At 43.3% G+C, this 220187-nt stretch overlaps 5 protein-coding genes across 33 annotated transcripts; 4 read left to right on the top strand and 1 right to left on the bottom strand.

Annotated features, from left to right (window-relative positions):
* Positions 1–2076: 2076 nt before the first annotated feature.
* Positions 2077–43340, bottom strand: KREMEN1 (kringle containing transmembrane protein 1). The gene is made up of 25 exons (XM_079322739.1): positions 43039–43340; positions 42452–42579; positions 41015–41219; positions 39536–39687; positions 38869–39036; positions 38454–38628; positions 36988–37189; positions 35881–35966; positions 35407–35675; positions 34277–34420; positions 33753–33908; positions 32853–33101; positions 31560–31829; positions 30861–31043; positions 26621–26711; positions 24611–25175; positions 24324–24504; positions 14647–14809; positions 11673–11764; positions 7022–7146; positions 6428–6581; positions 5270–5602; positions 4571–4729; positions 3905–3989; positions 2077–3181 (listed from the first exon to the last, which is right to left on the bottom strand). The coding sequence occupies exons 2-25, from the start codon at positions 42516–42518 to the stop codon at positions 3019–3021; spliced, it is 4437 nt and encodes a 1478-aa protein (XP_079178865.1). The 5' UTR covers positions 42519–42579; positions 43039–43340; the 3' UTR covers positions 2077–3018.
* A 15079-nt stretch (positions 43341–58419) lies between these two features.
* On the top strand, positions 58420–134210 carry ULK1 (unc-51 like autophagy activating kinase 1). Of its 10 annotated transcripts, none has more exons than XM_079322902.1 (30): positions 58421–58764; positions 60034–60184; positions 60974–61066; positions 61170–61211; positions 74440–74472; positions 75217–75253; positions 82301–82474; positions 84116–84189; positions 86297–86398; positions 93606–93664; positions 97360–97442; positions 100217–100267; positions 106540–106628; positions 108658–108820; positions 110056–110116; positions 110386–110475; positions 114375–114500; positions 117868–118019; positions 118150–118272; positions 118835–118918; positions 119478–119740; positions 120240–120424; positions 121232–121347; positions 121858–122001; positions 124492–124679; positions 127252–127430; positions 127559–127677; positions 129194–129351; positions 129559–129694; positions 131015–134210. In XM_079322902.1, exons 1-30 carry the CDS (start codon positions 58466–58468, stop codon positions 131068–131070), a joined length of 3630 nt encoding a protein of 1209 aa, XP_079179028.1. In that variant the 5' UTR covers positions 58421–58465; the 3' UTR covers positions 131071–134210. The 10 variants fall into 10 exon arrangements, with proteins under 10 accessions (XP_079179031.1, XP_079179028.1, XP_079179026.1 ...); XM_079322900.1 differs by having other exon boundaries at positions 58422–58764; positions 108655–108820; XM_079322907.1 differs by lacking the exon at positions 58421–58764 and adding an exon at positions 59364–59838 and having other exon boundaries at positions 59984–60184.
* A 4589-nt stretch (positions 134211–138799) lies between these two features.
* Positions 138800–144190, top strand: PUS1 (pseudouridine synthase 1). Of its 4 annotated transcripts, none has more exons than XM_079323028.1 (6): positions 138800–138914; positions 139341–139565; positions 140381–140518; positions 140761–140863; positions 141094–141791; positions 143787–144190. In XM_079323028.1, the coding sequence occupies exons 2-6, from the start codon at positions 139350–139352 to the stop codon at positions 143835–143837; spliced, it is 1206 nt and encodes a 401-aa protein (XP_079179154.1). In that variant the 5' UTR covers positions 138800–138914; positions 139341–139349; the 3' UTR covers positions 143838–144190. The 4 variants fall into 4 exon arrangements, with proteins under 4 accessions (XP_079179154.1, XP_079179152.1, XP_079179153.1 ...); XM_079323026.1 differs by lacking the exon at positions 138800–138914 and adding an exon at positions 138918–139075; XM_079323027.1 differs by lacking the exon at positions 138800–138914 and adding an exon at positions 138921–139075 and having other exon boundaries at positions 140444–140518.
* Positions 144191–146632: 2442 nt separating this feature from the next.
* EP400 (E1A binding protein p400) lies at positions 146633–203573 on the top strand. Of its 17 annotated transcripts, none has more exons than XM_079322434.1 (62): positions 146633–146823; positions 147641–147856; positions 149647–149798; positions 151414–151499; positions 152029–152163; positions 152264–152402; positions 153392–153586; positions 154050–155127; positions 155838–156528; positions 158614–159966; positions 165744–165834; positions 166254–166361; positions 167073–167473; positions 167693–168013; positions 168150–168335; positions 169686–169826; positions 169934–170012; positions 170288–170334; positions 171364–171421; positions 172085–172174; positions 173338–173445; positions 174036–174229; positions 174419–174596; positions 175019–175155; positions 175304–175473; positions 175892–176066; positions 176461–176597; positions 177198–177384; positions 178317–178483; positions 179306–179460; positions 179982–180230; positions 181289–181453; positions 182238–182405; positions 183557–183648; positions 184333–184631; positions 185453–185655; positions 185754–185923; positions 186143–186339; positions 186830–186941; positions 187437–187580; positions 187891–188049; positions 188283–188366; positions 188919–189050; positions 189171–189215; positions 189323–189476; positions 189898–190136; positions 190662–190835; positions 191081–191128; positions 192140–192276; positions 192767–192823; positions 192946–193024; positions 193576–193776; positions 194777–194822; positions 194914–195023; positions 195602–195806; positions 196219–196382; positions 196749–196955; positions 197257–197452; positions 197762–197892; positions 198310–198477; positions 199215–199292; positions 201079–203573. In XM_079322434.1, the coding sequence occupies exons 10-62, from the start codon at positions 158644–158646 to the stop codon at positions 201349–201351; spliced, it is 9339 nt and encodes a 3112-aa protein (XP_079178560.1). In that variant the 5' UTR covers positions 146633–146823; positions 147641–147856; positions 149647–149798; positions 151414–151499; positions 152029–152163; positions 152264–152402; positions 153392–153586; positions 154050–155127; positions 155838–156528; positions 158614–158643; the 3' UTR covers positions 201352–203573. The 17 variants fall into 17 exon arrangements, with proteins under 17 accessions (XP_079178560.1, XP_079178559.1, XP_079178561.1 ...); XM_079322433.1 differs by having other exon boundaries at positions 152260–152402; XM_079322435.1 differs by having other exon boundaries at positions 152233–152402.
* A 102-nt stretch (positions 203574–203675) lies between these two features.
* Positions 203676–211137, top strand: NOC4L (nucleolar complex associated 4 homolog). Its single transcript, XM_079322451.1, has 15 exons — positions 203676–203820; positions 203904–204027; positions 204110–204216; positions 204471–204578; positions 204709–204858; positions 205409–205508; positions 205804–205838; positions 205942–205992; positions 206528–206639; positions 206991–207051; positions 207529–207639; positions 208849–209012; positions 209357–209439; positions 210171–210284; positions 210592–211137. Exons 1-15 carry the CDS (start codon positions 203725–203727, stop codon positions 210706–210708), a joined length of 1533 nt encoding a protein of 510 aa, XP_079178577.1. The 5' UTR covers positions 203676–203724; the 3' UTR covers positions 210709–211137.
* Positions 211138–220187: the final 9050 nt, after the last annotated feature.

Raw genomic sequence — 220187 nt, 5'->3', positions numbered from 1 at the left:
CTCTCCAGCTGCCAGCTCTCAGCTGGCTGTGTAGTTGGGGCATTTTTTTTTTTTGGTGAGATTACAACAGTTGTGCATGGTCACACTTTTTGCTTTTTTTCCTCCCAAACCCTTACAAATCATTCTACATTAATGCATGCCACATATCTTGGCCATAAATCACCTGAAGTGCCTGCACTAGGAGTGTAAGTGACCCCATCATATTTTGGAAAAACCACACTTGAGAGCTCCCTGCTCTTCATGGTCTCAGCCCTGTAAAGTAGTAAGTGCTATTTAAGGGACCCTGTCCATGAATTTCCATCCACTGCTCTATTTGCTAGCACTAGAAGGCCACTAAAGCCACTCTGAAAGATCTGGTGGAGGGGAATATAATTTCTATGCTTTTATCAGTGTATTACCTATGCACTGCCTAATATACTCATGTTTATTGTTGCCATGGCCAGTTCATCTGTTGTAAGTGCTGCTTTTATGAGACTTTTGTACATAAATTTGATTAATGTTCCCCATGGAAGTCCCATGAAATACAATTTTATATAAAAAAATATTTGAGGAACTAAGGGAACAATGCAAAAATCTCACTTCTTGAGTTCCCTAGATTTTGCATTAGCATCAGTCTTTGTTGTTGATTGTAATAATATTTTCTCTAATATTATAGTGAAATTAAATTCTTCACTAAGGAAGAGAAGTGTAACATTCTGGGTTTGTTTGTTTTTTTTTTCTGCAGTAGGTGTAAATCAGCCCCAGGGTATTCCTGATGTTTTTTCAGTTTGTCACCATTAGGTAACTACTTTATGAATGTGTCTCTGACAAAATGTTTAACTTGCATTTGATAAGGCAGGCAAAGCTTCATCACTTTGTGATAAGCACTGTGTGCTTGTAGCAGCTCCTGAGGATCTGGGATTCTCTCTGCCTGCTTCCCTGTCAGTGCACCAAATTAAGGATGCTGAGGAACCAACTTACTTTTGTTTTGCTGTGAATCTCTGAGGTGAACTCTTTCTCCACACAGCATGATGCAAAACCTTGCTTTTAAAAAAGGCAATTTCAGAACTTTCATTGGGTCTGAAACAGACAATGGGTTTTGGTCCAACATGATGGCACATAAGAGAGAACCAGCATATTTTTTACAACTTGTCCTGTCTTCATTTTAGCTAATACTGTAGTTATATTTTCCTGTATTCTTTCCAGCAGCTCATGCAAGAAGTACTAGATGTTCCCATGCTATTCCATTTTTTTATATAAACAATTCCATAATTACTGGCTTAGTAAAGTCTGGTTTCTTTTAAGCATGCATTGTGATATTGTTCAGCTGTTCTAGAACTCATCTGTGGTGCATAAATCAAGCTGGACTGAATTCATTTCAGGTAAAAGACCAGATCTACAGTGGTAAGGCACAATATTTCACTGCTTAATTCTTTGATGCCCTGTTTTTCCAATGAAATCTGTAGTTCTCACAAAAAGGAGGAAGTTACATGTTGAAAAACAGAGGGCAGATAGAATGAATTTAAACTCAGTGACAATTTTCTTGCTTTTCTCAATTACCTTTTGCAGATGCAGTTAATAGATGTTCTCTGACTGCACATCTGGAATATGCAGACCATTGGTACATGTTCAAGCTTAACCAGAATTGCTGCAGTTTACTGGTTTTTAGTGAACCTTCTCCAACTGAGGAGCTGCCCACTGTAAACTTGGCCAGTCAATTTATCTGACATTTGCACTGACAGCTTTTCCTAAATATCCTGCTGCTCTGAGCCTGCTGAGACTCACTGCTGATCCCTTGGAATCACCTTGGAATCCCACTTGTGGTGGTGGGATTAGAAATCTCAGGATTGTGGATGGACAGTCAGTCTACCAAAGAGAAGAAGTAATTAATGCTGTCTGTTGCAATCAGAGAGAAAATAGTTCACAGATCAGAACCCCACTGATGTTTTAGTTCTTTGATAATTAAGGCAATTATCTTAAAAATTCAGTTCAGTTTTAGTGTTGCAAGCAAGGAGACATTTCTGCTCACAGCTGAGTGTCAAGGCAGCTGTTCCAGGCATGTTCAGCTGCACAGCCTGGCCCAGGTAAATAGTAAATAGTTTGGGCAGCTGAGATTAATACACTTGACTTCAGAGTAAAAATCTGTTAGTCAGCTCACTGATAAAAATTCAGTGGATTATTGTATCTTTGGACAATCCTTTAAGAAGCCCTAAGCTTATACCCAGGATAAATGCTGGGTATGGAGTACAGTAATTTTTTTAAAGGATCACTGTGAGTATGAACAAAATTATCATAAACATCAGTGAATTATGGGTCAGACAGTCATTTAAAAGGTTTCAATGTTCATGCAGGCCTTGACCTGGTGAGCATTAGTCAATCCAAATGCATATTTGTAGCTGAATCCTGTTTTAGAGGTGTCTGAATTTGATTTTTTTATGTTTGCATATCTGCTTGAAGACACAGAAACAGGAAATGCAGAAACAGCACAGCACTAAGCAACCAGGCTGATAATTTTTCCAGTCTTTGATTCCCATTCTGCTGTATAGTACCTTTAGATGTGTTTACATCAAGGCAGGTAAACTCTGTGTGCTGTGGCAGCTGAACAGGTTATCAGTACCCATTTCTGTTTTCAACCTTGAGAAAAAAAGGACTAAAGTAGCCTGATAAAATACAGTGGTACAGGCAAGTGGGACACAAGAAATCCTCATCCTATAGATACCCCTTCAGTTGCCTTTGGCAGGGGTACAGGACATTTTGAATTTTATGAGTTTTTACATCTACTTTAAGTGCAATGGTTTAAAGGCAGTAATTAACAGCACTACAGACTTGAGGAGCACCAGGTATTTCAGAATTATTGCTGCAGTTCAATCTGTTGTCACTGGTATATCCAAGAGAGCAGCAGATAGGTAAAGTCACTCAAAAGCCTTTGGAAATGGACTTTTTGGAAAACAGGTATGAGATTGAGAGGAAAAAAAAGGAAGATTAATCTCAAGTCACCTGGATTGTAAGAAGATCCATTCTGGAAGAATAAAAGACACTTCAGTTTCCCACCAGTGGGTTGCAATCATCTTGTTGATTTCTAAGCTTTTTCTTGAAGATGGATATTGATGTGGATGGTTGGTAAAATATACTCCAGATCTCACCAGCAGTAGTGACATCACTGCAATCTTCTGTTTCAGCTGCAGCTGGAATCTGGTGGGACCTAGGAAACAAAGAGTTAATTCACTCTTGTGTTCATGTGCTTGGGTAGCCATGGTTATTAATATGTCTGCAGCACTTCTGCACTGGGAGTGCTCACAGCTTCCACTGCATCTGACACTTCTTTCACCTGCTGTGCAAAATGCAGGGTTTTGGAGTGTTTCTTGGTTTGCTTGAACAAATGAAAAGTTAAGTGTCCTTTTGCCACCCTAATGACAGCAGTGACATTAAGGTAAGACAGACTCTACAGATTGTAATTGTTGTTACTATTATAGTTGCTATTAATACAAATTAATGTCATTGAATATTTAAGCATGTTTGTAGTATGCAAATACAATATTCAGTATTTTGATTTGTTGATGACTCACCATCTAGAGGACACAAAATTTACTTGTTATGAGTGCAGAGGTTTTAATTTTTTCCCTGTAAAGTATTATCATAATGTGACCTCACCAAGTCTGGATGTCTGATAACATTTTCCTCCTTCCTCCTAAAGTACAAATCTTGCCAAATCAAGAGCAGAAGGATAGTCTTGTAGCAAATGCTATCCTAACAGACTGGAAAGTTAAATGTGCTTATTGAGGATCTTCTGTGAGGATACATATATGTGATAACTATCTTGGTTTGGAATATGGCCAATCTGATAATCAGAAGGCAGAGAAGAGCCCCAGGTGTGGTTCAGAGCTCAGATCTTGGTTCTCTGTGGTTGGTTTTGCTCCACACTCACCTCATGGTAATGTGCAGAAGAATCTTTGCTATTATGGCTGTAACACTTAGGATGAGCAGTGCTGTGAGACTGTATATTGTCCATTCTGCAAAAGAGGAGGGGGAGTTCTCAGTACATTCATTTATTTACTGTAAGAATATTGCATGAAAGGAACAAGCAGCCTTGTGATGCTTTATTCAAATCTGTAATTTGACAATGCCTTAAACCTACAAGTATTTTCTGCAGACTGGCACAAACTGTACAACTTTCAGTCAGAACTGGCTTTTTCCCTTGCAGAACTCCTCCCAATAAAACTGAAAGCTGGCAAAATTCAAAGCACATAATAGTGAAATTATCTAGAAAAGCAAGAAGAAGTTCCCTTCTACCCACGGCCCTTTCCTCACAAAGCATTGCCTGTACATGATGATTTGAACAGTATTTTTGGAGCTGCATGCAATCCAAGGGTGCTGTTACTGTTGGTGCTCCTGGGGTAGTTTAACATTAGGAAGTGTTTTGAAATGTAATGAGAATCCCAGTTAGTGCTAATTAGCCTGAATGAAAATTCATCTGTTAGTAAGATGGACAGTGGATCTGCTAACATGGAGGAGGCAGCAAAGGAAATACTGACACCAGATTATGCTTTGGCAAAATGTTTTTTCCCATTTCCATATTTTATGGTATCATTACCAGGCATGGAGCTGGTTGGGTGGCTTGGGCTGGTTGTGATGACATAGAGGATCTTTGATGAGCGGGCTGCATTGATGCTGAGATTTGTTTGTTCATTTATCCTCTCTGAAAGGGTGTGATTCACTGGGATCTTATTTTGATGCACATTGTCCTTCACAGCTGAAAACACAAGAGTATGATTACAATAACAGTTTCTTAACAGGTGCAATTGGATTTTATTTTGGGCTAATAAACAGACATGCTGCTCTCTGTTTACTTAAGAGAACTCAAATAATTATATTATATCTGATTCCTAAAAAAGCCTGTACTTCACCAGGTTGGGGTTCTCAGAATTTTTCTGGAAGCTGATTGTTCATAACAGGAGGTACAACTTGAGAACCACAACATTTTCTCCTGGTGACTTTCAGCTGAAGAGGAAGAGACTGTTGGAAGGAGCCAGGATGAACCAACATGCAGATAGATTATTGGGGTTTGTCATTTTCCAATCTGTTTTAACAGGAAGATACAGAATTGAATTTTTGAAAACCTGTATTTTGCTATTTATGATGTAGCTGACTGCAATGTTCTAAACCAAAAAAATTTGGTGAAGCTTTCATCCACTGAGTGATGAACAAGAGGAATGAAATTAGATCAGATCTAATCTCCTGTGTGAATTAAATGCTTCACTGAAAGGCAGAAACAGCAAAGGTAGCCTCTTACCTCTATACCTGATAGCAAATCCCTGGGCTTGATTGATGTCATCTGAGAAGAAGTACAAAATGACAAAATCCAAAGAGATGTTAAAGGTGTGGGGAGGCCTGTTCTTGCCATTGAAACGAGCTAGAACATGATAGGTATAACCATCCAGCAACTCCACCATATCTGTAGCATCTTTGATTTCAAAAAGGACAAAGTTGAAGTGGATTTGAGATGCTCCTGGAACTTGTATGGTCCAATAACAGACTTTGCCTGTGCCATATGTGTCAGGAAAATCTGGGGAATAGATCACAGCTGTAGCAGAAGTGTAATTCCCTCCACAGGCACCTATAAGGGCTGTGAAAACAAGAGGAAAGGGAGAAAAATGGGAAGAAAGAGGGAGAAAAAGAGGTAATACATTAATTTTGCAAAACTTAGCACCCTGTAGACTCTAATACTTAAGTGTGACTTGAAGGTACAGATTTGCAAGGCCAGCAGGATGCACTCTGCAGCTGCTCCTTGCCCCACAGCACTGGGAGCACAGCCTCTGTTGCCTTTGCTTGGAATACTCTCCTTATGTCTCATTACTCTGACCTATGCATCAGTATTAAATACTGCAGCTATCCTTTGTCTTTGGGAGTAACCATGTACCCTTTAATGCATCCCTGCAGAAATGGGGTAAAAGATAAATCACTGAATCAGGGGCTTCTACTCCATCCTATCAGGCAGGCAGCAAAGTGGATTAGTGACTATTCACTCTCACTGATTAATAATTGAAATTCCTTCACTGCTGCATGAAATTGAAAACTTAAACCAGTGAATCCAGAGAGCAGCTCCAATGCCACCAGCTGACAATGCACATCCATACATGCACATACAATGTTTTACTCTCTAGTAAGATAATTTCATAGGGAATTTCTGATAGATGACTTAGTACCACTTGTGAGGAAAGTGAGAGAACCTCTGGAGCATGAGCAAGCATCATTTCTTGGAAGAGCTATTTCACATTACTAGTGGATGAGAATTTTAGTCAGAAATGGAAAGCAGCTTTATTTTATACCAAATGGAGGTGTTTTGCTGTTTGGTGTGCAACAGTTCTTGCTGGTTTTGAGCCTTTTGCCCAATTTGCTGAACATGTGAGGCCTCTCCCTTGGGAAAAACCAAGCCTGCTTCAATACTTACTGTCAAAAAGAATGACTCTGCCATCCCCACCACAGGGCTGAGTGTGGTCTCCAAAGCAAACACTGTTGCATTCCGTACTGGCTGCCTCCCCGTATCTCCAGTAGTCAGGATTATTTCCACAGAAACAAGCATAACCTGATTCCATGCCTGCAAACTTTGACAACAAAGATGCATAAGGAAGGGGGGAAGAGTATTTGAAGGAGTGACAGCAGGAGGTTGTTTGAGCAGGAAAGCTGGCAGCAGAGTATGTGTGTTTTGGAGAAGTATGATTAGTCAGAGGAACCACCACAGGCTATTTTTTTGTTTGGGCTGTCAGGATGCTACTCAAGACTAGGGGGAAAGATGGAATGGAGAGCACCCTGACACTCACAACTGCAGTAAGCATCCATGTTTTCTCCTGGTGTTATTCTTTAGTCATTTGTCCAGACTCCTCTGGATGCAGAGAGAGGGCTTGATCTCTGGGGTGCAAGTGCAACCTTAGACCTCCCAAAGGTTATAAAAAATGGGGAAGAGGAGAAACACAACAGAGAGCTCTAGTCACACTGCCATTTTTGTCCTTGAAAACATTCTGTAAATGTATGTCAAAGAAATCACCTTAAACTGTTGACTCCTGCAGGAGCTGATGCACGTTTGGATTGTGAGTTTGTTGGAGGTTTCACTGGTGCCAGTCAAAGGTGGAGGCTCTCCATGGTCCTTGTAACAGCCCAGATTTCCTGGCACTGGCAGGAGTAACACACAACATTAATTCTAAAGGTTTTGCAAACATCCCAGACCACTTCATGCACTACCTGGCTACTCTCTGTGTTCTGGGCCTGACTTTGCACTGTGGGAAGTTGTTACTCTTTGTTACTCATACTCTGTATGTCATATTTTCCAAACACACCCAGGGATGAGTGATGAGACAAAGGAGTATCACAGCTTCTCAGCAATATACCTGCAAGACTCTAGCTGGTTTCAGTAAGCTGCAGTAAAACAGACAAGATAAAAACCTTCTTCATTTCTCCTGGAAGAGGCAACTAAAAACACCCAAGGCATTAAGTTGGGTCCAGGTGGTTTTTTTGTTTCTTTTTACTATTTGCATGCATATTCTGAAAATGTAAATTGAACTGTGTGATTTCTGTCTGATCTTCCAAACAATGACATTCTGGAGGTTTTCAAAACAGGATATTTGAGGAAGGGAACCAGAACTGTTTTAGAATGGAGTTTGGCAAGTTTTATGGGAGGAACTATACACTTATATAGGGGAATTTCCCAATATTTAAAACTTGAATTCTGATATGAATCTGAAGCATCATACAAAGAGATTAAAAATGAGCAATATTACTTTAAAGAAACAACCCAATTCATCTATTTATTTTAATGCAATGTTTCAAGGCTCCTTGGTCACTATGGGAGATCAGAGTTTTCCCCCTTCAGTGCTGGTTTTTTTTTTGGTTTTGCACTTTTCATCAAAGCACTGGAATTTAGCCATAACCACCTCCTGGAGAGGATGTGGAGCACAATACAGTGCTGTGCTAAAGGCATAAAATTATCCCTTGCCCACTTGTCATATCTATTCACATACTTGAAATTAAATCTGTTACCAGCTCTATGTTAAAATAAATTTTATTACTGTGCCAGACTGACATGGATTTTTTTTTTTGTCCACCTAACTGCCACAGCTCAGAATGACATGATGTGCCCAGAGACCTGCATGAGTGTTTTATTTATGTAGTCACTGGTTATTACAGTACCCAGTAAACTTATTATAAATAATGACATAACATTGCTTCAAATATTGTTCATAAATTCATTTTGTTCTCTAAGAATACAATTTCAATTATAAATACTTGCATGGAGTTATGGCTTTGATATGCCCTGCAGCAACATTCACATAAGTACTGAGACTTCAAGTTGCAGCCTGATTTAACATACCTTTGGAAATCCCCACTTGCAGCCCCACCCCAGCTGAGTACAGCTGGGCTGATAACTCTGAGAAAGCTCATTCTTTTTTGTATTGTGTATGATTTCACAGCCCTGAATAATCTTCCTAGTTATCCAACCTAGCTCATGTTCCTCAGAGACCTGGGATTTGTAATTTTATTTTCTTTTTTAAAGTAGATTTATTAGTGAGACCTTTCAACCTTGGCTCCAGAGGATTAGAACTTCAGTATGTTCCACTCTAAGAAACGGAGTAATTTGAAAACTTCTTAAATTTTTTAAGTAAATCAAGCATACATCCTAAGACTAATTAGTCTCTTAGGTGTCCTAGCAGAATTTTACCTTTTTTTGCTCTTAATATTTAGCCTGCTAAAGAAACTTGGCAAAAAATTATTCTGCAATTACTGTTCATGCTCACCAGTGATGTTTCACTTTTACACTGCCTTCACCCATTTGTATCTATTTGTCCTCTTAAAAGGTCACCTATTTTGCACAAGCATATTATTTTTCTTTTAAGCAGCATTTGACATAATGAGGTCCTGGCAAACACCACAGCTTCTGCATTTTACATGTTAAGGCAGGTATTCAGTATATTAAAATATGGAATTAATCCTTTTGAGTTTAAAACCATGTTCCAGCTATGCTCATCCAGCTGTCTCTGAAGAGCCTCTTAGCTTTTTGCAATGGTAGCATGCACAAATTGTTTGATCTGTTTGTTCCTGTGTCCCATATAGCTCTGCATAACTTACCTGGCCCTGCCTTTAACACCTCCTCGATGTTTCAGTCAAATTTATTTCATTACATACATGCACCTTGGAAATGTGATTCCAGTAATGAAATCTCATTATAGGGACAGAGTCATGTCAGTCATAAACATAAAGATGTAATTAAGTGGCAAGCCTTTCTTTTCTCTTTCTTTTTTATTCTGTAAGTTGTTACTTCCTTTGAACTTAAACCTAACCTCATTAACAAGGAGACCAAAAAAGTCAGGAATAGCTGCAACACTGCAAACAAACCATCTGAAGCATTCAGTTGTGAATCCTCCACGTGAGATGCACATGTTCTCTCAGCACTCAGAGCTGCAGTCTTGCCTTTTATTCTGTTATTCTGCCCATTCCAGTCTGCTTGGCAGACATGGAGAAGGGAAGACTAAACTCCTCCTGGAGTCACTACCTCTGTCTTCTGTGCTCCTCCATCTTCATCCAACACTGCTAAATTCTGTACATTACATACTCAGAATGTCAGAACACATTTCTGACTGAAGCATGCAGTGTTATGTATAAATATTAGGGAATGAGACACATGATATTATCATGTGAATTCATCACCATAATGAAAAATTCTTAACAGATTCTTAATTATTGTTCAGATGAATCACTGCATGCAAATCTCTCTAGGCAATCAAGATGCTTCATCTTGTTGGCACTGCCATGGTATTATGTGGGCACAGTTAATAGGTAGCTTCTGTTCCAGATAATTTTCTAGTAGTAAATATCATTAAGGAAAAGAAGCTTATGTAAGAAATCTTTCTCTAAAAATTTTCAAATAGGAATTTTTTTTTTACACAATTGCTTTCTTGCTCCATCACAAAACTCAAGTTTTGCATTGTGCACTGCACAAGATAGTTCTGATGGTCCCATGACTTAGCATCATGCTTACTGAAAACAGAAAGTGTGGTGAAGAATAAAAGATTGTTTTACTTACACAGCCTCATAAACCATGAGGTTTGTATTAAAATTTGGATGGGCTGGCAATGTACAGTTTGCTCTAAATTGCTGCAATTCCTTTTTCTAGTATCGAGTTTCAGTGCAATGCTTGAAGCAGCTGCTACTGGTCAAAAGGACATTTTGTAAATGTAAGTCTGGATTATCTGTGCAAGTAAGTGTCCAAGTTTAAATCCTCTTCTCCCCACCACAGAGAAAATGAGTGAGGCTGGTTTTAAAAGGATCCTTTGTGTAGAACAAATGGAGTGGAGAGAATTTGCCTTTCAGCTTTTTTCCTGGTGCCATATCCAGATAATTTGTTAACATCTGTGGTCTTTAAAGAAAATGCAAATTCTTTCATTTTAGACCAAGTTAAATTTCTTAATTAGGAAGGTCAGGTTTCTTAAATCATGCCTGGTATATTAGAAAAATAAGAGTAAGATGTCCTCTGAACAATGAGTATCAGAGTGTTAAATGATTTTGTGTTATCTAAATTAGACCCCTTCATCTGTATTTAATTCTAGTTAAAAGGCATTTGTCTTGAGGTCACACTTATGTATTTGTTTGCCTAGCATGAAGATGTGAATTCTTCACTTTCATAAAAAAAACTCAAAACAACAAAGTAAAAAAAAAAAAAATCACTTCAGATAAATTTTTCTTGTCTGGTTTTGTTTTCTTAACTTCAAGGAAGAAATATACTTCTTCCAATTAAATGTGTGCCTACATATGGACACCTGCTCTGGTGCTTAGCAGTGAACTCCTAAGTTATGCCTCAGAAACAGAGGGAACTTGCACAGAAATTAGGAAAGCAAGTGAAGATATTAATTATTAGACTTACTAAAATGTGCAGCTATAGTTGATTGTTAACATGCAAAACTAGAATATCTTCTTAATATTTGAGTGTATTTTAAAGAACATGATTTGGGAAAGAAAATTTTGGAACATACTGACACAAATGATGACATTTTGGACACAGTAAAAAACAGAAGACATTAAAAATATTAAATCCTGGAAAGAAGCTTCATGCAAGTAGCTTGTAAATTATCTGATTTTAAAAACATTTTAAACAAAGTCCAGGTTGTGGTTTCACAGCAATGCTAAGAATCTGCACCTGCCAGGGACAGAACTCCAGCTCAGAGTTCCCATATAGCACATAGACACCTTTTCACTGTGCCCTCTCACATTGGTTTTTATTTTCTCCAAGCAATTCTCTGTACACATTAAACTAATGTATTTCATTTTACAAGCTAATTGCAATGGATGGATGTGTATATCCTTTGTAAAAGCTTTCCTTTTTTTTTTTGTCATCTAGATTTTAATAAATTAATGACCCATGGTTTCAAAGAACTAGCAGTACTTCACAAGTATTGTGTGATTCCCTGTCATACAGTATTATGTATAAATAATATAATCCAGTCATTCTGAGATAAGATTAAAAGGAAAGTGGAGGAACAATTCAGTCAGCATTAACTTTAAGAAACCTGTGTAAAATATAGCTTAGTCTGCAAGTGAAAACAAGCTGTTTAGCCTTATCCTGGTCTGTGTCTGGAAATCCCTGCCCACTGTTGTACAAGTGCCAATCTCTGCTCAGCTGGAGCTGAAACTCTGCACAGTGCTCTTACTTCGGCAGGATGGAATCTCACAGTATTTCCAGTATATTCCATCCTCATGTTCTGCAATGTAGCACCAGGGGCTGACATCCCCATCAGGGTTTCTGAAAGAGAAAAGCAGTCAGCAAAATGCATCTTTTTTTTTTCAAAAATCACACCAAAAAAATCAATCTACTTAAGCTTCAATGGCATTACTATTTTTGCTCTAATACCTACTGTCGAACTTTCACACCAAGAAAAAATGCAAAGGTTGTTCAGATAGCTTTGGTTATTGCAGTATTCATCAAGCATAAGATGCTAGTAATGCCTAAAGTAAAGCTTTGTTTCACTCTAAGGTTAAAAGGTGCAGAGCTATTTCTGGTCAGTACTGACAGAGAGGAAGATTTTCTGTCCCACATCCTGTGTACAGGTTCCATAGATTCATAAACTTGATTTTTTGCCTTGGTACAAAACAGTCCAGACCCCAACTTTCTGTGCATATGCACAATTGAATATATGCAGCTTTCTCTGTGATAAAAACACTTAGCTGATAAAGTAATCTGGGAAAGACTGAATTCTTTTCCTCCCCTTCAATAAAACTGACTAAATCCATTCCAGAGATCTCTTTATATTGATGGTTACTTCCTTATGTGTCCATGATGATGATGATCACTATTTTTGTGATTATTTGCTGTTGTGTAGCACCACTTACAAATTCACACCTAGTGAGACATTAGGTTATTTAAAGTTTTTTCTATGTACTCTGTGAAAAGCATTCACACTGGAAAGATCTATTAAAGAGAATAAATTCTTATTTTGGACAGTCTTTTAACTAGGACCAGTTGCAATCTTTTTATCATGTCTTTGGCATGAATTCTATTAATGACACAGCCCTACTGAAGTGTCAGTTCAGCTGCATGTTGTCATTTATGCCTATTAGCAACTCTTCTGTGGCAGATCCAATTTTAGAAATTCTGTGGATGTTTTTTGGTCAAACAGCAGACTGCTGAAAACAGCTGGTGACTTCAGTGCAGTTTGGATGACTGAAATGTTGCTAGTTAGGCTTTCAAACAGATTAGTGGAGGTAGTGGACAAGGAAAGTCTAAGACTAGCTATGCTAGGAATTTAGGTGTAATGCAAGAGCCTCCAGTAGCTAAAAAATGTAGAAGACTAAAATCAAATAAAGCTTGTGTTCAAACTAACCCATTTTCCCTTGTTTCCAGAGCTACAGGAATTTTTGAGTTTACATCTTCATGACAGAAACCTTATGTCTGGAATTCAGTCATGATAATGGCACTCTACACATAAACGCCTTAAAAATGCAATGAAATTGTAAAGAAACATGATGATTGTCTGTAGAAATCTTTGTTTTGAACCTCACAAGTGCACACAGTTAGAAAACAACTCTCTGTCTTTCAAAATCTCCAAAAATTTCAGCCCTCATAATTTTGTTATGGTTGAAATGAGTGGAACACTATGAGGCATTTCCATCTTAACAGGGTGTCCTGCAGTAAACAAAATATTCCAAGTAAGGACCACCCATGGAGAGGTAACATGCTTCTGATTAATACTCCAAGTGTAAAATTTGATTATTCAAATGTTGTCCCTAAAATCAAATCTCACAGTGATGTACTGTGCCTTACAAAAGCCCTGTGAGGTATGTGCTGCCTGAGAAAAGGGAAGATCAACTTGTCCATTGTCATCAGGCAGATGAATGTCAGAGCAAGAGCTAAAACAGCTGTATCACAGGCCTCCACAACATTTGCTTGCTAAAGATAAACTCTGGCACTCTTAGTGAATTTCCAAGTTTCTTCCAAGAGAATGTGAAGTAAAAATCTATTAGCTAGGATTGTCATTCCATACACCTATGAGAATAATCCTATACATAGGATACAGCATAAGGAAGAAAATTCCAAGCTCCACCTCAATGAGGATAATCTAATACCTAGCAGACTCAGGTAAAAAAGCTCTATTTGATAATTAAGCAATTTCTCAGTTTTATATATCAGATTATTGGCTTCTTGCTCCTTGTAACATTTACCAAGTTCTCATTTGCTAAGTAAAGCAAGACTCAAGTAAGTGATTTTTGAGTATCTGCATAAACATTCAGTTTCTCATGCATGTTTTTGCACAGCTTGTACATGTTTTGCTTTGTACTAACCAAAATATTAGCCAGACATGACTGCCAAAAGTAAGATCCTGTAGATACAGTCTGTCTAGAATATTGCCACACAGCAACAATCAAAGTTATTGATTCTGCTGTTTGTATCAGAGAGAATTCAGTGGCCACTATATTTTTCACAGCTCTGTATTATTATGCCTACTGAGACACAGAGCTGAAAAAAAATCTGCAGAGCCTAAACATCTCTGAACTTAAGTTCTGATTTGGCTCCTAAATTCTGAAGTTCTTATTTAAGTTTTGTTGTAAGTTCTATCCATAGTTATGGAGGAGTTTCTCTAGGAGGAAGGAAACAGAAGTGCATCTGCCATGGTTTAATCTGGTATTGTAACCCCTGACAGATGAGCTTCTGAATTCAAATAACAACTCTAAATCACTGATGCTCACCTAGAATTTTTAGTGACTACATAACTTTCATGAGTACAAAAGTTCAGCACAAAACTTGGAAAGTGTAACAGAACCAGGCTTGTGTGTGAGGATAAAAACCATTCAGAGACTCCTCCAGACACTCACTGCACTGCTGTTCTTCTAATTTGGATCATTTCTTTTATCTCCACCTTTTAATTTAAGTAATTTATAGTCTTTCTCTGTCATGCCACATTATAAATTGGCCAGATTATAGGGACTGTGCTGAAAAAGTGTGGGACCTGGGTTGAAAAAGTCATAGATTCAGGGTACTGATTAGAGGGTAAACCAAAAAGTGTTAGATACCCATGGTTCTGATATTCATTCATTCAGTGCATGACAAGATATTTCCTAATTTTCTGCCAACTGCTTAAACTAACACTGGGTATACAGGCAGTGTTAAAGCAATGTGATATTTCTTACCTGCAGTAGTTATGCTCTCCAAGCCCTCCCTCCCCATTGGGATATTTCACAGTATTATAGGGATGCTCAAAGGTCTCATTCCAAAACAGACAAGGTTTCCCTGCATACTGGGAGGTCTGGTTCTGAGTGCCACGATAGTCAGCCCCATTGGCTGTGTAGCATTCTGGAAAGAAAGAGAAATGGAAAAAGAAAGAATGTATGTAGGTTTAGTGTTTGTTCTTCTCTCACCCTCCACCCCATACCAAATAAACCATGTTTTCTGCATTGTATGCTGGCTAGGATTTAAGCTTGCTCTCAGTCAAACCTCTATTCAAGAGATTATGATGTCACTACTTTAATAAACAATGTATAAAACAGGTCTGAAGAAAGGTTTACACAATTGACATGTATTTTCTGAGTAAGTATAATACCTTTTACTGTTTTCCTTGAGTTTTACTCATTAGGATGACTCTGTAACTTGTTAATTTTCAAAAAATGAAATCATATGATATATTCAATCTGCTACTTACCAGCATATTAACCAAAATCTCACACTACTTCAGCTAAAGTTGTGAATATCTGTACTTTACAAAGTGAAAGGCTTTGTAAGCATGGATTTTACCAACATGTACATTCTGATTTAGAAAAAATTCTTAGGGATTGAATTTTTAGGGATCCCTGAGAAAGGGATATCCTTCAGCAGAGTATAATCACAATATTGTGATGTGCTACTAAAGCATTTATGCTTTCAGATTATAAAGCATGGGTCCATATTCTGCCTTACTCATATTTTCTCCCATTTGTTTGTTTTTCTAACTTCCTAATACTCAGCAAGTTAGACACCAAAGTAGAGAATGATTTCTTTAAATACATTAGTCCCTTCTCAGCTGACCTACAAATGTCATGCTGCTGGCTTTGCTGGGCCCTGTTAATCACAGAATGGTTTGGGTGGAAAGGGACCTTAAAAATCATCCAGTCCCAATCCCCTGCCAAGGGCATGGACACGTTCACTGGACATCTGGTGAAATAAATATCCAAATGCATGAACAATTTTACTTTTTGCTGAAATTGTAAAACATCCTTGATTAAACCATGCAATGTGAGTGTGGCAGAGCATGGCAGCAAGTTGCCCAGTGAGGCAGTGGCATCTCCATCCCTGGAGATTTTCAAAAGCCACCTGGACATGGTCCTGCCCAACCTGCTTCAGGTGACTGTGCTTGAGCACAGCAATTGGACAACATGACCTCCACAGGTCCCTTTCATCTCAACCATCCTGTGATTATCTTCCAGAATTAATCATTATAATTAGTTTACCATAAATAAGTCCATCCTCTTTATAATTAATACCTGCTAATATTTATCATCCTTGCATTTATTTAAGAATAAATGTGACAGAATTAAAACAGCTGTAAACATTTCTCTGGAAATTCACAAAATCTTTCTGCTAACTACAGGCTGTGAAACCTCCTGTTTCATCTGATAGTGTTCTCTGTAGAAACCATATTGCAGCTGCAGAGTTCTACTGCCCTGAGGGAGAGGGAGAGTGCTCTGAAGTATGTGCTGATCTCAGGTGTCCCTCATGAGATCTAACTTACAAAACAAGTCTAGAAAGACCTGTGTGGCTGCAGTTGGAAGAGGAAAAAAAAAAACCCCACCCACATTTTAATCCTGATATTAACAAACAGTACATCGTTTTTGTATTTAGAACTACTGTAGAAGAAGGAAAAATGCATTATTAAAACCATGCCTCTGAAATTAGTTTAGTCTGGGGCTCACAAATATCAGAATGGTACAATTATAATAATTATTTCAGAGTTCTATTACACAGTAGATGAAAGACAATGGTTTTGTGCTTTCGCTGTGCATTTTCATGCCTAGGCAAGTTTAGATTTCTATTAAATGAAATTTTGTTGCTGAAGGCACACAGCAGAGGTGTCTGCACAGCTGTTAATGTATTCTGCTATCACCTGTGGACAAAAAGCTGTATAATTTAACAAAAACAAGCTTCAGGTCAATAATCTTTCTTACTGAAATTTACCTTAGCAATACAGGTGGGCTGCATACATTTGCTTAAAAATGCAAATCTGAGTTTTTTGTATTCAGGCCACCACAGATATTTGTGTAAATGTAAAAAAAAAAAATTAAGGTCATGACTGTGTTACAACTTTCTTCAATACCTCTTTTGCTTTGCAGTTAATATAAAAGCTTTTGTAGGTTACAGCTGAAAAAGCTGATGAATTTAGCAGAAAAGAGAGAAAAATGTAATCAAAATAGATAAAAACAAAATAATATGCAACATAAAGAATTTGTGAAAAGTGATAAGCACATCCAGAAAAGATATCTACATTAGCTTTTTGCTTTTATAATTTTTTTTGCTTCTCACTTCTAAATGAAAAGTAATATATACTTGCATCTACTCAGAAATGTAAGGAATGCTACAACACCTGAATTTAGTCTGGCACACAAACTAAACTGAAATTAACTTCAGCCCATTTTAGGATCTGCTAAGACTGGCCCATGCTTTAACTTGCAGTAGTGATTGACTTACATTTTCATGTCAGCTTTTTTTAACTGATTTTCTTCAAACTTCACTGCACTTTAAGAAAAAAAAGGAAGAGTCAGATCTCTCTTCATTCCTCCTAACTGCAGCTTTTTGTTCCCAAGACAATAGTAGCTGTGTCAGAGCCTCCTGTGTTCCTGTGTGCTATCAAGAGATCTGGTGCAAATGTGCCAGCTGAGTTGTAACAAAGCTCCCCTGGCTTAGATGTGCATGTGGAAAGGGGAGGCAGTGAGATACCACCAAAAATCATTGATTATCCCTGAAACACTGAAGGGAAAACTTTTAAGTCATGGAATTTAGCAGCTGTTATCAAATGAAATACAAAACCTTTTGTGTTACAGGGAATTTGGATTTTGGTAAGGATTAGTAACAATTTTGCCATAGCATGGGAGTGCAATTTTTTCAAATAAATATTGGCATTTGAAAAAGTCAGGTCAGTTGTCCTTGCTGTCCTCCCTCCTGGCTTTTTGTGCACCTGCTCACTGGCTAAGCATGGGAAACTGAGAAGTCCTTGATTTAGAGTAAGCACTACTTGGCAACAGTGAAAAAAATCAGTGTGTTACCAACATTGTTCTCACACTAAGCACAAAACACAGCACCATACCAGCTACTAAGAAGAAAATCACACCAGCTGAAACCAGGACACAAGCCTACATCCTTTTACCTTGAACAGGCAGCTTTGAGATCTGCTGAGATATATTTTGTAGAGTTTTCTGTAGAATTCCTAGCAGCATATTCACTATCTTGGCAGTGAACAACTAAATCCTTCTTCTGCGTTTATCACAGGCAGTGATTTCATCATATTTTGCTGCATGACAGCCAAGACACTACCTTAGTGATTTCACCATGAAATTAATACTCCCAAAGTGCTGAAGGTGCATGTTTTGTCTGCAGAAAGGCCACTGTCCTCTCTATTTCAAACCCAAGTCCTAAGATATTCTGGAGAACAGGAGCATAGAACCTCTACCCTACTTTTCATCTTGTACCACAATAACTCTGTGAAAACATGAGCTTAAAAAAAAAGGTCATTTAGATTTGTCTGCACAAAACTAATTCAGATGAGGTCACCTAAATTAAACAGCCAGAAAAGACTGGACTGAACACTGTTGGTGAAACTCTCTGGCTTACTCAAATCACCTGATTTCTCTTTGGTAAATTCTGAAAAAGGGAGGGGGGAAAGAGTAAATCAAGCAGCAACAACCACCTCTGTGTGTTGTGGCACCCCCTGGACCCATCTGCTTTAGGCTGAGTGACACTTCCATGACACTTCAGGGTATGAAGCCCCTCACTTGGAATGTAACATCAGAACTGTGACTCAAGAAAATTAATACTGTTTTGTAAGATTATGGTATACTATGACAGAATTAGCACTGTGTCCAAGTCCTCTCCCAGTGGCAAAGGCAGCAAGGGAAGAGCAGACACCTTGTGGGCAGCACAGCTGACAGCCCAGAGAAGGCATCACAGTGCCACTGTGCTTTTATTCATGCACACAGGGCTCTAACTATCCTGTCATCTATAAACCCTACTGAAATACTAGGGTTTCAGACATGAAGAAAGCTGTGACCACTCAAATCTAGAAGTGTGTGAGCTCATACTTGTAAGATCTTAGTCAGCTGGGCTTCAGACACACTCTGAAGTAGAGGCTTATGTTGAATCTGTAATTAGAATCAGTGTCCATGATGATTTCACTCAATTAACTGCCTAATGACCCTGCTGCTTCTATTGTGTCATGGGGATGTCTGTAAAGAGAATTAATCAGAGATTAATCAGAGATAATTAATCAGAGAACCTTTGCAGTGGTTCTAGTCATGAAAGGTTCCAACAGGTGCTCTTTAGGCTAATGATCATGAGCCTTAGTGAGAAAACATGGACAGCACTTTGTTGTCAGGGCTGTTTTGTTTTCAACACATCAGATGCCAGGGTGGACAGCAGGTAACTTTTAAAAATGAATGCTGAGACTAGGTAAGTATGTATTGAGTGACAACTGCTAGAACAAAAAAGCAGAAAACAAGACTAGGGATGTTGTCCACTATAAGTGAATACTCAGTGTGTGATACAGGTTCACAATTAGTTTTATTAGAGCCAGATCAACATTTGGAAGATCAAACAGCAGCTGTTGTAGAAATTCTTTCCATCTGTGTCGGTTTCTTCTTCAATGTAGGGACCTTACAATGATCATTTTCCTTTGTTACTTTAGGACTGCATGGCTGCCTGCACTCCACATGGGCGCCACTTCGGGATCATTTCAAAAATTAAGGTAGTGCAGACTGTAATAGCCTGACTATTTAGTGATGATAAATCACTGACATTTCAGAGTCTGCATTGGCTTCCAGTGATTTTCTCGAGGACATCTATCTGGAGACACTTCAAATTGCAGACTGAAGGGATGGAGGGTTCAGGATGGTTTCAATGATTTCTTAGAGTGCTTTCCAAGTTTGAGGTCTGTATGTAGCTTTTGAGACTGAAAATTCAGAATGACAAACTTCTTCCTATTCCACTGGAGAGGAAAAAAAAACCAAACCACTTTGTTTGCTTAATGTTTTGGAAGCTACTTGGAGCACTTAGTAGTGTCCAGAGAGACTGATAACAATTATCAACCTGAAACTAGCCTACCCAAGCCAGAAATTATCCTACCACTACTGCCCAACCAAAAGCAAGGTTTTCTTTTAAAGATCTGCAGATTAATGAAAGATAAATGAAAGTGGCTGCTATTTAAATCTTGGGTTTCATTACAGTGGTGTAATGAAATGTTCTGCAAGGTTGAACCAAAAATTAAAGGTTCCTTGAATTTACATGGTATAACTGCCTGCTTGGTTTTCACTTGTTTTTCCTACAGCCTTTTAGAAAAGTCAGGAAAATGCTTAAGCAGAATATAAGGGTATGAAACCAAGGGTGCCAGGTCCGATAATGACTCAGTGTGGGTTGCCTGATGCATGTGCTTGCACAGTATTCCAAGAATAGTTTTAAGTCATTTCCACTCTATCTAAACTGTCCTAGTTCTTGCTGCAGATTGCAATTTAAGCACTCCTCCTTAAATGAAAGCACTGTATCTAGGTGCAGATGGCAACAGTTACAGGCACTAACCAGATGCTGCAGTCTCTAATTTGATTGAAAGGGTATAATTAGACAGCAGAAACACTTCAATGAGAAAGTAACTTAGAGAGGAAAGGACAGAAACCACTTAAGTGATGCCAAGATACCCCAGCAGTGACAGAGGCAGGGGCCCAGGGGTGGAAGGGGCACAACACCACATCACCTTCTTCAAATGAGAACATTTTTGTTTCCCTAGAGATGTGAATAGGGATTCTATTATCATAGGTTGCCACAGTTCTTCATGTGGGAACACTGATTAAAACCAGAAGAAGCTTCAGGAGATGAAAGACGCAAATATGGCTTCTGTGGTCATTATTAAAAATATTTTTAGCATTGCAATGGTTTTCTTTGAAGATGCAGTTTTATCGACTGAACCAAAAGTTAATTTGCATACTATCATATGAGTGGTCAGGAAAAAAAAAAAAATCTCATTCCATATTATGTTATGATGCAAAATAAATGTTTTTGGGAAGTATAAGGCTGATTTAGATCTACCCAAGTAAAAAAATAGTGCAGTATTTTTACTTTTCAATACTTTTCTATTCCAATTCATACTAATATAATACAACAACTCATCAAACTATCAGGCTTCTGTGCCTGTGCTGTAACAGTAAAAACCCCTCAAAACAGAACAGTTGAAACAAGCTAAAGAAAAACCATCACAAAAGAATTATCTTTGTTTAAAACTGCAATTCTCAAAATTCCTAGAAAACAACTCCCCATTTCTTAAATAAGACAGTTAAAATTTGATAGGATGCTATGAGGGCACTTGATTAGCTGATGATTTTTTCCTTTACAATGTGGGGGCACTCCACATGTGGTTGAAAAATTGTATCCTGCTCATTCCACATATCCATGCAAACACATACACACACACAATTTTTGAAAGCCCTCAAATGCAATCATTTTTGCTAGTCAGAACTGGAGACCTGATTAGCATTGGTTCAAGGCAGAGAGCAGCCACGGTGAATATCTGATTATACTTGGGTTATGCCACCTGAGATTTGTTCAAACCTTGGCTGAAGCATCTGTCTTGTAAAAATGCACATTCCTGGAAATGTACAGACATGCAGAGTTGATACTTGTGTTCCCTGGCAGTGTGTGAGCTGTCATATATGTGAACTTGCTATCCTTGGGAAATTTTGACTCTAGTTGTCAAGCTAATCACTTTTCATCACTTTTTTTTGCTTAAAAAAAAAAAAAAAATCCGTCTGGCCATGGAATATGCTGGAAGCAGGCAAGTTAGGTTATGAGCACAAGAGACAGTTCCCACTATTTCTAAATGTATTCTGTCCTTTTTTCTTTTTATTTGTACAACACAAACATGCTATATTAGCCAGAGCCTTGCAGCTGCTGGCTGGTCCTCAGCCACAAGATGCAAACACACTTGCTTGCCTTGTGATTCTTTATCACTGGAAGTAAGAATGTGTGATGTGACCCCATAAGAATTTCTGTTCCTTAATACACCCATTTGTTTTCTTTCTTTGTGAAGTTTTAAAACTGTTGTTCCCTTGTCAAGTGTGGCAGGCTGAATCCCTTTGGTAATTTTATCAGGATGGGCCATAGCCACTGTGTGGATGATGGGAGTGGTTAATTGCACAACTATTAGAGTGTGATATGACAAAAATGAAAATTTTGCAGCTGGCAGCATGTAATCCCTGCCTCCCTCTTATTTCTTTGGCTCCATCCTGCTTAAATCCATCCACATAACTCTGGATTTTGAGTTATGCTCTATGCATGTACAAGCATGATATGCTGAAATGTCTATCTCATCCCCCATCTGCCTAGTTAGAAAGAAAAAAAAAAAAGATTTTTAAAGAATTTTCATGAAGCTTGCTTATGGCATATCAAGTAGAACTGCTTCTCTGAATCACCAAGGCATAGACAGAATAAGATGACAAGATACTAGGTTTGTAAGAGAAGGCTGGAATAACAGCTCAAAGAAAAGACTCAGCTGGGAAAAAAAACCAAGGGCATGGTGACTCAGTATTGCTAAATGGAAAGAAAACAGAGGAAGGAAAAAGAGATTGATAACCACATACATTTCTGATGGGGAAATTAAATGAATGCTATAAATACAGAAACTAGAAATTATAACTTATTGCACTGAGTATATAAAATAGCATTTGTTCACCAAAACTAACATTTGCTGAAGGCATTTCCATTTCTTTGGCCTTGTAACACATAACTCACCAAATTCAAAGAGTCCTTTAATGGTAGGTAATCTATGCACACACTTCTTATTTCTGATCCACTTGAGAAATTATGTATGGCTGATGTTTGAATGCACAAATGCCACAAAGGTTTGAATGCAGAAATGTCAGTGTTTGAATTACTAGAAGCTGTTAGACATCACATAGTGAAGCAGAAACACTCTGTGAAAAGTAGCACAGTACTATGTGCAAAAATGGTTGTTAATTCACTTTCATTTCTGACAACTGGAGGTATTTTTCATATAGTAATTCCAGAAGTTTTTCTCCTATCTTAGCAAATGATGGTGACACAGTCTTTATTTTGACTGCACTTTACAATAAGCTTATAAAGACACATTAAAAAACCAAAAAAATGAACAGGCATTTAAAACATACCATATGACAAACTGCCTTCCAAAAGCAATACCAATGTTTGTCATTTCAGAATTCTGCTAGTTTCAAGTGCAACCTGACACAGCTGATCCCATTTCAATTCAGTGGGATTAAGGGTCAAGACGAAGACCCTGATGTGTACCTTGTGCAGATGAGGAGCTCTGCAGATCCTGTAGAAGCCTTACAAATTACAAATTGCTGTATTTGCACCGTTTCCAGGTTCTTTAGCAGAAGACACATAGGTGGCAGTACTATTTAGATCCACTCTCCTTTGCTACACCTTCATTTGGAGGCATTAAACATTCTTCCCTCCTCCCCCTGCCCCAGCTGCTTCTGCTCAGGCATTTCTGTCCCCTTTAACAGCCAAACATTCACACTGGGCCATATCCTTCACTTGCTGTCACACATCCCTCTGTGACAGACACGGTTACACATGGAGTGTTCTGTTCAAAAACCTTACAAGCAAAGGCAGGAGTATCCACTGTGTGCACCAATGGTGCTGGGAACAGACCCTTAGACATAGTTCCTGCCTAGGCAGCTCTCTAAACACTTATCTGAAAATACTCTCATGTTATACCTCTGAGAAGTAAAGCTTACCAGAAGTTTTTCTTGTGAAAGGTTTTTTAATCCCTGAAAAAGGCGATGCAAGTATTTTCCACCTCTAATTAGGTACATCTACAAAAACTTGACGAGCGAGTGTGTATTCAAAAAGAAGTAAAGCAAATTTTACTTCGTAAAAAGAAACATCAATAAGAGTACACAAAATGTATCCAGAAGGACCACACATCCGATGGCTGTGAGGCTGTGACCATCTGGAGCTGCCACTTCTGATCTTGCGAAGCACAGCCAATGTTTACCAGAGGAGAACTGCAGCACTTGAAATCATTAGTAACAACTAAAGCGAGGACAAAAGGGTGCAGAGAAGTTTTAGGTGAAAAATCACCTTAGGAAGTGAAGCTTTGAGGCTTCTCCGGGTTTTTGGCTGAAGGAATGGTCAGTGGAGCCCAGGCTGGGCAGGGAGCTGGGGCAGCACGCTGCGGACAGGAGGGATGCTCACCCTCCAAGCTCTGGCTCTGCTGCCACAGCTTTTACCCCACTGACACCAACAATCGCACGCCCCTCTCCCTTTAAACGCCTCCATCCCACAGACCCAGCTATCGAACTACTTTTATAAAGAAACGTGCTGTTCTTTCTCTTACACCACGCTTTCTTACGAGTTTCCGAGCTCCCAGTTCAGCAAGCACGGGGAGAGCCTCAAACACCCACGAACTCCCCGCAAAAACACCCGCTGCCTGCACGGGCGGCTCGGAGCCCGGCGAGCAGGAAGGGACGTCGCGGCGAAGGGCAGAGCCCTTCCGCGGGGGCTGCGGGGCTCGGGGAGCGGCTGCCCCGCCGCTCAGCCCCGCCGGGAGCCCGGGCAGCAGCCCCGGCGCGCCCCCTCCCCGCGGAGCGGCACTCACCGGACAGAACGGGCTCTCGGCAGCAGCTCAGCGCCAGCCCGGAGAAGGCCAGGACGGCGGCGAGGGCGGGAGGCTCCATAGGCAGCGGCCGCCGGGCCGCGCCGCGCTCGCAGGCGGCAGCCCCGGCTCTCCGGGGGCGGCGGGCGGCCGGGAAGAGCGCAAAGTGCGGGAAGCGGAGGCCCTACAGCATGTGTCCTGTAAGTGCGCCCCGGCGAGGTGCCGAGTGGCAGATGAGGGATCCTATTACCAGCCATGTGACAGGAAAGGATAGAGACCGACATCCCAACCTGCTGCAGCGCGGGACCGCAGAGCCGCCGCTTCCACTTCTGACACCGGCAGGTCCGGGCTGGCGGCGCTCGCCCCGGGGCAGCGCTGTGGCCTCGCTGCCCTCCTCGCTGGCCGGGACGCCTCGCCACACACACACACAAACATAAACACACACACAAACAAACTGCTCCGTCCCAGCAGCGACCCAAGGCTCTCGTCTCTCCGCTCGTAGCCAGGGTCCCGCGGAAGAGGTCGGGCAGCAGCCCGTCCGCCCCCGGGCCTGGCCGCTGCCGCTGCCCCGGCTCCGCGCACGCCCTCCGCCCGCGGGGCTGCCCCTGGGCTGTGGGAGCCGGTGCCACAGCGCAGGTGCAGCCCGGATCTCCTGTCCCGGAGCCGCCAAGGCACGGACGGACACGGCACAGGGACAGAGCGCCGCAAACTTTGTGAGGGGCGCTGGCACGGGCGGCTCCGCGGGCGGCGAGGGGCCAGCGCCGCACGCTGCGATTTAGGGCGTCCTTCTCCAAGTGAAAAGGCACCACCCGCCCCACAGAAGTGACCGGGCAGCGGAGCCGTGCTGAGGGAGGGCTGGCAGAAATCAGCGGGGCTGCTGAACCCACAATGTCCCCCTAGGCCGCGTCCTGAGGCGGGCGGAGCTGAGGCCGGGCGGGAGCCGCTGTCCCGGCCCGGGGTGACAGGGACAGGAACAGACACAGGGACACAGAGACAGGAACACAGACAGGCACAGAGACAGGAACACAGGTAAGAACACAAACAGCCACACGAGCCCAGGGACCGGGGAGATTGGATGTGAGGGAACACCCACGGCTCCAGCGCGACCCACACGAACACAGCAGCAACAGCTGCGCAAGAGGAGCAGCAGCGTTGCTTTCTGAAAATGCACGTGCAGAAAGATTTGGTTTAGGTTTGTGGTTTGTTTGGAGTTTTGTTTTGTTTTGTTTTCATCTACCTGAAGATACCAAAGCATCAAGGTGGTAATGCCAAGCTATTGTCTAAACTTCGACAAACCCTTTACCTGGCCTATAAGACATTTTAGCAATGGTAGAACAGCTTTGCTGAGAAGCAACCAACAGGAAACCCCCCCACACACAAACAGTTAAAACTCCCCCACATTTTAAAACTTTCTTTGTCAGGAACAGAAATAGGAGAAACATCCTTGTACCCCCCCCTTATACTGCTGCTGTGTAATCAAATAACAGCCCATACAGTGGGAGAACAATTGGCCATTCTGAAAGGGGAAGGATCAGAATGCAGTTTGTAGGCCTTAACTATTGTATCTCACTCCTTCCAGCATACAGAAATCTGCCATATAATGCTGTAAGGTTGATTTTGAGGGGGAAAATATGCTTACATTTATTTTGGCCTTTGGGACACATAGAAAGCAAAAACTGCTCTCCGTATAGTAGCATGACTTTACACATAAATTTTAATATCACAGCATAATATGCCACATTCTTGTTTCTTTGAGCTGAATTCCCAGTGAATGTAGCATTTCTAAGCTGATGAAATACTGAAAAACAGTAGCAGTGTTCTGTTAGCTTGGTGCTGTGTTTTGTTTTGTTTTGTTTTTTTTTGTGACAAGTTCAGCAGTATTTAGTTCTTCCTCACACATACAGTCTTCTTTCCAAGGGCTGTAACCCCATTTTGTTTCCATTCACTCAATTTCAATTCCATTTTATCTGGCATTCTATTTCTTGTGGACCCTGGAAAAGAGAAGGCTTACAAATGTAACAGTTGCTAACAAAGTTCAGAAAATCAACCATAACTTCATTTCAATCTGCCAGTATTCCTAGGCAAAACCATTTTAATTCACTATTCTGCCCTCTTTCTCCACCAGTCAGTTGCACACAGTTGATAAGTGTGTATACATCAGTTGCACTCTTTTTTTACCTGTAGCACTGACCTGTGTCAGTTTGTTGCCAGTGGTCATTATTAAATTATTATTTAAAAAGTCATAACAGTTGCCATTTTTTAGGAGGTTCATTTGTGTGTTCAGTCCAGTGAAGACTTACCTCTGCTTTCTGCATAAATAACCCAGACGTGCCAGAACTGCAAGACCAACTATTCCAAATACACTGCCAATAACAATTACTTGTTTGATAGCTGAAAAACAGAGATAAACACAAAAAAAAACCCCCATGAAGACTTTGATATCAATTTCTTCATACCCATTTGAATGCAGTTGCATAAGGATTTTTAAAATTGTATGTATAGTGTTCATTTTTCTGTTGTCTTTATCTGTGGAAGGGAATTCCCTTGGCAAGGGAATTGGATTAAAATGATGTCCAGAGGTCCCTTCCAAGCATTTACCCTTTCAGATTCTCTGAAACTGATAAAGATTAGGAACTCACAAAATTCCTACATTTGGCTGTTAGGGCAGGTGGCTGCAAAAGCTTTGTAACACAAGGATGGCTGGTGATTAATATGTAGTCAATATTGTAAATGTGCAATATTGATGTAGAACTGTCAATCCCAACAACTGAAATGGTTTTCAATCCTTATTCCACTGTTTGATTACTTTAAATATTACTCCTATTTTGGCATTTTGAAACTGCCTTTGCTGCTTAATAATCTATATAAAAGAGAAGTGACTGCTCTGGTGTGGCTCTCTGATTGAACTGCAGAGAGTTTGAACACACTAAAACAGGAAAAGTGTCAACTTGATTCTGTGATTGCCTAACAAGGACACCTGAGAGAAAGAAACCAGATACAAAGCAAATTTTGAATAAAAATTATAATTTTGTTTTCTTATTCTACTAAGCAGATTACCATGACACATAAGAATATTTGCAGAAGTTAGGAGATTCAGCATGAGGAGTGAACTCTCTGGAGAAACAATGATTCCTGCATTTTGTATCTGACCCAAAATACATCTGGGCTACATTTTTATCAGCCCTTCCTTCTATCCCTTTGTCACACCTGCCCAAACCACAGCCCAGCACACAGTGATGGCAGAGTGACATGACAGGCACTTCTGTGATCCTAGAACAGATTATTCAGCTGCTAATTTGCTTTAGAGTGAAGTTTAAGGAAAGAAATGGGACACACAAACTGTTTCACAAGCATTGAACAATAACTTCTGAACAAGGCTCAAAAACTAATGTTTGGCTTGACCATCCTTCACAGGGAGGCACCCAGTCTCTGCCAAGTGATGAGAACCCACCACTGGCTAAAGTAGTTAGTCCAGTAGTGATTTGCCTCTGTTGTGGAATCTTAGTGTTTGGAAAAAGCACAGAAGACTAATGAGATTTCTGACAGCTTTCAAAATGAGTAGTATTTACATAGAGCCTGAGCCTGGAAAAGGAAATTTAAAAGTGGATAGAGGAGGAGGGGGGGGAAAGAAAAGAGAAAATAACCCAAAAGACAAACAAAACTAGATTGCCCTTAATATCACTGAATTATTGTCTGTCTCAAAAAGACTGTATGTACATATATTGGCACTATCTTATGATTTTTAGCTGGATATTACTTCTGATTTTACTAGAATATCCTTTTTGCTTTTTCTGGATGGCTTCTTTGTTCTTTCTCTTTGTGATATTCTGTGAACAGAGCTTGCTGTGGTACTGGCAAGACTTGCAGTGGGATTGTAATTAGAAGCATAGCAAAATAATTATTAGCAGAGGATTTCCATGGAAACTTTAGTCCAAGGAAGCAAAACTCAAAAACAACAATATGCAGGCCCAACAACATAATTTGTATTTGAAGTTTCGAAATTTCAAAATGGATTTTGTAAAATAACTGGCATTACATTTTCTTGTTTCCACCTCTTTTCCTATCCAATTTTCCTAGTCCTCATGCCTTTATTTCAACTATTCTCTTTAGAAAATGGAAGGATATAGCAACTAAAAACCTTGGTGATTTGCAAGATAGAGCTTGAATCTGATGTGCTACAAAACTGCAAGTAAACAAACACAGCACTGTAAAAAAATACACCTGTAAGGTTGGACAGAAGGCTGGGCCCTGTGCTCCTGACCAGCATGAAAGAAATAATTTGAGAAAGTGTGTGTTCAACAATTCACTCTCAAAGTGAAAATGTGCCTGCTGTTCACAGTCAGGCTAGGTCAGTGGTCACCCATCCAGGCACCCACAAAGTGGGGATGGCTGTCCATTAATTTTGTCAGCCTTTTCCTGGTGCCAACAAGGTTTTGTTACAGGACTTGATAAAATGGATGTTGGTGAAACAGCAGCATTCTGCTGTGTAAAGAGAAAAACAATAAAGAAAACTGACCTCAGGAACAACAGATTTTAACAACACAAGGACTTTTCTGTACTGGAGAAGAGGCTTGGGGGCTGGAAAATACAGAGAAAATAACCAAATAGAGATATAACAGAAAACTGGTACTGGATTTCAAATATATCTTAAACCAGAGGCAGAAATGTGTTGAGTGGAAAGCAAGTACTAGCTGTCCATGCTATAAAAATATGAGAAGTTTAGAGAGACCTGGGCCTGTCAATAAAATAGCCTTCTCAGACAAACACTGACATCTAGCAGAACAGCTTGTGGAAGAAGGACAAACAAAGCTAGATATAAATGCCATTATTAGGGCATAGCAGCAAGAAAAAAAGAACAGAGAATTTTTTTTTTTTATATTGTGTTGATCAGTTGTTGATATTGCCAGTATCCTGCTGCTGTGGGCAGCATTGCCATACTCCAACTTCCTGAGACTAATAAAAACCATCAATTTTGGTTCACATTGCAAATTAACTAAAACACCAACTATCAAATAGTAAGGAAGATCTGTGTTGCAATCAGATCAATAAAATTCTTTCACACCCTGTTTTTCTTCATCATCTTTCAGGAAAGCATTGTGGGTTTTGTTTGCTCACCCACAAAACTGTGTCATGTCTCCATCATTCTGAATGCAATCAATCACTGCATATCTTCCAGCTCCTTTCCTCTCATCTCACAGGGCTGCCTTTCTGTCCCCCCTTTCTTTAGCTAGTGTAAATGTCAGCATCTGTTTTGCTTATTGAGACTGACTGGCTCTTATCCAGTATGTATGTGGTTGATGGCAGCAGTGGAAAAATATTCTTAACTTTCAGCTTGGCAGAATGTTTGGCCACTGCCTTTTTAAGATCTGGCCTTTGCAAATTTTTCTGCTGCCCAAACTCACTGCAGTTCATCTTACAAATATTACTAAGTTCAGAACTGCATTGGAAATGTACAAGAAATTGGTACAGGCCAGCAGAAGCTGAGGAAATGTGACAGCATGACAGGAATTTGTTGCTGATGTGAAGTGCAGTTTCCACATTTCTTTGGAAGGGTCTGAGAATGAAGAATCTGTTAGTATGAATTATTTGATGAGTGCTTTTGGGAACTATTAACTCAGCATTAAAATGCTTCAACATGCCATCTGGCCTTGCATCTCTCTCATGCTTTGAAATATTGCCATCTTGAGGACGTTTGGAGTGTATGTGGTGAATGAATAAAAAGAAAATTTTGGGCCATTTTCTGTAAATTATAGAGTCAGTCTATGCTACTAAACCAAACAGTCCCAGGCTAATTGATAATCTATTAGTAGTAACACAAGAGGGGTAATAAATAAATCTATGTTGTTTATACTAAATACTGTTGCATCATTCATAATACTTCTACTGCTATACAATAATAGAATTCTATTTTGAGATAACATAATCTTTTAGAAAAAGAGCTAAAGTCTTCAATAAGTGTGGGCTGTGTCTGATCTTGAATCACAGAATGACAGAACAGTTGAGGTGGGATGGGACCTCTGGAGGTCATTTTGTCCAGCTCCCCTGTTCAAGAAGGACCACCCAGAATGAGTTGCTCAGGACCACGACCTGACAACTTTTGAGTATCTCCAGGGAGGGAGACTCTGTAACTTCTCTGGAGAAGCTGTGCCAGTGCTCAATCAGAATCACAGTAAAAAAAGGGTTTTTGATGTTCATAGGGAAGTTTCTGTGTTTCAGAGCATGCTTGTGGCCTCAGGTTTTGTCCCTGAGCACCACTGAAAAAAGCCTGGCTACACCCTCTTTTCACCTACCCTTCAAGTATCTGTACCCACTGATAAAACAAAAACTTTCAAACCTCCACCAAAATGCACAAAAGCACCATAAGTCACCTATTATTTAGATTTAAATAATAGTCTTTCTAGAAATTCAGACATCTCATGTCCAGTGTTTTACCAAGTTAGAAAAGTTGCTTTTATCAATGGCCATCATGAAATATTAAGATTACTTTGTTCTTCGTATGATTTTTTAGTGACAACAAGTGATATCTAAAAGAAAACAGACCTGTTACTTGGCTGCACTGGGGTGTTTCTCCTGACCAGGCTCCTGACACTTGGCAAGTTACTTCCTGTGGCCCCCTGAGTTGATAACCCTCATTGCAGGTGAAATTGATGGTTGAGCCCTGCAGGTAGTTGGTATCATTCTTTCTTCCATTAGTTGGATGATCCAGCCAGCCACAAGAGACCACTAATAAAAGAGATATATCTGGTTAGAGTATTTAGGATTTGGACCAGCAAATCTCCATTACAGTGATTCAAACAGTGTTTAAGTGGCAACTCATGGAAAAACAAAGATTTTTAGGCTATCTGAAAGACAATATTTCCTGCTACTTTTAAAAATTATTTTAAAGTCCAAGGAAGACCGTTGAATGCATATAAAATGAAGATAAACTTTCTATGCTGTGGTGTTATAGTGGAAGAAATAGAAAGAAACTTATTTTGAGTTTGCCTAAGTATTCTATCAGTACAGAATTTTTCTGGTACAAGGATGATCCCCCATGGTCAGTTTATTTATAGGTGCATGAACCTACAGTTCAGCAAAGCCTCCTCAAACATTGTTAACTCTTTAGATGCCCTGTAGAAATAACTGTAGTGATGCTCCCTAAGGGCTGTTCACTTAAGGTTTGATGATCCCAGTGGATCCCTTCCAACTCAAAATCTCCTGTTATCCTGTAATGATGTTTTCTGTGGAATGTTGTATCACCTGGCTGTAGATGTTCTACCAGGCGCTTGTGATTCTGATGGGAAAGTCTTGTGGAGTTTCCCACTTGAAGGCTTCCTGTTGTCAGGACATCAAATCTGCAGAATGGGTCAGAGCCACAGTGTGACACCATGTCTTCTACCAGGGGGTCATCAAGGTCCTCAGAAGGGGAGAACACAGGCAGAAAGGAAGCATTGTGCTTTTGCCAATAAAAACTGTTCAGTAAGAACTCCGTGTCATAAGTAAAGAGAGAAGTTTCATTTTCAACAGCCCCTTGGGAGACAGAGAAACAGAGATTAATATGTAACATTGCCAACATAGAGCACATTCTGCTACTAATCCAACTATTTATCTACAGAAATGTAGCTAGAAGAGATATAGGAAGCCCTACAGCATCCTTCCAGCTCAAGATTATTTTCTTTTTCATATGCAACATCTTAACTTAGCACCAAAATTGGTGTTCATTTAACCTGCTGTTTGACCATTTTCTTAAAATTGGATCCAAATAATTGTGTAGCTATGATTTTCCATAAATATGATTTTATATGCTCCTAGGAAAATGGTGACAACAGACAGAGCTACCTAAAGCAACCATTACAAGCAACACAGATCCTGAAACTATGTGTCCCTAAATTCATCATGTCTGCCATGGTCCTGCTCTTTTTTTTTTCATTCTGCTATATCAGAAACTTCCTGAGTCTGAAGCAGTGAGACTTTTCAGTATGATCTGAACCCTGGAGTATGATTTCACTGTGCTCAATACAGAGATCAACTGGTAGCCAGAGGGTGTTTTGCATTATGTTTTTGGCCCATGTCCTAACCTGATGTCAGAAGGAATGCTGACCAATCTGATGCTGCAGGTTAGATAGAGCAGCTTCATCACTCATTAAATGATAAGGAGCCATTCTTTTACACATATGTCCCCATACTCTCTTCTTTAAAGGGACAGTTACTAAATTGTGATTTAATAAATGATTTTTTAAATTGTCAGCATGAAAACATTGCTAATATTCTGGGAAAAGATAGCTGGCCCTGGCTTTAGCTGTACTTCTGTAACACTGTAGTCTGCTGATGCTGTGTTCAGCTGACCAGAATAGATGGTATTCTGAAAATGTGAACTGTGAAATATGAGGTCTAACTCTTGATGGAACAAAGTGTGAACACTCCATCATAGTTCTGTTTTCACTCCCCATGTGGGTAGAGTACCCCCAGTACTGATTGTTTTGCACAGACTTAATTTCCCAGTCCTTAAATCATGAATTTTGAATTTAATAATAGACCAGAGGAATTACTTACAGCTAGCTCCAAACTCAAACACCTGCTGGGGACTTGCATTAACTGACAAGGTGGTTTTGTTCTTGAAGGTGTAGTCATCCTCTGGATTGTCATTCATTACCCCAAAGAGACCCCGTGTGTGATTCATAAACTTTTCTGGGAGCAGAATTGTCAGGGTCAGAAATCCTCCACTTCCTCTTATTTCCACTCCAGACCCAGAAGAGAACATCACTGTGATGTTCTGATCAGGTGTAGAATAAAGAAAGAGACCTATAAAAATGAGAAGAGGACAAAGTAACTAATTATCCACAGTGAAAAGATTGTTGTGTTTTAGCATCAGTTAAAATCATAATTTTAAAAGATTTTTCATACAGGTTTTCTCCTTTCCACTCTGAGCTGCACTCTGAGAAGCATTTAAAGGGAAGCCACACTTTCACACTACAATTGTGATAAGATTCTGCTGAATAGGGGGATTACTGTTAAAATTGAAGTGATGTATGATGAGTATTTGTCAAATTATCATGAAGACTAATCAAATTATCACAATCCTATTGGACAAAAAGTCAACTTCTTATGGTCTTTTTGGCAGAAGAATAGAGAAATAATATCGGACCTATTGAGAGATCTCCCAATAGGTAAATGTGAAATTCAGTTATATTTTAGTATATATTTTATTTATATTTCATTCTATTTAATTTTATTTGGTAGGCATCATTGCATTGGATGCAGTAAACTCAAAGCAGAATGTAGAGGACACAGTTTCACTGTCCACAGGATGAGAAGAAAACCATTGCTCTACAAACAAAAGAGGACATAGAAAACATGGACATGCATGCATGCACATGCACCTAGAGATACTTCTAGCTGTCCAGGAGCTCCATCAGAATGGAATTGCTTACAAGGCTGATCTGTGTAACTAACCATTCAAGTCCAGCCAGGTTTGTTCAGAGAAGTTGAGCACCCTCTGGTTCAAGAGGACCTGCAGATGGGAATCCTCAGAGTAGCGCACTTCAATCACGTCCGAGTTGTTCTCCCGCATGGCCACCGCAGAGAAGCCTGTCCCCAGAGCCCCAGTTCCTTCAAATAAAAATAAACAGCAATGCTAGCAAAATGCATCAGCTGCCAGCTGTGCCCATTGGCTGATTTCTAGAACTGGCCTTATGCTTCTGTAGTGATGAGAATGGGTATGGAGAGGAATAAGAATTTTTTATGAGTTCTTAAACACAGTAGAAAACTTTATACTTCCATTACTCATACCCAATAAAACTAGCAATTAAACCTCGATTGGGAAGTTTTTGCTGAAGATGTTGTCTGCTTTCTGATCATCTTCAGAATGGTGACCATTCACAAATGGCCAAAAAAGGAGACTAGAGATGACAGGAGGATTGCTGCAAAGTGCAAATCAAGCAAGCTCAGAAGCTCTGCTTCCTCTCTTATTGACTTACCATTGGAAAAGTGTGCCTGCTGTGTCCTCCCTTGCACTGTCAGGGATTTGAGATCAGACTCTATCAATGTGTATTCTCCTAGGCCATTGAAGGTGAAGTTCAGACCATCAAATGTAAGAAAATGAGGATCTCCAAAAGCAGTTGCTATTTTAAAAGCAAAAAGATAATTAAGAACAAGCAAAAATCACAACTTGTTACTCCTTAAGTTCATGAGAAAGGAAAAAGGCTAGAAGTCTGTGTCACATGCAGTATATGGGGAGATCTGGGCATAAATACAAGGCTGTTGCCTTATCTTTGCATCCATATCCTTTTCACTCTTATCCCCCTTTTGCATTTCCAGCTTCCATGTAAATTACTTCCATGCAAATTAAGCTTCTAATTTATCTTCTTTTGTGTGCTTTAATCTGTATAGTAACAGTACAATGCACTTTGCCATCAAGTTGTATTTTCACTAATTCATATAAAACTCTGTTTCTGCCAATACTTTAGATAGGGTTTCTTTAAGCAGCCAAACCACTCATTCATGACCCCTAACCACCTAATGCAATGCCCTCTACAGTTTTCTCCTTTTTTTTGTAATGCAAGTTGCTGTCTCTTTGCACTTCTTTATGGGAGGCCAAGTCCTGCTGGACACCTCAGCATCTCAGCAGCATGGAAGGCAAAACATGTGGTAGCAATAGAGGAATGGCAAGGCTTGAAGGGTGAATTAAAAGTGAGCAGGAGAAAAACAGACACACTATAAACTGTAAAACTTTCTTATTTGATATGAATATTTCACATCATGATAGCTTTTCTAGCTACTTCCTAATTGTGATTAACCATCTCTAACCACCTTTTTTTCTGAAGAAGTCTGCACTGATGATATAAAGTCGTGGACAATGACTACTATGCTTTGGCTGTTTAGGTTCTAGGGGTGAGCGAGATGCTCAACAGCAGAAAATCTCACAGCACAATTAAAAACTACATACAGGTTTTGTAAGTGGTAGATCAATAGAGACCTTCCATGGAATTTTTCCACAGGACATTTTACCCTCACCATTTCCAACTCATATATGCCCATATACAAATATTCTAAAAGCCAACACTGTACCAAAAATGTGCACCCCATCAGGAAATTCGGCAGCCCTTACCAGCTCGGGGCGGGCGGTACGTCCTGCAGTCACTAGAGGGCCGCCTTTTCATGTAGAAGTCACAATTATCAGACCACAGGCAGCAGTAATAGAAGCTGATCACATCATAAAGCCAATGGGAAAAGCCAGGTATCCTGGGAGGCTTCAGGAAAGGAGCCGAGCCCCAGTCATGCCCTCGATCAGGTGTGCTGCCTCCCGTGGAGTCATGCGTGAGGATCTGGGTTCCCGAGGAGTCATAGCAGCACTGCTGTCCCGCCCCATACTGGGGACTGATTGAGAAAAGCAGCAAGAAAATCATCATTTAGCTCTGTGGGATCCATTTCTATTTAGGCGTTACTTTTTGTGGATCCTAAATATTTCAGTTGCCAAGCTTTTTCTGATGTCCAGTTAGACTTCACCCCTGACTTTTGTGATGCTGCTGTCTCTGAGGTGAAAGGATTAATCAAAAAAATACAGTTAAAATTTTTTCTTTACCTGGCTTGGATGGCTCTTACACAATGCACAGCACCAGGATGGTAAGTACACACACTCCCCTTTTCAATGTCACAGCCATAATCTGTCTGGAAAAGATCAATGTTCACACTTAATGGAGTTCTTTCCTCATTGTTCTTTCTGTTCTTACATTCTCTTCCCACCCTTTGTATCTGATGTGTGTAAAATTGACATGAACTGGTTGAGGTTGTGTGTTGACTAGCACGGAATGATAGGAAAAAAACTGAATTCAATACTGTAGTGTCTGGAGCAACATCTCTGACCTAAACATTTGGCAGTCTGTTACAACAGACCTTGAAGAACAAATGCAGCCAGATGGGGGTTCAACTGGAAGAGCACAACAAACACAGACACAACAGGGTAAATGTTTATCTTACGTTCTTAGACAGAGACACTGGATCTATTTTTTATCTTTACAAGGTTTGAACTGTACACATCATGTTTGGAGCTTCATAACCAGAATAGTAACAGGGTTTACCTAACTCTTTTTTTTAATTTTTTTTTTTTTTTTAATACATAAACACATGCCATCGTTTGGTATCATAAATAGGAGAGGAAGTCACTCTCATCTGGTCCTCAGATCAGCAGTGTAAGTGAAAGTGTAGACTGAATGGCAATTGATTTCTTAGTTTTTGTCAGTTCCTTGATAACAGTGAAGCTGAGAAGGAGGAAGGAAGCAGGATAAAGGAAATAATGGATTTACACCTCTGAAGTGCAAGGTGGAAAGCTTTGCAGCACAGTATGATAAACTAGGCAGAAATAGTTTGTTACAGCATGGGATATCACCTTCAAACACTATTGTCTTGTAGGAACTCCTCCTTCCTCCCAGCTCCACAGAATATTTTCAGTCTACCATTGGAACTACTGCTTTAATTCCCTGTTTCAATGTAATTTCCATCTCCTATCCTGTAGGCACTTTTATTCATACTACCTGGATAAGCTGTATTTATCTCTGTCTCTTGATATGCTACTTGTGCAAATTTAAATATAACTTAATTTCCTTGTAATGGCATTTAGAGAGGGAACTTGGGCGTGTGTGAACTTCTACCTGGAATTTTAATAAGCCAGAGAGATCAATTAATAACTTACATGAAACCTGCCAGTGTCAGCTCTTGCCTGTGCCAAGGTGCAAGGGCAGTCTGGAATTTCTTCCAAGAAGTTTGGAAGCAACTCTTCCTTTCTGTCCCACTCGATACATTTTGCAGTTGCCCATGCATTTGGGTCATTTCTGAAGTCTTTCTCAAGGTGCCAAGCCAATGCATGTTCTGAGCTCCAGATTGATAGAATGTTACTGGAAAAGTGAAAGAAAAGAAACAAAAAATAGATCTGATACAAGCACTATTTTGACGGTAGTACTGTGGCTCAGTTGCCAATTATAATTTAAAACCATCTTTTGACTTTCAAGTTATTTCATTGCAAAGCCCACTGCTTTCTTTTTCCTTCAAAAAGTTATGCAAAATCAAAATTTTCCACATTCTGGAGGTGACAGGACAGCATGTAGCAAGTATGCAATAATCAGTTTACATTTTAGTAATCATGATTCTGGCTTACATGGATCTTTTTAGAGGCAAGTTTTCTACTCATGCCTTTTGACAGTGTAATTTCATTTAGGCCGGAATGAAGAATATCTGGATTCTTTAACAAAACATAACAACTGCAGCTCAGTAATATCAAGACTAATGGCGACAGAAACCATTTAGAATTCTTGAAATGTTCAAAGCCACACTCTGCTTTCCCCCCATGAAAAAAATAGCATCTACAAAGTGTAATAAAAGTCCCTCTAGAAGGACAAAAGGTTGTTCTTCTCTGGCTAGCAACTCCTAAATGTTAAGAAAGGTTTTGATGTATTGGCAATATGTTGTAACACTGAAGAGGTGGCATTTATATACACACAGTCTACACCATCTACATCAAATCTGCAGACATGGAAGAATTATGAAAGAATGTCCATGGAGCACTTACACAGTTCACCTAAAATCGTGGGGAAATATGCAATGAAATAAAAAGAAATGGGCGTAAAATTTGAAGGAATGCAAAACCCTGTATCCAGAATAGAAAAGGAAAGCCTGTGGCTGCAGTGCTGATAACACACCTGTGTTTTAGTTCCTGCTGAGCAGTGCTGGCACAGTCTCAAGGTCTCTCTTTCTCATGCAGCCTCCAGGGAGAAGGCCAGGAGGGAACACATCTGTGACAGCCAACCCAGAGTGACCCAAGGGATATTCCATGCCCTAAACCATCATGTCCATCAATAAAACTGCAGGGGTGTTTTTCCAAAGCAGCCCCTACTGTGGGACCAGCTGTGTATCAGTCTGCTTGTGACAGACTTTGTGATTCTTCCTCCATGCTCCTCTCTACTTTACAAACTGTCTTATTTTGACCTATTAATTTTTTTTATTTTGGCCTTCCAGTTTTCTCCCCATTTTTTCACGTGAAATGGAGCCTGAGTCTCAGTTTTACATGCCAAAGGAGACAACATCTTATAAGGTAGCCATTACTATTATTATTATTATCATTATTATTATAACTATTACTACTATATGTTGTGATGCACTTGCCTTTGCCCATCTGAATAGCTGCTGGGTATAATTCTCAAAATTCCAAAGTGCCATGTACTGTAATTTTCCTCGGCAGGTACAGGAAGGAAAGAATATGTCCCTGTATTGGGGATTTCTTTTGCCAAAGTATAAAGATATTTCCATTCAGCCATCCAGTTTTCTGAATAACTGTCACCTGTCAGAGAAAGAAAACAGTTTTGGATGCTGGAAAAGAACGATTGCCACAAGATTGAAATTAGATGTGTCCACCCATATGTAAATGCAGAGGAAAAGCTGACATTATTGTTATCAGTTATTTATACTTGCAGGTCTCTTCTTGAGGCCTCAGTGAAAGTGATCACAAACTGTGCAGAGCTCTGCACATGGGTTATGTGTGTGACAAACGCTTGTGCAAATAGGAAAAGTGTCACTTTACCTGTTTCCTGGTATCCCCAGACTTCTATGTTGACGTGGGTTGCTGCAAATGTCTGGTGTGTCCAGGTAAGAGTTAAGTTCCCACCAGTGCTGGGGGTGCCATAGTATTGCCATTTTGTCTCATTTACCAATGTGCATTTTTCTTCATCTGAAACCTTGTTGTGATGTACTGCATTGCAGAGTGGAAAAAAAAAGGGCTGATGATATTTTGTCTTTGCATAGTTCTGAAAAAGTGCTAGAATATTATTTAAGATTTAGCAGTATTTCCCCTGGGTATGTTTTACACAGCACAGGATGCATGACATGAAAAGAATAAGCTGAAGCTGAGAGAATGCAACCCTGTCTGATATTTGCAGTCCTTAGATTGCAATACCACAATGCAATTATTTGAAGAGGAGACAAAAAGGGATAGAAGTAGGGACAAAGTGGCAACTGTTTTGGTCAACTTCATTTTTAATCAGGATTTTTATCAGTAATTGTTGTTGCTGCTACTCAATTGCTGTGAAAGTTCATCTCTCAAAAGATGAATTAACATGAGGACAGCAAGGATTTCTTTTCTGAGGCCTGTTAAGGAAGAATAAAACAGATCAAAAAGAAAAGACTTATATAATCTTGCATGTATGGAGGAAGAATATAGGAAGAAGAGGGATACTGTAGATTTAAGTAACCTGATAACCAAGTTGCAGAGTAGGGAAATGTTGACCCATCATCTGTAGAAACTTCAAGAGGGATGAAACCAGTCTCATAAAGCAATGGGGAGATGCAGTGAGCTTTTCCATCCTTGTCAACATAGCCACTGGTTATGATTTGCTGCTTGAACCTGTAGATGTTGAACACAATTTTTAGTGTCACCATAGATAGAAGAAAAATTCTGAATATGTTTCAACAAGTAATCTCATGTCATGTGTGGATCATTTCAAGTCTGGTACTGTTTTGCTTGTAGCAGGGAATATAAACTGGAAAAATCTGCTGATTACATCAATGAGAATTCTGCTGGGAACTGCACAAATATACAGCAATCCACATACCTTTAATTTACTATTTAATTACTGGGGGAGTGAGACATGATAAACCAGCAACAAAGGGGCAATGGGAAGAGGAAAATAATGTTACAGCATTAGTAGGATTTCAGGGTGGCTAACAATGACCATGATGAACAGTTATTGCAAATTTCTGATTTTTTTTTTTTTTCCTGGTAAGTCCTGTGAAGGCAACAAAAGTATTTCCACTCTGTTCTAGAATTTCTGTTGCAAAGGTTAACTCAGAATGCACTGCTTGTTATTTAACCATTGGATTCCAGTTAGGGCCCAGTGTCCTAGGGTATAACCCCACCTGTAACTCTACAAGACTGGTACATGAGGATGCATATGTAATCCAAGTGTCAGAGGGATCTGGGGCCTACCAGGAAATAGTGTCTATGCTTGTCTGCACTGAAATTTGCTTTAGCTGTGATTATGTAACTCTGCAGGTACTTCAAGGTACACATTTGTGTTCTACAGAATGACTGCCTTGGTCAAAGGTTTTCCAAATAAAGAATTGAAAACCTTTTCAGAAACTGCTACCCAGATGGGAAGGACTCAAAAATTTCATTCAGAACCTTCTGTGGAAATAATAGCACAACTTTGGGGTCATCAAAATTCAGTCTACTGTATGTACTGCACGTGCCATGTGAACCAAAGTGTGATACAGGCTGACACATTTAGGATCCACAGCTTTCTCTTACAGGAACAACATCAGGCATCCTACCTACATTTCTGTCTTGCTGTTTTCTCATTCAGATTAAGAAATAAGTACTTCTTTCCCACAAAGGGAAATGCTAAAGAAATACTGACAAACAGGTACCCTGAAAGGAAACTCTTTTCAAAAAGTCACTGGTTTAATATGTAAAGGGAAGAATGAGCAGAGTCATGATTGTACCACACAGTAACTCAACCTAAAAGAAACAACTTTGTGTGGAAATACAGTTAGCAGATATCCTTGAAGGTGAGGGTGAGCAGAAATTTTATACATTTCAGGATCCTGACAACTTTACAAAGTTTTCACTCCCTTATAGACTGGTTTTGCTTAGTGGTAATTGCCTATTGTTGGACAGTGAGATTATAAAGTTTTGTTTCCCTTTTCCAGAGGAATATAAAATCATGGCTTACCTGCATTTTACCACAGAAGAGGCAGTAAGAGTTGTGTTGTTAAGCAAAAAGTCTTTGCCTCCCATAAGAGATCCTGAGTATGGAGAAATTTGAAGACAAAATTCTGTGTAATCAGGACAGCATAGCCCCAAGGACTGGCATGTCACCTGGCAAGAACAGGTATCAAGCAGCTCCCCACATCGCTGTGCACAAGAGTCTTGAGCTCCTTGTTAAAGGAAGAAAAAAAAATCAGGAATGTTATCAAACTCTTCTAGATGTTCTCTGAAGTGCAAGTACATCATCCAAAAGACTGCTGTAAGTAAATAAAACAGGCTGGTTATGTTAGTTTAGGAATGTATTTAGGTGAAGGTTGTAAGCATCTGCATATTAAGGTTGCTCCATTTTGAACAGCAAAGCACACTTATTTACCTCCCAGCCACTAATTCATGATTTCATTAATTCCATGGGTATTTTTACATGTAATAGACAGATAAATGTCCAGAGAAGTCCCTCAGTGAGGAACTAATTACATTTATTTTTGAGAATAAAATACCAGAACAGGGGTCCCTCAACATCAGGCCCACATGGGAATCAGTAAGAATGGGAGGCCAGTGCTCTTGGAAAGTTAACATCAGCAATGAAATGGGCTCCAACACAAGTTTATTAAGAGCTACTGAAATGTCTTTGTTTTGTGCATTTCACCTTAACAAGGCAGGTGTTATGAGCCCTGGATACACAGACAGAAGATACAGTCTTGGCTTATAGACTGTGAGTAATAACGACATCACATGGAAAACTACTCAACAAATAAAACAGTGAGAAGAAAACAGACATTACAGCAACACTGTCAAGAATAGCTGGATTTCACAAACAGTTAAGGGGAGTTAAGTGAGATGGACAAGCTCCACAGACAGCTGAGAGCACTGAGGATCTTTTGGGAAGTGGAATCTTGCAAGGATAACACTGCTTGGGAACTACATCAAGAATACCATGCAATGCTGAGATGACCTAGGTAAGTATCACAAATTCTAAATTTGGACATGGATCTTGCAAAATTGGAACCAGTTATGAAAAAGTAACTAAGGGAGGATTGATTATTTGGGAGGACACAAGCAAGAAGAAGGGCAAGGACTGAGGAAGGTGGTGAAGAACAAGCACAGGAAAATGCAAAGTAGGGAAGTAAAACCACTTGTTCAATATGGGAAGCTATAAAGTTTTTCTTCTGTCTTTAAATATATTTACTGCATTCTCCAGATTGTCTGTTTATTTACAGAAGAGATCCACTGACCTACTGGAAATTATAGAGGAAGAAAATGACACCATGCAGGTAAAAGCTGGCCTGTGTGCCTTTGCTTTAGCTTGTAAACATAGTATCAGTAATTTCTTACCAAGCTGTGTATTCTGAAGAAGTAAAAAAATTTGCAGTTAAAAGCAGCAAAATGTTTGAAAATCACTCACCTGCATTCCAAAGAGCAGTGAGGGTAGAGAGAATGAAGAAAGAAACATCTAAGCCAATGAATTTCATATTTTGTCCAGCTGATTCAGGATGGCTGATTGTAGTAGTCTTCGTGCTAGTCTGGAAAAGCCTTTAATGGAAACAAGTGTCCAGGAATAAACAAGATTCTCACTGTTCAAAGGTTTGTTGTAAATTACTGAAGCAAAACAAATTGAATGAAATGCTCCATTTCAGAGGTCATCTCCAATAAAGGAAAAGATAGAAGGGGAGAGAGTCACTGCAACTCCTTCACATTAATAGTCATGCTTTTCTGAAAGGGGGGGGGTAGATGTTTATTGTTTTACAAGCATTTCTGCTGCAAAGTTCAAGGCCATGGGGTCACAAGTTCTGTGCTTTAATTTTGCTACAACCTGTTATCACTTAGAAGAATGATAAGGAATACATGCTGACAGTACTGTTCTGTTCAGAAGATAATCAGATATTGAGGAAGAGTGTTTACTGCACTATGTGACAGCATGAGGGTTCATTTAAGTGAGGGCAGACCCCTCCTTTTCTCTTATTTTAAGGGGTTAAAATGAAGGAAACTCACCCTTTTTCATAATTTTAAGGGCTTAAATCAGGGAGTTCCCCTTCATTTCAGGGCACTTCTGCCTGTTCCCCAGCACCACGCCTCTTGTGTGGGAGCAATCCTTGGATTGATGCAATTTTGGAGGTGGAATCTAAATTCCTGCAATAGGATCCAGAAAGAGAGTGCCAGCTCTTTTCCATAGGAAGGAAAACACGTAGCCCCAGTATTCAAAGTGCAGGTACAAGCTGTCCTGGGGAGGCGAAGGCTCCCAAGTCCTCTCTGTGCTGGCAGCTTTTGTCTGGGAGCAATCTTGGGATGTATTGAATTCTGTGGGTGGGATCTGAGCGACACGAGCAGCGCCTTAAACGACTCGCTGGTGTCACCTGGTGACGTTCAGCGCTACTGCAAATCAGTCTGATAGAAATGAGCCCTATTGCAGCGTTTGCAAGGGAAAATCGTGCTCAGGAACTGCAAACCATCACACATACATGAACACGAAACTGCAGGCTGGAGCTGGGCTCTGAAAGCAAGGAAGCTGAAACTGTTTATTTGGATAAACCCGAATGTAGAAATTCCATTTTTGTCTCATCAGTCTGGACCTGTAGGACTGAATCGTTGCAGTCAAGAGACAAGACAGTTGTTAGTAATGTTAGTAACTTAAACCTCTCAAATGTTATCTCTCAGAGAACTGGGCCAGCACTGAGCTACTCCCGTGTGCCTGGAGGGCTTTGGGGAGGGGCAAGATGATGTCCCACTTCTGTCTGGAAAAAATGGCAAGAAAATAAAAAGTAGTTTCCCTTCTCTCTCTCTGACCCATAACCGAAGCAGTTCTATGGGACAACATGGACACCACTGCTCCCCCAATATTTGGGTGAATTATTCATACAGTTTATAAATACTCCCTCTCCCTGCTCCTCAGTCCTTCCCTGCACAGAGAGCAGACTTACTCCATCCTTTGTTTCCAACATGAGCTTTCCAGCCCAAATCCCAGTTCTCACAAGCACAAACTAAACAGACCTAAGGCATTGGTTCAATCATTGCCTGGAATTCCCATGTGCCATGTTCCCTGGATTGCTCAAGCAAACACTCACAGCAGTCCCACCTCAGCACAGAGATTTAGACTAAGCCCATCACCAATGGTGGTGGTTCAGATCACAAAGATGTAGGAGCAGCAATGTTGGGGCCTGCAGGGTGGCCTTGGCATGGCTTTTCCAGTGCCAGTGCTCTCTCCAGCCTAAGACTAGCCCCAACCCTCACAAAAAAGAATGCCTTGTGTAGGCTGGTGAGTCCTCTACTGGAAGAGAGGGAGCAGCTCATCAGGAATGCACTTCCTCAATCTCTCTTGGAACGCTTTTATTATCATGCACAACCAGGATAAACAAGTGAGATTAGAAACCCTCTAGGCAAAATCCATGCTCAGGCGAGTAGAGCTTTGCAGGACCCATGTTAATCCTGCTCTACAAAGCACATTCCAAACATTTGGCACCTCCTGCATTTATAGGAATGAAGGAAGTCATGTCCCTACTGGCCTTCACCTCATTTGGGGATATAGATGGGCCCTACCTCTCAAAGCTCTTTGCCCAGTGAGCCTGCCAGGGAAGCAAGCTCATGGCTGCCCTTGGAACCTGTCTCTAAATAGTTTCATTCTGGCAGGATGATGTAGTGGAGGCTGGCTGTTATTCCTACCCCCTGGGTCACACAAGGTAGCAGTGACGTGATGGAAGAACTAGGGCCCTGTCACCACAACTCATCTGTCACTGTCCCCTGAGATCTGCAGCAGACCTGGTGTCACTCTGGTGCGGATGGTCCCAGCCCTGCTCCACTGCCCACAGCAGGAGCTGTTTCTCGTTAGGAAAGTGAAATGCTTTTTTTCCACACTGCCAAAAGCCATCTGTCTCTTTATTTGCTGTTGTCCACCCTGCTGGGAGCTGGTGCAGGTGTCCTTCTCTCCATGTTATGTAAGCACAGAGCTCAGTGCTTTGCCCTCTCCTAGCAGAGCCTGGCATGGGCAGGACAAGGTGGCTGCAGTGGTGACAGCTGGCACCTCTGCAGATCCTGGGCAAAGCCATTTGAGTCATGTCTCTCCTGCCATGACTGGTACAGGCTGACTGGGGAAGTGCTTGCCAAAGGATGCTGATCCTTCAGCAATTCCTGTTTTCTTTGGTCCCTACAGGAGGCTGCTTGAGAAACAGGCTTGACCAACACCTGAAGGGGCTGCTTTAGCAGCTCTGACGAAGTATCCCTGCTTACTTGCTTGCTTGTGTCTGTGTGGGTGAACAGGCAGAGAGCTGCCAGCAGGCTGCACTGGCAGGCAGAGCTGAGCCTGTCCCTGCCCATGCTGCCTCAGGTTTGTTTGGGCTGGGCCAGGCAGGTGTGCCCAGGGAGCTCTGGGGCTGTACCGAGTGGCAGATTGCAGAGGGAAAGTGCTGCATTGTTCTCTGCCTGCAGTCACCTTGCCTGAACCCAGCTCTGAAGCTTGATGCCACAGAGGGGTGTGAAGAGCTATGGTAAATGTTAAGGAACAATTCTAACATGGATCCAACACAGCAGTGAACTTCTGAAGACAGGTATTTTGGGTGTTCTCAGCATTGCAGAAGAACAGCATGTGTAGCTGCTGTGTCTGGTTGAACCCGTATTGCTATTGGACTTTTTCCTTCACTTCTTACTTCTTGAAGCCATGATTGCAGAGCAGATTCAATTTTTTTGTTGTTGTTGTCAGAAGAAAGGTCTAAATGCAGTAGTTAGTATTGTTTAGTATTTGGCAAACCATGCTGGATTAGGGCAGAGTGAATAGTAGGAGAAATATTAGAAGTTAATTCTAATCTTGCCTTTTATATGGATTACAAGTTATGTCACTAGGGACTCATATTCCAAACTGCAGACAAGCAACCCCTTGTGATTGCTGGTGAAATCCAGCACCAGGAGGGAAAAGGGAGCAGCAGCCAGCTGGGGAGACAGTGCCTTCAGTCCTGGTGCAAGTATTGGTCCCTGGCCACAAACCTCTGTGGTGGGTGTTTGACTCAAAGCCTGTCTTCTGAATCCTTTCCTCAGTGCTCCCAAGCTTCCCTCCTTGGGCCATGAGCCAAGGAATCAGGCATATTAACCAACAGACCATTTGTTTTTCCACGGGCTGTGTAAATTGTGCTGGTGTTATCAGTGAAACCAGGTCTGCCCATGGCCTCCTGCTCTGCGGGCGGTGGAGGGCTCTGATCTCCTGCTCCTGTGCTTTCTGAGGGTGGGGCAGCACCTTGCAGGAGTTTCCAGAGCACCAAACACAAGGTGAGCACTCTGTAACTGCTCCCAAAGACGAGCTGGCCCCAGCACAGCTGTGTGTTTGGACTTGCAGCAGATGTGAAAGTGGTAGGACACCATACTGTGTGGTGGTACAGCCAGAATTGCTGAGCTTTGCAGTGGTCCTGCCCTGGCTCTGAAATAAGGACAGGAAAATGCTGTTTTGAAAATGCTGTTTATCTGGTTAAAGGTTTGTTCTTGTCAAGTGTGATGTAACAAGGCTAGAGCAGTTATGGAGAAGGTCCAGGTCTGGATTTTTGCTCTGATCTGGAGCAAAAGATCTGTATCTTTTGATGATTGGTTCAGTTCTGCTCATAGCTCCACAGACAGATGATTTACCTGTGGGAGATTCTGCCCTGTGCTGTTCTTTATAATCAACAACCATCCCTGATGTACACCCTGATAAGGCTCCAGGAATTCACTCATCCTGCTGTGATAAACTGCCTGTGCTGTGCTCCAGCCCTGCACACCTGGGCACAGCCCTGGGAGCAGCCTCTGCCTCTCCTGTGTGCTGGGTTTGGCTCACACCCAGCTCTGTCTCTTGCTTCTCCCATCCTCACAAAACCAAATGCAATCTGCTCGTGTGTGTGCTTCAAGAGCCCTGCCAGGAACAAAGAGAAGTCCAAATATTTGTGTTGGGCTGTTACTCTTTCCATTCAGGCGATAAATGACAGGCTGCAGCAGAGTCTTTGTGTGCTCTGTGGGATTTCCACTGTACTGGCTCCAGCTTCACAACCTCATCAAGATGAAACACCTACAATTAACAGTTGGGTTTTAACTTGGGGGAAAATGACTGAGTGTGATTGAAATATGGCCTTAAAAAGAAAAAAACGACAACACCAAAAGCCAAAACAAAAGACCACAAACAAACCAACCACAAAAAAACCCTGAGAAAAATCATCAGACCTTCCCTGTGTCAGATGAGAAGTGCCTGGTGTCTGTGTGCAGTTTCATGCAGAACAGCATTTTCACTCAACTCTGGGAGCTCTGTTGGTGATTTCTGTCCCAGTGCCTGGGACACAAGCTGTCAGTCTGCACTCAAATATTTCTGAGCTGCCTTCCTCTGCAAAGTTCCATGCTTAAGGCCATGTAGAAGCCTGAGTTTCCTTGAATGAACCTCTTTTTGTTTGAGCTGACCAAGGAGATGAAGATGTTTGCTAACAAATTCATTCCTGAACTTCAGATCTCTGCTTCTGGGAAGCTGCTGGGCTTCAGTGCTTGGTAAAGCCAGGACTAGAATGGTGAGACAGCTCCAGGTGTGAGCTAGATCAGGACACAAGCTGGTCTGGTGTCACTGGGCCTGTTCAAAACTCGGGAAAAAGAAAGGAAAGGCACAATCCAGTCTTGTGGGATTTCACATACCAACATGCCAGACAAATTCTCTTAGCTTTCTCAAGCAAATTTGGTGTTCCCTGCTAGTGCCACCATGAGTTTTCTCACTCAGAAGTTTCTTATCAGAAATTCATTAGCCCTGAAACCTTAAGGATTAACTCTTCAAACATAAATACTCCCTATAATTACCTTCTCTTTGTGCTGTACTTTGGATGACATCTTTATTGTTTCATTTTACACAGCAGACAGTACTAATATTATAACACCAAGTTAAATCACATCTACTTTGGGCAGCTGAAAAGCTATCAAAAATGACAGGAGCTTCAGAAAAAAAAAAACTAATATCAGAAAAAAATAACATCAGAAATCTTTCTAGCTTCCTTTTTTATCCTATTCATTACACACAACAGAGAAAAGAAGCACTGTTTGAGTAGCTTCAGCTGCTGTTTCCAAGAAGGATCCATTTTGGCAAACTCTTTAAGCTCCTTCCTTCTTAGGTCACTTCTGAGATCACATCAGAGCTGAGGAACCTCCCAGTAGCCTGTTTCTGTAAGTGCTCTGTCCTGTTTTGTTCTGAGCTCAGGCTGGCACCTGGCAGTTACGCCTGCCTGGGCTGTAATAAAGTATGTAGATGTTCTAGGCAGAGAATATAAGGTGGATACAATCTATATTGTCACCATTAGAGCTGCTTAAATTGAATTTATTACCACAGCCTGACCCTAACCTTCATTGACAGACACCTTTGAGGAGCAGGTAGCAGAGGCATAAATTCTTTATTGCCCTTGAGTCTTCATTACTGGCAGTTGGGAGAGGTCAAGAGTACAAGGAGACAATTTAGCTAAACATATTTGTTTTTCAAGATAAATGAAACATAGGTCTCAAACCCTTTGCCAGGGCTATGTGTGCATCACTATTTAAAACCAGTTGATCGATAACAGTTGTTGTAATCAGTACAAGGAATTCTGTCGGAAAGTTTTTGGAAAATACATGTACACACGCAGCAAAACTGTTACAGCCAAGTGCATGATAAAGAGGTATTAACCCTTAGTGAAATTAGAGGGTAAGCAGCAAAGAGGCCAAGATCCTTGATTTTTTTTTTTTTTTTTGATAACAGGGGAAAAAGAAGCAGATGGTATGTAAGCCAGCAATGTATAAGCAGGTTACTTTATGTAGTTACAGAATAGGTTTAACACTGCCTTAAATCACTGCTCATTGTGAATCTGAAACATGTTTTCATTACTTACATTCTCCTGAAATTTTTCATCTCCCCTCTCATCTAATAAGCCATCAGGCAGGGATTCTAGCAACCTTGTCCACCAGCCCAGTGGTCCTTCATTCTCACTTGCAACCTGGGGCACTCCAATGAGGAGGAATTTGTATGGGAACAGCCTAACAGTGGCAGATCTGTTCTGCACAGCTGAAGGAGTTTTGCTACAGAGAAGCAATGGGTGCCCAGCCAAAATCTGGGATGTGGTGTGCTGCTCAGGAGCTGAAGGCTGGGATGCTCAGAACTCGATGCCCTCACATGGCCCATGCCAAGCTGCTGGGAGGGCCAGGCAGGACATTTCCTGGGTGATGCAGACAGCTGTGCCTCCTGGGTCATGGGCAGCTGGCCAAATGATGACACTTGATTTGCTGTGTAACAGCAGACCCTCTGTGATTCAGATAAGAGCACACTTATGCTGTTAAAATGGTGTAATTTGCTCCAGGACCTATTTGTGCATAATGCTTCTGAAGGAATCCAGCCACAAGAATTTCTCTGATCAAATTAGGCAGGTTGGCTCGACGTGGGTGGGTCTGTGGGTGGCAGTTCTCATCCTCAGTGACAGAGCTGACTAGCAGTGCCTGGGAATGTTTGTGTTTCCATTGTTTCTCTTCTATGTATTTCTTAAAGTGTTCTTGGGGCATCCTATTTAAATGTGGGGAACCTTCCTGTGAAGCTCACTGTCAGAAAAAAACTAAACCTCCCATCTCCCAAGGCCTGTTCCTGCCAGCTCTCTCTCCCATGGGATGATCAGGATGAACATGCAGGTGTGGCAGGGAATGAGTGTGCACCTTGCTCTGGCTGCTCCTCCCCTTGTCCAATGGCTTTTTCTGTGTCAGAGTCACAGGGGAAGGCTCTTCTGTGCTTACAAAACAGGCTGTGCTCACACAGGTATCAGCAGATTTCTTCTTTATCATGACCTCATTTTCATGTCCTGTGACACATTAAATTGATGTCACAGTGATTACACATGTCTCTCAAGCTGATTCTCCTCCCAAGCATGTTGGCTGGCATTAGCCAGCTCCTCTGCTGGCTCAAGTCAGTGTAATTACAATTTTTTTCATCTGGCTGAGAGAAGCCCCAGGTTCCTCTATGAGTGCTACAGTAAACTGAGAATGGTTGAGTAAGGTCTGAAAACATACAGCCTGAGGATGATGAAGCATTTGGAGTTTTAATGAAAGATATCATATCAGTTTAAAGGATTAGGACTGTTGACAGAGAAATCTGATTCTCAATGTAAAATCTGAAATCTAAAGCAAGTTGTGCCAAGCTCAAAGCCTAGTCTTGTGAGCCACAGGATAATGTCACTAAACAACTGTTCTGGAAACAAATAGTTCCAGTGTTCCTCTCCTTCCCATAGCTGCCATTTAAACTCTATTATTTTGCTTTTTGATTTTCCCTCTTTCTCCATCATATATAGCTTCTGAAGGAGAAAATCTTAAACAAATAATCAGTACTGCTGAAATGATACAATATCTTATTTAAACCAAACTGACTGTTATGTTTTGAATGGAAAATGAACTACATTGCTCCCCAGGTTTAGGTCTGTAATATTGTATCTACACAAGGGAACTCAAACAGGCCTTTAGGGTCCTAGATATGGGAAGGGTCAGGCTGAGACTGAATGCTAAATTAAAATTATGGGGCATTTTTTATCTTCTATAAATCCAACAGTAGAAAATCTTTCCAATACTAGTTCCTTTGTGTTCCTCAGAAATGTACACCTTTGACTAGCATGATCCCAGGCTTTCCTTTGGCCTCTGTTACTGCAGCTGATCACTGGCCCCACAATATTTATTGTATCTCATCCTTTCTACTCTGCAATTCCACTCATTTTCCAGAGGGACAGAGTGGTTAGAGAAGTCTGTGCGTGACTTAATTCTCATTATGTTGTTGTTAATGAAGGGGTGCCTAGAGCTTCCCAGGAAATTCATTGCAAAGCAGGGAGCACAAATGCACCCAGGACTTTGGAAATGTGTGTTCAAAATCTCTCTTCCATGCCCTGTCTATGGGGTCAGACTATTCTTTTAAAAATGTTAAGCAAGTTCATAACGTTTTTGCTGAAGAGGAGACAGATAACCTTGTTTACCATATTTTATTTTGTGGCTCATTTATGGCTCCACTCTGGTTTCCAAGTATTTGTCTGATTTTGTTTATTTGCACTAGAATGGAAAGGAACTGCAATTAAATACAAGTGGTATTCATAGCTTGTTGCATGTGGTTCTGCTTTCTGTAACTGGATTATACTGATGTTGCTATTCAAGCCTTGAAGCTGCAAAAAGTGTCCCATCCTAATTACACAACCCCAGCTGAGGTCCCTTGGTAATAGGTGTGAGCATAAAACTCTTCCTGACGAGTTTCTCACGAGTCAGAGGATGTTGCCATCCTCCTTATTATGCCATGGTAATTTTAAAAGGCTCTTGTCAACCAATAACCCAATAACTTTTCTTCCCTCTGGGTTTTGTTAGGTTAATCCATGAGTCATGGAATATTTGACTATGAATTCATGACTCATGGGAAAGCAACACAGCCATCACAGTCCTGGATGATCTTGCTGCCTGGTGCTGCCTGGTCAAGTGCCTTCCCAATGCTTGGATGGATCACAAATGCATCCTGAAGCATTGCAGAGCATCAATAAACCCAGAACCCTTCACTGGGAAATATTAGTGTTAACCTGGCTTATTAGCAGAACTATTCTCATTACTTGTACCTAGCTCTGGGAAGAGCACTGATGTTGGACAGAGAATTCCAAAAAACAAGGTCAGCCGTTTTTGTCTTGCTTTTATTCAGATATTTGCTTTTATTAGTGATGCTGTCTTGTTTCATTTGACAAAGGGAAAAATAACAAATGCTGAGCTGTGTACATTTGTGATCTTTAATTTGGCATAACCATTACTGCATTGCATATTTGCAACAAAAATCAAAGGGATACAGAAATAATGATGAGAAATTAGGTCTTTTAAGGCCTTGTCATTTACACAGATAAGGGAAAGGGAGAGATAGCAGTCTAGGAGACTGAAATACCTAAATGCTTCTCAGAAATGCATCCCTGATTTATCAGGCAAGAACTCAGCAGCCAGAGACCTAAACTGCATTTCTGGGAAATTGCTCTGTGAATTCAAGGACCAGAGAGCTCAGGTATGCACCAAAGGGAAAAAAAAAATCAAATATCACGTTACATATAATTTATCACCTTGCCCTTAGGTCTTCCTTTGCTGTGGGGTTATAAGTGCTGGAGTATAGATATAGGTGGGTATGATGTCTTAGCAGAGCAGTTGGTTTTCTTTAATATATATATATTTAAAATATTTTTAATGGGTTTGAAAGCACTAAACACAAAAGAAGTCTTTCTCATGCTCCACTGAGAGCTTTTCTTGCATGCCACTAATTGCTGCAGGCTTTCATGTGGGAGAGTGGCCTGTCTGGTTTCCTAGAAATACATGAAGACAAGGAATCCTTGCTTTGGAGTGTTGCAACACAGGGACAGATCCCAGCTGCTGCACCCAGCAGTGTCCAGCCCCACTGCAGGGAGCTTCTGTGCTGCCCTTCATCTTCCTGTGAGCAGCCTGTCCTTGTCAGTTGAGAAAACTGATAACAGGTCCAGAGGAAGAGCCTGAGTTTTCCTTTTTTCAAGTAATCCTTCTGTGTATCTGTGAGAGTGGTACTAGCATGATAACTTTCAAGGCCTGTTTTTGGAGTAACTCCTCATCCTGGGCTTTTAGGGAAACTTTCAGCATCTGCCCAAAACCAAAACACTGAAAACAAACCACAGAACGGGAGAGAGAGCTGGGCATGAACAATTTGCATATCCAAGGACTCAGTTTGTCCTTGACTGTGTCACTCCTGCCAGATGTTTGCCCAGCCTGTCCCAGGGAGGCTCTAGCAGTGATCTGGGCAGCCTGGTCCCCTCCTGAACCCATCAGCAGGGGGAGAGATCTCCTTCATGACTGGTGAAGCCTCCTCTGCCTTGTCCTATCTCCCGTGGCCATTCCTTGCTGTTATTTGCACATCTGTAAGTAAAGGAAGCTATCATTGCTGCCCAGGTTTCACACTGGATGAGTAAAGCCTGGCTGGAACAATGCCTGTTTGAAATTGTATGTGCTACTGGTCTGCTTGAAAACAGAGACACCTCCGAGCCTGTTAGTCATAAAGAGGAAAGTTTATTAACAATCCCTTCCCAAGGCAAAGCTGGAAGCTTGCTGGAAGCAGTTAGGAATCCCAAATGAGCTGGTCCCCATGAGCAAAGTGCACCTGGCTGTGCCTCCCTTCTCCTGGGGCAGCACTGCTGATGCATCAAACCCCAGAAACAGCCCAGCTGCAAGGAAAATGCCTGAGAATCCTATTTTTAAACTGGTGCATGTCCTTGACCTCCCAGGTTCATGACAGAGAGGCAGAAATGACTGTTCTATAAGCCTGCATTCTTCTGTGTCTCTACCATAATCCAGCAGTGAAAGGGGGTTAAACCTGCTCTTAAATGGGCACCTCTTAGAGAAGGAAAAACAACCAGGCTTCTGATTCATAACAGGACAGACACAGGTTTCTCTGGGAAGTCACTGCAGTCTTGTAATATTGCAGAGTTCATTGGTGATTTTTGTGTCAAGGCTGCTTTTGAGAAGGATAGAGACACCAAAGTTGACAAATGTGAATTCACTGTCTACCTGGATTGCTTTGGAAAGACTTTATTGGGCTGAAGGGCTCTTTCTGACCATGAATTTCAGCTCTCTCCTAGAGAGAAGAGATGGGCCTTAAACCTGGAGGCTTCCCCTGTATTAGTCATGCAGAAGCCACCAAAGCAGGGGCTGCTGCTGGAGCGTGTTGCAGCTGCTGCAGAGGATCCTGTTGACTTGAATGGCCATTGGAGGGATCTCAGAGCACAGGCTAAAGTGAGGCCCTTATCCCTCCCTGAACAAACCTTGGCTTCACCAGGACTGACATGAGGGACCCCATGGATGGCACACACCAAAGTGTGTGTGTGCTCTGGAGGGTGGTGAGAGTGGGTCTGTTCCCAACCAGGACAGAGACATCCTGTAAGGAACTGCATGATGAAACCTGCTGATTTATGGACAAGCAGTACTTGTTCTGGCAAAAAATAGCTTCCAATTAGCTTGAAAACAGACTGCTCTGGGTGGATTTGCAGACTCCTATTTATTGGCAAACTTCATTTTAATATAATCAGCCGCTTGACAGGCAGGTTAGGTAATGATCCTTGATGTGAGCACTAACAGATTTGAGCACTGAGCATAGACTTTAGTGCCCAGAGCTCTCTGCCAGTAGCTGAAATGCACTTGATATTAAAATGGCATGGGAACCCAGGAAGCCCCTTGCCAGAGCACCTTGCTGAGTACATGAGAATGCTGCCTTCAATAATTCACTATGTCTGTTCAGTAAGCTGGTGTGTATGTGCAGGGAAGGGGGTAATAAAACATCTCAGACCTGCCTTGCCAGGATAATTCAGTGGCTAGTTAAATCTCTCAGCACTATTAATCAATAAAGTGGCTCACAGCATAAATAAATCTAGAATGTAACATGACAGAGCTATGGAAGCACATGGAAAGTGACTCTCCCTCTCCTGTGTGTGATGCTAAGTGCCATACTGCTCCAGCAGTTATTTGAATAACCTCAGTGCTCTAATACTTCAAATATTCAGACCTCCCACCACTGTCATCCCATGTTTGAATGTCACCTAAATGTTTTAAACTCTGCTCTGTGTGTGATGGAGGGAGCTGGCTGTGAAAGAGAGCAGATTGCAGACTCCATCACTTAATTCAGTGTCTCATTTCACTGATCAAAAGCTGATGTTGTAAGTGGAGGATCACTCCTTTCCTAAGACAAAAGCATTTACCAGAGCTGGAAAGATATTTCTGCAGGTCCCTGGTGCAGTGTGAACAAATACTCTTAGCACAACTTATACTGCTGCTGTAAATCTGCAGATGTTTTCAGAGCTGCAAATTAATCTACTCCTTCAGCCTCTGTAGGAATGCAACACAACAAGGCAGTGTTCAAAACTCGCTTATCCTGGTGAATTTGGTGCAACTGTACTGTAATCTCTGTCTTATCCTTTCTGTAACTGAACCAGAATCCAGCCTACTAGCAGAATCAGAAACAAGTATGATCAAACAACATAATTTTAATTTTCCCTTAAATTCAGCCTGCAGTTTCCCTTCTATTCATTAATGCCAGGATAATATTTACTTTTACAATTTACAGATATTTATAGACCTTCCACATATTTCCTCCACCAAACTGATCTTCATCCAAACACTGCATATTCAGTGCTTTCCCTCCTTCCTGATGAATCTGGCAAAAATTCCAGCTTTCAGGTTAGTGTTGGCTCTGCCCAGATACTGCTCAGCCATCAGGATGTTTGTGGAAAGCGGATGTGGAACTGCCTTAACATGTCTGAATTTGCATCAGATTTTGAATCCACATAAATACAGAGTCTGCTTTTCATCCAGATGTACTCTGAAACTCAAACTCTGATCTTTCCTTCTGTGCTGCTCTGTCCATCTTCTTTGGCTGTGAAGTATCCAGAATAAGTTTCAAGCACACATTTCTGTGAAGAAAATAATTACCCAGCAGCAGCACACCTACAGCTGCATGTTAAAGCTCATCCTCAGGCTTCACTGCTCATTTCACACAAAGAGGAGATGCAGGACCAATTAAAGGCTCAGCCCATGTGTGGTAACATGTTCAATCACATCTTGCTCATGCACCCAAGCTCATAGTTTAGCACTTCCTTCAGAAATATTGATTTGCTGTCCTGGCCCTTCGTGCTCGTGTCCCTGGGGCAGTTGCTGTAATGAAAAGATTACACAGGAAGGCCTTGGAGATTCCCTCTGCATCGAGCAGAACTTTGATTTCAAAACAGCAAGGCAAAGAACTTGTTCTTTGTGATTGCATCTGGGCAAGGATTCCCCCACGCCTTGCAGACAGTTCATCTTCATGGGTGGCTGCTGGGAAGCTTCTGATCTCTCACTGGGCACTATGGGGAGCACCAGGCTGGAGCTGCTGAACTAGAAAAGCAAAGACTAGATCCTGGGAAAGATGGCTGGCTGCCCCACAGCAGATGTTTGTATTGAGAAGCTGGAACTGTCTGGAAAGGCATCACAAAAAGATGGACATTGCCTAATGGGAAGTCTTTATTCTGCCTGTATTATAAATTTATACTCTGAGTTTGCTTACATAATTCCCTCACACTTTTGTAGCTTTAACCAACTGCCCAGCTCAGAGATAATTAATTACATTGTGCCTCTGCAGCCAAGAAGTAAGGATGGCACTCTTGGATTACAGGAGGTAGAAACAGCCATATTTATGACTCCTGATTAAAACATGGTATTGGAAAAGAGTATTACTTGAGTCATCAGGATATCACTTGACCATCACTTTCCTTTACAATTAAATTAGAAGAAAGAATAAAGTTGCATTAAATTAAAAAGAGAGTTCCAAGACAATATTCCAAGGCTTCCCACAGTGGGTGTATTATATGCTTATATTATTCTCCACCCATTGTAAATCTCAGCAGTAGATCTTCCCCCACTGATGTTTTGCATTAGTAAATTGAACTCTCTACTCTGTCCCCTCAAAGATTAATGCCTCCATCTGAGGAAGCAGTTGAATACGTGCTGGCAGTAGTGCTTTCATGATCAGCAAATGGGAGACTGTGGGAGGAGAACAGAATTTGCATGTGTTGGATGTTGGCCTAAACATACTCTCACTGAATTCTGAACATCGGGGAAGAATTGATACAGCACAAGCTCTTAATCAGCAAACCACAGAAAAAAAAAAAAAAAAAAAAGAAAAAGAAAAAAAAAAGAAGAATCCTACATTTAATTAAAAAGCTTTTCAGCCCTCTTTGTTCCAAAATGAACAAATGTGTCTGCACTCCAAACATCTCAAATACATATTGCTGTCAAGGAGCATTACATTTTATTAGTGGTTCTGGGGGAAATGTCTAAATTTTTGTAGAAGTTCAAAATATTTTCACCAACCCATTTTTTTTGAAGGCTCACAATTGAAAGATGTTTAATTGCTATAAATATTAAACTGATCATACAAAGTAAGTGTGATGCCTCATGTGCCCATATAGCATCCAGTACTAACTGATCCTAGTACAGACTTTTATTCTGCTATCTTGAAGTCCCTTTTGCTCACTAGAAAGCTACCCAGTGAGCCTGCTTAAAAACAAAACAAATTTGCCTAAAACAAAACCAAAACGTCAGCAGAGAGGAGGTTGACTTTGTCACCTGGCTCTGTAAACAGCTGCATGCAAAGAGCTGCCTTAGGACCCACGTTTAGTCAAATCTAACTTACGTTTAACGGTTGTTTTTGTTGTTTTTTTTTTTTTTTTTCACAACCAACAGCACATGAAGGAACAAATAAGCACACTCAGTACAGAACAAAGGACATTCATCACTGGGATATTTTGGCCTCTAATTGAACAGCAGTCATATCAACTTCCTCCTTCAGCCAGGACTGCATGTCTTTGCTGTGCTAGGGAAGGAAAGGCAAAAACACCTGTGGGCACTGGAGATTTTACCACAGTTCTTGCAAGAGTGCACTTGCTAGCCAGAGTGCTCTGGCTGCTTTCCAGCCAAGGCAGATACAAGATTTTGCCTGCCTAGAAATCATCTAGGTAGTTTCAAAACATTTTCTTCACTTCCTGCCTTGAACTTTTGCAACTATTACCTTCTGCTTTAGAGACAGTGGCTTTTTAGAGGTAAAATTAATTCCCAAGTCTTTTTTGCTAAGTACCTTTCTTTTATTTTGAAAATTTGATGATGGTTGACATTTTTATGTTTCTGCATTAGTGTTGAAATTAACCCCTTATGATCATTGACAAAGGCCTGAAAATGTAGATGTGGATGACAGAAGTGTGGAAGAAAACAAGTAGCTAAGTATACTGTATGTTTTTTTAAAGCTGTTTTAAAATTCATTTCTGCTGGAATCACAGAAGTGCTCTGGTCTTGTTTTGGTTTAAAGGCCACTTCAGCAAAGGCAGTTTTCAGATCCCCACTGAAGAACACCCTTGTCACTTTCACAGCTCCCAACAAGCACTAAACTACTGGAATTTGAGATGCCAACCACTACCAGTCAGGCACTGCTACTTTTACACTGGCATTCAGCACACGCTGTCATTTTCCCACTAAAATTTTAAGTGGAGGAAGGTACCTGAACCAGTTTCCTAGGAGCCAAGGACAACAGACTATGGGCCGACAGATATCATATCAGCCACTGCCAGATAAGGCGTCCTGACGCTGTGAAGTGCTGCTTGTGCCGAGAATGGTGATAACTGCAGGCACCCAGCGTCACAACAGCGAGCACCCTGTGTGCTGGGTGTCCGTGGAGCCGCTGGCATCGCCCAGGCAGTGCGTGCTTGGGTTTGGACACAGGTCGATACACGGGTCAATGCAGTTGTGTAAAAAAACAAACTGCTGCCCACGAGGAGCGTTGTTTTCTGTGCTGCTGGAAGATGACGTTGTGATAAGAGCACAAACAGGTGCGAATGCGCAAGCGGTGCGGACGTGGCCAGGGCTGCTGGATTTGGGCAGCCTGGAGCAGAGGATGGGACAAACCCGTGAGAAGTTCCTGCCACGGGGGAATGAACCTGTGAGCCCACACCCACAGGGCAGAGCTTGTGGGTCTCTGCACAGCGAGAGCCTGGGGATGGTCAAACCACACACCAGGCCCAGGCCAGGAAAGGTTTCTTATGGCAGCAGTGATTCCATGCCGAGCTGCGGAGCAGGAGAAGGGTCCATCAGAGGAGAGCTCCATGGAGGCACCCTGGGGCGCTGCTGGAGGCCGGGCCGGCTCCCGCGGAGCAGCCGGGGTGCCCTGGCACAGGAGCGGCTCTGGAGGAGGAGGTGGGCTATGCTGGGGGAGAGGAACGGGGGCTGGCCATGCTGGGACGCTTTACAGCTCCTGGGCTGAACTTCACCCAGCCAGTCCCGTTTGTTTGTTCGGAACATCGCTCGGTCTGTTCAGCCCGGAGGAGATGGACCTTTTTGTGGTGTACAGCTTCGGGGTTGTGAAGGGAAGTGAAAGGGCAGGCACCGATCTGCGGTGACAGTGACAGAACCCCAGGGGATGGCTGAAGCCGTGTCAGGGGAGGCTCAGGATGGATACTGGGGAAAGGCTCTTTGCTAGAAGGTGGCTGTGCACTGGAACAGGCTGCCTGGAGAAGTGGTGACAAGCGAGCCTGACAGAGCTCAAGAAGCATTTTGACAACGCTCTGAGGCACGTGGTGAGATTCTTGGGCTGTGCTGTACAGGGCCAGGAACTGCACTTTCCCTATCGTTGTGTGTCCCTTCCAAGTCAGAGCATCCCATGATTGTGTGACCTCTCCAAGCCCGGGCGGGCGGCTGGCAGGAGCCCTCCCGGCCCGGCCCGGCCCGGCCGGCGGCGCTGACTCAGGCGGGCGGCAGGCGGCGCCTTTAAATGTGCCGGGCCCGGCCGCTCCGCCTCAGGTGCCGCCGCCGCCGCTCTGCCCGCCCGCCGCACACCGCACAGCGCGCCTGCGCCGCCCGGCGCGCCCGCTCCGCTCCGCAAAGCTTTGTCCGGGCCCGGCCGAGCGAGCGGCGGCTCCCGCGGAGCGACCCCGGCCCCGCCACCCCGGCCCCGGCAGCGCTCACAGCCGGGGGCGCGGGCGGCCCTTAAGGTGGATCGCGCTTAAGGTGGAGCGCTGCCGTCAGGCGGACCGCGCGTTAAGGTGGATCGCGCTTAAGGTGGACTCTCGGCGAAGCCGCGCCTGCCGGCGGGGGGGCCGGGGCTCGGCATGGGGAGCCCCGCCTGAAGCGGGGCCCGAGGAGCCGCGCCGGCCCGGCCCCAGGAGGAGATGGGGGAGGCCCGCTGCTGAGGAGCCAGCTTCGCCCCGGCCGCTGACAATGCCCGGCTCCCGGCCGCTCGGCAGGAAGAGGCAGCCCATGGACCAGGGCGAGGTGGGCAGCGCAGCCCGGCGCGGAGCTGCCGGCGCCGGCGAGAGCGGGGCTGCTCCGGCTCCCGACCGCTCCGAGAGGGGGGGAGGCGGTGGCGGGGGGTGCCCCCGTCGTGTTTGGATTGGGAGAGGTTTAATTTTTTTTCAAGGCAGCTCCTTCATCACCGCCATCCTCCTCCTCCTCCTCGTCCCTTTGCAGCTCTGAAGCCGTCCCGGCCGCAGCCTCCCCGCCGGCCCCCGGGACCCCCCGGCGCAGCGCCATGGAGACGGTGGGAAAGTTTGAGTTCAGCAGGAAGGACCTGATCGGGCACGGAGCCTTCGCCGTCGTCTTCAAAGGCAGGCACAAAGAGGTGAGAATCGCGGCTTTTTATTTCCGTCCCCCCCCCCCGCCCCCAGCGCTCCTGCTTTTCATTTATTTATTTATTTCCTGCTCTGGGCCGAGCTGGGGGCAGCGCGCCCCGGTCACCGCATCCCGCTGGCTGTGACAGCCTGGGCATCACCCCGGGCTCGGGCTGGTTTTTGTTATTTATTGTTGTTCTCCTTGGAGTTTCTGCGTGTGTCCGGGCAGGTGCCTTCACCTTGGGGCTGGGAGGCCGTCAGCTGCCTGTGGGGTGCCCACTGATCCACCCCAAACCCGTCCCAATCTCCAAAATAAGAGAGAAAAAAAATCCACACACTATCTATGAAAAGAACTCTTTAGTTTGTTTGGGATTTTTTTTTGTGTGTGTGTCTGTGAAGTCTTCTCCTTCTCCACTTAATTTTTCCAGGAGGAGGAGAAATCTCTTACTGGTAAATAAAAGGAAACCAATCCGGCAGTGGATTTTCCATCATTAGTGCTTGGGATAAGCCACGGCTCCCACAGTGCATTTATTTCTAGTGATTAAATAAGAGGATAATCACTGTATAAAGTAGTAACAAACCTAAACCTTGGGCTTTTCTCCTTGGGCTGACAAGCATAATTCAGCAAAGGGCAAGTCTGAACAAGTAAGGGGAAGGCATTAGGATGTGAGGTGAGAGGCCTTTACCGGTGCTGCAAGACACTTCTTCAGGAGTATTGTAATCTGTTAAGAGGCTGCTTATCCTAACGTGGATGAATGGTGAAATTTACATTTGTTTGTGTTACTTATGTACTGTTTCAGAAACCTGAGCTGGAAGTAGCTGTGAAATGTATTAACAAGAAGAACCTTGCAAAATCACAAACACTCCTGGGCAAGGAAATAAAAATCCTTAAGGTAAAGGCAGACTCACTTATTTTCTTCAGTATTTGTTCTATAGACCTTTTGTTGCTCCTAGCTTATGTTTTTGTTTTGTTTTGTTTTTTTTTACTTTTTCTAGGAATTGAAACATGAAAACATTGTTGCCTTGTATGACTTCCAGGTAAATAAATTCAATTACCTTAAAGCATTCTAAATTTGGGAAAGGTTGAATGGAGTTTGTGAAATTTCAGTTTTTAACAAATGTTTGTACTCAGATGTGTACTTTGGGGAGGGGGGTGGATTGAAAGCCTTCTGATAAGTTAGGGAAAGATAAGCAAACACAGCAGATCATGTGTTAGTTGTTGGCTGGATCACACAACTCATGTGCCGTTGGGAGTTGGGGTGGGATCTTCTGCTCCAGGATGTTACACAGTGAAATGCAGTGTGGTGAATATGTCTATGCCGGAAGCTTTTAAGTTCTCAAATGTTAGAAATAAAATTGACAGCAGTTATTCTTGGCATGCCCACTTTTTAGTTTTCTTTTTCTGGTCTGGATACCTTCCCTGAGAAAATTTCTTTTTCCTAAGCCATGTAAAAATAGTGCAGGCATGACTTTGTAGCATATGATTGTCTTCAGCTCCAGAGGATTTTAATTTGCATTTTTCTGTTGTCCTTGTGGTCGTCACTAAGTGTTAAAAATTGCAGCCCACATTTTTCCTTCAAAGTCAGCCCTGATCTAGAGGGGCTGAAACCGATCTACTGTGAATCATCCAACGATTTTTATTTCTTTATTTTCCCATTGATTATCATCATTTATTTATTTCCCATTGATTTTTCTCGTTGATTAAATCCTGCTTGGTAACCGGGCAAGTTATCTTTGCGATTCGTGAACGCTTTTTAGAAGACAGCAGAGGCAGAGGTGGAGCGGCAGGGCGAGTGGCGGTGCCCGGCTGTCTGTGGCGCGGCGTTATCGCGACTGTCGCGCCCTGTGCCCGGTGTCACGTGTCCCGCAGCCCGTGTTTGTTGACATTTTCCCTTGTGCGCGATTGGCCGGCGCCTCGCGGTGCCTGCTGGGTGTTGTAGTCCGCCGTGCTTTGCTCCCGAGCCGGCCTGCAGAGCTGCCTGTGGGCTGATGAATGCTGCAGAATAACTGGGAATATTTCCTGGGGGTACAGGCCACTTAGGACATTGTTTTAGTTATTTTTATTTATTTTTATTTATTCTTATTTATTTTTATTTATTTTTATTTCTTTTTTCTGCTCCTGCGCTTTATAGTTTTCATTTGTATGAAACGTTTATGCTGCTGGGTTTGCTTACTGAGCTCTTTCGAAACTTTGGTTAGATTCTTCTCCCTGCTTTAAGTTCCTGCTGAATAGGAAGCAACTCAAAGACATTTTCTGCAGAAGGAGTAATTTCATCACTGTTACAATTATAGATTTGTGGTTTTTCTCCTTTTGTGATGAGCCTTACTAAATCCTGTGTTTAGCAGTGCAGTCTGGTGGGATTTTAGCAAGAAACTATATAAGATAAAAGAGGAATTGAGAATTTTCTGGGGCTCAAGGCATGCCCAGGTTTGTGCTTAGTTAGCAGCTTTGTCAGAGTCCTTGTATGACCTGGGTAATTTGATTTCTCAGAGAAAATGAGATTATTTAGGGGGCATTGGATGTGGGCTCTCATCTGGTGTCAGTGATCATTACTAGACAGTCTGTTGCAGTTAACCCACATATGTTGGGTGTATAGTGAGTCTGAACATTTGGCCTTGCCCTGTGTCTGCTTAGGGGTTGTGTGAGAGTAAATTATCTGCAAAGGTAAAAGGGCAGGTCTGTGGAAGGCTGGGTGCTGCCCACCTTTCCCTACTTTGAGGAAAAGACTACTACTTACTCACATTGCTCCCCTGATACCAGATTAGTAGCTTCATTCATAGCTGCATATGCATTTATCCTCAAAAATATCATCATTGCAGTTAATTGAACCCTTACTTGTAGGCTTTCTAAACCAAAAAATGCTTGTTCTTGTATTACAACATAGAGCAAAAGGGGAAAAAAAAACTTGCTGTGAAGCTTATTGTTGCCCTGTAGCTTTGTCTGTCATTGCATTTTGTGTCCTCCCTCTGCACTGCCTGTCAGCAGTGACTGACTTTTACTGGTGTGTAAGAAACACACAAGGAAATGGTTACTAAAACCACAGTGGCTGTAAGTGAGTGATTACATCCAATGATGCTTTCATTTGCATTTTCCTGGTTAAAAACTCATGTTAGCCAGACCTCTCACAACATGAGATTTTTGATGTAAGGCTAAATTTGCTCCAGACAAACACTTGCAGTACTGATGTTTAGTACTGACAAGCAGCTCTCACCCTGGCACCCTTAATTTATCCTTCAAATCTGGGAAAATTGCTGTATTCCTTCTCATTCCACAGGTCTTTATGATATTGGCTCATAAATAATGAGAAAATAAGAAACTTTCTAGGAATAAATGATTCTGATGAATGTTTAATGTTTGAAAGTGCAGTGACTGGACTTTTACAGATGCCCTTACTGGAGTGCTTAGAACAGCATGAGAATGGCTCACAAAATGAAATATGCATTTTCCCATTATTATGTGCTCACATATTAATGAGAGGTGCTGTTAATAGTTTAGGAACCTAATGCAAAAGAACCCCTGCTCATAAAGAGGATAAATCTTATTGTACCACATTTTTGAAAGTGCTGTCTATTTAGTGTCTGTATGGAGTTGTGGTGTGGGTTTTTGCTGGGCACAGGAGACATTTGGCAGACAGTAGAAGCTGTATTCCACCATGTGTGGGGTGTTTCAGTTGCTCCTGAGCCCTACCTAACCCCTCAGCTGGCTGGGGCTGGGGTCCCCATTCTGCAGCAGTCAAGGGGAGTAGGGTGGTCCAGAGGAACATTTGGGTACCAGAAATCCTTTTACTCTGACAGCCAAATGAGTCCTTGTTCCTAAAGCTAGAAATTAGTAACAACAAATGATGGTTTCTGCCAAAAGAGGACTTGGTATGGAAATAAAATTCCTTGGAAAACTGGGCTCCATGGCTCTGAGGACCAGCTGAACCCTTCATGCTCATTGACAGGGAAGCTCAGCACATGTGGTCTGGTGTGTGGGGCTTGCTTTGCTTTCCTTTGTGTCTCAGGACATTGTCTGTGATCAGAGACCACTTGATTAGTTGAGGAGATTCAGTGGTAGGAAGGGAACCCTTGAACTTGTCAGATCCTGGGAGCACTCTGTGCCAGCAAACTTCCAGCACTAGGAAGTTCCAGCATAGCTAACTAAGATCTTTGGGCAGTGAGAGATTCTGGGTCTTTCCCTCCCTGTTCTGTGCCAGCTGCCCCAGGTTGAATGGATGTCAGCTGAAGATTTCATATATGGCTGTGTTGGTACTAGGCAGAAAATCTGCTGAATCTGATCATGTCATGCTTTGGATATTAGAAAGCATTTTCCTGCATCAAATAAGGAGGATTATTTTACTGACAAATTTTCCCTAGTTGTGTGCTGTGAGCTGAACTTGCTTCTTAAAGCAGCCTAGCTCTGGCTGTGCTTGAGCAGATGTCAGGTGGTTTTTGATTTAGGTTTTTTCCCCCCAGTTTCTGCACTGATGGGATGGACTGGTGGCAGCAACACAGCTGTTAACATCACACAAGGCACTGTGCTGTGATGTTTCTGGCTCAGCCTGTGTTACCTGAGGGTCTGCTTTCTACAGTTTGGTGACAGGTTGGCTTGTTATGCTCACTAGTTTGGGATGAGCTGAGACAAATGCTTAACTCAGTCACCTGGTACAGACTCACCAAAAATACTTCTGCAGTGATGACTGTATCACCTGGAGACAAAGAACACAGAGTCCTAGCAGTGCAGTTTTTTCCTGTGCACATGGATTAAGGCCCGGGTGGCAGAACAAGCACTTCTCAGGTTAGTGATCAGTCAGCCTGGGCTGGTCTTGAGAGCCAGCTAATAACAGTGTTGTGTTGCTGCTGTGTAGAAAGTCCTTGTGATCAATAGAGCCGTGGCTGCTGGGCTGTGATGTTGTGCTGTGCTGCACCATCACCCTTTTTCTGACACACAGCCTCTAGATGCTACTCTGCATCTTGTGTACGTGCCTCCTGCTGTCCCCTGGGACCCCTGGAGCTCTGTAGACAGCAGTGTCCTTCTGTGTGCCCTCCAGCACTGCTCACCTCTGCAGCAGCCCTGCACTGATGGGTGTGATGCTGGGTGAATCAGTGTGCTGCAGTGTCACCTCATGCCTGGCCACCTCTCGTGCCACCTCATGCAGGATCTTCTGCTCCTCAGGCACTGCTGTTTACATGCCCATCTCAGGAGACAGGGCTGCACTGAGGCACTTGGAATGACTAAAGAGGCACTCTGTGTCTAGGAGATTGCTCTCCTGAGGTCAGGCTGCCTGCTGAAATCCTGTTTTAATTCCATCCCCTGGTGGAGCTGGCAGGTTGCCTGGTGAGTGGGTGTGAAGTGCAGCTCTCTGGACTGCAGAGCAATCCTCTTTCTGTTTGTGCTGTGGGCAGGAATGGGGTGTCTGCTACCCTGCTCCATCAGCATCCTTGCATCTGTTGGAGGGAATCACTCTTACTGAAGATTGGATCTGGCTCAATTTAGAGCTAGAAGGAAAAAAGATCAAAATGCAGCCAACCTCTGCCAGTAGTTTTGTAAGGAAATGCTTGAGAGTTTAATGGACCAGAATGGCCATGTTTGTGTAGAGTTGAGAGTTCTGTAGTGTTGAACTTTGATTTAATGCTGGCTTCCCCAGCCAAGTATCCCACTGTGCAGGTCAGAGAAACATCCAGCAAATGTTGACCACTAAATATAGACCTCAGTCATGGGCTTTTTTTAGAGGGAGTTGTCTTGCCACATTTCTGAAATTATGATCACTGTTTTACTCATGCTGTGTGTACAGCACATACCTGTGTTCCTCTCACATGATTAAGGTGTCATGGAAGAGCCAGCAGCGTGGTGGTGAATGGCCTCCAAAGCTCCTGTGGAAGGTACCATTACTCAGACTGTAATGACAGATTAAGGAATGTTTCCCAGGAGTAATTGGAAACTGGAAGGCTGTTGTGTTCACAGTTTGATAGCAAAGCTCTCTGGTGGCTGCTGTTTGTGCTGCTGCTCTTGAAGCTCCACCAGTGTTTCCACCATGAGAATTTCCACTGTGTAAATCCATGTGATGAGTGAGCAAAACAAGGAGTTGAAGATTTGGATGATGTATGGGAAGAGGTGTCTCCTAATCAGTGGATGGGCCGGATTAAATTTGGTGGGAACACACTGTTTAAATTTGTTTCAAATATTTATAGGCTCAAACCAAAGCCTAATTAAAATATTTAATTTTGTGACTGGACTGAATTTACCATTAAAGTGTGAAACTGCAATAAATCCATGAGGCAAACTGCCTTCATCCCAGAGGTGAGATATAGTGGGAATGAGAAGCTAAGCACAGGGCTGGTCAGTAGAGGTGCTAGTCTTTGCCTAGGCAAGGAGAGGTTTTTGGTTTGGTTTTGTTTTCAGAATAAGTATATATGGTTTTGCATGATGTTTTTTGTTGTCTGGCTAGTGGGGTTTTTTTTTCTGCTGTTACGTATGTTCACATAGCACTAGCAAATTGCAAATTTGGTAAAAAATGAACATGAATGATGTGATCTTCCAAGGCAGTGTTTCTCAGGTGCAGACCTAAACATACTTTGCTTAAGAGAAGGCATCTTAATTGTCTTCAGATGTTACATTTCCTGTCTGAGAAATGTAATAACAAATTTTCACAGCAGAATCCAGGGATGAGCCCTGCCCATGGATAGCTTTGGAACCTCTGCTGTGCTGATTGCACAGCAAAGAGGCACTCTAATTGTGCATTGTCTCCTGCTTTATAATGTGCAGGCCTTTAATACTACCATAAACACAGAGATGCTGTCAAAATGCAAAGTGAGGATCTCAGAGCTGCATTTGTTTACTAAGCAAGGTTGTTTCAAGGGGGGCTGATAGAAATGAATCAAATTGTGCATCACTGGTTGCTTAGGGCAATAATGTTCAGTCTGGCTGCAGGAGCACCTGGCTTGTCTCCTAGCATCAGAATAACAGGAGGAATTAGGTCAGCTGAGCTGGCATAGTAGGGATCAACCAGACAGTGTGGTTCCAGTGGGGGGGAATGAAAGATGCATAATTTTAAGTCATTAGAGATCCCATTTAGCAAAGCATCTTAGAAACCTGCAGGAAGGGGGAGACTCCCAGCCAGCTCTGTGTGCATTGGTGGCCTGGGGTGTGAGAGCTGCTGATGTGTTGGGGACCCCAGGGACTGCAGGGAGTGGTGCCAGGCAGGGCTGGGGGGCAGCCCAGGGGCTGAGGGGTGGGCTCTGCATGTCCCCCTGGCTGCTGTGTCACCTCACCCTGCTCACACCCCAGTCACTGGCAGACTTCATTTGCATTCATTTGGTTGGCACTTGTAGCCAGCATACTAAATATGTTATAAAGTGCTCATTTCTCTGTTGTTTAAATAGTGCATGTTTGATCTCATGTTTCTCTGGCTTCCAGTAACTGGAGTTTTCCCCTTCTTAAATTAAGACTGTTCTTATTTGAAAGAAAGCTCATGCTCTTTATATCCCTTGTTTCCACACCTTTCTGGTAGCAAGTGTGCATCTTTTCTTAAATCTGGTGAATGAAGTATGAAATAAATGGATGGCAAAGAAGACTTGCAAAGGCCAATCACTCATGCTTCTGCCATAGAAAACCCTGGTTTTCAGAGTTGCTTAAAAAAAAAAGCCCCACCAGAAAAATCCAAACCAAAACAACTCTTGCAGAGTATCAGGGTGTGTTTGGTATATACCATTAAAAACCAAGCAATTCCCAACTTTATCAGTGGGACTAAACTAAAATCAAACCTCAGGACTGAGTGACATTGCTTGTATTTGCCCATATCTTAAGAGTGTGATTAAAACTGAAATATCCACCTCAACCCTTAGCTCTCCCCCACTTCCCCTGCTCATTGGGCAGGCTCATAAAATGCAGCTTGAAGGTATGCAAGGACTTAATTCCAGTACATGTGACTGAGCTTAAGGTAATGGGGAATTCAACCTTAAATGTTCAGTTTATAGTATTGCTGTGATGCAGGAAGGAGATGAGGAGTAAATACAGTCAAGCAAATCGGATCTTGATTATTTTTGTCGTTGTTGTTACAATTCTGACGTTTCCTCTCTTGATGGCATTAACATAATGCATTGCCATTTGCACAGGAGCTTACTTTGTTTGAAAAAGCCTCTAGGTATTATTCTGCCTGTTGGCAAAGGAGTAACTACTTCTTCCATCCCATGTCAGAAAGTCCAAACTTTTTAGGATTCTGCTCTTTTCTTTTTCTACATCCCCTTATCCTTGCTGCAGCCTGCATTCAGTGTTATTTGGTCAGTGTTGTCTCTCCAGGAGCTGCATTCAGTGTTATTTGGTCAGTGGTGTCTCTCCAGGAGCTGCATTCAGCGTTTTTTGGTCAGTGGTGTCTCTCCAGGAGCTGCATTCAGCGTTTTTTGGTCAGTGGTGTCTCTCCAGGAGCTGCATTCAGCGTTTTTTGGTCAGTGGTGTCTCTCCAGGAGCTGCATTCAGTGTTATTTGGTCAGTGGTGTCTCTCCAGGAGCTGCATTCAGTGTTTTTGGTCAGTTGTGTCTCTCCAGGAGCTGCATTTCAGTGTTATTTGGTCAGTGGTGTCTCTCCAGGAGCTGGCTGGGGGAGCCCAGATGCTGTAGGAGGTGCAGTGTGACCCCAGAGCAACATGACTGCTGTAAGAAGGGATGGTTTCTCAGCAGCCTAAGTCTTAATTTGCTGTGATGTGCATGTTGTTGGTGCTGCCTGGAAGCTCTGTGACCTGTGAAACCCAGCACTTTGTTTCTGTGCCCCATTAGGATGTGAATCCCTTGCTTAGGTTTCTGTGGTCAGGCTCGGTGGCAGCTCCAGCTGTGACTTGCTGTAGAGTTGCTGCTCTGCAGAGTCCCTGTCTGCCTGCAAAGGAGTGTCAGGGTTTTTCTGTCTGGAGTCCCTGTCTGCCTGCAAAGGAGTGTCAGGGTTTTTCTGTCTGAGCCCTCTGCAGGTGTGTAGGGTCTCAGTGCTTTGTTTGAGCCCAGCAGTGAATTTGTGTAGCCCAGCACTGGGGCTGTGACTGTCACTGCCTGGGGGGACAGGTGGGGCTGAAGGAGCCTGTTGGAAGCTCATGTCCAGTGGAAGGGATGGTGAAGTTTCTCCAGGTCACTGGAAGGCTGAGCTGCCTCACCAGCAATGATCCCATCTGGCTGTGGTGGTATGAGCTGCCTGCAAAAGAGCAGCTCCACCGACATGACGTTGTCCTGTTTGTTTTCTAATGTCATGCTGGCAGACTTTAGAACTGTTGCCAGGGGGATGGGAAGTACTCTCCCTCCCTTCCTGAAGCCTATGTAGCACTAGTGAATGGTTTTCCTGCTGTTTTTAATCTGTCCTGAAGTACAACCTGTCCTGAAACAGCTCATCTGTTTTACAGTGGAGAGTAGGTAGTGCCTGGAATGGGCACTGCTGACCCTTGGCATCACTGCTCTTCCAGTTCTACAAAAATCTGCCTGCTGCAAGGCCACCCATAAACCTTGAGCTGCAGGGCCTCCCTTCTGCTTGCTCCACATCCTAGAGCAAGCTGGCAGGTCAGAAGAAGCAAAATGCAGTCAATGGCCAATTGTGGACAGAAGTTTGTGGAGCTTGCCAGGTTTTACTTATGATACTTACTCCCTAGGATCTACATTAAGAAATTAGAAGCCCTCATTATGTTGGAAAGTCATGGATCTGCTGACTCTGGAAATGACACTTTCCAGTCAGTAGCAGTGGGTTTTGCCTTTCTTCATTTGAGTTAATTGTCTCCTGAATTGGAAGCCTGCTCAAAATGTTTTTGAGTTTCTTATTTATGGTGTTCAGGAGGAGTGAGAAGGATAACCAGGGCCAGAGAACAGAAACACAAGAGGCTCTGAGACCTGTTTTTCTTTTCACTGGGGGTCAAAAGGCATCTTCTGGCTATTTGCTTTGGATCCATCTTCCAAAGGATGAGCAGTGCTAGGTTCTCCCACTTCTGATTGATGTTGCTATTGTCCTTATCTTGCTTCCTTTCCAGCAGTTGCATCAGAAGATAATCCTTGCATATCATGACAGTTTTCCTTTCCCTTTTCAGAGGCTAGTCTGCTCAAGCCAAGCTGTGAGCCACAGTGAAACACTACTAAGAGATTTTACTTTTTGGGAAGTTTTTTCCCCTCTGAGAACAGCAGGTTTTTTTTTCCCCAAACCCTGTCATCTTGGTAGCCCCTGCCTGAGCTAGGGACTTTCCAGGTGCCACTGACCTAAGAATTGGCTTCTGTAAAGCAAAGTTTTGTTTGTTTGGACTGTATTTGTGACTTCAGTGCCACTGTCAAAAAGCAATGACTGGAGACCACAGGTCAGAAGGGTACTGGCTCCATGAGACCCTGCTGGCAAAACAGGAGGATGTGGTATGCAGTGGTTTTGCTGCAATGAGTAGGAGAAGTAACAAAAAAGAAATGGAAAAGCTTAGCTTTCAGTTGGTGTTGAGTTATCTTCCACTGTCAGACCCTCAGCTTTATGTTATGTTTCTGTTGTGTTGGTGCAGTTGGTTAAGTCCTGGCTGTGCTTAGAGAGATCCATGTGCAATAAAATTATCTTTGCTGGGCAGCATCTCTGGGTGCTGTTGGAGAGTTAGTGTTGAGCAGCTGGTGGTAGATATCTCCTGAGAGGCACAAACCCTCTGCCATCACAGGGATGCCAGCAAACACCCAGGAGAGTAATCAAACAAGTCTTGAGACTTGAGTGCTTATGGCTCCTCTATTGTAGGCAGCAGGAGCCTTGTCAGCCCCACATTGCTCAGCACATGGGTGTAACCCTGGAGCTGCCTTCATCTTCAGTGTTCCTCCTGCATCCCTCAGCTGTCCTAGAAAAAAGGCCTTAGGTGAGGAGGGAGTCATTCTTTGCTGGTTTTTCCCAGCTTTTTTTTTTTTTTTTCCAGAGTCTGTTACAGCACTGGTCTCACACAGACTGGTGAGAACACTGCTCTGCTGAGAGAATCTTGGAGTGTTGTGTAATCATATTTCCACTTCTTTCTGTTCCTGAGCACCTTTTTAAACTTGGTGGCAGGCTGAGTGCAGGGGTAGAGTGCAGAGGAGGATTTTTCTAAGGAAAATTCCTCTCTGACTTTTTAAGCTGTGGTAGGAGGATGACTAACTGTGGGTACACCCAGACATTTCCCTTTGGACACACCTAAACACACTCTTTCCAAGAAGAGGATCATGCCACCTTCCAGTATGGGTGGAGAGAAAATTTAAAGGGAGACAGGACTATTGGGTCTTAATGTCCATAATGCTATATCTGCTTGTGTCACAGTCAGGAATTCTAACAGAGCACAGTCTTGAGTTGATTTATGGTGTATTGCTAAATGAGGTTTCTTCATTTCTTTGTTCTCCATCAGCAGATGTGTGTTATTTGTAGACAGCAGAGGCTGTTGCCTATTTTTGCACTCAATTAAATTGTAACTTCATCACTGGGGCCTCTGCTGCAAGAAAGTCAGGCAGTGATCCAGACTGATTAATTATCAGCTTAATGCCTTTGGCAGAGGCATTTTGCTGCTATTGTGGGGCATGGTCAGGGTACTGCTGCCCTTTGTGATGACAGGAAAAGTTAGGGGTTGTGTCTGTGCTGTTGCCTTCATTGAGCTTGTTTAGTGACAGGATCAGGCTTGGCTGCATGGACTGGCACATGAGAATAAGAGGTCCAGAGGAAATTATCTGTAACACTTCTTCAATATAAGTCTGCACAAATACAGAAAACTGTAATACTTTTCTTGATGTGGAAATGAGTGGGTTGGGTGTCTTGCTTTGGTTTTCAGAGAAACTGGTAGCTTGCAAAATTTGGCTTGCAGTATTTTTTTCCTTGTTTTGTTGATGAAAAATCATAAATATACTGGAAGGATGAAAATGGACAAGAAGTAGTTTCTGATGCTGAAACATCTTGAGAAAAGTCTATTGGTCTATTTGTGAAACCAGAAGTCTCTTTAGACAGCTGAGTCTATTTTAACCACAGTAAGCTTTACTGGCTTTTTACAAACATGAGTTTGTTTCTGGGACCCTTTTTGAAATAAATGTTTCGTTTTGTTAGCAAAGTTCTACAGATATTTCTTGTAAGTGAGTCTTGAAATGCTGAAGCTGCAAATGTGCAAGTTTGTTCTCCTTGCCACAGGCACCTGTGATCTGAAAATACCCTTGTGGGTGCAGCAGGAAGGCCAGCTCTGCCTGGTGAGGTTGAATTTTCAGAGGGTGCTGTTGCCAGTGATGACTGACTTCTCAAAGCCTTTCAGGCAATGCCCTCTTATCACACCAGCACAGAGTGAAGAGATGAAACCACCAACCACCAAGGTCATGCTGTTGTTGGGAAAGTGAAGCAGAGCATCTCCCTTGCCTGTGCAGGTCTTTGTTTAACCCTGGTCACTGCACACACTGGCTGCCAAAAATCAATTACTTCCTTGGTGATGTTTGCTTGCAGTCTTTAAATAATGTAGAGTGGAAAAACAACCAAACTGCAGAGTGTACATTTAGCTGTTGGCTAATAAGTTATTACAAATATCTTCTGGACTTGGTTTGTGTAAGCCCTGCTTCCCCTTTGTTTTCTACCTAGGTAATAATATACTGAGCTTCCTCAAACCTTGCTGGCACTATACATATTAAAGTGCAGACTTACTGAGCTGCAGTGATCACAGCATGTTTAGCCAAGAAGTGTCTATGAAAATTGTTTCTGTGGCAATGATAAATTTGGTCTGGGCTGCAGAAGCCACTTCAGACACTTCTGTGTGCCCAGAAGTTGCCCTGCAGTGAGTTCCCTGAGCAGCTGCCTTGCACTTCTGGTGTGTCTTGTATCTTCTGGTACATCTGGAGCTGGAGTTCCTGTAAAAATTAAAGTCCTGGGTGGTGTTTATCAGCCTTGGCTTTCTATTGTTCCTGCTTAGGACAGCAGGAGCTGGTGGGCTTTGAATGCTCCTGAGAATTCACTCAGTGCTTTGTCATGGCAAAGCTTGGGGTGGTGCTTGGGATTTTCTTCTTGCACTGCTTCCCTGGGCTGGTGCTTTTAACCACAGACTGGTTTCCCACTTCATCCAATGAGTATGAAAGTGGATGACTTAATGTGTGCTGCTTTCAAATGCAGAGGTTGAAAAACAAAGCCTGTTGAAAGAAGTGTTTGTCATGCAAGGAAGTGCAATAAACACTTTCTTGAAGTATCACAGAAAATTGCTTTTTGAACAAACAAGGGGACTTCTAAAAGCTCAGCTGGGCAGTGAACAGCTGTAAGAATCAAGGTGGCCCTGGACTCTGGTGGACACTTGAGCCCCTCCAGGGAAGGTGGCCAGTTCCCCTGCAGCTGTGGCTGAGTCTCTCAAATCACAGATAATTCATCTTCCTCCAACCAGTCTTCAGCAAACATCTGGAAACCCAGATTTCACATTGTGAGGTTAAAAGAAGATAGAAGAGACAGTGAGGGGTGCTGAGGACTCCAGGTGTTGACAAAGGCAGGGAATTTGGTACTTGATGGGAGGCAGAGTCCTTTGGCCAGAGCAGAATGAAAGGGCTGAGAGCCAAGGCTCCTGTTGTGGCTCTGTGGTGCTGTGTTTTTGTGGGACACATCTCTGCACTATCCATGCTTGCACCATGGATGTATCCACATTTCCCAGGTGCTGTGGAGAGCTCAGCTAAGGCAGGAGGTGAACTCCCAAGATAGTGGGATAGTGTAGTGAGCTTAGCCAGATGAGCATTTGGCCTGGACTTGGCTGGTGGTGACCCCTGTTACAATCCAGAAAGCTTTAGCCACCTGCTAATGGCTCTGTTAGGCATGTAGAAAATATGGTTAGTGTTATATTTTTTGTCTGAGATCTTTCCTTTTTGCCCTCTAAAGGAAGGTGAGGCACTTTTCAGCCACGGGGTTGAATTGCAGGTCCCAAAGTTGTGCTGCTCTTATCTTTCTGTTGAGCCTAGTGCTGCTCATGTGGGCACAGCTGCTATAAAGGGCCAAGTTAAATGTGGAAATGATTAAGGCTCTAAGATAGCAGAGTGCCAGCATCTGTGTTGCGTGCCACTGTTAATCCCTGCAGCCCAAAAGGACATGGAGACCCAAGCCACAATACAGGAGATCAGCTTGGTTAAACAGATGCACTCTCACAGACCAATAATATGCTTAAATACCTGCCATTTTCAAAGCAAGCAGTCTTCCAGGAATTAACCTATAATGTTTTTACTCTTTCTTCAGTCTGACTCATAGCAGAGAACAGATTATCTATTTAAAAGGTAATACAGCAATTAAATGTCTGATATATTTCAGTGCATAAATCCCTTATTTTTCCATTTTCTATTTTCCCAGGAACTGGCAAACTCTGTCTACTTGGTTATGGAGGTGAGTGTGTCTTTTTCTTTCTTTTTTTAACCTCCTTTCCCTCCCTCCTTCTGATTTTTAACTTTTTAAACTCATTTTAAAGAGGCAAGCATGTTTCACAAGTGGTGCTTTCTGCTGGCAGTCTCACCTGTGAGGCTTTGTTAATTTAATCAGCAGCTCAGGCCTTGCAGAGTGTGGGTGCAGAGAGGGGGATTTCTCATCTTGCTGCTCTCAGGAGGTTGTGCAGTCACACCCTGAACCTCAGGGCTCAGGTGGGTGCCATGGGGCAGTGTGTGTTCAGGCACACACCACAGAATGTTCTGGACACACTTTACCTGCAGAGCCTCTGAATGTTCCCCTTCCTCTGCAGTTCTCACTCGGAGTTCTTGTTGACTTTTCTTAATGATGTGTAAAATTGATGTGAGGAGTTTCAGTTTTCAGCTGTGTCCACTCCCAGGTTTCCTGGAAAAGCTTTCTGGTGGTGTCTCCAGTGGTGACCCTTCTGCTTTGTTCTCTGATGTGCTTGAACATGGATGTGCACAAAAGCTGGTGTATCATTATGCAACATAACATTTAGGGGAAATAGGACAGGAGAGGAACCCAGGGGAATGGGATTTTCCCTGCCAACTTCCAAATATGCATTTTGACATGTGTAATTATTTATGTTTAAACACTGTGATAAGCCTGCAATCCTACTTGTTTATTGTTTTTCTTGTTAATCTTTGATTTGCCCTGTATTAACTGAGTTTTCTGTTCTGTTTGCAGTACTGTAATGGTGGTGACCTGGCAGACTACCTTCACAGTAAGTACAGCAGTATGGGGAATATCCTCTGAGGTTCACCCTTCAGAATCATTTGCAAACTGAGAAGCCATGACAATATAAAAGCTGGTCTTGTAGTCCTTTCTATGTAGGTCAGTAGTGACTGTTGTTACAATGGCCTTATAGGTTAAATATATTTCAACACTGCTAGAGACACAGTTTGTCTTCACTTGGTGACTGGCAAAAAGCTATTTATACTGAAGCCTTGCAGTTCTGTAGTGTTGGATTAAAATAAAATCCCAAGAGTATGTTCTCTAAGTTTACCCCTAGGGTGTTCCCACATCTAGGGCAGAACATATTTCCTGTTTCAGCACATTGAGGCTGTAGTGTAGCCAGTAGTGCTGGGAGGGTGACAAAACCCACCAACTTTGGGGTCTTCTGGAGAGTATAGCACAAGTATTGGGGACCATGGTGCCTTGAAGAACCTTTTGGTGGGACTCAGGGGTGTCTTTGCCATCAAGCCACATGCTCTGCAGATCATCCAGCTGTATTGCAGGGACTCAGGCAAACCCTCAAGGTATTTTTCAGTGCAGCACAGGTACAGGACCCTGGTCTTTGTGAAAATCACCTTGCACTTCAGTACCTAGAAAAGGTAGGAGGATAAAATGTTTAACAATACTTGACTACTCTCAGACACAGTCTGTCTTTTTTTTTTTTTCTTTTTTTTTTTTTACTCAGTTTTTTTCCTTTAGAGTAGCTTTCTGGTTGTTTTGCATGTTAACTAGAAGATTACTAAATGTGAAGAGACAACTTTAATCTCATTTCATGTGTGGCTCTGGGTCATGGTTAAACAAAGTTTGTTCACATTGTTCAAATTAAAAGCTAGTCAGCTGGATAATACTTCAGGCTCTTTATTGAGGTATGACATGCCTGGAAATGGCAAAAATTGAAGGATTAAAAGATAAATTTACATTTGCCCTATAGCTAGTGCTGGTGTCCCTAGAATGATAATTTGGGGCTTGATGCTAGTCACACTCTTCCTACAGGGTAATGAATTATATTTGTGGACTTGAATTTTCAGAAAGAGTTTAGTACTTGAAGGAAAAAGAATATTCTGCCTTTCATGTGTTTTGTTTGTTTAAAGTGTGGGTGAAATAGAAGTGACAGCCATTTGTTTTTTAAAATCCAGTTTTAGTGTACTTTGTCTCAGATATGTTTTGCATCTGTTGGGTATTGCTGTGCTCTGAAAGGAGCATCTTTAGTGGTTGCAGAATGTTCTTGTGGACACCAGTGGAGGATGATTTTGTATTTGGTACTTGCTTTTTCTTTCTGAATGCAGATGCAAATTTTATAAATCAAATGCTTTTAAAAAATAGGGAAGCTTCAGTTTTACCTACATGGGCTTTGAAAGCTAAATTTTTTAGCTTTCATGCACATGAAGTGAACCTTGCACTGGGCCGTGCACTCTTATTGGCAAACCTGTGTGTGTAAACAAGAAATTATAGGACCAAATGACAGAAACAAGCATTTATAGATTAACAGAAATTTTACATAAATTTATAGATTTATAGAAAATCTTCTAGTCTGTTCTAATACTTTTGTGTGTGTGTGTATTGTTGTCTTTTCCCTTCTGCAGCCCTCCTCCCCTAAAAAAAGTCAAGAAAAAGTGAGATATGCAATTAGGCTACTAATACAACTCACTTCCTGGTTTATTGCTTGAAATTACTCAGGAAGTTGGTGGCTAGTTTGAGAAAGTGACAGTGAATTGTATTTTCCAAATAAAATTCTGTTTTACCCCAGTGTGGTTTGTTTGAGTGTTACCTGGTGCAAGACACGATCCTTATTTGCCTGAGTTCATGAGAAAATTAACCTTTAGCTCTGTTTTTACCAATAAAATATTTTGTTTTGGCAACTGTAAAGATTGTTGTGTCTGGGAAGTTGATGTTTAATTTTAACTCTTAACACTTGTGTGCTGGTTGCCAGTGAGGAGAGCCCAGCAGGCACTCATTTCCAGAGGGAGGAGTCAGTAAGGGGCTACAGCAAGATGGTTTGGTTATTCCCATCACTGCCAAATCCCAGATAAGTGTCAGCTTTCTGCACCCACCACATGCTCCTCTGGGGGATCTCCTCTGCAGGTGCCCAGGGTGCTTTTGACAGGAGTGATTTTTTTTTCACTGAAAGCTCACCTTGGAAAGTTAGATTTCTTCAGTATTTGTCTGGTACTCAGGAGGCTCATCTCTATTGAGTGGTTATTGTGCTGCTTCAGTTATTCTGATAATTGTGATTGTGTTTAATTGCAACATCAACTTTCCCACTGGCTCCTCAGACATTTGTGCTGGTAGTTCCTGTAACACTTAAGCAAGCAGCTCATGCAAATCCCCTGGTTCTCATTGAATGAGTTGCTTGTAAGCTTCCAGATCCATTCTGCCCTCTAATTACAGGCATTAGGCAATATGGTAATTCCATGTTGAATCCGAAGGCACTCTAATTCTCCTTGTCTTCATGACTGGAGGACGTGCATAGGTGCACGTTGCAGTGCACTGTGTGTGGCTGGGTTATGGTGTTGGGCAGTTCCATCCATCCCTGTGATCCAACCCAAGGCTGTGTGTGTGGCTGGGTTATGGTGTTGGGCAGTTCCATCCATCCCTGTGATCCAACCCAAGGCTGTGTGTGTGGCTGGGTTATGGTGTTGGGCAGTTCCATCCATCCCTGTGATCCAACCCAAGGCTGTGTGTGTGGCTGGGTTATGGTGCTGGGCAGTTCCATCCATCCCTGTGATCCAGCCCAAGGCTGTGTGTGTGGCTGGGTTATGGTGCTGGGCAGTTCCATCCATCCCTGTGATCCAACCCAAGGCTGTGTGTGTGGCTGGGTTATGGTGCTGGGCAGTTCCATCCATCCCTGTGATCCAGCCCAAGGCTGTGTGTGTGGCTGGGTTATGGTGCTGGGCAGCTCCATCCCTGTGATCCAGCCCAAGGCTGTGTGTGTGTGGCTGGGTTATGGTGCTGGGCAGTTCCATCCATCCCTGTGATCCAGCCCAAGGCTGAGGGTGTTCTGCTCAGCACAGCTGCTGTGCTGGTGGTGTCCTTTAGTGGTACAATCCAGTTTCTCTTCTGGGAGATCTCTGGATGTTGCTTTCACTGGAGGCCATCATATATTGAGCTGAGAGTGGCAGGTCTCTGCTCTGTGTGGTAGAGCTGTGGGAGGTATTACATAAATTACCAGCTTCTGTACAGGAATAACTGGAATTCTGTGTGTTCAGGTACTCAGGAGGTCAGAGCAGGCTGGTCTGAAATTCCTTCTTAAATTCTGTGAGTTGGCATTAGCACAGGCTGTTATGGACACTACATAAGTGCATATCTGTGACCTTGCTTTAAGCTGTTGCTTCCCTATCAGAACAGGGAATTTCTTGGTTTGACCATGACCCATGCAGGGAGCTTTGATCTTCCTAGTCCATCCCAAGTGGTGCAAGGACCCTGTTGCAAACCAGAGGTGTGAAGTGTTGCTCTGTAGCTTTTCTCCCTCTACAGCCAGGTAATTAAGAAGAAAGTCTAGTCCTATCACAGATATATCTGGAATAATTCTTTTGACTTGTACAGAAGATTCACAGGAGTGTCCCTGTCCATGCTTGGCATGGGTAGATGGGGTAGGTACAAGCCAGGCCCCAAACAAGTCAGCTTGGCCTCACACTTCAGTGTGACTTGGATTGAGCCCATGTTAGAGATACTTGTGACACCTGTGGGTAAGAGGAGATGTTCTTTTTCCTAAATAACTTTTCCAAAATGGTGTTGTAATACAAGGTCAGTGGGTGTACTCCAGTACATCTACTCTTGGATCAGCTGACAAGGGCTGTTTACTGCAGTTTACCTGGCAGCCTCTTGCAGGATGAACTTCTCAGAGCAGGCTGACCAGGGCACTTCTTAGGTGGCTTCATCCTTTTTATCTGCATTTAGAGAGAGCTCAAGGCATGTGGGCCCCAGAGTGACCCAGAGTAAATATTTCCTCTGATCTACTGACCTGAGCAGCCCAAGGCAGTAAGCAGAGTGTGTCTCATCACTGAAGTGGAGCCCATGAAAATAAACACAGGGATATTACTGCTTCTCAGTAATGGCAGAGTAGGACTTGTGAAACATCATCCTCTGCAAGAATGTGTTGCTCACCACAGACATCCACAGGGATGCCCAGATTTTATTGCAGAATTAGTATTTTACCAGCAGTTTTCTGGTGAATGAGAATATCCCCTTTTTACAGGGACAGACTTGCAAGTTCCCTGTTCTGTTCTTTTGTTTGGGTTTGTTTGTTTGTTTTTTTGATGGCACCTAAATTGAATGAGTTTTCTGTGTCTTCTCCTTCCCTCTGCTGTTGGTATCTGGTCTGGGAGGACTTTTGCAGACCAGTATCCTGAAGTCATTGAAAGTGTCAGTTGTATTTATGTTTCTGTCCCTCAGTTGTAGATTGCTGCTGTCACACAGTAGACTGATGGGCTGAGTATGAGAGATAAGGAGTTTTGTTTTCCAGTGTTACAGCCTGTTTGTTAATGGAGGGAGGTAAAAGGGTAATGCCCCTGCCTTCCCCATGGAACTGACTCTATTCATGAGGGCAGAGCCTCAATTTCCAGTGCTGCCTTCCTACCTGGATTTGTGAGCTTTAATACTGCCAGAGGATCCAGCAGGCTTCTCTGCCTGATTTTGCAGCACTGCAGCATGGCAGCTCCACTCTGCTACTGCAGTTGCACTGTGGAGATATGTCTGCAGGTTCAAGACACCAGTTTAGATTCTCTGTGCCAGGAAAACAGAGGGCTGAAAACTTAGTGCAGATGTGAAAAAGCTTAAATTCTGCAGGAACAGGTAGTTTAGAAGCCCTATTTTCTATGGATGGATGGATTTTTGTGATCTTGCTAGCAATGTTGTTGTTTCCAGTGTTCTGAGGAGTTAGAATTCAGCTGGTCGGCTGAGGGCTGGTGCTGTGTTAGCCTTACAGCCACCAAATTATCTGGAGGAGAGGGTGATGCCTTAAAGCTGTGGCACACTCTTGGGACTGCAGGTCAGAAAAGGCTCTCCACAGTTCCTCTGCTGGAGGCACAATGTGTTTAGCCAGGAACTAATTGCTTGCTGCCTTAATAATCAGAATTATCAAGTTTCAAGTCTTGCTTCATGTTTGAAGGAGGGTGATCAGCCTGTCCTTTCCTGGCCTGAGCTGAATTGGGTAAAAATCCCTTTTGAATTCCTGCTGTTTTGTTTAAAGTTGGTGTTTTAACCACTCTTGTATAGATTTCCTTGGGTATGAAGTGCAGAAATACTGCAGAGGTGTTTTGTTGGAGAGAATATTGAGCACAGCTAAGAAATGCTGGACTTCTAATAGACAGAAAATGGTATGAGACTGAGTACAGTGTAATATTTCAGCAGGAGGTTGGGGAAAGCTTTGTTAAAGATGAGGCACTGCTTTCTTCAGAAGATGCAAGTGTGTTTTGAAGACTTGCATCTGAGCTGCCTCTCTTAGTATCCTTAAAATCCCTTCACAGAATCTCCCCTTCTGGGAGAGGAGTCTTGTGAACTCCAGCTGAGTGCCAGTTCATGAGGAAAAAGGCTCAGTGAGGGGAGAGAAACTCTATATACATGTGCCCTGCTCTCACGTGTTGGGAGTCCAGGACCACCTGATAGCCATGGTGACACTTTAGCTGTGCTTGTGCCTCCTAGAACAGTGAGCCTTGGGAGTGGTGGGAGTTTATTTTCTATTCTAAGTGTGGCTTAACTTATCTGTGTCCCTTGCTGCTTGCCATCCGTGTATTTTAAAAGTTAGATTTTTAATTTCCTGTGTTGTGTTAAAGCTGTGTGCAGCCTCAGCTGTGTTTTCATAAGGATTCCTCCCTTCTAGCTGACTGGGTAGAGTGGTGTTTTGAAGCTCCTGCCAGCCTGTTTTCATGTCTTACTAGAGAACAGCTGGAAAAACTCTAATGAAGTCCCAAGTAATTTACAGGGACCTTTTACAAAAGAAATAATTTTATTCAAGTGGAATGGTGCTTGCTTGAAGCCTGACTTGCTCAATGACTGACAAGGAGGCAGGCTGGTAGCACTGTTGATCCTGGGGGTTGTTCAGCAGGCTGTTCCCAGCTTTGGCAAGAGTTTCATATGTATAGTTCTTAAAATAACGAGAGCTGATGTTGCACTGCTCTGATTAGAAGAGCCAGTTGAAAATTATTTTAATCCCTTCAATATTTATTTTCACACCATGGTCCCTGGGAAGGCTGTGTCTCAAGAGAGGCCATTTCAGAGTTTCTATATTTGCAGATTTTGATCACAAATACATTCTTTTAAAAAACTTGGCTTGTGAAAACATTTTGAGGCATTCTTGCTGATCTGTGGATGTAGGGTGGAGGGTGGCAGGTGGTGATTTGCAGGGTCATTTGGTAGGGTCTGTTGTTAAGTACTGGACTGTGGTTCACCCAGATATTGGGTTTGGGATTAGAATTCTGGTTTGGTTGGGTGATGATGCAGAAGGGTTAGACTTGGATTCATACCCTAAAGGTACAGATCCCTGCTGGCCATGTGCCCTAACCCACTGTGAATTTAACCTAGTAACCCTTCCCAGACCCAGCATGAGCCTTAATGACTCTTGCAGGCATAAATCCTGATCCTAATTGCCTTTCCTCTGAGCTCCACCTTTAGACCTAGTCTTTGTGATAAAGCTCTGGGTACCCAGCTGCTGCTGACCATAGCTGACAGGCAGCCACAGCCCTGCCTGGTGCTTGCCTGGATCTGCCTGGCAGCTCTTGCTGAGGGAAGCCCTAAATCTCACCAGATGCCACTTTTGGACACAGTTAATAACCCAGATTCAGCACCCAGTGCTGGCCTGAGTTCACCATGAGAGACTTGGGGCTGAAACCAGCCCTGACCACAGAATAAACTGGGAATGCAAATGCTCTCCCTTGTTGCCTGTAGGAATCATTCAGAAATGGTGTGTGGGGAAAAGACATATGTGGGAATAAAATGACAAATTACAGTTAATTGCTGTGAGACTCTGCCCTCTGGGCTCCTCACAGAACTGGCACTGTAAGTTTTCCATCTGTGGTTATTTTTCTTTCCTCCTCCCCAGCTATGCGGACACTTAGTGAAGACACCATCAGGCTCTTTCTCCAGCAGATAGCAGGTGCCATGAAGATGCTGCACAGCAAGGGCATCATCCATCGGGACCTGAAGCCACAGAATATCCTCCTTTCCTATGCTGGGGGCAGGAAATCAAACCCCAACAACATTCGCATCAAGATCGGTAAGGCACCACTGCAACATCCCCCTGAGCACTCAGTTTGGTGATGGGCAGGTGGAAACCTCAGCTGGGGAGCTGGCTAGGAGGGGAAGAGCATTGCTCCACTTTAAAAACACCCTGATGTTTTTCATTCTTAGTTCCTCTAGTAAATGTAACCTTCAGCTGCCTCCAAGCAGTAGGAGTAAAAGCTTTCTGCTCTGCCAGGACACAGATTTGACACAAAGAAATTGGGCAGGCCTTGCTTTTGCTTTTTGTAAAAACAAACATCAGCCTGCCCTAATTGGCTTGTAATCTCCAGGTTTACTAAGAAATAAATAGAAGTTTGACTTTTGTCTTCAGCTTTTAACTGTATTGAGGTTAAATGTTGTTGTCTGACATTAGTTGCTCTCCTGGGTGGCCTCAGAGAGCACAGTGAGTTGTCAGGCAGACCCAAAAGTGGGAGTTTTCTCAGTCTGAACCAGAGACAGAGTTCTCAGCTGCATCTTGAAGAAATTCACATTCTGCACATCAGGCAAGTGGCACAGATGGACCAGTAGTTGGGATGAGTGCTCCAGAAATCCAGTTACAGAGCACACATATTCCCTGCAGTCCCTCAAAAATGATATCACCCTCACACGTGGGCTTTTGGTTATGTTACAACTCACAGCTGAAGCTGACACCAATTAGGTAAAACTGTACCTCACCTGAACCTTGTGCTGTGGAGAAAGTGTTAGTGCTTTCCTTCAGCTGGCACATGAGGTCCAGTGAAAAAGGTTTGTGTTTTTTTGGTTTGGTTTGGGTTGGTTTTTTTTGTTTTTGTCAAGTGGAGAGTTAATATCTGTAAGGAAGGGATTGGGAGGGCTGTGAGCACAACTGCTCTGGGTGTGATGTAACCTGCAACCCTCCCTGTGCTCCCTGAGGAGTACATGGTCCAGGGAGAATCTGGCTGTACCAGTTCATTAGTGACAGATGACAGTGTAAACAGCTGTGTCAATGTCCTAGCTTGAAATATCTGGTAACCTTGAGAGAACATCTCAGTGTCATATGATCAGATGCTGAGTAACCTGCAGAGGTAATTCCCCTTAGTATTCCTTGCTCCTGGCTTTTCTACCTGCTAAGTTAATTGTGGCTCAGTTATCTGTCCTAGTGCTGGGGTTAGCCCTGTTGGTGCTCTTGTAAAGAAACAGAACAAGACTCATTTTGGTAGAGCTGGTCTAGAAATGTGGGTAGTGGTGAGTAGTGGTTCCCCTTGGATGTGCTTCATGTTACAGCCTTTTCAATGGAAGGCAACTTTCAGTTCCCCAAATGAAAGGCTGAGACAGCACCAGATGAACTGGCACATTCTCACTGGAGTCAAGAGAGCCTTCCCAGCTGCCATTTCAGAGTGTGGGCAATTGGGTACTGATCCCTAAAATAGGGATGGGAGTTTATTCATTTGAATGCTCCTGGGGCTTGGTCTGTGCTTTTGTACTGTCTGTACTGTGCATTAATAACTAGCAAAAGGCTGCTGCTGCTCAAGAAGAGCTGTCAAAGGCTTGGTAAGATGGGATAGAGGCTGCAAAGATTGATGGGAGGTGAAGATAAAGTAGGAAGAATCAACTGGGGAAGGTGCAGGCTCTCTAGACCTGGTGTCTGCTCCTGACCTACCTCTGTCTGTCTTTGTAGCTGACTTTGGGTTTGCCCGGTACCTGCAGAACAATATGATGGCAGCAACCTTGTGTGGCTCACCTATGTACATGGTAAGTGTGATTTTTTTTGGTTTTTTTTTTTTTTCCTAGAGGATTTTCTGTGTTGTTCTTGCTTTGCTCCCCAAAAACCAGGCTTTGTTTTTATCTAGTCTTTCCCCCAGAGGTGAAATTTTGTTTATTTGCCAGAAATTATTTATTACACAGGGAGATTGCTGAAGTTGTGGCTGCTGGTAATGTCAGACAGCAGGTGCCTGTGAATTTAACCTAGGTGAGATGTGGCTAAACCATGTTTCCAGGATGACTGCTTAGACTGTGAAACTGATGTGTATAAGAAACCAAACTGATCCCTTTTACCCTCTTTGTGCTTTCCACTCTGGGATCAGGTTGTGATGAGATGATCTTTTATTTGTGTTCATAGCAGCAGTTAAGGTCTTGATGTCACATCTAGTCAGTGAAAGGAAAAATGAGAAAACTAGACAGAAATAAAAATGTCAAAGCCAGACTTGTAATAGTTCCTGGGGGTGTGGGTGTCAGAACTCAAAGTAAAAAGATGATGTGAGTCAATCTAGGTTGAAGTTTTTTACAGATGCCCTGGGGTAAAAGTCACCTCATTTCAAACCCAGTCTAATCCACCTTTGAGTTTTTTCTCTGGTCTTTGGGCAGAGTTAGGCTGGACTGTGCTGCACTGCACAGGCACAGTGCATGTGGTTGTCTGCTGCACAGAACTACCTCAAGCAAAACACACTTCCTCTCTCTCCCTTTTTCTGAAGCCTGATGTTTATTTGAACTATGCTATATGTGAAGATGATCTAACTCTCCTCTCCTGTGAGAGTTTCCTGAATTGTCTATTTTTAGTGATACTTTTTCTTTCAGAGTCTCTTGTGAAAGTAATTGAAAACACACAGCTTATTTTCTGAAAAAGCTGGTGGAAACTAGTGATGATATTTTTTTTCTGTTTGTTTTTTGTTTTTATTTTAAACAACACTGGATATTACAAGAAATCTCAATGTTTCATATTATTCTCTGTTTATTGATGGGTTTGAAGGAAGATGGGAAGGGAGGGTTCACTTGGGATTTAGGGAGGGTTTTGAAGTCTTTCCCTACTGCTATTGTGGTTCTCCCAGGAGCCCTGGGAGCATCTGCTTGCAAGGCAGGACTTTATTCCCTGCTTTAGCTCACAGCCTGTTGCTGCTTTATTTCATTTTGCTCTTTTAAAACAACCAGAAAGGTATTTTACCCCTACCAGAAGGAGCTTTCTGTCTGAATCCCAGCCTGATCCATGGCATGGCAAGACTTGAAATCTCCTTGTGCAGTTCTTGTCCTGCTTCTTTGGCTTTTTTTGGTGTTATGCCTCCTTCCCTTAGGGACAGACTGAGCTATCCACAATTTACTTGTTGCTTTTTTTTTTTTTTTTTTTTTTTTTTCCATTACATGTCTCCTTTACTTCTAACAGAGCTAAAAAATTGATCCTGTTCCATGCTGGCAGCACTGCAATGAAATCTGTACTAATAAACACATGGGATTAGCCAGCCTGCCCTCCTGTCCCTCCTCTGCTGCTGAGCCAGGGGCTCTGGGGGCTTGCACTGTCTCCAGCTTTTGGAGCAAGCCTGGGAGGGAGCAGCTGAGGGCACAATGAGGGATTAGGAACCAGAGTCTGGGGCACAGCAGGGCTCAAGCTGTTGGACTGGAACACTGCCTTTGAACCCAAACTGTGACCTTGGCACCAGGCCCTGGAGCTTAATTAATGTGCTGCCATCTTGGGCTAAATGAGGGAAGTGCCCAAGTGGTGCAGCACAGGATGGAGGCTGGAGTTTACCTGTGCAGCCTTTGCTGCTCTTGATGTTGCTCCTTGCTTTTGTTGAGATCTGTTTGAGAAGGGGAAGTACTGAGTTTGCCCAAAATATACAATATTAGGATGTATTTTTGCCTTCTGAATGAAAGTCTCTGCTTCCCCTACTTAAATAGGGAAGTGGCCCTTTCAATATAGTGTTACAGTCTTATTGGGAGTTTATCTTTCATGGTTATTGGGCAATCTAGCTCAAGAGGTTTTATAGCATAATAGTGACTTATTTTTGGAGTTGCTAAAAAAAAAAAAAAAAAACAAACTTATAAAGTTACTTATTCTTATAAAAGAAATTTCCCTTCTCTTCCTCAAAAGGCACCAGAAGTCATTATGTCACAACACTATGATGCCAAAGCTGACCTCTGGAGTATAGGAACCATCATTTATCAGTGTCTAACAGGAAAGGCTCCCTTTCAGGTGAGTTGCTTAGATATGATGTTTATGACTCTCTCCTGCTTTTTTTTTCCCTCTCTTATCTTTTCCTTCTAATCTGGTTACTCTAAAGCTTTTTTTATTCCTGTCATCTCTAATATCAGCTCCCATAGATCCAGCCTCATGAAGATCTGGCTGTCCCAACAGCTTGACAGTGTTGTGCTTTATAGTTTGTAATGCAGGATGTGTTACTAGAATATGACACTTCTCTGGGTTGTCTCTCATTGAAATGTATTTCCCAGTTATGAGACCTTAGGCAGGGTCACTTATTGAGAAAATTACCATTAATCAGTTAGAGCAGTGGGGTTTTTTTAGGACTACACTTAGAAAATCAGTTTCTATTTACATCCATAGTCAGCGTATAATTTCTGATTATAATTCTGATGGATATAGAAGAACTATAAGAAAGATGGTAATTGCAAGTTAATGTTCAGGATGATTTGTGGTAAGTGTATTGCATCTAAATCAACTTGGTTTTCAGAGCAGTTAAGTAGGATAATATCAAAAGGATCTTATCTGTCATCTCACAGCAATATCTTCCAGCCTGAAGTGTTTATGTTCATCAGATCCAAACCCCTCCAAGTATAACACAACCCTGTAAAGCTCCACCCTGTACTTAATGCCATAACTTTGGAATGAGCTACAGCATACCCTTTGTGAGCAGCATCCTCTGATTTTAAGTTTTTGAATGGTGGAGAATTCACCACAGCCTTGTGCCTGTTGCTTCAGAGTTACTTCACATATTTTTTATCATCCATACCTACAATTCATCTAGACTCAGTGTATTTTTTTCATTAGCCATACTGTGTGCTACTTTACTTCTTCCATCTCTGACTGAGATCAGCAGACTCTCCCTTAAAATTGCTGTTTTACAGTATTGTATCTGTCAGATTTTTTTTTCCCCTTGCTTTCTGATCCTCCCTTCTTATGTCTTGACATCTCCTTATTCTGATTCCCTAACAAAACAAAAGGGAAAAAATCCCAACAAACCTAAGAAAATGAATAAAAAGGAAACAAAAACAAATAGCACAAAAGAAAGTCAGAGGGAAATCTATGCTCATGTAATAAGGCAAATTTTATGAAGTGAAGGACTTTATGGGCTTTAGTTCCACAGCTCTTTAGGATTTCACACAGGACCTGGAATGTTTATGCAGTTACATCATCGGGGAGGCTAAAGTGAGTTCTAAATCTGTTGCAGGAAAGAGTGGGCAAATACAGGAGTAAACTAATGGTATGTTTTGGTTTTGTCTAGAGCCAAAAACACTTCTTTCCTTCAGGGTAATTTTTTCCCTGCTGCTCTAAGAATCTTCCACTCCAGTGCTTTATATTCTGTCCACCAGCTTCCTCTGTATTTAGAACAAGACTTCATTTCCTTTGCATGTTACTTTTTTTATAAACCCCTATGAAATGCACTGAAACTTCTGAATGGCTTCTGTTTACTGGCTGCATCCACTTGTCACCAGTGTTGGTATCTTTGTTTGAGAGGAGAAAATGACTTAGGATGACAGAAAACAAATATTTGTGTATTAAGAAGAAAATGTAGGAGAGCAGAAAGCAAGCTTTGACTGCATGCATAGGGGAGCTTGGTATGGATTCTCTCTTGTATCTTGGTGCCTTTTAGTCTCTAAAGACACCTTGATACCTACTCATTCAAATGATTTAATTGTTGTTTAGTGTGGTGATTGTCATTCTCTGAGGGATGGCAATGCCCTGCCTTGCAGTGGGCAGTGAAGAGCACTTCAGTCTCTGCCCAGCAGTTCCTGACCTTGCTTTGTGCTTGCCTCATTAGATAACTCTCTCCCATAAACATTTGTTGGGCTGGGAATGGGGATTATTGGTTTCTCTATTTCAGTTTATCCCACACCCTTTCCTCTTTTGGAGGTCATATTTTGAAGCCAAATGCCAGGCCCTGTTTGTTACTGCAGTAGCAGCTGTGGATGTGTTTGATCAGGGAGAGAGAACCATCAGCCCAGATGGTTCTTTGTGCCCCATCTATTTGTTTTGGCCATGCATGGCACAAATTGCCTTCCAGCTTGAGATCCAGGTGAAAGAAGCCTGTCTAGGGGAAGCTGGTTAAAGGTTAACTGGTTTTCTGTCTTTATTGGCATGACTGTGTTAGGAGAATTTGCTGATGGTCACTGGGCAGGCAAGAAGCTGTTGTTTACAGGGTTTTTAGAGAAAAGAGGAGTAGTGGACAGAGGTGATGGAGACACCATGAGTGAAATGAGTGCTTTTGGGAAGGATGTCTGCCAGTGGGTGGGAAGAAAACAGGCAGATTCCACATGGTGCCACCAGCAGACCCAGTTGTACAGGGAAGCCAGGAACTGGATTTCTGAGTGAACTTCTTCAGGCTAAATGCTCACTGTGCCTTCCCTCCCAGGCTGGCAAAGACAGCCCCTCATCTCTGGCTAGCTGAGATTCCCATGGGAATCTGGAGCTTGGTGGCATGGGACATGTGTGTTTGGGTGCTGTAGCTGTCACTGCCTGAGCCAGGGAGGTGCCTTCAGGAGGATGCAAACAAAAAGGACTCCAGTGTTATCTGCAGGGAGGAGGAAGGAGCTGCCTAAAAATAAAATAGGGCTTCAGGGAAATGGGTTAGATGGAAAAAAAGATCAAATGTGTGGAAAGGCTGAGGCAGCTGTCAATCCTGAAAGTGCTTGTAAAATTAAGTCAGAGATGTGTGTATGTGTGTGAATGTGATTTCTGGCTGTCTCAGAGTTAAAATTAACTCTGGCTGGGTCACCCAAGGCAATTTCCCAGAGCCATTCCTGTCCTTTCCCTGCCTCACTGAACACAGACAAGAAAGAAGCTGCTGATGCTCAGATGTGAACAGTTGGTAGGATGGCTGGTGAAGCTTTCTTAAGGAGCTTTTTGTATTAAACATACCCATAAACAAAACAGTGAGACTGCCATAGGGATGAGATTAATGGGATTCATAATCCCTATAAACAGATTTGCTGAGTGCTGTATTAATGTGGAATTGTTAATTTGCCTTGCCTAATAAGTGGTCTGCACTCACATTTTTGCAATTCTGTTGCTGAGGACAGGACTTGAACAGTGCATTTCCTGCTGACCAGAACTGGGAAGTGCCTTGGGAATGTGGTGATTTGCTCTTGTCCTTACCTGAGCTGGAAAGTTTGGGACCCCCTGCCCACTGTGAGGTGGTGCTGGCTCTGTAAACAAGTGACAACCAGAAGCAAAGCTTGGAGGCAAGAGAACAAAGACTTACACAAGGTCTAAACCAATCCAAAACCAATCTAGTCCTTGTCAGATGGTGTTTTAAATATGATTAGTTAAATGACCTCAATCTCCTTTTTCTTTTTTTTTTTTTTTTTTTGTTTTCTTTCTGTGTGGGAGGAATCACACTGAGGTTTCTGGTGGTTTCTGTTGTGTGACCCCTTTTAAATCTGGGCAGATCTTGGTAAGCAGACACCCCACTGAGCACATGCAGGTTGTGTCAGAGCTGGCTCTGGCAGTGGCAATGGGACATCAGATCCTGCTAAGCACCATGAAACCTGACTGTCTGAGCCTTTGCATGAGTCTGGAATTTTCTATGGACATGGTGCCCTGTGTCTAAGGGAGAGTGAGCCAAAGAGCAGGGGATTGACAAGAGAATTAATGCAAGTTTTTCTGCCTGGTCTGGCAGCTCTGAAAGAGTTAACCTGCTTGTTTATGTTCTCATCCCAGCTAACTGTTAGGTGAAAAATTAATTTCCAAGTCTGGTGTACCAAGTTCACTGCTTTAATTCTGAGTTAATTCTGTCTGCATAAGTACTAGGATTATGTATCACTTACAGCAACTGCTATGTTGTGAAATGCCTTGAGGAACACCAGGAAAGGCTGGGTTTTATGCCAAGAATTTGAACCCCTGGTTTATTTGTTAGGCAGCTTGCTCTTCTGCTCCCAGCTCTGTTCCTCTGGAGTGCCCTGTGTCCATAGGGACAGAAATTCCTGGATCTGGTGGGTGATTCTGCTGAGACTGGGTGCAGTGATGGACTTGTTGCTGTAGTCAGTGAACCACTGGCTTTTGGACCAGTGTTTGTGGGTGTTACTGTGCTCCGTTGGCAGTAGAGAGAAATCCATGGGCTGCTAAAAAAAAAGTTTCAGGAGGTGGGTTTTTTGTTTGCTTGGTTCTGCTCCTTGGGCTTTCAGGTCCTCTGAATGCCAGCCACTTAGCTGTGGGAATCTTACATATCAGAAAATATTTTCAGCAGATTTTCAAGCTTTTCCATGGAGATACTGAGCTAGAAATGTTAGTTATTTAATTTTTCTTTCTAACATACCCGAATCCCCTTTCTGCACTTCTCAATCCCCAAGGAAAGTATTCAAAGAGCAGGGCAGATACCATACACCTGCTATGGAGTGTTTCATAGACAGGGCTCTTCAGGGAGGGTGTGAATCTCTGGCCCTCTTCTATCTGAATGTTGGGCTTCTGCATCCAGCTGTGGCCCAAGCATGACAAATCCACTGCTGAGTGCTTTTGGGAGCACCACCCTGCCTGGTTTCCACATGCAGTTCACTTCCAGGCAGCCAGCACTGGAGGGGATTTGGCAGGGTTCTGCTGAATGCCTTTGTTGGCTCAACATATTTCCACTGCTGCTCAGGACAAAGTAACAGAGTGGCAGGATTGAATTGGTCCAATTGCTTCTATATATAGAAAGGGTAGAAAAAAACAAAATGTAGCTGCTCCCTAGTGACATGAAAGGGGGGCTGGGGGTGTGAGCTGACCTAGGGAAAGCTGAGCTGTTCTGCATCCCTGGTTCTGATAGATGGGTGCTGTCCCACAGGTAGAAACTGGCTCTGTGTACCTTGAATGGTCTGGTTGTAAAGTGTGCTTTTTCTGGGGTTTTTCTTGGGCAGGGTGTATCTGCCTGGAAGGCAGATTTCAATTTAAGTTCTTAGCTTCCTAGACAGGGGAATTCAAGTGACATTTTTACTATATTACAAACATTTCTGGTTTTATTTTTTTCTTCCATGGTTCTTTGAGAAGCACCATGTATTGAAAGGAGAGGTGAGCAAAGTGGCTGAGGCTCCTGGTGATTTGTGTGTGATAGCAAGAGAGCAGTGGACAGGTTACTGGGAGCAGAACTGTGTGACTCAATCAGTTAATAATGAAGGTGCACGAAGATGCAGTTGGTTTTACCAAATTAATGGTGATCCATGGCTGTGTGTGCTGGGCACACAGTGGAATGACTCCCTTCCCCTGGAATCTGCACTGGGGACCAGCCTGGAATCACAGGCTCCTGGGACAGCCCAAGTGAGGGAGTGTGGAGGATCCTGCTATGGGCCCTGCAGAGCAAGTGGGGATTGCACTGACACAGCAGAATGTGGAGGAGCAGCATCCCTACAGGGACATCTCTTGAATTTGTACAAAGAGGAGAAAAACTTCATTGAGAATTTTGCTTCTGTCCAAGCCAGTGCTTAGAAACCTTCTCTTATTAACTGGTCTTCATCTATATGCTGCTTTGAATATACTCTCTTCATTGCCAGGAAAATTTCTGACAAAACAGTGTTTGAAGTAGATCAGAGCTTCATTGTGTTTGTGAAACAATTGAGCTGTTGCAACAGGAAATGATCAGAGCAAACAGCCAGGGCTTGTATCTCTCTGAAGTGAATGAGCCCTTCCCTCCCCATGCTGGAGTTCTGCCCCTCCTTGCACGTTGTCTGTCAGGAATATTTGTCATCACTCTGGGCAATGTGGCCAAGCCATTTGGTGCAAGTGTGTCTGCTTGCCTCCCTACAGTTTGCTAAATATTAATCTAATTACATTCCAAGATCTGCAAGGGGAAGGTGTAAAATAGACTTTTCCTGAATAAAATTGAGTGGCAGCAGTTGGAAATTATGATGCAGTTTGGCATCTGTGTAACAAGGTGCTCTGCTTTAATTTTGATGGTTTTTTGGTGTAGCTTCTGTTGGTAAGGCTGTGTAAAAATCACTGCCCTGATGAGTACTACACAAGTGTGTTGATACTATCAGCTTTTGAGACTAGCTTTGGTTTCTCTTGAGGTTTGTTTTACTGAGCTCTCAGTTATCCTTAATTTTCATCTTCAGCCAGAGGGAGTAGGTGATGTTGAAACAGCATCTTATGTGGCTGCTTTTCCAGCCATACCATGTTAGTGGTATTTTGATGGCCATCTGCAGATTGGCCTGTCTGATTTGCCATTTTAAGCATCTTAATTGACCTTAAATGCTTCTAATTTAGAAATAGAAGTAGGTGGAAGGCTCGAGGGGTTTTTGAGCCTGCCCTGAACATCAGGAGAAACTGCCTGTTGCCTCCTCATTCACACTTTCCTACACACTCTGCTGCACTAATAATTGATTGCAGATGAATCCCTGTGATCTTCCTGCCCTGTTTATGTGCCTTCATGTCTGTGTCGTGCCAGCCAGCCATCCCTGCCTTTAATAAAGCACCTTTCCCTAAGCAGAAAAGCTTGAGACACTAGGGTTAATTTACTGGCCTGTGTTATTCATTTCATAAAAACAAATGGAGAATTTATATTAGGGGATTTTTATGTGTCTGTGCTTGTCTGCTGGTGATTTTATTTTTAACCTCAGCTGTAAATCTCTTGTGCCTAGCCCCCATTTTTTTTTTTGTTTTTTTTTTTTTAATCCCATCTCTCAGAATTTGGAATCTTGTCATCAACATCCCCTGTAGTTGTGTACATTATTGCACAAATAAAATAGGAGCTCTGGCTTGAGACCTTCTGCCTTCCTGGAACTAAAGTAGAAAATCCTAATTCAGCTGCTGTTTCTCCATGTTCCTCTTCACAGATCCCTTGCACGTCAACAGGCTCCCTGCCCCTTTTCTAAATGCCCTGCAGCATTAATCCATGTTCTCAGCAGGATCTGTCATTCATCATTTGGGACTCCTCACATCTACAGTTATTTAGTCTCCTGGGTGAGGCTATTAGGCCAGCTCAAACCTGAGCATCAGAGCCCACTGCAGTGAAGCTCAGCCTGTGGAAGGGCAGAGCCAGGTCAGGGACAAAATGGCAGCAGGTTGAAATTCTGTATTTTCACTGCAGCACAGGGCTGGCTTTTCAATCTAAAGCAAAAGCTGCAGGTTCTCATTGTCTCTGCTGGTCCAGAAATTAAAAGGTGCCTCTGCCCTTCAGAGCTACAGTGAACAGAAATACTAATCCCTTTCCTTCACTGTCAACTGCTTCATGTACTGGTTTCTTTCTCTCTTCCAGGCCAGCAGCCCACAGGATCTTCGCCTCTTCTATGAGAAAAACAAGATGCTGATGCCCAAGTAAGCATTTTTCCAGTGTCAATATTTGTAGGCACTTGTTTACTCTGTGTTTACACCTGTCCTTGCATGCTCCTGGCTTGTCACTTGGGGAGGTGACTAAAATATTTGGCCTCCTGCCTTTCCCCATTCCTTAAACCAGCAGTGACGTGGCCCAGAGAAAGTCTGACAGCAGCAGAAAGCCAGGGCTGGGATGTTCTGTCTGTCTGCAGAAAGGAAGGGATGTTCTGTCTCTCTGCATTGCAAAAATTCAGGGCTGTTAGTGATTCCAAGAGCCAGCCTGTTCCACACATGGCTCCCCTGAGGCTGAGAGCCTTGGGAGGAGCTCAAGGCAGTTCTGGGATGGTGTGAGCAGCCAAGCTGCAGCCCCTGCTGTAACCTGCCATACCTGGCTGCAGATCACATTCCCATTTCTCACGTGTCAGGGCAGCAACTGCTTGTGTCCATCCTGCTATTGGGGGAAATGCTATAACCTCCCTGGAAATGGACACTGCTGCAGTTTCCAGAGGGAAGAGAACTGCTCTCCTCCCAACAGGGTGTTTGTTACCTCTCTGCTGGCTGCTGTGATTTGTCAGGGTATTTTGGTTTTGTTGCTGTGGTCTTTCCTTTTGATTTCTGAACTCTGAAAGCAGAAGCTCATGCTGGCTCTGAAAACCTCAGCCTGGTACAGAGACAGGGCTGAAGGTCCAGATTATATATATGGATGGCCTTTCTGGTTAAAAAAGTTAGCTCCCAGTTTGCAGAGCTGCTAATACAGCAGCTATACAGGAAGTTCATTGGGTTGCTGTATATGGATTTTTCTTTCCCCTTATCAGTTCAGACAGCTCCAAGAGATAACTGGAATGAACTGTCAAGGAGCTGGAGCTCTTATCAATGACTTGTGATATGCAGTTAATTTATTTTAAGTACTTCCTGTTTTGATTTGGGGACAAGACACAAATTTCTATCAGGATTGCCTCTGGGGCACCTGGATTGCACCAGAGGGTGTGATGGAGTAAAACACCTGGAAAGAAACAATTTAAAGCAAAAATGTGACTGCCTAGTTAGAGCCAGTGTGAGTAGAAAGTAGAGCTTCTCTTTTTCCTACACAGCCCAAAGCATGGCTGCCTTTCTTACTAAATGAGAAATTAATCCATAAAATTAATAAATTTTCTTGTGTCAATCCCAGTGCCCTGCTGTTGCTTGGCTCATGGTGCAGGCAGGGGGAGAAATGAAACTCAGCTGTAAGAGGAGAGCATGTCTGTTCTTGTAGGGATTAGTCCTTGAGTCTTTCACACAGTCTGCATTTGCTATTTTCACTTATCTGCACTTTTGAACTACAAAATTCTTCCAAAATTCAGATCAAGCTGATTATTTTTCTCACTGTGGAAGTCAGATCTGAACTGGCCTTTGTTTAAATGGCAATTCCCTCTGTCCCAAGTCAGTTTGTCTCTTTAATATGGGCTGCAATCTTTGCCATTCCTGAGTAAACATGAATAAACTGCTTGAGTGCCCTGCCAGCACAGGATGAAACACAAAACTACTCCAGAGACCTCCTTGGACTGCAGCAGTGCCAGGATTTGTTTTCATTTTCCTTGGGGCTATGCAGGCTGGCACACATTTCCTTGCCATGGCCAGGGAAGGTGTTTTGGCTTGGGCATGGAGTGGGGAAGTGGTCCCTGGCTGCACTGCTGCTGCTGCAGGTGAGAAAATGCTGTTCTGAGCATTCTGGGGAGCCCATGACAGGAGAAGCCCAAAGGCCTCACAATTTTAATAGTGTTCATATGAATCATTGACATTCATTGTGCTGGTTTGCATTGGATGTACATCCCAGTACATCAGGGGGGAAAGGAGGTAGATTTGTGCTGATGTTTAAGAAGATGGCCCTAGAAAATAATGCTGAAGGGTAACAAAGCTTGATGCTTTGGACATGGGAGGTAAGAGGAGGCAAACAGGCTGTTCATCTGCTCTCTCTCCATCTGTGTTGTGCCATCTGCAGTCCATGAGTTGATGTACCTGTTTCTTGGCTTTAAAACCATACCAAGGCTAAAGTCATAGCTGGGAAATGGACTCATTTTGAAAGAGAGCTTTGTGTCACAGATAAATAAATGATGATGATAACACTGCAGGGCTGCAGGACTCCAGCACTGATGCATTTTTCAGGAGGCTGCTTGCTGTGGTTTCTTTGGGTTATTCCATTACACAGAGTGCTTCCAAAGGACCCTCTTTTGATGGGATTCAAGCTGAGTCTCATTCTAACTGCATCCCTTCCAGAATCCAGGTATCCTCCTCCTGTGCCAGCCTGACAAGGTGCACAAAACCAGTGCAGCATCAGGATGGAGAAGCAGCTCCTCCAGTACAAACAAATAATGAGGGATGCTTGCCATCATTCTCTGTTCTTGGAATTGCTGGATTCAAGTTCCTGCCCCAGCAAGGCCTAGGGCTTCACTGAAAAATAACTGGGTGGTATTGAAAACTGTAAAGACATACCTTGCCTGCCATCTCCTGTCCCTCTGAGCAGGGGTCTGGTAGTGCTAGCTAGCACCCTTTTCCCCCCCACCACTATTTTTAGCTTCTGTTTTACCCCTGCCTGTGGCAGAGTGTGTGGGTGCTGATGGTATAGGAAGGGTTTTTTCCCCCAGCATTTGTTGGGCTTGGCCTCAGGGCAGTGACTGATGCCAGAGCCACGTGCAGAGCCACTGAGAGCTAAAATTACTGTGCTGGGCACACATGTCATTACCTCAGCTGACCCAGTGTGGGGAGAGGGGAAAGCCTGGCAGAGCATGGGGACCATGCTGGGAACAGCCATGATAAACAGAGTTAATATTGAGAGGAGCTGCAGCCACCCACGCTTCACTAGGAGAGCTCTGCCCCAGCCCAAAGCCCCCAGCAGCACTTCTGGGGATGGAGGGAAGTCAGCAGGGCTGAATCCACTTATGCAAGAGCTGAACTCTGCTTTTCTGTGCCTTAATCCATCCGTTTATTCCTTGCATTTTTCAATCTACAGGGGTTATGAAGAGCTGCTCTGGCCTTTTCCCCATCTGCCTGTGGGGTGAGGGAGGGCGCAGTGCTTTAACAACTCTTTTGTTTCAAAGGCTTGAAAAGAATATTTTTTTCCTAACTATGCTGAAAAGTGAGGCAGTAACTGCACAAATCTTAGCTCGATGAGGTAGCAGTTGCTCACACCTTAGTGGCCTTCAATTAATATATGCTGTATATCAAGGAAGCAAATAGACAAAGGTTACTTGCTAGTCTCACATAAGCTGCACTGAAAAATAAATGCCTTAATAAAATGGTAGTAATTGGTGATACATTTCACCACCAGTGTCTTAATTGGAAGCTTCCCCTTGGAAACTGCTTTGTTCTAGTGATCTTATTCCCATTAGAGCAAGTAGGCGTGATTTTATTTATTATGTGTAAAATACTGCAAGTGGAATGGGCTTAGCTGAGCACCAGAGGGATGAAGGGAAGAATCTGCAGGTGCTCATGGGAGAGGTCACTAAGGCAAAATTAGCTGTAGCCTGAACAATGCAGTGGGGAGTGAAAGCCAGAGATGTTAAATAGAGACATTTCTGATCAGCTTCCCTCCAGTCAGCTCCTGGTGTTCCTGACCCAGCAGGCATGGAGTGAGTTTGCATTTGCCAGTTGCCTTCCTGAATATGTAAAAGCTGTTGAAGTAGACTGCAAGTCTCTTATTTTGCTTTTGTTTTCAATCCTAGCATCCCCAGGGAGACATCAAGCCACCTGAGGCAGCTCCTGCTGGGCCTCTTGCAGCGTAATCACAAGGACCGCATGGACTTTGGTAAGATCTCCTTCCAGTTTGAGTTCTGCTGCCTGCCTCTGCCTTTTGGCACTGCACAAGCCTCTCTACTTTTGGCTGGTGCTAGGAGAAGCATCCAGACACCTGGATTTCACCTGTGCCTGGAGGGTTGCATAATCTTGGGGGTTTTAGTTTATGTGCTGGAAAGGTCAGTGCTGATTTCAGTACAATTTTGTAAACCGAGGAGACTTGGCACAGCTTCAGCATGTGTTTGTTACTTGTATTCCCTGTTCTGGCTTCTGCTTTTATCATCTCTCTGAACTGTGGTTAAGTGTGTTACTAGGTAAAATGTGTCTTGTGTATCTGTGCTTTTCTGTCACAGTTCCTTCCCAGAGCTGCAAGCTGTACTCATTTACTGAGCAATCCACTCACTACCCCCTGGTTCTCAGGAGTTGCTGTGATAATTTGAGCCAGGAGTTGTAGCTGCTTGCAGACCCTTCCCTGCTTCTCCAGTTTCTGTGGAAGGAAGCCTTGGTCCTTCTCAGGGCTCAAGCTGGCAGTCTCCAAGCCTTTGTCTCAGTCTTCTGTCTTGGCTGACATGAGGATTTCCTTTTTTGTCTTAATTCCTTCTAAACTGAGATCAATCATTGTGAGCCCAGTGGTTCTGCCTTGGCAGCATCTTACAGATGTGTTTTAGCTGAGCTCAAAGGTCTGAAAACCTAGGAAAGCCATTCCCTAGAGGAAAGCAGGTAGAGGTGGAGCCTTTCCATGAGTTGCTGAAAGGACCTGGTCATCTCAAGGCAAACACATCATGTGTATGTTCAGGATGCTGCTTTTGAATCAGACCTGGGGTAGAATAGTTTGATATTTCTGGTGTTTGAGAATTAGTTTTCTGCTGGGTTTTTGTTTGCTTATCTGCTCAGGTGGATTCTTTCCTGCTGGGCAGCATATGCTAGGTGAATTGTTTTGCACCCTCTGTTATTATTTTGGATTAGAGATACCAGGAAAGTCTTTCTGGGGATGGTCAGCTGGGTAAGCAACTGTGGATTACCTGAGGCTAATCATAGTTATCCAGTGATGAATGCAATGGACTGGTTACTGGAATGTAGAAGTGAGAGAATGTGTCTTTTGAAAAGTGAATTGTTGAAGCTCCTGACAGACTGGCTTGGATAGAATCACCTGGCAGGGTTATTCCCTGCAGATCTTGGACCTTTTTAGCCCATATGAACTGGTTTTGAACCTCTTGGGAGTAGAGTGCATGAATCCATGTCCAACACTTGGGAATTTGAAATAATAGATTCTGATATCACTCTGGACAACAGTTACAGCACATCTTGCAGTATTGACATTTTTCCTGTTCTTAATTACATATTTATCAATAAATTGGCATGTCTCTAGAGGAGAGGGGTTCCTGCTGTTCCTTGTTTCCTGAGACTGTCTGCTTGGAGATGTCACAGTGACCTCCACAGAGCTCCCCTGGGGCTCAGTTGAGTCACACAACAGCAACTCATCAGCTTGAAACTTCATATACTTATTGTGTGTCCCAGCTGCTGTTCTGCCAGGAACTGATGCTCTCTGCAATCTCAAGATTATCTAGAGGAAAACCAGGAGGGTTTCAAGTTTCTAGTTTCCTGCTGATGATTACAAGCTGGGTTGTTTGAATTTTGCTTTGCAAGCACAGCTAATAAGCAGTTTGGAGTGGGGAGGGGGAAAAGTGAAAGAAATCATAATTTCCACCCCCTCAGTTGAGTCAGCTTGGCTGAGGGATGGTACCCTCCTTAGTGCAGCAGGCTGAAAAAGAAGCAGGAAAGCTCAGCAGCTGAGCAGCTCCCACAGGATGGGGATGTTCTCCATGCACAGCAGATCTAATCTCTGAGATTCCAGCTTTCCCTGCCAAAGATTTCCATTCCCTGCCTTGAGCTCTGCTCCAGACACTGCACTCTGGCTGTGGGACCTTGGCAGTGGTGAGGAGAGGCTGGGGAAACAGGGATTGTTCAAGGTTTAAAAGCAGACAATCAAAAAACCCAGTGACTGCTTTCTGGAAAGCTCAGTCGCCAAAAACGAGCTGTTTACAGAAGAAGTTTGTAAACTTTGGGTGTTGCAACAGGAAATCCATTCTGGGAAAGAAGCTGAAGCTCAGTAATCAGTGTTGATCCATGGCTGACACTCCCAAAAGACTGAGTTGCTGATTGTGATAGGAGAGGGCTCTGGCACAAAGCTGCAGTGAATCAGAGATGAAGGAGCTGGGAGAAGTGGCTACTTGTGAGGACAGGCAAACATGTAGAGAGTTCAGCAAGCCAGGACAGAAGCTTTTTCTTGGCCTGGATCTGTAGAATGAATTCCCATAATGAGGGGAGGAAGCAGGAGTTGTGTTTGATGTGAAGGGAAGGGAGCTGTGGGCTGTGGTTCTGGGGTGGCCCATTAAAAATGCATTTCTGCCCTCAGTGCATGGTGGATTTGAGTCTGTGTGTCTTGGAAGATCACTCAGTGGAAGTCCTTTTGTCCAGCATTCCTATTCCATGGAGTGAGTGGCAGTGCAGTGTGGTCAATGCAGCTTCTCTGGATCCCTACATTTAGGGTGATTCATCATCCTGATCAGCCAGAGATCCAATTAATTTCCCATCCTTATTTCATGAGCAGGTTCTGCATCAAGTCTCCAGCCTGTATTCCTCACCATTTCTATATGCAACCATAGTCAGCTTCCATTGTTGCATGGAAAAATCACTGTATAACACTAACTTCCTGTGCTTTAGCTGCTGTGTAAACTCCTTACAGTCATTTTCTTTCACTGAGTCATTGTTCTTGGTTTTTTTCAGATGAATTTTTCCATCACCCATTCTTGGATGCAAGTGCCTCTATGAAAAAATGTAAGTATTGCATTTTTGATTACAACTCCTTTTGAACCATGGCCTGACTTCCTTTGTTGTTAGTTCAAAAGAAAAGAAAAATACTGCTTTATGTTTCCTTAGTTATTTAGGCAGGGATTCAGTGTTTATTACTATGTCATGTCCAGATTTTGCCATCAAAATGTACTTAATTTTACTGAGTTATCTTCAAAGGGATGATTGGGGAATATTTAGAAGCCTAAAGCAGAAGCAAATGTAGCTTTGAAATGTATTCAGCTGCTTTGTGTGGAGTTCTTGGCCAGTGGGGTGCCTGTAGGTATACACAGGATTCTTTATCATGGTCTTGCTTTTCATCCTTACCTGTGGGACCATTCAGGCTAGTGAATGGTGGAAACTGGCACTCTTGGCCCTGCTTGCCAGGTTGACTGTGCAAAAGCCAAATTTTGTGGTTACCCAAACTTGTTTCATCATTTACATCAAAGTTCTTGATACATCTTGTTTTAGAAGGGTTTATATTTTGTACTCTGTGGAAGCTGGCCAGAACAAAGACAGATTTCCATTGCAAGTTCTCTCTTCCTCCTTTTGATTCAAAACTTTGGAAAAGTTGCAGCCACATGTATTGTGGTTCAGAGGTTTGGTTTTGGTGGAAAACAATTCAGAATTGCTTCTAAATTGTGCATGGGGCATCATAGTGCATGCATGGGCATCCTCTGTCCAGGGAACTTGGGTCAGTGGAATTGTGAATGGTCATCTTCTCTGGAGGGACATCTAATCTCCTGAATAAATGACAGCACCAAGGATCTTCATCAGTGACTAATTTGGGGTGTCCAGTGCAAGGTTTTGGAGGAACCCTGTCTAGCACAAACCCAGTTCCACTCTTGGTTGTGTGCTATTCTCTGATATCCACATCCCTCCTGACTCTCTGGCTTTCCTGCTGCCAGAGCAGGACTTCTGAGCTGTCCCTGATGAGGTTTTACCTGTGCACTCAGGTGATCGTCCTGCGGGCAAGAAAAGACGCTTCTGGTTTAGGGGAGCTTTCAAAGCAGCCAGGGCCCTGAACCCAGCTGTGCCAGCAGGGTGTGGGGCCAGGAAAGGACTCTGGCCCCACAGGGCTGCTCCTAAGGCAGCCCAGCTCCTGGCACCTCCTGTCCCTCGGCTGTGTGCGAAAAGCCCTTCGGAGTCTGATCCCCCTGTGGGCAGAAGATCTCCCCCTCAGGATGTTCTTGCATGCCCACCACCTCATCTCCTGCCTCCTGCTGTCCCTCTGCTGCACTGGCCAGGGGAGCAGAGAGCCCCAGAAAAACAGCAGAGGGTTCTCCTGACTTGGCCCCAGTTTCCAGCTTGTGCACGCCTGCTGTGCAGGAACCAGAGGTGCCATTATGAGCAGGAGACTGTAGCTCAGCCTTTGCCCCCAGCTGCACCAAGGTTAGTGGTGTGGGGTCAAGAACCAAGAAAAAAAAGCCCTTTACAGGCAGGTAAAGCCTATGCAAACTCCAGAGCTCTCTGTCACCCTGCTGGTGCTCACCTCCGGACATACATCCACAGCCTGGAGTCCTCTCCTGGCAGGACAGGCTGCTGCTGGGTTTGAAGGCATGGGAGAAATGTCAGCCCATTGCTGGAGATGTTCAGGCTGTGGTGCACAGAAATCTGCTGGTTCAGGAGAGTTCTTATAGTCTGCTGTGAGGTCTCTGCTACTGCCAGATGCCAGTGATGGATCAGAGCCTCTGGGAAGTGTGCTGAAGAGCCTGGAGGAGGAAGGCTGCCTGTGTTCTTTTTGATTTCTGATAGGAGAGAGAAGAGCCAGTGTGTCAGTCAAGGCTGGGTTATGGTGATCTCCACAACAAAAACTCACCTGAGATTTATGAAATGCTGTCTGGCATGGCAGTGGGCTTGACCCTTGCACAGCTGCAGTGTGACTTGGCAAGGCTGCATTTCTCAGGCAGTGGCTCCCCTGACTCTGTGCAGAGCTAGGGTGAGTCCAAAACCTTGCTGTGCTGCTTCATCTCAACATGTGGCTCGACATCAAGTGTAGGAAATACCAAAGAGAAGAAGAGCTGCATCTGAACCATGGTGGTTGTGCTCAGACTGAATTGGAGCCCTCAGGCCTGCAGTGGAGAGCTGGGGAAGTGTGCCTTGTGTTCTTGCTCTCCTTGAGAGCTGATCATTAGCTACCACTAAATCATTCACATCTGAATTTTTTTTTAAATATAATGTAACTTTGGAATTCTGGAAAATTGGTGAGTCCTGTAGAATGTAGATCATCATTCTCCAGGTGGATCATTTTAAAGCTGCTAAGGCAGGGGGATCCCTCTTGTTGGAATACATTTGCATGTTTTTTGAAATACTTCAGCAGAATCAACATTTCTTTCAAAAATTATTCAATAAGACATTTCTGACAAGCACCTTTTCTTCCCTGCTGTTTTGAGGGATGGTTGTTTTCATGTCCCTCCTCTCATCTCCCTCCCTGAAGATTGGATTTAGGGCCCTTGGGCTTTGTTAACTAAAATGGCGTGCTTTATTTGTTTTTGTTTGTTTTTTTTATAATTTATTTTATATTGTGGGTTTTGTACCCGTGACTAAGCATGTACTTTAGATGTGTAAAAATGTATTAATAAAGCCTTTAAAATGCTGTGTCTAGTCAGACTGTCTGTCTGTAGCCAGGTCTGATCAGCATATGGTATGGGGCCATGTGTTACAGTAATAACACATGAGAAGGATAATTAGATGCTTGTGCAAGTCTTCTCTCAGTAAACACATTGTAATTGGTACCCGTGCAGAATATTTTGGAGGTTTTTCTGCTGCTGCCTTTAATGAATGAGGAGCTGCTGCCTCCTTGACTCTGAGTTAAGAGAGCATGAAAGGTGAGCAGTTATGGTTCAGGAGTGCATGGGTGCTTCAGTGTCCAAAATACCTGTCAGGCTTTGCTTGATTTTTGCCATCTTTTTAATCTTATTGTACATAGACTACTCAGGTGAAAACTAGCAAAAGATCTCCATGGCTTCTGCATATATAAGATTTTAATGCTGCAGAATTCTAAACTCTAAAGAGCAGCTTATTTGGACAAGTCCTTGCAGAGTTTGCACTCAAACTTTATTGCCTTGTCAGAGATTGCAATTAAGGAACTTTTTGATGAGTTGTTTTAATTGAATCCAGATAATCAGAAAAGTGCATCTCTCCAGTGTATGTAGAACTCAGATTCCAAATAAAGCTTTTCTATAAAACTTGAGGGTTGGATATTTTTAGGACAGCTGAGCCCCTGGTAGGATGATGTGTCAGAAGTTATTTTTACAAGTATAGGATCCAATATCAGGATCCACACAGCTGGAGCACAGACTTGCCTTTATGGCTCCCAGCTCTCCCATTTTGAAACCAGTTGGCAATGGTTACACAATGTACAGGATGACTGTTCTGTTGCTGGAGCAAGTTGGAGAGGACAATTATGAAAACAGACTTATTTACATTACAATTACAATCCAGCAATTTCTGGATTTGGGTGGGGGCCTGCCTACAATTCATGTTAACATTCCCCACATTCAGACTCAACTGAAAACATGATGAGCCAAGTGTTTGCACCCTTTTTAATTTTGAACTGGGAGTGCCTGGGTGTGTGGAGGAGATGGAAGCAGCGTCTTTCTTTCAAGCTGGCCTACATGGCTGACACCAAACAGTGCCCCAGCAGGGCTGTGGAGGTCAGAGAGGGTTTGTCAGAGCCAAACCTCATGGTTCTGCATGCATCAAAGTCTGTTAAGAGTGTCAGGACCTTCTGAGCTGGAGCTCACAGCTTTACAGTGTGAATGTGGGGAGTTCAAAGGGATTGAAATAAGAAGAGTGGTTAATAGAGGCTGTATCTAAAGGAGTGCTTCATGCAGCTGAGTTTGAGTTTCAGATGATAATGGCAAAGTCTGGCAGCTTGTCTTCCCTCCTGATTAATGAAAAGCTGTCTGAAGCAAATAGTCAAAAATAGAAGTGTCTCAATTCTAGCCAGGTTTAAATCAATAATCACAGAACCAAAATAGACTGGAGGGGACCTTGGAGAGAACTGAAATGACTCTAACAAAAGTGCAAATTCCAGGAAAAATGAATGGTGATGCAAGTCTTGCAGCAGGCATGTGTGGATACACAGAGAATTTTTTTTTTTTTTGTTAAAAGCACCCTTCCATAACAGAAAGGGCTGTCTGTACATGGATGAGTTGTTCTGTAGCATCTGGCAAGATAAACGGGGGGGAGACTTTTTCCACCCTTCCTTTCTAGTGTTTAATCTATAGGGAAAGTCCTAGGGATTGCTCTGCAGGCTCTGTGGGAGGACTGTGGAGATCAAAAGCACTGTGATAGAAGCAGGACAGGGCTCTTCATTTTACAAGCAGGTTCTCAGGCCTCTGTGTGTGTTCCCTGAGCAGGGGGAGGGGAGGCAGCTGTGTTGGCTGTGGACAGAGTGCCTTTCCATGCCAAGCCCCTGACCGACCTCCCAGAACACCCATCCTCAGGATGCCTCCATCCCTGCTGCTGGGCAGGAGCCAGGGCAGAGTGTCACAACAGCACAGCCCATCAGGGGTGCTAAATCTAGTGCAGAATAGATGCAGAAGCTAAAAAGTGTGTGCAGGCCCCCCACTGCCATCCCCCTGTGGATTCCTACTTGTTAAAGTTGTCAAAGGCTGAAGAGATTACTGTGACCCTGCTTAAACTGTTAAAGTGGTCAGTTACTTACATTAAAATATATATTTTAAGTCTGCACTGCTTTGGCTTCTTTTCCTTGTTGTTGGATCTTGTTATATCTCTCTGACTGAGGAATTCAGTGTCTCTGATTGCTCTCTTTGTGATAAAAGACTTTGGTCCAGTTACCCTTTAACCTTCTTTGATAGGCTGCACGGAAAAACCTCCTAATGCCTTTTATTAAAAGGCATATTTTCCCATTCTTTTATCATTAGAACACTGTTTCAACAGTTGATTGCAAAGAGATGGACTTTTATTTTTCTAGCCCGTTGAATAGAGTAAGTACTTTGTAGTGTGTAATGGGATTAATGACAGAGGTAGTTTTACTTCAGACAGAAGCATTCTTCTTCTAGGTGTTATTAATCTCCCTTGTATTAGGTATGGAGTCATTAGCACAGGTACTGTAAAAGTAGGAATTTGATAGAAGGTGCTAATTCTCTGCCAGCATAATGGAAAAGCAGCAAAGTGCTCCTCTCCTCAATTAACTATTGTCTCTGATCTCTGTCTTAAGTCATTCAAATACCAAAATGGTGCCAGTGTAAAATCTGACTTCAGGCTGCCTTGAAGTGGGGATTTTGGGCTTTTCTGTGCTGTTCAGTCTTGTGCAGGTGGACTGGGGAATTTGAACCACTAACTACTTCAAAGTCCTTTGAAGAGCTGTTGTTACCTTTGACTGTCTCCCTGCTTGGCTAAGCTGGGCTTTTCTGTTATTTACTGAACCTCACTCACATAAGTCATTGGAGTTAAATATTCTTTTCTCCTGTGATGCCTTAATCATCTTTTCTGCCTGAAGGTTGGTGCTAACTAGGCCTTTCAATGTAAGCTTTAGGCCTTGTGAGGGTTACAAAGGCCAGTGCAACAATGAAGTGAATAAAATTGGCTGTTCCTATGCTGAACAATGAAACATAAAAGGAAGGGACACAGAGATGACCTGTGCTGTGCAAATAGTTTCTGTACATAGATACTAAAGGACCAAAACATATTTAACTTGCAGAAGTGACCACATTGAACTATAGGAGGCAATGTGCTGTTTCCTTGAGGAAAAACCCCCTTGAGGGTTTTTTGTTGGGTTTTGGGTTTTTGCCAGGAACATGTGGCCTGGGATGCCCGAGTGGCTGTTTGGACAGCAAACACATAGGCTTTGAGTAGGAATGTGTTTAACTTGGCACACACCTCCCAATATTTGATGTATGTGTGCCAAGCCATGAGGTCTCATGAAGAAGAATCTGTCAGGGTATGGTCTAGTTCCTGGCTTCTGCAACTCAGTTCCATTTTCTCTTTCCCTGCCTTTGCAAAGATGCTTTGGAGGCTCTTTAGGGCAAACCCATCTTGCTGCCTGCGTAGTTGAGAGGGCATCTGATCTTGGTCAGGAGTTCTCAGTCCTGTGAGAGTGTGCATGGCTGTGAATCACATAACTGAACAGATTGCTAATTTTCTTTTGTTCTCCTTTAATTGACCACGTGTGATATATGAGATATATGATGGTGCATGAGATAAACCTGATGGGAAAAGATGAAGACATTTTATTATTGCTTGATCTTGGTCTAACCACTTCTTTTGGTTTTGTCTTTTGCTGGTTTTAGCTGCTTCCGTGCCAATGCCTTCTTATCCCAGTTCTGGCTCTGGTAGTTCCTCTAGCAGCTCATCCACCTCTCACCTGGCATCACCTCCTGTAAGTACAGCTCAGAGGATGCACTGTTTGTGTTCATGGTTTTCCTGCTTGTGTGTTTGGAATGAGGTCTGTGCTTTTGCACTCTCATGGTGCAAGTCCCTGGACACTGTAGTTCTGGCTGGTCTTGGTGCAGTGTTGTGTCCAGTTTAGAGTTTGGATCCTGAAGGTTGGCTTACTCTTCCCAAGATGTATTTCAGTGTGCCATTGCCTGTTGGATGAAAAACCTTTATGAAAGAAGTTGGTATGAATAGCACTAGCTTGTCTTGGCAGACATGGAGAGCTCCTTGGAACCCAGACCTGTTGCTAATTCAGGGTGTAGCTCTGCTTCCTTGGCTGCATGTTCTGGTGTTCAAGAAAAGTCTCTGCAGCCTGACAGTGTATCCACCTCCTTCTGACCTGCATGTCCAGGCCCACAGAGGGACATTCAGCAGAGCTGAATGCTCAGACCAGACCTGCCACAGTCCAGTGGTCTCGTGAAAGATGATCTGGACTGATGGGTTTTCTCTCTGGTTACCCAAAACAGTGAAAACTTTTCTGGAGGGCAGAATATTTAAGTGACCAGTGAAGTGACATTCCTCCAGCTTGCTGAACTGAAAGGTTGTTTTTGAAGGCTCTTGGTGAAAGCTTCCTTTGACTTTGAACTCAGGAATGCTGGTGGTGTGATTGGTAAGGGAAGGGAGAAGGATGGGACTTTTTCCTCCCTGCCATGACTTCTCTTTTGCTCTGTTCTCTGAGTTTCCCTGAGCCAAAATATCTCAGTTTGGTATGAGGAAGGCTGAGGGGCACCAGTAGAAGTTGGTGTAGGTTCTCATGATGTGAGCTGGACAAAGACAGGTCTGCTCCCCTCTGAATGTTTCATAGCTGTGTCCCTTAGAGCTTCTTCCCTGCAGCCTGAGTAGAGGGTGGGTGGCTGAGACCATCCTGGCCATGGGACTCCAGGAATGAGCAGATGGTGTGAAAAGCAAACTCACTCTCTTGAGCTTTCATGGTCTGGGAGGCTTAAGGATGGTACAGAATCACTGCCAGACTGGGAGAGGGTCCCATGTTAGAGGTTTGCTGCTCCTCTCCTGCTCTGCCTTTGGAGGCTTTGCTGATGGAGGTGTGCTGGCTCAATCTGGGAAAAATGCCATGTCTGCAGGGCAGAGTTCACAGATTGGGTGGAAAATTCCTTCTGCCAGCATGTACTGTGTGTGCAGAGAGAGGGAATCCCCAGTGGTGCAGCTGGAGAGTCTCTGGAGGGTCAGCAAGGTCTTAATGAGGCCCAAGTGAAAGCTGCTGCAAGTCTCTCTCAGCCTGGGAATGCATTAGGATAAAGATTGAGATCTGCTCTGTGGGCAGTTCAGCTGCCTTAAAGCTTTCTTAAACCATCCTGCCTCCTCCATCTGTCTGCAGTGTGAGGGGATTGTGGGGCTATTCATCATTTAGCTGAAGGAGGCAGGAAAATGGGACTTTTTAGGGACTGTCCTGCCTCTGACAGCTGTGAGCTGTTTATCTGCTGAAAGTTTAATCTCTTTTGGGCCTTTCTTCAGCTCCTTAGCAGCAGTACAGCAAAACAGGGTGGTCTTGGAAGTTCAGGAACACTTATCTCCATGTTACCAAGTGCTGCAAAAGCACAAATAGAGACCAGATGGTTTTGTGTTTAAGAACAAAGTAGAAAAAACATAACCCTAAAGAGCAACCAAAAGTACCTCTGAAAACTCCTCTCATGTTCTCAGCCATACTAAGGTGAGTTGGTAGAAAATGTGTGATTGATCCAGAAAACCTCAGCAGAGGGATGCAATACCTGAAGTGAATTTTTCTTGTCTGTGGAGCATCAGACACAGTGGAAGTATGTTTTTGCTGTTCTGACAGGGACATAAAAGGTTGTTCCTTTTGAGCAAACTGAACAGCTGCTTCTGGCAAACCATCAGCCCTGGTTTATCAGCAAAATGTTGTTTGTGCAGCCTTGTGCAGCTCAGTTTAGAGGATGGAGCAGAATGATGAAGTAGCTGTGCTGAAGCCAGTGTTTGTTTTCTCCTTGAATCAGCAGTCCCTTGGAGAGATGCAGCAGCAGCTGCAGGAGAAGGCACTGGCATCTCCTACCCAGGATTCTCCCGGGTTTCTGCACAGATCCAAGGACTCTGCAGGAAGCAGCAGCAAGAATTCCTCCTGTGACACTGATGACTTTGTCATGGTCCCAGCACAGTTCTCAAGTAAGATGGTTTCTAAAAATGCTGATGTTCTGAGCAGAGGGGGATGTGGATGTTAAGGATAGATACTGAAAATTTAAAAGTGATTAAACTTGTCTGTTTTGGCTGAATAGTAGGAATGGTTTTGTTTTCAAGCTGGTAGAGACATCTGGCTCACTGGCTAGTTTCATAGGATATTTGGTAATTACCTTTAAAGACAGGATTTAAGAGTAAAGATTACTTGATGACCTCAATAAGAGATTGAACCTAGAAATGCAACTGGAAAAGAAGGCAAATAAGCTCCCAGGGAAGTTTCTCTCTCACAGAAGCTTTTACCTTGTTACCTTGTCTTCAGTTTCACTCAGAATCACAGTCCAAGGCAGGATTTCAGCCAGCAAGCTGTATTTCACACTTGGAAAAAAATCCCCAGGAAAAACTAAAATATGTTGTTCTTTCTTCAAATGCTCTAAATTTAATTTTAGGACCTTTATGTGATTATACTTTGATAGGTTTGCTTGAAAAGGCAGATGTGCTTAGAACCAGGGCCTCAGTTCAGCCACATGCCTAAGTGTGTCCATGCACAAATCCTTACTTAACCAGCAGAAGGACACTGTTCAACCTTGCCCATGAGTCTGATGCTTTGCTGAGTTAAAACTTGGTGATGAATGCTGTGATTCCTCCTTTCACAGTTGCACCACTAGTATTAAAACAGGAATTTGGAGGGATAGAGTAATCTCTGGAAGATCTCTGCAATCCTTATGATAAGGAGGAGCTTGTGTTTTGCCTGGAATCAGTGGTGGGACCAGTACACACTTGCCTGGTGCTGGTCATGTTCCCAGTGTTCAGATGTCTGTTGTGTATCCAGCTGCCAGCTCATTTGGCTGCTCTGGATTTTTGCCACAGAGGACAGGATGTTCCAAAGCACTGGGAGTATCTTGTGCCACTTTTACACAGCAGCCAGTTGCACCAAGTGGACATGGACCTGTTGCCTCAAATGATTGTCAAGTTTTGGCCCCCTCCCAAAAGGTCTTGCTTTCAGCCTAGATTTTGCAAAACTTCAGGGTGTAAGCATCAGCAGCATCTACCACAAACTTCAGCTTCAGCCCACATGTGGTTTGCAAAACACTGACTTCAGGAACAACTCAGCAGGGATTAGAGGAGCAGGAAATTCTACACAAACTCTCAATTGCTGTGAATGTATAAGTGTTTTAAGGAAATTATCTTGAATTAATCTGTTTCTGCACTTCCTTGTCCCTCAGGTGATTTAACTGCTGAGGCTGCAGGAGGGAAGCCAATCCAGGACAGCTTGATGTACAGTGGGTAAGAGCATCAAGGCACCTGAAATTGTCCAGCCACTGGGTGTTTGGGACTCTGGGGTTCTGGTGGATGGAAGGGTAACATGTCCCTGAGTTAGCCTTTTTTTCATCTGTCACCTGCCTGGTTCTGTCCATTTTCAGTTCCATGTGGTGGGAGCAGGATGTCCCACTGATGAGCTGCTGGGCAGACACAGCTCTGTTGTTGTGCTTTGTAGGAGGGAAACAGGGCTGGTTCCCAGGCTCTGACAGCTGAGTTCTTTCTGTTTTCCTCAGGAGCTCCCTGGTGACTTCAGCAGGCTTGGAAAGCCAGGGAAGGACACCATCTCCATCACCCCCATACAGCAGTTCTCCAAGCCCATCTGGGTAAGAAAGACTGATTGGTGGTGTCTGTGCAACACTGAATAGCTGAACTCCTATTGACTTCCAGGGGGGATTTTACTGCTGTTGGTGTGCTGGGCAAGATGTACATCTCTCCTCTTAATTACTGGGTGACAGGAAACACCCAGGAGGAACTCCCCAGCCTTGGGCACTGATCAGTCCCAACTACTAAGCCTGTTTCTCCCTCTTCTGGCTCTCAGGAGGGGCTAGGAGTGAGCACAGCAGAGTTAGAATTGGCTCTGTTCCCTAAGGGAACAGGGATTGTTCTCAAGCAGAAGGTGAATGTTCTGCTCATCCCCCCAGTGCCCAGCCCTCAGAGGTGGGCAGAATTCCAGCTCAAGACCCTTGTTTGTAATTCATTCACTTATGATGGACTTGAGTTACTGGACAAGTGTGGGGGGTGTTGCTCATCTCCCCTTGCTGTTGAAGGACAGGTGGGGGCCTGCTGAGTTGTTTGTGGTTTGTTGAAAAGCTCCTTGTGCTGTGTCTCTGTAAAGTAATGCTGATACTGGACCTTGTTTACTGATGGGGGATGCAGGAGTAGGAGGAACATGTGCAAACAGGCATGATCATGGGTTTCATTCCAACTAACCCATTTGCTCTAAACTCACTTTTGGCCTTTAGAAGTATTGTAGGTGACAGCTGCCCACTCATAACAGAACCAGCTGCCCAGTGGGCCCAGACACTTTTGTGTTTTGAAGGTGTTAATGGTCTGTGGAAGGTGATCCCCTTGACTCTGGGCCCTGAAGCTTTAGGATATGTGTTTAGCTTGCAGGGAGCTGCTGGTGTTGCTTCCCATCTTGTTCTTGCCTGCTGGGGAAGCAGGACAGCTTTCATCTTCTGTCAATATGGCACCTGTCGGGGGAGGACAGTTTAAGGGGATTTCACACTGGGAGATAGATGACCCTAAAATCTTTTTAAAGAAGATGATACAGTCCCAGGCTGTGAGTTGAACACATTTGTCACATGAACAGAGCCCAGAAAATGACAAAACATAGCCTCAAAGCATACAAATGTAACAGAGAATAATATAGCTCAGAGCCTAGCTGACGTGATCAGATTAATTGGCAAGCATGTGCCACAGTGTGGAGTTTAATTGCATGAGGCTTCTTATGCCATCACCTGCTAAGCTTTTTAACAGCTTATTCCTTCACTGATTCCTTTGCATTCTGGAGATCAGTCTCTATTAAAGGATTTGGCCTTGCTTCTGGGCAGCAGTGAGGAGAAATTCATGGAAGTTGACTACAAATGCTGCCCACTTCTCATTGTTCACCAAACTGGCCTCATCATTTCCTAGTGGATCCCAGGGTGGCCAGTCAATGCCAGAGGCTTTGATCTAAACATGTTTTAACTCTCACTGTCTTTCCTGCTCATTCCCAGCATCTTCTGTGGAGCAGATGCCAAACCCTCTAGTGCCACTTCCCACTTTTCTATCTGCCTTGAAGAAAAGCTCTTTCCTGTGCTGTTTGGGATGGGGAGTAAGACATCAGGAATGAAAGACTGGAGCAGTCACTTTTAAGTCCAGAGGATAAATCATGCTCTTTGATCTGTGCCCTGAGAGTGCTCAGAGCTGGTGCCCCTCAGGTGTGCCCTTGCTGGGTTTCAGTGCCCTTCCCTGTAGATGGCACGAGACCTTTTGGTTCAGCACTTGGCTCCACTGGTGCAGAGGACCCCTGGTTTTCCCTCTGCCTGCTCCCTTGGAAGCAGCAGTTCTCCCTCCCATGAGTGGCTCCAGGCTAGCAAGCAATGCTGGCTGCAGTCCAACTGGGACAGAAAGCAAGGGCTGTTTCAGAGTGGCAGTGGGTATTCCACAGGATGTCATGGTACACTCCAGGACAACTCTTCTTGCTCTTAATTAAGAGGTTAAGAACTGGGCAGAATTAAAACATGTCAATAGTTGATCATTTTTTTAAAGTTCCTGTTTTTAACTGCTTCCTTGAAGATGCTTAGTAAGTCTAATGAAAGGTAATTTCTTGGATGTACCCCACAGCACTTGATTTAATACAGTTTTCAAAAGGCTTTTAATTGCTGCCAAGTACTTAAACTCCCTATCCCAGCTTTATCTCTTGGACTTTGCAGGTTTATGGTCAATTGCATTTTTTAGGGCTTGAGGCCAGTTAGGAGGTTTAGTGTATGTCACTTCATTTGAATAATTTCCTTTACAACTTGCACCATGTGAAGGAAATAAGGATTTAATAAAACTCTTAGGGAGAGGGAGGATCCTTTTACCCAAGAACTTCTTTTCTGGTAAAGAATTTTGACCATATAGAAAAGAGAGGGTTTGAAATGTTCAAAGGTTTCACATGAACCATCAGATTTCTTGCTAAAGCTTTGTTTTGTTTATCTGTCTCAACACCATATTTTATACTCATGGAAGGCAGATACATCAAAGCCTCACCTTTTTGCTGAGCTGCTGGAAACCTTGAATTCCTTTATTTTATTGTGTGTCAGTGAAGAATCAAGGCATCCATGCTGCCTTTTAGAGACAAATAGGAAATTAAGAGTCTGTTTTCTTGGTGGAAGAAGTAAGAGCACACAAGGAAGAATAGAGTTAACTTTAAAAAGTTGAGAGAGGAATGAAGAGATCTGAATAATTTGATCTTTCAGCCTTGATGAAAGATCTCTTCCAGTTACTTGAATGTTACTGTGATGGAGGAGTGTCTTCACATGCACTGTGTGGAGATCTGCAGGCTCTTTACTGCAGATCAGCTTTTCTCAGTGCTGTCACCATAAACCACAGAATGCTATGACCTTTCTCAAAACAGAAACTCTGGTAATGGGGTGCTTTGAACTGCCAAAAAAGTTACAAACTCTTCTTTCTTCCCCTGAGTACATATATGTGTTCTTGCTGAATGAAATATATCCTTTCATGTCATGTAAAATATTTCCATTCCAAGTGCTAGACCCCAAGGAGTGATGCTTTCAGCTTGTCAGGGGCAGACCCAGGTGTGTGTCCTCAAGTGACAAGGAGGGAGACTGCAGATGCCTTCATTACCAATAAGATCTTCCTGTCATTGTTCAACATCCCTGCAATTGGTGTTGGCAGTTGTAAATAGCATTGCCATGGCAATTAATCCTGGAATTCTGGGGCCTTTGGGAAAAGACTTCAGGCAGCTGCTTGGTTAAATGTGGTGTTTGCATGGGTTTTGTACAGGGTGGTTGGTGTGTAGCCTGGTGGACAGGCCAAGAGTAACCTGGGGGAGCTGGTATCAGACATGAGCCAATTAACCTGCTTGGGTGGAAGGAGCCTGAAATTTGCAGAATGGACTTGTCCCTTTTTGTGTGCATGGTATTCTATCTTGTCCCTGATGGGTGTATAGATACCAGCTCCTGTCCTCAGATTCGTTTTTCCTGAGTTGCCTTCTCCACCCTGCAGTTAACTTGCCAATACCCTGATCTGCAGCTCTGCATTCCCTTCGTGGTGTGAGAGTTCCCTGGGGATGCCGTGGCTGCAGCAGTGGCTCTGCATGAGTCAGGCACAAGGAGCTCTTGTCAGCAGAGTCTGTGCTGGTGTCCTTTGTGAGCCACAGATGCTCAGTGCTGTCTGCTTGGCTGTGGATCTGAGCTCTTGGAAACTAGGCCAGCCATGGCCTGAAATAGCAGGGCTCTGCTTTTCCTGGAGGGAGTGGTGCACTTGGGTGTAGGTTTTAGCATCAGGCTGTGGGTGGCAATGGTGCTGGAGGAAAGGTGCCTGTTTTCAGGAGATGTGTGGTGCCACTTCCCTTTGATATGACTGTGAGCCACCTCCCAGTGCAAACCCACAGCCCCAGAGCAGCCCAGGGGACACTCCCTGCCTGCAGTAGCTTCATGAAGATAAAATCTGCAGTGAGCTGGTTGAAGGCCCAGCCCTTACCCAGGTTGTGTCTGTGTGTCTCCTTCCACAGCCGGCCAGGGCAGTTTTCCAGCAGCAAGTACGGCCACTCCGTGCCCATCCCAGTCCCCACTCAAATCCACAACTACCGTCGGATCGAGCAGAACCTGCAGTCTCCCAACCCCTCCTCCTCCCCCCGGTAAGTGCTGGGCTGGGATGAGGGGGTCTGCACACAAACTGCTTCACACTTCACTTCCTGTGCCTCTGCAAACTTCCCTGTGTGTTGGGCTCTCCTCCTTGCCCCCTTGGGGTGTTTGGGGCTCTTTTCGTGGTGATGTTGGGGTTTATCTGTTAGTACTGTAAACTTTGCCTGTGTGCTTTTATGTGAGAAAACTCCTGTCAGCTCAGAGTGAGGGCTGAGCCACTTTGAGTCTGACAGCTTCTCCCATGCCAGCTATGGATTGGGTGTCCAAGTGTCCAGGCAGAGATAACCATCCATCTGGCAGATGCTTTTATAAAAGGAAAATTTGAGATAAACAGCTAAAATGGATGAAGCTACAGAACCTACCTGACTTTACCTTAATTGGTTCCTGTAGCCAGTCATGCCATAGATGATGTGTTGTGCACGAGTTGCATATTAATGTGGTTATGCAGCCAGGGCTGAGTAAATCATGAGCAATTTATGCCTGTGAGGCAGAGCATGTTTTCTGAAGGCTGTCAGGAAGACCCTGATGCCAAGTCTGCAGCAGACAGCTGACCTGAGTTCAGAGGTAATGCCTGGTACATCCAAGACATGTAGGGCTTCTGTCTCTTCTCACATATGGTTCTGGCTGGCAGCAGCAGCCCAGGTCATGGACTGATGGGAAGGAGACCAATAGAGGATCTTAAGGAGCTTGTGCAACAGGGGCATTAAAATAGAAGTGTCTAGGAGGTGTCATGTCTTTTCTAGGATGAGTTGTGTTGGTATCTGGATTAGTTAAAGTTTAGATTTCAAAAGTAGGGTAATACTTACATCAGCCTAAGTTTGGGCTTCAGCCAGCCTAATTCAGGATAAGGCTTATTTGAAGTGGACCCAGAATTAGAGACACAATATGCTGGTATTGATCAGGGATAGGGATTATCAGAAGGCTTGATCTGTGCCACTGTAACTTTAATACTGCTTTATGTTAACTTTTTTGAGTGTGTCACAGGTTTTGTGGTAAACTGTCCTGTTTCCTATGTGCCTTGTGTTTTTGACAGCAAAACTTGTGGACACTGTTGGGTTTTGGTTGACAAGAGTCCTGGTTATCCCTGTGAGGCATAAAGGGAGAGTTCTGGAGAGGGTGCAGTGCCAGCCCCAGACCTGAGGCTCACAGCCCACAGCTACAGTCAGGAAGCAAACTGCCATGTTTTGCTCCTTTTAGTCACCTCTGTGTAATGCTGAGATTGGCATGTTCCTGCTCAGGAACTCGAGGAATGGCCCCATCAGGGTGACTCACAGGCTGCTTTTAGCATCCTCTCAGCATCTCTGGCGTCATGTTTTTTCTGCCCCAGGAAGCCATACTTATCTCTGGCCATCACTTCCTCTAATCAGCAGGTTCAGTAGACACCCTTCAGGAATGGCAGGAGAAAACTCCACCAGGCATTTAGTGTGTGATTCCACTTTTCCACCAGGTGTATCAAACATTGCTGCCAAGTGCCGAGTCACGTTTGCTGAGTCATTAGATTGCAAACCTTGACGTACACTCTGGTGTCTGAGGATGTCCCCCTGTCACCTGGCTGGCTGTGTGTGCCCCTGTGCTGTGGTTGTGGGCAGATGTGTGCCTTGGTGAGGTGCTAATTAGGTGTGTGTGCCTCTGGCCACATCACCTGTCCTGCTTGCTTGTCTGCTGGGTCTCTAGGGAGGTATTTGACATTCCACATCTTCCAGCAGCAGCAGTCACCTGGTGGTTTTCTTCTGCAAGTTCCTGATAGATAAAATTCAGCCTTCTGCATGGCTTGTGGTCTGGAGAACTAAAAACATGGCAGGGCAATACTTTTTGCCACTGAATATCTAGGTATCTTCTCACCTTTCTCATTGGAAATTCATTTTGCTTCAGGGCCAGGCACTTGATGAGCATTAGCCTCTGAATCTGGAGCAACCTGAAGAGAAGTGATTTTTAGGTTAAAATTTTCAAGTATTTCCTTTTTTTCCAAGCATATGATTATAACATGGATTTACTTGGCTGCAGAATGTGGTAACACATTGAACAGGGGCAGGGAGGTTGGCAGATCAACTTCTCAACCATCCCAACTACTGAAATACATTGATTTTTTAAAACATATTTATTTTCTGAAATGTGGCATAAAGTGAAATATACACCTTGAAGTGTTGTTGAGTTAGTGACAGTTCATCAGGACATTTCTGCCATTTCTGGCACTGCTGAAACCCACATCCTTTGTTCCTTCTGTTCAGATACAGGAGAACACTTAAATGCAGCATCCCTGGCAGTGGAGGCAGGATACCTTAGTGACAGCATCTTTCAATGGCTCAGGCATGGAGGAGTTTTTTTCAGCAGTCATTGATTCCTGTCCAGAAAACCACCTACTGGTTGAGACTAATGTTCTTGTAACAAAAGAAAAATTGTTTCCAAATTGAGAATGGAATGAAGGACTTGATGAAAGGACTCATATAGAGTGTTCTCATATAGAGGAGTGTAATGGGGATCTTAGTGAAGGAGCCTGCAGAAGCAGAATGACATTGCAATTTAGATGGTGTGTTCTTAATGATGGTGAAAAGATTAACATATTGAGAAATAATTAATTAATATGCAATAATCCTGTCTCTCTCCAGACTGATGGTGTGGATGTACTCACTTTCCCACTGGTTTCTTCTTCTTTCATTTCAGCACTGGCTAATACTCAAGGTTCCTGCATATGTGGGCTTTACAAATTAATTTTAACTCCCTTAGTTGAGCCTTCACACAGAGTTGAAGGCGTTTAGACAGGCAATTCTGACTATCCTGGCCAAAAACCCAAATTCCTCTGGGTAGTTGTGAAGTGTTTCAGATCTGACAGCCACACACTGTTGTGTTTTCTGTTTTGCTCCTGATTTGAGTCCAAGCTCTGTTACAGAGCAGTGCATTGGCACACTTTACCTCAGCATTGAGCACAGAGCTCTCTGCCTAAAGGCTGCTCTAACAAAAGGGCAAGTGGCTCAGCACAGGAGCACACTGAATAAAGCAGAGCATTCCAGACACTGCCTACAATAAACATCCTGCACATGGCAAGATAGGAACTGTGTCTTGTTCAGGATTGGTGTAGACACCTGAAAGCATTTGAAGTGTCTCTGAAGAGTGTCTGTCCTGCTTGCAGCTAAGCTAACCTTGAATTTTTTGAATTGAAACTCTTGAGAGCAAGAATTGTCATTGTAATCTGTTTGGTGTAGTCCTAGAACAGTGGGATTTTGATCCAGGGTAAACACTGGATTTTGTGCTGAACATTGTGCTTTTGTGGGAGTAAGTGTGTGTGTGTTGGGTGGTGCTGTTCTCCCTCCTCTTCTGTGCTGGCCTCTGGAGTAAGTGTGTGCTGCTCTTGTTTCCTCTAAGGTCTGCTGCAGTCCGGAGGTCCAGCAGTACAAGTCCTCTTGGTTTTCCCAAAACTGGTGCTTCCCCTCCTTATCCTGGAGAGCATGGATCTGTGCCCAGCACTAAGAAGCTCTCCTTTGGTGGTGCCAAGCCCTTTATGCCATCACCACAAGGTAAGATGTCAGCTGGCACATTGCTGTCCCAATAAAATCATTTGCCTCTTTTCTGTAATTTTGACCAGCTGTAGCTGCCAGGCAGTAGAGAGGTCAGATTGTTGTGCTCCCCTGTGGTTCTTCTCCACAGATTATTTGACAAGTGCTTTGACCTCAGTAAAATGGAGAAAAAAATACCTGTTAGCTCCAGGAGAGGCAAGCTTTGCTTTGGTGCCTGCATCAAACATTTTGCTGCCCTCAGAAGAGGGCATCTGTAAGTGCAGAGTATCTTTTTACTGTCTTGGGATGGGGTGAGAACAAATGTAAGCTAATTATCATCAAAGCAAAATTCTGACCAGCTTTGAAAGGGCTTGAACTTCCAGACTGAAAAGTTTTGGCTGAATATCTGGTAGCCTGATCTAGATGCTAATAAGCAATTCAAGTGGAAAGGGACAAGAAAAACCCCCTATATGCAATAGATGCAATTTGCTGTTTTCTGTAAAAGAACAGGCTGATATAATGAGCTGTTCTATATCCCTGGTGTCTTGATCCTCTATTTATTAGTCTGTGCTGATAGGGAAATACAGAATATTTATATTCCATTCCTCTGAACTAATACCAGTGCAAAGTCAGACTAAAACTTGCTAAATTAATTCCAGGCAGAGTTTTTTTTACCTCCTTTTACAGGGGTTGATGGTCTTCTCACCACACAGCTAGGGCTGAGAAGATGTAAGAGATAACTGGCATCTTTCTATAAACAGGTGGTGCATAGTGCTGTTCTTGCCTATGAAAACTTAATACTGAGTTAACTTCTTTTTCACTTCATTCCCTCACAGTTGGAACAATCCCAGAGCAGCCCAGCCAGACTGTTATCCCATCTTCTCTTGGGGCAGAAGTGAGAAGCCGTGTTCCTGCTGCTGGTGCGTTGGTCCTTGCCTGCCTTCCTTATTCCTATGGATGAATCCAGAGCTGTAGTCTCAGGGCATTCTAGGTTGGGCTGGTTGCTTCAGCAGCTTCTCTGGAAGTTTGGCCAGCCAGGATCTCTGTGTGCTGGTGGGAGTTGAGGTTGATCCATTCACATCCCATCAGCCAGCATCTTCCAGTGCTGATAGACCTTGTGTTGCAAAAGCTCTAATTTGGGACTTGGAAGCCAATGGATTGAGTGAAGGAAAAGCAACTGAAAACCTTCAACACACCCTCTGCCAAGAGGCCTGCTTGATGTGTAGTTTCCTTGCTGCTGTGTCTCTGAATGGGCAGCAATGAAAGAAAGAAGCTCACTTTTATTTCCCTGCTGTTCATAGCTGATCCTCCCACAGACTCCAAACATAACCAGGCCTGGCAGTTCTGTGGCTCTGCTCAGCACCATGCTTAGCCATAGAAGGTTCTGATCTGCAGCTGTTTGAGCTGTAGATCCTGGGATCAGGCTGTCTCTGTGTTAGAACCAGGCAGTGATGTAGTTTGTCACTCTGTGCCCTCCAGGTTCCTTGGCACCTGAACAGTCTCCTCGAGGGATGGGCTCCCGGCTCCACAGTGCTCCCAACCTGCAGGATTTGCATTCCTGCAGGCAGAAGATAACCAAGCAGCACTCTGATCCCCTTGTTGCTCACTTTGGTCATGCCCCAGTCAGCCAGCCTCTGCAGATCCATGGCTTGCAGCACTGCCGGCAGCTCCGATCCTCACCCAAGCTCTCTGAGTTCATGCAGAGAAGCCCTTTGCCAACCATAATGGGCTCCCCTACAAAGGTATGCCCAGGAGTCTCTCACAGCTGCATCTTCTGGGTGATTTGGGGATGAGCAGCTAACTCTGACCTGGCTTTATCAGCACTCACCCCAGTCCTGTGAGGGCTGTGCAGTGATCTGTGGGCAGTGGGGTGGTGTCCTGCTTACCGTGGGCAGCTCTGCCCTGGCAGCAGGCAGGGGAAGGAGCTGCCCCAATGGCCAGAGTGTCCCACAGCAGAGACCTGGCTGTGACACAGGAATCCCCAGCACAGCCAGTGACAGCCCTGTGCCTCGTGGGGAGTGGGCACTGTGACAGCATTTCCTCTGCCTAATTCTCAGCAGTTTGTTATCCTTTTGTTTTAGCCTTTCTGGGATTAGGGACAAATAACTGTTCAGGATGGGATTTCTACCTTTATTTCAGGCAGATTATTAAATAGGTTAATTTTGATAAATAAATGGGGACCAAGAGGAACCTTTCTCCTTCATTTTAAATACAGATCTCTGTGCTTTCTTTTCTTCTTAGGCTGTGTCCCCATTTGAGTTTCCCAAAACCCCAAGTTCCCAGAATCTCCTCACCCTGTTGGCCCATCAGGGGGTCATGATGACTCCGACACGGAACAAGACCTTGCCAGATCTGAAGGAGATGGGTCATTTCCACTGCCAGCAAACTGGGCTGGGATTGAGGCCTGTGGAAGAGATCAAGGGCAGGTGAGCTGAGTCTGCTTCTTACAGTGATGCTTCACTCCTCAGTACAGGAAAGATGGGCTAAATTTTGAACCCCCAGCTGATGCTGAAGTTGTAGTGAGGCACCTGTAAATATTGTGTAGTTATCTGTTAGCACCTTTGGATTGCAAACAGGTATGGTACAGACTTTTAAAGTCTTCCTCTAAAGGGACTGACCATGATCTATATCTTTTGAAATTGAAGAATGTCTGCAGCTTCACACCATGTTTAATGTGCAGAGTTTCATCAAGTGGGGATGCAGGACTTTGTTACCAGATCAGCAATTGCTCAGATGCTTGGCTTGATCTCTGTGGGGCCTGTCATGGAGGAGAAGCTGTTCTGGGTGTTCCTCCTCCATCAAACAGTGGCACAGGTCTTCAGAAGAGAGATCTGTTGGAAAGCCACATGCTGGTTGTCATGAGCACTGCAGGGTAGAAAGTCACTCAGGTGCTGCTGTTAAGTTTTTCTTATGTGCCTCTCTGCACACTGCAGCTTTCCCCAGTGTTCTGGAGGAGTCCTCTGATATTAATTTGAATTTCTTTCAACAAAAACAAATTATGTTGTATTATTGTAGTGAGGACTTGTATTACTGCAGTTAGTCACGATAGTTTTGTGCTTTCTACAAGTTGCAAGAAGTGCTTGAGATGCTCAGTTAAAATAGTGTTTTTTTCAGCTCCAGAGTTTGCTGTGTAGTGTTAAGTGGCTGTGGACCAGGAGTAGCACAGAGAAGTGAAGTTAGCTGACACCTTGCACTGTTGGCTTCCAGCATCATGGTGTATGTACTCTTTTCAGATCTCTGAGCACGGGCAGGCTCACTGACCTGCTTCTGAAGGCAGCCTTTGGGGCACAGATCTCGGAAGCTGGCAGCAGCGACAGCCTGAACAATGAGAAGCCAATGGAAATTGCAGGTAGGTGGGGGGCCAGGGTCTGGCAGGATGTCCTGGGCTGGGCTTTGCCTGCACCCCTCCTGCAGATGGGAGGCTGCTTGCCGGCGGCTCTTGGCGCAGGAAGCAAGTGCTGTGTGTGAGGAGTGCAGTGGTGCTGGCTTTCCCTGCTCTGTGGGCTGTGTGTGTGTGTAACTGCTGGCTAGTGGTGTGGTTTCTGTAGGCAGGGCTTCCTCTTTTGGCCCTTCAGAGTGTGATAAGCTGTGGAAGTGGTGGCTTGGTGCCAGGCTCGAGCGTGAGTGGCTCTGCAGGGTGGCTGTTGTGCAGGCCAGGCAGCGAGGATGGAGAGAGCTGCAGCAGTGGCTGGCACTGCCCAGCTCTGTGCTGGGTGTGCTGCTGGGGATGCTCAGTGGCCTGTGCTGGTCCCCAGCGTGTCCCAGGAGAGTCTGCAGGAGCGCAGCCGCTGGGCGGAGCACCCGTGCTCCCAGTTTCCTTCCTGTAATGCCGGTCTGCACCTTTCAACTGTCTCCCCAGCTCCCTCAGGTGCTTACGGAGGGACCCTGCACTCTGGTGCCCGGGCTGGGGGCTCTGCCAGCCCATCCCCAGTGATTTTTACTGTCGGATCCCCTCCCAGTGGAACAACCCCCCCACAGACCACGAGGACCAGGATGTTTTCAGGTAAAGGGCTGATACCTACCTGCCTGTTCCAGTGGGAATGCCTGGGGGCAGAGAGATGTGTTGCATTCCTTGCTGCAGGGCACTGGTGATGGCAGAAGGCTGCTCAGAGCAATCTGTAGAGCTCAGCTGGTCTCAGCACCTTTGAGGTTCTAGTGCTGGCTCCTGCCAACCCCAGTTGTTGCTGCTAGCTGTTTGCACTGGCATTAATGCCAGAGAGTGGTTTTCCAGTACTGTAAGAGACAGGCAAACTTTTACTTTATTGCTCTGTGCTTCAGGAATAGTGCTGCAGCTGTTCACAGAGCCACTGTTGCTGAGTGGTCAACAAATGTAAAGATTGTGTTGTGTTCTGATTGTTCTCCCTGTGGGTTTTGGATGAGCTCTAAAAGATGAGCGTGACTATCTGTGCCCAACAATTTCAGTGCACAAGGACTGTGGAAAGGGCCAGGAGGGCTCTGTGTGCAAAACTATTTGAGGTGTTGCTCACACTCTGAGCTGCTTAGGTGGGAGATGGGGAAATGCACTCCTGCTTGACAGATAGTCCTTGTAAGAAACCAGTGCTCTGGCCTTGTCAGGCAGCAGTTGAGGCTGTGGCAATTGGCCCTTTTGGGATAGAGTGTCTGGGAGTTGGAGTCTGTGTTCAGTTTAAGAAAATGTTTGGACACGTTTTGATTTGCATATTTGGCTTGTTTGTTTTTTTGTCTTGGCTGTTGCTCATCTGAATGTACTTGACTCTGTTGTTCTCAATTACTGCAGGGAAGGTTTGGATGTGACCATGAATAAGCTGCTTGACTGGGATGGGGGTACATGTGGGTTTGGTTCCTGTGTATAACTTGCATTTCCATCCTAACTGAAACCACTTATGTCTTTGATTGCCTGGCAGATTGGAACCACAATTCCTTCTTTGTCTCATTTATTTGTGAAGTGAGCTTTAAAACTTTAAAAAACTTGTGTGAGTTGTCTATAGCACAGTGGAGTTACTGTCCTGGCTATAGCCTGCAGCTACTCCTGCAATGTGATGGATAGAGGATTCAAACTTCTTGTGTTGCTTTTTAGGGATAATAGCAATCTGGAAGCAGATCCAAGCACCAGATTTTTGCAGGTTGATACTTAAGTGCTCAAGGGTCTGCCCAAAAGTCAGGATGTCATATGGGAGGCCTGAAATATGAGGCTGTTGAAAGTGAATCTGCAGCACACACACAGTGTTAGGTCAGGGTGACTAAAGCTATGCTGCAGGACAAGCTTTGTTTATTAGGGCTGTGCAGGAACTCCTCATGTTGTAGTTAATGCACAAAGTTAATGGTGGAAAGGGGGGAGCTGCAAGCTGAAACTTTTCACCTCAAGTGCTTGGACAAACCATGAGTAAGGACAGTTCTAAAGGCAGAGCCTTTCTGTGAGTCATCCTAACCATTTCTGCAAACAGCCTCTTGGAATTACAGGGCACCCAGAATATGATATTGTCAGTCCTTTCCTCTCCTGTCTCTTGAGAGAACTGGAAACACTCTGCCTGTCTTTGATGATCCACTTAGCTTTGAGGCATTGCTGCCAGTGTGGAGAGAGCTTTTGGGAGGAAGAGGCTGTGCCTCTCTGCAGATCAGTTGTGCATTATTATATTGCTGAATCTTTTGAAGGCAGGGTTGGGCAGTAAATTAACCTTGTAGTTAGAAGATGTCCTCCAGAGGACCAGTGAGAGTGGAGAATACCAGCTGGGTAGAATTAGCAGAGTGTTGGAGCTGGTATCATCAGACAGAATGTTTCCCTCTGTGGCAGTGTGCCAGGGGTAGGAAAGCCTCTGGAAGTGGTGAATGTATTGTGAATACTCTGAGACAAAATCTCCTTTGTGCTCCTAGGGTGGATTAAGTGGTCAAGAAGGGGAAAAGCTGATGGGGAGGGAATTGTCTGATGGACACCACACTCACAGGGTCTCCAGAACCCTGGGGTTAGGGTCTTGACTCAGCTGGTCACTTATTCTCTGTCCAACCTTTTATTTATAAAGAGGGGAAAGTAAAAGTTCAGGTCATTTAATGGAAAACTCTCCTGACTTGCATACAGGATGTTCTAGAACCATCACTTATCAGAGTGCTCATTCAGTGACAGTAACAGCAAGAGGGCAGGAAGCCAGGGTTCAGACTGTGCTGCTCCGTGGTGGGGAAGTTGCCTGTGACAGTGTATGATAAAGATCTGCCCAAGATATTGTGGCAGGATTCAGAAAGGGTTTAGCCAAAAAAAGAGAAAATAATTTCTTCTGAATTGTCTCTGTAAATGGTCGTTGTTCTGGCAGGTGCTTTAAGTCTGCCTGAGTCACTAAGGAGTTTCTGGTGGGGAGTGCTTGTTCTGCATCCAGAGTCCTTGCATCTTCCTCCAAAGTTCCTCTTGCTGGCTCCTGTCAGATCCAGGATCCTGAATCCTACAGAATTCTCTTTCATTCATGAGGAATCACCTGGCCTGCTATTAATACCTCCAGTTAATTCCTGTGTGTGTTTTTCTTCACAGTGGGGTCTTCCAGCTCTCTCAGCTCTGGAGGCTCCTTCAGTGGGAGGCACCTGGCAGTGGGAGCTGCAGGGGAGGCTCTGGAGGGCCCCTCGAGTCTCCGGTACACTTTTGCTGATCCCATCACTGCCAACCTGGAAGGTGCTGTTACCTTTGAGGCACCAGAGCTGCCTGAAGAGACACTCATGGAGGTGGGTATATCTCAGGGGCAAAGGACAGGGGAGTAAAAGTGAAGCAAATCCAGACAACTCCATGTTTTGCTTCCAAAGGTGGAGCAAACAAGACAGCAAGTTCCAAGAGAGCAAGGCCAGTGAAGTGTTCAGAAAGCCCAGGGCATATTTAGCACCAAGCCCTTTAGTCCATGTAACAGCCCATGACTGGGGTTAAAATTCCCCATTTCCAAAGTTGAAATTGCAGGTTGGAAGATCAGTTATCTAGTGCATTCTGTATTAAGGGCCTCTGAAGCAAACCTGCCTGCTTTAGGTCTCTCCTTTTTTAAAAGGCTCAGTATTATTACTGGCTGACCTGAGAACATGAGTAGCTCAGTGTGTCAGGTGCCTGCCTGGTGCACTTGGGGAGTCAGCAGTGATATGGTCTTTGCTAAAGGATCTGAAAACAAAGTAAACCTGACACTTCTGTTCCTATTGGGGGCGGGGGGGACACCGTGTTCTGCACCAGAAGAGCTCAACCAGATTGTGGAGCTGAAAGGCTGCCAGGCTCCCCTTCTCTGCAGGCTGAAGCAGAGCAAATGCTGTTATAGCTGGGATATATTTGAAATGTAGGTCAGGCTGCCCATTTGCAGTGGAGGTGGGAGGCAGATCCAGTCATGCTTTTAGCTCTGCTTGTGATACCTCCCTGGGCTGTCTGGGACTGGAGAAAACTCTTTGTGTCTGATACTTCCTGGTGCTGCTGAAAACCCCAAGATACCAAGAGAGATATGCACACATTGTTTCAAGGATGTGGGTTTGCTCTTCTACTTCGGATTTTGTTGAGCTCATTTTTTCTGTCAATTCTGCATTGGATTGCTTTTGTTGGCTTCATTACCTGTAAAGCCACAGGGCTTCCAACAATGATATGATCACAGCAGTCAATGTAACTGAGCATCCTACCTGTGTGAGGTGACAGAAGTTTGGGGCTCTGCCAGCTGCCACCACTTCAGATGCTGGTCTGAAGAGAAGTGTCCTAAGGAAGTGCCAGTTGATCTTGGAATAGCACTCAGCTTCTCTGGCTGTAATGAGTCATTTGGTTTCAGTCGTCATTTCTGCTAAGCACAGTAATCCCTTTGCATGTCACAAAACCTTTACAGCAGATTTCAAGACCCTTTTGTGCTCTGCCAGAATGCAGACCTGGCAGGTTTTCTGATTTCTGCTCATCTTTCAGGGCACTGAAGTCCCACTGTTCAGGTGCCCTTGTTTATCTTGAGCAGTGCTGTTGCATTTGCATGGGTGGTTCTTCTGTCTTTTGTGAAAGTTTCTTTAGGTGCAGACAAGACATACTGGAGGCTGGGGTTTAGTTTCTTTTGCAATGCTCTAAAAACACAATACAGAGATGGCTACAGAAGACTTGTGATGGCAAATGAAGCCATAAATGACAATACAGTTAACAGAAGCTGATTGTAGGCAGAGGAAGGACAGCTTGTGGGTTAGAGATAAGAGGCTGAGAACTGCAAGATCTCAGCAGTTTCCTGCTCTACCACAAACTTCTTGTATGACTTGGTAATTACTTAATCTCCAAATTCATCCTCTGCTTTTAAAGAAAATTGAGGAAGATGGAGATAACACTTCCTCACCATACAGGACTGTCCAGGTAGCCAGGCAGTGGGAGGGAGAGATTTATGTTCCAGATAGTCAAAGCTGCCTGAGCAGCCAAGTGCCTGAGCCAGTGAAGGAGAGAAAGAATCTCTCAGATCTTGAGCATGGGTTTTTTTTTTTTGGTAAATTCATGTAGGAAACATCCTTACCCCCTTGGAGAGAACTGAGCCAGTGAATCTTTGAACACCAGGTTACCTTTTTCAACAGAGAGTACAAACAGTGAAGATGGCATATGACCCAGGCAGCAATTTGCTTTGCAGACCCACAGGCATTCAGTTTTTCCACAAATAGTAACTTCCCAGAACTGGTTGCAGTGACTTAACCAATGCAGCTTCCCAGAAATGGGATAATCCCCTTTGATCTGTAATAGCAGAGGAAAAACTACTCTGAAGTGACCATGGCACTTGGTGTGAGTACTTGCCTCATCAGCTGGGCAGGAGTTGCAGATAAAAGGTTGTCCTTGCTGTCTCCTCAAAGAACCTCACCCAAGGCTCACTGCACTGAACTGGGAGGGGATGAAGGCTGGGGTGTAGGGTGGGAGGCATTTTGGCAGCTTTTTGTGGTGTAGGCAGTTTTCACTCTCATAAAATCCACATTGGCATTGCTGGGAACAAGAGCTGGGCTTGGGCTGATGGTCCAGATGGTCTCTCCCCCTTCCTGGCTGACTTCTCAAAGAATCCCACAGAGCTGGGATGCTCCTTGGGAAGGGAGCTTGTAATTTTAGAGTAAGTCTCACCAGCTTCTCCGGGGAGCTGTCTAGAAATTTCTGGCCTGGGGCTGTTGTTTGCTGCTGTTACTGTGGAAGAGGAACCAGTGCAGGCTCCAGGCTGAGTTTGGCCCAAAGCAGAGATGTAAGGGGGTGTGGTGTTGTTCCTGTGATCTGGAGTGGGTTGCTGGCACAGCTTAGGTGAGCAGCTTTCCCTGTAACCCCCCCTTGGCATCCCTCCAACAGCAAGAGCACACGGACATCCTGCGCAGCCTGCGCTTCACGCTGGCCTTCGTGCACTACGTGATGGAGATTGCGGCTCTGAAGGGCAGCTCCAGTGACAGCAGCAGCTCGGGGACATCTGAGTACCAGCTCCAGGAGAGCGTGGTGGCCGACCAGATCAGCCTGCTGAGCCGGGAGTGGAGGTAAGGGTGGGCAGAGCTGCCCAGCTCCAAGGGTTCTGTCACTGCCTCCCACCCCACACATCCCTGTGTACCCACACTCCCTGGGGACAGGAGCTGCTGGCACACTCATCTGTCTGATTGCTTTGCAGCTATGCAGAGCAGCTCGTGCTGTACCTGAAAGTGGCAGAACTTCTGTCCTCAGGGCTGCAGATGGCCATTGAGCAGATCAAAGCTGGAAAGCTGTGCCTCTCCTCCACTGTCAAGCAAGGTAAGGGGCTGCTGCACTGATGGGGGAAAGGGCTCACCTGGAGTGGAACTACTAAAAGTGTCACAGAGGGTAGGGAGTGAGGGTGAACCCCACCAAGGTGATGGGGGCTCATTTATGGCTGTCCTCCTGTGTTGCTGGATCTTTATTCACACTGAGAATGTTCCTCTCTTCACATATGGCTCAGAGCTATTGTCATGCTCCTGTGAGACTCTTCAGCACTAATTGTAAGGGAGGGGGGCTGTATCTTAGCTGATTCCTTGTATATCTGTCTTAGGTGCTAATGTCTACTTGATGTAAGCCCAGCTTAATTACACAGTACATGTCCTAGGAAGTGCTTACTCAGCAAATAGGGACTTGTCTTGGCAGTGATGATTTTTCAAGTGAAACAAAAACACAGGAAGTGAAGTACTGGTAATGCCAGAGTCATTTCTTTGCTGGTGTAACAGCTTTACATTTGCATCTGACTGGCTGTGGTGAGAGCTGGTTATGAGTCAGTTATTAGAAAAAATAATTTTAAAACTCCCAGTATAATATTACTGAGGGAGCTTTTTGAAGCACCTGAAGTAGTTGACCCACCAGCCACCTACCCCAAGAACTTTTTGCAAGTATTTGTGCTGCCTTGGGATGGGGTGTAAAAAAATGGAAATTAAATGTGATTAACACATGTATATTGTAGCAGGCAGTGTGGAGCAAAATACAGATTTAGCTACACATCTTCCACAAGTTCAGGCTAACAGGAAAGTTGTCATAACACAAATAAATCACTTCTTTTCAGAGCAGATTGCAGTGTCATTTGTCCTTCAGTGTATGGGAATTGGGCAAGGCTGGCTTGTCTTGTTTCATGCAGTGTGGGGATTTTCAAATGTGTGTGTAGGAGTTAGTTCTCATCAGATGTGGGTGAGAGTTTGTGTTCAGTACTCTGTGTAGATCATGCCATGTAGCTAGGCAGACCCAGCCTGTGGCTTCCCTTGCAGTTGTGGATTGTTATTTAATCACTCAGTCATATTTGATTCCTGATTCCCTGTTCTGCATCCTTCCTGCTCGAGCTGCCATGGTTCAGGAGAGGAGGTGGCCTTTCACAGGCACCCTTGCCTTTTCTTAGAGATTCCCTTGCTTAGTCAGTGCTGCTGATCCACACTCCAGGAGCTCCCACGTGCTCCCTTCACAGCACATCACCACCCATCAAGTAGCAGAAGCTCTGTATGTGCTGCTGGTGTGTGAGACATCCTGTACAGAGCAAACTGCTTCTGCCTTGTGACTGCTGAGGGAAACCAAAATAGACCTGGCCTCAGGTGAACCAGATGTGTGTAGGAGTTGCTCTGTGCAGGCTTATAACTGATGGAGGTGACAGAAAAAGGGAAAAGACCCTCTTGCTGCAGGGTTTTCCTGCCAGCCTGTTGGCTTTAACAGAACCTCCTTGTCTCCAGGTTAATCCTTTGAGGTCCTGCACATGGGGATGGGGGTGCACAGGGAGAGCTGTGAGTAGTGCCTAAAGCACTTCTTTCTTTTGCTGTAGTTGTGAAGAAGCTAAATGAGCTTTACAAATCCAGTGTATCCTCCTGCCACTGCCTCAACATGAGACTGCAGAGGTTCTTCTTGGACAAACAGAAGCTCATGGACAGGATCAACAGCATCACTGCAGAGAAGCTCATCTTCAGCTACGCTGTGCAAATGGTAAAAACCTGACAGTGCCTGGGACTGGGGGTAGCACAGAGCAGTGTTGGGCATTAATGGTTCCTGGTGGCCTTAGCAGGTGGTTCCCCCCATGATGCTCCCCTCTGGAGGATGGGCAAGGAGGGTGTCCACCCAGCTGAGGGACTGTGCTGGGAAAGCTGGGACTGTTCAGGGAATAAGCTCTTGGCACTGGGTTGTTGCCCTCAGGTGCAGTCTGCAGCACTGGATGAGATGTTCCATCACAGAGAGGACTGTGCACAGAGGTACCACAAGGCTCTGCTGCTAATGGAGGGGCTCCTGAACATCATCACTGAGCAGGGGGACATAGAAAACATCAGTAAATGTGAGTATTAGGTGACTTCTTGTTTTTTTCCCCAACAAGAACATGTGGGCTTTTTAGCTGCATGGATCAGAAATTTCAGTTCCCAGCACCATTTTTTTTCCTTTGGCTCCATCTTGGACATGGCAGAGATCTCTTGGCTTATTACAGCTCCTCACCACCTGGCCTGCTTTTCCAACAGAAAAACTGTTAGAAATGCAGGTCCCTGTTCTGAGCCACAGTTTGGAGCTTCCCATGCAGAGCAATAGCCAGCACTTTGTTGGAACTTTGGATGTGTGAAAGAACTCACTGAAGGAAGTGGTTTGGCAGCAGCAGGGCCCTGGGGCTGGTTTCCAGCCAGAAGCATCCCTTGGCACAGAGCACTTGGGAACATGAACCTGCAGTGGCTGCAGGGCACAGAGGGCTGCTCAGCACAGCAAGGGCTCCTTCCAGCACAGCTCGTCCATGGAGGCAGAGCCCTTGCATAGGTAATGCGAGGAGAGATCTCTGGCTCCCAGGTGCCAACTTTCACAGCTGACAGGAGGCTCACTGAAGGAAAACAAAGGGAAATGGGCAAGGTGGTGTGTGGTACTGGAGGGCTAAGTGAATAGGTAATACTAAATAGTTTCTGTTGTACTGTTTCTTACCAAACCTTGATCCCATCTTTTGATCCAGAGATACAGTTAATGCATGCAGTGGATTTCTTTTCCCAGTTATTATCCTGGTATTACAAGTTCCAGCTTCCTGATTGAGCTGTTCTCTGATAAGCAGTAGTGGGTGTGTTTTTTTATTTTAAATTCAGGTCTGTGATTACATATTTCTCAAAAGTAAAGTGATGAGCCTAGAAATACAGCAAGGGTTCCCATGAGAGGCATGAATTCCACCAAACATTTAGCTTTTGACAGATTCTTGGGCTCAGGTGATGAGACCCTGGCACTGAGGATGCTGGATGGGCTCTCCCAGTGTAAGCCATGGTAAATGGCACTGGAGACCCTGAGCTATTTTGCCTGCTGGCAAAAGTTGCTCCAGTAGCTGGAAATGAATAAATTCTTCCTGGACAATGGTTATCCTTTGTAAAATCTTGATACCTCTGTCAGAACTGCTGCCTCCCAGCTTTCACTGTCAGACCTCTGACTTTTCAACCCTCTGACCTTTCCCTTCCCAGCAGGGTGTTTCTGGTCAGGTCCTCACTGGCCTCGTTGGTACCTGGTAATGATTCTCAAAGTTCTGCTTAGATTGTTGAAATTCTTGTCTGTTTTCCCATTTTGGTTCATTCTGCAGTGGTGGTCTTTACATTGGCAGGAACATGAGAAGCTGATTGCTTGTGCTGTGTTTTTTCCCCAGGTAAGCTGTGCATCGAGCGCAGGCTGTCAGCTCTGCTCTCGGGGTTCTGTGCCTGATTTCAGTGGTGTTACCCTTCACACACCTCACCCCAGCTGATTGCTTTATCCCAACAGCCTGTGCTGTGCTGGGAAACCATTCTGGCAGTAGGACACCTGGAGGATGGACTGCTCACTGTTCTGTTTTTGGACGTTTTGGGAAGTTGTTCCACAGACTCAGATTCCTTTGTGGGGACGTGTGGCTGCAGCAAGCACAAATACTTCCCTGCCCAAAGGCCTGGGTGAAGACATAGCTAATGTGGAAAGGTCTCCCTCGTTGTCAGAGGGGGTGAAGGATAGAAGTCTGCTTCTTCCCAGCACTTTGAAGGATAAGACTGCTGCCTATCCCTCTTGCTTAAGAACAGGGTATTCCAGTGCTGTGTCCATTGCAGGCAATGGATGTGCTGAAACTGCTGGCTTCAGTTGATGTCCGAGTGTGTCATTCAGACATAAAGGCCAGTCTGTGTACTTTCCCCTTCCCAGCTGAGAGCCACCCATCTTCAAGCTCCCTGGCAACTGGAGGCTCCCCTCCACTCTCTCTTTTGTCCTTTCTCCTTGTCCTTTCTCCTTGAAGTGCTTGGAGAGAAGGGAGTTGGCATTGTGAAGTAGCTCCCAGCTCTACAGACTTGCTGACTGAGGCAGAGGACATGAAGCTGCTGGGAAGCTTGGAAATCTCATGGCTGCTGTGTGGGCTCCCTGTCTGCCTGCCTGGATGGGCAAACAAGGCAGGGAAAGGGGCTGTGCAGGAAACAGGAGGGCAGCAGAAAGCATCACACTCCTGTGTTTGTAAGAAGCCAAAAGGAATCCGTTCCTCGCTGGGTGCCCCGGCTCAGTGGGATCAGAGTGAGAGACTCGGGGCTGTTGAGCACGTACCCACCTGGAGAAGCACTAGCTCTGTCCTGCTTTCAGCTGTTGGCTCAATAACCCCTTCCCTGGAGCCCCCCAAACTGAAAACACTAGCTTTGTGAATCAAAGGAGCACTTTACACACTATGGGAACTTTGAGAAGTTGACTTTGCATCACACAACAACCCAGGAACATCACGACTGTTAGGAATGCTGTTCTTTTTATTCCTTTCCTTGCTTCCTGGTTGTTTTATTGCACTACGTGTGTGCGTATATTAATATGTATTCCTAAGAGTGAATATATATTGATATTGACATGGTTTGTGTGTAACTGTATGTATTTAACTGTACTGTATCTCGTGAGTGTGAGGCAAAGAGCACTGCAGAGTCTGTGCTGTTCCTCCTCCACACCAGGCAAAGCTGACTTGCAGTCTGGCAGTACCAAGATTTGTTTTTTATTTAAATGTTCTTTTAAGGACAGTCATTACAAAGCTCCATGCTTTTTAAGAGCTGAAGAACAGGCGTTAGGATCCCACACACTTGGAAACTCATTTTTAAAGAAGTGTTATTTGCTGCTTTGTTTTTGTTTGTTGGTTTATTTTTTTTTTTTTTTATAAAGAAATCCCGTAGCGTTCAGTTCCATGTTCAGCATTTCTTTCAAGGAGACTCTGTAGCCAAATGGGACTGCGGGTGTGAGTGCTGGAGTTGTGGCTGAGGCTTTGGGTGCTGTGAATGTGTGTGAGAGGGGAGCTGCTCCTTCCATCTGTCTGTGAGAGCATGAGTGTGACGTTCCAGAGCCGTGGCAGTGTTGTGGTAGGGCTGGGCAGAAAAGCATCTTCGAAAGCAACTTGAAACCTCAGGCTTAGTTTTTGGGGATCTAAAAATATTTTGCACATGGTGGTTAAGTCCTCATTGCTTTTTTTTTCCTCTCAAGATTGGCACGTTCGGTGTGATACTTTACAAGGGTTTCAGGAGCAACTTCATGGGCTTTGGAGCTGGCACTGCATTTGGCAGACATGGGTGTTTCTGTTCACAGAGCAGAAGTGCCAATAAAGAAATTTAAAAATATTTCCAATTGCCCCGACCAGGGAAGCTTAAGTGTAGCTTTCACAAATGCTTCAGTATTTGGCTCACAGTCTGCTGCTTCTGTGGCCGTTTGTGCTTGTGCCTGGGAAAAAAAGGGAAAAAAACCAAAAAGAAAAAAGACAGAAACAACCAACCCCCCCCAGCCTGATGTGGACAGAAATGCTGAAGAGACCCAGACTGCTTCTGAAAGGCTTTGGCCAGCTGTGCAAAGGGCTGTGCTGCAGCATGGAAGCAGCAAGCCAGGACTGACTGCAGTACCAAGCCCTGCAGCCCAGAGCCTCCAGCACAGCCCCAGGGGCTCCTGGCCAGGAGGGGCCCAGCCCTGGATCCACATCTCTGCCACTCCCCAGCCAGCCGTGTGTGTGGCAAGCTCAGCACTAACCTTCCAGCTGTGCTTCGTTACTTGAATGTATCAAAATCGTCCACATTCAATGTATACAAGTATATATTGCTCCAAAAAAAAAATTAAAATTGTGGTTTACAGACCTACAACCGGTATATATGTATGTGTTTGTGTATATACATGCAAGGCTGTGTGTGTGTGTATGTGTGTGCATGGGTAGAGATACACACACAAACACAAACGTGTATATATATGGGTTTTTTTTTTCCTCTCAATACTTGAAACTTAGCCACTGTGCTTGAATTAAAAAAATTTAAAAAAAGAAAAAATAAAAAGGCAACAAAAAAAAAACCAACAAAAAAACCCACATAAAATAACCCCAAAAATAGGGGAGGAAAAAAAAAAGTAAAAAAAAAAAAAAAAGAAAAAGAAAAATCTGACAGGTGATTTATTTTGCCATCACTTTGGTGACTTTCTTTTTTATCTAACTGCATGTAGCGTGAAACCAACTTTTTTGGTGAAAAATATTTATTGCTTTGTAGACAATAAGGTATGCAAAAAAAAAAAAAGGAAAAAAAAAAAACACCCCAAAAACCAACCCCCAGCCTTTGCAGAAGTTGCTAGTGTAGTCCACCTGCTATTGTCATGGCTTTGTTGCTGTTGCAGCGTTTGTGTCTGGCGTCTTCAATAGATTTCAAGAAACCTCAGTCTGATCACACGTACCTTCAGGTTTGTGAGAGTGTATGATGATGTTCTTTATAAGGTAATGCTTGATACTTTGTCAACATTTTTTATTTGTGTTTTGTGTGACCTTTTTTTTTTTTTTTTTTTTGGCTTTAAATTGTACAACACCGATTTAAGACAATAAAATTGATTTGAAATTGTTAGTGGCCTGTTTTCAGTCCTTTATTATCCCAGTTTATGGGGCATCTGAGTGAGGCCTTTCTAATGCTTGTGGTTCTACTGGGCTTGACTTTTGGGCAAAAAAAGGGTTTTTTGCTGTGCAGGTGAAACTTGGGGCAGAAAAGCCACCTTGCCTGAATCTTGTCTGTGAATCTGGGAAATTTGAAGCCAGTTTTTGGGTGGGAGCTGTGGTTCCTGCTTTCTCTGTCCATATTCCTGTCCTCTCCTCCTGCAGTGGTTAGGAACTGTCACAAATTGATAGCAGACCCCTCCCCAGCCAGCTGGATTAAATTCCAGCTTAAATTCCATCCATATTTCAGTATTTGTAGGATTACACTGTCAGAATCAGCAAACTTGTTGCTGAACAAAAAATGGACTTGAAGTGTGATATCATGATAACATTTGAGTATTTTTTATTAAGATTAAATATTTTCCTGCTGTGTTTGCATTGCAGTTTTGTTTTTTGAACAGAGTAGGCACATGGCTTAGAATTGTCTTGCCCATGTAGCTTTGCAAAAATGTCACTGAACATGACAAAAGGGACAATGAGGATGCTGAAAGTGTTGGTCCTGACTTCAGGTGCAGGACAGATCCATGTTCTGTCTGGATTGGAATACTCTAGGAGGGAAAGCTAAGCCCTGCATCTGGAATGTGGGAGAGGTGCTGAAATAATTAGTTCGTCTTTCCATTTCCAATTCTCAGAAATTTCAGCAACACAGCTGTAAACTTTCAAAAACCAAATACCTTAATTCCACCAAACATTTCCCAGAACTCCACTTGCTGAGCTCTGTATGTCACTGTTGCCTGTGAGCATCACTGGGGAAAGTCCTGCCCACCAGGCCCTGTGTGATGCAGCATCACCCCACAGTTACTGCACAGTGTTGGTTTTTTTTGTAAGAAAAATCTTATTACGAAATCATCTTTTACCATAATCTGGAATTGGTTTTTTTTTCTTGCTCTACCCTATTTATAACCTCTGTTTCCTGCCCCTGCCTTTCCCACCCCAGGGAATTGCTCTGTGAGAACAGTCCTGCCTAGAAATGCTGGGCTCTTGATGCTGACTCACATGCAGGGATAGTGGATCCTTTCTCCCTGCACAGCTGCAGCACTGTCAGTGCTGGGGCAACTCAGAAACTGCACTTCTGGTGCTGAAAACGTGGTGGCACAACCTGGGCAAGACTCCAGGGCAGCCCTTGGAAAGCTGGTCAGAGCTGATTAATTACAAATGCTGCTGTTAAAGTTTTACAGCTCAGCACACTTGAGTTTTTGTTTTTTGAGGGTTTGGTTTGTTTCTTTTTAACATATTTCCCTTTTGTAGAAAACCCTTGTTATTTTTGTTCCTTGCAGCATGGGATAATAGTACAGAATATATACATGTAAAAGTTTCTGATGCCAGGGGAGGGGGATTTCTTTTGAAGTTGCCCATAAAGAATTTCAAAGGTTCAGGTGAAAACTCTGTAGCCAAATGAAAGGTGGACCACTGTGTGTCACATGGCAGTCTCGATAGAGAACTCTCTGCTGAATCCATGGGACTCTCACAGGCAGCAGAGCAGAGGGGGAAAGTGCTAGCTGGGAAAACTTCAACAACAGAAATACACAGTCCCTTCTAAAAGCACTGAACCATGGGACCTGGACAGTTCAAAAGCACCAGTGAAATTGCACAACTTTCTAGATGTTGACTGTGACGTCATGCTGCTGTTGATTTTAGGAGAAAACAAACCAGAGCAATTCTTCCAGGGCATTTGGCTTTGTTCCTGCATTTTATATTTAGTTGTTGGTAAGTACGTCAGCAAAAACACACTCATTCAACTCTGAAAGATCAGAGGTGACAGTGACATCAAGGAAGCAGAAACGGGTGGGTGGGTGTTGAACCAAGGCCACACAAAGATCAATTATTCTGCTTCCAGCTCTTTAAAAGCTTTATTTCACGAGGAGTTAACTCCTTCACAGCATGTTTGAGCTCTCTGGTGTCTAATTTGATGTTGGCTTCTCTGCAGGTGCCTGGTCACCTCATGCTGCAAGGAGGGCAAGGGTTGTGTGCAGGGAGACAAAACCCTGGCACAGCTCTGCAGGGCAGGAGCTAATGCTCTCCAGAGAAATGCTAGCAGTTGGATTTATTTAGATTTATTTCCATAAATGTAGCACTAAGCATGGGTGCCATTCCCTGGGTGAGGAATAGCACGTAGTGCAGCAATGCAAACTTCCCTGGGATATTTCTTTCTAAAAACAGCTTTTTTAGGGACAATAGAGTCAGAACCACCCCTCCTCCTGGGAGATGAAACCTGGCAAGAAAACATGTTAAAGAGTGTATTTCTAAGAAGGAGATTAAGCATATGTCAAGCACAGGTTTCCCCTTACCATGGACAGAGTGTAACCAAGTTCCCAAATGTGCACAATTTTTCTCCACGTTTCCAGCAAATGACAATACACAACTGCTGGGGGGAGCAGAATAAGGTGCTCTTTGTCCCTTGAGTTCAGCATGTCACCAGTTCCCAGCATGGATCTAAATGGCTTTTAACTACAATGTGGTATCTCCTGAACTTCTAGTGCAACAAAGCCCTTAGACCCACTAAACAACAGATTTTTCCTTCCTTTTAACAGAAAGCAATTGGAAGGAAGCATCTTTCACAACGCAATGTTTCCTTGGAGCCTTTTTTTATATTGATTTAAAATAAATTTTACTTCTCTCTGAATTGAAAATAAATACCTCCTTTTTCACAGCAGCCTTGGGGAGGAAGATGAGAAAGTCACCATTGCCAGAGCAGAGCAGGAACAGGCTGCTCAGGGAGGGGACAGCCAGCTGCAGGGGGGCCATAGGGCGTGCTCAGCAGCCGGGGGGGACAGCCCGCCGTGTCCCCGGCTGGGAGGAGTGGCAGCAGTGGCAGAGGTGCCTGGCAGGCCCCGCTGTGGGGCCGGGCTGGGCTGTGTGTGCTGTGGGACACGGCGGGGAGGCGGCGGTGCGCGCTGCCAGAGCCCCATCTGCAGGCGGCAGCGCCGACACCGGCACGAGAATTAAATGAACAATTAAATGAACGATTAAATGAAAAAGCACATGGCAACCCCATTCTACAGCCGCTCTGCTGCCCGCTCCACAGCTGTCTGTGAGGCCCCTGTGGTTGGTACCTGGAGAGTTTCGACGGTGCTGATTCCAGTGCCCAGAGAACTCGGGACCTCCTGAGGGTCTGACTGCCCCACAACGAGCAGCAGCAACTCTGGCGAGTCACTTCGATTTCTCCTTGTTTTTGATAGAATAGATAGATAAAATAGATAAATCATACATGGGTGTTTCAAGGTAAAATAGGTAAGTTTGAAAAGGGAAGAGCTAGTGCATGCTGTGGCAAGTTAAGAGCAAAGCTTGTGCTGCCTGTTTTGAAGCTTCTTGGCTGCTCTTAGAAGGGATGAGCTTTTTCCACCAAAGCTTTTTCCCTCATGGGATGTCCATGCAAGCCTTTCTCCTATCCCATCACTGTTTTCCATATTGACTGGCGCCTTCTTCCCTCTCTCACATTTACTGAAATGAGCCAAACTCAGAAATCAGGGCAGGGAAGGAGGAGGAAGGGATGTGGTGGACAGACAGGCTAATTGCATAAGCTCCACTTCCTAAGGAAATGAGGCAAAAAAAGATTCAGACACCCTGGTTGCAGAGATAGAGAAATTTGTATTCCTGTTTCCCTTGGCAGCAGCACTGCACTGTGACGGGCTCTCTTTTATCACTTCTCTAAGCAAAGTGCAGCTGGGACCCTCTGATAAATCTTCCCTTCGCTCCATCCCACCCCTGAAATAACTCAGAAGTGTCAGTTTGAAAAAGGACGTGCTAGATTTCTTCCCCTTATTAGATGAAATAACAGGCCTGTGATAATCTGGCCACCTTGGAAGTGTCAACCTTTCCTTGTTAAATCTGAATAGATAAATGGAGCTCTCCTACAATAATCTCACTAGGTGCCAGGGAGCCCATGGCTCCACTGGGTAGCTCCATTCTACAGAGCAAAAAACTCTCCCAGGTGCATTTGGCTTTTTGGGAGGTACATGCTGTGGCCTGGTCAGGGCTCCTGTTGTGCTCAGCTTGCCCATGAAGTGCATCACTGCAGATAAAACTTGCTGCACAAAACATGAGCACAAGGAATGCTTGAGCAAGCTGGCTGGAGGAAAACCTGAGGGGAAGTGGAGCCAGAGGTGCCCATGTTTGACATCGGCACAAAGAGAAGGTGTGTGGAGAAGGGACCAATGTGACATCCCTCTGGGAAGGGAACCGTGAGCTTTTACTGCAGACCTGAGTGCCTTGTGAGCTATTCCTTCGCTTTGTCCTCGCCTCTCTGGGACTGCACTGCTGTCAGCGCCTGCTCCCCATGGGCAAGGAAAAACGGGCTGCTTCACTTACACAGCCACAGAACGTTGGTTTGCCTTTCCCCCTGCTTTTCCACGATTTAACAGTATGACAATTTTGGGGTGTGTTGGCACCGGAGAGCCGGTGTGCGGGAGGTGCTGCTGAGCAGAGCAATACCCTCACTCTTTGCTGCACGGACGGCGCTATCCTCAGCCCGCCCCCTGCCCTCACGGCGCTATCCTCAGCCCGCCCCCTGCCCTCACGGCGCTGCCCTCACGGCTTCGCGCTCCCGCCGTGTCCCCGCGCGGCCGCCGTACCGCGCACGTGTGCGTCCCGCGCGGCGCCCTCGCTGCGCAGCGCCCGCGTAAGTGGCGGCGGCGGCGGGCGCGGGGCTGCGGGCGGCGGGCGCGCTTCTCCCGCCGGGGACCCGGGACGATGCTGCGGTGGGGGCTCCGCGTCGTGAGCTGCGGCTTCTCCGCCCCGGGGAGCGCGGCGTGCGCCGGGCCGTGGCGGCGGCACCGCAGCGTGGGTACCGCCGGGCCCTGCTCCGCCCCGCTCAGCGGTCAGGCCGGCTGGGCCCATCGCCGCTCGCCCCGCCGGGTGTCCGGCAGCGCAGGCCGTGCCTGCCTCCTCCAGGGAATGCTGACAGCCTAGGGAGGGACAGGGGTGCTTATCCTTCCGGCTCGTTCATGCGCTGTTCCCTTTTCGGCCCCGCGGGATGGAGCTGCCGCTTTCTGCCCCAGTTTCGTGCCGTTCATGCTCGTCCCATCTGCGGTTGTTTCCACTGCAGGTTCTTACGATGGCTGAGGATTTGATAGCAGCGGTTGCCAGCCAGGCAAAGAGACTCAACAGCAGCAGCGAGGTGGTTCAAAGGCTGGAGGAAAACGGGCATCAAAGCAAAAGGTTGAAGAGCGATGCAGATGAGGAAGATGCAGAGGATCAGAATAAAAAGTCACCCAAGAGGAAGATTGTGCTGTTGATGGCATATTCAGGGAAAGGCTACCATGGCATGCAAGTATGTGGTTTGGCAAAGCAGCATCTCCAGCTTATTTTTTGTTTTGGGAATCTGTTGGGTTTAGTCAGAGTGCCTGTGTAGGGAAAGAGTTGAGCATTTGCAGTGTGAAATCCCAAGGCAGGAACAGTGTGTGAATGGGTTCAAATGGCTTGGTAGTAACTTAATTTTAGAAAGTCAGTGGTGCATCTGTGATGATTCTGGTGCTTTGTCATAGCAGCAGACCTGCCTGTGCAGGGTGATCTGTGGCACAGAGCTGGCAGCAAGAGGGTGATCCTGCTCCATCTGCTGCTCCTCTCCATGTACTGCAAGCTCCATGCACTTAAAGAATAATTCAAAAGCTCCAGGGCATAACTGACAATCTTGCACACAGACAGGAAAGGGAGCCTTTCATGCTTATACCACAAAGGAGTTTTTTTCACCAGCAGACCTCATGCTTACAGGCACGTCAGAACGGAACAAAAGAACCCAATCTGATTTCTAGAAGAAAAATTTGCAGAGGCTATGTTTGGATCAGCAGCTGTTAACTTGCAGGCACTGGGACAGTATTGATGCTGTTTCATGCAGGTGAAGGAATCATCAAAAACCTCCAGAGGTGCTGCTCAGTGAAATTAGAAATGAGCCTTACTAGCCACTGCAGTAACAGCTAAATCAGAATGATGTTTTATTAACACTCTCTGGTAAAATACAGTTAAGTTTGTTAGAGACTGGCTCTTAAGGCTGTGAAGGGAAGACTTTAAAAGAATTTAACAGCAGTGTTTGATTAACGAAAATTCCATCTTCATTTATTCTTATTTTTGCTACATATGGCCTCTTAGAGAAACGTGGGATCTTCCCAGTTCAAGACAATTGAAGATGACCTAGTCTCTGCCCTTGTTCAGTCAGGATGCATCCCAGAAAACCATGGGGAAGATATGAAGAAAATGTCTTTCCAGCGGTGTGCTCGAACTGATAAGGTGGGTTATCCTAAACTCTGGGGTTTGCACACCTCTGCTCCTGGGATGGACTGGTTAAGCATTGTCCAGAGAGAGATCCAGCAGCAAGTGCTATTCACAGTGAATGTTGCTTGAAACTTCTCCTTTTGTCCATTATTAAGTACCAGCAAATAAACTTGTTATTAGCTACTTCAATTCTGCAAGTGCTGTCCTGGAGCTTCCAAAGTACATGATTATGTGACCTGATTTTATGATTTTTCCAGGGTGTATCTGCAGCTGGACAGATTGTGTCACTGAAGGTCAGGCTAATAGATGACATATTAGAAAAGATCAATAATCATCTTCCTTCTCACATCAGAATTCTGGGTAAGAATACTGAAATGGGCAGAGAAAGTGTTTTGAAGGAGAACTTTCTCCTGCAGAAGGTCTCTCCCTTACCATTATAATTTTACATATTTTACACTTCTGTTAGCTTCAAATTTGGGTTCTTTTGAACTTATCTATTTTTTGTTTGTATTTTGTTTAAAAAATATTCTTGTTGATAGTAGTGAGATCACAATCAATCTGTGATTCAAAAATATCACTTTTAAATCCAGGCCTGAAGAGAGTCACTGGGGGATTCAACTCCAAGAACAAATGTGATGCCAGAACCTACTCTTACATGCTGCCAACGTTTGCCTTTGCCCACAAGGACCAGGAGGTGCAGGAAGAGCTTTATCGACTGGACAGAGAGACCCTTGAAAGGGTCAATAAACTGCTGGCCTGCTACAAAGGGACACACAACTTCCACAACTTCACCTCACAGAAGGGCCCCAGGGACCCCAGTGCCAAGAGGTACATTATGGAGATGTACTGTGGAGAGCCCTTTGTCAGGGAGAACATGGAGTTTGCAGTGATTGAAGTGAAAGGGCAGAGTTTCATGATGCACCAGATCAGGAAGATGATTGGGCTGGTGATAGCAATTGTGAAAGGTTATGCTGCTGAGTCCATCATGGAACGCAGCTGGGGAGAGGAGAAGGTTGATGTCCCCAAAGCCCCAGGGCTTGGGCTGGTTTTGGAGAAAGTGCACTTTGAAAAATACAACAGGCGTTTTGGGAATGATGGGCTGCATGAGCCACTGGAGTGGACAGAGGAGGAGGAGAAGATTGCTGTTTTCAAAGAGCAGTACATCTATCCTACCATTATCAACACAGAAAAGGAGGAGAAATCCATGGCAAACTGGCTAAACACCCTCCCCATTCATGACTTCAACTCGTCTGCTGTTGAGATGCAAACTAACAACAAAAATTCAAAGGTAATGACTGAAGCCATTATTTTACAAATGGAAGCTGTCAAGTTGAAATGTCTCTTTCCCTTCTAGCATTTTTGTTTTCCATGAAATGACAGTCATCTGGAGAATGAAATGTGTATAATCTTTTCTGTCTTTGTGTACTTGATGATAGTGGAATGAACTGTACAAAGCATTGTTTTGCAGGGTTTTACAGGGAGTCATTGAGGAGGGAGGAAGGAAAGATTTAAGCACAAGCAATTTGTATAATCACAAACTGGCAGCAGAAATTATGGACACATTGCCAGCCTTTGCTGTTGTGAAAGTGTTTGGGAGTCTAGGTTTCAGGCTGACAATTTTGCTTTGAATACCTGGTGGCTTTTTGTATTCTTTAATTTTGGGCTAATTCTCATTTTGTTACCAGATAAGGATTGGGACTAACTCCTTTAAATTAATCTGCCATGAGCTCAAAATAGGCCATCAGAACAACTTCTGAGTAACTGGGATATTGTGGAATTGGATTTGTGTCTATAGAAACTCCTGTGAGCTATAAGGTGCAATACAACAAAAGTGTAGAATACATTTTTGCCAAAAAGGAAATTTCAGTTAAAGGCTGGCAAGTCCTTGAAGGATGAATGATTAGCAAGGCTAAAACTCAGAAGAAAATAATGGGCTTTTTTCATTTAACAGAGTCCTTAAAAATGGCTTTATTTTGTGTAGCAAATGGAGAATGTTTGGTTTAATTATGTCTCTGCCATTTTTTGCTTGAGTTCAAGAAAGAGTTTCATTTCTTAATATAAGACTTACAGCTTTGTTGAATAGCACAAGCAAGATGAGTTTCTCAGGGTTATTTTTATACTTGCAATATTTTTTTTCTGAATTCTAGATATGTGAGAGGAGTGTTTGTGACAGGAGGCCACAGCAAAAGCTGTGTTAGTTTGAAAATGGGACCCAAAGAGACCATGTGGCTCAGAGTCCTTTATCTGGTGATGTTGGCAGCACGTGGTGCTGCCAGGTTCCCAATCCCTGATGCATTCCTGGAAGGAGGCAGGTTCTCCTCTCTGCAGATGGACCTGACCAAGTTTGGGTTTGGCATCACAGTTAGCACAAGCTGTCTGGGAAGGATAAATAAGGCATGATATGACAGACTCTGCTGAGATTTTGCAGGCTGTTTGCACTTCAGTGAGCTCTGCTTGCTGGTATGAAGTCAAGTGTGAGAGTGTCTTGGAATTCGTTTTGTAGTAGGATATTGAATTGCTAGTGTTAAATTTGTGGGATTCAGTGTTTTCAGCAAATGGTGGTGAGGGGGAAAAAAGAGTAACTGCAGACATATAGTCTGTATTTATGTGCTATGCTAGCTTCTATTTATAAAAATACTTCTATATCAGTCATATCAGTTAAAACACTTGCTTTAAAAAAATGCATAAACCCCCCAGATTGCACCATATTGTCTTACTCCTGAAGGGGTGGCTCCCAGAGAGGAACTCTGACTTCAGTCTCCCTGGAATTTTCTAACATTTGTAATTTTCCCTTAGTACTACTTTGTGCACTTGACTTCACTTTTAAACAAAATTACTGAGCCATGGCTTATCTTTAATACAGGATGGACATAAATTCTCTGTGGTAAACAAAATTCTCAAATCTTTAGTCAATATAACAAGCTTAGCTTTTGAGGGACTTGCATAAAAAAGCACTTAACTTGTCTCACCTGCATTTATTTTAAATATCAGTGTTTCATGTTACTGTCCCACTTTTTTGTTTCCCACATACTACAGGTTGTAATTACAGAGTTGTAAATGTAAGTGAGAAGAAATTTCCTCTGCTGGGAATTGTAATCCAAAGTACATTTTTTGTTACAAGCCACCACAAATGTTTACTACAATAGATGGGTCTAACTATGAAGTTGGGATCCAGCACTATTTTCTTATACTTGTGTAGGAGTTCAAGTCAGTATCTTTGATTTAGGTCAGTCTGTGGGTGTAAATGCAGCACTGACAAAGCATTTTGTGTTTTGTTTTGCAGAAGAGCAGCGATCTGGAAGCCAGTGATGGTTGTGGTGATGATTCTGACTGAGCCAGTGAGTGGCTGGATGTGGGACCCTTGCTGCTTGCAGTTCCCTTTGCCTACAAAAAAGTGGCCTTTCTAAATTCAAGAGTCCAGTGAAATAGGACTTGTGTGCAGCAGAAAAAAAACAGAAGCTTTTTATACCACTGACCGATTCACCTGACTGATATACTTGAAAACAGTGTAGTAGGAAAGCAGCTTCCTAAAAAATATCTTGAAATGCAGGATATCTTAATTGCTGTTTGAATAATGTTTTTATTATGTTTACTTGGAAAATAGTATTTTAAATATGTATAATCTCTACATAAAGATGGGGAAAACAATTTTAATATACTCCTTTTTATTATGAAGTTTCGGCTTCATGAGCTTTTGATTTTTTATTAATAATTTACCTTTACTTAAACTGAATCTCTAAGCTTTTATTTTTCATGTCATCCATGGTTTTCCTATGGAACAACATGCATGACCCTGAGATTAACTCAGTTACAGTGTGGTGCTAAAAATGCTAAGTTTATGGATTCAATCACTTTATGGACCATTCACTTAAAGTTGGACTTGGTGATCCTTGTGGGTGCCTTCCAACTCAGAATATGCTGTGATTTAGAAACTATGGATTAGGAACTCATTATCATGCTGACTGCTGTGAGCTCTTTTAGTTTTGAAACAAATTTTTCTTGTTTTTTAGAGCTTTGCAGGTCTAAAAGAAATGATTTCTTTCTCAGTGAGAGGATTTCAGTTTGGAATGTGGACTGATCCATACATTCCTTTCTGTGACCTTTCTGTGGGAGGTGCCATCCTCCCAGCACTGCCCTCATGCTTGGGCAGGTTCAAGGATGGAAATCCACAGCTCCAGGTGTAGTTGGGCCTTTTCTGCCTGAGGTGTAACCCAGAAATCCTCTTGAGCCATCTGCAGGATCCAGAGTTGAATTGATGGGGATGTGTGAAAGAAATGTTGCTGAATTCTCTGAGCTTTAATCAGGCCTGGGTTGGTGAACTCTTCAAGCCATCAAGCTCCTCAGAGCAGGGAATGTGTGCAATGATGTGGGAGGTACATGTCTGAGCACTGCCATCCTCTGGGAATCAATTTTAATTTTCTGTGTTTTCAGGAATTGCATACTCTGGAGTTCATGCTCCTTTTTTTTCCATCAGTGGTTTAACTTCTGGTTCTTGTTTTTAACTCTCTGTGGAGGTGACAGAAGAAATGACACCCTCCTGCCTTACCAGCCTGCAGAGCACTATTGAAGAGTTGGAACGAGACTCCAAGCATTTGGATATTGGTACAAGTGCTTGGTACACTTCCTTTGCTGAGTCTGTGTGGAGACTTGCTTTGTAATACAGGACTTCCTGAAGATGAAAAGTCAACTCTGTTCCCACATCTAGTGGATTTTGGCCAAAGCCTTTAATTTTATGGTTCCTTCTGAAATTATTATTTTGGTTTTATAGGGTTTTTTGGGTTGGTGGGGATTTTGGGGATTTTTTTGAGGCACAGCTGTCCTTTAAAAAAGGATTCCCATGTTAATTTTATCTGGGTTTTCTCCTTGCTCAGTTTTATGAGACCAAGTGTGTAGAAGTGCCCTGGAGAGAGTTTCTTTTGGATTTTCATTGACCCCTTGCTGGTCCATACTATTGACCTATTCTGCATTATCTTCCATCCCAATCTCCATTTCTCAATGCCTTTTAATTTGAAAAAAAAAATTACCTACTTATAATAAAAGCCCCAAAGCTGTGATTTGTACCACAGTCGAAATCAAAGAGAATATTTATTTGGGAAAAAAAAGAAAAAGAATAACAATAATAATAATAATAATAATAATAATAAATAGTTAAGGGTCGCGGCTCCCCCTCTGTGCGCGTGAGAGCGCCTGGCGGGAGTGCCCCCCCCGCGGTGGGAGGTGAATGGTATCGCCGGGAGGGGCGGGGCGAGGGGCGGCCGCGAGGGGGCGCTGCGGGCCCGGGGCGGGCTCGGTGCGTGAGGGGACCGAGGGGCGGGGCCGGGACGTGAGGGGAGCGCGGGGCGGGATCGGGATCTGAGGGTGGTGCGGGGAGAGAGGGAGGGTGAGTAGGGGTGTGCGGAGCGAGTCAGGCCGTGCGGGGGCAAATCAGGCTGTGTGGGGTGTCACGGGGGTAGTACAGACTGTGCGGGGGCAGTACACGGTGTGCGGAGCGGGTCAGGCCGTGCGGGATGTCACGGGGGTGTGCGGGGGCAGTACAGGGCAGTACACGGTGTACAGAGCGGGTCAAGCTGTGCGGGGGTGGTACAGAATGTGCGGGATGTCACGGGGTTGGTGTAGGATGTGCGGAGAGGGTCAGGCTGTGCGGGGGCGGTGCAGAATGTGCGGGATGTCACGGGATGGGTGTAGGATGTGCGGAGAGGGTCAGGCTGTGCGGGGGCGGTACAGAATGTGCGGGATGTCACGGGATGGGTGTAGGATGTGCGGAGAGGGTCAGGCTGTGCGGGGGCGGTGCAGAATGTGCGGGATGTCACGGGGGTAGCACAGGCTGTGCGGAGAGGGTCAGGCTGTGCGGGGGCGGTACAGAATGTGCGGATGTCACGGGATGGGTGTAGGATGTGCGGCCGGGGACAGGGGACACTCGTCGGTGCCGGTGCGGAGAGCGGGCACGCGGCGGTGTGAGAGGCCGGGGCACCGCGCTCCCGGTGCTGCCGGGCCGTGTCAGCGCCTGCTGTGTCCCGAGGCAGCACCGCGTACCGGCCCGGTGTCCTTCACCGTCCCGCCCCGCCGCTTTGTGAAGCGGGAGTGTGAGCTGGCAGGGGTGACAGCAGGCAGCGCCCTCCTGGCACTGCACCGGCCTCTCCCCGTGACTGCAGCCCAGGAGTCCCTGCAGATTGACCATCCTGCATCTTCTAAGTACAAACATACCCAGTCCAGACTCAGAATGAGCTGCAGGAACCCTCCAGGTTTGGCTGCTAGAGATAAAACAACTGGATTAATCTACTGGGATGATAAAGAATTCGAGTGGTTAATTTGAGTAAAAGGTCAGTGACCATTGAGATCCCTTTACAGTTATGCAGGAAGCAATTCTGCAACCATAAACCCTATTTTGTAGCAAAATAAATACGTTTAATTTAAATCAAGATATGAGCAGATAGACTTTCAGAAGTGGTTGGTATCCAATGCACCGTTTTATTGATTATGAGATACTTTAATAGGTTAACTTTATTTCAGTTTCAAAATAGTGCTTCAGAGAGAGACTCAATTAGTTTTGACAGCAATTTAAAAAAAAAGGTCACGAACTTTAAAATAATGCTGGTTACATCTAGTGCTTATTTTAATGACTTAATCTTAAGTGTAAGTTTTAAGCTTTGTAATTAAGCTAATTGCTTTAATGAGATTTTTCTGTAACTGTAACATTATATCTAATACTAATTGTAACACATTTAAAAAACCCTCTGGAGAAAATCTTGGAGATCCTAGTAAGTGCTGCACATCTCATTTTCCATGCCCTGGGTTTAAATTTGTGCCCTCTGAGCCTAATTTGTTGCTTTCCTTAATTAGTGTTGGTGCACGAAATCTTTCCCTTTTGGTCATTTGATACCCTGATAGAGATTGGTTGTGTCGTTGTCAACTCTCTGCAGGGTGTTGTTAGCAAAGATCTTGTCAGGTTGGGGAGTGGATAAGTAGATCCTAAACTGGCATGCTGGTTGAGTCACACCTTCAGAGCTTCCAGGCAGGCAGGTGTTCTGGGGTGTGGTGGGAAGCTGATTTCACCAGCTATGTAACAGCTGTATTGCCACTTCCTTTGGTTCTCTGTCATTTCGATATTTTCTTTTACTGAAATTGTAATTTTTAAAGTCTCTCTGCAGGTGGAATGCCTCCAGTCCCTCAAATGGTTCAGCAGCTTAGCCAGGAGGAAAACCAACAGCAAAATGGACCAAATTTGTCATGTTTGCTTAATTCCTTACCTGCTGCACCCAGCAGGAGCCCAGCTCTGGCCCAGCAGGTACAACCAGCAGGCTGGGTAAGAACCATGTGCTTGTGGTCCCAGCTCCAGTTCCCTCACAGCAACAGGTATATTTGCATATTATACAACATTTATATTGTACAACATTTGTATGTTATCTTGTATGGGGAGTGCTGACCTTTGTGTTTTGTGTGGAGACTTTGTGGAGGCAGAATTTATCACTCCAGCCTGGAGAGAAAGGAACAAATAATTCCAGTAGTTTTTTGCAGGTGACTTTGCCAGGTCTGATAATTTGCTTCAGACAGCTGTGTTAAATCTCAGCTGGGTATCAATCTTTCTTTACAAAAACACTTTGTGTTCATTTAAATTTAGAATGCTCTGTGAATACCTGTGTCTCTCATTTGGTTTTAATTAGTGCTGCAGATGTACATGATTTTTCTTGAAGAAAGGAAAGGGGTGAGAAGGAATCAGATGTTTTCTAGGGAAGTAGCATTTGTTCATGTAATGAAATCCTAGGAGGATATTTAATTAAACAGAATCCATTATTTTAAATTTTTGCACCATTTTAGAATAAGGGAGGGGGGATGACAATGAAAATTTGTGCTGCTTGTGCTGACTTGCCAGCAGTTGCAGGATGCTTGCATGTGCTAATAAAAATGCCAGAAACTAAATGTGTTTTTATATTAACTTCTTAGAGAATTTTATTCATCTGTCAGAGTATTTAAATTCTGTGAATTTTCTCACTGAATCAGCCAGCACTTCTGATGAGATCTAGGGGTACTGTATTTTAAGAAGAAAAATGAAAGTTTTCCAGACTGAGTATCTCTGCATCCCAAGCTTCTCTACTGATTACTCATATTACTGCTGCCTCACAAAGTCCTTCAGAGACTTTACAAAAAGCTGCACAAAATGCATTATTCATTATCTTTTCATAAAGTGCAACTTCAAACACTGTGGAATGTTTCCAAGGACGGAATAATAGTTTCTATTGATTATCCATGTAACATTTAAACATTTTTACACTGTTTGTTTTGGTTTTGTGTTGTGCAGTAGGAAATACAAGTTTAGTTATGCTTGCTTGAAGGAAAATGAAATTATGCAGCAAATAACAGCACTGAAGAAAGAAGGTTTATGGTCTCTGAAACATCTGCCCCAAACTCCATGAGGCCCCACAGCACAAATCACACCATGATTATCTTTTGGAAGAAATGCAGTGGATGGCAACTGTTTTTTGGGGTTTTTTAATTTTTTTTTTTTTTTTTAAGAAAGAGGATGAAAGACATAACTGCCAAGAGAGTAATGTGAATTTGATATTTTTAACCAGAAAGGAACAGGCAGTATTTTCATGGTTAGGATGTGATCACTGAGAATCTGGGAATTTGGGGTTACCTCTCCACTGTTTGTAAGCTTTTGAACAGTACTCCTAAAGGGATTGTAGTTATTTTCTTTCTTTAGAAATGTGCTTTTGAGATAAAATTGATTAAAAACCTAAAATAATGTTATGGTTTTATTTTAGAGTTAATGTGTCAAGGTGGGAATAGGTGGGTCTGGAATGTCAGTTCTACAAAGGCAAATGTTTTAATTACAAGCATTGAATTAACTGCAGAGCTTGTCATTTGAGGGTGCTGCCCTGTTTGTGACTCCTGGTAACATGAGCATAATGCTCCATTTCCATGGTGTGGGTTCTTGGAACCTTTTAAAGTAACAGCAGCTGCTCTCTGCAAAGTCACATGACACGTGGCTCTTCCACATTCCACTTCAATTCTGCCATCAGCTGGGAGCTTTTTCATTATTCTCAAACACTGTGCTATTATTACTATTTATTTTAAGCTGCAGCTGAATAGTAGTAAAACATTTCTTTACTTTGTGGGTTTTTTCCCTTTTACTATCACTCAAGCACACAGAGTGGTCTCTCTTTGATGTGATTGGGATGGAAAACCAGATTACTTGCTATAAAGCACAGATGCTGCCAAAACTGAGCTTATTGAAGAGATCTGCTGTTCCCCTTCATCACTCAGACTTCAGCCAGTGAAGCTCAAACCAAATAAGGTATGTAGTGTTCAGATGATTGGTTTATTTTTTATTTATTTTTTTTAAAGTATCAGATGAAAAAGAGTAATATTTGTGAAGGCTGAGGGGATTCACTCAGAATTACTTGTTTCTTTCTTTTAGCTTTTGTTTCCAAACTGATCACTGCTAAAACTTTCTGCCTTTAAAGTCTTCTCCCTTAGTCTTCTGAGGGGAAGCAGAGTGCTTCTTACTGCTTGATAGATATTTGCATTTATGAAAGCTCAGTTTTGATCTTTCTGGCCACACTCAAGGGTTGAAGTCACTTGTGGTTTTGGTCAAATACTGAAAATTACTTCTGGAGTAGAGTTTCCTAAGCAGAATAATTAACAACTCTTCTCCTTCTAGTTAATTTTTAGATCTACCTGCAAATGACTCAAAGATTTCTTTTTTTTTTTTTTTTTTTTTTTTTTTTTTTTTTTTTTTTTTTTTTTTTTTGGAGGGGGTGTGGGGAAGGAAAGACAGAGGGAGTAAAAAATGCTCTGTTAAATTTTGAGTTCATTTGTTTTTGGCTCTCGAGTCTTCCCTCAGAAGAGTATTCACTTTTTAGTTTTGGAGAAAATGTAATTCTGCTGTAGACCAATGCAGAGTTGAATTTTAAAATAAATTAGTCTGATATGAGAAGAGTATGGTTAGTGAAGCCCAAGACGGCTTGTGTGACATTTGGCTGTGACAGGTGACATGGAGAATGTCCTGTACTAGTGTTCTTAGGCTGTTCTGCCAGAAGAGAGCATTGGCACTTTGTGAAATTAAGGACTTGGGAATGATAGCTGAAGTGCATATGTAAAACAGAAAAAGAACTCATTCTTTTTTTGTTTAGACATCTTTGGTTTCCTGGAAATAGTGTGCACAAAACTGTTCTTGTGAAATCAGCTATTAAAATTGCAGTGGTTTTGAAATCATACCCATAGTTAAAGCTTTGCTCCATTAAGAAGTTGGTCCCTTATTTTAGCATCTTTTGGGGAGTTCTCTTGCTGTTTCCAGACTCCAAAGCTGACTAAGGGATATGGCAGTTCTGTTATGCCCCTTCCATGTAATCCTCCAGAGATGACTGGAGCATTTGCTGTACTTGAATTATACAGTATGGTGTGTTTCTTCTGTGTGTTGAAGCAGAATCCCTCCTGCCATATGCTCTTCAGCTGGGTACCTCTTTTAGCTCAGATTATTGGCTAAAAATAATTTTTTTTTCCAGTAGGCATAGAGTAGGAAAGCAGATTTATTTTTCATTGCAAAGCTAACATTTGTCCTTGTATCACAAGTATCAGCTTTTCTCCTGCTCTCTTGTCCATTGATAGAGCCCTTGCATGAACTAAATCTCCCTGTTTTCAGGTTTTTGCATAAGCTTTATCTGGTCACAATAGATTCAGAAAAGAATTTTGAATTTAAAGGCTATCCCAGGGGAAAAAAGACAAGTAAAGGAACACCTGGACAAAATATACTTCTGGAATGAGCATCATTATTCCAGAACCCCCCTGTATGGCAGAGACCTGTTGGAAACTTGCTCTTGAATCAGTGAAAGAAATATCTCTGAGCATTGTTCTGCCAGGATTAACAAGTGGTGCTGGGCTGACTTTTCAAATTGCCTTCCATATTGCAGCACTTCAGAGGCTGTAAGGATCCATTGCAGGAACTCCTTCTGACACTGAAACAGCAGAAGATTGCCCTGAAGGATGTTATTACCAGGTAATTGAGACAAATCCATGTGCAGTCTTTGCACAGATTTGATGGGAGTGTGTCACCCTGCAAAACAGGGTATTTATGTGAGCAACTGAAAAATGCTGAATGATAAATAGGCTGCCTTGCTTTATCCTTTTTGCAGGCTACATTCCTTTATGCTGAACCTATTTGCATCTCAGATGTATAATTTTGGATCATTCTAGGATCTGAAACTCTCAATAGTTCCATGGCAACTGTTATTAGTTATATAACAATTCTACTTTAATTTGACATGTCTTGTATTTGTTGTTTAAATGTTGACAAAAAAAAAAGTTGGAGTTGTAATAAGCTTCTCTTGATCACTATGGATAGTGGTAATTTTCTCTTCAGTGTTTTTGCATTTACTTGATGTCAACATAAAACCTCATATCCTGATTTACTTTCTATTACCTTCAGTCAGGTGCTTTGTGCTTCTTTGCAAATATTACTGGTTTTGAGTAGTTAATAGCCCAAGTGGTTAAAAATTAGTATAATAAAGTTTTGATTTGTTTTGTAGAGAGCCTGTGTGTGTTCCCAGCTGTAGCTGTTGCTCCTCCATGTTTGTGTGGAGCAAATCCTTCTTACACATGGACCCCTGGAAGGAAACTTGCAGTTCAGTGCCAAGGAACAGAGATGGTGCAGTGTGATTCAGGTATTGAACACCCACCACTGGTTACACCTGTGTGCAGGGGCTGTCTCTAACTGTGAGTGTGACCTGCAGAACCCCCAGGTTCTCATTCATAACCAGGCAGGCTGGGAGCTCTGAAAGCAGAAGGGAGAGCAGGTGCTGATTCTGACACACAGGATTGCAATGCTCAGCATCCTGGAGCTTTTCCTGAATTTCCATTTCCTCACGTGAGTGGGAGTGGTGCTCACAGCTGCCATTATCTGGTAAGAGGATCTCTTACTCAGGCTCATAGTGAAGAGATGCTCTTGGTGGGAGGGAAAATGCTGAAGGGAAGTCTAATACATTTGCAAGATAATTTGCATAATTTCCTTACTTATTGAAGCAAATTATGTATGTAGCTGTAGCACAAATATGTAATTATATATGAAATATGTCAGTCATATTATTATTTGATGAGGCATCTAGGGTGTTTCCAATGAGTATGCCACTAGTTATCCTACATTTATGAGCAATTTGTGCTTCAAATGCAGATTTTTTTTCACAATAACAATTTGATTAATTGCTCTTGCTTTCATTATCTGTAGCTATTTACATTGTTAGTACTTTAAGTGTAGTTGGTGTTTTTATGTTGGCAGTTCCTCAGCCTTACTCCAGGGGCTTTTATTTTTCGTAGAGTGCCCTGGCATTGCCTGAGGATAAATTGAAAGTATGCTCCTTTCCCTCCCCAGCAAGATTCTCTGTATCCTCTGGGGCCTACAATTTGAGCAAACATTAACAATATATTGAAGTTTCTATTATTTTTTATTCCAAATTGCATCATTATGCTTTCTGTTAAATGCAGTATAAAACATAAAAGAATACTTTGCCTTAAAGCAACACAAGGCAGCACAACAGAAGGGATTTGATTTAGTCAATAGACAAGAAAAATGATGGAGCATGTACAGGAATAACAAATCAGGTGTGCTTAGTCATAGGACATGATGTTATTGCTGTAATAGATCTTCAGATTTTTATCTGGCTAACTGCACCATAAATGAGTAGCTTTAAGGGTAGATAGATTATTTATGAATTGTGTAGATCTGTAATGTGGGCAGTCAGATAACTTAAAATGTTTGCATGCTTGATGTAGGTTGGGGAAGTTAGAAGAAAATAATTTTTCCAATCTTCTCACACTGTTAAAAAGAAGTTTGTTTAGAGATTTATCCTTTATTAATTTGAATTTGTAACTGAGTTGCTTGTTTCCCCATTTTAGGAATTCATAAAAAACTTCAACCAAGACAAGTGATCCTTCTGTGCTGTCCTATCTTCCCATACTCCTTCCACAGGTGTCAGTCAGAGATGTGATTACTGTTGTCTTCTATGACACTGATTTAGATCTGCTGATGGACACAAAGACTAAGGGATGGTGTGACAAAATTACAAGAGGCAGAGATACCTGCACATACAGGTGAATTTCATGCTAAGAAATCAGTGTTTTAAAATCAAAAGTAGAGAGAACATGATTTGGGAAGAAACTAGGATTTTTGGTTGAAGTGACTCTTCTAATTTAAGTAACTTGGTCTTTCAAGACCCCTTTTAAGATTATATCATACCCCTTCCATTCAGACTAGAGAGAAAATGAAAATCATGTCCTTTCCACACTGCTGTTCCTATCTTTCCTTCCTACTTTCACTTAACAAACCATCTGGACTTCTGTGCTGGGGCAACCAAAATAAACATGGGTGTTTTCAGCCCTTGATAAACAAAGAAATGTCATTCTTGATTATCATTGGATTTCAGATCCACCAGTGATGAGATGCTGTTTGTGTAGTTCTAAGATGCATTTGAAAGCTTCTCTCAAGTGATTTTCTCTTTTCTTGGAAGGATGTGCTGAGAGCACAAGGAGTGTAATGGATTTCTTTGTTTTACAGGCTTGGAAGTGGTAATTCTATTGAAGAAAGGCTGTTGAAAAAGAGTATTAAACATATGATTCAAGAACTGGCTGCTTGGGGGGATTGTTCAACAGACTTTTTATTTCAGGTACTGTAACATTAGGAATGTGAGCAGTTATTTAATGATACATTAAAAATTAGTGTTTTATTAGATCTGAGACAGAGTTTTGAAAAGGTAGTGGTTTATTTATTTCTAGGCTTGTTTGGGAGCTAGTGATATGTGTTCACAGTTAAATTCAGTAGAAATCCTGAACTGTCAGCTCATATAGAAAATCAGTAGGGAACAATGTCTAGTAATAAAGATTTGCTTGTTTCAATGATAATGTTATCCTTTTATTGTCATTGTTTTAATCAATCAAAAACAATATCTGCAACGAAAGGTGTAAAATACATCTGTAATCTGACTTTTCTATACTTGACTTTAGAATGACTAAAAAGTTTTTAATATCATGCCTTCGCTTATTGAATATTTCAAAACATGTTTCCATAAGGTTTTTTTCTCTAAATATGGAAAAGAGGGTTCTAGAACATTTACAGAAGAAAGTCTGTCTGAGCTAAGAAATTATTTAGATTGAGAGTAGTATGACTCAGGAAACACCATGGTTCTTTTTCAGTTAGAACACCTGGCTGGCTTGGTGGACCAGGTATGGGGATTTCCCTTGTTTTATGGAACCTTTAAAAACATTTAGTATTTACTTTCCTGCACAATAATCAAATGGCTTCTGTAAAGTACCTTGTTTCAGTCTACTTACATCAGATGGTTCTGTGCAAATTTAAATACTGAAACACTCAAATTACTCAGGGTAATTTGAGCCTGTTGATAGATCTGTTCTTGTTCAGAAACATTTAAGTTACCAAGTGTTCTCCTGAGAGTTGTAACTTGCAGTGAACTAAATTGTATTGTGTTGTAAAAGGCACTTTGCCAGATTATTGGCACTTTTTTATTAAAGGTCTTGGCCCATGCCAGGGGCGTGGTCACTCTTGTAACTATGTTAATCACTCTCCAAAGCAATGCCAAAATCGTTACATTAAAACCATTGCAGGTCCAGAGGGAAAGGTGAGTTTGAGTCACTTGCTTTGCATTGTGAGGACTTGGGGGCTTCTGGGGTATTTTTTTTCTTTCTTTCAATTCCCCGTTGCTGTTAGAGTATGACATGAGTGTTTACTAAGCAGAAACATAACTAGATTTTAGAATTTTGAATAGCTTGGTATACAAGCAAATGTTAGTAAATACCTTCTCCTAACAGTATGGTTAATATAGGTTGTATTTTTTACATTTCCATACACTTAGGAATATTAATTTCCCCAATGTTATGACAATATGACCTTGGATGTATAATTTGGCACTACCAGTATATTAAAAATAAGGGAGGCGAGCTATTTTAACTTTTAAGTGGTATGATATGAATTGTCTTCAGTAAAGATGGTTGATAACTATGAATTTTGAGACAGGACACTTTTAATTATGTCTTTTTGGTACCTAAGCCTTCACTCTGTATTTATCCCAGAAAGTAGGTGATCATCCTCTTTGTGTTAGACAAGCATGTGTTAAAGTCCAGAATTCTGTGTGTTCAAATCTATGTAAATTACTTTGAACTGATGACAATAACTACTAGAAAAGGAAGTTCTTCAAATAGATTTCTGTAAGTTTACTTCTACTGTCACTAATTTTTCTCAGATTTTACAGTAAATCACTGGTGGCCCGACTGGTGACTTTGTTTTCTCTTAAGCACGAATATATTTCCCTATAAAAGGCTCTACCTTAAGGTAGTGTTTACTGTCCAAGAATGAAATCTGTGCTCGGGCTGATGTAAAGAAAAGCCTGAAGTGTTTCGGTATCGGTTCGATGCACCAGAAGTCCTTCCTCGTGTCCCGGTGGAACCTCCTGAGCATCCCTGTGTGCCCGTTGTGTCTCGTGCTGTTACCCCGTCCGTGCTGCGCCTCTCTGCAGACACTGACACACAGCGATGGGGTTCCCTCTCAGCCGCCTCTTCGGAGGCTGAACAGCGCGGGTTGCTCAGCCTTTCCCCGTCAGGGCGATGCTCCAGCCCCTCACCACCTTTGTTTCCCCGGCTGGCCCCGCGCCAGGCGCTGCCAGTCTCTCCTGCCCTGAGGAGTACAAGCCCCGCGAGCTGCAAGTGTGGATTTTCACAGCGTGTCTTCAGAGAAGCGGCAGCCCTTCTCTCTGCGCGGACAGAAACTACCCTTTGCTCGGTCCTTACCCTCCCCAGCCTCTGCTACAATAAACACCATTATTCTGTCCTGTCGCCGAGCCCGTTCCTATCGCGACAGGCCCGCGGGCCGCCCGGGCTGTGCGCGCAGGCGCGGCGCAGGCGCAGCGCGGCGCGCGGGTGGCGGCGCAGGCGCGGCGGGACGCGGTTTGTCTCCTGCCGGCGCTGGTAGCGGCGCCCCCGCCCGCGCTTCCTGCCCGCAGCGAATGGAACCCGCGGCGCCCGCGGTAAGTGCGGCCCGCGGGGCCCGCCCGGGCCCGGCTGCGCGCCCCGCTCCGCCCCGAACGGCCCCCGGCAGCCCCGCCGCCGCACCGGGGGAGGCCGCGGAGGAACGGGCCCGCCCGGCGCGGGGCGGGGGACGCGGGGCGGGCAGGGCCGGGCCGGGCCGGGGGAGCGCGGCCGCGGCGGGGGGAGCCCCGGGCGGGGAGTCCCCGCGGAGCGGCGGCGGCGGGGCCGGGCTTCGTCCCCTGCTCGCCGGCCCCACCGCGCTGCTGCACACAAAAGGCGAGCCCTGCTTCGGGACCTCCCTTATCGGCCTGTAATTAATTAAGTGTTTTCACTAGGGCCGTAAGTGTTAGTGAGGTGCGGGTAATTAAAATAATAAGACCTTTTGCTGGTGCTATCGTTTGAATCTTAATTATTTGGTATCGGCGCTGTGAAATAACCACAATACCTGGAAGAATTGCAGTATTGTTAAATCTTTTGGAAAAGGGCCTGTAAGGAGTGTAGTTTTTTTCTCTCCTTCCCGCTCTGCTGAGGGAGCTCGCTCAGGTTTGAGCTTTGGAGAGTGGGAGAGGCGAGACCCGCGGGGATGAGCCCCGGTGCGGACAGTGGAGATCCGCCGGGATGAGCCCCGGTGCGGACAGCCGAGACCCGCCGGGATGAGCCCCGGTGCGGACAGTGGAGATCCGCCGGGATGAGCCCCGGTGCGGACAGTGGAGATCCGCCGGGATGAGCCCCGGTGCAGACAGCCGAGACCCGCGGGGATGAGCCCCGGTGCGGACAGTGGAGATCCGCCGGGATGAGCCCCGGTGCGGACAGCCGAGACCCGCCGGGATGAGCCCCGGTGCGGGAGAGGCGGAACCCGCCCGGAGCAGCCGCTGTGCCGGCTGCGCGCCCCGGTATCCCCGGTATCACCGGCACGGGAGGTCCCGGGCTCTCGGCCCCCTGTCACTGCTGGCACGTGTGTGACAGCGCTGCTTTGCTGCACCTTCCCGGACAGCCGCCTCTTTCCCGGGGCAAGGAAGGGAATATCTCCATGCCCAGGGCTTGGGCGGATCGCTGCAGGTAGCGCAGGACAGGGAAGCAGAGAAGGGCTGTGATGTGCTGCTCCCTGCCTGGGCAGCGGAGGAACGGGAGAGCCGGCAGCTCCCGCCGCTTCCCAGCAGAGCTGCCGTGCCGGTGTGCTGCTGCCTGTTGCCACTTGGATCAACTTGGAGTTAGGAACACCAAAGAGCGGCAGCATGTTTGTGTACGTTTGGCATGAAATGCTGAAAATGAAAGTGCTGCTTTTCAAAGAGGAGAGAGATTTTGAAAGGAAAAAACCCCAAAACATCATGTTTCATTTTTTCTTGCTGCTATTTCCGTGTGACTCCCAGCCCTGAAACTACCTGTTAGCGCATGTAGTTGGAATTTTTGTCTGTGATTGAAATAGAAAACCAGAACGTTTTTGGGTAGCTTGACTCAATAAACTACCTTTTAATGAAATGAAGATTTAGTTAATTTTCATCTCCTTAAGTGTTCTGAAGAAAAGAAAGGGCAAAGTTAAGCATCAAGTATGGTAATTTTTCATACACTTAGATGACTTGGCCTTCAGTAGGTGGAACAATAAAGTTGAACAGTCTGTCACTTTTCTTATTTTTACTTGCTGTTGAAACAATGGATTATACTTTTTAGCAATTATGTTTACAATAGCTTTGTTTTAAGAGTTAAAAGCACTGACAGATTGGTAATAATGAGCACAAAAATGAGTAAATGTCTTTGATGCTGGAGAACATTGTTTCTTTAAGTTCCACAGCAGGGGAAAAATCTGTTAGTTCTTTTTTTTTTTTATTTGAAGTCATTCTACCTAGCTAAGGGGAACACAGCATTGCAGGACTATTCAGCAGCAGTATTAGCTGGAGAAATTTATGTGGGATTTAAGAGAGATTTGGTGCTGAGGGTTTTGGATAATTCGAAACATTTTAAGTAACTGCAAAACCAGGATAACAGAGTTCTTACTGTAAGGTAATCTTTGTAGTTGTAGCTAAATAGTTTCAGTTGCAGAAGCGTTTTTATCTTCCCTGAATGTCTGTTTTTGTGTATTTCTTTAGAGCATACTGTAAACCCTTAGATCAGTGAGGATGCACCATGGCAATGGTCCTCAGAATGCCCAGCGCCAGCTCCAGAGATCCAGGTCCTTCACGGGCAGCGAGGGAGAAGAACAGCAGGCGAATTTGCCCCAGTCCCCCGCAGCCTCTTTCGCGCCTTCGGCGAGTCCCTCGGCGCCGCAGTCGCCCAGTTACCAAATCCAGCAGTTTATCATGAGCAGGAGCCCGGTGGCCGGGCAGAACGTGAACATCACCCTGCAGAACGTGGGCCCGGTGGCCTCGGGGAACCAGCAGATCACGCTCACCCCGCTGCCGCTTCCCAACCCGACGTCCCCGAGCTTCCAGTTCAGCCCCCAGCAGCGGCGCTTTGAGCATGGCTCCCCCTCGTACATCCAGGTCACGTCCCCGCTGCCTCAGCAGGTGCAGTCCCAGAGCCCCACCCAGCCCAACCCTGTGCCGGTGCAGGCGCTGCCCAGCGTCCGGGCGGGCACTCCCGGGCCGGGGCTGGGCATGTGCAGCCAGAGCCCCACGCGGGGGTTCGTGGATGCCAGCGTGCTGGTGAGGCAGATCAGCCTGAGCCCTTCCAACGGCGGGCACTTCGTGTACCAGGAAGGGCCGGGGATCGCCCAGATCGCCCCGGGAGCGGCCGCGCAGGTGCAGCTCCCGTCGGCCGGCGCGCCCGGCGCGGTGAGGGAGCGCAGGCTCTCGCAGCCGCACTCGCAGTCGGGCGGCACCATCCACCACCTCGGGCCTCAGAGCCCCGTGGCCAGCGGGGCCAACATGCAATCTCTGACGAGCCCGGGCCACATCACAACGACCAGCTTGCCACCCCAAATCAGCAATATTATCCAGGGGCAGCTTATGCAGCAGCAGCAGCAAGTGCTTCAAGGGCAGCAGCTGAGTAGACCCATTGGATTTGACAGGACTTCTGGTGGGTTGATAGCAGGAGTTGGAGGACCGAGTGCGTTTGGAATGACATCACCTCCTCCTCCCACAAGTCCTTCACGGGCCACTGTGCCACAGGGGCTGTCGAGTCTTCCTCTCACTCCTACGGCTAACACAGCAGTGAAAAAACAACCCAAAAAGTTGGAGGAGATTCCTCCTGCCAACCAAGAAACTGCTCAAATGAGAAAACTATGTTTGGATCATCACCACAAGCAGATGGAAATTCTTCGGGAAACTTTTAAGGAATGTTTGATTGAACTGTTTTTCCTGCAACATCTTCAAGGAAATATGATGGACTTTTTAGCTTTTAAGAAGAAACATTGTGTTCCTCTGCAAGCGTACCTGAGGCAAAATGACTTGGATCTGGAGGAAGAAGAAGAGGAAGAGCAATCTGAGGTCATCAATGATGAGGTAAGAAACTTTATTGGAATAAAATCATTAGATGAAGTTGTAGCACTGGGATTGTGAAGTATTGAAGAATGGGACAGGATGTGAAAAATCATTTTTGCTTGATGAAGTATGGCAGTTTTTCATAAAATAGTTGGCCTGAGAGAATGCAGTTCTGCTGGGTAGTGTGATTCGATAGGTCAGTTTGAGTGTGCTGTTAGATTTATGGATTTAAAATAAAGTAATAGAGAGGGAGCTTTAACTGTCCTAGTTGCACACAAGTAAAGATGGGAGAAGTGTGGTGATAGTTTTGAGCTCTCAGAATGGTTATGATTAGGACTCATAGTCTGAATTTCACTTAACTTGACTTGGACAAACAAAAAATGAATGAGCAAAAGCTATAGAAGAGGTTAACCTGACTCATGTGACTTCTAATCGTAGATGTAACTGAAGTTCAATGTTGCTGCAGCCAACAAAAAACCTGAATTAATCTAATTAGTGAGAGAGAACATGTGGAAGGGTCCACAGTCATGTATTCCATCATTCAGGGTGCCCTGGAGCTCTGTGTGTGAGTTGCTGATTAAAGGATTAACAACCAGCACTTACAGACTGGACATTGACAAGCTCACTTTGTTACTTATGCAAAGGTTTAAGTTACTAACTAGCTTGAATTCACTGTTTATTAATGGCCAAGAACTTGTAAGAAGCTTGCCACAAACAGGTGCTGTGCAGCTTTTCCTGCACATTTGTACCCATCTCTGGGTGCTGGAGCACTGGTCTGCTGCAGAGCCTGCCCACAAGCCAACATGGCAAGTGGTTGCAGCAGGGTAGATAGAACTGATGCCCCTGCACCACCTGGCACTCATAAATACCTTCTAAAATTTGTAAAAATATCTAAGGGTATATAGGTGCCAGTTGTAGAGAAGCCAATATTATGTAAAGAACCTCAGGTTGCTTTAAATACCCTTGGGAAATGAGTGCCTTCACTGAAATTTGATGACTCTTAGGTATGAATCATTAGCAGTCATACCTTCAGCTGGAATTTGTGGGAAATTTTAATAGAATAATGGCTGAAGTTTAATATATTCATTGCTTTGTTGTCTGAATTTCTTGATTAGGAAAATACATTTCTGCTTGTGACAGAAACAATCATTATTTTATATAGTAACATAAAAACTAGCCTGTTACTGTAATTTATTGACAATGGATATTCAGTATTTTTTTTTTCACCTGGTTTGTGTTTTGTCAAATTGTTTAGGTGTTCTTGTTGGGTTTCGTGTTTGTCAGCTGAAATAACCAGGTATTTTTAACTACCATCTGCACACTTTGAGGGATCTTTAGTGGGTGTAAATGGTACAGGTTCCTTGAAGTCAGTGGTGCTGCTGCACTTTAAGTGAGTTCAGGCTCTACCCCTCGGTGTTTCGGGTTGAGAATTTGCTCTACTTCGCTGCCTTCTCGTGGTGGATCCTCTTTTGTTTGTGGAAGCTGCTTGTCCCTGTAACTGCTGGAGAATTTTGCAAAGTGCAACAGCAAAAGTCTTTATGTGTTTTTTTTAAGTGATGAATCCTTCTGAAAGATTAGACATCTTTTGAGTATGTTCTTTGTATTTTGTTGTCGTCTTCTGTTTTATTTCCCCCTTCCCCTCTTTATCACTTTCTGCTAAAGCAACACGCTTCATGCCTTGCCTGGAAGGTTGATTTCTGGGAATTCAAGGGGAGAGTGAATGGTGGCTGTGCTCATTGCTTAAATAAATGTTGAAGCTCTCTTTTGTTCAAACTGTCTGTCACGCTAATTTGTTGTCCGTTAGCAGCAGCAATCATTCAATTTCAAACACACTTTTATGTTAATTGGATTTAAGAAAACGTTTCCAGTGGCAAGAAGTCACAATAAACAGTCAAGGCTGTGCTCTGTTCTGCTATTAAAAGAAGACAGAACTCTAAAAATGGGCTGTGCTCAAAACAAGCTGTACTGATGGTGATTTAGTTTTTATCCCCTCTTCATTGAGGTGCCATCAGTACCAAAGGAGTGTGTTGAACAGTTAAAAAAAGAGAAAAACTTCTAAAAAGAAAATGATTCTCCCTTCTTTTTTTTTTTTTTTTCCCAAAATATTTCTCTCAGGTAAAGGTTGTGACAGGAAAGGATGGGCAGACTGGTACTCCTGTCGCTATAGCAACCCAGCTTCCTCCAAATGTTTCTGCTGCTTTTTCATCCCAGCAGCAACCATTTCAGGTACTTTTCAATGGTTCTAAAATGTAGTTTCATCCCAGATTTTTTTTCTTCATTCAGATTTGATATTTCTTAGATGAATTAGAATTTTCCCAAGAGCCCATCCCTTATCATCTAAACAAAACCAAAAAACCTTTGCAGTCTTCAAATGCATCAGTATAACTGAAGCCTTGAGGAAGTTAAAGCTTTGTCTCCAGGTTGCTGGCTTATTGCATTAACTTTCAGCTTGAATGTTTTTCACTTTGGTTTGTTTGTCTTTTGTATCCCTAATGCATTTGGTTCATTTGTGCATTCTGCGTAGTGATAATATGGATTCTTTGTCTGTGGCATTGTAATTGTGGATTTCTTCTAAAATTCTTCTTTTTTTTTTTCTTCCTCTTATGTATTAAAGGTTTTGAGTGTGGCTACAGAAGGTTTTGGATTTGCCTTCCCTGAAATGTGTTAAACAACAATACTAATCCTCTGACATTATTTGTTTTAAATAATTAACTGCTTTCCATTAGCTCTGCCATAAATGTTGGGAAGAAGAAACAGAAGTGCTTATTTTCATTATAGAAGTCCTTTTTGACCATTTTTTTCTTTTTTCATGAGGAGTGCTGGAGAAAGCCAAGAAATAAACGTGATAATCAGTTAAAATTTTTGTGGATCAGTGTTGATGCAACTTTTCAGTTCAGCGTGGTTTTATGCAGCTGCCTCCAACTCTGTTACCCAGACATCACCACATGCATACCCTGAGAAGTAATATACCCTAATTCCATCAGCTACTAAAATATTTACCTTTTAGCTCAATGATATGCTTAGCAGGTATTGTAGGGTGGATTATCCTGCTGTACCACAGCAGCTGTACAGGTTGTGCTGCCTTTATCTAGGCTTTGGAAATGGAAAGTGAAATGAAATACAAGATGAGTTGTGTTCCTGTGAGTAACAATTGGGATGTTCCCTGTGGTATTGTACAAAAGAGTTGTGCAGCAAAGGGGATTGCACTGAGAACTCTTCCTTGGGGCCAGTACTGATATGCCTTGGAAGTCTCCTTGGGTACTCAGGCTTCATTTAAGCTGTTTAAAATGCCTAATATTATATCAGGTTATTTATTGTAGTGATTAGGGTTACCACCAAGCTGTAGCTGTAGCAGTGATGACATTTTGAAGGTGTTGTACCATGTCAGACCAGTTTCAGGGAAACTGGTTCATGCTAAAAATGAACATTCTGTGTGGTACTGACCTTTCAGCACAAACTGCTAACAGAAAATGACATTTCTTTCCATCAGTCTTGCTCTTTCCAACTGTTTATGAAGAAATAATGTGTCCCAATCAGCATCACCATTCAAATCCCAGTGCAGAAGTGCAATGCTCTCAGTGATTATTGTGTGTGCTGCATAATCATGGCCTCGGGACAGCTGATTTATTTTAATTAAAGTTGGGACAGTTTTAGTCTAATATTAGTGGTATGTGACTGCAATTTATATAGACATAACATGTCTGTTCTCTGAAGAGTCTGGCCTAAATTACATGGTGATAATGCAGACAGCTGGGAGGCATATTCTTAAGAAAATGTCAGTCAGAAATCCTAAAGCAGAGATACAGCCTGAAACTGTGAGTGTGCAGTCATCCAGAGGGAGAGAGCAGGTTAAGTAAGTGGCATTTAATGTGGAGTTCAAAGAATATAATTTCTTAAACTGATGTCCTAGTAGCATCTGATGCAAATGGGACATAAACTGAATTTGTTAGTCAATTTAGTAGCATTTACAAAATAAATTCTTGTGGTTTATTTTGAAAATTCTGTAAATGCCCAGGACTGTGATGCTCTGCCAGACACTGCCTGATGGACCTGAAATATGCTGCATGTCTACCTTGTGACAAGACAAATATTTATTTGAAAACTTAATCCCTATTGTGTGTGAAATGGCAGTGAACAATGAATATGAGTCAGAGATACTTAAAACCAGAATTTACATCTTAAGGCTGTAGCTGTATCGCTGGAGTGGCCACAAATACCCTCAGAGCAGCAAAGTGATTAAGTGTAATTAATTCATAGCTATTGATTGAGTCTGAGGGGCATGAGATGTATTCAGCACAAAAAGGAGCATTTGAAACTCAGTCATTGTAGGTGATGTTGACTGTGATTATTAATAGTATGAAGTGAAGCAGTGAAGATGCAGGATGTCACTGCTGTGATTTCTTTCAGTATAGACTGGTGTTTATCTCTGTGGGTTTAAATTTAAAAAGGTAAAATTTCACTTAAAATCAGAGAATAAAATACCTATGAATAAAGTAAATCCTTACTATACCTCATCATGTTTAAGGCTCTCACCATTAGAAAAATACACTTTGAAAACTAGAGTGCTAGATTAATTCATTTCCCAGGATGAAGAGACTGTCATACATAAAGTCTATGCTTATATATTCTGATGTAATCTCTTGAGACTTTTTGGGATAACCCATATTTTTCTCATATTAAGTTTATTAGTAGAACATTTGGTACAGCATGGTCAAATATTTAGGAGAATTTAAAAATTAGTTGGGAACTCACTGAAAGGAATTGAAGTTGCACAGACACTGATGGACATGAATAAATACTTGCCAGTGCTTGCCAGTATGCTGAGGGCCCAAAGAGCATGAAAATTGTCTTACACACAAATTAGTTTGCTTCAGTAATCCTCTACATGAGCCTGTCTTTTGTGCTTGATGCTGAAAGGATTCTCTGGGATGGGTTCTTGCCATCATTACCAGTATTAAATGTAGTGATTTAAAAATAAAAGTTTGAATGCACTGTTTAATCTCAGTGAAGCTAAATTCCAGCTTGCTAAATTAGAGCTCAGTGATTCCCTTTGCATCTCAATATCAATAGTGCTCTTCCAGGCTTGTTAATTCACAGTTTGTGTGCTGTTTATCCTCAGACAAAATGGATGGTAATTTCTGGTGAGCTCTGATGTCACCTTAGCCTTATGGCAATATTGTTTTTCACAACTGAGTTTATTCATGGGTCTCATTTTGCCAGCTGTGCAAATAAGTACAAGTCCAGCATCTGGAAAACTGGAACTGGAACTTGTGTACCTTGGCTGAGGTTCTTTATTCCATCTTCCTAGCTTTTTCCTGAAATATTTCAGTGGTAACTCTCACAAAGCTCTATGCTGAGAGTGAGGGTGCTGGAGACTCAAATAAACTTAAGCTGTTTTCAGGATGAGGATGAATTTATGTGTTACTGATGTTCCACATGGATGTAATAAACTAATGAAAATTTCCATTAATTGAAAAAAAAGTAATAAAAATTACTGGGCAAATTTATTTTTTACATAACCCATTTTCCTGAGTTTTTTATCACTTAATAAAATATAGGTGTGCATTATTTATAACCAACTTCATCACTGTAAAATTTAAACTCAATGAAGAGTGTCTGTGCATTGTGGACAGCTAGAACTTCATAGCAGATACTGAATGAGTCTTGTTTCCTTTGCTGTGCAGCTGTTCTGAAGGACTTGTTCTGTGCTGGCCTCCTTAGACCCATTTGTGAATTCTCTCCTGGTGTCAGACCATCTGCAGATTGAACTTCTGTGATTTGTTTTCTTTTCCCTGTAGCAAACGCATACAGGGACTCCAGCGACGGCCACTGTGAGCACCATAGAGATTGAAGCTTTTAAGAGACAGCAGCAGGCCCTTGCACCAGCAGGTATGTTCCACAGGCACAGTTCCACTTCCATCCTCTTTTTTTTTTCCAAGCAGTGATTGGAGCCCACTGTTCTGTAACTCTTGGAATACATTTTTGCCTCACCTTGGGAATCGCCAGATCCTTAGGGCTATCTGCTGTGACTGGTGCTGTGGGAGGAGTGCACTCCACTCCCAGTAGATAGGCCTGGATTTGGCAGGCATGGAGACATGGTTAGGTTGATAGTTCTAGCTGGCAAGATTGGAGATGGCCAACTTGAAGTCAGAGGGACTCTGCCCCTGGAGCATGTTCTTCATCAACACTACACATGTTCAGTAGTTGTAGCTTTCAGAGCTGATGTTGGACTCATGTGTAGTAGTGTGCTTTGTAAAATGGAACCCATTCCACTGTACCATGCCATAAATGGAATTTGAATATCACAGATTCGTCTAAGAGACCACGAATTGAAGTGGGCCGCCATGGGATGGTTTTTCAGCACCCGGGTGTGGCTTCAGGAGTTCCTCTTCAACAGCTAATGCCAACGGCACAAGGTACTGTGTCACCACATGCCAGCTGCACATTAATTTCACAAGGAGATGTTGGTGATGGAACTAGAAACTTGTGCTTCCGGCCTGCCAAGATCCTAGTCCCACCACACACTTCTCCATGGAAATTAATACTTGGTATGCAATGCCTGGTTTGTTTAAGGAGCTGAGTGACGGGCTCCAAAGGTGCATGTGGGCATGGAAATACGTCACAGGTGCTGATGCAAAATGGCCAATCTGAGAATTCTGGAACTGAACCAATGATTTATGGAAAGGAAACCGCCTAATTGGAACATCATGACAAATTTTTATTCATTAGTCACGCCAAGCTTTAGAATATGTGTTAGTGTGAATGTGTTCTTAGAAAGAATTGAGTAGTATTTAGACTTTATGCTAGTTTTTTGGGTTGAATTCCATTAGCTCACCAGTCCTTTTTTATTTTTTTTTTTGAATATACAAAATCTAGAAGACCTATAATGACATCCTCTTTTTTTAGTTGCTGTGCTCCAAATTTTCGTTACAGTCCTGTGCATGAAGTACTTTGTTGTTTATTGTAATGGTGATTTATTTTGTGATTGTGATGTGGTCTTTTCAAGTGATGGTGTCTTGTGGCAAAGTAAGTAACAGAACCGCTCTATTCGCAGTGGATTTTCCTCCTTAAATCAGCAGGAGCATGGGATGTTTTGATCTCACCTTGCCTGTCTGCTCTCCCTGCAGGTGGGATGCCCCCCACTCCGCAGACGGTGCAGCTGACGGGGCAGAAGCAGAGCCAGCAGCAGTACGACCCCTCCAAGGGCCCTCCGGTGCAGAACGCGGCCAGCCTGCACACGCCGCCGCCGCAGCTGCCGGCGCGCCTGCAGCCCGCCAGCGTCCCCATGGCCTCGCTGCCCGCCCCCCTGCAGCTCCCCCAGCAGCAGCAGCAGCAGCAGCAGCAGCCCCAGCTGGTGGAGCCTCCGGCCCAGCCGCAGATCCAGGTGAAGATCCAGCCCCAGAGCGTGCCCCTGGCGGCCGCTGCGCTCCCAGCGCCGCTGCAGCAGCAGCAGGTGCCACCCGCCATCCACGTGCAAGGACAGGCGCCCGGCCAGGTGTCCCAGCCACAGGCTGCAGTGCAGCAGCAGGTACGGGAGCCGTATGGGGTGGGCATGTCTGGTTTCCATGGCCAGTGAAACCTAAGAATGCTTCTTCATCTTTTACTGCTGCTGGACACTTACATCCTTTCCTTGTGAAAATGCAGGTGTACATTTGTTATTAAATAAAAGTCTCCATTATGTTCTGCTATAAGTGTAACTAAGTATTGAATCCTCAGTTCATCAGTAACCAGTGTGTTTCTTGGGCAGACTGTGACTCTGACACGACCATCTGCAGATCCTGCTCAGAGTTCTCAGCGTCTTGCAGCAAATCCACTGCCACCTACCTCATCCATCGCTCCAGCAGCAATCCCAGGCACAACACCACCTTCTCCATTCCCAGTGCAAACAAACAGGACCTCTCCAGCAACCAACAAGTCCCTGTCTCCTATTGCATCCAAGCCTCCTGGCTTAGCAGTAGCAACAGCAGCAGCAGCAGCAGCACCACCAAAAACACAAAGTCCAGCTCAGAATGCAGCAGTGTTGCCACAGGAAAACTCTCAAGACAAGCTGGCTGAGCAAGTCAAGCTGGTAAGATATTTTCTGCCTGTATACCTTTTCCTGTCAATTATTTTAATAAAGTGAAAGCAATTACTATTTTTCTCTGATTCTAAGACTTCAGGTGCATTCTGCAGCTTCATTGTAAGTCTCTGTACTTCTTTTTAAGGAAAATCAAATCCATCAGCGGATAGCAGAACTGAGAAAGGAAGGTTTATGGTCCCCCAGGCGACTGCCTAAACTCCAAGAGGCTCCAAGACCAAAATCCCACTGGGATTATTTGCTGGAAGAAATGCAGTGGATGGCAACTGATTTTGCCCAGGAAAGAAAGTGGAAGATGGCAACTGCTAAGAAGGTACCCAAAAAACATTTTATAACTCAGAGCAATAAAGGTTGATACCACTCAGTTTGGTAGCAGAGCTGTTGAAATACCTTTTGCTACAGGTAGAAGTAAAGGAAAGATGAGGCACTAATTTTTACCTCAAATGAGAAGTTATATTGTCAGTTTTCAATATGGCACCTGAGACAGGCTGGGTAATTATACAGATTGTACAAGTAACAGTTTGTGGATTGTATTCCTCTGGAAATCAAATACTTTGTTTAGGAACCCACTCAATAGATTGACTGGATTATATTTAAATAAAAAATAGAGTTGTCACGCCTGTCTCACAAATGACTTATTTCCTGCCAATAAAGAATAAGTAGGGAATTCTGTAAATAACTTCCATTGGATGTGCTTGTCTGTTTAGTTCTTTTTTCTTAATCTCACAGAAAAATAAGAGTAAAGAGTAGTGGAAACATGATAGAGAACTGTTTCCATAGGGGAAGAGAGCAGCACAGCAGGAATACAGTAGTGGAATGAAAATTTATATGGTGTGAGATAAAATATATAAAATCTGTTAATTTACAGTAAGCAAGGGTTTTCTGTGGATACCAGCAATATTGCCTCTTTTTTTTGATACATTTATGACCAATTTAGAGAATGAAGAGAGCAACTGATGGTCATTAGTTTAAATTGTCATGTTGTTTTATACTGCATATTCTGAAATGATGAAAACTCAGAAGCAAAGTATTGAAATAAGTGTATTGTTTTATACAATAAATACTTGCATTTTGAATATAATTTAAATCTGAATTTCCATTTGTGGCCAATGGTAGGTTTTTAAGAATAGGAGACACAGGAAGGGCAAATGTGAAATGATCTTTCCCCTGGCACTTTGCTTCAAACTTCTGGAAGTCAATGTTTTAGGGACCTCCTGAGCTAAAGGTTGCAATCAAGTCAGTCTTAACAACCATTGACTGGTCTTTCACTCATGTATGTACACTCTTTTTGAACTCATTTTAGCTTTGATCTCTGACATTTTGTGGTGTGATTTCTGTGACTTCATATGTGCTGTCTGAAAAAAAAAAAGTTTCTCTTGTGTGTTTGCTTCTCATTTCAGTGGAATTTTTTTCTAATTTTTGTATTCAGAGAGTGAATTAGGAGTTTCCTGCTTGATTGCTTAGTTATAGTTGTATTTTTTTTTTTTCTTTGAGTTTCCTGTCTGTTGCTTTACTGGCATGGTAAGAATTAGAAACATTGGAGGTAAGTGCTGTGTGTGTAAAGCTATGGTCAACATCTGGCTGCTGATAACCACTGTAATCTTAAGAAATGCAATGATATGTATTTTGAAGTAACCTGATTCAGTATTTCATGGTATTTTAGATGGTGAGAACTGTGGCTCGTTACCATGAAGAAAAGAAACTGAATGAAGAGAGAGCTAAAAGGGAGGAACAGAACAAACTGAGGAGGATTGCAGCATCCATTGCTAGAGAAATAGAGTATTTCTGGTCTAACATTGAGCAGGTGAAGTACCCACTCACTAGGACTTGTGCAATTTGTGATGGTTTTTTCATCTTCAGTAGTTTATTTGTAAAATAAAAGTGCTTTATTAGAATTGCTTTGCATTTCAGGTTGTTGAAATTAAACTGCAAATTGAATTTCAAGAGAAAAGGAAAAAAGCTTTGAATTTAAAGAGATTTTCAAGGAAAGGTAATTGTATTCCATTTAATAAGAAATATAGTCTGAATTCTGATTATATTTTTTTATATTATTTCACTCAGTGCAGGTTAATCTCTTTGATGGTAAAATTGTGAGTTGCTAGTAATAGGTTGTGAATAGATCTGAATCATGGATTATGAGTTTTTATGTTTTTGTGCTAGATTCTGTGTTTCTTATGTTTTGCTTTGAATACATTTAAAATTCCATGTAAGAAGTGTAAAGTTGCTAAGTGATGAATACATACAGCAAGTGTAATAATTTTTCAGGTAAGGATACAAGAGAAGACCTTTATTTGGAAAAAGAAAGTGAAATGGTAAGTCTTTCTGTTTATTGAAAAAGCTGTCAAATTAATTTAAATGTGACTACATATGTGAAAAATGTTGGTAAAGGTGGATTTTTTTTTTTTTAATACATGGTGATGGTAAGATTTCACTGATAGTTACTGACAAATGAACATTCAGTCACAAGCACAAGTATATTTTTTTTTTCTGGTTAAGAAGGGAAGTGGATTATGGTTGGTACCTGTCTTTAGTGGCTGTGAATCATTCATTCTGAGACTGAATACCAAAAAATTACAAATTAATTGCCAGACTTGGGCAGGAGTTTTATCTACAGCAGCCAGGGGTTGACTTTGTGGGGCATGAAATGTGTTTTCAGGTGTTCAGCAGAGATTTATGTGCTGAGAGATGAAGGTGTACATTACAGAATGGATCAAACTGAGTGAAACTTGGATATCTTTTTCCCTGGATGAAATGTGGGCTAAGGACTTCTTGGCTGTGCCTGCACAATTGGAAAAAAATGGACAAGGGATCTGAGGCCCTGAGCCATCTGTCTGGCACAGCTGATGCCTGTGTGCTGAAATACTCCCCCTCCACCAAGCAGAATGCCTGCATCTGAATTTCCTGCTAGGAACAAGCCTTAGCATGTGTTATCAGCCAAACTGTGGCCCAGCACTGGCTGTGAGAGTTAATTGGCACAGGCTAAACAATTCTACAGAGTGCACTGGAGAGCTGAGACAATTGTAGGTCTGTGCCATATCCCTTTTCTATTGACTAGTGAAAGAGTTTAGTCCTTGAGCCAACCTGGGTAAAAGTTTTATACCACAGCTGGACCTGAATAATATGACCCACGAGCAGTGGAAGTGCTGACTGCACATTCCCATCAATTCAGAAGCAGAGTTCCTGTTTTTGCATGACCAGGAAATGCTGATAGGTGTTAAGTGTCCATCAGCAAATGCTTTTGGGACTGCAAGGCATGTTTTGCTGTCTTTAAAAAACAAACAAAGCCTCCTGCTTATCTTTTGTTTTCTATGATTTTAAATATTACAATTATTTAATGCTAGGGGGGTTCATCATCTGGAAGGAAAAGAAAGGCAAGCACATCTTTGACTGATGAGGAAGGTAAGTCACTTCTCAAAATAATGCATCCATAGCCTAGTACATAAGTTTAATATTAAACCCACAGGGTTTCAGTCTGTTACTGTGTGGGTGCAGTGCTCTTCATGAACCAAATACCAACCTTCACCTATTTCATAGAGACTTTAGATAGTCAATTAAATAGTAAATTATCCCTAAAAGAGTTCCAGTGAAATTTAAAAATAACATTTTTCTTGAAATTATACTTGCTACCATTATTGGTGGATTTTAATTTTTTCTGTCCTTATTACTTAGTTTGCCAGGCCTTACTAATAGTCTTGAAGTTCTTTGAGGATTTTAGACTGAAATATCCATCTGCTTTGCATCCTTTCTTGTGGTGACCACTGTCGTGTTCCTGACAAAGGAACTCTCCTGTTTAAATCTACAGAACAATCTGTGGTGAATATTGTCAATCAACACTTAACTGCCTTCTGTCCTGAGGCAGAAGTGCTTCTCTCCTGTTCATTTATGTTTTAAATACTTCATATAGTTGCTCTCAAATTATCTTGTTTTCATACATATTTAATTATTTTTAAATTCTGCAGACTTAAAAAATTCTGTGCTCATTCACTGCAAGGGTATAGAATTACAAGCCTCCTGAATTATTGTATGATTTTAATTCAAGATTTGCATTTGTTTTTCTTCTAGTTGAAGATGAAGAAGAAACAATTGAAGAACAAGAAGCTAAAGAAGGAAACATAAACCATCAGACTGAATTGTCTAATCTAGCCAAAGAAGGTAGGCATGTGGCTTGATTCTTTGGGCTGGGCTCTGAAACAACAGCTGGAAACACACAGCACTTGGTATGTTTATAAAGAGGATTAGAGGTGGAAAATTGAGTGCATTCAGATATCCAGTCCTGTGTAGTCTATCTTTAGTTTTTCCTGTTTGGAAAGCTGCAGCAGTTTATGGGATGATGATGGACATCTGCACTTTATAAAGCAATCCTAGTTACCACATAAGGTGGCTTGAGAAAAAGTAATTCTCTAGTGAAGCACAGCATCAAAACCTTACACCAAGATTCTCAGCCTACATCCTAGGAGTGAATGGTAAACACTTCAAACCAGGATGTATCAGATTGGACATTTTATCATCAACTGACTTGAGTATCTCAGAAGGGTTTTGTGACTGACTTGGTAGGTCTGAAAGGGCACTTAAGTGATGATCTTGACTGGGGGTTATGAATATTTGAAGATAAGAGGCTTTTAGGGATGGTGCTCTGGCTAGCAGCTCTCTCTCATTAGCAATGTAATTGCTATGCTGAGCTTGATGTATGCAAAGTACCCCATAGAGATGTGTCACTTAGCCAGTAAAAGCAGATTTTTAGAGGCAGGCTGCCCATTAGGCTGAGTGTGCCTGGAGATGAACCTGCAGCTTCCAAATCTGTTTGTTTGGTCTGTTTGGCAGCTTAGTGGCTGCAGTGAACTGGCCAGTTGGAGAGATTATAACCCTTGGCCAGTCAGCCAAGTTCCTCATGAGAATGTTTGCTGATTGATTGGCCACTGCCAGCATGTGCATTCATGTACTTTAACAGCTCAGACATGGGATCCTGGAGTTACAACTCAGTTTTGAAACTTTTGAAGTCTTGCAGTGTCTTCCATCCACTCAGCTGGATTTGGTGCCCCTATCTTCCCAACTAGGGGTTTACTGAGAGTTGAGGGGTGTGTTTGTAAAAAGCAAGGTATGAGAGCAGACTGTTTGGGGTAATGCCAAATATTCTCTGTAATCAAGGTTATTAAATAAATGCTTCCATCATTCACTCAATAATGACCTCTGAAGTTAACTTGTGATTAGAGAACTGGCTTTATGCAATTGTGAAGAATGTGATGGGATTATAATTACTAGTATCTATTGTTCCAAGTTTTGGAATTTTTAAACTTCCATCCTTTAATGACCTTCAGCTGAATTGCCTCTGGAAGATCTGGTAAAGATGTATGAAGGTGCCTTTGCAGAAAATTTTCACTGGCCCCAGCCGAAGCATGACAGTGAAGAGGAGAGCAGTGAGGAAGGTAAATTACTCTATGTTTAGAAGGAGTTGTGCTGATTTACAAGGTGAAATAAGTTGCTTGACTCTTCAGGACTCTGTGAAAAGACATTTTGTGCTAGGGGAAAATATAAATTGAATTAATCACATTTAAAATTTCACAGTTTGTGAAGAGAGGGCAGTGTTTGCCTGTCTTAAAGTGAGATTTTCAAGAAGGATACAAAGGCTTCTCTACACTGAATTAAACAGCACACTTCATAGGTAGCTATGATTGCACCTCTGTCCTATGCTCACATGGTGATATAACTACTTGAAGATAGAACTATAGAACTATACTTGAAGATAGGTTTTAGCTAGAATGAGAGGACCTCCCTAGAAGCTGTGAAAAGCTAGTGGTCATGTTGGCCTAGCTACTGTGAATGTCCACAACATGTACATGAACCTGAGCTTAGACTATTTGCATTTTACCTGAACTAGCTGGAAAATATAGAATTGCTTTGAAAAGTCAGCTGCCTTTTTTGGACCAATGTCTGAATCCTGGTTATCTCAGTTCCTTTGTATAACTGCCACTGAAATTTATTTTAGATACCATTGTAATTTTTTTCTCTCACCTAGAAATGGAAGACCACATGTCTGACAGGGAAAGTCCCCAGAAGGAAGTTGTTCTCATAGACTCTCTTCTCACCATTGACCAGTATAAGGGTGTGGACAGATCGAGTCCTCCCAAGAAGCACATGAGAGACATAGCAGAAGTTGCTGCTGCAGCAGAGATGTTGTTACCTAAAGGCAGCTCCAGGATAACAACAGCAGTAAGAATCTCTATTTTCTGCTACTCTCTGTGCTGATTTTTACATAAAGAATGTTTTCTTCATTATTTTGTAGCTTTTAGCAAGAAATTGCATTTTTTTTTTTTCCGAGTTACCTATGGAATGTTTATGCTTTATGCCATGCTCTGGGAATTTAACTCAGGGAAAAATACCAAATTTTTCACATTGCAGGTAAAATACAACACTCCATCACTGTTGTATGGGTCTCTCAGAGAATATCAGAAGATTGGGCTGGATTGGCTGGCAAAGCTGTACAGGAAGAATCTCAATGGCATCCTGGCAGATGAGGCAGGGCTTGGAAAAACAGTGCAAATTATTGCCTTTTTTGCCCATTTGGCTTGTAATGAAGGTAAGTTCATTTGGCTAACTGTTTTAAACAGGTACTAGGCCAGCATTACCTTTGTGAAATGTAGCCTAGGGTAATTTTTTTTCCCTACTGAACCCCATACCAGGCTGTTGTTCATGATAGGAGTAAGATTGTATCAGAATAACTTTCTGATATTTTGTGACAAGGGTGCTAGTGCTATCTAGTCAAGTATGTGATCAACCTGTTACCCTCTACAGATTATTGTGAATACTTCTAAATTCATACTAGTACAGAAAAGCCTTACAAATTATTTAATGACCTGTCATTAAAATACCTCTGTTATTGAATCTTACCTTTAATGATTAAATTAATGCAATGCATTTAAAAAATCAAGGGAGAATATAAGCCAAATATATTTAAGGAGTCTGTTTCCAATGTTAACTGCTGTGTTTTCCCTCCTGTAGGGAACTGGGGCCCTCACCTTGTTGTTGTCCGGAGCTGTAACATATTGAAATGGGAGCTGGAATTGAAACGCTGGTGCCCGGGGTTGAAAATACTTCTCTACTTTGGGAGCCAAAGAGAACTTAGGGCAAAAAGACAGGTGCTGTATTTTGCAGCTCTTACACTCTTGCCTGAGTGATTTAGCCTGTATATATTTGTCTTTTATTAATGAGGAAATAGCTGGTTGTAAGATATTTGAGAACTCTGCCTTAACTTTTCCATCTCATCCTTTCTTTCCTTTTCCATAGGAGTGGACAGAACCCAACAGCTTCAATGTGTGCATCACTTCCTACAAGCAGCTGTTCAAAGGCCACACAGCATTCATGAAAATGAGATGGAAATATTTAATAGTAGATGAGATGCAGCAAATAAAGAATATGACTGAGAAACACTGGGAGGCACTTTTCAGTCTCCGCAGGTACAGAGCAGAGAATTGATTTCGTGCTGGCAGTGGGCTTTTCTCTTTTCATGGCACTCAGTTCTCTTCTTAACAGAAAACTGATTTAAAAAAGCCCTCTTGACTTGATCTGCCCAAATTCCTGAGCAATGTGCACCTATAGAGAAGTGCTTTTATTTGAAACAATCAGGATTCAGAGAAATGTGTGAGATGTTTTTGTTTCCACTGTCATATCACTATAATTCTTTTTTGCTGATACTCTGTGCTCATAAACAGATTCCCTTGTATGTTTTGATACTGTGCAATGAAGAAGCTGTTTGGTGGTATATTCAAGATAATTTATCTTGGGTTTAATTTTATTATATCTACATAATTCTGTGTATCTGACAAACATAAAGGCACAGTAATCAATCAATTAAAAATCTTCTTCTGTTCACAGCCAGCATCGTTTACTTCTGCTAGACACTCCTTTGCATAACACATTGATGGAGCTGTGGACCATGGTACATTTTTTGATTCCGGGAATTTCCAGACCTTACCTGGATTTTCCAGTAAAAGCACCTAATGAGGAGAACCAGGATTATTGCCATAAACTGGTCATCAGGTTGCACAGAGTATGTTGTCATTTTTTTCTCGTGTACTATTACAGTAGTACTGTTGAGGAGAGGGGAAATAAAAATATTGGTTCAGATCAGAATTTGTGTCCTTTCTTAACACTTTGTTCAGTTTAGACAGAAAAATCTTGCTGAAGGCAGAGGGTTCTGTTACCAGAAGAGTGTGAAGATTTCTTTTAAAAATTATACAAGGCTCAGATTTTGAAGTATGACATGCAGAAATTAAAGAGCAAATTAATGTCTATACAACTGTGTGCATAGCAGAATGATTATATATAGCATATGCAGTTTATCACATCAAATCTGTTAGGTGTGAATAAGTTTAGCTTCCTGTTGTAAACTGTTCGAAGTGAGATTTTTTTTTTTTTCTCCTCCCAAATCTGAAACGTTTCAGATGATTCAGCCGTTTATTTTGCGGAGATCAAAGAGGGATGTTGAAAAGCAGCTCACAAAGAAATACGAGCACGTGCTCAAGTGCCGTCTGTCTAATCGACAAAAAGCCATGTATGAGGATGTCATTCTACAACCAGGGTAAGGGCTTGCAACAGTAAATATCAAATGCTGTCAATTTTAGTGCTTAAGCAAGGAAAGAAATGATTGTTATGATGGGAAGTGTTTCAGTGATTCTCTGAAATTTTCCATTATGACCCGTGAATAAAATGTGATTGCATTATAGACTAGAATTATTTATTGTGAAAAACATGCTTTTACCTCTGGAGCCTATGGAACTGAGTTATGATGGTCAGGTCTTTTGCTGCATTGTTTTAACTTTTGTCTCTGATGAGTGGTTCTTCATTTTTTTTAAAGCTCAGAATTTTTCCTCACCACCCTCCTGCCAGTGGTAATTGATAGTTGCAGAGGTGAAACAGAAACAAAGCAGGGAGAGGATGAGGAGCTGGGTAGGTTGTATTTGATTGTAAGGCAGCACTGTGTCTTTTAAGTTTCACTTTTCCAAATTTACTTTTGGTACAATGCTGCTTAAAGTACTGCAGAAGACCTTGGTGAAATCCAAACTTGTTCTAAGACTTTTGCATAACATACTGCATTGCTCATTCTCACCTTGCTGATTTAGGGACATCTCCATAAAAGCTGCACATTAATCAATGTCTTTCTGTATAATTTGTTTGGTAGAACCCAGGAAGCCCTCAAAAGTGGGCATTTTATCAGTGTCCTGCACGTCCTGATGCAGCTGCAGAGGATTTGTAACCACCCTGATCTGATAAACCCACGGCTTTCAAGCTCCTCTTATGTAGCAGAAACACTGGAATACAGAACAGCCTCTCTGGTGCTGCGAGCTCTGGAAAGGGATATTTGGAAGGTCAGTAGAAAAGTTTAGGGATTTTTTTCTTCTCTTACTGCCCTGATGGAATTTCAGTACTTTCTATTGTTTTCTTATATGTGATAAGTCTACCTGAAGTTTATAAATTGAAAGAATTCACTCTTCCATAACTGTGGCTACCCAGGTGTGTTCTTGCTGTAGCTCTTTCTTTTCTCGTAGTGGCTTGAACTTTTCAAATGGTTTGTAAACAGTAATTTTTCATGAGCTACTTGGTCAAAGAGAAATTACTTTTGTTTTCATAATGCTCATGTTTGCAGGAATTTTCTAACACTAAAGTCATTCTGGGTAGCACTGTGCTTATTTATATCATTCTACAGTTTTCTTCTTGTTTTCACTAGCTGAAGGAAAGCCAGACTTACTCTTTTTCACATAACAGTAAACATTCTGTTACAATGACTAAATTAGTACCCTTCTGTCAATCCATTTGAATTACCACTGTTATTGTTAAACAAGTGATCCCACTCCTTGTCATGATAAAAATTATAAAAGGAGTATGAGTAATGGAGCAGCTGATATTTTTTGTTTAACTTTATTTCCATCCTTCATATTTTTCTATTCCTAAATTATAGTTTGGCATTTATGCTTGATAGTTAACCTTCAAAGTGTTCTATTTAATTCTTTGGAAACTGTGATATATGGAAAATTGTTATGTGTTTTGCTTTAATTTCCATAACTGGCTAAAGATTTCAGTTGTTTTTCTTCTAATGCTTAAAATGGAACTGTCAGTTTAAGATTTATTTCCAAGGTTTCTAGACAGTTTTGGCTAATAATTAATAGTTTATTTTTTAAACTTACACCTTTTATTTCAAGTTAAAAAGGAAATATATAGAAATTTAATTCAACATTGAACATAAAGAGGACATAATTGTTTGGGTCATCACATAAAACAAACAATTTTCTTAAATCCCTAGGAATCAGACCTGTCTCTTTTTGATCTCATTGGAATGGAAGACAAAATGACTCATTATGAAGCACAAATGTTGCCAAAACAGAAGGTTACTAGAAAGTTGATTGAAGAAATCTACAGCTCCCCTCCACCACCAGCGAGGCCCAACCCAGTGAAGCTCAAACCAAGCAGGTGTGTACATCTGCACTCCTTCTAAGCACAATTACAGCAGGAAAAGGTGGTTCTGCTGCAATCTTTACTGAGTTCTCTCTGCATCTCTGCTAATGGGATTCACACAAAATCTCAGGCTTACCTTTGCATTTAATTGTTCTCTTGCTTTTGTGTTTACCTATGAAAATAATTCTCTGAGGCATGCATTTCCATTTGAAGTTTGTTGATGGATTTCCTGTAGTCCTTACTTCAGCAGCAGATGAGCTTTGTTCTTGAACCTTGCTTATGGAAATTAAGTGTTGTTTTGCAGAATTAGCTTGAGGATAATTCAAGACTAAGTTGGGCCTGCAGTGTCAGCTGTACTCTCACTGTTGTGGAAGAGACATAGGTTTTATAACAGTACATTTTTGAAAAGTATTTTTCTTCTAGTGAAATAGTGTTCTCAAAGTAATGTAGAACTGTTTTTCTAAAGCAAGAGAGCTGCCTGTCAGCTACCTGCTGACCTGCAGCATGTTCATATCTCTCTGGAGATTATATGGGAGCCATTTTTTTCAGGTATCTTCAGATATATCTTTTCCCACATACTGACCTAGCCTCTTTAAGATGTTTGTTCTAATTCTGAAGCATCCTGCATTAAACTGGGTGTATAATAATGAAATTTTTCTTTGTTGGATTTAGCAAAATCACTTTCTACAGTGTTTACTCAGGAAGCTTGTGAGGTGATGACTCTTGCCAGCTTCAGCCATCTCCAGGAAGTTGATATGTTCCTTGGGGGACAGAATTTGTTTCTAAAGGCCAAACTATGATCTTCCTATAGACTTTGCCTTTTGCTGCTCTTGCCAGGTTGTTCCAGCCCGTTCAGTATGGTCAGAAGCCTGAGGGCAGGACTGTGGTTTTCCCGAGCACTCAAGTGCAGCGCACGGTGACCACGGCGACGGTGACTCAGCAGGGACAAGTTCGAGGCAGGTCCCCCATAGCTACGGTGTCTTCAAATCAAGGTAAGGGACTCAGTGCCACCCTGGTCACCTGCACCTCAGCTTAGACAGATACAAGTTAGTCTGTTTAATAGAACTCCTTTTCCCTCTAGCTTATTGGTCTAGAATACTAATGGCTTAAAAGTACCAACAGACTAATTGCCAGTAAAATTCCCCACTAGTTTCTCCAGTATGATCTGCCAGTATAATGCCAAACTAAGCTTTGTGTAACCTGTTAGCATATGGAGTAAATATGCCACAGTTGGTATTTAAACCCCGAAGACGTGTAATGTTCTGTCAAAGATGGGAATGTACAGTGCTTCTCTGTATTTATTTAGCCTTTAAACAATGCTTTCCAAGTAGATAATGTTGTAAAAATAGGATGGAGTAAGAGGTGTGGCTAGAAATCCCAGTCTGTAAGGACAAAGCCGTTCTTGTAGCCGTTTGATTATCCTGTTGGAAGGTTTCTTTTTAATGCAGGTTGTTTAAAAAGAGCGGAGTTAAAACCTCTAACAGCTTGCACAAACAACCCTTATTGATTGCAGCTGCAGCAGCACAGTTTCAGACAACTCAGGCTTCCACCAGTGCTCCAAGACACCAGCCCGCAGCGACCTTCACCACAGCAACTAGCGCAGCCAACCCTGTGAAACCGCGGGGCCAGACCTCTGCGCCGGCCCCGCAGCCGGGCCAGCCCCAGCCACAGCCACAGCCACAGCCCCCCCCGCACACCATCCAACAGAGTGTGCTGCCTCAGAGGCTCGTACTGACCTCTCAGGCCCAGGCACGGTTGCCTAGTAAGTGGCCTCCCCTTTCAAGGTTTCTCCCACCTTTGTACTACAATGAGGTTAAGTTACTAGGCACCCTAAAAAATGTGTACAGAATCGTTGTTTTTTTTTCACTCTTCTGATTAGCCTTGCTCAGTACGTTGCTTTATGACCAAGGAAAATCGAAAATTGGATAAGAAACAATAGAATTGCTGTGGACATACATTAGCGGTGTCAACTTAATCTCCTATTTCTGCATGTTTCTTCTGCTGGCAAGACTTCCTTCAGACCAAATGTTTTAGCTCTCTCCTAATTATTCCTTTCATGTTAAACACTAATCCATCTGCTAAAGGCCTCTCTGGCAGAGAGGAGCGTCGCCACTGTTAGGCAGAGAAAAGCGATGAGGCTTTGCTTTAAGGTTGTATGTGCACTGCCTATTAGCATGTGTAGAGAGTACTGAGCACTGATGTATTAATTTTATCTCTGGAGTAATGCACTGCCTTTACAAAAGCTGAATTTCCACACCAGTATTTTCTCAATATCGTAAAACTTAACGCTGAAATGTCTCTAACCTTTCTGCATTTAAATCACAAAAAGCTTGGTCCTTGCCGCGTCAAAGCTTTTTGGTTTGTCTAAATGCAGATTGCTTAAAATAAATCATGTTTTATCAGCAAACTTCAAATGTGTATTTAATGTGCCACACATAGGAATACTTTGATTTCTTCCTTAAACTTTCCTTCATGCTCTTGAAAAGGCAGTGAAAATCACTTTAATGTCTATACTTGTTCTGTTACAAAGTGTCACATGAGTTTTCAGGTAGCTCTTAACTTTTTTGCTAATGAAAGTGGTAATTTCTAAAATGTTGATGTTCTTACCCTTTAAACAATCAGCTTCTTTCCAGTTTGTCCAACAAATATAGAAAGCAATACCTGCTTAACTTTTATATGACACTTTTGATGCACTAAGTATAATTATGCATGGAAGGCGCTTCAGCACCAGTTTACTAACCAAAATGTAGAATTGTGAATATTGAACAATTTGCCTCCCAGTTTGATTTTTTTTTTAATGCCTGTTTCCCTCCTTAACAGGTGGTGAGGTAGTAAAAATAGCCCAGCTGGCTTCTATAGCAGGAGCACAAGGCAGGATTGCTCAGCCAGAGACCCCAGTGACTCTGCAGTTCCAAGGGAACAAGTTCACTTTGTCACACAGTCAACTCCGCCAGCTCACTGCAGGGCAGCCCCTGCAGCTACAAGGTATTTATTTCAGCACAGGCATTTTCCATTATTTAGAATGCTCATGTTTTGATATGGGCACCACGTTCCTTGTTGCTGGAGATTTTTCCATGCCCAGTGCTTTTACTGTTCTGCTCTTCCTATTTTCTGTGAGGCAAGGTAGCTCTAGTTTGAAAAATAAATGCCTATCAAACAAAAAAAATGGTTATTTTTTTTTTCTGTATTGTATTTCAAAAATGTTGTTATTTGTTTTGTTTTCACACTCATACAGAGCAGCTAAAGTAAGGTGAGGCATTATTTGATAAAAAATCCCTGCTGAGCAGGAACAGAAAAACTGAGAACATTCTTGGTTTATTCTGAAATTGTGTAAATAATACTTCAAGATGGCATGCTTCTGAATTTTGGCCTAACTGTAGCCTTGAGCTGAATGCTCTATCTACAATATATTTTGTTCTCAAATCTCCCTTTCTGGTGGTGCGTATTGCCAAATTTAAGTGAACCTGCACATCTTGATTCTCTGTGGCCAACAAAATAAATAAAGGGAATGTTAAGTGAAGATTTTTTGTTTGATTAGATTTTGTCCAAGTTCTGTATAAATACCTAGATTAGAATGATACCTCTATGACATAAAGCTCCTCTTCAGCTATGAATACTTGGGTGTTTCCCTCTTATTTTGGCAGATTGGTGTAATGAATGTGTCTGGTAGAATTTTAGCTAGTTTGAAGCAGTAATAATCACCTTGCAACAGTAATAGATTTTGCTAATTCTTTTCCATCCTAATGTGTGTTAAAATCCTCCACTGCAGGAAGTGTCCTTCAGATTGTGTCAGCCCCTGGGCAGCAGTACCTGAGGCCTCAGGGTCCTGTGGTCATGCAGACAGTTTCCCAAGCAGGAACTGTGCAGAATGCCCTGAATGCTTTAGGAAACCAGCACCAGGCAGGTGTCCCAACTTCCACTGCAGTCACACAGCAAGGTGGGTTTTCCAGCTTGAAGAAATGTCTCTGTTGAAATATTCAATTGCTAAAATCACATTCGTATAGAACTCCAAGTTGTTGCAGACACTATTCTGCAAGTTGAACTCAGAAGTGGGTGAACTATGAGGCAGATCCTTCCAGTTTTTACCTGGTGTGTAGTTTTAAGTTTTAAGAAATTTTTTGGTTCAAACTTGCGAGAGCATGTAACTTATAGATTTTATTTTTTTACCAGTTTTGCCTTTGGTCAATTTTTTTTTTTGGGGAAGAAGTAAACTTGAAATACTTAGTTCATTTTTGGAAGGAAAAATGTGGTAACTTTTTATACTGCAGAGAATGACCAGTGGTTCTCTCCATTTTTCCACATTGATTTTGCTTTCATCTAATTTCTTTCACTTCTCTAGCTGATCAAGCTACAGTTTTCCCTCTGCCAATATTGCTTAGGTATTTGGTGCCTTGCTGTAAATGTGATCATTTCCTTCCTTAGAAACACAACCAAAAATAATGGAGAAATGAATGAATTTACAACAAAATAGCAGATTATTAAATGAAGATAAATATAACACTAGGAGTTAATTCCCTGAAAATTGCCATCTGCTGTAATTTTCTTGGGATATAAAAAACCATTCCTTCAAAATGGTGTGATGTTCTTACACATTGTAGTTAACTGTCTGGGTTCAAATCACAATAATGCTACTGAGATTCCATCATATGATTTCACCAGTTTGTAGATACACTTGATGTATTTTCTGAAAAATCTTAGATGATTTGCTCAAAACAAGTTAAAACAATCTTTTCCTGAACTAGAACATTTTCTATTTTCTATTGTGTTCATAATAACATTTTCTAAATGTCAATGGGTATTGCACCATACATGATATTTTGAATAAAGTCTAAATGGAGCACTGCACTTTGCTTTGTACAAACTAAAATTCCATTGATCTATCTTGGATTTTTGTGAGAACAATTAGTGTAAATATCTGTCAGAGATCTGATGCATGACAAAGCACAAATTTGCAATACTCAGTGGACATTTAGACTAAAAATTTGTCTGCAGTAATGATGTGTTACAGCTATGAAATGTCTACTTGTTGAAAATAATAGAGACCAATTTTCAGATGAATAAATATATAAACACAAGGTTTATCCTCAGTTTGTATTCCAGGTAGAGCTACAGTTACTAATTTGCCATCTGGTGACATGGGAGCAGTGTTAAAACCAGCACCTTTGCATGGACAGTCACAGGTACTCAATTTTTATTTTCTTATGGAAACACAACTTTTCAGATTCGATATTAAGTCTGTGTAATAGTTGAAAGCTATAATTTGCAAAGCTGGAATTAATTAGGGACTTTGATGATTACAGAGTAGGTAAATATCCCAACTTCTGTCCATGTTTTATGTTGGCAGAGCTGATTCATTTGCATTTGTAATCCATAGATAAAATAATCTGGTGTATAAAAGCAGCTGACAGCTTTCTTGTGCTGTGATTTGCAGGTTCTTGTAACTGCAATATATTTTAATTATGTAGTAATGCATAAATCAAAGAGTCGTGGTTTTTTTGTTTTGAACACAATTTGGCATATTTTTGTAGATATCTAATCTTAACAAGTTTTTAGAAAAGATACTCAAGCAACCTACAAAGCATAGGGAAACATTAAGAGTGTATCAAAAGCTATGAAAATGTACTTTTAAAAAGCAACAAGGTACTAAACTAAGGTGGAATTGACTCTATTATGAGCTGAATTCACATTCAGCTGTAGTCTTAAATTTTCTCTGAAGCGCATACCTTTAGGAACTGGTCTAAGTAGTAGTTCTACTCTAAGATCTATACTCTTGATCCTGATAATTTCATTCTAAAGACCCTCCAATCCCTCATTTATTGTGATGAGCAGCAAATGTGGTTTTCATTCACCTTCTCTTGGCAAAGGAGACGTATGAGGAGAAGAACCGGCTGCTGAAGGAGCGCCTGGACCGCATCTTCAGCGGCAACGAGCGGCGCTGCTGGCGCGCCCCGGTGTACGGCCGGGACCTGCTGAGTGCCTGCTCCCTGGCTGGGCACACAGGGGCCTCCCAGCTGTCTTCCAGTGAGGCCAGCAGCTGGAGGTGGGCTGGCTTTGTCAACTGCTGCCTTTCCTCAAGTGCCTGCGGAGGCCCCAGTAACCCCCTGCGGGAAATGATCCTGGGTTTGGTTCAGCAGCAGGAATCTCTAAAGGATCTTGTCAACAGGTAATGTGGGGCTCTGCCTAACAAGTCTTTATACGTCTACTTGTTTCTAAAACACTTTTCTGTAGAAGATGCTACTTCCCCCAAGCAGGGCCCCTGGGACCTGATCCCCTAGACAAAGAAATTCTTTAAAGCATGCCCCTGCTTCTCCTTATCAAAACTTATCTCTTAGGACTCCTATTGGTTTTTAAAGTTGTAAAGTGATTGGGTTCTTCTTACTTAGGTAATTCATTAGTTTGTAATTTGTAGTTCTTATTGGTGAGAATTTCAATCCTCTAAAAAGCTATAAAAGCTCTTTGTTATATCATGTAATTGGACTTCATGCATAGATTCCCTTCGGAGAAATAAAGTTACCTTTGGAAACATCTATAGCAAGTCCCTAAGTCTCTTCCCTGCCGGAGAGTAACTGCACTTGGAACTGGAACAAGTCCAGTCTGCAGACAGCTACACTTTTCTAAAAGGCTTAATACCTTGTTTCTGTTGATGAACTTATTTGGTTTAGACTGGTTTATTTAGCAGTAAATGATGTGCAGCATGGAAGTAAAAATAAAACACTTCTGTTTCCTTTGGATCTTTATAAATGTTTTCGGTGCTTCTTTCCTAATTTCAAGCCCAAGTGACCATACTTAGGCCTACATACTTATGCTTTGGATTTACTTGAATAGGTACCACTTGGACCCAACTAACAAGAGTTAAAACCCAGAGATTCAGCCAGAAGCTAGTTTAGCCAAGACTGACTTTTATTGCTGTGCCTATGATTACTGATGATCATTTTGTATGTAGCTTTTAAAATTGATATTGCCTTGTTTTGGTGCTTTTCACAGGGCTCTCTTCGTGTTGCCAGCTGCAGTTGCTGCTCCCCCGTGTTTCTATGTAGCAAATCCTCCCCCTTCATACAGTCACAGGCTGAAACTCCTTAAGCACAGCCTGAGGCAGAAGGCAGCTCCACACCTGCATCAGTTACAACAGCTGACAACTCCTCAATTGCTGCAGTTCCCTGACCTCAGGCTGGTGCAGTATGACTCAGGTAAAGGACATTTACTGACAAGATTTCAGTAATTTCCTATATCACTTGAATGTAATTTCTAGATAAAACTATTTTTGTTTTTTCTGTTTGAATTGTAGGAAAATTAGAAGCTCTTGCTGTCTTGCTTCAGAAGTTGAAATCTGAAGGGCGCCGTGTGCTGATTTTGTCACAGATGATTCTGATGCTGGACATACTGGAGTTGTTCCTGAATTTCCATTTCCTCACCTTTGTGAGGATTGATGAATATGCCAACCAGGAGCAACGGCAGGTTAGTGTACCCTACCAGCTGCCCACTGGTCAAGCAACATGTGCTGCCCAGGCTTTTATACACTACAGCAGAGAAAGGAAATGTACCTCACTTTGTACTCAGTTTGAAACACTTGATGTGTTTTTTATCCATTTTTTTATTAGGTTATAGTGAATTTGGTTTGGTATTTTATTTTGGTGTATGGTTTATTTACTCCTTGCTTTTATTCTGTTTATGTAGGAGCTGATGAAAATTTTCAACAGAGACAAGCGCATTTTCTGTGCCATCCTCTCCTCTCACAGCCGTTCCACGGGAGTCAACCTTGTTGAGGCAGACACTGTTGTGTTCTATGACAATGATCTGAACCCAGTGATGGATGCTAAAGCTCAGGAATGGTGTGACAGAATTGGGAGATGTAAAGATATCCATATATACAGGTGATGGTGACAGCCAACAGCTGCTCTTTAACATGTTTTAATGTGAGGTTAGTTCAGATAGTGCTGCCCTGTATGATCTGGAATAAAGTGGAAACAGTATTGAAAACCACCTGCCTTCAATAAAAAAGATACCAGGATGTCCTATGAAAAAATGGGGGGGTTTAACACCAAATGTAATAAATTGATCATACCCGCATAGGTTTTGTCTGTTAGTGTACATGGAATTTTTTAAGGAATCCTATCCATTGTTGATGAAGTTTTTTTTTGTTTGTTTGTTTGTTTGTTTTTAAATAACATAAATTATTAAAAGAAAGCTCTAAAGTAGAGGTGGTAGTGTGTTTTTTTCTGTACCATAACTAAAAAAAACTCCCACACACTACCACATTTTAAATGTTTAGTAGTATTCTCTAAAGACAGTTTGCCTTTTTGTTTCTAAAAGCTGATTTGGAAATTACTTACTAGATTTCTACCTTTTTAAAAATTTTTTTAGGCTTGTCAGTGGTAATTCTGTAGAAGAGAAACTTTTGAAAAATGGCACAAAGGACTTGATCAGAGAAGTAGCTGCTCAGGGAAATGACTATTCAATGGCCTTTTTAACACAGGTAAGTTAATATTCAGAATGCATTGAAACACCCATGTTGCAGTGTTTAATGAATTCAAGCATCTGTGTTGGAGTGTTTAATAGCAGTTTAGTAGAAGTCTGTCTGGGCTAGAATTAATAAGGAAACATATTGGATTTCATGATTGCTTGAACTCTCAGTGTTGGGGCCACATTCTTTCAAATATTGTCCATCTGTTTTGTTCTGTTATTTGCATAGTGATGCACAGACATCCCCCATGACTTGATATATTGTTGTTTCTTCACTCTGCTGCAAAATTTTGCAGAGCTTGTAAGGGTGAAAGTCTCAACAGCTTTAAAAATGTGAAATAGGTTTGGATTTTTAGAGAAATAGGCTTTGAATTGCTGCTCTGAAGGGATGAGGAAGGGATGGTGGTGGTGAAGCCAGACTATCCCAGCTAGCACTCCTGATATAGAAAAAAACCAGAATACTCACAAAAACTGAGTGTGTTTCTCTTTTTTCTTTCTAACTACCAAGCAAACAATTCAGGAATTGTTTGAGGTTCATTCTCCTATGGAGGATTCTGGATTTAGAGTGAAAGCAGAAGAATTTGTAGTACTTTCTCAAGAGCCGTCTCCAGCAGAAAATATTTCACCTAAAGTTGCAAGACCATTCATAGAGGTAATGATTAGCACACACATTAAAAATACAGCTGTGCAACATTAATATTAAACAGCTGCCTAATCCCATTTTATTGGGGTAAATTCTAGCAGTCTCTTTTTTTGGTAGTTTTATGCTCTTTTATCATTTGCCTTGTGACAAAACTTCCAAAAGTCCAAAACTGAGTTTTTTAATTTCTGGGACTGTTTCTCTTGCTGCAGCAGCAGAGACTTACTCCAGAAATTTGTGTTGCATTTCAGTGAACTCCTTATGGAGTTTCTTTCCATATTTTTGAAGTCTTAATTATTTTTAAAATGTATCTCTCTGAAAGGCCCTCAACAGCATTGAACGGGAGGATGAGGAGTCAAATGATCAGATACAAGAAATAGGATCTGAGTCAAGCATTGAACCTTTAATCTCAGAGCTCTGCGAGACAAAATACAATGAAGAGCCCTCACAGCTGCAGGAGTTAGTTGCTGTTGTGGATCAGGTACCATGACTTCCCTTGAATATCTGGCTAAAAAGAAATGTTTAGTTCAAATGTTTCAATTTCTTTGCAGTCTGACCTTAAAGCAACTCTGTTGTTTTTCCCATTAAATAGAAGAGAAATCTCCCACTGATTTAAAATGTTAAGATGAGTTTTAAGGAGAGCTTTGATACTTCATGTGACATTTCTTTTATTATCCTCAAAGTAACATTTTTTCCCTTTGATACTTCCCTCAGCTGACTCCAATTGAGAAGTATGCTTTGAATTATCTGGAGCTCTTCCACGGTTCAGTTGATGACAATGAGCCACGGTTAAGTGAGGTAAAACAAATCTTTCTTTTCAGAACAACATTTATTATATTTTCAATATAAAATGGAAGTTTCTCTAATGTTGTGGAATATATTGTAGGCACTTGTATGATTTTTTTTTTTTTTACTATACCTTATGAGCAGCATACTGTCTTAGAGAGAGCTTGTTATTTTGGGATTCTCTGGTTTAAGCAGGTGTCAGTTCTTAATTTATTTTTTATAAGATGGGAATTGCTTTCAGCCCTGCTCAGCAAATATTTGTTGTACTCCATTGATAGCAGGGGAAAAAAATTCATTAATTTCAGTGAGCCTGTGTTCCAGTTGTCTTCATTGTTTAACTGAAATGCTTTGATTGCTTTATATTGATGGTTTAAAAACCCTCAACAAAGACCAAGAAATATCTTCTAAACGATTGTGAAAGTATCTGTTAAGAAATTGCTATAAGATTCCTGTGTCTGAAAATGTCGAAGTTCAAGGCATTTATCCATAGAATTACAAATTGATGGCTTTTAATCCAGTGTCTGTTACTGTATAAAGTTTCTAAGGAGTCTGACTTTAATCTAGATGGAGCTGAAAACTGCAAAGAAAGCCTGGGAAGTCCAGCATATGAAGGAGTTAAAGGAAAGAGAGCAAAAAATGCTTTGGGATGATGAAGAGGAACTTCTAACTTACACTCGGGAGGATGCGTACAACAAAGTAATTGTTGATTAGTCTTGTTTTTCGAAATAGTTATTTCTTAGTAGTTACTCTGAGAATAACTTTACTCTTCAGGTTTCAGTTGGATCATTTACATTGTGTTCTCTTTTTGCTGTGTAGGAATATGTCTATGAAGGTCCAGATGGACAAACTGAAATTATGCCAGTAAGTAAAAGTAACACCAGGCAGCCTAAACAGGCTTTTTATTTTATGAAACATAAAGATCAGTGGAGAGTTAACATTGCAGTAATTGCAAACTTTATTCTGTGCAGCTCTGGACTCCTCCTACTCCACCTCAGGATGACAATGATATCTACATAGATTCTGTTATGTGCCTGATGTATGATACCACCCCTATTCCAGAGTCAAAACTGCCTCCAGTGTATGTGAGGAAGGAGCGTAAACGACACAAAACAGATCCCTCTGGTGAGTGCATGCTCAAAACTCTTCTGAGATTTATTACTGAAAGTTTAAAAAATCAGGGGATTTTCATACCTCCTATATGTCTGGTCCAGTAAGGATCAAATTTGCATGTTTGAAGGGATGAAAATTTTTGTCCCACCATGGCCTTGAAGCAGTGGAATCACTGGAAGGCCAGTTCTTATAGTGGATCTTATCTTTAGGCATAAAGGTGTTCTTAAAAGGACAGTTTTAGAAAGCAGACATTCTACCTTGTCAGTTAGGACAGGACTGGTCTTACTTTATAACAGCCTCTGTTCAATTCCTGTCTGTGCTTTTCAGAAGCAGTGGGGAGTACTCTGTACCTGTATGAGCTTTTTGCAGCTGTAGGCAGAGGAGCCAAAGAATGACAGTATTACCAATAATGTTTTATTTTTTATCTTAACAGCAGGTAGAAAGAAGAAGCAACGTCATGGGGAGACAGTTATCCCACCTCGTTCACTCTTTGATCGAGCAACTCCAGGAATGTTGAAAATGCGCCGAGAGGGCAAAGAGCAGAAGAAGAACATCTTGTTGAAACAACAGACACAGTTTGCAAAGCCTTTGCCAACTCTTGTCAAACCTGCTACTGAGGCTGGACAGGACAATCCAGAGTGGTTGATCAGCGAAGACTGGGCACTTCTGCAGGTCAGATGACACCTGCAGCTTTTTCTGTCATTCTGTTTTTATTCCTGCACTTTATCTCTTCAAGGTTATTTCTAATTCTTAATGGCATTTTGCTGTTGCAACTTGGAACAGATTGCCTGTCATTTGTGCTCCTCTAAGGAGAAATTAAAGGCTAAACTACAAAAATGTATAATTAAGTCCTATTGTTACAGAAACTGCTTACTATTATTCAGATTGATTGTGCTAGCTGGACATTGGATAATGCAGCTAAGGTTCTTCCTACCTTTGGGGGGAGAGCAGCGCTTGAATAGCAGCTCTCTGTCCCTCTCATACCAATCTCCAGCTATTTTCCTGCACATCAGTCAGCATTAAAAAACAGGCATAAACAGGCAATTTATGCTTGTTTATTCTCTGTGACTGTAGTTGAGCACAGGGCCCTGAGCTGTCCCACTGTAGCAATGGTGTGTGGGCACACGCAGGTGAGGTAAGGTTTGGAAAATGACAACGACTTGTCACCTGATGCATTTGTACCTTTCTCTGTTGCAGGCAGTGAAGCAGCTGCTGGAGCTTCCTTTAAACCTTGCTGTAGTGTCACCAGCACACACTCCCAACTGGGACCTGGTCAGTGACGTTGTAAACTCCTGCAGCAGAGTCTATCGCTCGCCCAAGCAGTGCCGCAACCGCTACGAGAATGTGATCATCCCCCGGGAGGAGGGAAAGGTGAGTTCATGTGCAATGATGCATCTTTTGTTTACCTTAAGTTGTAGAGTTTTTTTTCCTTATCTCCATAAACACTTGTTTTTTTGTTAAACGTTTCAACAGTGTAAATAAATAACTTTTAAAAGATCTTTTTAAATTATTCTCATCAGGATTTCCACTTATTTTATGTGATTTCTTTGAAAAGAAAAAGCACCTGAACAAAATCTTCCACAAAAGATCATCTAACTTTCCTTCTTATTTTACAGCTAATGTACGAAGCTAATCCTAAAAAGAAGACAAAAAGTATTTATAAGGTGTGCATTGGTATTCTTTCAAAATCAAATCTAGACACTGTGGTATTTAGCAGCAATGGAGGTGGGCAGATAATTCATATGAGATCCATGTTGAGTGTTACTTGAGTTCTGAAACATCAATTAAAATTCCAAATTTATTTTTCCTTTCTTTGTTGATACAGTGGATTGACACCAGACTTCAGCTTTTGGATTTGATAGATAAATTTTAGATCATGCAAGAAGTTTGTGATTTCACTTAAACTGTAGTTGGCATTTTTCCACCAAATCACCACCATGTATCTTATCCTGATGGTATTTAAGATCTGTAAGAATGAACTTCATGCTAGAGTCTAAGTGGATTACAAATGCATAGTGAATTTGATGCCTGAAACACCTTTTAGTAAATGAGGATGATAGGATGCTACAGAAACACAAACAAATTCCATGACTGTGAACACCTTCTTCCAAACCACACAGCAATTTAGTGACAGAGTTGGGTGGAGAATCCAGAACTTCTGGCTGTAGTCCCATTCTCTGACTGCTAAGGAGGTTTGTCCCTGGCTGGCAGTTTCTGCTTAGGAGAAGCCAAATGTTAGACTGGCATGGTGTGTGGATGTTAACCTAGCTTTGTTGGGAGAGCAGTGCAGTGATGGTTTTGTTTTATTATCTTACGTGTGCGCTATGCATAACTATAAACTAATGGGCTCTTGGTTTGGGTAATGAATTAAACCTGCAAAATCTAAACTAAAGCAAAGATTCTTTCTCAAATTAGAGTTTGCCATTTTGTATGTCCCCAAGTGCTGATGCCAGTGTGACCGTGAGAACTGCTCCTTATTTTGCTCTTTCTTTATATATTTCCCGTAGAGTTTTGTGTGACAGTAAGTTATCAGTGGCACGAGGCAGGAACCAATCTGTGATAGATATGTTGGAGAGTTTTTAAATAATCTACGAGCGCGCCTTGTGTTTAAACATAGACAAAATGCCCTGCTGGGTGAGTTTGCAATTGAAAGTTGGTTTGTTTTCTCTTTTTAGACTAAAAACAGTCGCCCACTTCGCACCAATCAGATCTATGCTCAAGATGAGGGTGCAACGCACACACAGCTTTATACTAATCATTTTGAGATGATGAAAATGATTGCAGGGAAAAGAAGTCCACCTATCAAACCTCTGTAAGTTTACCTGGGATCATTTGATCTCCTGTCACCACAAATCTCCTGGAAACTGTGTTTTGAATGGCTCTTGAGACCCAGAGTTATTCTACAGGCTGTTTCTCTGTTCTTGATCTCTCTCTGTGTGTTCTGTGTTATTGGAAAAACCTTCATATTTCATGTGTTTGGGTCTCACTGCAGAAATTTGCTCTTTGTCATTAAGAGCAGAACTGCACTCAGTTGCATTTTTTTTAATCTACTTTATATCTATCCATTTGCTTGAATTGTAAACAATTTGATTTCTGTGGTGTTTAGTAGTACATTTTTTTCTGAGTTTTTTTTTGTATTTATTTTGTATTTACTCTGAATGTTTCTTAAATGTCTGTGTATGGAGGCTTCAGTACTGGCGGGAATATCATGGAAACCTCACCAAAGATGCTAAAATGTGTGAAACAAAATATTGTTTTTAAGGTTTTTCTGTCTCCAGTAATACAATTTTGCTCAATTTCAGGCTTGGCATGAATCCTTTCCAGAAGAATCCAAAGCATGCATCAGTGCTTGCAGAAAGGTGAGCATTCTCAGTCTTGAAGGCTTATAAATTACATAAAAGTGCTTTTTTTTCTTCTTTTCCTTTTTTTAGGTTTCAGTTATTTCTAAATACTGTGTGTTTTGTCTTACTATTGTTTCTAGTGGAATCAACTATGATAAGCCCCTCCCTCCCATTCAAGTCGCATCCCTCCGAGCAGAGCGCATTGCCAAAGAGAAAAAGGTATGGTCCCCATCTCTGCTGCACAAATGACTGCAGGAATTAAAAAATCAGGCAGCAGATGAGGTATGAGCAAAGCTGCCCTCTGGGAGAATTTGGCAGTACAGTGGATGTTATGAACAGCTGCACATTGTTCATGTACAGGGGTTTAAATAACCAAGGCCCTTTCCTTGGGCCTCTTGTCACACTCAGAGCCCTTAAACAATAAGGAGCATGTTTTTGCAAAAGATACTAAAATGTGTAAAAATCTCATTTAAATCTTGACCATTCCGTAGCCTCTTTTCTTACATTATTCAGTAAGAACTACTTGTCCTTGCTTGTGCCATGCTCTAAGCCATAAAAACCATGAGTACAGCTTGCAGTTTGAAATGAGTCAGGCTGTGTAACCTGGGCTTGGAAAGCAAAGGCAACTTTGTGGGCTGTCTCTGCTTGGAATTAAAGGGGTTTTGTGGATAGAAATAAAGAGGTTTTGTCTGTTGCTTTATTTTGTTTAAAAACCAACCACATCTTGCTTGTGCCATGCTTGAAGACTGAAGGTGCCCCTTGCTTTGCAGGCGCTGGCAGAGCAGCAGAGGGCCCAGCAGCAGACGGGCCCCCAGCCCCAGCAGCCCCAGGCAGGCCAGCAGCCCCCCCAGCAGCCCCCCGTGCAGCAGGCCCAGGCCCAGCCACAAGCACAGCCACAGGCACAGGTAGTTCAGCAGCCACAGGCAGTGGTGCAGACTGCAGTCACTACTGTGGCCAACACAGCAGTATTGGTAAGAAAGGGAGAGCTGTGATGTAGTAACTTCAATTCTTCTGTGTGTGCTGTATTTGTGTCGTGTTTTCTCTGGAAAGAGAATTTTAGGTCAGTATAGTGAGATCAAATGCATTTTTTCTTGTTTGCTTTCCTTGGTTATGCTGGGTATCATCAGATTCCCTGATTTATTAAGACTATTCGTACCATTGTAGCGACAGGTTTTGGCATTCTGAGGTGGAAAAACACCATGCAAAGATGGTCTTTCCTTTTTCACTTTAGACTTTCATTTAATGAAGTCTGAGTGAATAGATTACATGGTCAACAAGAAATATTTGCACAGAAAATTTGCAGAATACAGAGAATAAGAGAATGTAGCTGTAAGAACTACTCAGTTAGAGCTTAAAAAACAAAGATTCATTAACCTTTGCAATGCAAGTGAAATGATGCATCCTGCAGGAAATACCATGATGATTTTAGTGTAAATTTGTGTAGTTTTCATGTCTTCCCTAAATCGAGTCTGAATGAGGCTGATGACTGGTCTGTGGCTTTTATATTTAGAGCCAATCCAGTTTGCATAGTAATGTGTGTAGGCAGTGGTGGATTTATTTTGCTTGTTGAAGAGCTAGAGTACAATATCTTTTGCAGAAAGACACAGAGGATGTGTTCTGACCCACAAGCATTGCTGTGTATGAAGTGCTCAGTGATGTTCCTGTATGAGTGGTTGTCTGTGGTGTGCCAGAGTAAGGTATTGCTCCCTTCTTCTGCTAATAGGGATGTCCAGTGATCAGGGTTTACCACACACTTGGCTGGTCTACAACTGCTTATTAGTGAGGCAGAATCCTGACACAAGTATGCATTAGTTGCTGTGATCTGTAGAGTCAATGATCAATGGCAGAAATCTCTGTGTTCCATTGCATTTTTCTTATTTTGTCACTTCTGGAGTACAGCATTGTGTTAAACAATGCTCAATTTTCTTTTATTGTTTTTCTGAACTGTTACCTTAATTGTCTTCTAATTAGGCAGGCACCATCAAAACAGCGGTGACAGGGACAAGCATCCAGACTGGTAAGGAGACTTTATAATTGTGCATAGGAGATGATGGGACATTGGGATTTTTACTTTCAGAATCTCACATTTAATCCTGACTTGCTTTCAGCTACAGTGAGTGGAAATGTGATTGTGAACACTGTTGCTGGGGTCCCTGCTGCTACTTTCCAGCCCATCAATAAACGTCTGGCCTCACCTGTTATACCTGGGACACTGACTGTGAGTAGATCCTGTCACTAGCTGTGTCCCTGGACACAATGGGTTGCATGTTTTGTCAGCATAGCTTTGGCTTTCCATGTTGTCAGAAATTCTGCTTCTTGCAAATGTCATGTGCATCTTGGGATTCTTTAACAAACCTCTCTCTTACCAAAACATCAGAATACTGATGGTTTATCAGAAAAAAAGTGCTTAATACTGTTAAAAATAGTTTATAGGCATGCAGTGCTAAAAGCAGTATATTACATCATTAATGTTTTCAGCCTGTAACTGTTTTGTGCTTTATTAATTATGATCTTTATGTTAATGGTTTGATGCTATGGAAGATAAAGCAAAATACTGAAAGGTACTAAAATCAGTTGTCTGTAATGGAGTGAACGGTTTGGTGATCAGCCTGTTGGAAGAGGATTTAATTGCATGCTGGTAAACAGATGTGTTAGACAGACCTGGGGCTTTTCTTCCTTTTGCATTTCCCCTGCTTGTTTTTCAAACGGCCTGGAAGGCATCCCCTGTACCTTCAGGAGGCTCCCTGGCAGCGGGAGCGGCGCGGGGAGGGAGCGGTAACGGCGTGTTCCTTGCAGGGCTCGGGAGGCGGCGGCGCCGCGCAGGTGGTTCACAGCCAGCCCCGGGCGGCCGCCGCGCCCGCCGCCGGCAGCGAGCTGGTCACCATCGCCTCCACGCCGGGCGTGCGCGCCGGCGCCTCCGTCACCGCCTCGGCCGTGGTCACCACCAACCTCACCCCCGTGCAGACCCAGACCAGGTCTTTGGTCACCCAGGTTACACCAGGTAACGGTATTGGAAGTGTGGGATGTAATTAAACAGGGCTGTGATTTTTAATTTGCTTTCTCGTTGGTGCTCGGGTTATATTTTTCTCCGGTGTTTCTGGATAATGTATGGCAATAGAGAGTTTAGCCTGTAGGCATTGCAATTTAAAAATATTATTAATGATCTAGCGGTAAAATGTTAGAATTGACTGTCTTGACTAAAAACATTATGAATAAAGGCCCTCGTATTTTATAATCTACTCTGCTTTTACATCATGCTCATGATAATGTGTTCTTGCGTGTAGTAAATCCAGAAAGTGTGCAGGGGCAGAAAAATAAGCATTTAACAGCTCAACTTCTCAGGTGAAATGAATGAATTAAACTGAACATTGAAAAGCTTTTGACTGAACATTTTGTTTTTTCTTTATTCACAGCTACACCAACAGTCCAGCTGTCAGGCAAAACCATCACCCCTGCTCACTTCCAGCTTTTGAGGCAACAGCAGCAGCAGGCTGCTCAGGTGCAGGTCCCACAGATCCAGGCTCAGGCACAAGCCCAGTCTCCAGCTCAAATAAAAACTGTTGGGAAGTTGTCACAGGTGAGGAAATGCTCATGAAGTAATGTAGCACATTGCTCTAATTTCTGTGAACTTCCTTAGCTGTGTGTGTGATGTCCTGTTTTCATGGGCTAGAGTGACATGCATTTCTATTTATCTAAAATTCCATCCTACTACCATTTCTGCAGCCAATGAGTCTGACAGCACTTTCAATAATAGAGTAGGGCAGCATGGAAAGCAGTAACTGTTGCTCACTGGAAGCCATTGTGTAAAAGAGTGGCATTTTAGATACTTGATTTTAGCTCTAGTCTGGTACAGAATAGTTCTCCTTTTAAGCTTTGGATTCATCTCCATTTCTCTCCTGTAATGTAAACCATTGGAAATGATGGAAGTGTTTGATTTTTGCAGGAGCAGCTGATCAAGTTGCAGAAGCAGAAGCTGCAGCTCCCCCAGCAGCAGGCAGCACAGCAGACACAGCAAGGGGCACAGCAGCAAACAGCACAAGTGCAAGTGCAGCAGCAGCAGCAAACCCAGCAGCTCACTGCTGTGACAGCCCCTCGTCCCGGCGCAGTCCTGACGGGCACCACGGTCACCAACCTGCAGGTGGCACGCCTGGTGAGTTGGCTTTGGCTTGGCAAAAAGTCTCAAACATCTCACTCTTGGCTGGTTTAAATGAAGTGGGCACTGATCATTCACACTCACAAGTGCCCTTTGCATTGCTCTGGCAGTTCAGTAAGAGCAGCTGTAACATAAATAGCTTTTCATTGTACTTACCCGTTGATGCCATCTCTGAATTGTGTCACTGTACAGGAGCCATTACATTTAGAAACATTTACAGCTATCACTTTATAATCACCTGTTATATGCAGCAAATCTTTCTGTGCTTGTACAATAATCTTCATTCCTTACTGCTTAGACTCGTGTTCCTGCTTCCCAGCTCCAAGCACAAGGACAGATCCAGGCCCAGACTCCACAAGCAGCACAGGTTGCTCTGGCAAAGCCTCCAGTGGTGTCTGTTCCAGCTGCTGTTGTGTCATCTGCAGGAGTCACCACACTCCCTGTGACTGTTGCAGGCATTAGTGTTGCCATTGGGCAGCCACAGAAAGCAGCAGGTATGTGAGTGCAAGTTGGAAATAGGAAGAATTGTATTTCATAGCAGTCTCCTGTAATATAGGCATTTTTTTTCCTTGGAGAAGGATTGTTTTTGGAACAAAAAATTAGCTTACTCATGACCTTAGATAAGAAATTTTCTCCATTGTTATTCTGTCTTATTCCCATTAGAATCAGTGGGTTGTTAGTGCTCAAAACTGTGCAGATATAGAAGTCTGTAAAAGTAGAATCTGTGTTTGCAAGCTGTGATTACTGGGACAAAGCAATAAACTGAAGACTCTTACAGTTCTAATTATTTCTGTAATTTTCAGGAGGCCAGACAGTAGTTGCACAGCCACTGCATGTCCAGCAGCTGCTAAAACTCAAGCACCACCAAGCAGCACAGCAGCAGAAAGCCATCCAGCCCCAGGTTGCACAGGGACAAGCTACTGTGCAGCAAAAGGTACCATTGCCTGCTCTCCCATTGACTTTTGCAATGGTTCTGTGGTTGTAAAGCTTTGGCTCTGGATGACCAGGACACTCCTAGAGAGTCAGTCAGGATTTCTGGGGGTGAATCTTAGGTATATCTAGAGAGAACAGGTTCTCAGGTGCTTCATTTTTTCTGCAAAGTGGTTGGTTGTTTGGTAGTTTGTACTGTGTATATTGTGTGTAAGAGGGAAGCTTTTCATTAAATACTTTTAATTCTGAATACTTGTGTAAATGTATGAAGGCTTTCATCTGGTGCTCATTTTTTTGTTGCTAATCCTGGGACAATTTTTTTTCAGTAATTAAATGTAATTAATCTTTTTTTGCCACATACCTGTTCTTTAAAATATACCTATCTTTTGTAGTAACCGATGTCTTTTTTTCTCTTGTGCAGATAAATGCTCAACAGGTTACAGTCCAGACCCAACAGCAGACTTCACAGCAGCAAAAAGTAACTTATGCTACACAGCCTGCCATTAAAACACAGTTCTTAACAACTCCAATTTCCCAAACCCAGAAACCAGGTGGAACCCAGCAAGTGCAGGCCCAGATTCAGGTACAGGTAACACAGGTTTACACCTTTAAACTGTACTGGGACTGGAGAATTATAAAGACTTCAGGTGAGGTAGAATTTAGCACCCACTCATTTTAATTCTAGTCACACATTCATTTAAACTGACTCTTTAATAAAATTCATTGGTGCTGATTTTATGGCCTTACAGCAGGTCAGAGCAACTACAAGCTGTAAGTTCACCTTTCCTCTTTGAATTAAATAATTGAGTCACTCTTTTTTATTAGGCAAGGGATTCCATACTGTGTTACTAAGGAAAATTCAGAGTGTTGCCTGTTTTGGTGCTGCCTCACAGCCTAATCTCTGGCAGCCAAGAGTGGGTGACAACTCACATATTTTATTTTCTTCATAACTGAATCAGCCTAACTGAGGAAAAAGAAGGGGATTAGGAGTCAGAAGCTTTACTCTTTCAAAAGTGTCTCCCAGATAATGTAACCTGTTAGAACTCTCATGCTTCCCTCAATTTTATAGGTAGTAGGGAGGAAGTTACTCTGTTGTAGTTAAAATTAAAAATATTTTTCTTCCTCCCCTAGCTAAGTTCTTCAGTTCATGGGTCTAAAAGATTTCACAAACATTCAGTTTCACTGAAAATGCCAAGCTGCAACTTACCATGAGCAGGCCTTTGGGAAGGGTTTCCCTTGGTAGAAGTTTTGCTGGATGTGGTATTTTGCTGCTATCAGCAGCTTTTCTATTTTGATCCAATCTTTCTTTATTTCACATCACTACAGGTTGCAAAACTCCCACAAGTGGTCCAGCAACAGGCTACTGTTGCCAACATTCAGCAGATGGTTTCAGTTTCCCAACAGGTAGGTTCTGTTCTTGTCAAATATAGCACTAGAAACAGGATCTTTAGAAAAGCTGATTTTTTTGGGATGTGTGTATTTTTCACCTTATGTGTAGCATTGGCAGTATTTTTGAAGGAAATAGCAATTGCCTTTCTATAAAAATAAGTCTGGTACTGAATCACCTGAGGTATATTCTCTGGTCTAAAACTTTTGTAGGTGTAGCAATGCTTGTTCATCACTGTAGTTAAACTGAAAAACAAGTTTTTAAAGGTGTTTTCTAAAGCTGAAAGGATTTTTAGGAATTGGTTTCTGGTGACATGTAGTCAATATAGCAAATAATTGAACTAATGGGCACCATCTGATCTTTTTCCACAAAAAATAGGACAAAGTGAAGGTTAGAAGTTGTTTTGTTTCAGTTCATAGTGCTGTGCCAAGGGCTCTGTAAAAGGCAGAGTGCTGTGGTAGCTGCTCCAAGTGTGTCCTGGTAGCAGACAGGGCTTGGGCAGGAGAAAGTCAGGTGGTTTGGTTCCCCTCCCTTAAGGACCAGGCAGTTTCATTAACACTGTTCAGAACAATGTCATCCAGATCATTAGCAACAGGCATAGCTCAGGCAGTTGATTGGCAGAATGATTTCACTTTGGAGGGTGGATGAAGTTCTTGTCTTTGGTGCACAAAAATCTGGGCCAGTTGGTTCTTAATCTGCCACAGTTTATAGTGCAGTGTTTTAGTGGAGAATAAAATCTGTGACTGCTTATCTCAGAGTGGTGATAAAGTGGTGTAAGGTGTCTGATAACCACCTCAGATGTGAGTGCTTCAAGGGCAAAGTAGACAGCAAGAAGTAAAAACCTCATCAGTCAGCACAAGTTGAGTTGCCCTCTGTAGTCAAGAAGAGCTTCTAGATAATTTTCAAGTCATCAGTGGTAGGGATGGGACTGTTGGAGACTGTGACAAAAAGACAAATAGTTTCTCTCCCATGTACATCAGTGACTTCAGTGGCAGTAGGTTTAGGCCATGATAAATATTTTTTAAACTATGATCTTTGTGTGTATGTGGCATTCTTTTTATCTGCATTTTTAGTGCTTTCCACTGGAATCCTTTTGGGTCATTCAAGAGTTAATTTTGTCCGTGGAGAAGCCCTTGTAACTTTGTTTGGCTTCTGCATCTGACAAAGGCAGCTGAAGCTGCTCAGTTTTCATTACCTTGTCCTCTGAACAAGGAGATGTTGATTTTTTTCTCCCTTGCTCTGGGATAGAGCTATGAAAATTAGATGTCTGGATGGAGTCCAAACTATTCTATCCTAAATTGGCAATAGAGACTGGCAGCTGTAGTCTGAAAGGGTAATGGCAGAGACTGGTGGGAAGCCTCAGTGACTGTATTTATTGTCACAACATGGGTGCAGAATCAGCATTTTAACCTCTTTAGTCCTCTGGCTGTCCCTCTGTTCTTTTCCCTGCTCCTTCATTTCTGCAGTACAGGAATTTTCCTGTGTGTCTGGTAGGGTTTCTGTACCTTTCATCTGCCTTCTGAATGCATCTGAGGGCATGTCCTTGGATTTGCACTGCAGAGACCCGAGTTACAGTCATCTTGGCTCTTAGTTCTGATTTATAAGGCTGTAGAAAATGTGACAGAATGGTGTTTCTCAGGGAAACCACAGAGCCTCTGTTCCCAGAATCATTGTCTGAGATGTTTGTCAGTTAAGAGAACAAATACCTAAGTAAGTAGGATTCCTTCTGTAAAGCAGAAATGTAATAACTGCTCAGTTTAATGCCTAACTATTTTGTAATTGCCTTTTCATCCTGATGTGTAGGTACAAGCTCAGCCCCAAACTGTGACCCTTTCTCAGACAACAGCAGGTCAACAGCAGGTTCAGGTGATCCCTGCAACCACTGCTACTGCTCAGGTCGTGCAGCAGAAGCTGATCCAGCAGCAGGTGGTGACCACAGCATCTCCCCAGGTTCAGGCTCCAGGTGTACAGAACCCAGCCCAGACACCAGCAGCACCTGAAGCCCAGAGTCAGCAAGCAAAAGTACAAATGAGGACACCGACTGTCAGATTAAAGGCACCTACCAAACCAAGTTGAACTATTGCAATAACAGGGAAACACAGTATTTTGTGTTTGCTGAGACAAGTGAGAAGCTACTCCAAACATCCAAATGAAGAAAAAACACCTCTATTTTTTTTTTTTTTGTAGCAGAAGGTTTCTTGCTGGTGAACATTTAAACATGGAAACTCACATATAACTTCAGTGTATTAGCAATTGTTTAGCACTCAAACTCTGTACAAGATGCATTCTGCCTGTGTTCTCTGTGCTCATTCAAACCAGATAAAGCAAGCATTATTTAGGTTGAAATTCTGCCCAGCTTCTCAAAAGTGAAATGGTGATCTGCCATAAATGTCAGTAAGATCCATCACTGTTGAAATACCACACCTGCTCCTTGCTGATGTTCAGTGTGTGCTCAGTACCCACAGTGAAGCCACACTAAGAACCAGGTGTGGTTGATACAGCACAGTATTTTCCATCTGTACAAAAGCTCTGTGTTGTTCTTCCCTGTGGTAAATGCCCCTGGAAGATCTAACACAGGCTTGAAGTGTTCCCTACAAAGTTTAGCCAATAAATGTGAAAACCTGTAAGTATATGTAATTAAAAAGGAAAAAAAAAAGGTTTCATTCTCCATTTTTGTAAGTCTTTTAAAATGTTTGTTAGTAGTTTTTGTGTACAGTTTATTGAATCACCCAACCTGTGTGCTCATTCCCATATTTCACTTTAAAATAATGGATATTTTAGGCATGAGCTGAGTAAATACTGTGTTGATAGTAGATGTGTATTAAAGTGTAGCCCATTTTTTTTTGTAAAAGAATTGTTCAGTAGATGCAGCTAAACAGATGATCCATAGCTGTTTCTCATGGGACTTCTGTCACAAAAAATCTCCAGCTGATAAAATCAAATCTCTCAGTTTCATTCTGCTCTCACAACATGTTTAAATGTTCAGTACTTTTTACACGGCTTTCAGCTTGGGGGTGGGGGGCTGGGGGAAGGGGAGAATAGTGAAATTAAATCTAAGACTTAATTCTTCAACTGTGTAAAGAGTAAGATCTAACTTTTGTACTATTCTTTTACTAAAGCTAATGATGAATGTATCTTCAGGTGGGTATTTTGGATGTGAATAGAGCGTGGCCTCTTCCTCCAAATCAGTTTGCCTTATTGTTATGGAGAAAAAAAAAAAAAAAAGAAAAAAGCTGCATAGAACTGTGGGGGGTTTCTTTACTTTTCTTGCTTACAATGAATAACAGATTTTGCAAACAGCACTGAGTGAGGAATCAAAAAGCCCCTGGTGGCTTGAAGGGATTTATTTTACTTTGGCCATAAAACTGCACAACGTGTAAAATCCAGACAAAATTGCAACATTCCTTTTCTGAGATGGTTTTAAAATTATTTTTCCATTCTGTGATCTTTTTACTCTTTTAGGAAAGGAGCCTGTTTAAGGGCAAGGAAAGCATATATTTTGTTTTTACCTCTGTATGTCCACACTTGTTGGTACCTGGCAATGCACATGGCTTAAACAAGAAAGAATTCTCAGCCAGCTCCTCTGTGTTCCTTGGGATAGGTACAGCCAGTTCTGTTCAGATCACACATGTAAACATCGGCTCAGGCTGCGTTCCTGATTTTTTTATTTTATATCTCTTTTGTCCTGCATACTTTTTTTCTTGGACCCTCTGGTCTACAAATACAAGGGCATTTTGTTGTTTTTTTTTAAGCTGTTTTTGCATGCAGTAGTATTCCCCTGACCCTGCTAAGCCCTGCCCTGTGCCATCCCCTGAACCTCTCGGCCAGCCGGGGAGCCGGCATTGCTGACAGCAGAGTAGTTTAAAATGCAAAGCAGATGCGGTGGTAATGGATAGTGACACTGTGTACAGTATAGCCTCGCTCATCCAAAAATATTGCTTAGTTAGCCCCAGTTTTACTTTTAAGTGTTTAGCTTTTATGATGTGCATGAAAGTCGGGGTGGGGGGGAACAGTTCCAGCAGTGGGAGAGCTGTTGGCTACGTCGTTGTGCTGATTTGGTGTCTAAAGAGGCGATTGTTTCTTGTTTAGGTCAGTTGATGAAGATAAAAAGTCACCATCCTATCTTTTTTTTTTTCCTTCTAATATATTTTTTCTTCCTTTCGATGTGTCTTTCTCCCAGGAGTGTGTTAGGAAGTCAACCTGTACATAAGTGATGAACATTTGTACTCGACCCAGTAGGCTGATAAGGAATAGTGCTGTATCCTACCTGAAGGTGTAATAAAGTGTACATTTTTATACCGCCGCCTCGCCCTGCTTTCTGTCCGGGGAGGAGGGCGGGTTGGAGGACGGACCGATCCCCATCCCCTTCCTTTTCCCCGTCCCCGTCCCCGCCCGCTGCCGGCCCCGCCTGCGGGCGGAGCGGCCGCGGCTCCTCCTCTGCACGGCAGCATGGCGCGGGAGGCCGCGCTCGCCGCCTGCCTGGAGGCCGTGCTGGGCAGCCGCCGCAGCGCCAACCGCGTCTTCGAGCTGCTGGAGCCGCTGGCGGTGCGGGGCCGGGCCGGGAGGGGAGCGGGCTGAGGGAGGGAGCGCGGCCCGCCCGCCGCTCTGGCTGACGCGCCGTTCTCCAGGGCCAGGAGGAGCCGGAGCACATCGTGAGCGCCGCCAGGACGTGCAGCCGGCTGTTCGGGGCGCTGCTGCAGCGGCGGGAGCTGTTCGTGGGGCCGCTGCCCGAGCAGGACGCCTCTCTGGCCGGTGAGCACGGGGCGCGACCCGCGGCGCTGCCGCCTCAGCGCGGCCTGCCCGAGCCCGGCCTGTGTGTGTGTGTCCCTCACAGAGAGCTACAGCGCCGAGGACAAGTACAGGATATGGATGAGGCACCGCTACAGGGACTGCGTGGGCTGCCTGGGGGAGCTCATGGGGCACGACTCCTTCCAGGTCAAGGTAGGGTTGGCGGGGCTCCCGGAGGTTATCGCACTGTATTTCAGTGTGGGAGAGGGGCAGGGCTGTAAGACAGCACTGATGCTCTCACTCACCTCTGCTCGCCAGCAGCGAGCATGCAGCTTGCTCAGGAAATAAAATAACATCTCATTTCATTCTTCCTTCTCTTGAAAGTTGCCTCCTTTAGGTTTGACCCCTGGTGTTCTTGTTTAGATGGGGTTTTTTTTTGTGATGTTGCTTTCTTGATTTTTTTAAAGGAGTTGGCACTCTGCACCCTCATGAAATTTGTCGAATTGGAGGCACAATATCCATTGATCAAAATAGAGTGGAAGGGAACTTTAACTTTTCCATGTGACCTGCTTAAGGTAAGCTGCAGAACTGACAAGTCCCTCCTATCAGTGACCTGATGGCACACAAACTCATGTTCCCTCAGCCATCTCACTCTGCTCCAGTGAGACACTGACTTGTTGCTTTGCTTTGCAAACCCTTTGGTAGGTAGTAGTTGATGGTTTGCTTCCCAGCAAGGAGGACGCCTCGCTCCTGATCTCGCGCTTCCAGGAGTACCTGGAGTACGACGACGTGCGGTACTTTGTCATGAAGGCTGTCACTGCCAGCGTCGGGCAGGTCATGCAAAAGACCAAGGAGGTAACCAAAATTCTTCCTGCTCAGGTGGCTCTGGATGAGCTGCTCTGGGTTGTGTGTCTTGTGTGTGAAGCAGGGAGGAATTAGTGGTATATGGAAATATTTGGAAGCCAGAGAAGTGAGTGTGCCCACTGAAGGCATTGATTTTTTTCTTATGTATGTCAGTATGCCAAGACTGGCTTTACTCTGAAATTGAAAGTATTTCAAGACACATACTGTTCTGTCTGGCCTAAGCTCTAGCTTCTGTTTTACTCAAAACTCCACAGCTTGGGTGGCACACAGAGAACTTTTAATTGTTTACTCTGGTGCACAGGAAGAATCTGCTTCCTCCATTGGATCTACAGTTTTGTTAAACCAGAATAAGTATAGAGATAAGTTTCATGTTGCATAAACAAATAATACTCCAGGTTGAGACTTCAACAGAGAATATACCATCAACATTTTCCCCTTTCCTAAATATATTCAGTACTTGGAAACAGGGCAGTATTGAAGCCCTCTGTTGCTATCTGATGTGGAACTTGCTTCATGTTTGTTTATATGCTTTTTTCCTCAGAGGCCACTGCCTTTTTACCAGCAGAATGTATTTTCCCTCATCTCACCCATTAATATGCCAAACAAAGAGTCTGAGATGGTCAAATTTATGGTCAAGCAAGGTTAGTAAACTCTGCATGAAGGACTGTGTGGGAAAAGGAAAATCAGGTTTAAGATTTATAGTGTGTAAAGACTTGACTATTGTTTGCTGATAAAGAATGCCTGTTTCTTTGATCACTGTGATTCAAACAGTCTTAAAAATCCACATTCCTTAGTATACAGGGGTGTCTGTTATGGCCTTGTATCAAATTCAGTACTTCAGCCCAAGTTTTTAGAGCATCAAAGGGCTAAGTTTATAAGGGTCAATTTTTTGAATATCCATTTTGAGTTTAACATCTGGTTTCCCTTTCTTCTTAGATAACCGTGAGGAATTGAAACTTTCAAAGCTGCAGGTAACTGTTCATTTGGTTCATTAGAATGGAAATTTTGTTTGCTTAAAATAAAGCATTATTTGTACCAGTATGTTTAACTCACAGTTTGCAATTCTGTTTTAAGGCACACAAACATGTGTTTGAAAAAATGTGGCTGACTTTTTTGAAGCACAAGGTGAGTGCTACTTCTGCCACTGGTCTGCATCACTCTTTCATTTAAGGATTGCTATCCTTAGCAATTGTGTCCAGCCTTGCACAAGCTGCTGGTAGGACCCCAGTTTGTTTTGAATGTTGGGTGGGAACAGCCCAATGACCATTTCTGTTGGATCACTCTGCCAAGAAACATGACCTGATATAGGGCCTGCTTTTTCTCCTTACTCAGCCTTTTTTCCCTGCCTGAAATGTCTCAGCCCATAAGGGTAATCTGCAGCATAACAATCTCTGCTCACAAGATGAAGCTTCCCCAGCCTTTTTCCTGGTGATTTTCCCCATTTGAGTGATGACACTGTTAGTTGTGACCACCTGCTTCTTGAATAAACTTAGCTGGTGTCACTTGTAAACTCTCCCATTTGGGAACTGCTGCTGCAAGCTGTTCTGTATTTTCCTGGCACATTCCCTTCTGCTTGTGCATTGCCCTTTTGAGCCACAGGTTGCTGCTGCTGTTTGAGTTCTCTCTGCATGCTTGTTTCTCTCTGTTTTGTCCTTCACAGCTGCCCACTGGCCTTTACAAAAAGGTTCTTGTCATTCTCCACGACTCTGTCCTGCCTTACATGAATGAGCCCACTCTTATGATGGACTTCTTGACAGTGGCCTATGGCATAGGTGAGTGGGAACAGCCTTTTATCCTTTGTGCACTTCCACATGGACTTGGAAGCTCTGCTGGATGCAGCACCATGACCTGGGTGATGGAATAGGTGTATTTTTGGCTGGGATGGAGCTAAGGAACTAGGGTCAACTCCACTGTCCCTGAAAGTGAGATGGTTTTACCTATGTTTGTCAATGTCATTGCTCCTTGTGTATAAAGAAAATCATATTTAAGGCTTTGGGGAAGAGTAAAATACTGGAGTGATTTAGTTCAAATACAGAGTTCAGCCAGTGTTGCTGATCCAAACACAGGATCCACAGATTCCTGCAGAAATGTCCTCTCTGAGTTTTCTGCCTGTTTTCTTACAGGTGGAGCAATCAGTCTTCTAGCCCTAAATGGGTTGTTTATTCTGATTCATCAGCATAATCTGTAAGTAAAAAGAGTATATTGTTTAAAGGAACATGGGTTATGTCTTTATATAAGAGGAACTGAAATGGATTCACCACACCTTCAGGCTTTGAAATTCCCCCATGGGAAAGCCAAACTGCACAAGAGGCTCAGGCTGATATTCTCTTCTCTAGACTGTGGTTGCTCAGCACTTAAAAATCGATTTCCATTGATCTGATTCCAGGGTGAAGCCATAGTCTTTGGTGTCCCTTTCACTGCATCCTGTACCATTTGCAGTCACTGGACATGGCTTCACACCCTAAAGGTGGCTGGGCACTGCAAGAGCCATAAATTCACCTTGCAGCTTGTTTTCAAGTGGTGACTGTAGAGGGAAGCCTAAGAGAGCTAAACAGAGCATAGCAGTGGGCTGGGGTGCTCTTATTGAAAGCACAAAACCATTTAGACACAGTCCCTCTGTACACCACTAATGGATGTTGTATTTTTCCTTTTTTTCAACAGGGAGTATCCTGACTTTTACAAAAAGCTGTACAATCTGTTAGACCCTTCCATCTACCACGTGAAATACAGAGCTCGCTTCTTCCACCTGACTGATCTGTTTTTGTCCTCCTCGTAAGTAGCACCTTTCTTCTGTGTGCTCACATATTTTCCTCCTGCTTTTCTGTTCTTGAACAGTCTCCAACACGTCTGGGTTTAATGTATTCAGTGTGCCTGCTGGATTAGATACATTTTTATGGAGAAAACTGAATCCAAGATTATTATTATAGTCTTGTGTAATTTTTCATGTGCTATTTTTGAAGATTTGCCTCACAGCCATAGATTTTCAGAAAGGAATAATTGCAGTTAGTTATCAGAGTTTGAGCTGCAAGTGCTTATGGATGTGTTTTTGATCTCTGTTCCACTTTGGGTGAAAGTGATGAATTTTCTGTCTTGTCTTTGTAAAAATGGAGAAGTAAAATTTGCAGGCTTTTTATAGATTACAAAGCTGTTGATAAATGGGTGGCTTTTTGCAGACATAAAACACTGAAATGTGAAGTGTTTGACAGCCTGTCTTGATGTTGTCAGTTCACTGTACACAGGGAAGAAACTGAATAGGCAGCTGGTCATATAGTTGCTGTCATATGTTATAAAATAAACCAGCAGTAACACAGCACCAGGCACTTCATATCCAACCACTTGTATTCCTGGTGTACTTTGGAGGCAGTGACAAGACCTGTGGGTAACTTTGTTGAGCCTTGCAGGTGGTGAAGTCTGAGTGACTGAAAATTGTTGTTTTCATCCCAACCCTTCTGATGTGAAGAGGAGCTGGTTGCTGTTAGAAATTTGCATTTTTACCATTAAAAAAAAAAAGAATTATGCTGCACATTTATACCACATGGGAGCTTTATGTTCTCATTAACAGCTGCAGTTCTTGGAAGTGTTATGTAAATTTAACATCATGGCCTGTGTATTAATTAAACCCACAAAATGACATAAGAATATAATTAAGGTTGCCTGGCCAAGCACTCAGAAGTTTATAAAAGGACTGAATAAAGTTTGCTGTTGTTTGCCATGAGAGTGGCTGTGTACAGGGGCTGTGCTTGGCACATGTCAGGATTGAATCTCACAGTGATCTGTGGTTACTCATGCACTGAATATAAACTCCCCCCCAAATCTGTTCCAGCGAGCTCACAATCTATTGCTGCTTAGAATCCGGATTCCTCAAGCTTCTCTTGATTCCATAGCCAGAAAAGCCTGGCGAGCCCCCTGACCTCTCTCTGAGGTGCTGTTGGGGTGGCTGCCAGGACAGTGACAGGCTGTCCCTGCTGTCCCTGTCCCCAGGCACCTGCCAGCATACCTGGTGGCAGCGTTCATCAAGCGGCTGGCGCGGCTGGCGCTCACCGCCCCTCCCGAGGCGCTGCTCATGATCATCCCCTTCATCTGCAACCTGTTCCGCAGGCACCCCGCCTGCAGGCTGCTGCTGCACTGCCCAGGAGGGCCTGCAGGTAACAGGGGAGGGGGCTAATGCCTTGGGGACTGCATACAGAGGAGCATTCCTGTGCAGGAAAAGGGGAGATTGCAGTTCTGAGGTTTGGAAGGATCACTTTCTCCTGTCTCTTGAGTTTGTGAAGGGTCAACAGGCTCCTGTGAGCTCTTTAAAAGTAACATGGTTCTGTAGTGCTGCCAGCAGTGACTCTTGGGTCATGCTGGGATGTGTCAGTTTGTCCCTGGACCATGAATGACTTGGGAAGGAGCAGCTCTGGCTGCAGCAGTACTGTGGGCCTGTGTTCCCTTTGGGTTTCTGTACTTCACTTGAGAGGTATTAGCTCTGTATCTCCCATTTCCTTAGATATGTCAGAAGATCCATATGTTATGGAGGAGGAGGAGCCATCTGAAAGCAGGGCTTTGGAGAGCTCTCTCTGGGAGATTCAGGTATGTCATCCCAAAGTGAGCATCTGGGTCTGGTATGGGTCTCTTCCACCCCTGCTGCTTCCTTGATGTGTGTTGGAAGTGGACAGCCCCTCATGAACCTGCTTGACAAATGTCTTGAAAATGAGATGAATTTTTACATCATTTTCTGTCCTAGCAAAGGATTCCATACACTGGAGAAATGTGCATGCTAATTTAGTGAGTGGCTTGTGAGCACACATTTGAACTTGCAGTTCACAGCTGAAACAGGCTAAATAGTGCAGATGTACCAGGCTTCTCCTTTGCTCTGGAGGGGAGAGGAGCTTGGTGAGCACTGATGGAAATGAATTGAGTAGAGCCAGGTTATCCTCTGGAAATGGATAAGGATTTTGTGGGAAGCAGCAACAAGAATGATGTGCAGGAGCTGGAATCCTGGAGAGCTGGAGCTTGAGTGTGGCATGAGGGCACTGTGAGGTAGCAGAATTGGGTTGTGCAGTGTAGGCATGGCCTGTGGATGAATTTGTCTTGAGCTGGATGTGACCATGTGAGAGGAGCCTTTGACATGTTTGAACAATGCCTGAAATGAGGATTTCTTGAAGCTCTGTAGCAGCATGTGCAGCAAACTTGGATCTGATGGAATTTGATGGTCACTGAAGATTTGACCAACAAATGGGCAGACTCCTGTGTGGGAATGCAGATGGATCTGTGTTACCCTGTATTTATTAGATTATCTCCTATTTGTCCTGCTTTTTCAGTCCCTCCAGAACCATTATCACCCAGATGTGGCCAAGGCAGCTGCTGTCCTGAACCACTCCCTGTCTGAAATTGAGGATGACATATCAGGGCTCCTGGAGCTCTCAGCTTATGAGGTAATGGTGCTGTACCTTTGTAAATGACTGGAACAGAGGAAAAGATACTCTGGATGCAGCAGCTGTGTCCTGTTCATCTGCCTTGCTGCTGGGGAGGGAACTACACTGACTTGGTTACCCAGAACCAGGGCAAACCAGGAAAATGTTCTGTTAAATAACAGCATGAGCAACAGTGGTGACAGGGCTGCCTTTTTCTTTTTTGAAGTGTTTATTTGCTGGATGTTTTAAGACTTTAGAGTGAGCAGTGTTACTGGGGTGAAAAGCTTGTACTGAGTTTTGACAATATTCCCTGGTTTTTGTTTTGTAGCTTTTTGATAAAGAAGTAAAGAAAAAGGCTGTTGATGTGCCCCTGGAGTTTGAGCAAGTTCGAGGTTTGTTTGGGAAGAAAAATGATATTTTTGCAGAACACTTCAGTTTAGACTGATGCCATCTCTTACCAGAACACATCTGTCAGCAGCTGGATCTTAGGGACACTCAGAAAGTTCCCATGTGCTCAGCAGCTCTGTGAAGAGAGCTGCACTGCCTGAGCTGCAGCCTTCTGCAGTGCCCCTTGCACTGCCCCTGGATGGACTTTGCTGTGTTTCTCACACCTGCATACTGCTACCTGGTGTTTGGGGGGATTTTTCCTCAGAGCAGGGGTTTCTGGGTTTGTTCATGGCTGGGATCCCAGTCTTTCCCCCAAAGGTGCTGGTGCTGGCTGTGACCAGGGGCTGCATCAACAAACATCCCACTGCTGTTCCATGGGACTGAGGGGAACTGCATTCTCTGACTGCTCTTATTTTTCAGATATTTCACTTTTATATTAGAGCTGACAGCCTGTTTGTAATAAATGTCTTCAATACAGAAGTGTAAACACCTGATGTATTATAATTATACTTTTATATGCACTTTTAAGCTCATCTTCAGAGGGATGTTTATCTTCCTTCTACTCAGCACTCCCACGTTCAAGGCATTGAAACTGGTTTGTCTGACAACTCAGAAGATGCTCAGGAAATCCATCTCTGGAACATTGCTGGTGTTCCTTCCTGTACATCCATCTCATGCACTGAGGTTGCTGGATTCCAAATGCTCATGAGCTTTGGAAGTGAACATAATCCTGGTACCTGCTGTAGCCAGGGAGGCCAGCTGATGTGCAGTGGGAGGCTAATCCTTGAGTTTTGCTTCAAAATGATAAGCAGCTTGGTGTAGTTTTGCTTGCAGCCTGCATGTGTTTTAGGAGCTCTAGCCAGACTGTATCCAGGGGCTAATAACTTTTTAACTCTACTGCTACTGGATGCTTTTGTTAATTTTTTCATATACTTCCAGAAGTCATGCAGAAATTCCATTTGATAGGGTTTCACCCAAGGTTTTAAGATTGAGACAAACTCATCATTAACAGCACAGATGAACTCAGGACTTTTTTAAAACTCATTTTCAACAATTTAATGTTGCCTCTTCAGATTTAAACTCTGCTTGCATAATTTGAAATCATATTTTGTGGAAGAGTAAATTAGAATCAAGAAAGCAGAGGCCAAGAAATTCAATTTCTGGCAGCCAAGTCTAGTTAAGGAAAGCTGCAGCTGTCTTGGAGACACTGAAGTGTTACATTTTCTTCATCCAGTTTTTTTCATGCTTTCCAAACAGTGGACGTGTGGTCACAGTGTAGAGCTCTACATCTCTTTTTTTTTTTTTTTCTTTTCTGGTGCTATTGAATTCAGCTGGGGTGTTTCTGAGGATTGATATTTTTCCTCTTTTTTCTTTGGAAATCTCTTTGGTGAAAAGTCAATGCTGCCTCCTCCCTAGCCAGCCTGTTTTTCTTCTTTGACTTCTGGTATCTGAGGTAGGAAGGCAGAATGGTTGAGATGTAACTTTCAGCTTGGGAGGCTTCAGTTCAGGTTCACCCAAGCCTTTTATTTCATCTCTGAGATGTATTTCCCTTTGCAATGGGGTTTTGTCTGAATGTGCTTGGTAAACATCTTGGAGTGCTCTGCTGTAGCAATGGAAACCACACTGCTCACTTTGAAAGAAGTCAGTGTATATTCTCAGATAAAATGAATTACTATATTTAATGAATGTCCATGTTGAATGGCTTTCTCTGCCTATTTTTATTTTATTCAGGTTGGCCCCAGTTATATCTGTGTGTAATTGCTGGTGAGCAGTGTCATTCACTTCTGTCATTGTATTGACATTCAGGGTCCTTTTTGAAAGCACAATTATTAAACCAGTTGGGCATGGGGCAAATCCAGGTCTCAAAGGGCTGAAAATGAAGGAGTTTGGTTGGGTTCTGTGTGGACAGAGGGTAAACAGAGTGTGCTCAGGGCTGTGTGACCTGTGTCCCTGTCTGTCCTGGGGCTCCTGGCACTGAACAGGGACACCCTGCACGTGGGGCAGGTGGATTTGGTAGGGAATATGGGAAGCAGCAGCTCCTGCCTTGTGGTGTGGCCCTCTGCTGCCTGTGGGGGAAGCCTTGTAAATGAGACCAAATGACCACAGCCTAAAGCATTTTCCAAGCACAGGAAAAGGGGTGCCATGGAAAGGGCTGTTTCTCAGGAGGATTGCAAAGGCACCAGCATTTCCAGTGTTCCACCAGCTGTGGATCCCCAGCCCCACACTGCAGTGAGCAGTGACTGGATTGGAGCAGTTGATGTTTTCCAGAGCATTCCCAGTGCCCTGTGTGCTGCTCCTGCTGACACTGAGGCAGAGCCTCAGGTTGGCACAGGCTGTTTCCAGATTCCTCAGCACATTTCAGTGCTGAGCTGGAAATGCTCTTAGTGCTTTACCTCAAGTATGTGCAGCTGACCTGGAGTGACTTAATTATTTTGTGATGATGCCTGGCAGTCCCTGACAGTCCCACTGTGCTTGGTGCAGACAATCAAACCACAGACAGCTCAGAGGAGCTTACAGCTGAAAGCCTAGGTGCACTTCAGATAAGCCTTGAAGGTCTTCCAGGGATGTCATCACCCAGCTCTGATGCTGCACTTAGCTGAGCAGCATTTTTAAACCAGCTCTTAGGTGGGGATAGCTTTAAGCCCCTGCCTGTCCTTGGAAAAACATTCCACCTGGTCTTTCATCAAGCTTTTATCTTTCAACTTTCACCTCTTTCCCCTCAATAGGAGGCATCAGGGAAAAAAATCAGCAGTTATAAATATTAAAAGTTTCATCTGCACAGAGTAAGCAACCCTTATCAGACTGTACACCTGCTGCTGCTCCTACTCCACAGGTCTCCACAGACTGTAGATTATAGATGCTTTAATCATGGGGTGTATTAACTGGAAGGCCAGATTGAAGTATCAGGCAGAGAGTGCATAAGTCACTCCTGTTATTATTTGATTTTTATCAGATGCTGGGAGGGGTGAGAGGGCTGTTCTGGTGGTTTTTGTTGTTGTTGGGCTATTTCAGTGAGAATAAAAGATAATTGTATGAAAACATTGATATAACCTCGCAGCCTCCCCACCCATCACTGCCTTGGTCCCCCAACAAAGGGTAACAATAAGGTCTCTGATTCAATGCACAGCTCTTTGTTTATTTTCCTGAGCTTCCATTCCAAGTCATCCCAGCCTGGCTACAAAATAGAGCTGCTTGTCAAGAGTATGATGTGATTTATCTGGGGAGTCAAAGGTTGAGGTGACCACAATGTTTGTGTTAATCAGCTTAGGTTCCTACTTTTAGGATATTCATTGGGAGATAGAGGGAAGTGCAAATTCACATCTGTAAATGAGTGCTGCTATTAGCATTGAGGTGGTTTCATATCCCTGAGATAGTGCAGCCATAACCCCTGTGTTTACCTAATTTGGAAAAACAAGCTCTCAGTTAATTTATAGCCCTGTTCAGGCAATAAGGGCTACAGGATCTCAGTTCAACTGACACTAGCCTTTTCCAGCACTATCATAATCAATATTCATTAACTGAAGCCTATTGGACTTGGAGATTTACTGCTATTAATAAGCCAAGAGTCTATCTTTCTGTAGGTTATGAAGAAAGTTTGAGACCTGTTACTAAAAAAAATTGCTTTTCTGCAGTTTCTTTGCCCTGTCCCTGGGCCATACTTGTACCTCTAAAAAGAGAGTTCTGGTGCGTGTGAATAGAGCCAAAAGAGATAAAACCAGAGTGAAACTGCCTTCCTCTTCCAGAGAAATAAACTCCAGCAGACAGGATGTTCTGGTTGATGGTGCATGCAGAGATGTGAACGTCATCTCAGTCCTAACAGAGTTAAAAGCTGCAGACTCCACGTCCTGCTGGTTATCCCCATTTTGTTGATAAATGCACAGAGAGAACCTTATCAAAACGAGCAGGCTGCAGACCTGCTAATGGAGCTGTGCTTGTGCTGAAGGTAATTGATGCCTCAATAACGCCAGGCGTTATCCAGAGAGCGGCTGGAGCCGTGCGAGGAGGAGCATCAATCACGGGTGCTCGTGTTTAACTTGTATCAAATATTTAGGTGGGTGGCAAGGTGCATTCTTGGGCTGCTCTTGGGAAAAGTGTTGAGCTCCGAGATACAGAGCGAACGAATCATCACATCCCTTTTCCTACATCAGTTTCCTGCACACCGGGAGTGTGAGGATTTATGTTTTAGTCATCTCGGCTGGAGATGGGAGATCCCGTGTGCTGTGCTGTTGGAAGCAGAGGTTCGATGGCCGAGCGCTGCTGTTCCCAAGCGGGAGCCTTGCAGGTGATCAGAGTGACAGCTGCGGTGTCCCTGCAGTGACAGTGCCATCTCACCTGGATGGGAGGGGCACAGTGCCGTGGGGAACGGGGCTGGCCCGGCCCTGTGGCCAGTGAAGCGGGGCCGGTGGCCACTAGAGGACGGTGCAGACCGGGCGGCGGTGCCCGCTGTGCTGCGCGGGGCTCCGTGCGGAGCCGGCTCCATCCTGCTCACCTCCATCCTGCTCGCCTCCATCCTGCACACCTCCATCCTCTCACCTCCATCTCTTCACCTCCATCCTGCTCGCCTCCATCCTGCACACCTCCATCCTCTCACCTCCATCTCTTCACCTCCATCCTGCTCGCCTCCATCCTGCTCACCTCCACCCTGCTCGCCTCCATCCTGCTCGCCTCCATCCTGCTCACCTCCATCCTGCTCGCCTCCATCCTGCTCCCCTCCATCTGCTCGCCTCCATCCTGCTCACCTCCATCCTCTCACCTCCATCCTGCTCACCTCTATCTGTTCACCTCCATCCTCTCACCTCCATCCTGCTCGCCTCCATCCTGCTCGCCTCCATCCTGCTCGCCTCCATCCTGCTCACCTCCATCCTGCTCGCCTCCATCCTCTCACCTCCATCCTCTCACCTCCACCCTGCTCACCTCCACCCTGCTCACCTCCATCCTGCTCGCCTCCATCCTGCTCACCTCTATCCCGTAATGATGGGGGCTCTCAGGGCTGAGGGTGATGGAAAGAGGGAAAAGCAGAAATTCCGGAGCAGCCGGCTGTGCTGTGGGGTTGTGGGGAGGTCAGTGGGGTGACCTGAGCCCCATCCTGTGTGTCCTCGCTGTCCCGGCAGTGCTGTGCAGGGGGCAGGGAATGAGCACACGCTTTGTGAGCCGCAGTGCCCATCCTTCCTCCAGCACTGAGCAGTGAGGTCGGGCGGCTCCAGCCCTCCCTCGGTGACCCGAGTGTCCCCAGCTGCAGTGTCTGAGCCTGCCTGGCCCTGCTCTGCTCCCCAGCCTTCCCCTGCTTCTTCACAAAGTAGCCTCATCTTTATGTTTTTAACCATGTCCTAAAAACGTTCAGTCCCAGTTTAGAAAAATATTCTGGTTCAGGATAGTGTTTAGATATTTATGTGTTTTAAATATCTTGGCAGATGAAATGTAAATCTGTGCTTTAGAGCACTTGAATGTCTTTAACATTGCCCTGAATTCCTTGCTGAGGGACTGGGCTGCAGAGCACCCACCAGAGTGTTTGAGCAGCACCCTAACAGGGAAAGGCTGCAGCCCCAAGCACCAGGCTTGTCCTCAGAGCTCCCTCAACCTACACAGCAATTCCACCTCCAAAATCCTTATGGCAAGGCAAAGAACTCAGTGCAATCGTGCAGCAAACCTGCTGGAGAGGCTCTGTCCCCAGAGCTGCTGGTTGTACAGGAACCCCTTTATCCCTCTATAATGCATCATAAAGGCTCTCTTGATATTTTTTTACTGCATATAGCAAAACAGATTTGGATTCTGTTTCTGTTTTAGCTGGTTCTAACACCATTCATCATTGCTGTATCTTAACAGGATCTTACTTTGATAATAAGACTCCAAGCAGTGATGAAATAAAGTGAGATTAAAATAACTACATAATAAAGTTCCAGATTAATCTGAAACTATGGTAAATCTTTCAGGGCTGTAGAAAGGCAATAGCTAAGCTGCATGGGCTCAGTGTTCAGTGAATGACTGTGATAAAATGTGTTGATCCACTTTAGAGCTTTATGTCTGTTTAGGTATAATAACCATAACTACAGTTCAGCTGCAGTTTGGCACCTAAAAAATATCCTTTGAATTTATAACTTGTTGCATGTCTTTTGTTTGGCTTTTAAATATTTGAAAAAAAATTCCAAATATTTGAAAAAAAAAAAAAGAGTTCTAGGTGATGGGTATTGACTCATTCTGCTCCCATTCTGCTCCCATCCTGCTGGGCACACATCACAGGCTTGCAAACCTTGAATTGCTTGCTGAACAAATTGCAGATCATCTTGCTTTACAGAACCAATGGTATTTTTTGTATTCTTTGGATTTACTGTTGATTCCTTCAGTTCAGATCAGTGATCCAGCACCTGGCTCTGTTAGTGTATTGATTAGTTCAGAATCCCATCTGCCACTTCACTGCAAGGTATTGTAAAGGTATCACAAATCCCTGAAACATTTCCAAAGGAATAGCAGAGCCTCATGTCTCTGTGCCAGTGAGCATCTCATGGATGAGCTCTGATGATGGAAGGGGAGGAAGATTACTGGAGCAGGCTTTTAAAAGTGAGAGTGGAAATTATTTTAGCAAGCTGATCCAGCCAGGAATCTCCCTCAGCCTGGGTCACATCAGCTCTCTTGTTGCTGGAGTTCTGCTCAATGAGATGAAGCCCTGCAATGGCAGAGTGGCACAGCTCATGGTGGGCTCTCCCATTTCCAGCAGGTCTGTTGTGCTAAGCCCATCCCTTCTCCATTCCATGGCTCTGGCATCCAGCAGCTCTGCAGCAGGGACCTGTGTGTTCCTTGTTTGGAAACCTGAGCACTGCCAAAAACACCCAGGAGCCTTGTACAGGCTTTGAGCAGGGGTGGAAGGGGGATCAGACTGCAGAGCTGGCTCACAAAGGGGTTTTTCTCCACCCAGGCAGGAGTGGCAAGATGGGACACAAGAAAGGGCCCAGCAGACACGTCAGATGCAGAGCTTTGAATTGCTTGAGTGACATTAACAGAGAGGACTTTGTTCCCCCTGCTCTGCACTGCTGCAGAGCACTGCCTCTCATCCTCTGGGGTGGACCTGATGGGTGTTGGGGCTGCTCCTAAGAGCCCAGACATCAGTGATGGACAGACTGATGGACAGAGCTGTCTCATCCAGTCTCCCAGTCAGGTATGTGGGTTCAAGCACAGTGGTCAAATCCTTCTCCCCAGTTTAACATCCCTCTCCAAGGATTCTCTTTCTCCCCAGCCTCAGAAATGCATTTCAGGCCTTCTGAACCAGCTGATGTTAGAGAAGGAGACTTTGAATTTCACACATGCAAGAAATTGCCCCTGTAGGCTTGAATTACTTATAGAGGATAAATGATGCTGGAATGTTAATGCACATTCCAGAGGGGATGATAACTTCACTAAGTGCAGCCACACTGCACCAGAGATGAATTCAGCCTGGGGTGTTTGCTGGCAAGCACGGCACCATCCATTCCTATTTATTCATCCCAAAACCTCAAGTTTGTGTCGACCTGTGAGCCAGGAGCATTCCAGAAGACAGCAGGGAGTGGGAAATACCAAAGGTGTGTCTGTATATTGGAAAGGTTATTGCTCCCTTGGTAAAAGTGGTCCTGAGGGTTGGCAAGTCACTGGTGAGTGGAGCAGCTGGAGCTGGAGAGAGTCCATGGGAGGTGAGAGGATCAGGGCTGGAAGGCTGCTGTCAGACAGAGCAGCAGGACCAGGGTTCCAGTGATCCAGGACTAATCCTGACCCTGCCTGTGACAGGCCAGAGCAGCAGTGGGTACAGTGTGGCTGGGAAGGGAAGGTTGATTTGCCTGGCAGAATGTGCATTTTAATTGCTCATTTTCTTGCCTTTTATATGTGATTCGATTGTGAATTATGTTTTCTGCATTTGTAATTAGAGGGTAGAGCAGATGGTGAGGTTTTGTCTGAAGTGATGTAGCTGTTGAAGTAACTCATATTCCTGGCTGATAATTTCCTGGAAGGGAGTGTTGTGACATGGGAGTTGCTTGAGGGGAGTCCCACTTTCTAAATGGTCTGGGACAGAGCTTTAAATTATAAAAACCTGCTCTGTCCCACTGAAATCAGCATCCAGGGTGGTTTACACCACCTGTGAAACTGTTCACAGGGGAGGAACTATTTCTCACTTACACCTAGAATTCCTGCTCTCAGACAGGATGTGACAGATGGTGAGCTGGGTCTGGGGGCTCTGCCTCATCCTCCTGTCCTGCACTGGGAGGCAGCATTCTGTAATTCAAAACTTACAAAAGTTACAAAGTTGAAATTTGGGAAAGATAACTTGGAAAGCTGTGGGAGTTCCCTCAAGGGTGGCATCACTTTGTGCCTCTCTGTCAACCTGACACTTCATCCATCAGCTTCCCACTCGGTTGGTGATTTGCAGTGAAAATGTTGGAGTAGAGTCTCAAAACAGAGCAGATCCTGACTATATTTTTGAAAAAGAGAGAAAATCCTTCCTAGAAAGTTACTTAAATATGTTTTAGCCTTTCATCCATGTCTTCTTTTACCAGACACAGCTTTCAGTGATATGCTAGTAGGCAGAGCTGAGAGCTCAGCCAACAAACAGCTCCCAAAATAAGCTGTTCTGCCACCTTCCAGCCTCCCACCTTGGGAAGATGAGGTGTTTCCCATCCCACTGCCTTTCTCCACGACGTCAGACCTTCTGCTTCCCTTTAGAATCCCTCAGCCTTCTTGGTGAGGCTCAGGGAATGCTGACATTCTGCTCCTTTCTGCAGGACATGCATTTGTGACATTCATTTCTGATAAAAGGAAGAGATGGAGTGTCACCTCTGCTGGCTGTGGGCTGAAATGTTTGTGGGTGAATGTCTCACAGCCCTGTCCTGCCTGTCCCACTTTACAGGAGCTCCTTGTGCAGTGCCACCCCTGGGTGGGGTGGCACGGGGCAGTGCAATTCAGGGTGAAATTCAGGCTCTGACTGCATAAATCCCTGAGGAATTTACCCCATCTTGGTGCATCCTGACCTTCCTGCACATCCTTATCTCTGACCTGGAGCCTGCCTCTCCCTCCCTAGGCAGTGCTGAGGCACAAAGGAGCACTGAGAAAGTCCCATAATAAATCAAACCCACTTCTAGGGGTGTGTGCCTGCTCTGGCAGGGCTCTGGGAGGAGGCATGGGAGGTTTCCAAAGGGAGTTTGCTGGCTCAGATGGTCTGATGGCATCCTTCATCTTCTGGAGGGATGCAGTTACTTACCTGTTCTCTCTGGCTGGTGCTTGTAAACACTCACAGATTTTTATTTTTACTCCTTAATACAGCAGCTCTGTGAGCTCTTCCATTTGTAAAATGTATCTGAAGAGAAAAAACAGGAAATATATTTACAAATGTACTCTCAGGCACACATATATCATTTAAGACAACAAATAACTAGGAAAGAAGAGGTAGTAGTAATTCACTCTCGTTTTTCCTCTGATGTTTTTAAATGCCTCAAGTTTTCCTCTTATAGTTTACGATGCTATCATGCTCCTGTCTAAACTACCACCTTAAAATACATTCTACATGGTTATTTTCTCCAT

This window comes from Erithacus rubecula, assembly GCF_903797595.1.
Source record: "Erithacus rubecula genome assembly, chromosome: 19".
NCBI lineage: Eukaryota > Metazoa > Chordata > Aves > Passeriformes > Muscicapidae > Erithacus > Erithacus rubecula.
This window is presented reverse-complemented; position numbering and strand designations above follow the sequence as displayed.

Excerpts from the sequence above, each read along its gene's own strand:
- KREMEN1 (XM_079322739.1), bottom strand. The coding sequence starts at position 42,518 with ATGAAATTCATTGGCTTAGATGTTTCTTTCTTCATTCTCTCTACCCTC. Across the intron at positions 31,044-31,559 it reads GGTAGAACATCTACAGCCAG|TGGTCTCTTGTGGCTGGCTG; the intron begins GTGATACAACAT and ends CTCTTTTATTAG. Across the intron at positions 4,730-5,269 it reads ATTTGCTATCAGGTATAGAG|CTGTGAAGGACAATGTGCAT; the intron begins GTAAGAGGCTAC and ends TTGTGTTTTCAG.
- ULK1 (XM_079322900.1), top strand. The coding sequence starts at position 58,466 with ATGGGACAAACCCGTGAGAAGTTCCTGCCACGGGGGAATGAACCTGTG. Across the intron at positions 106,629-108,654 it reads CTCACCTGGCATCACCTCCT|CAGTCCCTTGGAGAGATGCA; the intron begins GTAAGTACAGCT and ends TCCTTGAATCAG. Across the intron at positions 127,431-127,558 it reads CTGCTGAGCCGGGAGTGGAG|CTATGCAGAGCAGCTCGTGC; the intron begins GTAAGGGTGGGC and ends ATTGCTTTGCAG.
- PUS1 (XM_079323026.1), top strand. The coding sequence starts at position 138,986 with ATGCTGCGGTGGGGGCTCCGCGTCGTGAGCTGCGGCTTCTCCGCCCCG. Across the intron at positions 139,076-139,340 it reads CGTGGCGGCGGCACCGCAGC|GTTCTTACGATGGCTGAGGA; the intron begins GTGGGTACCGCC and ends TTTCCACTGCAG. Across the intron at positions 140,864-141,093 it reads TTCTCACATCAGAATTCTGG|GCCTGAAGAGAGTCACTGGG; the intron begins GTAAGAATACTG and ends TTTTAAATCCAG.
- EP400 (XM_079322436.1), top strand. The coding sequence starts at position 158,644 with ATGCACCATGGCAATGGTCCTCAGAATGCCCAGCGCCAGCTCCAGAGA. Across the intron at positions 170,335-171,363 it reads TGGAAAAAGAAAGTGAAATG|GGGGGTTCATCATCTGGAAG; the intron begins GTAAGTCTTTCT and ends ATTTAATGCTAG. Across the intron at positions 189,216-189,322 it reads GACAAACTGAAATTATGCCA|CTCTGGACTCCTCCTACTCC; the intron begins GTAAGTAAAAGT and ends TATTCTGTGCAG.
- NOC4L (XM_079322451.1), top strand. The coding sequence starts at position 203,725 with ATGGCGCGGGAGGCCGCGCTCGCCGCCTGCCTGGAGGCCGTGCTGGGC. Across the intron at positions 204,217-204,470 it reads ACGACTCCTTCCAGGTCAAG|GAGTTGGCACTCTGCACCCT; the intron begins GTAGGGTTGGCG and ends ATTTTTTTAAAG. Across the intron at positions 210,285-210,591 it reads TGGAGCTCTCAGCTTATGAG|CTTTTTGATAAAGAAGTAAA; the intron begins GTAATGGTGCTG and ends TTTGTTTTGTAG.